The 288,358-nt window shown below is 39.7% G+C and overlaps 7 protein-coding genes across 15 annotated transcripts; 2 read left to right on the top strand and 5 right to left on the bottom strand.

Moving 5' to 3' along the window:
- The first annotated feature begins 46,689 nt into the window (after positions 1-46,689).
- On the top strand, positions 46,690-62,931 carry Akirin2 (akirin 2). The gene is made up of 5 exons (XM_076923998.1): positions 46,690-47,081; positions 58,184-58,327; positions 61,079-61,228; positions 61,904-61,975; positions 62,177-62,931. The coding sequence occupies exons 1-5, from the start codon at positions 46,853-46,855 to the stop codon at positions 62,185-62,187; spliced, it is 606 nt and encodes a 201-aa protein (XP_076780113.1). The 5' UTR covers positions 46,690-46,852; the 3' UTR covers positions 62,188-62,931.
- Positions 62,932-66,155: 3,224 nt separating this feature from the next.
- Positions 66,156-120,755, bottom strand: Orc3 (origin recognition complex subunit 3). Of its 4 annotated transcripts, XR_013107272.1 has the most exons (21): positions 120,677-120,744; positions 116,618-116,672; positions 113,138-113,235; positions 110,110-110,254; positions 104,694-104,798; positions 103,590-103,738; positions 102,296-102,429; positions 100,748-100,907; positions 98,781-98,894; positions 95,538-95,671; positions 95,037-95,100; positions 85,878-85,994; positions 84,986-85,065; positions 77,601-77,734; positions 75,766-75,845; positions 74,067-74,167; positions 71,617-71,758; positions 68,754-68,870; positions 67,973-68,052; positions 67,059-67,222; positions 66,649-66,783 (listed from the first exon to the last, which is right to left on the bottom strand). XR_013107272.1 is itself a non-coding variant. In XM_076923992.1 (20 exons), the coding sequence occupies exons 1-20, from the start codon at positions 120,698-120,700 to the stop codon at positions 67,117-67,119; spliced, it is 2,139 nt and encodes a 712-aa protein (XP_076780107.1). In that variant the 5' UTR covers positions 120,701-120,755; the 3' UTR covers positions 66,156-67,116. The 4 variants fall into 4 exon arrangements, 3 of the variants coding, with proteins under 3 accessions (XP_076780107.1, XP_076780108.1, XP_076780109.1); XM_076923992.1 differs by having other exon boundaries at positions 66,156-67,222; positions 120,677-120,755; XM_076923993.1 differs by having other exon boundaries at positions 66,156-67,222; positions 75,766-75,842; positions 120,677-120,755.
- Rars2 (arginyl-tRNA synthetase 2, mitochondrial) lies at positions 120,708-164,306 on the top strand. Of its 2 annotated transcripts, none has more exons than XM_076923995.1 (20): positions 120,708-120,837; positions 124,519-124,592; positions 129,863-129,965; positions 131,951-132,034; positions 132,575-132,672; positions 135,795-135,850; positions 136,928-137,011; positions 143,394-143,470; positions 148,630-148,788; positions 149,463-149,569; positions 150,684-150,779; positions 153,424-153,484; positions 155,325-155,401; positions 158,860-158,984; positions 160,255-160,322; positions 160,403-160,512; positions 160,873-160,968; positions 161,307-161,381; positions 163,634-163,697; positions 164,123-164,306. In XM_076923995.1, exons 1-20 carry the CDS (start codon positions 120,802-120,804, stop codon positions 164,207-164,209), a joined length of 1,737 nt encoding a protein of 578 aa, XP_076780110.1. In that variant the 5' UTR covers positions 120,708-120,801; the 3' UTR covers positions 164,210-164,306. The 2 variants fall into 2 exon arrangements, with proteins under 2 accessions (XP_076780110.1, XP_076780111.1); XM_076923996.1 differs by having other exon boundaries at positions 120,777-121,367.
- A 3,127-nt stretch (positions 164,307-167,433) lies between these two features.
- Positions 167,434-190,991, bottom strand: Slc35a1 (solute carrier family 35 member A1). Its single transcript, XM_076923997.1, has 8 exons — positions 190,824-190,991; positions 186,743-186,920; positions 178,809-178,968; positions 178,325-178,477; positions 174,861-174,927; positions 172,451-172,627; positions 171,882-172,016; positions 167,434-168,440 (listed from the first exon to the last, which is right to left on the bottom strand). Exons 1-8 carry the CDS (start codon positions 190,837-190,839, stop codon positions 168,316-168,318), a joined length of 1,011 nt encoding a protein of 336 aa, XP_076780112.1. The 5' UTR covers positions 190,840-190,991; the 3' UTR covers positions 167,434-168,315.
- Positions 190,992-195,140: 4,149 nt separating this feature from the next.
- Cfap206 (cilia and flagella associated protein 206) lies at positions 195,141-227,014 on the bottom strand. Of its 3 annotated transcripts, none has more exons than XM_076923988.1 (13): positions 226,731-227,014; positions 225,657-225,769; positions 225,000-225,083; positions 223,840-223,930; positions 221,710-221,898; positions 219,547-219,705; positions 217,844-218,052; positions 217,321-217,440; positions 215,166-215,364; positions 212,743-212,883; positions 209,214-209,407; positions 197,429-197,572; positions 195,141-195,580 (listed from the first exon to the last, which is right to left on the bottom strand). In XM_076923988.1, the coding sequence occupies exons 2-13, from the start codon at positions 225,762-225,764 to the stop codon at positions 195,350-195,352; spliced, it is 1,869 nt and encodes a 622-aa protein (XP_076780103.1). In that variant the 5' UTR covers positions 225,765-225,769; positions 226,731-227,014; the 3' UTR covers positions 195,141-195,349. The 3 variants fall into 3 exon arrangements, with proteins under 3 accessions (XP_076780103.1, XP_076780105.1, XP_076780104.1); XM_076923990.1 differs by having other exon boundaries at positions 226,857-227,013; XM_076923989.1 differs by having other exon boundaries at positions 226,864-227,006.
- An 8,755-nt stretch (positions 227,015-235,769) lies between these two features.
- C25H6orf163 (chromosome 25 C6orf163 homolog) lies at positions 235,770-257,325 on the bottom strand. Of its 2 annotated transcripts, none has more exons than XM_076923984.1 (5): positions 251,363-256,838; positions 247,104-247,198; positions 245,464-245,571; positions 240,786-240,988; positions 235,770-238,674 (listed from the first exon to the last, which is right to left on the bottom strand). In XM_076923984.1, exons 1-5 carry the CDS (start codon positions 251,508-251,510, stop codon positions 238,242-238,244), a joined length of 987 nt encoding a protein of 328 aa, XP_076780099.1. In that variant the 5' UTR covers positions 251,511-256,838; the 3' UTR covers positions 235,770-238,241. The 2 variants fall into 2 exon arrangements, with proteins under 2 accessions (XP_076780099.1, XP_076780100.1); XM_076923985.1 differs by lacking the exon at positions 251,363-256,838 and adding an exon at positions 257,180-257,325 and having other exon boundaries at positions 235,776-238,674.
- Positions 256,995-266,070, bottom strand: Smim8 (small integral membrane protein 8). 2 transcript variants are annotated; one of them, XM_076923987.1, is made up of 3 exons: positions 265,920-266,070; positions 259,403-259,553; positions 256,995-257,354 (listed from the first exon to the last, which is right to left on the bottom strand). In XM_076923987.1, the coding sequence occupies exons 2-3, from the start codon at positions 259,535-259,537 to the stop codon at positions 257,196-257,198; spliced, it is 294 nt and encodes a 97-aa protein (XP_076780102.1). In that variant the 5' UTR covers positions 259,538-259,553; positions 265,920-266,070; the 3' UTR covers positions 256,995-257,195. The 2 variants fall into 2 exon arrangements, with proteins under 2 accessions (XP_076780102.1, XP_076780101.1); XM_076923986.1 differs by having other exon boundaries at positions 265,865-266,023.
- Between the last annotated feature and the right edge of the window lie 22,288 nt (positions 266,071-288,358).

Raw genomic sequence — 288,358 nt, 5'->3', positions numbered from 1 at the left:
TGTGATTATATTATATATAATTACATTATATATTGGGGCAGAAGCAGGAGTGATCAGGTGAGGGGGGAAGACAGAATGAAAGGAGAGAAAGCAGGGAGAAATGGCTGGAATTGGGGGCTTTTGAGGGAGGCCATTTGGAAACCTAGTGCAGTGGAATCTTCCTGGAATCTGTGATCTTTGTGAGGACTCCTAGTAATGAGGGATACAGATTCTCACCTGGCCATCTCTTGCAGCCAGGCAAGGCTTCCAGTGGTGGGACTGAATTAAATTCGGTTGAGTTGCTGGCCAAGAGGGCCCAGTGGAGATCTACAAACAACCCAGGCTGATGCTAGGACAGAGGGTTGCTATCCTCAAACTGAAAATGGGGCCCCATGGCCAAGAAGAACATCTGCATAGCTCATTGACTGTGGATAAGTTGAACAGATGCCTGTTTGGAGTCTTCATTTCTATGTTCTAGGGTGGTTTTTTTTGTTGTTGTTGTTTTTTTTGTTTTTTTTTTTTGTTGTTGTTGTTGTTGTTTTTTGTTTTTGGTGAGGGAAGGTACTTTGCAGGCTACCAACAGGGAAACATGGACACAAACCCAGCCACAAAACCTTTGACCAACAATCTGCTCTGCCTACAAGATGCAGAACTTGTGGGAGTGGCCAACCAATGTCTGATTTAACTTGAGGCCCACTCCACAGTAGGTAGCCCATGCCTAACACTGGATGGCCAGGAACTGAAAAACTGGGTAGCTCAGTGACCTAGAATAGAACCAAAGGTAACTGGTCCTAAAACAAATCAATGAAATTATTCCTAATAGTATTCTGCTATATTCATAGATTGGTTCCTTGTCCAGTCGTCATCAGAGAGGCTTCCCTTGACAGCAGATGGGAGTGGATGCAGAAATCCACAGTTAATTATGTAGACAGAGTCTAAATCAGAGGTCTCCATCAGATCCCTTGGAGCTCAGGCAAGCCTGTGAAAGAGAGGAGGAAAGGTTAAGGGGTCAGAGGAGATGGAGGACACCAGAAGAACATGGCCCACTGAATCAACTAAGCAGTGGACATATGGGCTCACAGAGACTGAAGTATCAAGCATGGGGCCTGCATAGGTCTTCACCAAGGTCTCTGTATATATGTTCTGGCTGTTAGCTTGGGATTGCTCGTGGGACTCCTAACTGTGGGGGACGGTGTGTCTCTGACTCTTTTGCCTGTTCTTGGGACTCTTTTCCTCATGTTGGCTGCCTTGTCAATCTTCCATGTGAGGGCTTTTGCCTTGTTTTGCTGGAATTTGTTCTGTCCTGTTTAGTTGTTGTCTCTTGGAGACCTGCTATTTTCTCATAGGAAATGGAGGGGGAGTGGATCTGGGAGGGGGGAGAAGGAGGAGCTGGGAAGAGTGGAGAGAGGAGAAACTGTGGTTAAGATGTATCATATAAAGGAAGAATCCATCTTCAATAAAAAATGTAAATCAGGGAGAACAACTGCGAGAATTAAAGAAGGAAAGTGAACAGAGAAGTGTGATAATTATAATCTCAAATTTTTTAAATTTAAAAAATTAACATTTTTTAAAAGAAAAAGATAGACTAACTTTTTCAAGCTACTTAATCTGAAAGAATAAGATACTTAGATTATTACTTAGTTTTTGAATTCCAGCCCTTTCTTATGAATAGTTTTTCTCAGCAGATTGGTCCCATCTTGTTTGTACATCTATTTATACTTATGCAATACTAAGTGATATTTCAGGTTCTTGATCTACCTGGTATAATGTGAAATAGAAACTACACTAGGCTGTCCAAAAGATACAGAAAGCTTATAACACCCATTAAAAATATAGGACTGCCATGTTTTTTAAAAAAATCTATAAAACATAATTTGGAGATAACTATGAATATGCACCAATATTATAAATTAGGAAGTTATCATTTGTTGTGTTAGTCATCCAGCTCTCCATGACAATAACAAACATCGAGACAATCAGCTTACAGAAGACAGAAGTTGGGGCTAGAGAGATGGCTCAGAGGTTAAGAGCACTGGCTGCTCTTCCAGAGGTTCTGAGTTCAATTCCCAGTAACCACCTGGTGGTTCCTGACCATTTATAATGAGATTTGGTGTCTTCATCTGATATGTAGGCATACATGCAGGGAGAACATTATATACATAATAAATAAATTTTAAAAAGCAAAAATAAAGGACAGAGATTATTTGGGCTCACTATTTTGGAAGTTCTACTCCAAGGTTGGCCTTGTTTTAAATCTGTAATAAGATAATGTATTATGTTTATGCATAATGGAGCAAAATAGCTTGTATGGACAATGTGATCACTAATCATGACTGTCAACCTGGTAGGACTTAGAATCACCAGTGAGATAATGCTCTGGGTATTTCTGTACGGAATTACTTAAATTAGGTTAATTAAGGTGGAAACCCCCATCCTAAATCTCATCTTCCTCGGCAAGAGTCTCAGAGGGAACTAGAAGGAGACACTGAGCCCAACACAAGGATTCAATTGATTTCTGCTTCCTTACTGAGACTGCAGCAGCCACCTCTTGCTCCTGATGCAGTCAGGATCTTCCCTGAGAAGATGAACTGTACCTCCCTGCCCGGAACAATAAATCAAAATAAACTTTTCCTCCCTTAAGTTGTTTCTACTAGGCATTTTGTCGAAACAAGACAAGCAACTAATACAGCCAAGAAAGAAGAGGAATGGGCTAGGATCAGCCATGCCCATCCAGGGCACACACCCATGACCTAAAGACCCCCTACTACGCTTTAAAGGAGATGCTCTTAAAATCCTAGCACCTCCCAACAGAACCTGGGACCGAGGCTTTGGGAGATATTTTACATGGAAAATGCAGCAGTCTATGAGTGTTACCAACGGGTTAGGTTATCGTTTGTATTTTAGTATCTAGTTTTCCATTATTTACTCATAATCCTGCTTTTTAAAAAGACTTTTCGGATGACGGGCATGGTGGCTCATTACTGACATCCCAGTGCTTCTGAAGCTGAGGCAACAAGATCACCAAGAATTCAAGTTCAGACTGGGACAGTAGATTCCAGAACAATATGAAGTAAGTCTCAAAACAACCTTTGGGAATTGTAGTTTCATACTATATACATCTGGGAGTAAATTTAGGTGCTAAAGTTTTGAAGTCATTTAATTTTTTTACCTACTTTTTAGACTGAACATTTAAGTATCCGACAGAAATATTCTGTTTTCCACCAGTGTATCTCATTCTCTTTCTTGTAGGAAAATGAGAAGTTAGGTGGGGTTCTTCCAGCTCTTAGCTGACACTTTAAAAAATAAGCTTATGCCAGGCAGTAGTGGCACACGCCTTTAATTCCAGCACTTGGGAGGCAGAGGAAGGTGGATTTCTGAGTTCGAGGCCAGCCTGGTCTACAGAGTGAGTTCCAGGACAGCCAGGACTACACAGAAAAACCCTGTCGTGAAAAACCAAAAATAAAAATAAATAAATAAATAAATAAATAAATAAGCTTATTTCCAAGAGCTGTAGACTGAGACTTCTACATCTCTTCCTGTTCATAAGGGCCTGTGCTATTGTCTCCAAAAAGCCAGACAGCACACAACACAGAAAAACCCTACCTGCCATTCAAGACTCACCCCAGTTATCACTCTATAGCTCTTCTAGGCACAATTACTTGCTTGGTTAAGTAGGCTCTAGTGTTTTGTTTACGCCCTTGTAACAACGTCCACCGTGGGAATTTACACGTGTATCCATTTGTCTTCTCCATTGGTTCTGCCATGCCTTACTAATCATGTGCTGTGACAAATAGCAAGTGTACAGTAAATCTTGTGAATGAAAGAATAAATGAATGATTAGATAAATAAATACTTGGTTTGGAATTTACATAAGGCTTAATGACTTGCAAAACGAGGGCATCGTCAACTCCCTTCAGAGCCTCAGGTTCTGATGTCTAATGCCACACAGCACCTACTGCCACATAGACTAAACCCAAGAGGTATTTAAAGCTTAAGGATTTTTTTTTCCCTAACAATTTTCACTTTTTTGCACAGCCAGAAAAATTTAGAATTCTAATAGCTATCCAGAATATCTGCCAAACACTCCGATGTAGCAGTTTTTCTTCCTTCCCTTCCAGGTTCTTACTTCACTACCAAGAAGAACAAAGTACATGGATCACTGAGGGTGAGTGAAGCAAAGAGAATTTTATTTACTTGGAGTGACAACTCAATAATGAAAAGCTGTATGCACAACAGCAGTGAGAATGGATGGCAGGCCAGAGCAGTAACCAGAAGTAAGCAAAATCACCAGAAAAAAAAGGCTATATACATAGGCTCACGGGGGGGGGGGGGGGGGGGGGGGGGGAGGGAGGACTTTGGTTGGCTGGGTATGAAAAGATAAGGTAATGTCCTGGTTAGGGTTTCTATTGCTGTGAAAAACACCATGACCAAAGCAACTTAAGGAGGAAAGGGTTTGTCTGGCTTACATGTCCCGGTCACAGTCCATCTTAGACCGAAGCTAAGGCAGAAAATTGGAAACAGAAACAGAAGCAGAGACCAAAGAGGAATGCTGTCTAGAGGCTTACTCAGCTTGGGTTGGTTTTTTTTTTGTTTTTGTTTTTAATACAATCCCAAACCAACTGCTAGGGGTGGCCCCAACTCACAGATAACTGAACCCTCCCACATCAGCCATTAATTGAGAAAGTGCCCCATAGATTTGCCTATGGGCCAGTTAGGTGGGGTGTGTTTTAGTTAGGGTTTTATTGCTATGAAGAGACACCCTGACCACAGCAACTCTTATTAAAGGTAACATTTAAATGAGGATGGCTTACAGTTTCAGAGGTTAAGTGCATTATCATCGTGATGGGAGCTTGACAGCATGCAGGCAGACATGGTGCTGACCAAGGAGTGCTCCATCTTCATCCATAGGCAGCAGAAAAGAGACTGACTTGAGCTTCACTGGGCATAGCTTGAGCATACAAGACTTCCACAGTGACACTCCTTCCAACAAGACCACGCCTACTTCAATAAGGCCACACCTTCTAATAGCGCCACTCCCTAAGGCCAAGCATTTAAATACATGAGTCTGTGGGGGCAATTCTTATTCAAAAGAAAAAAAAAAACACACAGAGGGATTTTCTCAATTTACAGTCTCTCTTTCCAGATCCCTCTAGTTTGTTATAGAGTTGACAAAAGGAACCTATATAAATAAAAAGTTAAGAGTTAATTAGGAGATAGCCAAATGGGGGTAGTGTTAGGAGGAGGGCCACCAAAAGGGCTCTTGATTCCATCCAAAGACTGTTGCCTTTGCTGTTACAGCATCAGTGGGGACTCAACTCTCTGGACCATACCGCAAAAACAGTAGGCATCTTATAGTTCTGAAGTCCCCTTTTCTACTGACTGCCATCATGGTAAGGGTATAGAGAGAACCCTCTACTTCTGTCACTTCCAAAGGATAATATAACCACGGTACCCATATAAAACATAACAGTTAGGCATGGTAACCATGCTAGAGTCAGAAAATTCCATCCAAAAAGGGAACATTATTTTTCAAGTACCACCAATACTTATACACAGATCTACATGAAGGGCTATACATGCACTAACATTTAACACTAATAGAAAATTTGTAGCTACATATACAAATTAGTGAGTCATCTGTAAATAGAAGTTGAAGTTATGTGAGACCTTAGAGAGCTATTAGGTGAGATGGTCATGGAGCTGAAACTAGGACTAATGAAATCCAAACTTAATGCTAAATGAGTACAAAAAAAGAGATAAAGATATATAAAACTTAAATATGAACATTAAGTGCCGTGAACTCACTGCTGACTGATGAGGGAAGTTGTCTGAGGCATAAATGGAAGCAGGTGCCTAAGCTCATTTAATTTTTTTGTAGGCAGTAAATAGAAGGATTTTGTTTCATGATCCATTCAGTCAGTATGGTGGTTTGAAAGAAACCATCAGCTTATAGGAAGTGGTACTACTAGGAGGTATGGCCTTGCTGGAGTAGGTGTGGCTTTGTTGGAGGAAGTGTGTTACTAGAGGATGGGCTTTGAGGTCTCACATACTCAAGACAGGCCAAGTGTCATCGTCTCTTCCTGTTGCCTACAGATCCAAATGTAGAACTCTCAGCTCCTTGAGTACTATATCTGCCTGCAAACCACCATGCTTCCCACCATAATGATAATGGACTAAACCTCTGGAACTATGTCAGCCTTAATTAAATGTTTTAGTTTATAAGAGTTATGATGATCATGCTGTCTCTTCACTGCAATAGAAATCCTTAGACTGTCAGTATTTAGATTAGAGAATTGAGGTCATTGATATTTAGTTATTATTGCTGTGTGTGTGTGTGTGTGTGTGTGTGTGTGTGTTTGTGTGTGTGTGTGTGTGTGTGTGTGTGTGTGTGCGTGCGTGCATATTAGTGGTGGTCATTACATTGTTGATTGTATTCTCAGAAGTGTTTTGTGTTTGATAATTATGGCTTCATATTTCTTTCTACAGTCTCTCTGTTATGCTCATTCTACTTTTCAGTCTGAAATAATGTTTATGTTGCTAGTTAGGGTTTCATTGACATGAAGAGACATCATGACCACAGTTAACTCTTATAAAGGAAAACATTTAATTGGTGCTGGCTTACAGTCTCAGAGGTTTAGCTCATTATCGTCATGGCAGGAAACATAGCCGCATGCCAGATAGACATGGTGCTGGAGTTGCTGAGAGTTCTGCATTTGATCCACAGGCAGCAGGTAGAGACTGTATGCCATATTAGGTGTAGCTTAAGCATATGAGATGTCACTGCCCCTCTCCACAATGACACACTTGCTCAAACAAGGGCACACATACTCTACCAAGGCCACACCTCTTAATAATGCCACTCCCTATAGGCCAAGCATTCAAACACAGGATTCTATGAGGACCATTCCTATCAAACTACCACAGTCATGGGAACTTTTTTCTTTCTCCTTCAATTATGGCAGATAGTTTTGCTGGATATAATACTGTAGGTTAGCCATCATAGTCTTTTAGGACTTGGAATGCATTGTTCTGGCTTTCAATGTTTCCACTGAGAAATCTGCTGTTATTCTGCTGGGTTTTCCTTTATATGTGATGAGTTTTTTCTCTTGCAACATTTAATATGCTTGGTTTGTTACGTTTATTTAGTGTTTTGGTATACCATGGGGATTTTCTTTTCTAGCCTTCTCTATTTGGTGTTCTGTATGCTTCTTCTACTTGTTTGAATGCACCTTTTCTTAGTTGGGAAACTTCTTTTATGATAACGTTGAAGATCTGGTCTTTGCCATTGACATGAGATTTTTATCCCTCATCTATGCCTATAATTCAAAGGTTTGATTTTTTTTTCATCATGTTTCACATTTCTTTTGTGTTCTTTTACTGTGTTTTGTGTTGTTGTTGTTGTTCATGTTACTTGCTTATTTGGCCTGGATCCTCTATTTACTTATTTTTAAGATCTGATTTTCTCTTCTGCTTGGTTCATTCTACTTGTAAGTGTTTCCTTTGAATTTTCTACTTGTGTTATTGGGTTTTTTCAATTCCATCTTCATTTCAGCTTGAGTTCTCTTCAGTATTTCTATCTCCCAATTGAATTTGAATCTCAAGTCTTGGATTGTCTATGTCATTTCCACCAGCCTTATGTCTGTGTTTTCTTGGGCATCACCCAGACACTTATTCTCCTTAAGTTTTTCTTCTTGATTTCATGAACTTGGTTTGTGTGTGTGTGTCTTTTTAAATTATTTGAAAATTTTGAAGAAGTTTATGATTAATCTTTTAACTTTGTGTCCTAGAATACATCTAAGTAATTCTCATTGGCAAGCATTTCTACAGATCTGGAGGCTGTAGGGATAAAAACTTGACTTGATATTTTTCTATTGCTGGTATGAGAACTGGGTATGTGGACTTTCTTTGTTCTGTTTTTTATGAACAGAGAAAGTCAGGAAAAAACTGAAAACATTAGAGCAAGTTGGGTTATGTTGGGGACCGCACTAGTCCCACGTTGGGGCAGCTAAAAAATGTCTCGGCCTAAGCAAAATGTTGAGGCCGGGGCCGACCCACGTTTGGGTGGCCACTGTATCCCGGCCCAAGCTGCTGCTCCAGTCTCCGAGTCGGAGTTCAGCAAGAGCGAGGGTGAGGGCAGATTCTACCTAATGTCTGATGTGTATGAATCTCTCTCTCTTGTCTGATGTCTGGTTCTGTCTTCTATAGTCTCCCTAATGTCTGAATCCTACTGTCTGCCTCTGCATTTTATATGTCTTACTTCTAAGCCACGCCTCTAAGTTACACCTTTAATCATGCCCTTAGGTCTTGTCTCTAACTCTGATCTCTATACTTCTAAATCATACTCTTAAGTTACACACCTTTAATCTCACACACCTTTAATCTCAAGGTATCTAAACCAAGATTATCGGAGTGTTCTCAGCTGTTGTAGGCTATTGTAATCCAAGTCTCATGTCAGGGTATATGGCTCAAGATGGCTGCAAAGCTGATAGCCGCTTTCTGCTAAAAGTCGGCCCCCAACAGGGTTAGAGGTTAGATATGGCTTGGGTGGAATGAAATCTAGACAGAGAGAACTCGGTTTATATACAGGATGTGTTTCTTGTTCCAAGCCAGGACTGTGGGGCTAGATAGGTCTAAGTGGAAAGGCTGGATATGAGGATGGAGAGTCCTGTGGTTTGGTGGATAAGTAGGGAAGATACGGGCCTAAGGCTAGAGCTCCTCTGCAGTGAAGGCAGTGAAGGTTAGATTAAGATAGTAGATTGGTTGTGATGTCTGTACCAAATGTGGTAGATTAAGAAAAAAGTGTGGATGGTCAGGGTTACTCACCAGGCTAGGTTCTGGATGAGAATGTTAGAAGTCTGGGTATTGAGTAGGATGGACACAAAGGGTACAATGGGTGGGTCCATTAGGGCAGATCTTGGCAGAAGTCTGGATGATGGATATGGCCTAGGAGAGGGATTAAGAGTAGGGTAGGGCAAAAGATTTGGGATCCTGTGGAAGCCTAGAGGTTGGCTGCTGCAAGGCACAGGTAACCAATTTAGGCTGGGACACTGGCTGTGGAACCTAGCTTAGATTTGATAGGTTGCAGAAAAACAAGTATCAGGTATTGGGGTACTCCACAGGTTAAATCCTTCAAGGAGGTTGTGGGAAATATATGTATGCAGGCTATGTAAGCACTTTAAAATATGTATATGGACTGGCAACATACAGACAGATGTAGCAAGCACAGTATCACTGAGCAACATCTTAGTCCAATTAACTTATTAACTTCACATTGCTTTTATAAGTGACTTGATGCCTGCTAATTTGGAAATATGGATGAGTGCCCTTTAAAAATAGCCCTCACATTTATAGGATTTTTTATTTTTGAGACAGGATTTCTCTGTGTGGCCTTGGCTATCCTGGACCCCACTCTTAAGTCAGGCTGGCCTCCAACCCAGAGATCCACCTGCCTCTGCCTCCAAGTGATAGGATTAAAAGTGTTCAGTTGCACCACCACTGCCCTGCATTTGTACGATTTCTAAGATTAACCTTTGCTAAAGTTCTTGGTGACTCTAGCAGCATATTTTCCTACATTGTGTTCCCAGTCTTTTGCATTTTGTTGAGTTTCTGATGGCAGTTGGTTTAAAATTTTGCTAAAAGGGTTTTGGCATTCATTACTTTCTTACTCTTATACCAATGTAGGGTCTAATGTCAGGTTAGGGACATTTCCCATTCTCTGCTTTTGTGCTTTTTTTTTTTTTTTTTTTTTTTTTTGATATGGTGTCTTCTTCTGTTGCTCAAGCTAGCCTTAAATTCCTAAGTCTTAGTAAACCTATACGACCAATACACAAATGGGCTGAAGCCTTGATCAAATGTAGCTGCACCTGACTAAAAGACCTCTGTGCATGGTGTCTCATTTGGATGTGGTCACAAACATGGAGGGAGGCCTGACATCTGTTTCAGAGTTTCCCCCAACTCATCAATTTTCATGTTGAAGTTTTTAAGGTAAATCAAAGACATCATAATATCCTGAGTATAATGCTGTGACATGCACCACTAAGAAGTTAAAAAAAAAAACAAAAAACTTATTTTCTTTGTAGCTAAAATAAGACTACCTCACTGACTATTAATGTGAACACTTCACTCACATATTTACCCCACATTTAAATATTCTCCCAATGTTCTCCTCTTTTATAGATGTTTGTCCCAAAAAGGTTTCTCAGCTGGAGAAAAGGATTTGAAAATAACTATACCAAGATATCTCAAAATAATATATTGCCTTTAAAAAATTATCCTTCTAGTTGAATATCTTTATGCACTAACTTAAAAGAAATATTTTGAGGACCTTCTACACTGATTCCCATAATGACCGAACCAGTTTTCACTCCCACCATCAAGGAATAAGTGTTCACCCTTCCTTCACATCCATGGAGTATTTGTTACCATTTGTTTTGGGTTTTGTTTTAATCTTAGCCAATCTGACTCTGTAAGATAAAACCTCAAAATACTTTTAATTTGAGGCTAAGGGTATTGAACATTTAAAAAAGAACTGAGCCATTTATATTTCCTCTTTTGAGAACACTGTTTAAGTCCATGCTCCAATTTTTAGTTTTCAATTTTCTATTTATTTTCTTGGTGATTAGTGTTTTTTAGTTCTTTGTATATTCTGGGTACTTACCCTCTGTCAGATATATAGCTGCCAAGGAATGTTCCCATTCTGCAGGCTACCTCTTTGTCATAATGTTGGTGCCTTTTCCTGTACACAAGGGTTTTAGTATCATGAGGTCCCATTTATCAGTTAGTTGTTGGTCTTAATGCCTGCAGTAAGCAGGGTCCTATTCAGAAAGGCTTTTCTGTGCCTGTAAGCTGAAGTATATTCCCTGCTTTTTCTTGTATTTAATTCAAGGTATCAGGTCTATGGTAAGGACCTTGATCCATTTGGAGTTGAGTTATGTGCAGGCTGAAAGATGAGGATCTGGTTTCATTCTTATTCATGTAGCTATCTAGTTTAATCAGCTCCATGCAGTTTTTTCTCCAATGTATATTGTTGGCCTCTCAGTCAAAAACTCAAGTGGCTATAGGAGCCTCCGATAATATCTAGGCCCTAAATTCTACTGACAGTATCATGCTCTGAAATATAGCTTGAAACCAAGGATGGTGATTCCTCCAGGAGTATTATTATTGCTCAGGGCTGGTTTGGTTATCCTGGGTCTTTTTATGTCCTGTAGCTTCTACCTCTATGCAAATTCCTCTCTAGGCAGGTGGGAATCGGGATAATTTGAGAGGGTTATCACATGGCACCTGATGTTTTGCTCTAGGGTGCAGGGTGTGTCTAATCTTGAGCTTTTCCTTGAGCATATGAACCCCATGTTTTTCTATGGTAAATTAAGGATGTTGATAGAGTCTCCCTCACATACAAAGCACACAGCTTATTACTTGACACATTTAAGTAACATGAGCTACTTCCACCTTCACTGTTACTTCTTCCTTTGCTGAGACTTGACTAGTGATACGAATACATATTATTATATACATACAGGGAGAATCAGTCTTGGAGATTAAAAACCATAATCTGGCTCTGCAATGCCCATTTTTTAAAGCAATTTCCACTTTTAGCAATCTCTACTGTCATGGGATTTGGATGGAAAGCATCTCAAGAAACATATATTGGCATAGAGTTTGGAGTGAAAATATTAGTGATCAATACCTGTGAAAGGAAGAAGGAAATAATATGAAGCAGTCATCCTGTTTGTATGTGAAGGTTTCCTGAGGAGGGAAACAGTCTCCACTAAAATCAAGAGTTCCAAGGAATCTCTAGCTGAGGCCTGGGTGAAATGCCAGTCAGGCTCATTAAAGATTTTACTAACAGGCAGGGAGGTCTGTGTGACTATCACCCATCAGAACTGTCCTATGTTGGGCTAAGGTGACTGAAGATTTATGCTTGTCTCCATTCCTACCATTTATGGGAAAACTGTGACCTTGGGCTAAGCAGTTGAGACAAAGCCTGAAGGAGATGAAGGGGTGGAGGAGACTAAACACAAAGTCCTTTGAAGGAGGAGTGGCGGTCTATCTCTGTGTCTATAACAAGTATCATTGAGTGTCTGCTTTTCCATCTGAAAATTTGGAATAAGAATGGTATGTCTAATAGTTATGTTTTGAGAGATAAATAAGTTAGTGTTTGTAAAATGATTAGTGAGCACCATGTAGGCTCCTATTAGCTATTGCACCAGGTCAAGTGTCACACCTTCTGCTGGCAACTGACACATCCTGAAATTCTTGATCTTTGGTAGCCTTTGTCAAGCCATTAAACTAGAGTTCATCCTTACTTCACAGTGGTTGTAATATACATCTCTGGCTGTTTAGTCTGATTGAATTTGGTTGAGAGTTTGTTTCTTTTCATTTCTTCTTTAGTTTTGTAGTCTAGGAATGGAGTCCTAAGTCTTTCACATGCCAGGTAAGTGTTGTACCATTGAGTCTCAAATATTGGGTTTCTTGATTATTGGGGTAGACAGATCTTCCATTTTATACTGTATGTTTATTTTTGTTTGTTTCTTTGTTTTTCTTTAGAGTTAGTAGCCTGCTCACTACCTTATACACACCCATTTTGACTAATAGAAAATGGGAAATATTAAATGAGGATAAAAGTGATACAAGCAGAAGGAAGAATGTTTTGGGTAAGAGCAGCTTACAAATGCACACACACATGCATGCACACACTTAAGGGTGACAATTTGGAAGCAAAGAGGAAAGCATAAATGGTAGAGTTATTATAGATAACTTTTAGCCAGAGCAATTTCTGTGATTGTGAAGCTGATGAAATAAATAATCCTTGACCTGCCTTTGCTTTTCTGTAAAATAAACCATGATGTGTGATTCGGCCTCATGACAACATGCTTTGCTTATTGCTATGTTCTGAAGAAGCTAGAGTTACTAAAAGTCACATGAATTTCCTTATAAACAACATCAGGAAACAGTGTTAGGTAAAATTTTGAATTTGACTTTGTCATCATGCAAATATTTCCCTGCCCCAAGAGCTGCACACAAATTACTTTTTATAGTAGTCCTTGGCTTTCATCTACTCAAGAGAGAAGTATGAGGTAGCAAGTTCCAAATGCTACTTACCTGCATGATGGCCTCTGTGTCATCTAAACAGATGCTGTTGAGAACACGAGAGTTGGCTATTTACCTCCTCATCTCCTCAACAGAGCTAAAACAAGCAAGTACGCAACTGAAGCAAAAAGACAAAGATAGACGCCATTTAAAAACACTTAGATCTTGCACTGGAGGGATGGCTCAGCAGTTAAGAACACTTGGCTTTTCTTTCAGAGGATCTAGGTTCAGATTCCAAAGTCCATATAACAGATGACAACTATTTCACAGGATCTGATGCCTTCCTCTGGATTCCACAGGCACCAGGCAGGCACAGGATACACATACATTCACAAAGGCAAAATATTCATACACATAAAGTAAAATAAAATATGCAAACATTTTAATGCTTACATCTGATTCAGCTTGCTTTTCTGCTGAATTCCAGGTATTATCTGCTAGCTTCCCTTGCCTGAACTGTTGGCACACAGGGGCAATTTACTACTCCAAGTACAGCATTCCTTGGACACTGGACCAATGCAGTTGGCTCATTCACTTCATTACAATGCTTCTCCTGACTTTCTGCATGTCTGAAGACAATTGTGCAATGAGGAGGAAAGTGGAAATAAGCTTAGCCCCTTCTCTGGCATTGACTCTCACTTCTCCCAGGAAGCAGCAAAGGTTGCTTTATCTCAGTTCCTTTATAATTTCATAATTATCATGGTAAAGATCTGAAGGAACGAGGACTTCCTTTTTCCACTGTGGAGAACATAACTAGCACTTTTCTGGTCTTTTTTCTGGTCAAGATAGAGTTTTAAGCAGCCCAGGTTGGCCTGAAAGTTTCTCCTGAGTGCACCTCCTGAATACTAGATTACAGGCATTCACTGTCATGTTGGAAGTCAAACCCAGGGCTTCAAGCATGCTAGACAAGCACCAGCTGGTCCACATCCCCAGCCACTGGTTGAGATTTTGACCTCTCCACAGAGGAACTTGGTTTGGCTGGGGGGTGGGGGGAGAGGAACCTCTAGAACATCCCAGAGACCTGGGATGGAGGAGGCTCCCAGGACTCAATGTGGGTGACCTTAGCCAAAATGCCCAACAGTGGAGATACAAAACCTGAAGAGACCACCTCTCTCCAGAGAGACAGACAGGATCCTCATTGGAGGGGGAAAAAAATCAACCCACCTATAAAACTTTTGACCCAAAATTGCTCCTGTCTTTAAAAAAACAAAGCAAAAAAAAACAAAAACAAAACACCAGGTAGGAACAAAAATGGAACAGAGGCTGAAAGAAAGGCCCTAGTGAGAGGCCTATTAGGAATCCATCCCATGGACAAGCACCAATCCCTGACACTATTACTTATGCTGTGTTGTCCTTGCAGACAGGAGCCTAGTATGCCCCACTTGTAACCTTAACTACAAATGGTTTTGCACCACCTGTTCCAGGAATGGCAATCATGTCTTTGTTTCAAAAAGTTGTGTATATCCATCTGGCAACCCTATCTTTGTTTCAAAAGATTATATGACCATTTGTGACTACCTGGTTATGACTCCCTATTTTTATAACCACTTTGCAATCATATCTTTGTTTCAGGAAGTCATCATGACTAACTTGATATGCTTATGCTCTGCTCCTATAACCCCTCCTATTTTGCCCACCACATCCCCCATTTGGAAACTCCTACCTTTGAGTTACAAAAACTTTGTCTTCCTCACATGCAATGCTGACTTCTCAAACCCCATCTTAGAGCAAAGCAGCCTGTGTACACAAATATAAAATGCTTGCTTTAATTAATTTGGCCATAATGATTTAGGTTGGTGGTCTTTCTCCTTCCATCTTTGGGATTAACGCCTGGGCTTTGGAACTTCTTTCTTCTGTCCAGATGGCCCAGTTAAGCCCTGTCCTAAGGATAAGCACCCCGGTGTGTCATTCCAGGAGGTGCGTGTCACAGCATCTCTTTCACTTATCTGTCTATTCCCCACCCACAAGAAACCACAGGACATATTTCCTATTCTAAAATCTTTATGAAATAGGCACCTGACTCAAGTTACAGACACCCACTCTGCATCTTTTCTGTGAACTCATGCAGATGACCTTGATCTCAGATCCCAGCCAACTGTAGGCACCATTCCCTGGAATCTTAACCATCACATAAAGACCCTGAGCTAGAAATGCCTATTCTTAAAGATATCTGTTCCCACTGGGGCTCAAGGCTGTGATCCCAGTAGTCAATGGGGACAGTACTGGAAACCTGACAGCAGAATCCTGATTGAGGACAGTCTGTGCAGAAGAGCTTCAGAGAGCTGGTGGTTCTGCCCTCCCCCTTCCATCATGAGACTTGAAGATCCTCTTACTAACTGGAGGCCTTGGCCCAGGCTTCTCATTTCGGGCTCACAAGAAATAAGATGACTAGGCTGGTATTTGAGCAAAGTATTTACTCAACTTTTAATAGTCAGAGAACTCCAGAAACTATTAGCTTTCTCATACATTTTGCACTCTGTCCTTCCATGCTGCTGACAAATAAGAAAAAAAATAACTATAAAGCATAAGACTTGGGGAAATTCAGCAGTATGCTTAGACTCAAATTGTATTTTATACATTTTACCCAAAATAATACATCATCTTAGATCTACTTAAACTGTGTAAGTAATGCATGTTTAGTACATGCAAGATGAAACTGTTCATATCCCACAAAAAGAATTGGATGGGTTCAGTCTTTTCCCCTCATCCCCCCCCCTTCCCACTGTATTTGAAGTATAACCACTGTTAGACTAATCTTATGGTCTATTTCACATACATAAAAATATGTTGCTTAGTGCATACATAATTAGGTATTTCAAACTGGAATCTGTATATCTCTCTGGATCATTTGTAGACCTAGTTATCAAACATGTAAGAGGGGCAAGCACAGCATCACAGTGCTGTCAAACCATGCCTTGCACTTGCCCCAAGTCACATTTCTCCTCTCTCTCTGCTGCTTCCTTTTTCATGCAGCTAGTCTTCCCAGCACAGCCTCAAAATGGCTCTCCACTCTGCTCTAGGATTCAGCAAACAAAGTAACTAAGATTCAGAGATACTTTCTTCTCAAATATCCCCAGAATACATCTTTGGCCTAAAGTCAAACTTAAAGTGATTATATATTTCTTGGAATGTCTCTTCCTGTAATTCCTTTTATGATAGTTTGGCAGCTCATGAAATGTCTTCCTCAGACCATTTCTGTACGTCTCTGTCACATTCCCCAGTGATTCTTTTCTTTAGCTTTTGGTGCGCTTAAACAAAGCTGCAGGAGTTCAGTGCATAGGAGCAAACTGTGTCTCCCCACGGAATCAAAATGCACATCCAAAGAGCAGTAGAAATCTTGTTCCTGTAGAGTCCAGAGGCATTTTTGAGTCATTTTCTAGAGGAGAGATGTTGAGTGTTGTTTGCAGAACTCAATCTGTGGGCATAATATTGCTTTATGATCTTTGATAAACCATAAACTGGAATTGTTAAACTAATTACAGGTGGATAGATGCCAAATGGCAAAGCAGGGGAAAGCAGGGGTAAGAAGGAGTGCTTCCTGCTGAGAAAACCCACCCCACCATTTCTGCAAAGCAAGACTACAATACTCTGAATCCTCTGTTGATCTCTAAAATCCTGGGCTTCTGAGTATGGGTGACTAAAATGTCCTGATTAAAGTCATTAAAATAAATGCCAGTACTGGTGCCCGGGGAAAACTGGCAGTTCTGCTGAGAAATTCTCTAACTGTTTCATTTTCCTAAGGCCTGGTGCTTCTTGATCACATTCTGGATCTACTTGCCAAAGCTGCCTGGATTCTGTTAATAGGCAAATATCCCGGGGTGGAGGGAAAAAAGTCGCCCACGAGTGGGTATTCTAGCAAAGGCACGTTGTGTTGGCACAAATTTCATAGAACAACTGACTGTTTCAAGCCATACTATGAAGGGAAGCCTATTAATAGGACATCAAGAAATGGAGCCTGTCCTCCATTAGGGAATCTTCTCATGCACTGTCCAGGAATCTCAAAATCTAGCCATATCCTGTAACCTGATACCACAGTTCTGCAGCCTAGTGTGCTGTGACCCTGCCCTTTGACCAGACCTAAACTTGAGCAACCAGGATTGCCCTCATTTGCATGAGTCTGATTTGCGTGGCTCCTATTTGCATGGCAGAGATTACACAACTGGAAGTTACCTGCAGTGTCTCGGAGGATAATCTCTTAGACCAAGCCTGCGTGTCTTTCTTCACATGTCATGAATTAACTTGCCAGGAAACTAAACACAAAGAACCTCACCCTCACTTAAAAAAAAAAAAAAAAAAAAAAAAAAAAAAAAAAAAAAAAAAAAAAAAAAAAAACTTTTCCCAAATGGAGGGAATCCATACCCGTCTCTTATCCACATGACTGCCTTTAGCTACAGGCTGTATCCTGGTTGCTATTCAGCTATCCATCGTGTGGATACTCAGATTCTTTTTCCTTTCTTTCTTTCTTTCTTTTTTCTTTTCTTTTCTTTTTTTTTTTTTAACTCTGTTCTAAGGAAAGATCTTATTAGTCATCCACCAACGACTTTCCTACTACCTGGGTGGTGCTATGCTGATTTTCTAGTTGCTGATAGGAAGCACCAGAACAAGAAATAGCTAGCTAGTTAGCTATTCATAATAAATAGGATGACTTCTAAGGCGGCAGATAGAGCCTGGTATAGGTATGAACCTATTTGCGTGAGGGGAATAACATGGAAAGCATGCTGGAGAAAGAATCAAGAAATGGAAAACATGGGTAGCATCCTCTGTGATCCTTCAGCTCAGCTCCATATCTGAACTCTAAAGAGAGAGGGCTTTGTGCCACCATTTTATAAGGGAAACCTGTAAGACGAGTTAGCCTTGGCTACGGTGCTGGGTCTCCAGGGATGACAGAGAGTGAAAGCACAGAGATGAAAGCACGGGTTTGTCATGCTTGGCATGGACCTAGGTGCTGAGCCAACACCTACAAATGTTGTCTTAGGCAACTGCCAATAAAAGGGAAGCAGCTGGTGATTCTGAGAGACTTGACATTGTGCAGGTAGGAAAAAGAGCCAGTAAAAATTATGTTTATCATTCTATAGATTTCTTCTTTTACTTAAGTGGCTCTGTATACCACCTCTGAGTGTCAAGTGACAACTGTCAGGAGTTGGATCTGGTCTACCATTATGTGCTCTGGGGATCAAAGTCAGGTTTTCAGGCTTTTGTGTCGAGTGTGTTTATCTGCTAAGGCATCTCTCTGGCCTAATATTATCCTAGTTATATCAACAATCTGATGAAAAGCACTGAATAAGAAAAATAAATCCTCTGAATCCTTTAGCCTCACATTAAATAAGCCTATTATTCAAGTTTTTGTTGTTCTTGCAGACAGCATAATCCATTCTTGCTCATGTCAAAATGAGATGATGGTATTATAGTGTTAGCACACACATTATCTATGAGGTACAGAGAATCATGCTTCAAAACCACATGGCAAGAAATCATATCCAAACCACAGTACTGGGACATTGCAACAAAAAGCACCACTAGCACTCACCCTATAACTGCACCAATAACACCCTGCCAGAAAGCCAACCTAACAGCAGCTGCCATTTCTGTGTGACACCTGCTTTTTCTTCTGTATTACAATCTTGCAGGACCACGTGTGATGATTAAAAACCAGGTCACACACTTGTATCTTGGTTGCAAATGAAGCAGAGAAAGGAAGCTCTAGCTATATGTTGGAAAACAGAACTTCCAGTTTCCTTGATGAAAGCACTCCCAAGTGATGGTGTGACAAATGTGTGTACCAGGAAGATATGAACTAATCAGACAACGGATCTCTTCCAAAGCACTGAAAGGCCAGCATGCAAATCTGCTACTAAGGAAACTTGTCATGATTCAGTCCGGCATTATAAACTGTCTTTTCTATTACCAAAGGCTTCCCAGTTGCTGCCTGGTTTTCCCCTTCTAAGTGCCAGAGATATGATGTCTTTCTGTCTCAACTCAGTTTAGAAGGATATTCTCCAGTCATTAGCACACTGGAGAAGAGTCACATCGTCACCTTGTCACAAGCTTTAGAAATGGTAGACAAGGGGAAAAAAATGATAACAAACCAAGTATGTTGAGATTGTGTAGTAGGAAACCAAAGGTCCCCGGAGTAGACCTAAGTAGATGCAGACAGAAAGCCTAGGAGCTGGGACGGCTGTGGATCAGGGCACATCATAATCAGGCAAATCAGGCAAAATCGAGACCTGAACCAAGACAGCAAGCTTTCCTTAAGCCAAAATCATCCAAGACGGAAATAGATTTTGTGTTACATATTCAGACCTATGCTCTGCTCATGACTACCTTGGTTACCTTGTGAAGAACTACCAAGAAAAAAAGATGTCCATATGTAAACGTATTTCCAAGTTGATACTTAAAATGTCCTTTCGTGCTATTTGCTATTCATATTTAGTCTTTTCAATAACAATTTGGTGTTGCATATGTGGACAAAGCTTCATTTATTCAATCACTTTGGCATCATTTTATACTTTAGAAGACCAAGAAGGAAAGAAGTATATTATTCTATTGAGCGTTTCATGAATATGGCCACATTCCATCCTTCCTGTGCAGATTCCATTACATGTAAAAGAAAAGTGGGCCATGAATCTGACATGGGCAGAGAGTTTGCCTACCATAAGTGATGTCCTGGGGTTATCCCCTGAGTCACAAACATTCAAAAAACAAACAGAGTAAAACATAACATATGAAAAACCAGGCTCAAGCTGCTCTTAGAGACTTTATATGGAAAGACTTTGAAAGTTCTGAAATAGATTTCCAGGTGACACTTCACAATACAATCTCTGTCCCTGGAGGAAGACCCAGAGTAAGGCTGCCTCGCCGCTGAAGTTATCTTGAAACCTCAGTGTGCAGAGCCTGGATGAGTAAGGATACAGAAAACTGCTTATCCTCCTGTGAGCTTTTAAAAAGATTTGTTCTTCTAAATTGGGTATGAATATAGTGTGGGCATGTGCACGCTAAGTACATATGGGGTGGCTGAGGAGGCCAAGGGTGTCAGATGAACAAAGCTGGAGTTAGAGGTGGTTCTTCTGCATAGCTTGATGTGAGTACTGGGAATCAAATTCAGGCCCTCTGCAAGAGAAGTATGTGCTCTTAACTTCTGAGCTCTCTCTCCAGCCCTCTTCTGTGGGTTTCCTTTTAAGATTTATTTATATATTATGAATTATTATTTTATTTAATATTATTTATTCATTGTTTTTCATTACATTTATTCATTATTACTATTGTGAAATTATCATTTATTATTAATTATTTATTATGTATATGAGTGCATTGTAGCTGTCTTCACACACCCCAAAAGAGGGCATCAGATGGTTGTGAGCCACCATGTGGTTGCTGGGAATTGAACTCAGGACTTCTAGAAGAGCAGTCAGTGTTCTTAACCACTGAGCCATCTCTCCAGCTGTTTTCTGAGGGTTTTTAAAAGCAGCATTTTCATTATTTCTCTGAGAATTTTATACTATATAACAACTCTCCCAGAACAACTCACATCTCTCTACTTATCCAACGTAATGCTCTCCTTTTTAAAAAATACCTAATCACGGCTGCCGGAACACTCTGATGTAGGCCATCCCCTGAGTGTGGTTAACATATCAGGAGCCACAACCATAAAAAGAGAACTGACGTTCTCTGTCCCAGCAGCCACCAATTTGCCAATAGCTCTTCAGCTTATCACCACTTCCCCCTCCACGCTAGGATTCTGTCAAAACTGAACTTGCCTAGTTCATTACTTTCACAACCACTGTGAGTTCATTTATGCAACTTCCCTGTAATGCCCAGAAAACACCCACCCCCACCCCTTGCTCTCAGTCTTCCCTCCACCTCTTCCACGATGATTCCTGAGCCCCGTAGACAGGGTTGTGATGTAATGTCCCACTCAGAGCTGAACATTCTGCTGCTGATATCTTATTTTCTATCAGTCATTCTGCTTGGAGTAAGTCTCAGAAGATGCTAAATATGTTAAAAACCATTTCCTATCTATTTATATTTCATCTCTTACAACTCTCTGTTGAGTTCCTTGTCCCATTTTTAAATTGGCTTATTCATTTTCATAATATTTTCCTTTTGTTAGTTCTTTGTATAGTTTAGATACTAACTCTCTTTCAGATATTTAGGGAGTAAAGCTTTTCCTCTGTTCTGTAGGTTACTTGTTCACAGCTTTTTTAGTTTTATGAGGTTTTCATATGGAATTTGGGATTACTTGCTCAATTTCTGTAAAGAATTCTGTTGGAATTTTGATAGGGATTCTGTTCAACTTTGATTTCTTTCTTTTTAATTGATCACTTTCTGTTGAGGCCCCGAGCTGCCCCACTCTGGGCATCCAAAAATGTTGAGGCCCTCTCCACTCCATGCTTGGCAGCCACTGTTTCCCGACCCAAGCTGCCACTCTGGTCTGCGGGTCAGGGTTCAGCAAGAGAGACAGTGAGGATAGACTCGAAGAATGGAGACCAGACAGAGTGTGATTCAATCCCGCTTATTCTTCAGTCTCTCTTCCTAGTCCAAGTCCCAAGTCTTGAGTTCCTAGTTCCTAGTTATACTCCTGTTGTTCTCTTCGGAGTGTCTAATGTCTACTCCTACTCCTAGTGTCTGAATCTCTGTTACTCCAAATTGTTCTGAACTCTCCTGTCTGTCTCTTGCCTTTTATATGTCTCACTTCTAAGCCATGCCTTTAGGTCATGCCTTTAAGTCATGCCCTTAGGTCTTGTCTCTAAATCTGATCTCTAAATCACACTCTTAAGTTACACACCTTTAATCTCACACACCCAAGGTATCTAAACCAAGATGTTATCAGAGTGTGCTCAGCTGTTGTAGGCTGATGTAAAACAAGTCTCATGTCAGGGTATATGGCTCAAGATGGCTGCAAAGCTGATAGCCACTTTCTGCTAAAAGTCGGCTCCCAACAACTTTCACTACTCTTGTTCTAGCTGAGACTTCAAGCACTACATTGAACAGGTATGGAGAGAATGGACACCCTTGTCATGTTCCTGGTTTTAGTGAACATGCTCTGACTTTTTCTATGCTTAGCATGGTTTAGGTTTGGGGTTGTTGTATATTACCTTTATTTATTTATTTTTAGATATATCCCCTGTATCCTTGGATTCTACAAGGACTTTTATCATGAAGAAATGTTAGATTTTTGTTAAAGAACTTATCTGCATCTAATGAGATGATTATGTGGTTTCTGCCATTCAGTTTACTTATATTATGATTATGTTAATTGATTTACATATGTTGAACCATGCCTGCACCTCTGGGAAAGAGCCAACTTGATCATGGTGGAAATTTTTTGTAGTGTTTGTGAATTTGGTTTACAAGTATTTTATTGAGAATTTTTAGATGTATGTTCATCAGAGGCACTGACCTATAATTTTATTTTTTGTTTAGTCTTTGTTTGGTTTGGTATTAGGCTTTGTAATACTGAAGAATTTGAAAAGGTTTCTTTCTATTCTATTTTAGAGACTAATTTGAGGAGTAGTGATGACTTTCTTTGAATGTCTGGCAGAATTCTATAATGTTTTTACCTGATCCTGGGCTATTATTAGTTGAAATTTTTTATTTAGTGCTTCTATTTCATTAGCAGTTAAGGATATATTTAAAGTATTTACTTCATCTTGATTTCTCACACACATCATATACATATGCATCCATTTCTTTTAGATTCATTATCTAATAATATCTACTATTATTCTGTATAATATCTAGTATTACACAGAAATATCTAGTTTCCACTATAGTGGAATATAAACTTTTTTATTCTTCTCTCATATAATAAATCCCAACCACAGCCTCTCCTCCCTCCACTCCTTCCAGCCCCCATCCCACACCCAAATCCACTGTTCCCGTTTCTTTTCAGAAAAGAGCAGGCCTCCCTAGGATATCAACCAAACACAGTATAAGAAGTTACAATAAGACCAGGCACAAATACCTGCGTATCGAGGCTGGATGCGGCAACCAAGAAGAGGAAAAAAGAAGTCTCAAGAGCAGGCAAAGTCGTCAAGAGACACCCACAGTCCCAAGTCCCAAAGCCACACAGAAATATAAACTTTTAAAGTATGTCCTTATGAATCTTTGAATTTTTTCAGTGTCTGTTGTAGTGTCACACTTTTCATCTTTGACTTTGTTTGAGTAATATCTCTCTCTCTCTCTGTCTCTCTCTGTCTCTCTCTCTCACACACACACACACACACACACACACACACACACACACTTTCTCTCATGCACTAAGGACTTATCAATCTTATTAGTATTTTCAAAGAACCAACCCTTCATTTCATTGATTGTGTTGTTCATTTCTATGTTATTAATTTCATCTTTGACTTTGATTATATCTTTCCATCTACTGACTGTTTCTAGGTATTGTTTGTTCTTGTTTTTCCAATTATGTACATCACTATTTTATTAATACAAGTTCTTTCAAATTTTCTCTAGGGGCAGTTAGTGCTATAAACTTTATCCTAGGACTATCTTGTTTGCCATAGATTTTTGTATGTTATGTTCTCATTTTCAGTCAATTCTAGAAAAATTTTAAATTTTGGTCTTGATTTCTTCCTTAACCCGATTTTCATTCATTAGTGTGTTGTTTGGTTTCCTTTCTTTACTTTCCATAGTTTCTATTGTTGCCAAATGCAGCTATGTTCTTTTGTGGCCAAATTGAATGCAGGATGTTATTTCAATTTTCCTATATTTGTTAAGACTTGCTTTATGTTTTAATATTGGTCCATTTTGGAGAAAGTTCCATGGGCCTCTGAGAAGAAAGTATATTCTTCATGTTTGGGTGGAATGTTTTATAAATGTCTGTTAGATCTATTTGACTTATAATGGCACTTAACTCCAGAGTTTCTCTATTTAGTGTTTGTCTGGATAATCTATCTATTGATGAGAGTGGGATTTTGATGTCACCCACTATCACTGTGTTGGAATCAATATGTGATTTTTAGATCTAATAATATTTCTTTTATAAAATACTATGTTCAGTTTGTTTACCCCGAGTTTAGTGCATAAATGTTTAGAATTGTATCCTCTTGGTTGATTCTTTCCTTTAATGGTATGAATTATCTCTCTTTAATACTCTGACGAGTTTTGGCTTAAATCAGATACTGGAATATTTATGTCTATTGTTTATTAGTTCCATTTTCTTAGAACATGTTTCTTATCCATTTACACTAAAGTGCTGTCTATTGTTGTTGGTGAGGTGTGTTTCTTGGAGGCAGCAAAAAGATGGATCCCATTTCCTAATCTAGTCTGTTAGTGTGTGTTTCTTTATTAGGGAATTGAAACTGTTGATATTTAAAGTCATTATTTAGCAATTCTTGTTATTTTGTTGTGGTTGTATTTTCTTAGACTCCTTTTGGTTAACCTTTATGGAAATTTTTATTCCCCATGTTACTTTTGATGTGTTCAACCTTCTCTTCAGATGAAGGTGTTTTGTCTAATATCCTTTATAGAGCTATCATAGTAATCACAAATCCTTTAATTCTGCTTTATTTATTTATTATGGAAAAATTTCCCCTTTGATTATAACTGATAGTTTTGGTGTGGTATAGTAGTCTCTGCTGGCATCTGTGTTCTTTCAGACTTGTAGGGTATCAGGCAAAAGACCCTTCTGGTTCCCAAAGTCTCCACTGAGAAGTCAGGTGATTTTCTCTGAATGCCCTTCCTTTATATATGACTTAGCCACTAGAACAACTTTCCAGCCCCTCCACTAAATGTTTTCACTGATTAAATTTTCCACTGAGTTTTACTTCAGTTTGACATTTCTTCTGAAATTCTATCTCTATTTAATTTCATTTTAATACATTGAATTGTTTTCTTTGTTTTATCCAACTGTGTTTTCACAGTCTTCACTCTGGGATTAATGCTTATCTTTGAGTTCCTTGAAAAAAAATGTGTGTATTTTTTTTCAATTTCTTACTGGTTTTGTAGTCTAAGTCATTTTTCTCAAGTAACATTCCAGTAAGGGTACTACTTTTTGGAAGAGACTTATCACCTTGATTCTTCATACCTAGGATTGCAGGATACATCATAGTCCCCAGTGGTATGATGGATAGGGTGTTTGGTGGGTCAGTGGGCTCTCCTCCAGATTTTGAGATAAGACTTTAGCACCCAAAATAACAGTGAGAATAACCTGTCTTCACATCAAAACGTGTGTGTGTGTGTGTGTGTGTACGTACACATTTTCAAGGTCATTTGTTTTGCTTTGATTTTGCAAAAAGGTCTTGTTTTGCATTCTGCCAGTCCTATCACACTCACTCTGTAGACCAGCCTGGCACTGGTCTTGCACCAGTTCTGCCTCTGTCTCCTAAGAGCTGAGATTTCAAACATGCACTGCCATTAGAAGCATCCACAAGAATTGTGAAGTGTCTCTGGAAAAAGTAGATGAATGATACAGAATTCCACATAGCTTCAATAAAAGATTGCTAGTTAGAAGCAGAAGTTATGATGTGGTTACAATAATCCAATGTAGAAAATACAGTTTCTAAATATTATAGAAGCAATATAAATGTAACATGGCTTTTCTCCTCCCTGAAGTAAATTACTTTCCTGTTTGTCTCTGGGATTTGTCTGACACATCTTTGTACCTCTTTCTTTGAAGACCTTGCTGACTCATGGTTCTCAGTTTCCTCTGGCTCTGAGGATCATGAAGATCTGGCATACTGTAGCAAGCCAGCTGGGCATGACCTTGCAGTTTGGCTCCTCACATGCAAAATGACTCAGCCTCTTTGTCTCTATTCCAGATTCCTAGGAGAAAGTCTGACCAACCCAGCTTAGATCACATGTTCACCCTTGAGTTGGAGATGCTGAGACTGGTGGAGCACAATCACATGACATGAAATCCATCCCTCCTGGAGTTATAAGCAGGGTACAGTCTCCAAGGTGGAATGTGAGAAGGAAGGAGGGAGGGATTGTTTGTCATCTCTGAAGATGTGGGGCTGAAGGATAAAAGAGACTTGCCTAGCTGTGGATACAAATAAATAAATGAATAAATAAGTCATAGGTTTAGAAAGAACAAAAGAGACTGCCATTTCTTAGTCATAGAACAATATTCTTAATCTTTCAAATTCCTCATAGCTTCTATAACCATGGGTCTATGATTACCGTTTGTATCTTAATAATGTCATAAGGAATGACCAATTTTAACATCAGGGATTTGGCAGTTTTCATATGAAAAAAATCATTCAACAGTTCTCTTTGCTATAATACAAGTGTCATATTATCCCCAACCTTACCATAAATATTTTTGGAAGGCAGTGACATGAGCTGGCAATGCTGAAGTCCCTAGGGAGTTGCTTGGTGCAGGGGATGTCATTCTAAAAGGAGAAAAAATCTGACATTGCACCCAAAGAGTTTGCCTGTCCAGGTGTTTGAGACTTGAAAAGTAAAATTGTGAATAAATGCTTCCTTTCTAACAGAATATCCACTGGATATTCACACTACTCCAATCTCAGTATTGGTAAACTGTCTGCTGCAAATGACAAAAGCTCTTTGCTGAAATTGCTTTCTCTTTGTTCCAAATGAACATGACTAACCAACAGGGTATGAAAGAGAGAGTTCTATAAAGCTGCCTGCACAGCAAGACAAATTTCTCCTCCTTGAAACCCACTGTGGTGCTGAACACTTAACATTTTTCTATCAAGAAAGGCAGCATTCAAAGATATTTGAAAAAAAAAATTTCCTGGTGAGAGTTTTAGTTTCCCCACACATTCAAGTTCTTCTAAAATCGTCCTTAAGCACCTACACAAACCTATAATTTATAGCAAGCATGTGTGTTTCTGGAAGTAACCTAGACCACCTCCTGCTTTCTAAGGTTAACATCCAAATCTTACTGTTACTCCTCTCTCTCCCTTCCCAAGGCGACTTCCCTGGCAGGGGCTGGGCTGCCCTTCCCCTGGAGGCTCTTCCTATACAATTCAGACATTTTGGTCCCCCTACCTTCTTCTCCTCCTCTTCTTCCTCCTCCTCCTCTTCTTCCTTCTCTTCCTCCTCTTCTTTGTCTATGAATGCTTTTTCTCTCCCCACAACCCCATGGTGACTTTCCTGACCTAGATCCTTGAGGCCAGTGAACTTCCCTGAGAGCAGTTTCCCAATAAACCTGCATTTAATATAATCTAATCTGGCTTGAATTGGCTCATTTCACCAGTGGAGACATAATTTATTGCCTTCACTCAGCCATATCCCTTGACTCCCATCATTTGCTTACCTCCTCTTTTCATATGGCAATATAACTATGTATTCTTTCTAGGCTTTTACAGAGATCAGTTCAAGTTTGAAATTCCTCTGTAAAAGAAGAGAAGGTATTTGGTTATAGGTAAGCCAAATTCTCCAAGTACGGGAGCACTAATGTACTTACAGGGGCTAGAAGGACCTGACCTTTCTTGTGTCCACCCTACAGAACTTCTAACATCTCAGGCTCTGAGCAGAGCATCTATTCTTGACATGTTGTGCCTATATAACACTGGGAAAATACTCATTATTTTTGGTGGAGTTGGGGGGGGGGTTTTGTTAGTTTTTAAAAGTGGAATATAGTATATATACTATGAATCATTTACATCATACACTTCATATGTTTAAAAAATAAAATGGTTCTTATCCATTCTTTTTGTTTGGTTTTGGTTTTGACTCTAGGACTTTTACATAGAAAATACATCTTAGAATAAACATTGGAGAAACCAGAATTGTTAATTACGGGGTCCCATTTTCTTCCATGGAAGAAAAAAAATGCCTGATCACCTGGAATGCTGGAGTGATATGGTCAAACAACCTGGTGATTCTTTGTTTGTTTATTAGGAATCAGCCTCCACCTGAATCCCTCAATATCCTGAGCATCATTTAGGCCCTAATCTTACGGTGAATAGAACACATTACTTTGAAAGAAGCCCCATGTACTTTGCCTTCTCCACCAACAGAATCTAACCTTATGCTTATCACAGATCCTCTCTCTAGGCCCTAGTCTAGAAATAAATTCTATTTATCAGCCAATAGAATTCATTCTTAATTGTAACAGTCATAGGTCACAAGTTCTACTATGTTCAAATGTAAACCACAGAGTCAGTCTCTGGAAGGCTATGACTCAGTGTCTACAAAGATGGCACTGTACTGAGTTTCATTCTTTATCTCCCAAGGATTATCCCCCACAGGCCATGAGGCCTGACAATATTATATACATCTTACATAAGGACATATCTTGTCCTTCATAATGATCCCTGAGTGGTCCTTGATAGCACAATCCCTCCCTCCACTGAAGGGCATTTGTAAAATTTTAACAGGCCTATGCATACTCTGTGCCATAGTCAATAGTGTCTCTATTGCTGTGATAAAACACCATGACCAAAAACTAAGTCGGGAAGGAAAGGGTTTATATTCCATGGCTTACCCTTCCAGATCATAGTCTATCATTGGAAGAAGTCAGGACAGGAACTCAAGCAGGGCTGGAAACTGGAGGCAGGAGCTGATGCAGAAGCCATGGAGGGTATTACTTACTGTCTTTGCTTTCCATGACTTTCTCAGCCTGCATTTTTATAGAACCCAGAACCACTCTTCTGCACTATATTGCTTCCACTATATTGATCCACTGATCACTAATTGAAAAAAATACATTTCCTCAACTGAGGCTCCTTCCTCTCTGATGATGACAGCTTGTGTCAAGTTGACACACAAAACCAGTCAATACACTCTTATGGTAAATGCTTATAAGTAAACTCCCTGGGTTGATGTTATACACATTTTAAATTGCAAAATGTAATGCTCAATAGCACACCAACAAAGTATTTTCTACTCCAACTTTGCAACCACCTTTGTTTATATGAACTTTTGATTGATTTTGTGTGCATGTATGCCTGCATGTGTGTATGTGAGTATGTACATGATGTGGCATTCTGTGAGGTCAAAGGTCAACTTGTAGAGTCAGTTCCCTCCTTTAACCATGTGTTTTCTCAGGATCCAATGTGGGATATCAGGTTTGGTAAATGCCTTTACCTGCAGAGATTTCTTGAAAGACCTACCTATATTTTTTATTATTGCCAACCTGATCATTCAAAAAGTATTAGGTTTACATTGTTATTCTAATTTCCATTTATTTGAATATTAATAAAGATGTATGTCTTTTCAGTATTCATCGAGCATTTCATGCTTTTCTTTTATTATCTGACATTTGTTTCTCCACTTTCCTACTCTGTTTCCTGTCTCGAACTTTGAGTTGTGTATAATTAATACACACAACTTTAGTTGGAAACACCAGAGCCAGGGATAAAGCAGAAGCCTGGGCAGAAAATTACCTCTTCTGAGTCTTTGCATTTAAGAATATAGAACCTCTTTTGGTTGGTTGGTTGGTTATTTAATATATTGTTGTTGTTATTTGTACACAGCCCGGGCTGGCTTGAGATTCACTCAGTCTACTGAGTGCTTGGATTTCAGGTATGTACCACCATGCCCCAGTCATCTGTTGTACTTAGATGAGATTTTTCTTCCTTTTTTGTTTTTTCCTATTACTCAAGATTGAACACAGGGTCCTGTGTATATTAAACAAGCAGTCTATCACTGAACTATGTATCCTTGGGATGGTCTGCTATATTTAAAAACTAGAAACAAAACAGAAGTTAATGTGAAACTGGCTGAGTCAGCTACTTTCAATTCCACAGTCAGAAACAAGGGAAAGTAGGTGTGCAGAAAGAAAAACAGTATTAGATCTTGGATGTAGAAGAGTCCAGGCACTGTGGCTTTGGTCCATTCATATCCTGTAGGCTTTCAAGAATGCGATACATCTTTTGGTTTGGTTACACTTCTGTTAGGATAAGCAGTATCACACATTGTCCTTTATGATATGAGGAACTGGGGGATAGAGACAGTTTAGGAAGATTGTTCTGCTCTTAATTTCTCCCTTTCCCAGGCTCCTAAGCCCAGGAGAGCCCTAAGAAATCTGTGATTCTCAATCTTCAAGATGACTGTGGTGATTTGAATGAGAATGACCTCTGTAGGCTCTCATGATTGAATACTTGTTCTCCACTTGGTGGAACTGTTTGGGAAGGATTGGAAGGTGTGGCCTTGTTAGAGGAGATGTAGCACTGGGTATACTTTGGGGTTTCAAAGGACGGCACCATTCCCAGAGTAGGCCCCCCCCAGACCCCCCACCCCCACTCTGCCTTGGACTTACAGCTCAGATATAAGCTCTCAGTTGTTCTTGTCACCATGTCTTTGCTCTGCCATCATGGATTCTAATTGTCTGAAATCACAAGCCCAATTAAACTCTTTTATACGTTGCTTTGGTCATGATGTTTCATCAAAGCAACAGTAATGAATATAGAACATAAAAGCAAAAATTGCACAATGGACCAACTGTTGTATTAGGGTTTTTATTGCTGCAATGACCAAAGAGCCAGTTGAGGAAGAAAGAGTTTATTTTGCTTACACTTCCATATTGAAGGCCATCATTGAAGGATTCCAGGATAGGGACTCAAACAGAGCAGGAACTTAGAGACAGGGGCTGATGCAGAGGCCATGGGGGTATGCTACTTACTCTCTTGTTCCCATGGCTTGCTGAACCTACTTTCTTATAGAAGCCATGACCACCTACTTAGGGGTGGCACCACCCACAATGGGTTCAGCCCTTCCCTATTGTCTTAGGGTTTCCATTGCTGTGAAGAGACACCATGACCAAGGCAACTCTTATAAAGGAAAACAATTTAATTGAGGCTGGCTTACAGTTTCAGAGGTCCAGTCCATTATCATCATAATGGGAAACATGGCAGCATGTAGGCAGACATGGTGCTGGAGAAGGACCTGAAAGGTCCTTCCTTGATTCAAAGGCAACCAGGAGAGATTGGTATCCGCAGGCAGCTAGGTGGAGACTCTCTTCCATAGTGTAGTGGGTGGAGCCTGAGCATAGGAGGAGACCTCCAAAACCTACTTTCACCTTGACATACTTCCTCTGGCAAGGCCACACCTCCTAACAGTGTCATTCCCTTCAGGTCAAACATATTCAAACCACCATACCTATAAACCACTAATTAAGAAAATGGCCTACAGCTAGACCCCTTGGAGGCATTTCCTGAGTTGATGTTCCCTCCTGTAGGATGACTTAGCTTGTGTCAAACTGACATCAAACTAGCCAAGATGTATGTCTTAATTGCATTAATCCTTTGATTTTTTTTTTCTTTCAGGATTCTTCATCCAATCAGATATGTAGATCTTTGCTCCACTCAGCTCTCTGAAAGTCCCATCTGAGAACTTCTGGCTTTACCCTCTAGAGAAAGTCTTCACTGAGCATTTACTATGTGCTTTGCATCCATCTAATTATTGAACCCAGGTAGGGATGTCATTGTTCAATGGCAGATGAAGCTAAAGAGGAAATGATAACCTAGTAAATTGTTCGAGAGTACTCAGCTAGAACATGACAAAGCAGGGATCTGGTTTCTGCTGCCTGACTGTTACATCCCTGTTTCCTGTCTGGCTCAGGGAGGCTTAGAGAGTCTAAAGCTAAGAGGATATTGGTCCTGGGACAGAATTCAGGTCTTTTACTTTCAGGACCTCTCTAATTACCATCTTCAGATCCTTATCTTTCTCAGAACAAGAGAATACTTGTATACTTATATTCTAGCAGCTGGCAGCTCTTTGACTATCCTTCCCACACAAAGTTTATGTCAGAACTTGGTACTAATTTACTGAGCACTGAAGGATCCCAGGCTGTATCTAAACCATGGGTTTCTATCACCCATTCACCATTCTATATAAGGTAGTTCCTGAAACACGTGTCTCGCTCCTTTGTGGCTACTTCCTTTATAATGTTAGTAAATACCCATTTGCTTCTCATATCAGCTTTTATCTATGAGTTAGGCACTATAAAGTCCCCATTTCACAAGTTAAGTCAATAGAGGCTAGTTTTGTGTCATGCTCAAGGTCACAAAGCTAATAAATGGCAGCCCAAATTCCGGTTCAAATGTCAGTGACTCCTTTGAGATGCTAATGATGCCTAACATACCTCACAAAAATGTGCACCTTCATGATCCCTTCAGCCTCTGGGGTTCATCTTGAGGCCTCTCCCTACAGTCAGTCAAGCACTTTGCAGAGCAAAGCTCAGAAAACTCATTTGTCCTCCAGGTTAAGGTAAGGAAGATTGAAGAGGGAACCAGCAAAATGGAAAAAACATAGTGGCCTAGAGAAAGAGCACTCCCTGTCCCTGTCCCTGTCCCTGTCCCTGTCCCTGTCCCTGTCCCAGTCTGTTTCTCTGTGGCTATGATAAACCCAATGACCAAAAGCAATTTGGGGAGGAAAGGGTCTCTTTGGCTTACATACTCCAGTAAAATTCTATCACTGATGGAAGCCAAGGCCAGCACTCAAGCAGGGAAGGCATCTGGAAGTAGGAACTGAAGAGGGGACAATGGAGCGGTGCTGCTTACTACCTCACTCCTTGGCCTTCTCAGCTTGCTTTCTTATACAAGCCAGGATCCCATGCACAGGAATAGCATTGCTCAAAGTGGTGAGCAGAGGCCCAACCCTCCCACATCAATCATTAATCAACAAAATGACCCATAGACTTGCCTACGAATCAACATAATGGGGGTAATTCCTCAATTGAAGTTCCTTTTTCTTCAAAGTAGAGTAGGTGACTCTACTTTGTGTCAAGTTCACAAAGACATATTATCAGAGTTCCCTCAGTGCATCAAGATGAAAATATTCAAATGCTCTGACACCTTTCTTAAACTAAGGAAACTCACTTGTGGGCTGACCTGGCATCAGGACAATTAGTTGCAGCTTCTGTGGACTATGACATTGTAATTTATTTGCAGTAGAGATATAGATACGTCCTAAGCTCCACATATTCTAGTACAGATTAGTTGAGCTGCTTTCCTGATTAAGGAGGATCTTCAACTGATTCCAAAAAGACTCATATTGAATCCACAGCTGCTCCCTGCTGGGTGTCTATCATCCTTCCAAATATCCAAGATCCCAGTGTCCCTCCTTTGAGCTTCTGGTGAGTTAAGGATGGGGGAATTAAGCTTTTCAGAAATACAAAATCAAACAGCATTTCAGCCTTGCATTTGGCAATGTCCCTTCTCTGAGACAAGTGCAGCTCAGGGGTTATCCACCTGAATAGATAGGGATGGGACAAGAGAGGGGAGAAATACTAGGGGGAAAAAAGTTACTAATAAATATTACCATACTACATATTTGCCAATCTCAGTTCATCTTAAAAGTTTTCTTACTTTTTTTTTGTTTTTTTTTTTTTTTTTTTTTTTTTTTTGGTTTTTCGAGACAGGGTTTCTCTGTGTAGTCCTGGCTGTCCTGGAACTCACTCTGTAGACCAGGCTGGCCTCGAACTCAGAAATCCGCCTGCCTCTGAATCCCGAGTGCTGGGATTAAAGGCATGCGCCACCACCGCCTGGCACCTTTTTCTTAAAGTAGAAAGTGGTATCTAATATTTTTGACAAATTACATGTAACTACAGGATATATAGAAATATGACATATGTAAACAGTGTGGTATGATAGAATTAAGCCAATTAATATAGCAGTCATCTTAAATATGTCTCATTTATTTCTCTTGCTAAATGTAGCCCATACCTAAACCTAAAACCTTTTTTTTTAAGATTTATTTATTTATTTTGTTTGTTTTTTTGTTTTTGTTTTTGTTTGTTTGTTTGTTTTTGTTTTTTTTGTTTTTTTGTTTTTTTGGTTTTTCGAGACAGGGTTTCTCTGTATAGTCCTAGCTGTCCTGGAACTCACTCTGTAGACCAGGCTGGCCTCGAACTCAGAAATCCGCCTGCCTCTGCCTCCCAAGTGCTGGGATTAAAGGCGTCGTGCGGCACCACTGCCTGGCTTATTTATTTATTTATGTAGCAACAGTACATTGTTGTTGTCTTCAGATATAACAGAAGAGGGCATCAGATCCCACTACAGGTGGTTGTAAGCCACCATGTGGTTGCTGGCAATTGAACTCAGGACGTTTAGAAAAGCAATCAGTGCTCTTAACTACTGAGCCATCTGTCCAGCCCACCTAGGACCTCTTTACACTCTCATTAATACCATGGAACTTACTTAAATGAGAGAGAAAGAGAGAGAGAGAGAGAGAGAGAGAGAGAGAGAGAGAGAGAGAGAGAGAGAGAGAGAGAGGATACATAGATAGATAGATAGATAGATAGATAGATAGATGATATTTTACTGTTTTAAAGATTAGAATAGATAAATGTTTTAAATTTTCACAAAATCCTTTGAGGGGGCCAAAGAAACGGCATAAACACCAAGAGCACTGGCTGCTCTCCCAAAGGATTCAGTGTTGATTCCCGGCACCCATATGGTGGCTCACAGTCATCTGTGACTCCAGTTCTGAGAGATCCTATGGTTTCTGGCTTTCTTGAGTACCAGGCACATGATGAACAATTATATACTCAGGCAAAACATCTATATAGAGAGAATAATTTAAAATTTTTTAAATCAGTTAAGAATAACAAACTCACTACCTTAATAAACATTACACACTGGGCGGTGGTGGCGCATGCCTTTAATCCCAGCACTTGGGAGGCAGAGGCACGCAGATTTCTGAGTTCGAGGCCAGCCTAGTCTACAGAGTGAGTTCCAGGATAGCCAGGGTTATACAGAGAAACCCTGTCTCGAAAAGCCAAAATAAATAAATAAATAAATAAAATAAACATTACAAGATTTTTTGTATTAAAAGCTTTAATTTCAAACCCAAAAAGAGTCAGTGAGAAAAACGGCTGTTTCCGTAAGTCTTTTTAATATCTGGCATAAGAGAGGTGAGCTGGCATCTCTGTCTGCTCCTGTACTCAGTGTGTTCCCTTAGAACAAAGAATACCGGAGACAATAGAGTCTTGGTATTTGATAAAGCTCTCTTTATCTGGAAGACTGTCTGAAAAGAACACACTTTGAAGACTGCTATGCTAGATCATGAATTACAATCAAGAATCCAGTGTTCTAGCCCTAGGAGGAAAAATCTGTGGTCATGGTGTAAGAGAGACAACATATTCAGTGATTTTAGCCATAGGATTGAATCCTAGCTTCTCAACTTCTTATACAATAGCCGTGGGAGGACTTCTGAACTACAAAACTCAGATCTATCCTTATATAGGGAATAGTTGCTGCCTTCCTGGGTTGTTGAAAGATAAAGAATTTTTCCACATTTCATTTAGACATAACTTTTGCCAAGGTTATGTAAGATATATCCTGTTATCCTACATTTTTGTTTGTTTATTTTGTTGTTGTCATTGTTGGTTTTTTTTTTTTTTTTCTCAGAGACCACTTGCCTCTGCCTCCCAAGTGCTGGGATTAAAAGCATGTACCACAATGCCTAGCTTCCTCTCTGTGTTTTCTATATCTCATTTTAAAAACTTAAATAGATATTTCAAAACAAAAATTTATGTCGTGCCTGGCGTTGGTGGCGCACGCCTTTAATCCCAGAACTTGGGAGGCAGAGGCAGGCGGATTTCTGAGTTCAAGGCCAGCCTGGTCTACAGAGTGAGTTCCAGGACAGGCAGGGCTACACAGAGAAACCTTGTCTCGAAAAAAAACAAAAAAAAAAACAAAAAAAAAAAAATTATGTCCCTATTATGACAGCAAACCACTTGTCCAAAACTGAAGATGCAATAAAAAAAAATTAAAAGGCCAATTGCAGGGGCTGAAGTGATAAAGTTAAGAGCACCTGCTGCTCTTCCAAAGGATCCACGTTCCACTCTCAGCACTCACACAGCCATTTGCACCTTCCTCTTCTGGCCTCCTCCAGCATGGCATGCACATGGTGCCAAAACACTCACCTGCCTCTACCTCCTTTATGCCTGGTTCACTTTTTTTTCCCCGTTAAGCCTATTGCAAAGGGAAGTGAGTTTATTTTGTTACTGCATGACCTGACAAAACCAACTTAATGAAAGGGTTATTCAATTTGGCCAGTGTTTCAGAGGATGTAGCCCATGGCTACTTGGTTCCATGGGTCTAGATTTATTATGAGATAGAACGTCACAGCAATAGGACAATGTGACAAAGAGGTCTCTTCATAAGAGGTAGAAAGTAGGAAGAAACACTGGAAGATAGCCTACAGGAGCACATCTCAGCTGACCTACTTCCTCTCATCAAGCTCCATGTCCCTTTGAGGTCACCTAATAATGAGCCTATCAAAGCACTAATGTACTCCTTATGTTAGAGTCCTCACGATATAATTATCCCGAGATGCTCATAGACACACACAGAGGCGTGCCTCACTAATCTCCTGGGGTTTTCTAATCCAATAATGCACACCATCAAGCTTTACCATCACAAGAAGCTGGTAGAAAAGCTTTCATAGCTGATTGGTGGTATATGGGTGGTGGCGGCACACGCCTTTAATCCCAGTACTCAGGAGGCAGATGTCTGAGATCTCTGAGCTTGAAGGCCAGCCTAATCTAGAGTTTCCAGGATAGCTAGGGCTACACAGATAAACTTTCTGTCTTGCAAACAAAAACAACAAAAAGTCTTTTGTGATCAACACCAAAGACTGTACCAGATGTAACCAGAAGAGGTCAGGGATTAAAAGAAAAAAAATAACTTTCCCATTGATATTCTAGTTAAGAACGTCTCTGTGTGTAGTATGTGCACACTTGTGCATTTTCGTGCACCAAACCCAGAGCTCACCATTTTGGCTAGGCTGGATGGTCATCATGCCCACAGGACCAGCTGTCTCTCTCCCTTGCTGCTGGAGTTACAGGCATGTGTAACCACGTTCCACTTTCCACATGGATGCTAGTGGTTAGAAATCATGTCTTTCTGCTTTCGAAGCAAGAGCTTTTTATCTTTTAAGCACCTTCCCCTTGTATTATACAAATTGACTTTGTACTGTTATGTAAAATGACTTTGTCCTTTTTTCTTAAAAGAAATTAAGTTATCTAATTTACTACCTGCATCTTTGGAGTTAAAACTTCTTAAAGGGAACACAGAGAAACCCTGTCTCGAAAAACCAAAAAAAAAAAAAAAAAAAAAGGAACATCCTTGCTATGCCAGCCTGGTTTCCATAGTGAGTTCCAGGAAAGCCAGGGCCTCATAGAGAGACCCTATGTGAAACAAAACAAAACATATACAGGTTTTGCCTACATATATATTTGTACACCACATGCATGCCAAGCTAGAGGAGGTCTTCATGTCACAAGGTTTACAAAAGAATAAACACTAGGACAGAATTAATCTTTTCCTCTCTACCTGCAAGCCATAGTTTTTAATTCATGCCCGAAGACTTGGTTGTATTCATTGGTGAGCACCAGGAAGGCTGTGCTCTGATTATGTTTAGCTGTTATGGAAGCATTAAGCATGTAGATGAGTTATGCCAACAAATGTTGAGTGAATTGTAAGAAACTTATTTTTCACATGTGAAAATGTTATGCCTGTGAATGTGAAGATTAGAGGTTCACCTAAGGTGTCTTTGTCTACTGCTCTCTACCTTAAATTTTAGGCACTTCAAACTCATGGATTGGCTAAACTGGTTAGCCCCCAGAGACCCAGGAATCTGCCTCTCTCAACAACCTGAGGTTTCAAGTGTGTACTGCATACCTCAATTTTCCTGTGACTGTTGAGGGGATCAGGTCAGACCTTATGACTACACAGCAAGCACTTTTCTGACTGAGCCACCTCCTAGTTCCTTAAGTTTATCTTGTCTCACAGTGCGGTTGGAGCACTATAGAAGAATACAAGAAAATGACAGTGTTCAGAAGTGCAAGTGATCCTTTCCCGCTTGTTACTATTTCCCTGTAGGATCCATTGAGAAGCAGACAACTTTCTTTGATGTGCAAATTCAAAAAAAAATGTGTGTGTGTGTGTGTGTGTGTGTGTGTGTGTAGCATGCCATTCTTAGCTATCTTAGTATCGCTGAGGTCCTGAGAACACCTGAGAACCATTACAGAATGCCATCAGCACATTGGCTAGGAAGATGGCCAAGTTAATCGCAACAGAATTTCATATGCTATCAATCAAAGCCTAGGCACCAGACACTCTTGTTAAGAATGCAGGTTTTGATGAAATAGGACCAGACATACACACAGAGGAGGCCAATGCTTTAGGTCTATGGACCACATTTTGAGGGTCAAGAAATCAAGGGAAATGAATCTGTAATCAGTCATCTTTTAAAATTTGACACTCTGTCTGGGGGTCCATTTTCAGTTTCAAGTTATGTACTTTGGCTGCCAACCTGCTGAGGTAGTTAGAGACAAGCTTTAACATGATGGGCAGGAATAAAAGTATTCCCAGAAGAAAAGGGGCTAGCCTGACCAAGCTATATATGCCATTCCTGAGGTTTGACCAAAATAGAAATACTGACCTCAAGCCTTTGACTATCTGGGTTTACTGTCTTGCTTGTTCCTTGACTATTTGTATCTATTGTATTGCTCGTTCCTCAACCTAGAAGTGACTTTAATACTTGCATGGAATTTAAACAGTATGAAAGCAAAAAAGGAGAAGGAAGGATGGGATAGGGGATTAATGGGGGTGGGGGTGGGGGATAGGGAAAGGGGATAACATCCAAAAGTAAATAAATAAAATATTGAATCAAAAAAACCTTGACACTCAGCTGGGCGGTGGTGGCGCACGCCTTTAATCCCAGCACTTGGGAGGCAGAGGCAGACGGATTTCTGAGTTCGAAGCCAGCCTGGTCTACAGAGTGAGTTCCAGGACAGCCAGGGCTACAGAGAAACCCTGTCTCGAAAAAACAAAAACAAACAAACAAAAAACAAAAACAAAAACAAAAAAACAAAAAAAAACAAAAAAACAAAAAACAAACAAAAAAAAAACCTTGACACTCAAAAGGCAGGGTCCAAGGAGAAACAGGACTTAGTGCAGCAGTCATAGGTAATATTCTAGAGAATATAGACACACTCTTTAAAAATAGTTACTGCTAACCACTTGCTACATGTATACTATGTTTTCCAACATTTAAATGAATGCATCTCTTCTCTTAAAGTTGTGTCTGAGGCCTAAGACCAGAGTGTTGAGCACACCTTTTTGGCTTTATGAGTTTGGGTAATGGCTTTAACTCTTAACACATGGTTAGACTATTTGACTTAGCATGAGGCACCAGTAAGATATGATTAAAAGCCTTCTGCTTTGTAGAATTTTATTAGGATGTACTGGGAACACTCCTGAGTCATGGTGGGATCTCTGTGAGCACTGTTTACTCCCCTTCAGATGGTGCCAAGAAAGATTCTAAGTCATATATTTAAAGAGGGTAGAGAAGCACACCCTGCTCCCCAGCCTCAGTGATTTAAAGCTGCAAACTTCCTTCAGTGGAGAACAGTGACTTCAGCTTACCAGCCTCGGTGTTTGCAAATAGTGTTCAAGACATTGGCTATTCCTGCATAATTAAAACAAAGATTATTCTGCATTTAAAATAGTTTTTAGGTGCACCCACACTTCACATCCCAAAATAAGTTGCCATGACAGCCATTTAATTAATCTGATCATGAACATCTCTTGAGCCCCAAAAGGCAGAGTGGATCTTAGGAGCTAGAAATCAGGTCATTTTTTTTTTGACACTCATTATCCCTGAAATACTCAGAGAACCTTTAGGTCTGGCTGATTGATATTCTTTTCAATAAATAAATGTGGCCTTTATTTCAAAAAGTGTTTTAATTTCTGGATTGACAATTGTGAATTATCAAAAAAAAGGGGGGGTGGTGGAAGAAGCTCCAGTTTTATCCAGTTTTAATTGGAGTATAATAGCTGGCGAATGTTTGCTATGTGGAGAAAAAAAATGTGGAGACCTAAGTTTCATCTATCATTTCTGAGGTACACCATAAAGCCTTAGCCTTAACAAAGACTCCAAAGGCCAGAGACAATTCTTGTTAGTGAGTGTATGTTAGATAGCTACCCCTCGGAGAAAGGGTAAACCCTCTTATCTCCACACCACTGGACGGCCTTATGACCAGCCTGGAATATAAGAGAAATGAAAGGACCATCCTACTGTCGAAAAGTCTCATCAAGTGTCATCATGGAATCATGGAACCAAAGGGACAAGAGAGAAAGGGAACGGGATACAGTAACTCAGTGACTGGATATCAGTGGAAAGTGGAAGTGACATCTGCAGTGGCTGTGAGGTGGGGGTCTGAACGGGGCTAAGGACAACCCTCACGGGACCAGGGGATGGAGGTGCCCACTAAGGTGAAAGGACAAGCTTTGCACAAATCTTTTACTGTTTGTCATTGACTGGCCCACTACTGTTAATAGAACACTCATGGCCCAAACTACCTTGTGCAAATTAACTTTCAGAACAACTGAAATGTTTAATTTTTTAAATCATAAATAGTATCAATGGGATATTTTCTAATATATTTTTATATACCTCTTGAATTGCATACAGAACCTAGTTTTTGCTTTCTTTGGAGACTCATGGGTTCACCATATTTTGCTTTTTATCTAGGGCTGACAGATAAAATACAAACATTAAGCAAAATTTGACTTTCAGCTAAATACATAATATTTTGTCACACTTTTAATATAAATAAATTATTTCTTGTTTGTCTGAAATTCAAATTTAACTGGCCTTTTTTTTTTTTTTTTAAATTTCTGAAACCTGATCACTCCACTATGACATGGTGCTGTTATAATTCAGCAATGTTTCCAAAGCAGTTGAGCTATTGCAGGACCAATTGTCCTGACGGGTAGGCGTCTCAAGGCTACTGTGCTTCTTAAACTGCAGTTATTTTTACAGGCTCTTTCTTGTAACAAGGGTGTTGTGCTTTCAGTTTCCCTCTCCTTTTTAATTCTGTTAATCCATTTAGACAAAGAGTAAATATAGTTTCTGAGCAATGAGAAAGATGTTTGTGAATACATACTTGACAGAAGTATGCAAATTTTAAGACAAAAGCTTCACAAAATCTTAGTTTGACTTCTCAGAGAGTAGCCAGTGGCTTAAGAATCCCATTGGCTAAGTAAATCACAGCTTATACTGTGTGTGTGTGTGTGTGTGTGTGTGTGTGTGTGTGTGTGTGTGTGTGTGTGTGTGTGTTTGTGTTTGTTACAACATTGTACAAAGAAAAATCAGCTTCTGATGGTGATATTAAAACTGGATGTAGAGAATCTGTGATTGTGGATGACATTCTTAATAGTTTTTAGAAAGAGCCAGGAAAATACAGATCTAGCCTAACAGATAATTTGTCTTAGGGCTGGGGACTGCACAGGGGTCAACTTTTTGAAATTATTGTCAGAAGTGGATGGTTCAGCATAATAAGTTTTTATTTTAGGGTGGTGGAACAAAAATGTTATAAGTTTAGTAGAAATTTTACTTTTTTGTTTTTTTTTTTTTTGTTTTGTTTTGTTTTGTTTTCCAGACAGGGTTTCTCTGTGTAGCCCTGGCTGTCCTGGAACTCACTCTGTAGACCAGGCTGGCCTCGAACTCAGAAATCCGCCTGCCTCTGCCTCCCAAGTTCTGGGATTAAAGGCATGTGCCACCGCCGCCGCCACCACCACAAGGTGAAATTTTACTTTTTAAAAATCTTTCCTCGAAGAGGAGAAACTAGATGATGAGAGAGAGAAAGAGAGAGGGGGCATGGAGGCAGATGTTCACAGGTCTCCACTGTCTTTATATCTAGGTTGGGTATTGGATTACCCTTCTGATTGAGCATTACCAAACTTATAAATCCTTTGATTAACATTTAAAAAAAAATTGTATAAAAGCAAAAAGGAAAGGGGGGCATGGGGCAGGGGTTTTCTAGGGAGGGGAAATGGGGAAAGGGGATGGCATCTGAAATGTAAATAAAATAAAATGAAAAAAAAAAATCTTTCCTCGAATACAACACTCTTAGTTTGCCATATGATTGGGACCAAGAACAAATGATTCACATAATACAGTGTTAGCTAGCTACTAGGTAGGTGGGTTAGGGTCATTAAATACAGTTTTGACTTACATTTTCAACTTACACATGTAGTGGGACAGTCCTAGCAGCTCTTTGTGTTCTAATTATTTTATGATATATTCAATCAACTAAAACTATTTACCACATTCTAACAACACAAATAAAAATTAGTCATCATATTTGTAACACAAAATACTGTGCATTACAGATACAGTGCTCAGAGGAGACTCGAGTAGCCTCTGAAACCTTTGGTGAAAGAGTTACAAAGTCTATTCTTTCATAAATACACTCATTCTCACAATGATTGTTTTTTTCTGTCCTAGGCAATGTTTGCTCTGTATGTAGACTTGAAGCACCTTCTGAATTAGAATTTCTGTTCCTGATGCTAGGCTTATAACTATTCAAACTGTATGAAAAGTTACCAAACATTTCTCATCTCCTATATTTGCATTTATTTCATGTAAGAAAATTGTTTGAAAATGACTTATGATAGGAAGAGGATATGAGGTTCCAAGTGAGGTCTTGTGTTTTCTATGTCTACTTTTACTGACATTAATCAGAGAATGCCTTGTCAGAGTCAGATTCCAAGGACTGTATCAGGAGTTGTTATAAAGTCTAATACTGGGGCTAGACAGACAGCTCAGCAACTAAGAACACAGGCTGCTTTGCCAGAGGACTTAGGTTCAATTCCCAGTACCCACGTGGCAGCTCACAACTGTAACTTTAGTTCCAGGGGATCAGCAGCCTCACACAGACACAACAACAATGCACAGGGAACTAAAATAGAAATACAAAAATCATTAAAAAGTAAGAAAGTCTAATACCAAGCAAGGATCAGAATCTCGGATCTTGGTAAAGGCAATGTGATCTCTGCTCAGACTTGGGAGATTATGATTCTCAGAAGAGAATTGGTACATGGTGACAAAAGTACCCTATATATAATAAGCTTTTAAAACTTGCCTGTACTCACAACCAGAGCCACCCTGGCTGTGAGGTCACAGGAACCTATAATTGCACTATATATTCAGATTCATGTAACCCTTCTTAACTTACTGTGTTAGTTTTCTTTTTCTTTTGATGCAAAAACTCAAAATTTGCTTCAAAATTATGTTAAAACTGAATAGATTTTAAGAGTTGTATTTATTTTCTTTTCTTTTTTCTTTTTTTTGCCTTAGAATTACTTTTGTAGGTTTTTCTCTGAAAGCTTTTTGCTACTCTGAAAGACTCCTTAAAACCATGTTAGAAGATATCTTCAAAGGATAATGTGGGCTATTGAAAGGACAGAGTGGTTAAAAAAAATAACAATTAAAAAATAATCAATGGACATTTTTTAAGTGTAGGAGCAAAAGATCCCTTGACAGACTTTTTTTTTTTTTCAATGTGTTGAGGATAATGTGAAGGTTTATAGACAAGAATCTCAAGCTTGAGGCACTGAGGAAGAGTTATTGTCTTAGTCACTGTGCCTTTGCTGTGAAGAGACACCATGACCATGGTAACTCTTATAAAAGAAAGCATTTAATTAGCGACTTGCTTACAGTTTCAGAGGTTTAGTCCATCATCATCATGGCAGGAGCATAGCAGGCATAATGCTGGAGTCGTAGTTGAGAGCTATATCCTGACTGGCAGGAACAGAAAAAGAAATGCTGGGTTACATGTCTTTTTTTTTTTAACACCTCAGGGCATTCTCCCAGTGACAAGGCCTCACCTCCTAATCCTTCTAATCCTTTCAGCGAGTTCCACTCCCTGCTGAGAGCCATGCTCATCCGCGTTGCCACAAAGTTGCTATTGGGTCAAGGATGAGCTTGAACTCCTGAACCTCCTGTAGGCCATATAAGCTTAGAGCAGCAGACCTAAAGAAGAGAGAATTACTGTTGCTGATAAGAGTTCCCAACTTTCCAACAGAAACTGCCCCAGGCATGTTTAAATTTAAACCAGAGAGAACAAAGAATTAAGGGAAACCCAGATTACTATAAACACAATTTAAAATATAGAAAGAAAACCTAGAAAAACTTACTGTACAAGCTATGTCAAAATTGAATGTCACCCTATAGGGAACCCTGGTACCAGGAAAGGGAAATAATACCTAATGCACACAGGGGGTCATTACAACTACAAAAAAAAAAAAAAAAAAAAAAAAAAAACCCACCCAACAAACAAACAAATCAAACCCGGAATCAAAGTAATTAATGTGGTGGTTTGAATAACAATTGGCACTCAGGCTCATAGGTTGAATATTTGTTTTACAGTTGGTGGACTATTAAGGAAGGTAGGAAGTATGGCCTGGTTGGAGCTCCCTCTCTCTCCCTCTCCTGCTCCCTCTCTCTGTTTCTCTCCCTCCTGCCTCCAGATTAGGATGTAAGCTCTCAGCTCCATCCATGCATGTTTCCCTCCATGATGATTGTGGACTAACTCTCTGAAGCTATAAGCAAGCCTCCAGTTAAATGCTTTATCTTATACGTATCCTTGATCATGGTGTCTCTTCACAGGCACACAACAGTTAGGAAAAACAACTAACAAATTTCAAAAATAACAGACAACAACGAACAAAAGACAGAAGCAATGATGAGCAAACCAGGCTAGCTATATTGACATTCCCAGACAGTTAGAATGTCTAACACTAGTAATCCTTACTATTGCTCTTTTTCTGACTTCTACACAATTGCTTTTATTTATCCTACTGAATTTCTTGTTTATCTTTAACATTAGCCCACAATGCAATTTGTGTTACAGCATGTAATGTACCTAATTTGTTTCTGTTCATTCCTCCAGGCCATGTACTCCAGGAAGCTGCCTTTCTGCTTCATGTCACAAATATTCTATTACCCTTCCCTTTTTCCACACAACCTCAAAGTCCAGTCTCATGGTTCCCTTTTTACTTCTGTGCTACCTATGGTCAAATCTTAATGAACAAAAGAATTCTGTCAAGCAGAAGATGTAGCTTAGTTGCTAGAGGGCTTGTTTGATACCTGGCAATATATAAATGAAGTATGATACATGCCTGTAATCTTAATCTTAGTTCTCAGGAGTTAGAGGTGGGAGGTTCAGAAGTTCAAGGTCATCTTTGACTACACAGTGAATTTTATATCAGACCTTATTTCCAAAAGAAAAAAAATCAAGAATCTTTCTTATTCTGCTCTTTTACATAAAATATGAACAGTCAATCAGTTTCAGCATAATAACAGGTCTCCTGGAGCGTTTAGAAGTTAAACACTTCCTTAGTACATGTCTTAGTTAAGTGATTGTTTCATAGAATGTTGGTCTCAGCCGGGTAGTGGTGGCGCACGCCTTTAATCCCAACACTTGGAAGGCAGAGGCAGTCTGATTTCTGGGTTCAAGGCCAGCCTGGTCTACAGAGTGAGTTTCAGGACAGCCAGGGCTACACAGAAAAACACTGTCTTGAAGGAAAAAAAAAAAAAAAAAAAAAAAAAAGAATGCTGGTCTTTCTCAAAAGATACTTTCTAAGAACTATATTCTAAATTAAGCGCAGCACAAGATCAAGAAGGCTGATCTTTGTGGTGTTGAACAATTCTAAATAAATGGATACATAGCAAGTTATTGTCCAAAGCAACTATAAAGTAGCTACATATGTTGATTTCTGAGTAAACAGAGAGTATTTGTCATATAATATTTACAATCATATGATAGTCATAAAATGTTGGTGGCAAGCTAGCATTCACAGGCAGAAAATATAAAGTATCTATATAAATTACTTCACCAATGCTGCAATCGATCCCTATTCTAGATATTTGGTTAAAAAACAAATTTTAGAACCATTTCTTCTCACTTTGCTTATAAAAATGGGTCCTGCCCCTTACACATTTATTTGCTTGCCTTTTTGTAGACCCCACCCAGCCTTCCAAACTCAACAAATTTCTGGTGTTGATAGTTTTTTACTCATAGTAAAATAATTGACTTTGTGCTCATTTCAGCTTTGCAGAATTTAATAAGCATTAACAAGTAGCTATCTGGGAAGCACAAAGCATAGGCTTCAAAGATCCTGTAATCTGATATTACTGTTGTTCTGTCTGGAGGTCCCAAATTGGTGTTTTCATTATTTCCTATCTGCTCCATGTGACAGATTTGGTTTTTGGCGCTCTTGACAGCTAAATTAATTTCTCTCCGACTATTAGATTGGCTCTTTTGTTATATCCCGTTTAAGTCACTATGCCAAATCTTAAACAGGGTCTTTAAATTGTTTAGCTTGCTTTTTCTATGGGTTTGCTTCCTCTTCCCCACTGTCTCAGAGGCTCTCCTTTCTCTTCCTTACATCTTTTTTTTTTTTTTTTTTTTTTTAACTCTCTTACTTATGAGGGGGTATTTAAATTCCAACCCGGAACTTGGGATCGCGCGCCTTGGATGACGGGAGTCGTAGTTTCTGTGACTTCTGGGTAACCGCCTTTCAGGCCGATTCCTGCCCTTAGCGAAACCCCACAAATCCCAGAATGCACTCTGGCGAGCCCGCCCTCCGTGCGCAGGCGCCCTGGGGCCGCAGGATTTGAATCGGCGGCGTTGTTATTGACGCCATATTGGGGCCGGCGGCGGGTGGCAGAGTTGGTCCGTGGTGAAGAGAGGGTCGAGTGCATTGCCTAGCTCTGTGCGGCCGAGCTACCTCTCAGCTCCCGCGCGTTGCCGCCGCTCACGAGCTTCTATCTGCACCGGCGTGTTGGGGATCGCGTTTCGGTCGCTCCTCTGGCCGGGTCCACTTCCGAAGGGAGCCGGTCACCGCGCAGGAGCCTCGGCGCGCTCAGCCCGAGCGCACGGCGGGGGCGGCCCGGCCTCTCGGGAGCGGCCCCGAGCCGGCGGCGCGACCCTCGCGCCTCGCCCGCCTGCCCTGTCGCGGCTCCGCTGTCCCGGGCCCCACACCCACCGGGCACCTCGGAGGGCCCGTTTGCCCCCGTCCTTCCCGGCCCCGCCCGAGCCGGGCCTCGGCTACCCGCCGCCATGGCGTGCGGAGCCACTCTGAAAAGGACTCTGGATTTCGACCCACTGCTAAGCCCCGCATCTCCGAAGCGGAGGCGGTGCGCGCCTTTGTCGGCACCGGCTTCGGCTGCCGCCTCCCCTGCCGCCGCTACCGCCGCCGCCGCTGCCTCGGCCGCGGCCGCCTCGCCGCAGAAGTATCTCCGGATGGAGCCTTCCCCCTTCGGCGATGTCTCCTCCCGTCTCACCACAGGTGGGCCTGGGCCCCCGGGGTTGCCGGGGTGGGCTGCGGCTGGGCGCTTGGGTGCGGACACAAAGGGAAGGGCCTGAACCAAGGTGGGGGTGGTGTCGGCAGGTTGGGTGGGTATGAGTCGGGTTGGCCGGTATTGTGGGGTACCTCATTGTGAGGCAGATCATTTGGGGCAGGATCACTGGAATCGTTTCCTTATGTAGAGACCCAGCGGAAATGATCAGAGAGGGTGATATTATTCATAAGTCAGGCGAGAGAAGGGTCACATTTCACCCGAATCTCCGGGTCTCTTGGGCTGAATCGATTGGTTGCAGCTATTAACTCAGTGACTGAGTGGTTTGAGGCGAGAAGGCAGCCCCTCCTCCATTTTAGACTTGGCTGGTTTTAGTATAGAAGGGGTGGGGTTTGGAGGGGGATGGATGTCACTGGGGCGAGTTGTAGGCCTGTCATTAATCACCCACAAGAACGCCACTTTGGCTGAGTCAAGACCTGTTTCCCTAGCAGGGTCAACAACAAAGCAAATGTTCTTCCCGAGTACTGTAATGTGATCTCACTATGCGTCTAGTCCTTAAGAAATCTTGAACTTTTAATGAAGAGCAAGGTGTACTTCAGATTGAGACTGACTAGTTTATTTGTAAATGCTTTAGTTATCCCAACGACGTATGTTGGGAGAAAATAACCTAGCCTCGAGAGTAACGAATAAATCAAGATTCCAGTGGACTTCAGACTTGAAGTCTTGAAACATTCTCTGAAAATATCTGCCGGGTTGTACCTTTGATTACTTTTGTACACTAAATGTGTACTTAGGGATTTTCCCCCTCTGCATTTGGAAATCTTTGTGTGCCACCGGCACGATCTTAGGGTAGATTTTAATGGACTTGAAGTGTAAGTCTGTTTCCTTTGTGTGTGGCATGCAAAGATGTGTGTGCCTGCCTGTGTGTGCAAGCTCTTAGTGATAGTATCATCCTTAAAGCCTTTGATTAGCTTAAATTTTTTTTCTTAGTAACTCATTTTAAAAAGATGGGAACGATAGAGTTCTGTATTTGGTAGCATCCATATGAAATTGACTGTACCATGTGTTTTGGTTTTTTTTTTCTTAATGTCACATTTAAATATTCATACCCAAATCCATGGTGAACCTCAGTTACCTATTCTTGCTATTAAATTTTTGATCTAACATAACCCAATGCTGTTTTAAGAGTTGCAGTCACTTTTCATACGAATTCCAAGTTTATTTAACGATCATACCTAAACTGCCCCTCCCCCTTATATATGTATTAAGGCACTCTGACTGGTTTGTTAGAGGAATAGTTCTCAATCTGTGGGTAGCGACCCCTAGATCGGATATTTACATTACGATTTATAACAGCAAAATTACAGTTATGAAGTAGCAACAATAATATTATGGTTGGGGGGTCTCCGCAGTATGAGGTACTGTGTTCAAGGGTAGGCTCATCAGGAGGGTTGAGAACCCACTGCTTTAGACATTACAGAAAAACAAGGGAACAAAGTAAAGAATGAATTCTTTGGGGCAGACATCTTTGTCTTTAATGAAAAGCCATCTTTGAACATTGAAATGGTGTCCAGTCTACTAATGAGGCCATTTCAAAATAGCTGTAATTAGCACTAAATTTCATTGGAGCTAGTGTTAGGTTTGAGAGTTAACAATATATACTTATGCAGTTAAAATAATCTTGAACACTAAAACAGCATGGAGCCATGACACCTTCCTTTACTTAAAGGGAATTTGTTCAGAAACTGTAATGATCCTCTTCCAGTCTTTTGTGTCAGTGCTGTATTGTAGAGTGGTTAACATTCTCCATCCCTCATTCTCTCAAATCTCAATCAGTACATTAGTAAAATTATTAGGATTATTAGTCTTTTAGCCAGCTGACACAGTCTGATCACATCTTGAAACCTAAAATCACATGCTAATTGATATTTTTAGAATTTGCTAAATATTAAGTTGGCATTTCAGTTAATTTGAATATTAATATAGAAGATTAGCTTCTTGAAAAATGAGGAAAGATTGCTAAAGTTTAAATTTGCTAAAATGTACATATTTACTGTAATTTTTAATGACACAGTAAATGTGTGGTTGAACCTTTTTAGGCTAAAACTAAGACCTGGAAGTTTATGCAGAGTATGTACTGTGTATTCTATTTCAGGTACTCCGTGTTTTCTTCTGATAGTGTTGAGGTCTTGATGTGACATATTTGTAGCTTCAAAAACTTGGGCACTGTTCTAAACGCTGTTAGTTTAGACATTCCAGGAAGGTGATTCCAAACTTTGATATGACTACTCTTATTTAAATCAATATTTTTCAAACTTCCAACTTAATACTAGAGAAGAGGGCTAGTTGACGGAAGTGTAGCTTGCTTTCTTACCCTCAGTACTTGAAACTCTTATTATGTTAATTAACAGTGGCATCTCTTCTTGCCCCTTTTTAATTTATCATATCTCAAACATGATTTTTGGTGGATCTGGGTTACTAATTCAGGACTGTACTCTAAGATAGGTTTGACAAACTATGACCATGTGTTTGTACAGTCTGGGAGGTAAGAATTTTTTTTTTAACTACATTTTTAAATGGCTGAAAAAAAATAAAAATGATCATTTCATCACGTTGAAAATTCAAAAAATTGAGATGTCAGTGCCATGAAAAACAAATCATTTGGCCGGGCAGTGGTGGCCCACGCCTTTAATCCCAGCACTTGGGAGGCAGAGGCAGGCGGATTTCTGAGTTCGAGGCCAGCCTGGTCTACAGAGTGAGTTCCAGGACAGCCAAGGCTACACAGAGAAACCAAAAAAAAAAAAAAAAAAAAAAAAAGAAGAAAAACAATCATTTGGATGCAGTTGTGCCTCCTGTCCTCCTTTAAAGTTTAAAGTCCACTGCAGGTTATCTTGGTAAACTTGTGGAGAGAGTATGTTCCCAGAATTCATATTTATTGTCTGGTCTTTTATCAAAAAAAAATATGAATGAATAAAAGGTGTGTGTGCACTGGTTTGGTTTAGGATTTTAATTCAATGATGCTTAAAATATTTTTTAGTGTATCAAAGGATGGTGGATGATGTAGGGTGGGTTGGGAGAGAAGCATTTAAGTGAGGTTAAGCAAGTGAATACTCCAAGGGTATTTGTGTGTGAGAGAGGGTTGGTAGTGGTCTTTTGACAGATGCTTGGCCAGCCAAGCATCTCAAGTGCTGGGATTAAAGGGTATGTGACACCCTGCCCTGCCTTAAGATTTTAAGATTTTAAGAATGTATTTTTTCTAAGTACCTAAATCTTCCCAGATCCATCTCACCCACCTTTTCCTGCTTCTCAATTTCATGTTCTCCCTCCCTTCTTCCTTCCCTCCCTCCTAAAATAACTTTAAGTCCCAATTTTGTTGCCTGCGTATCATGGATTTGGGGTCATCCATTAGAGCATGGCTGACCTACTAAGAGCTTTAAGAAAATTGACTGTTCCTCCCTCAGATGCCGTCAGCTGTCCTCAGCTAAGGATGGGGTCTTGTGTATAAATGTGGACAGGCACCCACTACTCATGAGTGCTTCAGCATGCCATGTCCAGAAGACACTGGTGCGGACACCTGGCTCTTACACTTTTTCTGCCTCAAACTACCCTCTAAATTAGTATCTCTGTACTTATTTATTTAGAGGGTGGTTCAATACCATGTCTGTATAACTAATAGTAGTAGTGAGCTCACCCCTGGAGCCCAGGAGTGTTCCAGCCATGGGTTGTTGGCTAGGCTTACAGTGTCAAGCATGTATTTCTGCCTTGGAACAGTCAGAACTCATAAACCCAACCAGAAAGCAGGACATTTACCCCTGTGACATTTGTGACACTATTGCACTCTTGGCCCTCTCATGGCAAACTGATCATTTTTGTAGCTCAAGAGAAGTCACAATTGAGTAAGGCTTGTTGGGATGAATTTTCTTTCATAGTGTTTCGTAGCAAAACACCTGGGACTGTGGGAGCTAGCTAAAAGGGGAGCTTCTTGTCAGTCCCAGCTTGTTCCATGTCCTGTGACCAGCCTATGTGCTGTCCTCAGCAATAGAATCCTAACCATCAAGTTCTGGAGGGCAACCTAAGACATTAACACCCCTGATCAACAGCTTGAGGGGGCTGTATCTCAATACTGGCACTGGGCTTTTTATTTGGCAACCTAAGTTATTTTTTTATTTGTCTGTCTGTCTAATATGTAACCAAAAGACTGTCCTTGCATTTTCAAGAAAGAAGGTGTTTTGATATTATGTACCATTTTTAAGAGGTTGCCAGGATTGTCAGTCAAATCTAACACATTGTTTTCATAATTATACTATGAATCAATGGTCTTATGAATGGCCTTCTGTGGAGGCTGACTTATTTGTGAGTTGGCTAGTTAACATGAATATGATCATTGTAGTTTGCTTGGTACCACTGCTGTAGTTTGTTTTAGGAACTGAGTTGGATGAAGAGTTAAATTCCATTGTAAGAACTCATTGTATTTGTTGGAAACTTTCCATTAAAAAATGGAAACTACAGCTTGTGAATGGAGAATAGATTGTTCACTAGACATTGATACGTGCCTCCAAATGGAGACAACAGCTGGTTTAAAGGAAACACAAATGGTTCTAGGCAAACAAATGATATGTCTGTTGGAGAAGGCAGTATCTGACTTCAGATGTCATTTTATTGAGCCAGAAGTGTCTTTTAATATTTGTGGTTATTTAGACAGCTGTTAAATTACTTATAGTTTCTCAGTGAATTTGGCAAATAAATGCTTTTAGCAGTGGTCTTTGTGCTATGGATTGTAAACCTGATATTTAGAAATGTGTAGCTTCAGTTAAAATTGTGCATTTAAGAATCGTGTTAGTTGGAATTGGCATGTTGGCTCAGTGGTAGTAGAATGCTTGACTAGCACAAATCTCCCTAAATTTGATCCTAATACTTGTTTAAAAGGGGGGGGGGAGTGGGAGGGCGGACAAGAAAGAAGCATTAGGTTTATGGCTATTAAAGAACAGCCCAGTGCATTATTCATTTTAACTTTTTAAAATGTGTGTGGGGGGCTGGAGAGATGGCTCAGTGGTTAAGAGCACTGACTGCTCTTCCAGAGGTCCTGAGTTCAATTCCCAGCGACCACATGGTGGCTTACAACCATCTGCAATGGGGTCTGGTGTGGCTGAAGACATACTCATATACAATAAATAAATAAATAAATAAATAAATAAATAAATCTTTTTTAAAAAATCCAGCAAGCATATCCTTATATTAAAAAAAATATGTGGGGGGGGGGGGGGGGGGACCCTGAAACCTAACCATACAGAAACACAAGCTTACCTCTTGTAGAGATGCTTCTAGCAATCAGAGTTACCAGAAATGGTCTTCAGCTTTTGAGTGGCTTTGTTGTTACTTGGGTATGTTTACTTGGGTATGTTTTTCCTATTGTTAAGATAGTCCAGAAAAAAGGAGGTAGTAATACTTTTGAAAGGTTGGAAATAACAGATTCAGGGCTGATTAGATGCCTCAGCCAATAAAGTGCGTACTGCCAAGCCTGAGGGCCCTTGAGTTTGGTCACTGGAACCTACATGTTAGAAAGAGAGAAAACAACTCCAAAAGGCTGTTCTGTGACTTTCACCTATGTACTGTGGCAAGTGTATAACTGGATGTGTGAGCAAATGCACAAACACAAGATAAACTATGATGAAGTATAAAAGAAAATTTCAGAGTCTAGTAGTGACAATATCTTACTGTTTGAAAAGAAAAATTAAAAAATACAAACGGATAGTAAGAGTAGAGGTTGGTCGGGCTCCTTGCAGAGTTGTTTGAAGGTGCTAGATAACAGGTTAGGGATGGGTACATTAACTAAATGAATCAGAATTCTGTGGTCCTTGTAGTCCTTGTGTTTAACAGTGTCCAGTACTGTTGGCCTGTGCATATGAGAAATTTAATAAATTTTGATTTGATAAGACTATCAACTTTAAGAAGTGAAATACTCCAGCCTATTTGAACATGTCTGCCATCTGCAGATGACTGCTCTATACTTTGATTGCTGAATATAGCAATTCTAGAACTCAATTTATCCCAACTTTTTTATTCATATCTGAGAGATCCACTTAGAGTCTAAAATAGGTCCCTGAATTTTTAGGGTGGATGTGGGTCAAATGAGACTGATACCAACTTTGAAAATAGCTTCAGGGTTAATAAAGGTAACTGGTTAGTGTCTTACCACAAAGCTTTAAAATGTTGAATTTATTTGTTAGGTATTAGACTTGACATTTCCCAGATTTCTTAGACTTGCTGCAATTAGAGAAACAATGGGATTGCAGTTTCTGTATCCTTTTTTTTTTTTTTTTAAAGACTATTGTGTGACCCTGTAGTTATACTATTTTATGAGCAAAGTACTAATTGAGTTGTAGCAATTACTGCAGTGAAAAATTTAAACAGTGTTTCTGGGTACTAATGTTTTTTAAAAGAAGTACTTATTTTATATGTATGAGTGTTTATGAATGTGCAATACACACATACAGTGTCCATGGAAGTTAAAGAGGGCATCACACCCCCTGGAACTGGAGTTAGGGATGTTTGTGAGTAGGTGCTGGGAATGGAACCCCAGTCTCCTGTAAGAGCAACAGTGTTCTTAACTGCAGAGCCATTTCTCCAGCCCCAGGACATTACTTCTTAATGTTCCCTCATATTCATCCTGGGCGATGAATAAGGGCTTCCAGCATTATAATATTTTAGATAGTCTTATTTGGGGGAATTTTGCCATTGTCAGAGATTTGCTCACTCCACAAATTATTTTGATATGTGTGCACTGGCTTTTAGCATTTATTTTTGTTAATATTTACAAACACCCCCAAGAAAATATGAATGAAAATAGATTAGGGATGAGTTTGGGAGAACTGTTCTCTTTTTTCGTTATTAATTTATTTTATTTGTTTATTTATTGAGACAGGGTCTCTACAGAGCTCTTAATGTTCTGGAACTCAATATGTAGATCCAATTGACTTGGGGTTAAAGACCACAATGCCCAACCTGTTTTTGTTTTTAAAATAAGATGGTGCTGGTGTGGTAGCACACGGGTTGAAGCAGGGTGATCACCTGAGTTTGGGATGCATATTGAGATCCTGCTTCAAGAGTGCTGTGAGCAGCATAAGACAACCTTATCAATGGAATCAAATGTCAAATGTCTCAAGTATCAGCCCTGTCCCTAAGAGACTACCTAGTGCTAAAATGTTGTTACCTGGAAGAACTTTTCTGAGTGGTGTAATTGAAACTATAGATAATAGTTGTATAGCAGGACAGAGTAAATGGGCATTGACTATACTAACCTTCAGTGGCTTAGTGTGAAATAGTACATTACTGGTATTGTGATATGCAGCAATGCTTATGTACTGGTTTAGATTAACTTTAAAACAGCAACAGAACACTCCCTTGAACATAGATGCCTATCCTAAGAGGAGGCAGGGGTTTTTTTTGTTTGTTTTGTTTTGTTTTTTTTTCGAGACAGAGTTTCTCTGTGTAGTCCTGGCTGTCCTGGAACTCACTCTGTAGACCAGGCTGGCCTCAAAATCAGAAATCCACCTGCCTCTGCCTGCCAAGTGCTGGGATTAAAGGCGTGCACCACCACTGCCAGGCAAGAGGAGGCAGTTTTAATATATATTCTTTATACTGCTGGTGTAGTGGGAACTTAAGTCAGTCAAGTATCTGGATAGAAGTAATGTACATAGTAGAATATTGAGTGTGGGAAATCTGGGAAGAGGTATTTATCAGCTTCAATACTGTTTAACTCCTGAACTGAAATATATCAGACCAGTTTAGTGGTTTTTGACTTGTGCTGCTAGGATTTTGTGTAAGTTAGATCACTGGCTGCATAACATTGTTGATCATGTGCTATTGGTATTAGAGCATTTGAGGGCAAGTATAGCTTAGGTGAGTTTAATTGCATCCTAGCAGATGTGTAAAACAGTACAGGCAATGACGTTAGGAATTCTTACAGTATCACTGTCAAACACCACTCCTAGGTATTACCAAAGACGTGAAAGCGTCCTCAGACTAGAACTTGAATTTAGTAGTTTCATTGGAAACAGTCTGAAAGGCCAATAACAGGAACTGGATAAATGTATAATCAACAGTTAACAAAAGGAAGAAACTAATTGATGTAGTGTGCATGAATTCCAAGCATATCTAGTACAATGAAGACAAAAAGTCACTATACTATACTGCTTAGGAGTGATAACAGGAAACATGTATTTGTCATAGCGTGGGTGCAGTTAAAAAAAATGTTTGCGCTGTTTGTGGTTGCGAAGTCCACTTATACAGGAGGCTAAATGTAGTGATACCATGTGAGTATTGGCTTATTGAAGACTGGAGAGGTAGGGGTGTGTGTGTGTGGGGGGGTGTGTGTGATGTAAAGAGACATAATAAATTTTTAGAGTAGTGAAAGTTGTGGCTTTATACTAAATTTAAATTGATAAGTCATAATTTTAAAATTATACCTCAAAAATTTTTGTTTGCCGTTTGAGACTGGCTCACTGTGTAGCCTGGAACTCACTAGGTAGACTGCCCTTTTCACACAAGTGCTGGGATTAAGGGTTTTGCACCACTATGTTTTGTCAATTGGATTGGGGCTTAAAATAAATAGTTTTACTGAATTTAGTCTTGGCTTTGTTTCAACATTCTCTTTATGGTACAGTTTAGCTTGGCCTTCATTAACCTTGGTAGTAGAGTTTAGAACTTGATGCAGTGATTCTCAGCCTGTGGGTGGTGACCCATGGGGGGGGGGTCCCCATGTCAGATATCTTACAGATCAGGTACTTACATTCCAATTATTGACAGTAGCAGAATTACAGTTATGTAGTAATAACACAATCATTTTATGGTAGCAGGCTACCAGACCATGAAGCACTATATTAAAGGGTCACAACATTAGGAAGGGTGAGAACCACTCAGAGGAAGACAAGTTAATTTTAAGAGCAGTGGCTTTGTAGTGATCATGTAAAAGTCACAAATAGGTGGTAGATGTTAAAGTCAAGCCACTCCAAGCTAGTGCAGTACATTTTGAAGCTTCTAGCTGTAAATAAACTTGTTTTGAATGACATTTGTCATTCATATTAGAGATCAAAATATCATTAGCTTAAAGCCTTTTAGAATATTGTTAAGAAGAGATTAGTAATTTGGTTTTGCCTTTTTTTTTTTTTTTTTTTTTTTTTTAATTAATAAACTGTGCTTGTTGGTAACAGGATATTCCATAGTTTTATCAGACCCCTCTGATGAATGCTGGGAAACTATTCATATCAAGACAAACCTATATGACCATAATTTTATTTCGTACTGACAGCTGTTTACTTAAGTGGGAAAAGACTGAAATTGACCATCAACTGTACTAAAGAAAAGTTAGCAGTTTGAAAAAGGTTAAACAGTTAAAACCCACATAGCTATCCTGAAGTTAATCATATGTAATTTTATATCTGAACTATACATTCACATGCATTTTGTGTGTGTCTGTGTGTACATAAAAACACGCACACTCTTAAATGACAGAATTAATGGTATCTTGACTGAATTCATTTATCATTTGAGTTTCTTTTTCTTTTGGTTACAGTAGAATTGGCAGCATCTAAAGTGTTTAAAGTTAAAAAAAGGAGGAGTGGAAAGATGGCTTGGTGGTTGAGAGCACCTGCTACTCTTTCAGGGGTGCCAGGGTTCTAGTCTTTTTGAAGGTTGGCTAGTAATTGTCCTTAACACCAGTTCCAAGAGGTCAGATGCCCTCTTCTGGCCTCCACAAGCACTGCATGTATATGATATAGGCCAGAAAAAAAAGAAAAAAAAAAAGAACAGTGATTCAGAATTTTAAAGAAATTTAAGTGATCCTTTCTTTAAAATTCTGAATATTTAGAGAAAGAAAGGAGACTACTGAAGATTAAAAATGAACAGCACCATGGAGGCAGATGTTCACGTGTCTCCACCAGTCAAAGACAAGTTGATATATCTAGGTTGGGTATTGGGTTACACTTCTGATTGAGCATTACCAAACTTATAAAACCTTTGATTAACTCTTAAAAAATTATATAAAAGCAAAAAGGAAAAGGAGGCATGGGATGGGGTTTTCTAGGGAGGGGAAATGGGGAAAGGGGATGTCATCTGAAATGTAAATAAAATATCAAAAAAGAAAAAAGAAAAAATGAACAGCTCCAGTTATTAAATATTGAGCAGGATTGTTACTGTGAGTCTTGAGTTGGAAATTTACCCTTTCCTTTGTGCAGTTTTTATTGCATGTTTTCACTTTTGCTTTCAGTTGAGATTAATAAACTTCTTGGAACTTAGTTTGACATTGAGCTAAAGGAGTTAATGAGAAAATCTAGAGGTGGGTGACAAGGGTAGTGGAGACCTCAGGTAGGCATTTCCTACAGATCAAATGGTGTCTATTTTTAGTTAGAAATTGTGATAAAGTGAATTCTGTTGGCTCAAAAATGATATGCTGGGTATAATTTATGTTTCAGTGGCTTTGTAAAAGATGGCTGCATTATCCTTTGCTGTATCATATTATTTTTCATACAGGCTTTTCTCTGCAAGATTCATAATGCTTGCTGTTAGTGCTAGAATGGTTTTGGGTTTCATTGTGCTTCATATTATTGACAGTTTGATTTATGATGAAATTTTCTCTTCTACTTTGTCATTTTAGACTTATGCTTGAATGTACATAATCTTCCTTTCTCGTTACTAGAAATACTGGTTAACTTAAGTAGCTCTATATATAACAGATACATGAGCTCGGAGTTTACTCTGAGTAAAATGATTGAAGAGAGATTACCTGACCACTGTTTTTGAGTAAAAAGCTTAAATTTAGTTTTTACAAATAGGATTTAACTTTGTTGAATTACAGATGGCATATATGTGGTTTATTTTTAGGTTTCATTTTACGTGTATACGTGTATCTAGGAGTACATGTCATGTGCTGTGCCTAGAGAGGCCAGAAGAGGGTTGAATATGCTACTTCTGAAAAAGCCCCACTAGTGCTTTTGTGGTCAGCAAAGTGGTTCATGGGGGTTCTTTGTTTTGGATAATTTTTTTTCTTTAGTATGAAAATTTTGATTTTGCCAAATTTTTATTTTTTTCCTTTTAGAACAAATTCTGTACAACATAAAACAGGAGTATAAACGTATGCAGAAGAGAAGACATTTAGAAGCTAGTTTTCAGCAGACAGATCCAGGCTGTAGTTCCGATTCACAGCCACATGCATTTCTCATCAGTGGACCAGCATCACCAGGTAATAAACCTTAATAAGTATAAGAAGTATTATATGAGAAATGATGGGGGAAATGTAATGCAAAATGCCCACAATGACTTAGAGCACCTGTTTTTGCCAAGATTAAAAAAGACACATTAAGTAAAGTATATATAATATTTTTAAAGTATTCACTACCTGTATTCCCACCAACCATCCCTAAAGTGGACATTATAACTTGCATTTAAAAAAATCACTAGTGTTTACTATATACTTTAAAAATACCCATTTATTTTTATGCTTTTGCCTGCTTTATGTACAACATATACCACTTACATGTCTGGTGTTCATGGAGGCCAAAAGAGGGTGTCAGATCCTCTGAACTGGAGTTATAGCTGGTTATGAGCTCTATCATATAGGTGCTGAGAAGCAATTGAGTGCCTTTAACTGTGATACTGTATCTGTCCAGTCCACCACACACTTTTCTGTTAGGGAATAGTGCCCTAACACTGTCATTTTGTGAATTTCCTGTAACTATTGATGTAGTAGTTATACTAAAAAATTCTGATAGAACCATTATACAAAGGTCTGTCCATGTACTCTTGGACATTGGTCACATTAGGCTAGATTCCTTAAAGTGTGACTTTCTTTTTTCTGTTTTTTTTTTTTTTTGTTTTTTTGTTTTTTTAAATTGTGTATCAGTTCAAAACCAATATTTACTCTTTCTTGTTTTTGTTTTGTTTTAGGTTTTTTTTTTTTTTTTTTTTTTTTTTTTTTTTTTTTTTTTCTGAGACATGGTTTCTCTGTATAGCCCTGGCTGTCCTGGAACCCACTCTGTAGACCAGGCTGGCCTCGAACCTTGAACTCAAATCCGACTGCCTCTGCCTCCCAAGTGCTGAGATTAAAGGCGTGGCACACCAGCCATATTACCATTTAGAATGGTCTACCTTTTCTTTTTCTTCTTTTTTTTTTCTTTTTTACAATTTTTTTTTTTTTTTTTTTTTTTTTTTTTTTTTACAATAGGAAAGGGCTGACTTAGTAATGCTGAAGTTACTTGGCCAAAAAAGAACATCTTACCTTTAGTTAATACCCTGTCAAAAGTTTATTTCAGAAGCACTTGTTTTTCCTTAGCGGGGATAAGAAAGCCTGATACAATTAAAAACAGAAACATAAAATCAAATAGTCAATTTAAATTTGATTGGGAAATTGCTCAGTGCTAAATATTAAAATGCTGCCAATTGGTGGGGGGGGGGGGTAGGTATACCAAAGGAGTGATTCTTACTAAAATTATAATAATCTTATGTTTTCTACTATTAGTTTAATTCATGGGGATTTGCCAGTCTCAACAAGACTTGGAATTTCAAACTAAGTTAGGATAGCCTTGGTAGTTGGGGTCTAAAGAGGCGGTGCATTTTATTTTGATGAGAGACAGATCTCAGGAGTTTCGTTAATTTGGGTGAGTCCATGCAGATAGATAAAGGCACCACAGAGCAAGATGAGAAAACAACTGTAACATATGAGTGTGCTTGTATCTGAATGTAACACTTGACAAGAAGGATGCAGTGAATAGATACCATAATCCTGGGTTATCAGAAAGATTATCACAGATGATCTTTAAGCCAAGAATGTTTTTAGATTAAAGTACCTTAAATAGAGGATAAGTGTCTAAGGAAGTCTTTTTCTATGAAGTATGTCACTACTTGATAATATCAGTGGCTGTTATATCAATAATCTTTCAGAACTTGAAACTATAAAATACAGGTGAATTTTTTCCCTCTGCAGACTCTTCTAGCAGTTATCATTAATGAAAAACTGAGGGGAAAAAAGCATACAATTCAAAGAAATAAACATGATCAGAGCTCTATCCTTTAAGAGGTCCCCAAAATAAATGTTCCTGGGATTCAGTCAACTTGCTAGTATCCTGGCATTTTTATACAGATCCGTGCTTACTTACTGTCTTAACAATTGCCATTAAGAAAGTTTTCTCTTAAGAAACTTTTTAGTTACAGAAACACAGAAGGAATATTCTTGCTAATTTGAAATTTTGACACACTGGTATTGTGGCTGTTTTTGAAACTTTGGTTTTCTTGCAGTTTTGAGTGTTTGAACTTAGGTGATGAATTAAATTATATTAACAAAGGTGGGGATTATGGTCATTATTCAAAATTTAGACTCAATTCTGTTCCTTTGGTAAGGGATAAGTATCTGCATTACAGATTTCTCCCTACAGCAACTCTTTTTAAAGGTATAATTCTCTTTTAAAAAGGAAACTAAGGGGTTTGGAAAATGAAGAATATTCAAGTGGTAGAATAATTGGATGTGATTTACTGTATGGCCTTAAAATATAAACAGTGAGCATTAACAATAAAATATGTGTCTTTATAGTAGAATCATGTTACTCTAATAATAAACTAAAGCTTTAGACCAGAGGGTGTGTGTGTGTGTGTATATATATATATATATTTATATATATATATATATATTTAGCACACATTTAAAATCAGCCACTACATGTTCTGAACTAGGTATGTGCTGGAATGGAGACTAAAAGTTTTGTGATGGGCACTGTCGTTGCAAGGATTTTGTTTTGAAGTTTTCTCCATTCATCTTTAGTCTTTTCCTCTAGGTAACATTACATTTTCCAGAGTTGCAGTCTGATTGAATTAAGTTGGACTTGCTTATCAAGGATAATAAATTTTAAATGACATGGTGAAGTTCTCAATGAAACTTTCATTCAGGAGGTATTGTCTTGTGGTTCTAAATCAGGTGATCTTTTATTCATGTTGTACATAGGGACTTCATCTGCAACATCCTCACCATTAAAAAAAGAACAGCCCTTATTTACTCTAAGGCAGGTTGGGATGATCTGTGAACGTTTGTTGAAAGAACGGGAAGAGAAGGTTCGAGAAGAATATGAAGAAATACTTAACACAAAACTTGCAGGTAACAAATGAGTTTATTTTAGAATATCCCAGTGTTCCAGTCACTGTTCTATTGCTGTGAAGAGAAACCATGACCAAGGCAACTCTTTTGAAAGAATGCATTTAATTGGGAGCTTGCTTATAGTGTTAGAGGTTTGGAGCATGGCAGCATACAGATAGGTGCTAGAGCAATACCTGAGAGCTACATCCTAATTTCACATCTTATCCCCACCAATACCATCAGTGACACAAGGCCATACCTTATAATCTAATTTTTTCAGAGTTCCACTCCCTGGTGACTCGAATCCATCCTTACTCAAATCACCACACCTAGAAACTCACTGTAAGAATTATTTCCAACAGGTGTTTTTATTTACATTGATATATTCTTCCTATACATTGGTATAGTCTTGTCTATGGACCAGAGAATTTCAGTAAAAAAGGGAATTAACATTCTTTAAGCTCATATCTCACCTTCATTAACCCAGGGATGAGTTAGCTGTAAAGATCAGCTACAGTATTAAATATTTTTATTTTGTATCCTGTAGAAAACACTTAATTGAGCTGTTCACTATTACTATTTAGGTTATGGAAAGGATTATGGTGTTCAGAGTGTTTTCACATTGCTTTATATTTTCTGATACATTAGATAGAATATTTTGCAAGTCATGTAATTTATACATACCTTTATTTATAGAACAATATGATGCATTTGTGAAGTTTACGCATGATCAGATAATGCGGCGATATGGAGAACAGCCTGCTAGTTGTAAGTATTTGACCTTTGAACTATAAACTGAAAAGACCATGTTTTCATACTTAAGAAGAGAGTTGATAAAAAGTGTGGAGAAAAGTTAGTTTAAAACAGAAATAAGATGTTGCAAGTTAAATATCTAGGAGTTAGGAGTGAATGCTCTTGTTTGTTGTTGTTTGCCCCATTCTCTATACTAATACTCCTTTTCTCCTCCAGATGTTTCATGAATCACGCTTTTTGCATTTGTGGGCTGCCTTGTTCCTTGTTGAGTTGTTGCAGGAGGTCCCAACTATGACATGCAGCAATGCCAGTACCCATCTGTGAATACAGGTTATTTCAAGCTTTCGACAGTGGCAACCACTCTTAGGCAGCAGCAATTGGTTTTGGAAATTTCCGTGATGTCATTACCACCCGGATGTGGACCTTTGCTACTTGTATTAATACCAGTGGCCTCGTTTTGCTGTATCATTACAATTTGGCTTCTTTATATTAATGTTTGAAAGGGATTAAAGCTGGCATTCTAGAACATGCCCTTCACTGGTTATGTAAATAAAACTGTAGAATGACACGTCAGATGAAGTTAGTGTGATTTTAATTGTGCACTACAACCAAGCTGTAACCAGTTATTAATAACTTAGAATGTAATCCCAGGACATTTAAGCAGTTAGTATACAGTACTTCTGTGAGATAGTGGAGGAGGAGGAGGGCATTTCTGTATTTCAGGACTTTTCTTGGGGTTTCAGAATGGGTTTATATGATTTCCTTTATTATTATTTTTTGGTAGTTTTATTTATTCTATCAGTCTTTTTAACAAATGTTTATTGCTGCACCCCTCCCCAGTGTATTATTGTTTTACTGCCCTTGTAGCACTGGAGTTTAGTTGGAAAAATAAAACATTTACTTCTATTCTGCCTGTTTTCGAATTGTACACATGGGTAGTATTGGAATAAAGTAGTGTTTTTAAACGTTAAGTATTTTCTAGAAATCAAGTTAATTTTCTGGTAATATTTACCTTTTAAATGCTGTTTTCAGAAATTAAATTCTGATTCAAAAACTGCTTCTGTAACTTGCTGTATACCAGCATGTTATATAACAAGTTCTAAAAGAGCTGTAGATCTTTTGAATCCAGTTTTGATGGTTTTGAATGATTTGATATATGATAAAATAACCCTGCAAAAAGCAGTTTAGGGTATTGAGTGTTTATGTTAGCTCAGAATTCCAGGTTGCAGTCTATCACTGTGGGGAAATGAAAAGAGCAGGAGCTTACAGCCACAAGAGCAGAGAGCAATAAATGTGTAGTGGATGGCTCCACCACTTTCTGGTTGGCTCTCTTCCTAATTGGTTAAGGCAATTCAGTCACCCACAGACATGCCCACAGGCTAACCTGATCTAAACAAGCCTTGTTGAGACTTAGAAAATCCTAGGTACTGTTGAGATGACAAAATTAACATCTTAAGGGCTGGACAGGAGCTCAGCAGGTAAAAGTTCTGGTTCCTTTTCAGAAGACCCTGGTTTGGTTCCCAGATCCTATACAACAGCTCACCAACTAATGCCTTTTCTGAACTCCATGGTCTCCAGGATGCATATGGTACAGACATACTCAGGCAAGCACACATAAATAAAACATTAAATAATACTTTCAAAAAACTAATACCACAGTGAATGAATGAATTAAATGTAACACTTTCCACACCTGGGTTTCCAAATAAAGCTTTCTCATGAAGTAGTGAGAAAGCTGAAGGTATTAGCCACACACTTGGTATTTGGGCCAGGATTAGGGGTTAAGGGCCACCCCCCTCAATATTGCTCAGCGAATTCTTATTTTTAAGAAAAGATTTTATTTGTATATGTTTATGTGCCTGAGGCCATAAGACAGACAGCCAGTTGTTGAGCTGCTCAACAGCTAGGAACCAAATTCCCGGAAGTCCTCTGCAAGAGCAGCAATTATTAACTGCTAAGCTATCTCTCTGGCCCCCTTTGAATTTTAATAGCATATGTCCAGTCATTAGACTAATCTTAAAATATACTATTTCATTTTTAACTTACTAACCTCATTTAAAAATAAGCCCCCAAAGTGTGTTCTATAGCTTTTACAAGATCCCAGGCAGGCCCAAAGTCCATCAGTGCACAAGAAACAGAAGTCATACAACAGAGCAGCTGGCTGTAAAGTGAACAAATCTCACACTTAGATTCAGTTTCAATACTATTGGTACTTTGGGATGTATCTGTGCATTCTACAGTGTTAATGGTATCTCCCGTTACCCCACTGTGTCAACTAAAATCTCCACATTAGCTTTCAAATCTAGCCCTCAACTTGTTAGGAAAACATTCATAGAAGTCAAACAAATAGTGTCATTACCTACTTGAATTTTTCAAGTATAAACTGCTAAACTGTGTTCGGAAGTTGTACTTGTTAATGCCAAACATGTATGCTTCTCTCTGACCTTTGTGCTGTCTATCTGCATTATCTCTCCGGTTTTCCAAGTGCTTTTAGCACTCCCAGCCCCTCCTCTTTTCCCAAGGATTCAATCAAGATTCCCAACTTTCTGGAAAGACTAAGCTGTATTTTAAGGTGTTTTTTTTTTTTTTTGGTGCTACCATTAACATGACCTGTCCTTTTAGAAGTTATAAACTAGAAGACCAATCTAAAAGTTTTAATACTTGTATATGTCCACACGGCTGTGCAAATGCTCACAGAGGCCAGAGAGAGGGTGGTAGGTCCCCTGGAGCAAGATGTGGTTGTGGTTGGCACAAACCAAATTCTGGTCTTTAGAAGAGTTTTTAACTTGTGAATTGTTTTAGTGTTTAGGGTAAACCTTTTGTGTTAAGAATGTAAGGTGATGCTATGGAGTCCATGTTATGAAGTAAAGCATATGGCTTTTTCCCAGGTTGCTGTTCAGTTTGATACTTGGTTAGCTCACTTGGTAAGTTTATCTTCAATTAACCAAATTACCTACCATTACTGCATTGTTTAATTTAATCTATGACTAATATATAAGAGTCAAAGTCTTCATTTGGCTTCTAAGATAACTTGCCTGATTTCTTTCACTTTCAATGTTCTCTTGAGTTTCTAATTATAAATAAGCATGAACCTCAAAGCCTGGGATTGGATCTCCTTGCCTCTCCTTTCAGTGCTGGCTTTGGTGATCTCTTCTCTAATAACAAGATTTTGTTCACCTGACTCTGTAGCATTTCACTGGAATGTCTCTAACAGGTATCTCCTGATTTTTGTTTTTATATCCAAAGCCAAACTCATTTTTTGCTGCTGTATATTTTAATCAGTTAGCCTTCCATAACTACAATAAAATACTCAGGTAAAGTCATGAAGTTTATTTTAATTCCATTTTGAAAGTTTCAGTATATGATCAATTGTCCTTGTTGCTCTGGTCTTTAATGAGGCAGCAGACATGGCTGGAGTCCAGTTTAGAGCTAAACTGTTACCTCATGGGCCAGGAAACAATAAAGACAACTGTTGGACCTTACCCTTTTCCTCAGGGCCATGCTCCCAATGACTTGAGAAATTCCCATTAGACCTTAGTTTCTAGAGATTCCACCAGTGAGCAGTAGTGCCACCATGGTGGCTATAGCAAGCCCTGATAGCAATGTTATTTCTATGTTTATAAGCAGAAAGGATATTAAGGCTCTAATTGTGCATCTAATTGTAGGTTATCTACAGTGTCACCAACCCTGCTGCTGTTAGGATTTGTCTAAGATTTGCCTTGCCCGAATTACTCTGGTCAGCTAACTGGTCCTCTAACTGTGCTCTCACAACATGTGTTGATCACGGAAAGGCTTACTTTGCTCTTTTGCTTCTTACTTAAGAAAACAAGCTTCATTACCTGCAGCTTCACTACTCTTGTCCTATTTGTTCAGTTCCTATTGTTTGAGCCCCTTGACCCATTCTAGCTTGGGATACTCCAAATGTCCTAGGACATTGGTTACTGCTGTTCCCTGCTTGGTGGGCTCACCCATCAATCCTCCTGGATAGTTTTTTTCACTCCTTTTACCTTTCCTCAAGTGAGGTCTGCTTTGACCACTCTTTAAAACCACAATGACAATCCTACTTCTTACCCTCTTGTATGTGTAATAGTGTTTTGCTAAATAAAGGACAAGGAAAACACTGATCCTGTTCTCTGAAATATCTGAGAAGTGCCATGCACCTCAACTAAGGATTGATTTTTATAGGATACCAAGAAACTAAACAAATCAGTTTAATGGTTCAGTCCTACAGGTCTTTTTGATAGTATGAAAACAATTTCCATTGTGTTAATCTTAGGTGGTAGAGAGAAAAGTCAACATGCATACATGTACAAATGCAGGTGTTGTAAATGCCTAGGAAAAGAAAAATACAAGTAAGAACACATGCCCCAGACAGACAAGATAAAAATATGCCAGTATTAAGACCAGTTCCTCTGTATTTTATATGCATAAAATGTGTTGTTAAAAGACATGTTTTCTCATCTGAGCATAATGTAAATTCCTTATTATCTTAGCCCTTGGGGATGAGGGCATAGAGGACAGATCATACTCTTGGCACATACCCTGCAATACAAGTCAAAGTAAAGGCTTTAAAAAAAGTTTTCTGGACATGGGCTCTCTGAATCATTTGTGAACAATTTTGTTATAATTCTCTTGGGGGTTGAACACTAAATAATGAGCTTTAGGTGTCTGATTCTTAAGTTCTTATCATGAAAGAGATCAGGATATTATTCCACTGAACCTTTACATTTCTGAGTTTTGTAAGTGAGGGCAACAGTGAGGCCTGGTTGTAAGTCTCCATGACTGTTCTTGTGAATAGCTCTGGTCCTGGTGAGTTGCCAAGGCTACAAGAAATGGGGAGGCAGAGGCAATGTTAGAGCCTTTCTAGCAAGGAAAACAGCTGCAAGGTTGACTATATGCAGTGCACTGGTGTGCGGAGTGCTGCAAGTTCTCTAGAGAGAAGTGGGTGCTGTTGACACATAGCTATGCGTAAGAAGTTGTAGCATCTGCACACTAGACAAGAATGAAGTATTTTATACTGATAATGTTTAAAGGCTTTATGTATTTGTTAGATTTTGAAGTACTCCAAAAACATTTTGATACAAATATACAAATATACCAGATTTGCTTTCCGCCTTAAGTCAGCCGTGGACCTCTTGTCTTCACTTGTTTGCTTTTTAGCAGCCTCCCCATGTGAGCCTTGCAACGTGGTCAGTCTTCTGTTTTGTAGGTTTTATAAAGCCTAAAAGTTCTAATTCAGAAACAGCTCTAATAAATCGAGCACTGGAGGCTCTAGCTGAGGAAAATTAGGGGTTTTGTTTGGGTGGTTTTTTTTTTTTTTTTTTTTTTTTTTTTGAGTTTAGCTTCCTTGACAAAAAAGACAAAATGAAATTTCAAAGTTGAAATAGTAACTGGTAAATTAAAACAAGTGGTTGAAATAATACTACTAAGTTATATAACCCGATGGGAAAACATTAAGTGCAATCAGAATGCAAGGCTCAAATGGAGCTGCATGTCTGTCTCAGTGCATGGCTACAGGAATCCCAGCACTTGAGACACAGGCAGTCTGAGGCCAGTCAGGTGAGGTTACATGACACCCTGTCTCACAAAAACATCAAATGGACCAACAACAAATGCAAAAGTGTTGAACACTATTTGTGTAAGAATCGCCCCCTCCCCAAACATCTCAAAAGTATATTTTAAAAGTTGATCATTTAATAATGACAACTTCCTTAGAAACACAAGTATAAATTGAGAAGAGAATTTTAGGTTTGATCTCAGACTGAGTTCAGGATACTTAGACATGAAGGTGGTTTTAGGATGGTATGGCTGAGAAGCAGTACATACTCATGAATTTTTAGATGAAGGTTTCTATTCATTTTTTGTGGTGGGGCTTGAATTCTAGGCCCTTTGTTTAAGTAAATGGTCTATATTCTAAGCAAATGACCCAGCCAGTTCAAGAAACTGGAGATTTAAAATACTGTTACTTTACCACTGTAAAATACCACTGTAGAACTAGTTTTAAAAGGATACTGGATAACTTCACTCATTTCTTCTGAGACTGTAGAATTTGCATCTGTTTTCTCAGCAGCTGTCACAACTGTTGCAAAAGCCTTTTGAGTACACAAGACAGAAGAAAATCCAACTTGTTGCTAGGTATCTTTCTCTGTACCCTTGAGATAGTTCTAGAACTAATCAGGTTTTAGGACTTGCTGATGTGATGTGAAATCACATCAGATTTCAAACTGAAGATGACTAATGACACGAGTAAGTTTTGTCAGTTATTCATTAAAAATAAAATTGATGCTTTATATGTTTGTGTTAGAGGATTAAAGTATAGCTAGCCAAAATCTAAAAAGCAGAGAAATCCCTGTTTCCTCTACTGTCAATCTCTTACTCCAGGAAAATGCATATTTTTCTTAGAAGTGTCTAATTCAGCATGCCCTTTAATGTTGAGAAGATGTCAAATAGGATTTTTGACAGTTAAGCACTTGTCCCCCGCCTTGCCATGTATTCTAGAGTAGAATTTATGTTGTGAAAGGTTTCCACCACATCCTAGATTCTGTGGAGTGCACTGAGCTGAGCTGAATCCTTTGTTTGGCTTTTGCTTTTAAAAAACACGGGATCAGAACAGGAGCCTGTGAGTACAGCCTGCTAAGACTCTGCTTCCTTAGGGACTTCTGAAGCCAAACGACATTTATGCTTTATAAACAAATCTAAGAATAAAAGTTGAATTCAAAACAAGTAAAAAAAATAAAAAGGGCAAAACTCTAGGAAAGCTGGTTAAACACCTAACTTGTTCTTTGTGACCTACCTCTGACCAGTCAACAAGGTTAATGAGCCGGCTACACTCCAGGTGCAGTTTATACGCTATGCAGATGTCAGGGGCAATATTTGGAATGCAGCCTTCCTCACTTTTCAGTGCTTCATTCTAAAGACAGATTAAAAGTTATTAGAAAACAAAAAGGTATTAGTTGAATCCCTACATTTATTAAACCAGGAAGTAGAATCTTGTTCCCTTCCTTAATACTTCAAGTCTTGGCTATATCCTTCTAGCTCTCAGCCACTCTCCATAAGACATTTTTTAAAAATCTTATTTGCAAATTATTATTTGTGGAGACTCTCATAATACATTTCAGTTTGCTGTAAAAGTTTAAAAATTTCTGGAATGATTACTGAATAAAATGCTACTTTCAACATTTGTTATAGGTGCAATCCTAGCAGTTACTATGTGGCATTAGTGAACACTTGTCATTAGTAATAGAGTACATGTCATCTCCCAAGGAAAAGACTGCTCTCAGCACTGCATTTTCTCTCATGTTGTTTTGGAAACTTGTCTCCACATGGCCTGGCATAGTTATCATAACCTAACCAACACTACAGAGCTTTGATTTTTTTTTTTTTTTTTTTTTTTTTTTTTGTTTCTGTGCATGAGTGTCCATGTGAACAGATGCTGCCCCTTAAGTACAGACATCTGCACAGACCAGGAAAGGCATCAGCAAAGTGCTGGAAGCAGTTACTGAGCCTAATACCACAAGCCTATAGAAACTGTCAGTATTGGTTTAACTTACTTGAAATCCAAGAAACAAAATCTCATACACAAAATGCATGCAAGACCACATCAGTTTGTTTCTGTAACTCTACCACTAAATGTTTTAATTTGTAGCTTATACATTAAAACAGTAGTTTTTCTTTACAAAAAAAAATTGATTTGTTGTGCATAAGGGTGGAACATGTGGGTGGAGACTGTTGGAGGAGGCAGGCTTCTTTCCCTCTATGGTTTGAGTCTCGGAGATTAAACTCTGATTAAACTCAGTAAGTCAGGTTTACTGGCAAATGCTTTTTACCTACTGACTGAGCTATCTAAGGAGATACTGCTGTTATTTACCTATGAAATTCTTGAGGATGGAGAGGTAGCACAGAGGTTAAGAGCATCTGCTGCTGTATGCAGCAGAGGACCAGAGTTTGGTTCCAGGCTCCCTCTATGCAGCTCACAACACCTTTAGTTTCAGCTCCAGGGGATCTTACCCCTTCTTCTGGACTCTTATAAGTACTTAAGGAGCACATACCTAAACAAATAACTAGTCTTTAAATATGAGACTGTCAAGCTCCTGGTTTTCACCATCACTGAAACTGACCTGTAACTTCCTATTCAGTATTCTCCCCATACTTCACCCTGGTGTGCTTCCATACTTCAGATTTGTGTGCCATTTTGCAAGGAATAGGCAGTTGTTTGAAGTGTTTTATGAAGCCATTTTTTAATTAAAAATGTAATCACTATGTGTATGTATATGTATGATGTGTGCCTAGGCATGCATGTTCTGTGTGACACATGCCAAGCTCAGAAGACAACTTTGGACTCAGTTCTCTCCTTCCACATTTACTGGGGATCAAGCTCAGGCTGTAAGACTACTTACTAGGTGATAACTGTAGCCCCTTCATCTACCGAGCTGTGCTGACAGCCCAATTTACTGTTTTTCAAAGTCTCAGTAAGTTCATACTGGCCCAGAACACAGTGATCTTCTTGCCTGAACCTCTGTAGAGAACTACAGTTACAAATGTGCTACCACATCTATCCAAAAGTGCCTTCTAAAGCATCTTTTCTGGAAGGAAAACTTCCAGCTTCCTGAGCACACACATTCATCCATGTACAAAAATCCTATCCACCTACTTAGTAATAATCAGTGTCCATTTTACCTATCATAACAAAGGTAGTTTTGAACACTTGAAACTGAAATTAGTAACTTTTTGGATTTTAGGCAACTGTTTCTTCCCTTGCATGCTGCCTTAGGAGTTTCTGCAGCAGTACCCTGCATATCCTCCCAGAATAGATTACGGTTAAAAATCCATGATGAAATCCCAGGGTGGTTTTTTTGCCATTAAAAATATGCACTTGGGATTTTATATACTTTCATTAGGCCTTATTGCCTGACCACTGACCTACATAAGAATCCTTTTCTGCTGGACAGTGGTGGTGTAAGCCTTTAAACCCAGAACTCAGGGAGCAGAGGCAGTTGGATCTCTGTGAGTTTGAGGCAAGTTTCAGGACAACCAAAAATACATAGAGAAATCATGTCTGGGGGAAAAAAATCATTTTTTACAAGAGTAAGACATTATATTCTAAAGCTTTCTACCTAGGATTTGTTCAGAATTTTGTGTTTGGTCATGGACATGTAGATCAGAAGATAATTTTTGGAGTCAGTTGGCACCTTATACCAAACTCAGGTCATGAGGCACAGTGGCAAATGCAGTCTCACTGATTTTATCACATGAAAGGTGGTTTAAACAAGGGCACATGCACACAGCCTCAGTTGATTACTGACTGCTATTATTGAGTCAGAAAGTTTATCTAAAAACTAGTTTATCTAGAAACTTTTTTTTTTTTTTTTTTTTGGAGACAGAGTTTCTCTGTGTAGCTCTGGCTGTCCTGGAACTCACTCTGTAGACCACGCTGGCCTTGAACTCAGAAATCCGACTGCCTCTGCCTCCCAAGTGCTGGGATTAAAGGCGTGTGCCACCACTGCCCTCAAAAACTTTCTTTTTAACAAAAAATTGAGTGGCAGCACCCAGAGCTGCTCAATGTTATGCTCATTAAAACAACTGCAAGCTTAGAATGTTAGTGTGGTGCTGATGTCTAGGGCTTGAGCATAACTGGGAGAGTCGGGCTTCCTTCTTACCTTTAGGTAATAATAAGGGTTGTTGAGTGCAGTGTGGAGAGCGATTCTTGGAGCAGCATTTAAGTGCTCACGAAGTGTGTTGGCAGCACTGAAGTACACTACCTCATACAGAGGCTGGCTCTCAGGAGGCAGAAGGTAGTCTCTGAAATGGTGAAATCGAGTACCAGCTTTTGGATTCATATAGGTTGGTTTTCAATTTCAGTTTTGTCAATCTTTTTGCTACTTAATAATCAGTTAAATCAGCAACCAAACAAAAGCCAAGTAATGGATCCCATATTGTTTCACCCAGTTTTATATGTCAACACTGCTTTAAAAGCTTCCTCTGTATTTGTGGTGTCTGGAATTAATGATTTACCCAGGGAGCTAAGCAAATGGTGAGGCATTTTTTCTTAATTGGATCATTTGAGGTGGGAAGACCCACCCTAAATCTGGGCCACACCTTCTCATGGCAACCTGTGCAAAAGACAGGGAAGAAAGCATTTGATTTTGGTTTTGCCTTATTGTCACCAACAAGATCATACATCCTTTTGCTGAGGGATTCCGTCACTGGTTAGTTTACCTCTTCAGGACTCTGACTCTTCTGTTTCTGTCAGGAGACAGCCATTGTTGGACTAGGTAAACTACAGCCTGTAAGCCACTCTAATACCCTTTCAAAGCAGTGCCTCAGTGTAGCCACCAAAACCATTACTGCTGCTCCTGAGTTTGCTTTTCACCTAGAGAGGATGCCACTTCTTAAGAAAGCCCCATACACTTCTGTCCTGCTGCTGGCTCAGTGACTTTGAAGAAGAGAGGAAGAGGGCACTCAGCATGAACATCATTCCTCACTACCTCCTCCTCCAGGAGTTCTTGAGCCTACTCATTCTGCCTCCAGATGCTGGTCTTTCTCCATTTGTAAATCAGCATAGATTTTTGAATTGGCATTTTGCTAGTATTTATTTTTACTCTGTTCAGAATTAGAAGCTCTGCCAAACATCTGTATTCTAGGCCCTGTGGAGAACAGGCAAAGGGGTTGTGACAGATAGGGGCCTGTGACAGGAGTCCCATTCTCTCTTTGGGCTTTTCCCTCGTTTCTCTTCTGTTTCCTTCCTCTTTCCTCCTGGGAGAGATAATCTTGGTAACAACACCAACTCTCCCTGTGGAAAGTTTTGTGATTTCACAGCAAATGTCAATCATTCTCAGAATTATTTCAGCAGCTCATGAAAAGTTAAAGAGCCAGATATAATAGACAAGAAGTCAGAAGGGTGCCCACTAGCATTTGTTGGAACTCATGGGCCTGGTATTGGGCTTGGAAACATGTTAAACTGATGCCAAGGTTTACTGCTTGAGGAAAGGGAAAGCTAAGGAGCAGGAAAGGCTCCCAGGGCTGTACAGTGCTGAGCAGCAAGTGCTGTGACTGTAAGCACGGACATGTCTCCTTACCAGGCCCTCCAGCCAATTTTGAATGAATTGCTTTTTTTAATGACACATTTTCTTTTTAACTTCCCTTCTGTTATACTTTGTTGCTCATTTTACCTCTTTTCTAGCACTACATTTTTTTCTTCAGTAACTAATAAGAATAACTCTGCCCTCAACGTTGTCCTGGGAAATGTAAATTTTTCACTTTCTGGATGGTCACAATCATGACATTCACCAAAAACCTACTCTGTCTTCCCGAACCATTTCTATTCGAGGCCTCATCTGCTGACCAGTTTGAACTGCCTTCATTTAAAAACACTTTTCCTGCTTTCCTTTTTAGGCAGGGTCTCAGTAGTCTCACTGATGTAAAACTTAAGGTTATGTCAGCCTGGAGTGTCCAGTGATTTTTCTTGCTCCAGCCCCTCAAGTGCTGGAGTTACAGGCATGAACATCTACATTCTGCACTGGTTTAGCTAATTAAGTCATTTTCTTTGGTATTATTAATGTTTTTAAAATCTGTTCAAGTTTCCATCAGGACACCTGGGTGATTGGTTTCATCTACACACATAAAGCTAGCTTATGGGAAATACCCAGAATGATCTAGGCTCCCCAAGAAAGACTAATAAACAGAGTGGTTAGGAGACTTTGATGGTTGCTGAGTAGATACTGCAATATAGATTTGGTGCTGATATTTAGTTATGATAAAATATTCAGAACAAAACAGTAGCATAGCTACAATATCTGATTCTGGGCTGGCCCAGATCCTACTACAGGCAGGAAAATGGTAAGAACGATGCAGAACTGAGAAAACACTCTGAAACCGCCCTGCATTTCCTCATGTGGCCTGATTGGCTAGATGAAGCTTAAACCTGCCTTCCTGAACTGACAGTAAAAACAAACTAAGTCATTTGATTAGACAACAAGGACAGACGATCAAGAAAAATACTAAGTCTAATTAGATGGAACAAACACCCAGACTGACTGTGGGCAGTGAGTTTACTGGTGTCATCTGGAAGAATAGGATTACTGTTAGCTCATTGGAGCATTTTACTCACCTCACCAGGTTGTCGATGAAGTTAATAACATTTTCTCTGAGCATTTCAAACTTGGTTGGCTTCTTAGTTGTTCTCCTTAACTCTTTCATTTCCAGTAAGGACTACAGGGCATAGTGGGGAGTGGGTAAAAAAAATATACCATCTTTGACTTTGGAACAGAAACACTTTGAGAGCTGTCACTCTTGTGTAGAGGCAGCTGATGCCCTTTACTTATACAGAGTGCAGACAAAGAACTGGATCAAAATGTGCTTTATTTTCTGTTAAGAATCTGGGACGACTCTGCCCTTCTATGTGTTTTGCTCTAAACATAAGCCAAGTAAATGTTCAAAGGAAGAAGAGAGCAGTTTACTTCACTGCTCAGTTACAAAACAATGCTCACTGTTTAGAAACCACTGATTTTCATTTAGGAACATGAGGAAGAAAGTACCCATCCATTCCCAGCACAGCTTTGGCCCACAGGAACAATAGGTGTTATGATTCTAGTTTCGCCCAGACTGAAATTCTGTGGTACATTTTAACTTGGTAAAATGGGATAAAAGGGGTCATCTGGCAATCAAGTGCTTTTTTACCATATGAGTGTTGAGTGAAAAAGAAAAACGCTGAGATTTGTAGTTTAGTGGTATGGCTCTAGCTAGTGGCGAGACACCTTGGGTTGGCTTCTCAGCACTATGTGGTTGGGGGTGGGGTCAAGAAAATTTGACTTAGACTCTCTTGAATCTCTAATCAAAAAGATAAATTAGCACATTATATTCATATTCTTTTGTAAACCATATTCCAATTTTCCTTTTACAATGAATTCTGTTTTCTGCCTTAAGGCTTCAGAATTGTTTCTGTATTGTCTAGTAGACTGTGTGCGTGTACAATCTAGGATGACAGTAAGACAAATAACAGAATTATAGTACAGAATGGAACCTACCTCTACGTGGAGACATGCCACTGTCTTCTCCCTTGAGAATTAATTCAATGGAGGCTGGGAGGCTTGCCTAGTAAGGCTGGTTCATTTACCTTAAGATAATGTGCTTTTTCCTCCAGAAGTGCAACATCTTGTATAGATAGTGAAGAACCTCCAAGAAGTTTGCCTGGGTTTGCCAGTCTTTCTGAGTACTAACTCAGGTGTAATCACTTCTGTTTCTTTTGCATGCTGGCCAGAGCCTAAGTATGCTTTTTAATGTCCTAGTCCTCCGGGCTTCCATAGTCTCTAAAGCTATCCTCCCTGCCACAAGGCTGCTTGCTGCCATGCCAGCCTATCTTCCCTCCTCTTGGCAGCTTCAACAAAGCTTGCCTGCTTTGTTTTTGGGAGCTTTAAAATAAAACAACACAACAACAACACCTAGTAACTGCTGTCCAGCTTGTTTGGGCACTTGGCTAATTTTTTTTCATTAAGGAGACTAAGGTCCCCCAAAAGGGACTTCGATTTCCCTGGTAATGCCTCCACTGTCTCCACAGGAGTTACCTGAGATTTCCTGTAACATTTCTTTCCTGCCTTCTAATTCTTTAATTAGCACCGAAAACCAACCCCTTTCTCCTACAGTTTAGATGGCATCAGTATGTCTGAGTTATCAGCTTCAGTCTGTCTGTATTGTTCCTGGTTGTCATGTAAGATATGAAAGTGATGACATTCTGGCAGAACGAGTCAAGAGCACCAATTAAAACAAGGGAACCACTCCCAATGCAGCTGGAAGAAGAGAAAGATATCTACCTTCTGAAGGTGATACAGATCTGTCTTCTGCAGCCCCTTTGGCTGTGATCCACAAGCATCCTCTTCCTCTTTGCTATCTGCTTTGAATACAAAACCAATATACAACAGAGAACAGACACTGGAAGTAGAATTTATACTTTTTAAAACATGAGCAAGACTGCCAAATGATACTCCTTCCAGGAACTGAAGGCAATACATACTACATCATTTAGATGGTAGTGAGGTCTTCAACCACTAGCCACCAAACTCTGAGAGCATTTCTAGCCAACAGAACAAAAGTCTATATTAAAAAAAATCATACAAACTTGAAACTATTTCCCTTTGACCTAAGATTATAAGCATGTGCTCAACCCTCCAATGTACTTCTTTTGATTCATTAGTGTTTAGCATAAGGAAGGTGGTGCGAAAAAGCTGTAAAAGTAATTCAAGAAAGAGAAATTCCTTATGGCTATGCTTCAGGAGGATGTGATACTGTCTCTGACTTGGGAACCTGACAATGGTTTGGTTCAAATATGATATAAAAATTAGCTAAAAAAAATGTACTATTAAAGAACTAATTCCTAATTTTAGGACGTTATAACGTAAGGTTAGGATAACTACTAGCTAAATTCTTTATTCCACTCCATTGCCGTAGCAGAACCTTAAAACTGATTACAACACTCAGCCTGATTTTACTCTCTCCAATTTAATTCTAAATTAAAATATGTCAACAGTATAAAGAGACCATAGGTGGCAAATAGCCAAATATTTCTTCTTGTGAGAAATTTTATGTATGCTTTGTTATTAATAACAGTTGCTTTTTTAAACCAAAAAATAAAGACAAATTAGCAAGATGGTAGTTTTAATTTATAAAACATTCTAATCTTTATATTGTTGTCAAACATTTAATCTTCAGCCTTTCCATTTGAAAAGTGATAATCATTTAGTGCTAATTTATCACAGGCCATGTTACATAAACACTAATTAAAGTTACGGTACCTGCAGTTTCTTTTTTTTTATAGAATTCCTGAGACTATTTTATAGTCTATATCTTTGGCCTTATTTATGTCCTTAAGCGTTGCTTCTCATTGGTGAGACTACAACTGTGAACTGATTTTATACACACTTATACACTTTCTCTCTGCCTCTCTGCCCCTCTGCCCCTCTGCCTCTGCCAGAAGCCAAGAGATTGGCTATAGTCTGGGTGCTGTATTGATAGCTGTGATGTATAAAGCAGTTTACTTTTTTTTTTTTTTCTTCAGATTTCAGTTTCATGTAGCTGGAATGACCTCAACTTCTAGTCTTTTAATATTTTACTTTTGTGGAATGGTTCAGGGTCATTGCTGCGATGTTAAACAAAACTGGGAGGAAGCAAATTAGCACTGCTCACCTGCCTTAATCTATAATTGAGCACTTCTCAGATATCCCCCTGAATAGGAGCTACAGAGGTATAAGAAGAGATGTCCACAAAGACAGTTTTCTATTACTAATGGAGTTTAAAGACAAAGGAATATCTGCCATGGGAGGGATTCAAATGAACATTCCAAAGAAGGTACTTGTATGATGCTATGTCTAACTGTTGCTTATAAGTCAAGCCTCTTTCCTCAACCCCATCCCAGTACCCCTAGTTAAGGACAGAGTACAGAATGAGAACTGTCTATCGCCTATTTTCACTTGAAGAATTAAAATGTTCTATAGTTCTACACTGTTTAAAACAAATCCAGAGACAAAATACATTGCCTATTTGCACTTGTTAAGATGTTACATTTGGAGACTGGTCTGCTGACAGATACTGAAGAGTTTTGATGCTATTCTGGTTAAAAGACTGTCAGTGGGCAGCATATTATTACACTTACCATCAAGGTTCTGAAACTGTGTCAGGAAATCCTCTATTATCTGTGTTGCATTGCCAAGCTGCTTTTCAGTAGAGGAGTTCAAAACCTCAAGACACTGCTGAAGTACACTTATCAGTTCATCCTTTGCAAGCATTCTAGAGAAACAGTGACAGGAGACCTAGCACAACTAGAAAATTAGCACACCTAACACTTCTTCAACATATTTAATGTTTCTGTTCAGAAGATGAAATAAAATCTTCATTAGTAATTTCATCCTTTTAAAAGATTTTGTTCAACATTTGTGACATTAAAAAGTATAGATTTCTGTGCTAAGCTGAGCAAGTTTCCAAAGGTTTGTGTTTACAACCTGGCTCTGACACTGTAAGACAGCAAGTTCATTACCGTTTCTGGTCCTTAGCATCCTTACCGCTAAGTGGAAACAAAACTTCATGTTAATGGTTTTAAGAAAAAATAAAATTACTAGTCATATTTTCAAAAGACTATTCTGTAAAAGAACACACATGAAATCAGAAAAATCAAGCAGAAGACTATTGCAATAACCGAGGGAAGAAATGGCAATGACTTAATCTATACCAGACAAGAAAGCGGTTATCTGGTTCTTGATAAATCCCAAAGGCAGTCCAAGTTCCTTTTGGTTGGACAATAAGGATACAGAAACTCCAGGAAGGGGCAAGATCAAAATTTCAGTTTCACATATATCAATTGTAAGATCTGTACTGTATATCCCACAAGACCTCAAAAGCATCAGAGGGAGTATGCACTGATGAAAGGGAAAACCACACAAGTCTTAGAAGCCATTAAAGAAGTAATAAACTGTCAAAAGCTAGGACCATAGAAAGAAATACAGAGTCAACAGTGAAGTTTAGGAACATGCAGGTCACGAGTAACTTTGATAACACCAGTTAGATGATCAAACACAAAAGCCTCATTGTAAATGTGCTTAAGACAAAATTCCTTTCTTATATGTTCCTTTCACTAGCAAAAAAAAAAAAAAAAAAAAAAAAAAAAAAAAAAAAAAAAAAAAAGTGATAAAACCACAACCTCCTATAGTGATATAAGTCATGGTTTACCATAAAATGGATGATTTCAGTCCAGTTTTGGAATTAATTTGAGATCAATGTCTAAAGCCATCCATCTTTTTCACAAATAAAATTCTCTCAAAAACCTATTCCTTTTATTTTCTAAACTAGTATTTATTATCATATGATTCCTTGTTGTCTGATTATGCTATTCTTGTGAATACCAATATTCTTTTACTACAACAAATTACCAAAGCAAGGTACTTTTTAAAGCAAATGGGTTTACTTAGCGTGTAGTTTTGAAGGATAAAAGTCCAAAATTGAATGGATAGTTCCCTGATGAGGTAACTGATGAGGGCTCCATTAGATGTGGCATCAGAAAGGAATGCACTGGGAGGAAGAGATCACGTGGCCAACAGGAAGCAAGAGAATGGGAGGGGACAGTTGTACTGGGTAACAACTTATTTTTACAATTAACTTGTCCCATGAGACCAACAGTAATGCTAAGAACAGTACCTCACCAGTTTGATTACTTGGTATATCTTAATGAACTTATATCTTAACAGTTTCATAGCCTAATAAGCCCATAGTGAAGACCAAGTTTCTTTGAACTGAATCCAAGATAAAGTTCTGCATTTGGCTGATCAATTGTCTTATTCACAGTCTTTGAGGAGATGGCAGAAGTCTATGGTTGATATACCGAAGAAATAGTGAGCCTCAAAACCTTTTAAATACAGCTTTCTGTCTGGTTTTATGGTAAGCCTATAAATGCCTATAGAGAATCTAACACAATATACATTTAGGACCATCAATCTTTATACTAAAATAAAGTAATGCCATTTTGGTAATAATAGTCTCAGCTCCTACATCAATAAATCTAACATACAGTAGGTTAGTTCATTCTTTAGGAAGTGTTTCACTATCATCTGAAATTTAAATGTAGAGATAAGAAACTTCATTTAAATTTAAAAATTCTACTATCTAGGAACTAACTTGAGGTCATTAAAAATACTAATCAGGCTACTTTTTAGAACTCAATGAAAGCTGAGCTTATGTGCTGGCTAGCTTTTATGTCAACTTGAAATAAGTTATCTACAGTGAGGAAACCTCAATTAAGAGAATGCCTCTATAAGATCTGGAGGTAGGCAGGCCTGTAGACCATTTTCTTAATCAGTGATTGATATGGGAGGACCCAGTCCACTGTAGGTGGTACCACCCTAGCCTGATGGTCCTTGGTTTTACAAGAAAGCAGGTTGAGCATATCATGAGGAATAAAACTATAAGCATTCTTGGCCAAGGCATCAGCTTCTGTTTCTTTCTTCCCCAAGTTACTTCTGGTAATAATGTTTCATCCCAGCAATAGTAACCTTAACTAAGACGTAGTCAACAGCCTCCATCAGAGCCAGTGAAATGGCTCTGCAGTTAAAGCACTTTATAACTTGAATGTGATCCCTAGAAACTCACATGGTAGAAGGCAAAAACTACCCAGAAAGTCATCCTTTGACATGCCCCCACCCCTACGTGCTCACTTTCAAAGTAAATAAATGCAAACAAGAAATTAACCACCAAATTCAGAATTAAAATTCCACATTGAGAGTAGAATCCATGACAGCTTCAATGTGTAAGTTTGTTTTTGCAGTAAGTTCATAATAATGCACTTGGGACATGTAGATTGAACAATGTTTCATTTTTCTGTCTATACTATGAGCTGAGATAGTCAGGCAGGGTGAGTGAGGTGTTGGAGTCCACAAAAGCTATTATTACTCCTGGCTCATTTTGAAACCTTTTAGAACCTCTGAACATTGAAGACATACCTAAATGAGATACATTTCTTTTCTGTTTGGAATGCAAAAGAAAATATGCTAGATATTTGAAGATCTACATTTAAGCTCCTGTTCTGCCAACTAGGAAAAACTGTTTTTCAGACTTTATGCAAACAACTAAAACTGTCTCTGATGTTTTGTACATACCTAAACTGTCTACAGGAGAGACATTTACTGCGAAGCTGCAAGCTTCTCCATCACTTCTTAGGTGTTGGCTGCACTTTTACCTGTCCTTGTAAGAACTGCTGTGTCTGATGCTCAGTGCTTAAGCTCAACTTAATAAAAAGATGGAAACTATACTTGGTATTTATTGGTTTTGCTTTATTTATAGCCCCTGATTTCCACTTTAGATCTTGGCAAATAAAAGCTAAAAGTACAAACAGCTTTTAAGTCAAATCTGAATTATGATCCTATTAGCCGCGAAGCAACCTTGTGCAAGTCACTTAGTCCCTATCTATGCTTCAGATTCCCCAGGGAAAACATGGCTAACTGACCTACCAGAAAGGTATACTGCACTGGACTGTAAAATGTGCTCAGGGTGCCTAAGGCAGGTATTACTATTATCAACATTACTTCTGTAATCTAGGTACTACACCCTACTGGATTGACATTTATGAGCCCTAACCAGACTCTGAGTTTAGCAGGCCCAGGAATTTTATGAGTTCTTCATAGATAAATTAATTTGGAAATACCTAAGAAGAGAGGGATAACAGGTTCTAATAATAAAATTATAACACAAGGAATCAATGGGCTAGGGTGCTGGAGAGATGACTCATGGGGTAAAGGTGCTTACTCCCTGAGAATACAAGCTTACCTGAGTGTCATCCTGGACTAGCAAAGTTTCAGAAATCTTCTATTTTGAAGTTTATAAACATACAAAAACAATTTAGTGACATTTAAAAAAAAAAAAAAAGAAAGAAAAGTTTTGCTAAGCATGGTGTCATACGCCTTTAATCCCAGTACTTGGGAGAGGAATCACAGCGTTTCATGGCTACCCTAGTCTACCTAGCTAGACCAGCCAGGAATACAAAGTGAGACCCTGTCTCCAAAACAAAACGTTGCAATGAAAATCAAATTTCTTTGGGGATTTATTTTTCCATATAGTAAGAAATCTCAGTTTCATAGTTACACTGCACCTAAAGTGTTCAAATATAAGAGCCATTGGGGGCCATTGTCATTCAAGCCACCACAGGCATCCACCTCACACATACAGACATCGGCCACTTCAGTAGTGAGAAAGGGAACTACAGTGGGAGGTAAGTTTCTATACAAGGATTGAACTTTCCTCAGTAGAAAATATATAATAATAATTGCATTACAGTTTTTAGACTTGGGGTCAGCTTGAATAAGAATGTCTCCTGTATGTTCATGTATTTGCACACTTGGGTATCAGGTGGTGATACTGTCTGGGGAGGCAGAGGAAGTGCAGCCTTGCTGGAGAGAACACAGCACTGGAAGCGGGATGCCATCTCTGGAATCCTTGTGGTTCCAGAAGCCTGCCATCTGCTACCATGCTGCCTGCTACCACCATAAAGTAAACCCTTGCAACCCTAAGCAAAAGGAACTCTCCTCTATACATTGCTTTGGTCATGGTGATTTATCACAGCAACAAAAAGTAATTAACTTCCTACAGTGCCCATCTGTTCTTCTGGGCATGGAGGGAATGAGGACAGAAACTAAATCCAGTTAACAGACTTCTTTCTAACATGTTCGGGTTGCTAGGTGTGGCATGTGCACTGCCAGAGGCATGAGGATTCTGAATTTGAGGCTGGCCTCAGCTACACAGGGAGGCATTATCTCAAAAGAAAGGAAAAGAAAACAACAAAAATACCATGTTCACATCCGCATTTGTACCTACTGAGGAAAGTTCAAGCCTTGTATAGAAACCTACCTCCCACTGTAGTTCCATTTCTCACTAAATCTGTGTGTGTGAGGGGGATGGCTGTGGTGGCTTGAATGACAATGGTCCCCAATGGCTCTTATATTTGAATGCTTAGTCACCAAGGAGTAGAACTCTGAAAGAATTATAAGGATTAGGAGGTATGGCCTCTTTGGAGAAAGTGTGTCACTGGGGGTGGGTTTTGAGGTTTCAAAAGTACATGCCAGACCTAGACACTTGCTTGTGTGTGCCAAGTGCACTGGTGCTCTCTTGTACACTCTCTGTCACATTCTGTCTCTCCCCTGCCTAGGGACCAGCATGTAGCTCTCAGCTACTGCTGCAGCACCCACTGCTATGCATCTCCCTCTGCACAACCATGAGGATAATGTATTCAACCTCTGGAACTGTAAACAAGCCTCCAGATAAATGCTTTATTTCATGAGAGTTGCCATGGACTTGGTATTTCTTCACAGTAACAGAACAGTGACTAAGACAATGCACATGAGTGTGTAGGTAGAAGTACTTTGTGTATGCATGCAGGAGCCAAGGGATGACAGCAGGTGTCCTCTCCTATTGCTCCACGCCCTTTTACTAAGTCTACATTACTTAGGTGTGTGTGTGTGTTTGTGCACATATGTGTGCACATGAATATTACAACACATGTGAAGGCCACAGGATAACTTGTGAATGTCAGGTTTCTCCTTTCTCTTTGTGGTTATCAATGACTTGCTCAAGCTGAAATGTTTGTGGAGTCAACTCAAAAGCCAGCCTTCCACCTTAGTTTTGGAGACAGGGTCTCTCACCAAAACCTGAAGTTTTAGACTAGGCTAGCTCACCAGTGAGCTTCCAGCCACAATGAGGTCTGAATCCAAGTCCTCCACAAGTACAGCAAGCACTGAGGCACCCTCTCTAGTACCTAACTTCGTTAGCTTTTAATCACTCAGGGAAACTGAGTCAGTTTAGAAAGTAAAAATTACATGACTGGCAAGACCTTCCTTCTGAGTTTAGCACCCAAACCTTGGAGGCCTATACCAACAAGGGTAAGGGGGCCCCAAACCACAGCAAATATGGTAGTCCTTGCTCTTAAAAGGGAACTCCTTTGGTAAGCTGTTTGTCCTCTTGAAGAGAGGCCATGAAATCCCCAAACATCAGGCTCCAGCTAGTATGCATCCCCTAGGGAGGAGAGTCAGTGGAAATGGACATGCCCCAGATGCTACGAGTAGCTACATGGTCAGCAGGTAGTTACATGGTGATGACCCATACCTACAGGAAGAACTAAAGGAGACTGATGACTTTAAAAATAAAGGATACATATGTGGATACCTACAGGGCCTTAAAATGCAATAGGAAGTACAACCAAAACCATTCAACAATTTTGTCAGGTTTATCACGTATGTGAAATTTTAGAATGTTACTGAGTTCACTTGTCAAAGATTCATCTCTGTTTTCCAGGAAATACTGAAAATGAGAACCAGGAGAAGCCTATTGAAAGAGTAAACCAGTTGAGTACTTTTTCTTCACAAGATACCCAAAAATTAAATGCAGATAGGAATCTATGCCAAAAAAGCTAAGCCTATTTTGAACACTCCCTAACTCTCTTTAATTGGCTATTTAGAAGTGCCTCTTTCAAAATTCAACAAATTGTTCCTGAGATATCATACCCTATGCTGGATGTGACTGCCTGTTTTATGTCTTTCCTCCTGTTCATTCATGATTAATGTCTTCCAGATTCCAATCCCTAAAACTTTATAAAGCTAATAACTACCAAGCAGTGGTGGCACACAGCTTTAATCCCAGCACTTGGGAGGCAGAAGCAGGCGGATTTCTGAGTTTGAGGCCAGCCTGGTCTACAGAGTGAGTTCCAGGACAGCCAGGACTACAGAGAGAAACCCTGTCTCGAAAAACCAAAAAAAAAAAAAAAAAAAAGCTTAATAACTAAGGGGTGCCAACCCTTGAACCCATGACCACCATGCCTCCTTCTACCACAGACAGTTGAATTACTTCCAATAACACTATGCATCCCCACTTTCCCTTACTGTGAACTCTAAAGTCCTTTCATTGTCTCTATTTGGCTCGAAAGCAGCTAAGATCAGTTGTTAGCCTATATCACAAAAAAAATTAGGTCCTAGATCCCTGAGAAGAAAATGTTAAAAAACAAGATACATTCAGATACATTCAGATACATTCAGGTGTTAAAGGTAAACAAAAGTTCTCAGAGCTGGGTATGCACTAAATTGTCAAATTAAAAAGAGAGTAGAGACACACAGACAAACAGACAGACAGACAGACAGACAGACAGACAAAAGCAAGGCTCTTTACAATGAACTAATTTTGGTTACATCTGGCCCAAAATCAATAGATTAAAATGTTTTCTAATAACATTGTATGAGCAACCTCGGGGCCAAATGTAAGGCACACTGTGCTGGTAGCTGTCAAGTGCTATGTGAGCTGAGAAGGTGCACCAGAAGCACAGGCTACAGTAAGAAATAGATGGTTGCTACATTACTACCACTAGAAACTGCACACATCAATTCAAAAGGTGCTTAAATATTCTTACATACAGGCTACATAGGAAGCTTTCAGGCAGACAGGAGTTCTGGAGGAAGGTGCTACTGGCAGGCTTAAAGTAGACCCCCCCCCCCCCAAAAAAAAGCAAAAAGTTACCTCAGCAGCTGCAAGGCTGATGCATACTCCTCCGAATCCCAAATCTTCGTTTCTAAACATGTGCAATACAGCTCCCTAATCTATAAATGTAGGATATGATTTATAAGGAATAAAAATTATATACCAAGTTTATAGCCTACTAGTTATGCAAAATCATCATATGTTGATAGTATTAATAAAAAAAATCATTACATTATAAGGGGCTTCTTGACATATAATGGATCAGACCCTACAAAAATATAATTTACATAAAAGTCAAATTATATTGGGAATGACCGATACCATTAAGTCACCTTAAAGTATCATTAAAGATGGGATAAATGGCTGATTGAAGGTTTAATAGCTAAGTTAGCAGAAACCCACACAGGCCATTGTTCTAATCAGTCTCTAAAACTCTGATCTAAACATCTGGAAATTAAATATTCTTCCATTCACATGTATCCTACACAGGGCTCATAGGTTTGAGGTATAATAAAAAGGTCATCTCAGCATAATTTTGCAAGAGCAGAAGTACTGTGTCTGTTTTAATTCTTGATACAATGCAAAGTTAACCACCAAATACTTTCAAACAGTTTCCATCTCCCAGTTCCCCAGGAATAGAGAACTAGCTCTCTCTAAGCACAGAACAAACAGAGTGCCAAATTAGCAAGGCTATACACTACAGCACAAGTACAGAGGAGACAATCCACTGGGATTCAGGTGGCTATTCTAGCTCTAACTTTTAGAACAAACCATTTTCTATTATTAAGAATGTGTACAGCTGTAATAGATTGTTTTCTTATTATAAGAGCTGGCTTCATTTCAAAGTCTGATACCTGAGTAATAGAGAAATCAAAACAAGAAGTACTATTAGTCTTACTTTGTTGACTCCCAATGAGAGAATTTTACTTACCTGTCGACCCAGTGGGTACTTGGGAAGAGAACAGGTAAAATTATGAAGACATCTCAAAACAAGGAAGTAATTGATATGGTAAACATGCAGATCTTCCAACAATGATTGGGCTTTCTCCTAAAAAAGAAAAATCACAGAATAATAATATGCATGGTAGTAAAATAAAATTTAAAAATTACTTTATGGAAACATATTTTCTAGAAAACTGATGAGTATTTAGAACTACAAGTTACTTTTCTTAATTCATGAAAACTTGACACATCAAGTTTAGGACACAGTCCAGACAATTGTTTAGTATCAAATCTGGCTGTATTTTACATACATCAGAACTGACATTGTAATTTAGTCTGTCCTGCCATTCACCCCTCCAATTACACACTTGTAATAGAGCATTTTTTATCCTGTCTGCCAGTATTACCTAACTGCTGTGTACTACAGAGAGTGACATGATTCTTCTCAACTTCACCAAAATAGCACACTGTTGTTCTGGCCGTCAATTCAATGGAGAGCCTCCTGTGCTTTCCTCTCTAACAGTCTCCTGGTCCATAAACCAAGTAAATACAGTGCAGACCACTCACTGCTTATACTTTAACACCAACTGCATGACTCTTTCCTAGATGCTGTCATCCAGGGATTACAATTTGATATACTTAGTACTTTTCTGTTAGATCATGACCATGAGATTAAAATGGATGGACTTCTTTCAGTTGTTAAGAAGCATCAAGGCCTTGCATTTGGTGAATGGGGATGCAAGCTGTCAAATACTGCTTCACCAAACCTCTGATCCCTCTGGAGCTCTTGTCCTCAGTCTCCCCTTTGCTGTCTTTGCTTTCCAACTTCCTGCTCAACTGAGTTTAAGCTACAACACAAGACTGAATGAATATGGAAGTTAAAGATGCTGCTCAACCAAGTACACAAGACTGTGTAAGAAAATGGAATTGTAGACTAAGGAACCTGCTTAAGGTCACACTTAGAGGGTGAAAGAAGTGAGAACTGTCCTATCCAGTTATTAATATTTCCTTTTTCATGCAAACTCTGGTATTTGAGGACCTTACTTATCCTAGAAGAGCAAGGGAAAGAGAAGAGTAATAAACAACCCTGATTTGTTATAATCTTGCAACAAGGCCAAAGAAAAGTGCCAGGAGAAAAAAGGCCAAGCACACAGCTGTGCACCCAGGCATACTCCTCAACATCTCCCACAGTCTGTTCTCTGAGTTGTAGCATGACTGCTTCTGTAGGTGACACCAGATTAAGAAGTTGAAGGGAAGACCCTATCATTGAAGACAACATATAATTCAATCATAGAACCAGAAATCAAGCAAGTACTGACCTGAAACCCTTCTCCCTGAGGGCTAGCTCTTATAGTATTTGAAACTGCCAAGGAAGAACAGTTATTAAAAGTCCTAACTAGCCTGCAACTGTACTACTGGCCCAGCAAGATATCCCCAATAAGATATTGGCACTTACATCTTGTGAATAGCCCACTAATTGGACATGGAGAGCTCATGCCTGGTACTATTGACCTAGCCAAGAACCTGTATTCATACCTAAGTGCAGCATTCAGTCTCATACTTTCTGCCATAGCTGGAGATTATTACCAAGACCTACCCAGACTCAAGTACAGAAAATAAATGACAATGGATGGTCTACCCTCAAACAAGTCATCTGTAACACAACTTACATAATCTTGACCAGAAATTTAGTATATTGTTTATAAAATAAACCCTGCAACCTGGTTTATTTTTATCTATTATCAATCTATATTAAAAAATCCTCCATCAAATGCTGAAGAAGGCTGCTGAACCTTGAGAAGAACATTTTTGGTTTACATCAGAAAAGTTACACAGAAAAGTTTTGCACTGTAAGTGTACTAAATTGGTGTAAAACAATATAATGTTACAATACCAGTTTTAAAAGTTCAGTAACTAATAAGAGAACCTATGTGGATATAGGTAGAATTGTAAAAGCTATTTTCATACTGCCAGTGTTGCATGTAGACTATAAATCCATACAAACCAATATTAAACTTTCTCAAACCTGAACCAATACTATTAGCTCATTTCTTTTGTTGGGGTCTCAGGGAAATTCTAGATTACACCTGGACTGTGTAGTTGTGAACAAAAACTCCTGAGAAGCTGTATTTGGAGAGAGTGATTGCCTGGTTAGAATTTCAGTACTGTGAAGAGATTGGAGCATTGCAGGTCCAGAAGTTAGTTACCTTATCTCAGGGTACGTTCTGCTCTGAAATGGCCATTTCTTACCCCAGTTTATGTAAGAATTAAACATCCTGTGACAATAAATTTCAAAAAGCCTTTGAGATCTATTAATGCAGCAGACCACGGGCTTTGCCAACCCAAAAGGTACAAATCTCATTAGATGGCATCTTAGTCCCATAGAAAAGCTCCATCTAACTGCACCATGGTGCCAATGTATCCACTAATGCATTTAAACTTGTGTTGATTTCTTATTTTCTTTGTTCTGTAAGACTGTAAGAACTCATGAAACTGCTTCCACACTGGAATATGGAATTTGGTATAAACTAAATCCATGTTTCCCTGGCCATGGCCACTCAAAATGGCTCCAGAATATGTCTTATTCCCTTTAAGAGCTGTGGCTTTTTGTTGACATAATGAAGAAAATTAATTTCTTCCTCAGTTCCTCAGTCAACAAATAATAGTATACTAACTATACTAACAGGCAAGATGTTCCTTCTGTTGTCAACATTTACAGAGTACATTTCTTGGGGTCAACTTAGGTTTTAATTTTTAGTAGCATTTATAGGCAAAGTAGGCCCTTTTAGGTCCAAAGCATACCGTCCTTTTGAAGCCCATTTGAGTTAATGTGACCATCCTTTTGAGAAATTTACCTCCTCTGGAAACAGCCCTAGTCCATAAGTACTTAGCTTCTCTTACTCTCCTGGGACACGTTCTCCAGGAATATGCTGATCATGTCCATCCTCAGCTGTCTACTGACATGATCCTATCAGCCAAACTATTTTAAGATAAAGATTCCCCTGGCCTCTCTCATCAGATTTCACCCCCTCTGCCGTGCAACTAGTCTAAGACCAGCTCAGCTTCCTTGCCCCAGTAGTCCTGCAAAACCAGAGGGGCTTCAATGGGCTGATCCACTGAGGAGCTTAGGGGAATCTTTATCTTAAAATGGTTTGGCTGATAAGATCATGTCAGTAGACAGCTGAGGGTGGCATTTGCCTCTTCCTTAAGAAGAGTGCTGCTACTACATGAAGAGATTGGCTTACGAACTCTAAAGAGATGACTCCAATGTGAGATTCTCACTATGGTCCTGTCTGAGGCCCTGGCTTCTATCCCTCCTAGGCCTACTGGTCTTTAGCCTCTTTGTAATAAATGTCTCCCTGTCTCTTCAGGTTCCTTTGGAAAGAAGTAGTGAAATAACTCAACAGTCAGTAAACCACATCGTACCATTACCTGTATGCCTAATTCCCCTGCCTTTGACCCATGTTCTAGCCTTCCTAAGAGGCTCCCAAAGTCCCCATTCAGCTGGAAGTAACTACAGGACTAACTACCATTGCGCCTTATCAACAAAAGGCTAGAATGTCAAGTCAGGAGTTGGAGAGTAAAAGTGGCAGTGCTGGTGACAATGTCTAAAACAGAAGGCTACTGTGCTAGTAACCTGAAGACCTATTACTGGGTAAACAGGGGCCTAAATTCAGCATTCCTAAGGAATCTCACAAGCCAAAGGCACTATCTCCCCTACCTGCCTCAAGGATCAACTACCTCAGGTAAGGGCATCCAGTTAGTCCCAACAGCCAGCAGCAACTCAAAGGCCCTACCCTGATGACTATCAGATAAAACTGCTTGCTTCCCCACCACGGTCCTATTCTATATTCTTAGAGGCAGTTTGTTCCCCCAACAAACTTTTCTTTCTACCCTTGTGTAGTCCATTTGGTTTAGGAATGGAAATGAAAAATCTTCTAATCCTTCTAAAATAGCTTGTGTTTAGGAATACAATGGGTTTTTTTGTTTTGAAGGTAGGCATAGAGGAATATCTATGCCTTGTACATACCTCTGGATCCAAAGGCCACACATTTGTGATTGCTAGTGTCAGTTATAGGTGTCATACATGTGATATACTTAGGAACGTACAAAAGATAACCTCACAGATGAGGTTTATCTAGGAACAGTACAGATTGTGCCAAATAGGCAATACTTATTAAGTTAATTTTTAAAATACTTGTAGCTATCATAATAATGAAATATGGCATGCAGTGAACACCGGTAAGTGGGGAAATGTAGTTCTTCCAAATACCCCCCTATCCTATGCCCCCCTCTTCCTGCCTCTATAAGAGTACTCTCCCACCCACCCACCCACTCCTGCCTTCCTGCCCTGGCAGTCCCCTACACTGTGGCAAACCCCCCACAGGGCCAAGGGCCTCTCCTCCCACTGATGTCCAACAAAGCCATCCTCTGCCACATATGTGGCCAGAGCCATGAGTCCCTCCATGTGTATTCTTTGATCCTTCTCGGTGTAGCATACAAGGGCGTCTGCTACATTCCCAGAACCCCATAGCCTTGGACCAAAACTTCCTTCTTTGCCATTACCCATGCATCATCACTTCAAAGATTAGCCATCTAAGAGAGACTGAGGTCAGGTCCCAACCACTGTGAAAGGCACAGCCTTAGAATAAAAACAAAGCAATCCTCCTATGCCCATTTGCTTGCCCTTCCACCTTGACCAGCTTGAAAGCTACTCTTGTTCAAGAGCATCCAAAGGTGCTGTTTCAGCTGTCAAGGAAGAGATGTAATCAATACTCCCACCCCATGGTAAAGTCTCCTAACCACAATAAACAACTCAGTGAGATAGCCACATTTAAAAAAAAAAAAAAAGCACTGTAATCCTGGGGGGTAACCAACACTCTCTGCTTGAATTTAAGGCCCAACCAATAGGAAGGAATTCATGCCTGGTATTGTAAACTAAGCCAACTAAATGGCTCAAAGATTTTCTCAAGGCCTCGTTCTTATCTAATATGGTGTTATTTGATATCCCTGAATTTCTATTGCTAGTAACTGCAGTACTATTACACCATAATCTGATAGACACAAGAAATTATGTGCTGAAAGAAGGATCACAAGGGTAAGGTGTTCACTCTGTAAACCTGAACCTCTAAGTTCTGTTTCTGGATTCCATGAGAGAAGGAAGAGAATCTCTGCTGAAAAGTGGTCCTCTGACCCTCATGTGTACACATGGCATGTATACATGTGAATTCACACACACATCCTATATTCACAAAAATTCTTAAATACTGTAATTATTTTTCTATGTTAAGACTTGCTTAATCTCGTAATATATGATCTACTTTAGAATGGTCCATGGGCTGCTAGGAAAATTTGTATTCTGGAGCATCAGGATACAATGCTAATTACATTATCATTCAATTCCAATGCTTCTTTGTTGTTAAATGTGTATGATCTTCTGTCATTTGTTGATTTTGTAGTGTTTGTTGTTTCTCTGTTCACTGTTATTCCCAATGGCTCCATGGGGTGTTTGTCTTCCTCTTCATTCTGAAGGATTCTTTAAACCTGATTTTAAAGAATGAAGTTTTTCTTTCTTTTCCAATTATAACAAATGGTTTTGCTGGATGGAGCCGTGTGGGTTAGTAGTTATGATCTTTCAGAACTTGGAATATACCAGTCTAGACCACTGTGGCTTTAAAGTTTGTGTTGAGAACTGTTATTTTAAGAGGCCTGCTTTTCTACATAAATATATTGCTTCCTTCCTGGCACTAGTACTCTAATTTCTTTCTTTCTTTGTTCTGTGTATTAGTGGTTTAATTATATGTGATGCGATGAATTCTTTTCAGCTCTTGTTTGATATTGTAAATTATCTTCTCTGCCTGGTACCTATTTCTCTAATTTTGGGAAATGATTTCTTGAATTGTCTTTAATGCCATTAGAATGAAATTCTTCTACGCTTAAATTTGGTATTTTCAAAGTGTCTCAAATGTCCTGAAAACCCTGTTCCTACCCTACTCACTATGTTTGTCTTTTTGTTGGAAAATTTTAAATCCTCTTATATTTTGTCTTCAAGTTCAAATATGCTGTCTACTTTTTGATCTAATTTACTGGTGAGATTTCCCATGGTGCTTCTCCTTTTTATTAGACTTACACTGTTTTCCCTCCCCAATATTTGTTTTTCCATCAGCATATTTATCTCTTTATTGAATTCCACCTTCATTCTTGAATTTAAATTCATTGCACTAATCTGTTTATCCGGAACTTGTATCTGCTGATTTCTTTGAATATACTTATAATCAACCTTTTTGTCCTTGGGCATCTTTTCTGTATACTAGTCACAGTTGTCAGTGGATTTCACAAGTGTGTTTAGGATGATTCTTTTCAACAAACTATTAGCATGGTTAAGGATTTACTGTTTTCCCCAAAGAGGTCTTTCTCTGTTGTTGAAACATGAAGTCCACTTAGGATTCATGCTGAATTTTACGGTAAAGTTATATCCCATATCTGTAAGTTATATAATATATCTGAGAAAACATAAAATAGCTATTTGCCAATGCCCAAATATGACACAAATGCATCTACCTTTGTCCTTCTGCATTTGTTGTCTTCAAGTTTCTCCTTCTACTGCCCTAAGTGGCAGCTCTGTATCTTTCTTTAAGTCTTCACTTAGTTTATCTTACGCTGAAGGTCTTGTCTAAAATCCTGACTCCCCAGGCTCAGAGCATTTGGTTCTGATTGTCATACTCAGTACTTCCTTCCTAGCATTTCCACCAGCAGAGAGCACACACTTACTTGTTTGTCTCTCTGCTGAGCGAATGGTAACTTCATGAAGTACGAATTTTGTCTTTTTTGTTCACTTCTACATTCTTAGGATCTATACTAATTAATCACTGGCACATAACAGATTATTTGGAAAAAAAATGTAATGAATGAAGGCCCCATTCAGTCTCTTAAATATGAGCTATCACTTTATTATTCTGTTAGATACGGCCTAAATTTCCTAATTTCCTACAAGGACAAAAACCTAGAATGTAAAATTTTTATATTGCAAACATTGGCTCTGATTTTTAAAAAGGTACAGACTTAAAAATACATTTATACTAGGATATAAACTGGTACTTAATGTGTGACATACCTTTATAAGTCTATGCTTTCCAACCTCATAATTTTTGTCTGTCATTCATTCAGTTGCATTCCTATGTTAGGTTGTTAGTTTATACAAGAGTGCCTATCACCAATGTCTTTGGAGAAACTAACATGCTCTGTGACCTCAGATACTTCATTCCTTTTGCTTAGCTGTGGTTTGTGTGTCAGTTTTCTATTGCTGTGAAGAGACACCATGACCATGGCAACTCTTACTTATAAAAGTAAGCATTTAATTGGGAGGGTTAGTCCATTATCATCATGACGGGGAGCACGGCAGCACAAAGGCAGACATGGTGCTGGAGAAGGGGCTGATACTTCTGCATCCACAAGCAGCATTCAGAGAGAGCCACTGGGCCTGATATGGGTTTGTGAAAACTTCCAAGGCCACCCTTAGTGATACACTTCCTCCAACAGGGCCACACCTCCTAATCCTTTTAAATAATGTCACTCTCTGGTGACCAAGCATTCAAATACACAAGCCTATTGGAACCATTCTTATTCAAGATACCACACATTGTAAAATGAAGCTGCTGGCTTGGGTCTTCTTTCTAATTGTAATTTACTACAACTTTAACATGTTTAAGATTTATTTCTTATTCTGAATGTGTTTGGTTAAACAAATAGGTATAGAAATACTGAAGCATTACCATGTTAGAGTAAATGTCTTCTGCACAGCTCAAATATCATCTATAAGGGCTAAAATTATGCCAAAAACTTTAAATATGATTTTAGTACAAACACATTAATTTTCTTTAAAGTATATAGGGTTAGTAATTTAAAAACTATGTTGAGACTAAGGAAAACTGGTTTTGACATGAAGGAATCAACATGAATACTAAATCATTACTAGTAATACAAACTATGTAGCTGGTAGAAAGACCACAGCATTAAAATGAACCTTATCTTCACTATGAAGATGGGACATCATTTTTTAAAATGTATGCATGCAAATGTCTACATAAGTATATAATGACAAAACTATGCAAATTCTTCAGTTACAGTGGCAGCACATAGCTGGGCAGGATACCCGGGCAGGTTGACAGGGATACCTGAATATAAAGGCTGTAAGCTACCTCATATGAAGCAGTTTCCTAAGCTACCCATAAACTACCTTCAGAATTAACTTGCCAGAGTTTTTAAAAGCCCATTTCTGATTCTCAAATGCTAAGAAAGAACCTTAGGCATCTTAGCTTCCTTGCATTTTCAATAAAGTATTCTACAAAGGATATGGGGCTTTGATGTGAGGTCTAGATATTAATGGCAGATCCATCATTTACTAGTTGTGACTACTGCCTGCTTGAGTTCCTGTCCTGCCTTTTTTCCATTATAAACTGTGATGCAGAAGTATAACTAAATAAGCCCATTCTTCCTCAACTTGGTTTTAGTCAGGACGTCTCATCAAAGCAACAGAAGCCAGCTAAGGCATTTGTAAGCACTAGGAGACACAGTGGCTGCTTCACAACACTGAACACTGGTCTTTAGTTCATGTTCTCTAGTCACACTTCTCTCCCTACTCATCCCTTCCTGCTCCCAAAGGGTCCCCTCCTCTACTTTCAAGGGTTTTGTCCATTAGCAATCTAGAAAATAGACAAGAGAAAACATGTAGTATTTGTCATTTCATAACTCATAACTTTGCAAGATTATTTCTTTCTGGTGTTAGATTAGTAATAAATAATAAATCTTCAAATGAAATTAATTCCATCTACTCAGCAATAAATGTTTATGCTACCTGGCTTCTACATGCTTTTATTTATAACAATCTTATATATATAAAAAATCAATACAGCTCTTGGTTGATATAAAAGTGCTTCCAAAATAGAACATCAGAGAATTTCTTTTCTTGATTAAAAAACAAGCCTTACCTTTTAAAACAAGGTTCTCTTATGTTAGTCATCATGGAGACGTACCCCATCCTCCAAATATTACAACATACAGATTTTTTATAAAATTAATGAATGCTTTATCAATGCATATTCTTTTGCGTGGAGTTAAGAACAAGGCAGTAAGAAACACACATTCCTACCTTTAAAAGGGTCTCATTTGTCAAAAGTGCAACTTGCTTTTCTAAAGGTTGATTTTCCACGTACCTAAAATTTTTAGTATCCCATAAGGAAAAGAGGAATGTTTAGCATTTATATAGTTGAATAGCATGTTAGAGAAAATAACTAGCTAGATTGGTTCCCATATTTTTTCATTTCTTTTCAAAACAAATTCAAGACATAAGTTCTTGATTACCTTAATGATAAATAGTGAGGTCATTAAGGCCATAAACTCCAGAAATAGGAAGAGTTATTTCTCAAAGATAACTCTGGAGAACTTGCAAATTATAGAAAACATTAGTAAAAATAGTTATATCAAAATTTTAAATCCAGCAAAGAAATTCCATCATTAACAGCAGCATGGCTCTTTACTACAAAATGAAAGGCTTATTATTTCATTCCTGACTTCAAAAACAACTGAAGCCAAAGTCTGCATTTCATTCTAGTCTCTAGTACAAGACAAATTAAATATACTGATCTTTTACCTCCTAAATGAAGGAAGGCGCCGGATGTCTTCACATTCAATAACTGAGAAACCATTTATTCTTTTTTTGGCTTCTGAGAGATCGCAGCACAGAACACTTAAGGGTTGGGAATAAAAATGTTCTAGTAGAGAAAGCTGAAAGAAATATGAAGGTATTTATTATAGTGTGACAGTAAATGTTTTATCCCTTACCTGTTGAATTTTAGGCCTTTTTTGTTGGTGGTTGGCTGGTTTGGTTGGTTGGTTGGTTAGTTGGTTTTTCAAGATAGGGTTTCAGCTCTGGCTATCCTGGAACTCACAGTATAGACCAGGTTGGCCCTCAAATTCACAGAGATCTGAATGCCACTACCTCCTGAGTGCTGGGAGTAAAGGTGTGTGGCACCCCCGCCTGTCCTTAAGACTATTTTTTGAGGGCTTAAGTGTGTATGTATGGTTGGGGTTGAAGAGATGGTTCAGCAATGAGGAGCACTTGTTGCTTTTGAAGATGACCAGGTTCCGTTCTCAGCAACCAGAAGGCAGCTACCAATCATTGGTAATTTCAGTTCCAGAGAACCCAATAATCTCTCCTGGCCTTTAAGGCACTGCACATGTGAGGAACAAACATACTCATAGGAAATACATCCATACACATAAAACAAAAATATTTAAATGATTATGTTACAATAACATTGCAGCAGTACTTATGCAATTTTAATATTTTCAAGGCCACAGTTCTGTGGACCAGAAAAAGTAATCCCAGGAATATATACTAAAAGAAAACAACATAAATGGATACATTACTGCAGAAGCCACTTAAAATAATTGCAAATGTAGTATAGATGGGACTAGTATATGACTTAAAGATCTAATAAATGTCTTCACCCCAAATTGCTATATTGCCAGATCTATCTGTTCAAATAAATACAATGCTACAGCAGTAGGTATTGTACCTACTGACAAGAGTAACAAAAATCTGTACCTTCAAATTCAGTTTCATCACATTCCAGAAAAAAAAAAAAAAAAAATGGTACACTGACTACTCAAGTACTCACTCAATAGATCACTCTAGTCTCCTAATGTAATTTATTTAAAAATTCTAGTATAATTTATGAGATCAAATATAATATTATCATTAGGCAGTGGTGGCACATGCCTTTAATCCCAGCACTTGGGAGGCAGAAGCAGGCGGATTTCTGAGTTCGAGGCCAGCCTGGTCTACAGAGTGAGTTCCAGGACAGCCAGAGCTATAGAGAAACCCTGTCTCGAAATACCCCCCCCCAAAAAAAAAAGAAAGAAAAGAAAAGAAGAGAAAAGAAAAAACAAAAGAAAATAACATTCTCCACAGGAAATTAATAATTCAACATATTCTTCTATAAACAAATTTTAAAATATTTGGTAGGCTACAGACTTACTGTGATATATTTTGTCTATTCCTAGATTCCTTGGATCTTTTACACAAAAATGATTTCAATGTGTCAAAGGTCCCTTTTATGTCTATTAAGACAGTCACATGGTTTCTGCCTAAGTCCACTGATGTCTACATTTCATGCATTAAATTGTATATTATCAACCAGCATTGTATCCTTGAAATCTAGCCAGTGTGGTCACAGTGTGTGATCTTTGTGTTGATCGATCTGGTTTCCAAGTATTGTACTGATAATCTTTGAATCTATACTAACCACAGAAATTAATATGTAGGTTTTTTGATGTTGTGATTGAGTATTTACCTGGTGCCAGTGTCAAGGTAATACTACACTTGCTGAATAATTCTTGTATTTTATGGAGTAGTCTGAGGAACAGCAGTGTTAGTTATTCTTAAAAACCACAGAATATCTGGCAGGAGATCTACCTGGTCCAGGCCTTTCCTTCATTGATAAATTATTATTCATCACTTACTTTTGTCAATTCATATGGTTCTAGAAATTTATCCATTTTTTTTTCTATTTTCTAGTTCATTGGAATTAAGTTTTCAGGATTTTTTTCTTAATTAAGTCAGTGGTATGAGTTATGTTCTTTCCATCTCACATTCACTTGGGTCTCTTTTGGGGGGTTAGTTTGGCTATGAGCTTATCAAGCTTATGTTTTCAAAGATACGATGCTCCTTCCTAGAGTTCCTAACCTCCATTCCATTCCATTCGTTTCTGTTCTGATCTGTATTACCTCTTTAAGTATAATGACTTGAAACTTGCCTTATTCTTGACTTTTCTTCCATAAACCTCTAAGGATTTTTTTTTCCCCTGGCATTGCTTACTCAGAATTTTAATAGTAGGTTTATTTTTTTGCCTCCATTGCTAAATGCTTTGAAGACAGATTTCTTTTTCCTCTGTACAAACAGGGCTCAGCACTGTGTCTTCCTTAATGTAAGTGCCTAGTATTTCATAAATAAACAAATGAATGGCAGAACGAATTGTAGAGGTTATTCTCTCATTTAATTTCATACATTGCTATGGTAAATTCTGTCTTGATTTAAAATCCTTTTAAAAAATAAGTCAGTGAATCAAACCATTGTGGTTATGTGTAGGAAGAATACATCTGGAAGAATAACTTGGGTCAGGAGGTGATAGCACACAACTTTAATCTCAGTACTCAAGAAAAAAAGGCAGATGGGTCTCTAAGTTCAAGGCCAGGCTAGTTTACAAAGAGAATTCCAGGACAGCCAGGGCTATACAGAGAAGCCCTATGTCAAAAATCAAAACAAAATAAAACAAAACAAAAAAAAAATCTTATGAGTTTCAAAACACAATAAAAAGATAGATTATTATATTAGACTTATGCATAAAAGGTTATAACATATAGATCTTAATGAAACTGACAACTGGCATGTACTCACAATGGCTATACTTTGACAACTTAGGGAGTTGCCAAGAAAATCAATGGTAATCAATATTACCATTTAACCAACTCAAAAAAACACCCAAGCACAAAGCTAAAGAGTTCACTCTCTGGCCCATCAAAGAAGGTTAATGGCATTTCTTAGGTAAACAGCCACCAAGATTTCATCAAGTCCTAAACAAAAGTAAGTCCTTCCCCTCCAGGCCAACTCTCAGTGGTTAAGACTAGCTATAACAGATCCATTATTGATATCATAACTCTATCTTCTATAGGTGACTTCAGCTTCAGAAAGGAAAGGTAAAACCTAGAAAAGAAAAATGAAATTTCCCTTTTCTGGATCTTGCTACTAAAATGCCATAGTAATCACACTGTGAAATAATGTAAACTCATTAGAATTAGACAGTGAACTTTCAAACTCATCAGATTTTCTTACCTTAAGTCCTTTGATGAAGTTTTGAATTGAGAAATCATGATACAAAAAGATGTTGGTCAGAACCTGTAATGCCTTTTTACTTAATTTAAAGGGAAACCGAGGTGTAAGAAGCAGCTGAAAGAGACAGGGATGGAAGTCAGGCTTCTTAGTCACTCTTCCTCATGAACATGAAGTAAATAACTAGACAAAGAATTATACTGTGACACAACAGATATGAATGCAATCAGAGCTATACTTTTTTTTTTTTTTACAGTCAAATGCCAACCAAATCATAAACCTTACTTATTTAAGACTGAAAACACCAGTGCCGGGCAGTGGTGGCGCACGCCTTTAATCCCAACACTTGGGAGGCAGAGGCAGGCGGATTTCTGAGTTCGAGGCCAGCTTGGTCTACCGAGTGAGTTCCAGGACAGCCAAGGCTATACAGAGAAACCCTGTCTCAAAAAACCAAGAAAAAAAAAAAAAAAAAAAAAAAAAAAAAAAACTGAAAACACCAAAAAAGCAATTTGTATTACAATCCCTGTTTGTTTGAGACAGGGTCTCATCAGATAGCCTTGACTGGTTATCCCTGACTGGGTATCTAACCAAAAAATAAAAATAAAAAAATCACAAAGATCTGCCTGACTTTCTCTCTCAAGTATCAGCAGTCCCATCATCAAACTACACTCTGAACCAAAGTTGTCTACTAACTTCCATTAAATTTTTAATCTTCAAATAATACATATTAAATACATAACCCTTTGTCTTATACTAGAAGATACCAAAAACGAACCATTTTCTTACGAGATAAAACTTTTTTTTCCCTACTAATCCAAATTAGTAAAGAGTAGCAAGCTATGTACTATTAAATGATAACAAAAAATGAAGATTTTTCTTCTTAAAAATATAGAGAAATTTTATATTATTTAGTTAGTGTTTAATGGTCTACAGTAATGCTTTATATCTGAAAATCAAACCTTATACTAGGACTTTTTTTTAACCAAATATATAGTTGCATTTGACTATAATTAATTTCAAAATGAAAAACATTTTCCTAACATGTCAATAAATCAGATTGCTATCTGCTGTGTAGCAATGTGTAGAAGCAGTTCATAAGTGAACACACAGGTTGTCATTGTTAAGCTATACAACCAGTCACAAACATATCTTAATGGAACTGAGAATGACTTTGCATGGCAGTCAATAGTCATGCTATTACACAGAAACATTATAGCAGGTATAGCCTTGGTTTAGTAGCTGCTGTCAAGAGCAAAATGACAGTTGTCAAAGTCCACAAAAACCCTTGGGGCTGGAGAGATGGCTCAGAAGTTAGTAGCACCGGCTGCTTTTCCAGAGGCCTGGGGTTCCATTGTCGGCACCCATACAATGGCCCACAACCATCGTAACTCCAGTTCTAGAGATCCAACACCCTCTTCGGACCTCCACAGGCACTGCATCCATGTGGTACACATACATATATGTAGACAAACATACATATATCCAATCAAAATAAACTTTAAAGCTTTAAATCATTTTATATAAAATATAAGATCAAAACATACTGGTAATACTCTGAAGTATGTAACTTCTGTGAAATTTTATTTATTACTGTCAGTGCCCTATTACTTATTAGTATTGTTACTTTCCAGAGCCTCCCTTCACAATGAAGACAAGTGCTCTATTAGAGAGCTGTACTTAGACTCTGAAATTCATTTTAAAAGCCTAATTTCTTCAATTAAGTAATACAAACAAAAATGAATATATACAAATGATTGTTGCTTTCATAAAGCTTATTTTTTATCTGAGAAGGCAACTATATGCAAAGAGAAAATATAGTTCTAACCATAACTGTGTAAGAGCATTAAAATATGCAAATAAGTTGAACAAAGTCTGATATACATAGAAATTTACTGGTATTATTTACTATACATATGTCTGGTAGCTTTGGTTTCACTCTCTTGTCATTGGTAAACATTTTTTCTTTTTACCTTATCAAGAAGTACTGTCAGGTGTTCCTTGCAAGACAGAGACTGGAACAGTTCTATACACAACAGAGATGACACTGAATGAGGAAGCAGTCGGTGGATAATAACAGGAGATGTGGCGATCCCAAAAATGAGAATTAGAGGAAACTCATGCAGATGCTGACTAGTTTTTTAAAGAAAAATACAAAAGAAGCTTCTTCAGCAAATGTATTTCAATATATTACATTCAAAATGCTTATTTTAAGATATTGTTTTCTAGGTCATTCATTTTCTTTTTAAAATAAAAAATTATAAAATAAACACTTTCCAGATTCTAATCCTGAAATCAAGCCATTAATGGATCCTTTTCTTTTATAAATAAGAAGAGATCCAGAAAGACCAAATGCTCCCCCTGAGATTAGACTACCAAAGTTAAACAAAAGCGTGTCAAATAGCATTTACTATAACCTCACTGACTTTCAGCCTCATGTAGTCTTCCTTATGTTTTTCCACCAAATCTCATTTTCTTTTCTTTTCTTTTCTTTTCTTTCTTTCTTTCTTTCTTTCTTTCTTTCTTTCTTTCTTTCTTTCTTTCTTTCTTTTTTTTTTTTCTGGTTTTTCAAGACAGGGTTTCTCTGTATAGCCCTGGCTGTCCTGGAACTCACTCTGTAGACCAGGCTGGCCTTGAACTCAGAAATCTCCCTGCCTCTGCCTCCCAAGTGCTGGGATTAAAGGCGTGTGCCACCACTGCCCAGCCAAAAGAAAGTTACCCTAACAAATATACATTGGGAACAAATGTCACAGGGATGTAACATAGGTCTAGTTACTTCAACTTTAAGTCTCATAAGATTGCTTTAAAAAACTCCTACACTAAAATAATACACACTGGAAATATTATATAAAAATAAGATGCCTTCATACAGAGAACATTTTTAGCCAGTAAAGCTATAAGGAACACAGAGTCTCTAAAGATAAAAATCAGAAAGAAAAAAGGCATGATAGAATACTACAACTTAGAGGAATATCAATTTAACAGGCAGGTAAGGAGACAATCCATGTAAGATAAATGACATTTTATACCTATTTACCTGAGTTACGTATGTTAACTAAATCAGGATGAACTTGTCTTGGATTTTCAACATTATCTCAAAAACCAAGAAAATAATTTGCTAGATCTTTGAAGATTCAGTAACAAAAATAATTTTGAATTTCATTAGATTGGTCTTAAAATGAGCACTATTTTTTTCTAAAATAAAAGTAATGTCTTAAGAAAAAGGAAATTTTGCCTGAAAGCAAAGTCACATGTTATGAAGAGTTTAAGCAGAGATGAAGATAGGGAGATGAGAGAAAGGGAAAGGTCAAGCAATACCAAATGTATGAAATGCCTCACGGGTATCTGCTCCTAAATTTGATTGGAGAGAACCCATTTTACAAAGCTGACCTTTAACCTCTATACATATACCATGGCACAGATACCAGCACATACACATAGCATTTACATACAAATAATAATAATAATAAATGAAAATGAAAAAGAAGACAATTTCATCAAAACTGTAGCAGTCTAACTACCTGCTGATGGTTATGAAGTCTTGGAGTACGTTTGTGCTGAAGCTCTCCATGCTCTTTAAAAGAAGCACCACAGGAGGAGACTGCCAGTAGCTAGACGCTGGCCTCTTTTTGCTTGTCAGTTTGGGGCCTGTGTTCTTTTAAACCAACGTGAAACAGAGGAATTAAAAGTAAGCCTTACCAGTCAAACAGGACTACTATGCCACTTGTTATGTATTTCTTTATATTTTACAGTAACTGTAATTTTTCCCAACCAAAAAGTAGTACCTCAGTCTAATAGTTACTTAGCAAAATCTGTTTCTAGATATGGTTAACAGTTAAAAAAAAAAAAAAAAGGTTCAGAAGGACCTATAACAAATAACAAATGGATTTTCTACTGAAAAACATGGAAAAAAGACACTTTTCTATACAAATGACTTTTCTGTTGATACAAATTTATGCACTATCATAAGTTGTATTGTTGATATAAAAGAACACTGAATGTACTATTACAAACTTTTTATCTTGAAATGGACCTTAAATATTTGGTCAAACAAAACTTAAAGATAATGGACTTAAACTGCAAAAACTTTGATTCTTAAAACAATCTAAAAATTTACATCAAATTAAGGTATCTTTATACACATCCTTACATAAAGAAAGGTAAAATCATATGTATGATTTCAATGAAAACACTAAATAGAAAATGTCACCCAGTATTTGTGCTATCTAGTAACCCAACAATAAAGTGGGACTAGGGGTGTACCCCAGGAGTCCAAGGATATCTGTGTCATTCATTTGTAATAGAGATGGTCATAGAAGGAAATTTATATATTCTTAAATATACTTTACTTATAGAGTGTTGTTTTGTTCAATAGACCATATTTGTACAGTAATGTTTCCTCAAGATTTCCAAGCATGGATCAAACTAAATTTTAAAAATTATAGAATTACTCAAGGAATAAGCTGACAGCAGGAATAGGTGTTATGAGTCTACTGAACAAAAGTAAATACTGAAGAGGTAATATAAGGAAGTTACAGCCATTATTACCAAAATACAATCTGTAACAGAACCAACTGCATATGTTTTCTTTTTGTCACTACATGGAATTCTCCCACAAATACAATGTCCTTGTAAGAATCCAAGCACTTACCAGGAATTAGTCTACATATTAGAATACTTTCAAATTCTAGTAGCTTCAGAAAAAATAGCTACTGCCAAACTGCTATTATTGCTTCACAAACACATGCTTATTAGAAGAGTGATATAAGTAAAGTAATTCTGAGCCAACTAACCAAGTATTCAGTTTCCTTTTACCTGTGTGACTGTTGAATACCAACTAGAAAGGGAATCCATTGAATAATTTGTCTTTCTGGTGATCTTATCACTTTTCTCCTCCTTGGAATTTCTATCTACACAGCAGTCCATCAACTGTAAGGTCAACTTTTGTAAAAAATGTTTCACATCTGCAGAATATAAAAAGCAAGGAAACTTACCTCATCTTTAAAACAAATTAAAGCCACTGAAACCTTTGATCAGCAGATTGCAATATTTACATTGAGTATATTTTTCTGTGTTTCATCAATATAGTTAAAAATATGCTAAGTATACTACCATTACTCATTAGTACCCCGTCCTTAATATTGAATTTTGTTAGGGTTGGACACATTCAATTGACAGTGTACTTGCCTAGCATGCACAAAGTCCTAAAGTTGACACCCAGTACTAAATAAACACAAATGTGGTCAACCATGTCTAAAATCCCTGACGACAGGAGAATCTGAAGTTCAAGGTCATCTTCTGCTGCATGGTACACTCAATGCCTGCATAGGTTATGTAAGATCCTTCCTAAATACGATGTAATAAATGAGTATATTTCACTAGTTCATACTAAGATCAGATCAAAATGTATGTATATTATCTACAAGTATTATCTATGAAAATATATAGGCAGAAAATTATAAATTATTTTTAGGATATCATACATTCATATTATTTTGAACAACAAAAAATGTCATAGTTCTTAACAACAAAAGGTATATGAATTATATTACTGATTATAAATCTTCATTTACAACCATTTTTAAAAGACATCCTTGAGATATTAATTGTAATTCATCACAACAAAAGTACTACATTAACTCTATTATCAGTCCAGCTGGCAGCAGATATGAGTATGACAGTGTGCACAGCTTATAATAGGATGGCTTTATATGCAAACACATCTGAGTCTGAGGCTGTGTGTGCTTCATGACTTAACCATTTTATACACTCAAGTCTGACTCTGCATATGGACTACTTATTTTTTAATCATCAACTGCCTTTTCAAGTGGGAAAAAAGTTGATTTAGAATGAGCAAAAATGAGTGAGACATGCATAGAGTGTGGGGGAAGGAGTTAGAGGTGAGCATTTCTATTTTACCTGGACAATCCTTAGCCTGCAGTGAGACTACATATGGTGTGACATTATTCTGAAGGGTCTCTGTTAGACTTCTGAATATCACATCATGATCCGTGACATTCACACCTATGGGATAATAACATCATTTCATCATTATTAACAATTTAACAATGAGTATTTTAAAGAACAAGTAAAGCACCAGGTAAGAATGATTTAAAAACAGGATTTACACTAGAAATCAAGAACACTGCAGCACAACTGGCTTTCCTCTCAGTTTGTGATCTAAAGGAAGGTATTACGATTTACTCCTGATTAGCCCAAAGCCCATGCTCAAGCTGAGAACAACAGGTTAAAAGTGACAATCGTGGGCTGGTGAGATGGCTCAGTGGTTAAGAACACTGACTGTTCTTCTGGAGGTCATGAGTTCAAATCCCAGCAACCACATGGTGGCTCACAACCATCTGCAATGAGATCTGATGCCCTCTTATGGGGTATCTGAAGACAGCAACAATGTACTTACTTATAATAAATAAATTAAAAAAAAAAACTTTAAAAGTGACAATCGTGATATCAGCAGTAAAGGGAAAAGCCAAAATATTGTTATTGATGATAAGATTCTATACACATAAGACCCTACCAGGAAATTCCAACAGCTGATGAACACATTCAGCAAAGAAGCAGGATACAAATTTAACATACAAATCAGTACCCTTCCTACAGATAAATAATCATACTGAGAAAAGACAGGAGAAACAACCCCATTCACAGTTGCCTCAAAATAACAATAAAGAACACTTAGTATTAATTTAATCAAGTAAGTAAAAAACTTGTACAATGAAAACTTTAGGAAACTGAAGAAGATACCAAAAGACAGAAGGATCACCTATATTGATGGACCTACAATAATACTATGAAAATGACCACCCTACCAAAACCAATCTTTTGGTAATAAAACTAGATTCTTATTTTTCATCCTGCACAAAACTCAACTCCAAATGGTTCAAAGACCTAAACCTGTCAGACCTGTCAGGAGAGAAAGTAAGAAATGTACTTATAACATGGAAAGGGCTTTCTGAAAAAGACCCTATTACCACCAATACTAAGACCAACATTTGAGAAACTGGATCTCATGACACTAAAAAGCTTGTACACGGTAAGGACACCATCATTGAAGTGAAGAGGCAGCCTACAGAATGGAAAAAAGTCTTCATCAGCTACAAATCTAACAGAGGGTTAGGATCTAGAATATAAAAGAACTAAGATTAAAACAATCAAAATATAGAGTTCTCAAAGTAAATATCAGTAGCCAAGAAGTATTCTTTAAAATGTTCAATACCTTTAGCTATTGGAGAAATGCAAATTAAAATGATTTTGAAATTTAATTTTGCCCCAGTCATGGGATCACTTAGATCAGAAATGCAAATGGATGTGGGGAACAGAAGCAGTTATGCCTTGCTGATGGAAGAGCAGACTGGAACCACAGTGTAAATCAACATTGCAGGTTCCTCGACAAGCTAGAAATGGAGCTAGCACATGATCCAGTAATACTCCTCCCAAAGGACTCTCTGGATCACACTACAAAGAAACCTGTTCATCCATGTTCATTGTTGCTCCACTCACAAAAGCAACAAAAAGAACCTAGATGTCCATTAATGATGAATAATGGCAGTGTGGTTCATATACCCAGTGTAATATTATTAAGCTACTTAAAAATGAAGATATGAAATCCACAGGTACATGGATGAAGCTGGAAGTAATAATTCTGAGTGAGGTCAGACCCTGATAGACAAGTGTTTCATGTTCTCTCCCATATGTGATATTAGCCTTGAATCTTTAAATATGTGCATTTAAACTGGAGTAACCTCAGATGGCACAAAACTAGTAAGAGGACATGAAAAGGTGTGGTTCGCCAGGCAGTGGTGGTGCATGCCTTTAATCCCAGCACCTGGGAGGCAGAGGCAGGTGGATTTCTGAGTTCGAGGCCAGCCTGGTCTACAGAGTGAGTTCCAGGACAGCCAGGGCTACACAGAGAAACCGTCTCGAAAAAAAACCAAAAAAAAAAAAAAAAAAAAAAAAAAGAAAAGAAAAGAAAAGAAAAGGTGTGGTTCAGAAAAGGGGACAGACACAGATGTTATGAATGAGAACAGGAATAATGAGGAAGGGTCAAATGTGTGGGATGGGAAGGAAGGGATGAGGATAGATAACATAAGGACCATGGGGAAAGGCCATGGCTTCTACTACTGCAGAAACTTCCTAAAACTTATTTATATTCAGATATAAAGAGTTTCATGGAGTTCTCTTATGATGGGATGGGGGAGATGACAATGCCACCCTAAGTCACTAGATGCTACAAGTGTCAAGCATGAATTAACCACTTTTTGAGTTGTTGGACAGTGGGGTCCTATACATTCCTACCCCAAAACATTACATACTGTCAAGTACAATTTGAAATACGTCCTAAATATCAGCAACAGGATTAGGGTATTAAAAATAGAATTAAAATGGCATTAAAATGCTAAATACCAGAGCCCATTGCTAACAAACCCTAAAGAAGTAACAAGTTGGGAGCTAAGTGTGATAGCATACTTTAATCTCAGCACTCAGGAGGCAGAAGTAGGCAGATCTCTATGACTCTGAGGCCAGTATGGTCAACATAGAGGATTTATGGCCAACCAAGGATACACAGTGAGACTTTGTCAAAACAAACAAACAAACAAAAGAAAAAAATAAAACATTGGAAGCAAACTCATTGGAACAGGTTTGGAACCCTGATAAATTCTATTTTATTTTCAAAATGAAAAAAACCTTAAAACAGAGGTAGTTCGATGGAAGGGTAGATGCTGAGTATGCATAAAGCTCCTGGTTTCATATCCAACACCAAACATTATTTAAAAACCATTTCAATCTGACTTTAATTCCACCCTCTCCTGCCTCGCCTCCAGCCCTGTAGCAGCCTCCTTGCAGATGCCTCTCTCCACACACTACCTCCATTCCCTAGGGACTCCACCAAACCCTGATGCATGGGCCGGCTTAGCTCTTCCTTCTAGTGCATCCCCACCCATTCTTTTGAGTCAGTTTCCAAGGAAGGAAAGACAGAATGAAGACTTATGGGGAGACATGGGAGTGGCTGCAGGAAGAGGATTAGATGTGGAGTGAAGGGGAGAAGGATGAAGAAGGGAATATTGAGAGGGATAGACAGCTAACACGAAGTGCCATTTGAATGGTCATCTGGAAACCAACTACTGTAGAAGCTTCTTAAAATATAGACATATTTGAAACAATTCAAACGGAATCACCAAACAATGAGAAAGACCAGAGTCCCAACTACATGTTTCTTGCCACCAAGTGAAACCTCCAGGAATAGGTTAAATCTACTTGAGTTATTGGCCAAAGAGGCCCCATGTAAACTGTAATGGTTCAAATAAAAATGGCCCCCAAAGACACATATGTTTGTTTCAATGTTTGATTCCCAGTTGGTGGACTGTGTAGGAAGAATTTGGGAGTAAGGCCTGGTAGAGTAGATGTGTCACTGACACATACCAGGGGTATGCTTTGACACTTCAAAATCCAACATCAGACCCAGGCTCTCTCACTCTGTCATCTCCTTGGATCAGAATTTAAGCTCTCAGCTAGCTACTGTTGCAGCAAGATGCCTGCCTGCCAGCCACTATGCTCCCTGCCATGATATTATGAACTAATCCTCTGAAACTGTAAGGAAGCTCTCAATTAAGTAGCTTTCTTTAATAAGTTACTTTGGTCATGATGCTTTTTCACCAAAACAGAACAAACAGTAGCTAAGATAGAGACTCCCAAACAACTCAGGCTACTGCCAAGGCTATTTATTAGTTGTTCTCTACAGACTGACAGTAAGGCTCTACTGCTGAACAAAACACATACCTTATTGAACATGGAGAAGTCAAGCTGATGTCTAACTAGAGACTTCACCCCTCCTGATTAGTTCATGGTACTGGAAGGTACTCTGTATGCTCCCAGAGAAAAGTCCAACTACAAAGCCTGCTATCTATGTTGGTTGCCTTACCTGCAAGATATGCTGTTGCAATGGTGGCACAAACATGAGAGTAACCAACTACTATCTAACTGGATTTTAAGGCCCACTCTATGAGATGGAACCTGTGCTGGATATTGCTTCAGTGGCCAAGATCCTGAAAACAGACAGGCTATTAGGCCAAAAGGAAAACCAAATACTACTGTTCTGCTAAATGCAATAATGAATTGATTCCTAATGACATTCTACTCTATGTATAGATCAGTGCCTTGCCCATTCATAATCAAAGAAGCTTCCTCTTGCTATAGAGGGGACCTATTATAGAGACCCAGACCACCCAAGTAGACAATGTGCACTGTGAGAGATTTTGGAACACTCAATACTAAATGTCTCAGGGAGTATGCAGAAGAAGAGGCAGAGAGGCTGTGAGAGCCAGAAGGAATAAATGACACCAAAAAAACAATGTCTTTCTAACATAAGATTGACACATGCATTTCACAGAGACAATGGTAGTAGACACAGGGCCTGCACGGGTTCAAACCAGGCAGGGCCCCCGTGCTGAGAGGTGGAGGTGGACATGAGCCATAAGCTTCCAACCCTAACTAAGAAGCACCCATTGTCTTCTCCAATGGTGTCTCATTGGGCATATTAACCACCCTTGGGCAGACCCCACACCCAGCAGTAGATGGCCTCCACAAAACAAACTCAGTGGGATTTCTGAGACTTGTCTCATACTGCTGTGTTTGGGCATTTTTTGGTCTTATTGATCTTCTGAGTGTGTATTTTGGTTTTTGATTTTGTGTTTATGAGTTTTGCTTTGTACATTTGTGTCTGTGTGTTGTACTTTTTCTTTGTCTTATTTATTCTGGTTTGCTTGGTAAACTGAAAAAAATATTGTTAATAAATCAGATATTTTTGTATGATCCTGAAGTACAAATGTTTGCTTTGAATTAGATATTATTGATGAATATTTTAAAAATTATAATTAATAACCTGGAAACAATTTATATACAATTTATACAAATTTTTCTCTATGCAATTAATATTAAAAGAATCTGAATTAAGATTTCAAGTGTAAAAAATATAAGTATTATAGATAAATTTCATTGAAGATATTTTTTTAAAAACGTAGAAATAATTAAATCCACTGACACACTGCTGTTTTATTACTGAATTCAAATGTCATTACCCTAAAAAACACACAGAAAGAAGAATAAAACAAATATAGTTCTCCTCAGTTCTCCTACTAGTGCAGTGGCTAGATCAATTTCTCTTCATCTACAAATATCTGAATATATAATAAACCTTTACAAAGTATGTAAGTCAAATCATGGTTGTTTTAATTTGTATGAGTTTTATCAGACCAAAATATTTTCCACTAGTATCATTAAAAAAACAGTTTAAAAAGTATGTACAGATCTGCATACATACCAAGAATAAGAGCAGCTGTTGGAATTTCTCTGAGTTTCATTTGAGAGCCCCAGTTTCTGGAATTTTTCTGGAATTCAGAATGGGACTTCTGCAGAAAGTCAACTAGGTTATCAAACAGATTTTCATTTAATTCCTCCTGTAATTGCTGCAAAGAAAACAAAATTTCATGAGTTATTATTAGTAGTATTTCTTTTCTTTCCTGGTGTAGGAGAGTTTCAATTTTCTTTTCCCTTTGAATGTTCAGTAATTTTAGTTGATGAGATAAAGCAGCAATAAACCAACAAGGTAAAAGAACCCCACAGATATAAACACAAAAGGGACAGCACAAACTGTACTGAGAGGGAAAAGAAGAGGAAACCTAGAGAATATATTAACACACAGTGAGCAAGCACACAGTGTACTGGGAGGGAACAGAAGGGGAAACACACACACACATACACATGCGTATATTAACACACAGTAAGCAAGCACACTGTGTATTGGAGGGGACAGAAAGGGAAACACACACACACGCACGCACACACATACTCGTATATTAACACATAGTGAGCAAGCACACAATGTTTTGAGAGGAAACAGAAGGGAGGAAACACACACACATTGATATACAAAGAGGAAACACATTATATTGAGAGGAAACAGAAGGGAGAAACACACACATGCGCACACACACACACAAATACATCAACACACAATGAGCAAGAACACAGTGTATTGGGAGGAATCAGAAGGGGAAAACATACACACACTAACACACAGTGAGCAAGCACACAATGTATTGAGAGGGAATAGAAGGGCAAGATGGCTGAGACTGAATTTGAATGAATTTCAATTGCATTTTGATATGCAGAAAAAAATTGTCGTAGAGTTAAGGGGACAGGTTGAAGTTTGGGGGGTAAAGTAGGGAGGGATAAGGATGTCAAGTTACAGAAATGTGAGAGTGTTCCTACCTAGCAAAGATGATCTGGTTATTCGGACAGTTTCCCAGATAACCATCATTAGAATGCCACCATTATCTCTGACAGGGCTAGGAAGCACACCCTCGAGCTTCTCTTCCTAAGAAATGATCTTTCCTCAGATAAAGGGATATTAAAGAAGGCTCTTCTTGAACATACTGTTTTTAATGTCAATAAATCTAAATTTCATTTTACAGATGATACTTCTCAGAGCCATTTCTGCATCTGCAACTTCTCATTATATTTGGAAATATACTTAAATATATGGTCTGGAGACATGACTTGGCCATTAAGATCATGTACTGCTCTTGCAGAGGACCTGAGTTCAGTCCTCAGCATCCACATGGTAGTTTATAACATCTTTCGCCCAGTTCCAGGGCTCTGACAAATTTGGCCTCTTCGATACACATATCCCCACAAAGGCACACATATACATATAATTTAAAACTGAAAAATAATTCTAAAAAGAAATATATTTTGTGATGTTCTATTTTGACCCTTGCTGGAAAGAAAAGTATTATAGATTCAGTTGAAAATTATATATGAAATGAGTAACAGCTTCACGAAATTAAAAAAGGTTTTCCTGAGATTTCTGGAGATTAATGCTTTGCATTACTTGATTTAAAAATCTCTCAGTTACTCATTCCATAACCATTCACTAATCATTTTGTGGACATCAAAGACAGTCTTTCCCCTAAAAAGGTGAAGAGATAAAAGTGGAACCATCCACTCTAAGCGGAAGAGGAAATTCATTTGAACCAAGGCACTGTCTGCTGATGGAGAGGGAAACAGGAGACAAGGGTAAGTGAGAAGAACAAGCTGTAGAAACAAAGAAAGCATTGGGAGGGAGGACCACTGACATGAAAGATCCAGTGTGAGGAAAAGGCACTACGTGGAGGTAAAGGTAACAGGACAGGAACTGTAAAGGACACCCCCAGACTATAACGAGTGACCTGACAGGCTACTTTAGCACCACAGCGAAGGCGGAGGATAAAGGAGGTGGAGCTGGTAAGGGGCTATAGGAAACCCACTAAGTCTGACAGAGAGCTGCATTTGCCAGAAAGCGAGGTGTGTTCCTATTATGACTCAGAAACCAACAAAGCTAGTGGCAGGTTTGAAGGCAGGATGTCAAGAATGCAGCTCAGGGAGTGTTGTGGTAATCTAGGTTAAGAAACCTAGACAAGGGCTGGAGAGATGGCTTAGCAGTTAAAAGCACTGACTGCTCTTCCAAGGGTCCTGAGTTCAATTCCCAGCAACCACATGGTAGCTCACAACCATCTGTAATGGGGTCTGATGCCCTCTTCTGGTGTGTCTGGCAACAGCTACAGTGTACTCATATAAATAAAATAAAATCTTTAAAGTCCTCTGGCAGAGGACTGAAGCTCAGTTCCCAAGGGGTGGCTTCCTACCTTGTTAACCCCAACCCCAGTAAATTCAATGCCCTCTCCTGTGAAGTGTAAAGTAGTAAAGATAGATGGGAAATGGTAAGAGACTCGAAAGTAGGTGACTGGAAAAATGGCTCAGTAGGTAAACGTGTAAGCCGAAGGACCTAAGTTGGAATTCCCAGCACCCACATAAATGTGGGTGTATAAATCTCATTCAAAACCAAAACACTATAGCAACGTGTTGATTAAGCAGAATGAGCTGTTGGCACTGGAGCTTCTGCCTTTGCTATACTGAGGATATTCACAGCCGGAACATGCAGTAAGCTCTGGGCCAGCCTATGCTAGTGTTAAGACTGTGTCTCAAGAAGAAACCAAAACAAAACACAGCAAAAACTGGATGCTAGCACAGATTTCAAAATAGCTTCCCTTCAGACTTGTGTCACCTCTTAACTGAATTTAAGAGTTCACCATAGTGATTTTGTTTTTCTTAGAAACAATCATGCTGCAATAATGGAAGCATGTGTAACATTTACAACATGACACCTGTTTTACTTGTGGTACACAGGCTGTGTTTTATTGTACTTTCCCATTTTCTGTGGCATACTCTTATACATCATTAGATATGGAAAGTGATAAATACAAGACTTCACTGTTTTTTTACAGAAATGTAAAAAGGAAATTATTCACCTCTGTTTCAGATTTCATCCGTTGCCATAGCAAGTGATACGTTTCAAATCGAAGTTTACTGTCCTCAGAGTCAAGTTCTTCATTATGAAAATAGTCCTCTAAAAAAAAAAAAAAAAACCCAGAAAGTCAATTTTTTTTAACACAATAAAATTAAGAGACTGTATGTAGAGATACACAACATGGGGGAGGGGATCAAAACACATTTTCTATGTATCCAAAAACCATGTATCTACATAAATATCTGTCTCTATTACATTTGGAGAAAAACAATATACTTTATCATTTGTATTTAATTTTACATCTCAATTTTTAACATATTAAAAAGGACATTTAAATTTTTAAAGTTCTATTCCTCACTAAAGAATCTCTAAGCTTTTACATACTGATTTTCAGTTCAAGGTATAAGCACACATTAATGTTTCATCCACATCTTCTTTAACTTTCTATATTAATTTTTCATACTGTTTTTTGTTCTATTCACATAGTTTAGACCAGCCCTTGATTTAATGAGTAATACTTGATTTAACGAATAATACTTTCTTTTCTTTTGTCTTTTCTTTTCTCCTCTCCTCTCCTCCCCTCCCTTTCTCTTTCTTCCCTCACCCCCACTACCCCTAGCTTTTCAAGACAGGGTTTCTCTGTATAGGTAATCCTGGCTATCCTGGAATTGACTATATAGAGGAGGCTAGCCTCAAACTCAGAGAACTGTTTATCTCTATCTCCCAAATATTGGGATTAAAGGTATGAGCCACCACCATTTGCCTTTTTTTGCTACTTTTTTTTTTTTTTTTAAATGTATGAACTGCATGAACACCTGCACGCCAGAAGAGGACATCAGATCTTTTTATGGTCAGGAGCAACCATGTGGATGCTGGGAATTGAACTCAGGACTTCCTCCAGAAGAGAAGCCAGTGCTCTTAACTGCTAAGCCATCTCACCAGCCCCTTCTTTTCTTTTTTATAATTCAATTCTATTAAAAGGTGCATGCATTGCCAAGAAAGACAGAAGAGAGTCTTGAATCCTCTTGACTGGAGCTAACAATAGATGGTTGTTAGCTGCCATGTGGGGGCTGCGAATCAAGCCCAGTTCCTCTGGAAGAGCAACCAGTGCTCCTAACAGTTGAGTATTACCTCTGTCCTAATGTGTATACTTTATATATTTTTTTAAACTGTTCTCTCTTGAAAGCCTTTCTGTCAAGATATGTTTATTGTGATAGTTTTGAAAAATGTGTATTAAGGAATATATTATTTTAAAAATTTAACAAATATATTTCCAGTAGACACAAAAACAAAAGTCCCATAAAACAACTTTTACTCTTATCCTCTAGCAGCAAATGTGATTCACAGTTCATTAAAGTGATTTCGCAACTTGCAATGGGTTGTGACCTCCGATTTGGACACTGCAGAAATTTACTTTTATGTTGACTACCCCACCTCCTGTTCCTCTCAGATGCTTTTTCAGTTGAATGTCAGTTTGTGAACTTTGTTCTATTGTTCAGTTCTATTTCCATACCCATTCTCATCCTACAGCCACAAAAGAATTTTACACAGTGAGTCAAACAGAGACTGGGGCTACAGCAGCGGCACAGCAGTTAAAACAGTGCTTCTGCTGCAGAGGATCTGGGTGTGAGCCCCAGCACCCACAGTGGCTCAACCACCTACAGCCACACTTCCGGGATATCTAGCTCACTCTTTCGGCCTCTGCAGCAGCCACCAGGCATGCACAAGATAGATGTACATACACAGGGGCAAAAATACAGACATAAAAATAAAAAACCCTGAAACAACCAAAAAAACCATGTTATGAAATTAATTGTGATTTTGGCACGTCTCAAGAAGAATTAACACTGGTATACTAACTGGATAAAGTCAAATTTATAAATTGAGCTGGTAAAAAGGAAAAAAAAATATTTAATGGTTATAAAAATTCATATCCAGGCCAAAGACAAATGTAAAACCCAGCACTCAGCAAAAGTATTCCAAGTCTGAGGATAGATTAGATATATAATAACTAGATATATTTATTTTAAACTCATAGTGGCTTGTTCCTTACTTAAACATGTTCCTTATGATATCCTACTTATTTTATGTCCTTAGCTTTCTGGTTTATTCCAACGCTTCTTTGGATGAGACAAAGCTTTCAGTCTAGCATCCTATTGGTAGCGTTATGTCTTTAGTTGGGAATTTAGAATATATGTTCCTTCTTATAATAGGTGACTTAGTTTTCAGAAGTATCTTAATCTTGCCAAGAATTTTATATCACAATAAACTCATTAATATAAAGATGGCAAAGTTATTGCATTGAGATGCAAAAAGCAAAGAGAAATTGTACAGAAATTATTAAGAGATGAAGCAAAAGGTAGCCTTAAACAAAAAAGAGGTCATTGTATTCTATTAGTAGGTAAGATGGTGATAACATGTTGCATAGCAAACTAAGGCATGAATTCACATGCTAAGTTACTACCAAAGTACATAGTGAAGGTGGTCTTAGAAGCTGGGAAAGCAACAGTAGGACACCAGTCTATGAGAATCATTTCTCTCAGTCCGTGAAGTCAGTGAGCAACAGCAGACGGACGCTATCCAGGATTCCCCCTCACCTCAGCTTCTATGTCAGTGTGTATACGCAACCATGCCATGTGGCTGCCCAGTTCTACCAACTGTTTTGTTACATGTGCAGCCTTCTATAATACACTATCAGGTGGGAGAATTTACCAGTGTTTGCTTAGGGATACATCTAAATGTCTTCAATCAGGGGATATACAGTGGGCAAAATATAAACCGTACCCCTTCTCCAGTCTGCTTCAAATACTGAAGACAGTGAAGGTAAACTGCTAAACAATCAGTCAATTCCTTAAACACTTTTGTACTGTAACAATACCTATTAGTCTTAAGCCAGCACAATGAAAGAAAAATGAATAATTTTAAAATAATGCTCAAATTATACTGCTGTACACATGACATGTTGATATTACAAACTGTAAATAAATCTAACTGCAACCCAACATAGAGTTCTATGCAAACATTTGTGTCACATTAAAAGAGGGTATCATAAAGGGTTAGTGCATGGGAGTCTAAAGTTACATAGGATGGGTTCAAATCCCAGCTCTATGATGCTTACATTATAATACAGAGAGAGTTCTTTCTGTTGTCAGGAATCCTCATATATGTTAATGGAGATAATAGGACACTCCCCAAAGTTAGCTGAGATTAAACAAACTAAAATGCTTAGAACAGTCCAGCACATAATAAATGCTTTAATATACTACCAAATTTATTTGTTATAATTATATTGCTAGGGTTTCAGATGTCACTGTATGGTATATATCTTTCATATATCAGGAAGGAATAAACCTTTTTTTCTTTAAACTACTCCTGGTATATTGAATCATCTCCAACATTAAGAAAATCTGCTTATAATCACTTAAGTTTAATAAGATCTAGGGGAAGAAAAATTAACAAATTGGGTGTTACAAGACTTTACCTATTGGTACAGAGATCTTTCTTTTTTTGAAGTCTGGTTTAAACACAAAACAGCCCTGTTAAAAAAGAAAGAAGGGAAGGATGAATAAAGCATAAAGTCAAATTATGCACAGAGCAGGCAAATGTAATTACACAAATACTCTTCCCAACAATTAAGTTCTTTAAAGGGGGATTAAGGTGGGAAATATAGCTTTCAGTTCCTAAGAAATCATATCACTTTTCTTTAAAATACAGAAGGGGAAAAGTCTTGAAAATTTTATCCATTTCTTCTCAATCCAATAAGTTCTCATACTTTTTAGGATCTGTTCTAAGAGACAGCCCAATTTTTTTTAAGTTCAAGCTTAATAAAACTTAGGAGGGACGTAACATTAATGATGTACATTAAAATAGATTAAGTTAAAAACACTCATTCCAAGAGGATTTTTTTTTTTTTAATTAACTCAAAGTATCTACAACCAGGATGTAAGTAGATAATTTTGGCTCCTATTTCATCTGACATCTTTTCTCAATTAATAAACTCCTTTCCATGCATCCATTAGAGTTTGGCTCAAAACTCAGCGCTCACACCCGTATTCCACTCAAGACAAGAGAACCATTAGGATTGAGGCTAGCCTGGTTTATAGAGTTTTTTTTTTTTAAAAAAAAAAAAAAAGAAAGAAAGAAAGAAAGAGAGAGAGAGAGAGAGAGAGAGAGAGAGAAAAGAAAGAGGGGCTGGAGAGATGGCTCAGCAGTTAAGAGCACTGACTGCTCTTCCAGAGGTCCTGAGTTCAATTCCCAGCAACCACATGGTGGCTCACGACCATCTGTAATGGGATCCGATGCCCTCTTCTGGTGTATCTAAAGACAGCTAAAGTGTACTCATATAAATAAAATAAATAAATAAAATCTGTTTAAAAAAAAAAGAGGAAGGCATGGTTTGGACTCTTGCAATCTTAGTACCCATGGAGACAGAAAAATTATGAGTTCAAAGCTTGTGGCTGGCCTAGCTATGCAACCAAACCAAATCAAATAAACAAAACCACTATCTCCTGCAGGAGACCCTCCTGGACTTTGCTGCCAGAAATGCTTCTCCTGAGATCTCAGTACTCAAATATCTTTGCTTTGACTCCCTGGTAATTTGTGAGCACATTTACATCACAGATGTATTTTATTTATAACCACCTCCTCAATGTTTATAACAGTACTAACAAATACATTAGGTGATCAGTACACAGAATGGATAAATACTTGCTAAGTACTTTTCCTGGTAATTTTCTAACTACATGAAGTTTCCTATTATTACCTGTGACCACTGAAACTTAGCTCCTAAGTTTCTAGTTGTGGTGTATTCTGCCAAAATGAAAGTTACATTTCATGGACAGTCTCTTTGGTTGGTTGGTTGGGGTTTTTTTTGTTTTTTTTTTAAGATTTTTTTTTTTATTTATTTCATGTATGTGAGTACATTGTGAGGGCATCAAATCCCCATTACAGATGGTTGTGAGCCACCATGTGGGTGCTGGGAATTGAACTCAGGACCTCTGGAAGAGCAGTCAGTGCTCTTAACTGCTGAGCCATCTCTCCAGCCCATGGATAGTCTCTTAAGATTTCAATTTATATAGGAAATTAAAGGTTAAGAGAAGTAAAATATGACAAAAAAGGTCATCTTAGACTGTTGTTAAACAGCTTTGCAAAATATAAAGTAGTCACGTGGATTACATGTTCCAAATTAAGCTGCACCTTATGATCTTATATTTGCAACTAGTAAAACTATATCAATTACTTGCACATATTTTTAAGAAGTGCATGGTATAATGAAAAGCTTATTACTGCATCCTTTCCATATAGACCTGTTATAGCTAAACAGAGTTATAGAATAGATAGTAATATAAATATTAGCACAAGGATATGAATACAAGCAATGAAAAGTAATATAAACATATGAAAAGTAATATGGTTAACCACCTTAGACCAGAAAGCCATCTGCCAAAAAAATATGACAAAAACAAAAAAACAAACACACAAACAAACAAAAACCACCACCAACAACAACAACAAACCCAACCAATACTTGATAGGTTTAAGGAGGAAAATTAAAACGTTGGTGTTCCAAGGATTCTGGAAATTGTCCTTAAAGGTTATTTATATAACATTTCTTTCACGATCATTTATCAACACAGATATTTCTGTTAGGGAAAAAAAAAAAAGTGCTTTTTTAAAAAAACATATCTTCTCCAAGTTTTACAAAAATAATGGCTTTCTGAAAAACATTCTCATTTTCTGGGAAGGCTGGAGATGCAGCTCTATGGTAAAGCATTTGCTTAGTGTGCACAAAGTCTACAGTGTTATATTCACCACCAGAAAAGAAAAAGGAATGAAGTTTTAAGCAACAAACAGGATTTAGGAGTTAGGGCACTTAAAACATCTGGGACTTTGTAACCAAGGTGGGGTGGGGGGGGATAGAGCTATAAAAAAACAAAAAACAAAACAAAACACAAAAATCTTTAACTAGGAACTGGGTGTGGTGGTCCACACCCTTAATCCTAGCACTTGGCAGGCTCAGACAGGCAGGTGAGTTCAAGGTCAGGCTGGTCAGTTGCAAACCAATAAAGGCACATAGAACATGTCTCCAAATAAATTAATTAAACCATAGTGCTTGTTCTCTTTGAAATGTAGTCTTTGAGGGTATTGCTTGTCACAGACCATTTTAATCAAAATTAAATATTTGGTGCACCGTTACCTTTCATCATTAGCACACTTCTTAAATGTCTTAACCCTCAGCCAGAGCCATACCATTTGTAAAGTATCTCCATTTCAGTTGAACTATGACAATTTCTTTAAGCGGCAGTCGGGTTTCTTCAACTAAAGTGACTTGCTTCTATATTCTTCCCTTCTCCATCTACCCTCAGGAATGCCCAGCTAGAAAACGTGTTTATCCATCACCTAAAATTCATGAACTGAGCATTCACTGGATACCTCTAGCAACCTAACGGACTGTGGGTCAAAAACAGAGAACATTTCAGGGGCTCACTCTGCCCTGTGGTCCAGAACTCTCCTCACTGGCTCTGCTGAACTGCTGCCTGCCTGCTTATGATGTTAACATCACCTCTAACAGACGTCTTATAAAAACAAACAAACAAACAAACCACACCTCAGTGTTCCCTGGAACCCCAAACACGAAACCTTTCAGAATTCTTTATTTTCAGCTTCATTCAGCAGTGTCCCTCTGTTCTTAGAACAGAAGTATTACTTTACATGGCATAGTAGCACAGTCCAGTAGAACTTTCTTTTCAAACGGCTGCAGCGTTTGATATCTTTGAAATATGGTTGATGCTAATGGTAAACTTAGTTTTAAGTTATCTTAATTCAAATGTAGCCACAGGCTGCGAGGGGGCAATACAAGCCTTGGATTTCTCCTCTTACAAACTATATTTTGACTAACACTCCCTTGCCATCGAGTAGTCCACAATTCCTCAAAACACTCATCTGAATTACATTTTTGTTCTGGTTTTCCCTAATGCTCCTTTCTCCACTCACGGGTTAAACTGCTCTTTCTACATAATTATCTATTTTATTTCTACGTCCTAAGGCAAAGAGCATCTTATTCTGCTCTCCCAAATTAATGCTTTCTATTCCCTCCAAGATCCTTATTTTTTCACATCTAAGCCAAACTGTAACTTTCTCCAAGAGCTTCCCCTGGTCTCCTAGCAATCTTGGTTCGTTCCTCCTCTCTTAGAACTTTTCTCCTTGCTAATACGCCAATCCAACATCAGCTGCTTATTAATATTTCTGAGTACAGAAAGTTATTTTGTTTAAGTCTATATTTCGGTCATTTAACGCGGTGTGTATAATTATGGGACAAGGAGTGGGGAAAGCGGCAGAAGGCAACACAATTCTGGGGGCAGCCGGTCTCCTAGCCTTGGCGCCACGGCCTAGTAGGCCAAAGCAAAGCTGGCCTCGAACCCGGACCCGGGCAAAGCCGCCTGAGTCCTGCTCTTCCCGGAGCCAGAGCTGATGCCCATCAAACCTCGCCGGACCTGCCAAACAGGCACCGCGAATCCGAGGCCAGCGCCTCCCCACGTACCTTGGACACGGAGGAGGTGGCCATAGTCCGTGGCCCGTGTGCCTGCGCACTATACACTTCCGCGCGCCCTTACGGAAGCAGAGGCGACTTCCGGCGCGGAGGCGGGGCGTGCAGGAAAGGGAGGCATGGCGTGCGGCTTCCGTAGGTCGATCGCCTGTCAGGTACTGTCTGGAGCGAGCCGGCGGGAGCCAGGGCCGGAGGATGCTGCCTAGGCCGGCTCTGCCTCCTCCCTGAGCTGCGGAGTGGGAAGACCCTCGAGAGCACTGGGTGCTCCCTGTCTTCTCATTTCCCGTTCTTCATGCTTTAACCTGGGCGGACTGACCATGGGCCATAATAAGACCCTGTAGAAATTAATGTTCCTCGTTCGTTTATACTATTTATTTGCTCTCATGAATAACCTGACAGTATATACCTCGAATAAGAAACTTTGTAGCTTAGTAAACCTGTAGACCATGTTCTCCTGAGAAAAGCTCTAAATCCAGTCTTGGAGACCATTGAATAAAATAGGTGATTTAAAATTCATGCTAAGGGCTGCGGAGATGGCTCCGTGGGTGAAGTACCTGATATACAAGCATGAGTCCCTGAGTTCGAATTTCCAGAACCTATGTAGAAAAACCTGCATGGCTAAGGAAGTCTGAAACCACACTTCTGGGAGGTGGAAACAAACAGATGGAGCCAGCTCCTGGTTCAGGTGACTGTCTCAGATAAGGTGGAGAAAGACACTTGACCTGTACCCTTCACGTGTTCACCGCAACGCATCCTGCCAGGAGTTTGCTAGTGCTAGCACAGACTTAGGCCCAGTGTGGCAGAGTTGTTTAGACAATTCTGAAAGATGGTGCATATACTTCTTAGTCACTACTGTAGGAATTAAGCTCCAGCCTACAATGGTGACTTTAACGTATAATCTGTGTGTCTGTGTTTGTTCCTTCATGAAGAGAGGCCACAGGTTGCTTGTGTTTCCTCTAGTCACTGTCCACCATTTTTTCTAAGACAGATTTTTCTCCCTGAACCTGGAGTTTACCGGTTTAGCTAGGTTAGCTAGCCAGGGAGCTCCAGGTATAATGGTGATTCTGGTATTTTAGCTGAGTTCTTGGCATGGAACAAGCAAAAAAACAATTGACTGTCAGGGAAAGACAACAGACCAGAATACAAGAAGTGTAGAAGACTGAGAGGCAAAGAAAATGAAACAATGTTTTTATTAAGGCAGGCTGGTCCTCTGCAGTGAGGGAAGAACATCCAGAGTTGGGGAGTCAGGCTGGTTGTGGGTAGGGAGGCTGCAGGTGTCTCCATTGGCTGTGCATGCCCCATTGGCTCACCAAGGAGATGATCATAGGATTCTATGCACTGCTTGCTCAATTAAGGAAGTGGTTATGCTTTGAAGACACTTTTCTATGTTTACTTGCCTTTCTAGCTGTTGACCATGACTCTCTGCTGACGTTTATCCCAAGAAGGCAAAGTCTGTCCTTAGACCTTGCAAGGTGTTGCTGTTCTTAAGTTCTTGGCAGGATCTGTAGGCCATTGATTAGCCCATGCTTTCTTTGTTCTTGTGTTTAAGTTTCCTGCTTTTACCATGGCAGGAAATTTACACCTATCATAATTACTGTCCATGCTGATCTACAGCTCTCAACTCAAATAGAATAAAGGATAACATATGCTGGAGCCAAATTTGACAGACTGTGCCAGCAACATGGGTTTATGTTTCTCCAATTTCCATAGTTCCAGTATGGAAGTAGTTTCATGCAATAACAGAAAAAAGAGTAATAATAAATCAAAGCATTTTTAAAAAATCTATTTTTTAAGTTATGGAACCATCAGAGACGTTGCTTACAGTAGGATGGGGCAACTCCTTATAGACCTGGGCTGCTATCCGACAACACTCTGAGCCCTCTGCTTGGTGAAAAACTAGGTTTTTTTGTTAATACACCCCCAAAAGGTTCTTACCTGTCAGGCTGTTAGGTCTAGCTAGTAGTAGCAGGATATTAGGTCCAAAGGTGGGAGATGCCCAAGATGAAATTAATTAGGCTCTAGATCTGCAACATCCATAACTCCACAGTCACTGAAGTTTTAGTCAGTCAGCTACAACACACAGCTTCTTTTCAGGAATTCTCACATTTCCAAGACATAGCTGCAATTTTGCAACATTGTCTTATGTATGTTCCTCAAAGAAGCCAACTGGCCTGCTCAAACTGGCTCAGCCATGTCCTCCTTTTTTATGTAGAAAGAATCATGCAATGTATTTTTATCATAATCTCTCCCACCCACCATTCTCCTTATCTGGTCATTTCATACCCAAATTTAGACCTTTTTTGAGGCTTCTTGAGGAACATAAGACAACGTTGCCCATTTACAGGAACTAAATTGTAAATAAAGAAGGGTTGTTCCTATTTTAGGAAGGAGACCACTCCGGACTGTCCCACAGACAAGGAATTCAGGTACAAGTAACCAAGAAAAATTGCAGCTATGTCTTCTCATCCCTAATACCCTATCGCTCTCAGCACCAGCACTGGAAAGACACCAACACTTGTCACCATGCTCAGCTCTTATAGTTCTAGGGTTCTGAACCTAGGCCCTCCTGTTTTTATGGCAAGCACTTTACCCATCGAGCCATGTTCAGCTCTGGTGGTACAATCTCCTATAAAGTCCTTCCCCCTCCCCCTTTCAATGGCATTAACACACTTAAACTCCTTAGTCTCCAGGAGTCATCTCTCAAATAAATTGCTTACACCAAAGTTCTGAGGCTGGGCTTCACAACTCCACATATCCACAACTAGTTGTGGTTTTCTGAACTGATCTCTGGCTGCTTAACAAGAGTTCGTTCTTCATGTGTCACATGTCCAAGGACTAACTAAAGCCTATAATGTGTGCCTGTCACTAAAAATTGTTCAAAACATGTAAATATCTGTACCACCAAATTTAACACAGCCATGAAAAAAGCTTTCTGAAAATATAAATGTACCCACTTCTGCTTACTTATTTGTGCACTAAGAACCAAACCTTGTGCCTCATACATACCAAACCCAGGGTGGGTGGTTACTGCTTTACCACTGAGTTATCCCTTGGCCTTTGCTTTGTTTTTTCCTTAATTTTGTTTTGTTTCTTTGCTGTTTTTCTGATGAGTAAACCTTTAATAGGGTTTGGGCCTGGGGATTAGATTTTCTTTCCTTAATATTTACTTGTTTCTATTAAATGCCATAATTTTTAAAATCTGTTTTGTTTGTTGTTATAGCCACAGTGCCTAGAATACTACCTGGTACAGACCAGCTTCCCAATAAATATTCTTTTAATGAAAATCATCTTTGGACTCTCAATTTTTTCTTTTTCTTTCTTTTTTTTTTTTTTGGGGGGGGGAGGGTTTCGAGACAGGGTTTCTCTGTGTAGTCCTGGCTATCCTGGAACTCACTCTGTAGACCAGGCTGGCCTCGAACTCAGAAATCCGCCTGCCTCTGCCTCCCAAGTGCTGGGATTAAAGGCGTGCGCCACCACCGCCCGGCTTCTCAATGATTTATATCTTCTTTTTTTAATATATGTGTTTAAGTTGACAAATGTAAAATCCACTGAAGGACAAGTAGTTCTGCTTGCTACTTCATTATCAAAACATTATATCATATTCAAGCCCTGGCAGCCACAAATTCTTACTTTAGTCTGAAAGTTTTGTGTTTTCTAGAATATCAGATAAGTTGAATACCTTTAATATGGGTTTTACTTATGATATATTTACTTATGATGTATTTGTATTCTTATTAAGTGTGTTAATGCCATTTCTTATTGCTAGTAGTATTCCATTCACTCTGGAATGGATATTTCAACAATTTTATCCCATTTTATTCTCTTTTTACTTTTAGCTTTCCAGAGTATTGGCTCTTCCACCAGAAAGCTTGATCAAGTCAATATCTGCTGTTCCAGTTTCAAAAAAAGAGTTAAGTATGCTTGAAGTAATCTCAAATTGTTGAATATGTTGGCAGTACAATTTTACTTAACTCTTCAATTTACAGAGTAGTTCTTAAAGTTATGATTCATTATATTTCAACTTAATACAATTAGTGTCAAAATTCCAGTTCTATTTTAAGTATTCTGTTGTGAATGTACTATCCTTTTGTTAATGATTCTCATATTTGTTAATGTTAGCAATAATTATGTCAGTCTAATCTGAGTAGAATAGTAGAGACCGTATAATATCTGATGCTTGAATACGGTTGTACCATACTTACTGTACCACTTTATAAGTTTGGTAATGCTCAATAACAAGATGCCCATATAATCAGAAGTGTAACCCAATACCCAACCTAGATATATCAACTATCTTTGACTTGTGGAGACATGTGAACATCCACCTCCATGTTTCGCGCTCGCTCGTGCTCTCTCTCTCTCTCTCTCTCTCTCTCTCTCTCTCTCTCTTTCTCTCTCGTCACCTAGCTCCTCCTCTCTTTCTCTTCTTCCTCTCCTTACTCCTCCTCTTCCTCTCCTTACTCCTCCCACCTTAGCTCCTCCTACATTATCACCCTTCCTGTTAAAATAAAAGTTTTCTACTTCCATTTTTATGTCCTGGATGGTTTTGTTCAATTCCTTCACCTGTTTGGTTGTGTTCTCTTGTAATTCTTTAAGGGAGTTTTGTGTTTTCTCTTTAAGGGCTTCTAGCTGTTTACCTGTGTTCTTCTCAAATTCTTTGAGAGTGTTATTTATGTCCTTCTTAAAGTCCTCTATCATCATCATTAGAAGTGATTTTAAATCTGAATCTTGATCTCCTGGTGATATGGGGAATCCAGGACTTTCTAGTGTGGGAGAAGTAGGTTCTAATGATGCCAAGTACCCTGGGTTGCTGATGCTTATGTTCTTGTGCTTGCCTTTCGCCTCTTAGTGCTACCTGCCCTGTCTCTGACTAGAGCCTGTCTTTCCTATTATCTTGGTTGTGTCAAAACTGTGTGGGGTGGGTGTTACTACTGGGGTAAGAGCTGGGGCCCAAGATCTGCTCAGTGCTCAGGTGCAGACAGGAAGGAATCAGTGCTCCAGGCCAGGAGTGACTTCCTGGGTCCTAGTGGGTCCCAATTACTCTCTGTTTGGGGTGAGTGTTGCTGTTTCCTTACCTAAGATATTGCCAGGGTTAGAAAGCTCCTAGGAGGCCAGCTTCCTCTAGGTTCTGTGAGATTGGAGGCAGAGCTGCCTCCCAGGATTTGCTCAGTGCTTGGGTTCAGACCGGAAACTACTGTACCACTTTGGTTGTGTTTTGTTTGACTTTTCATTTGAAGACTCCCAAGTTATAGAGAATTATTTCTTAGGGCTATATAAAATCCATATTATTTTTTTAGGTACAGGGAAAAATATCTTTTTCTACATTAGTCTCATCATCTTAAACTGTTAATTTGTCATTTTGGCAAAATATTTTAGTGCTTGGACAAAATGTAGTCTACCCATGGATGTATTACCTTGGGCCACAGGGTCAAAATATTCAACGAAAAGAAATTGCATCTGCACTAAACATAAACAAAGTTATTTTTTCATTATCTCTGAAACAATATACTAATAACAACTTATACAGCATTTGCATTGTAACAGGAATTACAGCAATTTAGAGATGATTTACAATAAGGGGTACATGGAGGATGAATAGACATAGCATGCAAGAGTCCTTGAGCTTCTGCAGATTGTAGATCTCCAAGATGTCCTGCAGAAGTCCTCTATCAGTTATTAATAAGAAGCTTGCCACATAGGAGACTCTTAGCTCTAAGGTTTGTAATGTTGGAATATAAAATTCTCAGTATCAGTGTATCCTTTGTTCCTGAATTTTATTAGAAGTTTCAGGTAAGAGAGGAGGAGTGAGTATTTCTCTTTTCATGATAAAGAAAAGAAAAAAAAATGGAAAGAAAAGGCACAGACCACTGGTAATCTTACTATTTTTAGTTTTGAAAATAGTGAAAATGGGTCTGGGTTTGTAGTGGATGCTTTTAATCTCAGCTCTTTGAAGTCAGTGGCAGACTGATTGCCCTGAGTTCAAGACCAGCCTGGCCTAGATAGTGAATTCCAAGACAGCCAGGGCTCTGTAAAGGCCTGTCAAAAAAAAAAAAAAAAAAAAAAAAAAAAAAAAAAAAAAAAAAAAAAAAAAAAGAAAGAAAGAAAGAAAGAAAGAAGAAAAGAAAAAGAGAGAAAGTAGAAGACCTACTTTAAAGAAATCTGTATGTCAATCACTGACCACTACCACTGTGTGCGTAGGGCCAGCATTCAGCAATGGATTATGTCCCTAGCTACTAGATTTCAAAGCATGGTTATTACAGCTTTTAAAAGGCTTGTTTTTCCCACTAACTTACTGTTTTAAAACAAAAGTGTAACAGGCAATCTAGTTAGAAAATTCAGGGCACTTTTCCCTTGATGTTAAAATGATCCACACAAAGTAGTTAGTTATTGACAACCATGCTGATTAATCCAATTGAAAGTTTTAAGTTTTTTTTATCGATGGCTAGACTAAGAATGGCTTGTGACTTTAAAAAGGCTCTTGGTGCTTAAGCTCAAGGGTGCCTTCAGTGCTCAAGAGTTGTGTGTGTGTGTGTGTGTGTGTGTGTGTGTGTGTGTGTGTGTGTGTGTGTGTATTTTACTAGCCATGCCTGATTTCTTTGCAAGACCCAGCAGCATCTTCTAGGCACTGTATAATATGATGAGACCTTAGTCAATGTCATGGACGGTCCCAGAATCCATAGCAAGATGAATGTGGCTATTGGGAGGTAGAAGGCTGAGAGGTGACCAGGGAGACACAAAATACCACTGGGACAGGATGGCTTTACCTTAGTCATTCCAATTGAAAATAAAACAGCACATGTCTATTTCTATTTGTTCTTGTGTTGTTTGAAGCAGGGTGTCTCTATAGCCTTCACTGTCCTGGAACTCGGTCTGTAGATCAGGATGGTCTCACACACAGAGATCCACCTGCCTCTGCTTCATAGCACGGGGATTAAAGGCACACACCTTCTCTACCAGCTCTTAATAATTTTTAAAGAAACTTTTTTTAGCAGCTTATGATTCTTATTTGAGTCTTCCTGGATGTTTGAGAGCCATGCTTGTAAGACTGAAGCCCTGTTAAATCTTTTATAAAGAACCCTAGGTCTATGTCAAGAAAGTGTGGTTCAGTCCCTGAGCCACTCAAATCCCTGTTGTCACAATAACAAGGGTTTATTACTTTTACTCTCTATTTTTTGACTTTTAAAAGTCTCCATTTGTTGCTCTGTTCCACTTTATGATTTATTCCTGTTTTGCTAAGCGAATTTCTTTAGTTGCCCATTGATTGGTTCAAATACTTGACTGAATTATCAAATCCCTAGATCAATTTCTACAATTAAATTTTGTTTTCAGAAAATGGAGTGAGTCATCACATACCCAGCAAAAAATAATCTTAGAAAAAAAAACAAAAGTGCAGATGTCCATCATTTTAGTATAGAAAGAACAAAGAGAAAACGTCCTCCAAGTTACTAGCATCAGATCTGTGACTGACATAATTTATAACCAAGATGTCGGTTCTCAATTACTCTATAAAGTACATGCCACTGCTACCATCACTGTTACTGAGGTACCAAGAGATTGAGCAATGTCCAGAGTTGCAGACATTAATTGGTAGGTAAACTTGAATTTGTGGTTACAGCTCAAACATCAGTTTGGATTGGTAAACAGATGTTGAACTAATTTGATAGGTGATGAATTAAGACCCAGAAAATTTCCAGGCATGACAGTGCATATTTTTAATCCCAGCACTCCAGAGACAGAGGGAGGTAGATCTCTGAGTTGAAGGCCAGCCTGGTCTACAGAGTGAGTTCCAGGACAGCCAGGGCTATACAGAGAAACCCTGTCTCGAAAAAAAAAAAAAAAAAAAAAATCTAAAAGGAAGCAAAAAGCCCAGAAAAAAAGAACTCAGAGTCTGTTTTGTGTTGGCAGCTGCTTCTGGGCATGGGCCCACCCTGTTTTGGGGTTGATGTACCCAGTGACACTCCATGGGGGTTTCCCTTTTTCAGAAGGCATCAGTTGCATATAGCTTCTTATTAGCACTGGTATTTTGTGCCCACCTCCCAAGAAACTTCTTAATGGTCATTTGAGTTTAAGTTTTGTAATGTGATTTTGACCAGAAGCCATACAGGAATTTTTAGGTATTCCTCGAAGTCAGCCACGTGTGCCCCTCTCATATATATTCTTTTATGAGAACGACACATGGGCTAGACAAGCAATGACATAACATGCTTAGCTCTCTTCACTAGCTCTCTGTTTAATTCCAGAAGATGTCAGTATATGTAGTTGTGCAGTTATTAATTAAATAACCTGCATTGTCACACCCACAGAAAACTCTGTAGAGATATGATGAGCCATTCTCGGGTAACTGTCTAAACTGTGAAGTCTTTTTTCCAAATTTGTCTTCTTTTTCTTGTATGGTGAGGTTAACTTGACTTTTTTGTTTTGTCTTTCTCAATGAGACTACAAGTACTGTTTTAATGACTGGATACATTTCTTTGATTCTGTTTCCCTCCCTCCTTGAAGACAGCTTCTCTCATGCAAATGATTGTTCCTTTAGTTGGTTCCACTGTAGTTTTTAATAGTTTTAACCATGATTTAATGAAAGGTACAAATAGCTGTGCCCATATCTCTAGGGCACAACTGAGTGTTATATAATACATTCTTTTTTCCTCGTGTTGAAACGTAAAACCATTTCAAAGCATTTTTGTAGCTGGGCTGCAGTGGCACATGCCTGTAATCCCAGCCCTCTGAAGCCAGAAGCAGGTGGATCTCTAGAGTGTATGAGTTCCAGGACAGCCAAACCTGTTCAGAGAAACCCTGACTTGAAAAACCAAACCAACCAAGCAAGCAATGAAACAAACAAACAAAAAGACACAAACATAAAACCATCTTGCTCTTGTTATTTGGACAGTTATATATAAGCATTTAGAGTGGGGGAAGCAGCTTCATAGTAGATGTCAACAGGCTTGGGCTTTTATGAATCTGCTTACTAGTTGCATTTAACTTGCTAGACATCTTTGTTTCAAAGATAAACATCCACACTTAGGTAATACACAAGAATTTTATAAAATAACCAAAAACTTAAAAGTTATAAGTAAATAAAAAGTTTTGTATTTCATGGCTTTTAATTTCAAAGTTATTCATGAAGAATGCACAGGTAATGTTTCTATAACAACTCTTTCTCCTTTCAATGTTTATCTTTAGAGAAGTGGCAGACTTTCAGCTTTCTGTGGATTCCTTACTAGAAGACAACAATCACAAGTCACAGCTAGACACTCAAGATCAAGCCAGGAGACTGGTAGAGAAGGTATTTTATCTCTAAATTATAATAAGCTTAGCTTTACAGATGACCTCAGCTATAATGAACTAAATACAGTCTCTCTATTCAAGACATCTTGAAAAATGTTTCAGTTCATTTTAGCTGTATGCGTGAGGTTTAGTGGTTTTCAGAGTAGTTGTAAAGAATTCCTTTTGTTGTAATGTATTTCCTGTTGCTTCAGTAAATATGACCAAAAATGACTTAGAGAGGAAAGGGTTTATTTGCATAGGTAACAGTCCATCACGAGGGAAGTCAAGACAGGAGCGTAAGCAGTAACTGAAGCAGATACTCTGAAGGAACGCTTGCTGTTCGGCTCTCAGGCTCCTGCATAGCTTGTCTGTCTCTACAGCTCAGACTCATTTACCCAGGGATGGTGCCACTTACATCGGGCTGGACCCTCCTTCCCACATAGTCATCAGTCAAAGTTCCTCACACACAGGGTCATGGGACAGTCTGGACAGTGAGGTTCCTTTCCTAAGTGATGAGGTTTATGTCAGATAGACAATAAAAACTCATTAGCACACATCTTGTACTAACATTGTTTAGTTGGTGGTTTGTTTTTTATTAGCCACAGGACTGAAATGTTAATTACATTTTATAGATTGAAACTGTATAAATTTTTGGTTTTTTGTTTGTTTGCTTGGTTGGTTTGGTTTGGTTTGGTTTTGGTTTTGGTTTTCCAAGACAAGGTTTCTCTGTGTAGTCCTGAGTGTTGCTCTGTAGACCAGGCCTCAAAGATACACCTGCCTCTGCCTCCCAAGGGCTGGAATTAAAGGCATGCATGACCATCACCCAGCAAAACTGTATAAGCTTTTAAAGACATATTTACTTACTCCCCTGCAGCTGGAGTTACATACAGTTGTGAGTACTAGCAATAGAACCCAGGTCCTCTGGAAAACCAGTCAGTGAATGCTCTTAAGATCTGAGCCATCTCCTCAGCCCCCTGGATAAAGGTTTGAATCTAGGAAAACAAACTTGATATATTAGAACAGTGGGTTGCAATTTTTTAAAATAAGTTTCTGAAAAGAGCATTAAAAATATGAGGAGAAATAATGTATATGGAAGGATTGCAGAGAAGTTGTAGTTAGATGATTTAGTAAACTTTCTGTATTTCTAAGATCTTTCTCATAGGTCGAATAGATTGAGTGAATGACCAAATCTAAATTGTTTGCTTCAGACCCTGACATAAAGCTTGTTGGAAAGGATTTTTCTTTGTTTTTTATTTTTTTATTAATAAGGTTATATGTTGCTCAAAGAACTCTTTAAAAATTGAAACGGTGAAAATCACTATTGAGAAAATATATGTATTTAAAAATGACTGCTATAGGAGCTTTGGGAACAGAATACTAGTGGTTTCGTTATAAGATCACCTGGTTTTTAGTGGGTCTTTTTTTGTTTTTTGGGGGGTGTTTTTGTTTTTGTTTTTTTTTTTAAGTCAGGATGTATACCTGGAGTAAAATTTATCTAATTACAATACTTAACCACTCCGTGTCTTTTAAGTTCTCAGAACTAGAGCTTGTTTACTCTTCAGTGACAGCAGGCATCTAGTTGCATAGACTATCAAAAGGTTTGAATGAACACATGCACAGCAAACACACTCTTTAAGGCTTTATTCTATGTGTTGGTGCAATTCCTTTAGCAGTAGGTCCTGACACAATGTCCTATTTGTGACTTTCATGAAAGGTAAAAAAGATAAGGTGTTCACTGTATGATAGATGTGAAATTTTGAGGTAAAAGAACAGGAAAAGGGAGGGAGTGACTGAACAGCATTTTAGTGAGGAAAAGAGAAAAGAAAATGTGTTTGTGTAAGTAGGATGTGGAAGAGAAAACACTGGCTAAGCCCCTGGTCCATCTGTAATGCCTGAGAACTGATTCACCTGCTGTCTTGTGAGCCAGTTTTGCTGTTAGAACTATGTATCTCATTAGGTCAGTTCTAGAATGTAACCTGCTTTACCTGATTCATTATTTTTCAGCTTAAGTGTGATACAGTAGTGACAGCCATCAGTGCTGGTCCAAGGACTCTAAATTTCAAAATAAACAGAGAATTATTAACCAAGGTAAGAATGGTATATAATCTAGTTTTTGTGCTTTCTTGCTGTGTTTGCCACATCTTAGCTCTGGAACTTGTTACTCCTCCTCAAAACTCATGCATATACGATTGATTCCTTGGTCTGCAATACAGCCTTAAGTTAATATGCTTCAAGTTTTATATTCTTTATATTCACTCAGTAACTGATTTGATCCTGCTTTTGCCTCTGGTATTTCTCTTTCCCTGTAACTTTTGACAGCCTAACCTCACAAAGCTTCAAGTTCCTGATCTTTAAGTGCTATCAGTGGTTACTATACTGTTGAGTAGACTAAATTTATAGTCCCAGAGTAGCCGTCACACTCACTGTCTCACATTGTAAATGCTCTGAGAGGACTTAGCAACAAGTGATATTGTGATGTTGGTACTAGAGCTGCCGCTGCTGCTGACAATTCTGTACAATTCTAAGCTCCATAATTAGAATGAACAAGTTAACAACCTTTGGTTTTTAGTAATACACTAATTAGGGTTATTTATTTATTGTCACTAAATCCCACTCCTATTTTTTCAGGCAGTGTTACAACAAGTAACTGAAGATGGCTCTAAATATGGGTTAAAAAGTGAGCTTTTCTCAGATCTCCCTCAGAAGAGGATTGTGGTTGAATTCAGGTAAGTGACTGATGATCTTACGTGCTGATTCACCCCGCTGATAGGACAGAGAAGCTTATACCTTGGTGATTGAGTTTTCACTGAATTACCCATGGGAAGTTGAAAGTGAGTGACATTATGTATCTTGTTAGGGTCACAGTGGATCAGTCACTAAACCATGAATGAAAATCACAAAAATCAATATGTTATGAATTTTATGGTTTTGCCTTTTCCTTTTTTTGGACAGAATCTTTAGTATTCCAGGCTGTCCTTGAACTGGAGGTGTAGCCAGTGATGACCTTGAACTTCTGAGCTTGCACCTCCTGAGTGCTGGGTTTATAGGCATGCACCACCACACCACATTTATGCAGAGCTAGAGTTGGAACACAAAGACTTGTTCATGCAAGAGAGGTGCATGCTGCAGCACATGTGTCAGGGAAATACTTTGTGGAGTCCATTCTCTCCCTTGGCTTTTATGTGTGCTGAGAATTGAACACAGATTGCTAGGCTTGCTTGGCAAGCCACTTTACTATCTTGCAAGGCCAATTCCTATGGTTGGTTGGTTGGTTGGTTGGTTGGTTTTTAGGAACTAGTTTTTCCCTTTAGTTCATTTGCTAAGGGAAACAGTATAGTTTACTACTATATTAAGAATTTTAACATAATTGGATAACTAAAGAACAAAGCCTTGCAATTGTAATTAGATAATTTTTTATTAACAGAAAAATAACTAAAAGGACTTTTTGTTTTAATTTTTAGTTTTATTGTATATGTGAGGTAGGAATATATGTGTGTGTATAATGCAGGTTCATAAATGTGGTGTTGTGTATATGGAGGTCAGAGAACTATACCCATGGGTGTGCACCTACCCTACCATGTCTGAGAACAGAGGTTCTTGTTTGCCTTTGTGTGTGCCATACTAGTTGGCCTATGTGCTTTCAAGGATTTTCCCTTGCTTACCTCCTATCTGCCATAAGAGCACTGGGATTACATCTGATACCACACCCAGCTTTTGCATGGGCTCTGGGAGTACAAGTACAGATTTCTATCTTTGTGTGGCAAGGAGACTTTGTCTGAGCTGTAATCAGTAGCCCTTGAGGGGTTTGGTTTGGGGTTTGGTTTTTCATTTTGGGGTCTTTTTTGTTTTGTTTTGTTTTTCAAAAAACAAACTAAAGTTTAGAGTTTCTTTGCGTAGCTCTGGCTGTCCTGGAACTCACTCTGTAGACCAGGCTGGCCTCGAATTCAGAAACCTGCCTGTCTCTGAATCCTGAGTACTGGGATTAAAGCTGTTTACCACCACGCGCCCCCCCCCCCCCAAGTTTTTAATTTGTTTCTATATAGTCTTCAGATAAATCTCTAATACATTATAAATAAAACCATCTAATACTTAAACTGTTGTGAAATAATAAAAAATGTAAAGGAAACATTGATAACTAATATCTTCACAGTGTAGCTGACTAGTTGACACTTCAAGAAAATTACCAGAGGTATTTATCTTCCAAAAGATAAGGAATCGTAGTGAACTACTTCCCCGATTAGAAAGATAGGAATCCCTAGAGTCCTTTTTCTTCTTTATTTATTTCTGGGGACAGTATGGATGCACATGCATGTAAACATGTACTATTAAGACCAGATGTCAACCTTTGCTGTTTCCTCAGGTGGTGGTCCTCAAGTGCATTCACCTTGATTTTGAGATAGGTTCCATCACTTGGCCTAGAACTCATCAATTAGGCCAGCATGGCTGTCAGTTAGCTACCTAGTATATACTTTTTTTTTCCTCTTCACTGATATTACAGCAGCAGTAGCCAAGCCTAGCCTTTGTACACGGGTTTTGGAGATCAAACTCACTTGCCCACATGCTTCTTGGGCAAGCAGCTTTACTGCTGAGTTGTCTCCCCAGGCCTTTCTGACATTTTTTAAAAGCTGTGGAAGTGTCTTGTGTTTACTCCCTCATTTTTGTTCCTTAGGTAATTTTTTAAAATTTAGTTATGGTTACAAACTGAACAGTCAGAGAAAGGGTTTTCCAAATTGCACATATACTCTGTGCTTAGATTCTATTAAGGGCAGATGCTGGAAGACTTAAAACAGTTTGTAACTGAGGCTGACTGCTGAGATGATCGCCCTGCCCACAGGGCAGGTACATGTCTTTGTTCAGTCTGTGCAATGTAATCATAGCATTTTAAACTGAGTTTAGAGATTTGTTTATATAACAAAGAGAAAGTGGACTTCAAACAACCCCTTACATTGGAGGACAAGAACACAAGGAGCAGTCACTGTCATGATGGGCATGCCGTGTGGTGCAGAGCTCACCTCTGTGTTCAGAACCAAGGCTACAGTGAGGTTCTGCAGTGCAGCACAGGCAAGCAGTGTTGGAAACACTGCAGCTCCAGTATATGTTTGATCCTGAACAGGCCTTCTGAAACTTCTACTCTAACCTCTTTTTGCCCAAGAAATTGAAATTCTTTAACTTAAATTTATTTGTGTGTGTGAGTGAGAGAGAGAGAGAGCATCTGTATGCTGTGGCACATGCATGGAGGTCAGAGGACACATGTAGGAGCCACTTCTCTCCTTTGAACATGTGGGGACTCAGGTGGTCAGGCTTGTCAGCAGGCAAACCTGACCTTTACTGAGCTATCTTACTGGCCCTGCCTAAGAATTTTTATAAAACCTTGGGTATATAGGTAAATAAAATATAAAACAGGAATAGAAATTAAACATTTAATGATAACATAATTTATTTTAAAATCATAATTTACATAAAATTTATACTATTTTGCTACTTTGCATGCTAATATGAGAAATATGTTTATTTTTATACGAAGAATTAAACCTTAGCTTAATGTTTGATACTATATAACATAGAGTTTCTCTCTAACATTTTTATCTTCTTAATCTTAAAATAATTTGTTTTGTAAGTGTGCCATTTCTGAATATCTGACTATATTATGGATCACAGGATCAATAATTGTTGGTCAGTAATAAGGTGATTCTTTTCAAGTTCTAATTCATCCTCACTGTTATTGAATTGTCAAAATTCAATACTCCCTAATTATGCTAACCTACTGATGGGTATTACCTTACATTATCTAGCTCATTCTCAAAATTTTAGTTATTGAAATAAGAAAATATTCTTGCAATTTTTGCAGTTCACCTAATATTGCTAAAAAATTCCATGTTGGACATTTGCGTTCCACCATTATAGGTAAGTGTTCCCTTCAACAGAAAATACTAAGCAAGCCTTTGGTGACATGGATAGAATGCAGTGTAATGGTCAGGAGTTTAAATGAAAAGGAAGAAAAGGGCCCTCCCACCTGAAAATTTATATGTGCATAATGCTTAGTAAAGGGTGCACTAAATTGGAAAATGGGTTTACAGGTTAAAAACCAAAATTTATTTCCATAGAAAAAGACTCAGAAATCAGAAACAGTGGTATGTGTGTTGTAATTTTTAACTGTTATACTTATGGAAAACTGAAAGAGGCAAAAAATAAAAATTAGTCACAAATTACTTCTGTGGGATTGGCAGAAATAATTCAGATTTTTTTTTGTTCATATTTTTTTGTTTTAAATAAATTCACTCTCAGTACTTAATGGTAATTTTCAAGACTAAAAATTTCTATAAGAAATTTTAGGAACACTAAAATGAGGAATACTAAAACTACTTCATAGTTGTAAAGCTTTATCAAGTGTGTGTGTGTGTGTGTGTGTGTGTGTGTGTGTGTGCGTGTGTGCATGCCTGTGTGTGTGAGAGTGTGTGTGTATACAAGTGTACATGAGTGCAAAGCATCAGATGCCTTGGAGTTAGAGTTGCAGATATTTGTGAGCTTCCTGATGCAGAAGCTTGGAACCAAACTTGGGTCTTCTAGAAGAGCAGTAAATAATCTTAATTGCTAGGCCATTTCTCGAGCCCCTCAAATGCCATATTCCTTAATTACTAAGATTCGGTTCTCTTTTATCTTTAGAGTTAGCTACGAATAGTAATTAACATGTTTCTGAGTACCAGTATTGATGCTTTTGAAATTCTCTTCTCATGAAAATTATGGGAACCTTTGGAATAATATCTCTCTTAAGTAATTCTTTACTTCATATCCATATACAAGTAAACACATTATGAATGCTTTAATAGAAAAGACTGAGTTTTATTAAATATAAAAATTTTATTCAAAATAGAAGTTTTATTTAAAGGGTTTTTCTATCTTATAACTTGATAATAGAGAAGTACAAAGTTTTAAAACCAAAAATGGATAACTAATATAAGATTATATTTTATTTATGACTAGGAAATTTTATAGCAAATCTAAAAGAAGCTTTAGGGCATCAAGTAACAAGAATAAATTACATTGGAGATTGGGGCATGCAATTTGGTAAGTATGTTTGACATGCTTTTCATTTTATTATATGGCTTAATTGTTTCAAGTACTATGTCACTTGGTCATCTGTATGGAATGTAGACAATCCCTATTGGATTAAACAATGTAATATATCTGTGATGCTAGGAGGTGAACCTGGGGTCTCGTGTATGTATACCTAGTACATGAACTACCCAAATCTGTATCTGCTTATCGACTTACATGTTCTATATAAATCTCACCATATAGTTAATTGGCATATTTAGAGCAGTACCTAATAAATTAGTATACTTAACATATACATTAAGCCTTTAATAAAGAAGCTTACCTTTATTGGTTAAACATAGAAATGAATACACAGAGAAAAAACGTCTCTAGCTATGTATTCCAGTCTTGGCCACACCATGCCATTTTTAAATTTCATGAGCTCCAACACCTCCCTACCTCCTCACCCCCTACCACCCTACCCCACCACACCCACACCCAGACCATCCTATGAGACTTGTTGCTGTATGAGTGAGTAGCTCAGAGGTGACACAGTGTTATGCTCTAGCTTTCTCCTGAACTCCCCATCAGAGTAGGTGGAGGTCAAAAGGAAACAAAAGGAAAGGCTGAGACCCAAAGAGCTGCATGCCATAAATCATGTCCGAGGTCACTCACAGCTTATTCAGAAACACTGGTTCATATAACCCAGTCACATAGGTGTGAGGAGGGCAAGGCAGGTGACGTTGTTATGATGGTGAGGGACTGCTTGCACACTGCATACAATCTTGTGTTGTTTTGAAGATCGAGCTACACTGCTATGTTCTATGACAGACAGATGTGGTCTTCGTATAGTACCACATTCCTAGAAGGCAGCTCTTCTCTGTAAAAGTGGGGTTTGTCCTCCTGTCCCCAAGCTCCCAGAATAACGACTCTGAGACTCCAATTATATTTACAAATAGCTTGGCTGTACGTTTTGGCTGTTCTCCAGCTAGCTCATTTATTAGTCATTCTGTCATGTGGCTGGTTACCTCAGTTCCCATGCTCTTGTTTTCCTCCATGTTCCTGGGCAAATCCCTGTGCTTGTCTCTATCCACTGCCAGATGTCCCAGCTCCGATTTTCTACCTCAGCTCAGTGGCCATGAGCTTTTTAGTGACAGGTGATGCTTAGATTCCTCTACACTCCCCAGCTAGGATTTTTGTTGGAGCACTCTATGTGCTCTTTTCCCCACAAGACACTAAGTTCTGGAGGGTATAGGCTATGCCTTAATTATTTTAGTGTCCACTCAGTGGTGAGTGACTCTGCTTATGGGACCAATAGCAAAGCTAAGAGATATTGTGAGCCTTCTCCAAAAGCATATAGTTTGCAAAGAAGCTTTTTTATACGAGATTTATCATGACCTCTTTTTTTTTTTTTTTTTTTTTTTTTTTTTTTTTTGTTTTTTTTAGACAGAGTTTCTCTGTGTAGTCCTGGCTGTCCTGGAACTCACTCTGTAGACCAGGATGGCCTCGAACTCAGAAATCCACCTGCCTCTGCTTCCCAAGTGCTGGGATTAAAGGTGTGTGCCACCACTGCCCGGCTATCATGACCTCTTATGAGCAGTATTATTTCAATTATTAAAAATGTTTCCAGACCTTATAAATAGAGCTTAAACCTGTTCTTAGTCTGCTCACTATGGAAGACACAGAGAACATGCCCTCCATTTCAAAAATCTGCTGTCAGTCCACAGCAGCTGGTAAGTCAAAGATTTAAACTCCGGATGCATCAAGACTTCCTAGATAGTGTCCACTGTTTATTCCTTTGACTGGTCTAAACATGTCACAGCAACAGCAGTGTGTGACAAGTAGTCATCAGATTCTGACTACAGGGGTTTCAGTAGTATTTTTCTAGAAAGGAATTCTGTAAGTAATGATCTGCCAGCATCCCATTATAGCCATTATTGTAGAATTAACATTCTTTCAGCTCTCCCATTTGAGAGTTGGCACATGATTGCTGTGCACAGAACTAGCTTTTCAACATGTATCAGATTGAATGTTAAATGGAGCAGTCTTTACTTTTCCCATCTTTTTAGTACACACTTTGCATCTTTGCACATTCTGCTGCCATTACCCTGAATCATAATCACATTTGTTTTTCTTTTAAGATACACAGAACCTTAGTCATTTTTCTCACTGCTCTCTAGGATCTAGAATATTGCATGTTCCCAATGTGCAATAGCATTCTACTCTGTGCTGACTCTCATTTATAAGAATCAGCATTGGGGCTGAAGAAATGACTCAGCAGTTAAAAACACTGGCTCTCATAGAGGACCCAAGTTAGGTTCCCAGCATCTACATGGCAGCTTACAGCCCCACTCCAGTTCCAGAAGATCCAACTCCTTCTGGCTTTTGCAGGCGTTGAGAAAACATGTGCTACACATGCACGCGCTGGCACACACTCATATAAATAAAGTAAAAAAAACTTTAAATCTTTAATAAGAAAAATGACTGGGTGTGGTGGTGCACACCTATAATCCCAGCACTTGGGAGGCAGAGGCAGACAGATTTGGGGCCAGCTTGTCTACCCAGGCCAGCTAGTTCCAGGACAGCCAAGGCCGCGCGCGCGCACGCACACACACACACACACACACACACACACACACACACACACAGTCCTGTATCAAAAACCAAAAGAAGAAGAGGAGGAAGAAGAGGAGGAGGAGCAGCAGCCATCAGTAAGACCTTTTAGATTAGTTTTCAATATGAAGTTTAATAATTGACATAGCGCATAACCACTACCTTTCAAAATAACAAAGCTACACCCTGCTCTTGTCAGATTGTATTTATCCTTTTATTTTATTTTATTTTATTTTATTTTTGTTTTGTTTTTGTTTTTTCGAGACAGGGTTTTTCTGTGTAGCCCTGGCTGTTCTGGATCTCACTCTGTAGACCAGGCTGGCCTCAAACTCAGAAATCCACCTGCCTCTGCTTCCCAAGTGCTGGGATTAAAGGGTATTTATCCTTTTAAACTAAAATTATGGTCATCTTTTAGCCATGTTTATTAAGAATATAAATATTCATAATCCTCCAAAGTTTAAATCCTCATTTAGTAATTTTTGAAAGTTCAAACTAATATTGTGCCTGAACATCACTGACTGATAAACTATACCTGTCTAGTTGTATTAGTTTTCTTTTATTAGAACCAAACACCTTGTTAGAAACAAAGAATAATCTTGGTTTCACCCAACAAAGCACACATCTAAAGCAAAAGCTACCTAGCAAGACAATATTTTGTAAAAATGGTGCACCAGAACCCAAACTAGACTAGTGAACACATTGCCAAAATGGCCTCTTTTATCTCTTACTGTGTCTTATCCCATTGGTGGGGGTTCAATTTTTGATTGTTTGTTTGTTTTTTGTTTTTTTGTTTTTGTTTTTCGAGACAGGGTTTCTCTGTGTATCTCTGGCTGTCCTGGAACTCACTCTGTAGACCAGGTTGGCCTCAAACTCAGAAATCTGCCTGCCTCTTCCTCCCAAGTGCTGGGATTAAAGGTGTGTGTCAACGTTGCCCAGCGGGGGTTCAATTTCACAATCCAATATAATTAGCTAATTGACATAAAGGAGAAGCTGGACCCTTGGGCCAACTACCTTTGGTAGGAACAATCCTTTTCATATATATCTGACAAAAGAAACCTACGTAAAGAGATATTTATTTTGACTTCTGATTTAAGAAGACATATAGTCCATGGTGTTGGGGAAGGTGCTTAATTGGGAATGGGGAGTAGCTGGCCATGCGGTTTTTGCAATCAGGATGCAGAGAACAGATAGGAAGGAGAGCCAGGCTAGAAAACTGCAAGGCCTGTGTCTCCTCCCAAGAGCTACTTCCTCTTGCAAGGCTACCTCTGTAAGGTAAAGATTCCACAGCTCCAGCAGCTGTGGGGACATTTCACATTTTAACTACAGTTGTTCCCTTGGGTGGGAGTAGTGATTGCACATTTCAGATTTTTGCCTTTTGTTTATTATTTTTCAGTTATTTCAAAACAAATGTAACACAAAGCCATTCTTACCTTTATTTTAATAAATACAAGGTTAAAAAAAAGTTTAGTATATCAATATAATTTTGAGTTTCTAGTACCTCACAACATAGCTGTTCAATAAATGTTTGTTTTCATATTGTCTGCCGGGGGCCAGCCCCAGCGCACAGTTTACAACAGACCACTCCAGACCAAACGGCTGGGGGGCAGGGTAGTTTATTCAGGAGATAGGGCAAAGGTAGGGGGGAAAAGATGGAAGAAGACAGAAGAAGAGAGAGAAGAGAAGTAGAGGCCAGCCATGACCATGTGGAGAGAGGGGGAAGAGAAGGGAGAGGGGTGAGGGTACAGAGAAGCTAGAGGCAAGAGAGCAAGAGATTAAGAGATTAAGAGAGAGAGGAGGGGGCAAGCAGCCCCTTTTATCGTGGGCTAGACTTACCTGGCGGTTGCCAGATAACTGTGGGGAGAAGCATACCTGGCTGTTGCCAGGTAACTGGGGAGGTGGAGTTTAGACAGAATACTAACAAGAGGAGAAGCAGCTTCTTTCTTCTCCTCCTGTCGGTTCTTCTTGAGGTGGGGGTGGGGAGGTGGGGGGGAGGGATGGAAGTTCATTGGCGGCGAAGGGGGGGGGTAAGACTTGGTCTTATGAGATTCTTGGGGGTAAGGCTTTGGGCCTTACGAGATTTTTAGGGTTGCTGTAATAAAAGTTTTACTTATCTATGCCAGAAAGGTTCACTTACTATACTACTGTAGCTGACCTACCATCCACGATCCTGTGGCCAGAAACTGCTGTTTCTGGCACTTGCATCTCAGCTCTTAAACCAGAAAAGGGTTAAGTAAATAGCCTTGTACTATCCTAAAAAGTTCTTCTGAGGGTAAAAGACTGCAGGCTAGAGTGATTAACACCTGTAGCCTAACAGCAGAGGATTAGGTAAATAGCCTTTGTACTATCTCAGCAGGAATAGCTGGGCTCTGACTTATGTCTGCTCATCAGAGGTGGCAGGAAGAAAAGACACTTTAAAAAGTTATTATATAGAGTTTATTACTAAGTGTAAAAAGTCTCCTATGAAAGCTATCTAAGGGGAAAAGCTGAAAGGTCCTAAGTGGGGGAAAAGGAAAACTTCTATTCTGTTTGGGAAAAGGGAAAATCTCTATTCTGTCTTCTATTCTAACTCTATTCTATATCTAACTATTCTAACTCCCTCCCATCTCTTTGTCCTCACAACTTACACATCTTTCAGAGTACATGGTCACATGTTACAAAGTTTATCACAAGTTCACACCAAAATTCAAATCATAAATTGAAATAGAAGTTTACAACACAGAATGTTTACATGAATATCCATTAGGAGTAATTATCTAGCTAGACATTCATCACCTGTCTAGCTCCACAGGTTCGATGAAGGTTTAAAACTATAACTTAAGAAATTAGTAAAGTTTTGTATAGATAAACCCAGGCAATATTTTCTCTTCTGTCCTGGTACCTATAATAAATCATGAATTCCCTTTTAGTGACCTTTGGTTAATTGTTAGTGACCTCTTGGAATGTGCTCTGAGCAGGAGAAAGTCTGGTTACTATCTAGGGGCAATTAACTGATGACACTTGGGAGACTGGCAGAGTTCTCGTTGCAGTTTTGACTATGAGAGAGGAACCTAATAGCAGTCCCGTTATAAAAGAGCTTAATAATCATTGATATAGTTTTAGGAATTCTTATAGGATCATCATAAAGACTTAAGAAGTCATCTATTTGTCTATATAGCATCACCACAAGACAGTACATCTTCGTGGATCTGCAGAGATCTGCTCCAAAGGGGTGTGCTATTGCTTAGTGATTGTTACATATGTTTAATAATAGGAAAAGCATATTAATAGCAGGAATATTTCCTAAAATATGTCCCCCACAGACTTGCTGGATAGGCGTACTTGTCGCAGATTATATAATAATCCGAGGCAAGCATTTCAGAATGATCATCTACTAATTATTAGCTTGTCCCATTATGGCTCCTGACAATTGTCTGCCAAGGAGTCACTGGGAACCATTAGTGCAAAGATAAGTACTTCTAGACTTTTTGTTGGATGAACTTACAGTCCTTTAAACTTAGGATCCATGATTGATTGCCAATAGTTTGGAATATGTGATTCAATTTTGTTTTTAATATGTCATTTTATAAAATATGCCTTCTGCAAAGCTTATACCTATATAAAAGATAAAATGTTTATAATATATATTAAATAAAATGTTTATATATAACATATATAATATTTTTTTATATATAGTATATATTTGCAATAGTTCTCAAAATATATGAGTGGTTCATCTTTTTATAGAATTATACCTGTTTCTCACCATGACTGTTCTCTACTATATTATTTTGTAATTGTTATTCATTCATTATCTTGACAGGGTTGCTGGGAACTGGTTTCCAGCTGTTTGGCTATGAAGAGAAACTCCAGGCCAATCCTTTACAGCATCTCTTTGATGTAAGTTGGTTAGATAACCATAATAGGAATGTTCCCCCTAAAGGATGACTTGAGGACACACTTTTCCCTCACTGTACATGTACCCTAAACCACCTTAGGATAGATAAGCTTTTCTGTTCTTCATTTTGGGATATACTTGATTAGAAAGTATCTAAGTTTGAGTGTTGCCAGGGGCAGGGAAACTTATACTATTGTTTCAGGAGAGGTAGATGTGCAAACCAATTCAGGTTTGGGGAAGGGGAGATTCTAAGGTTAATAGGTGCATTGTTTTGAGAGATAAGTGGTTTCATAAAACTACTATGCTGGATTTTTGTCAGCTTGACACAAGCTAGAGTCATCTGAAAACAGGGAATCTCGACTAAACAAAAAATTCCTCTATCAAATTGCCTGTAGGCAAGTATGTGGGGTATTCTCTTGATTAATGGTACTTGTGAGTGGTACCACCCTGGGCAAGTGGTTCTGGGATTAATAAGAAAGCAAAGTGAGCAGGCCAGAAGAAGCTAACCAGTAAGGAGCCCTCCTCCATTGCTTCTGCTCTAGTTAGTTCCTACCTCTAGATTCCTGCCTTAAAGTCCTTCCCTGATTCCCCCTCAGTGCTGGGCTGTGACTGGAATGAGTAAAACAAATAAACCCTTTGCTTCCCAAGTTGCTTTTGGTCAGGGTGTTTTATTACAGCCATAGAACCCTAACTAGGACAGAAATTGGTACCAGTAGTATCACCTATAGTGATCTGCCAGAGGCTCAAATAGCATTCCTAACTGCCACTAATATTTCAAGTACTAACAGCTCTTCCTAATCATATGGTCCTTGTGGTAGAGAAGCCTGCAAAAAGTCCGGGGCTGTTGAAGAGCCTCCTGTTCTGTCCCAAGTTCCGCTCAAAGCTAGCAGCTTTCCAAGTCACTTGGTACATGGGCCAGAGTACCATACCCAAGTGAGGAGTATGTTGCCTCCAGACTCTGAGTAGGTTTACTAAAATATTGTACTTCCCTCAGCAGTGGGAGGGACCACATGGAACAACTTTTCCTTTGCTTTAGAAGGAATCTCTCGGCATCTCCATACCACCTAGTGATGTAGAAGACATAATTTAAAAGACATTTGATAAATTAATAGCTGCACACCATGTGGCACATTTGTGGGGTGTTGCTGTGACAGACCTGACTATGTGTTCTGAAGGATTATGGAAGTGTTTAAAATTTGACCTAGAAAAGCCACTGACTACTTGGAGCCCAATAGCCATTGTGAAAACTTGGAAGATAAAGCTGAGAAAAGTATTGTTGCCAGGCAGTGGTGGCGCATGCCTTTAATCCCAGCACATGGGAGGCAGAGGCAAGCAGATTTCTGAGTTCGAGGCCAGCCTGATCTACAGAGTGAGTTCCAGGACAGCCAGGACTACACAGAGAAACCCTGCCTCAAAAAACCAAAAAAAAAAAAAAAAAAATGTTGATGGAAGCCTTCATGTGAAGCTTCAGAAGGAAGTTTGAGAATTCCTCAGAGACTATCAGGAGGACTTATTGTAATATTTTGAATTAACAATCTGTATTTCTGGTCAGCTGGCTTTGAAGAATCAGCTGTGATTAAGAGAGAAGGTTTCTCTGTGTAGCCTTGGCTGTCCTGGAACTCCCTTTGTAGACCAGGCTGGCCTCAAACTCAGAAATCTGCCTGCCTCTGCCTCCCAAATGCAGGGATTAAAGGCGTGCACCACCACTGCCCAGCAGGAGAACTCTTTCTAAGCACAAATTGTAAGCTTTCTGCTTCATGACTGTGGAAGCAATATGACCAGCTCCTGTTGCCAGGAACCACAATACACTCCTCCTTCCTTAAGCTGCTTGTGCCCTGACACAAGTCAACAGCAGTAACTAAGAGACGAATGACATGGCAAGTACTTTCCCAAACTGAGATGTCTCCCTAGCCCCTCAGAGCCCATCTGCTTATTCATTATCTCACTGGGACACATCCTCTGCAAAGTTACTTCACTTGCAATTACTACATGCCAAGGATGCTTCCCAGTGTGCTCAGATTTAGTTCACAAGGTTTCTGATGGCCCATCTCAGAAGCATCAGATGTGTATGTTTTCTTGTCGTTTATTTAAAAGAACAACAATTACATCCTGAGGCATGACATAGTATTGAACAAGTGAGTTTGTTTGCTTATATTATAACTGAGTTTCTAATGGGGTAAAAATTAAGTGCAGTCAAAGACAGAAGACACAAGGATATGGATTAAGGGTCTGTGGTGCCAGCCTTATGCTGATCATGTGTGGCATTTGCCTACTTGACAGCTCAGCACTCCTAAGAATGATCAGAGAGTGACATTAAAAATCCTACACTGGGGGCTGGAGAGATGGCTCAGTGGTTAAGAGCACTGACTGCTCTTTCGGAGGACCTGAGTTCAGTTCCTAGCAACCACATGGTGGCTCACAGCCATCAGACTGACAGTGTACTCATATACTGTAAATAAATCTTTAAAAAACAAACAAACAAACAAAAAACCCTACATCAAGAAGTTAACTGTGCCCGAGTGACTAATGGTTGCAGCGACATATTTTAAAGGATTGGGATAAGAAAGGGTTTCCACTTCCCTTAATTGTATGGTACTTTATAATGAAGCAGGTCACCCCAAGAGTGGCAATAATGATCTTAGTGGAATTTCAAACAAAAGTCATATGGTGTTTGGCAATTCCAACACCAGAACTCTTAAAAGGGGAAGGTCAATACCCTCTTAGGGAAGTTGGATATGCTTAGTTTGTTCTTTACTAGATAAACAACTGATTTTATATTCTGATGATAGAAATAAAGTTGTACTTTCATTCTCAAAAACACTATACTGCGCTATGCTGTCTTATTAGCAACCACAATTTAAAATTTCCCTTTTATTCTCTGGAATGTAAATGTACCTAAAAAAAAAAAAAGCTGTCTCCAAAATTCACACTTTCTAAAATAAAGGATTTATATTAATTATAAATTTAAATTATAAAAATAATTTCAGAATTATGTGTACATATGAAAAGAAACTAATTATAAACTGTTGACAATTATAGTTTTACAGTTATTTATGGGCAAATTGTAAAATACTTAGTAATATTTCTATATTGTATGTGTTTATAAAATATTTGTATATATACAAATAGTGATTTGGTTATCAAAATGCAGTAAGGGGTTTTGTTTCATTTTGATTTATATTTTTTTGGAAAATATTTCTAGTAATTTTTTTCTAGAAACATTCACATCAATAGATTGACTGTTTTATTTTTATTAAAATGTTAATATAAAATAAAGGATTTGATTGACATTTGGGGGCATGTACCTCACTCATATTCACCCTGTCATTGTACTCTGTGGTTGCTTCTCTCACATATCCTTTCGTCTCCAAAATGACCCCTCCATTCTGCATGCGAGAAAGTGTATAGTATTTGTCCTTTTTTCCTGGTGCTTCTTTTTCCCTCCTCTCAGTAGATCCCTTTCTGCTTGTAGAGAATCTCACTTCTTTTATAGTATTATATTTAACCATATATGCAATTAACCCAGTAGAACAATCATTAGATGAATGGGGAGATAGATAGATAGATAGATAGATAGATAGATAGATAGATAGATAGATAGATAGATAGAGATAGATCCTAAGTGGAACATTATTCAGTCCTAAATAATGAATAACATCATTTTCAGAAAATGGAATGGAACTGGAGATGGCTATATTAAGCTAGACCTGAAATGAATACAGTCTGAAAATGAGCATCATTCCATATATATTTGTTTGTACATTATGTGTATACATGAGATGCATGTGACTCGAAGTGACAATCTTAGACCATTCATGGATATATTTGTCTATTCTGTATTAGTGTATTAATAGTATTTGTTCATTCATGTCTGCCTGCTTTTGCCTTTGGGTGCTGGGATTAAAGGCTCCTTGTCACGTACCCCTTTTGTCTTTGGCAACAATAAAATCTGTTTCTGTGTAGATGTTGTTGCTGTAATGTTCTAATACTGTATAAAGGTTTAGAGGCCTCATTGTTTTGTAACGTTTTAGCAATTTCTGTCTTTGTCCTACTTTAGTAGCCTTCTGTAGTCATTCATGTTTCAAGCTGGAAGTAAGTTATTTACAGCTTCTAGGAAAAATCTTTGTAGTCTATGTGTGTAACTTCAATCCTAATTGAACTATACTATTAATATTTATTGTTATGTGTTAATAGTATATTGTGGGCATTGGAAACAAATGATTTAAGCTGCTTTAGAAGTGAGCCCTCAGTAAACCATCAACCCTTTTCCAGTTGGATATAGAACTAAACCAAGGTTGGATGGTGCTAAAATCCCCTGAAATGGTGTTCCACAAAATGCTTAAGAGTTCAAGTTGCAGTGTAGTTAACTTTCTAAGAAGTATTTCTGTTCGCCATCTTTACCTGTTTTGCTGGTCTTTTAAAGATTAAAAGAATAGCTCTCATTAATTATTTTCATAAATTATTTCATTAAAAGTAGCTCCTGAACTACATGTGCACAAGAATGGGTTGGGGTGAACAGGGGTGGTGGAGGGCGGGCTCCGGGATCCCCACCTCCCACTGCTCAGCTATTTGCTACTGATAATTCAGGGACCAGGGAGTCATTGCCCTCAGGTGTGTACCTACTGATACGCTCTGTACCATTGCCCTTGGGTGTGTACCTACTGGTACGCTGTGTACCATTGCCCTGTGTACCTACTGATACGCTCTGTACCAGAGCTTAGTAGATGATTCCAATCCAGCAGTTACACAGATGGCCTTGGTTAAACGAAATGGGTCACAAAACCAGAGCAGAAGTCACGAATCTGGGACATGTAGAGAGGATCGGAGGTTGGTAGTGGTGGGAGAGACAGATGAGGGAGGGGTAGGGAAAGTGCATTTAAAATATATATAAGATCAAACAATGAAGAATAATTTTTAAGTAGCTGTGAAATCTTCCATTTATCTTTTATTTATTGAGTTAAGCCATGCTACTTTGATTAGCCTGTCACATGAACTTTCAAGAATAGTAAGTTGCTTTTAACAAACAAGAAAAGTCCCAAGACTATCAGCTTAATGAAAGAGGCCATATGGCCTCTTGGCTAACTTTCCATGGGGACTCAGGATCATGTTTGGTCTCTTTTCTGTGGAGATAACAGCATATAATAATTCAATGTATTTTTAGGTTTATGTACAAGTTAATAAAGAAGCGATGGATGATAAAAATGTAACAAAATCAGCACACGAGTTCTTCCACCGACTAGAACTGGGTGATACGCAGGCACTGTCACTGTGGCAGAGATTCCGGGACTTGAGCATTGAAGAATACACCCAGATTTACAAGGTACCCTGCAGTCTCTGTGTTCCCTGTCCTGAGTGGCTTGGCCAGTGCTGCTGCTTACAGCCTGCTGCGCAAGCTCTTACTCAAGAGTAGATTCTAGATTAGTTGGAAATTCAGTGGAATGGCGTTCTTGGGATAGAGAGATAAAATACAAAACAACGCAGAGCAGTGCCGGATCAGCGCTACTCTAGCCTTGCTCTCTCAAGGACCCTAACTTAGGAGATAGCACTGGATGGTGGTAAAGGAGGCTGTGGAGGATGTGGGCACAGTGAGCAGCTGTATGGAAAGGGAGCTAGAAGGCTAGACTGGAGCTTGACAGACACCCTTTTCAGGGCTGTACTGTATCATGCAGACTTCTGGTCTTGTAACCATCCTCGGTTGCACGGGCCCAGCAGGTGCCCCCTGGATGCATGAGTACCTTTAGTGTGACTGAGGAACTGCCAGGGTAAATGCCCAATGCTGTCTACTTCTCTTTCTGAAGCCTTAAGTACCTGTAACCGCTGTACTGTAGTGAACAGCAGATACACTGCGAGGACTTGGCCGGTATGGTGTGTGTGAATCATTAGAAAGTTTACATTTTATTTTTCCCATCTTTGTGACAGTTGGTAAGACATCTTTAATTTTGTCTTAGTGTAAAACAGTTTAACTAACCTTTTTCTTGTATTTCTAAATCTTAGCGTCTTGGAATATACTTTGATGAATATTCAGGAGAATCATTTTATCGTGAAAAATCTCAAGATGTCTTAAAGTTGCTTGACAGCAAAGGACTTCTACAGAAAACAGAGTATGATTGAGTTACTCTTCTTTCTTTTCCTTAAGATTATGACTCAGTAGCTGCCCTGGAACTTACTGTAGACCATCTAGCCTCAGACTCAGAGATCTTCCTGCTTCTGCCTCTCAAGTGCTGGGACTAAAGATGTGCACCACCACTCCCAGCCCTATGTGCTGTATGCACTGGCTTTAGTCAAGTTATATGTATTCCTTGAAAGTGTAGTCTCTGAGCTTTCATGCCACTTGTCCTTTCACTTGCCAGGTGTTGGGGTACAAACCTTTAATCTCAGCACTTGGGAAGCAGAATCAGGAGGTCTCTCTGAGTTCCATGACAGTCAGGGCCATATGGTGAGATTCTGTGGTCAACAAAGGACTTTTGCAAGCTGTGCATGGGGAAACATGCCTGCAATCTGTATGCAGGAGGCTGAGAGAGGAGATTCATTAGTTCAAGGCTGGTCTGAACCATACATCAAATAATGAGATGCCTTCTTGTGTGCTGTATAGCATTTTCATAGCTAAATCTCAGATCACAGCAGTAAAGAAGACACCTGTTAAAGTATGAAGTATAAAAATGATGTGGCCTGCCTCAGGTTACATAAATGAATCAATGTAAAAACAAGATATAGAACACTTTTGTGGTTTAATGTTGCCTTTTACAAAACTACCATTTTCAAAAGTATTTAAGGCAACTTATGAAAATAGGTATGTTATAACAGGCTTTCAATGAGTGAGGCAGAGAAATCAGGGAATAGTGGGAAAAATGGTGTAAAGTCAGATAATGGTAGTACATCCTTGTCGGCAGTGTTGCCTTGCATATAGTAGAATTCTTTCCTTGAGAAACTTGACAAATGGCAATTTTGTGTTTTCATGTTGTTGTGTGCTGGTATTTTATGCATATGTGCATTGAGGAATGTCCAGGTCAAGTGCATCAGTATACATAGCTGTGGTGACCACCTCCAACCAACCCGGTGGTTTTCTCTATTGTTGCTTGTAGCTTGAGCTGACAGTACTTACCATGGTATACTTACCAATAAAAACAGCCTCTGCTTTGCCAAAAATGCTTTAGATACTCTACTGCCAACATAGAATGAATGTGTTGATTTAGAGTTTCCTCTTACGTTTTCTAGAAAGGGAAACGTCGTAGTAGATCTCTCCGGGACTGGCGACCTCTCTTCTGTCTGCACCGTAATGCGAAGTGACGGGACTTCTCTCTATGCAACCAGGTTCGTAGCGTCTGGGAAGGGAGCGCTGCCATGTGTAAGATCAGTGCAGGACATCAGCTTATCCTCACAACTGTTAAAAAATCCTAGTTGCAAAATATAAACCTATTACTTGAATATTTTAAGAATATTTACTGATTTTCTAGTTATTGACAGTTACAATCCAGAAAGATTTACTATCAGAAGAGTGGGACTCTATATTTAAATTTAATTCAATATCTGTTTACAGCAGAACACATCATTCCATGTTCCTTCATAATCATATGTTTAGTGGTTTTAATAAGTGCACATTGTCAGGAAATATATTCTAAAAAACAACCACGCTAGGGTTCAATGGTGATATCACACATTAAAGACCCCATTTTACATGTATGTAAATGTCAAACCTCATTGTATTGTGAAAGAATAGGCTGAGGAAGAAGTAGGCTTCTCCATGCATCACCCTGTGGAAGTGAGCAATCCTTGTTCATATATAAGAACCACACTTTCTACCATCCAGCCAGTGGGGGACCAGAGCTTCCAGTGTCTCCAGACACGAGTTTCAAGTAGCTCACAAACCACTATATACATTTCTTTTGTTTATTATCACTGTGGTACTAGGATTAAACCCAGGATTATGTGTATGTTGGGCAAGCAAGTACTTTTATAACATAATGGTATTTTTGCTATTGAATACCATCATTATTATAAATAACTTGAGGCAACCAATGAATTTTCCTGTGACCCTTAAAGAATTCATCTTTTTTTAAAAAAAATTATTCATTAATCTTTTTTACAGTTTAGTTGTTATCCCCCTCCTGGTCCACCCTCTAACAGTTCCTTATCTGATTCCTCCTCCCACTATCCAACCCCCCCCCATCTCCAAGAGGATGTTCTCACCCTCACCTCCACCCCACCAGACCTTCTAACTCCCTGGAGCCTCAAGTATCTTGAGGGTTAGGTGTTTCCTCTCTCACTGAGGGCAGATCAGGCAGTCCTCTGCTGTATATGTGTCAGGGACCTCATATTAGCTGGTATATGCTGCCTGGTTGGTGGCTCAGTGTCTGAGAGATCTTGGGGGGAAGGGGGAGCAGGTTAGTTGAGACTGCTGGTCCTCCTATGGGATTACCCCGCTCCTCAGCTTCTTCCAACCTTTCCCTAATTCAACCATGGGATCCCCAGCTAAAGAATTCATCTCTTTTTAGCCTTTCTCTTCATCAATTTCCTGCAGTTGGGTTAATGAGAAAAACTGGAATGTCTAAGAGATATGTGTGTATATACATACACACATGTGTCTTTATATGTACAGACACACACACACACACACACACGAAACTTCATTATGGAAACTACTTATTGCTAGGCAAATTAAGAATCCAAGCCCTGTACCAGTGTTAAACATTTCCATTCAGAACAGAAGTCCCTGTCAGGAAGGCATGGTGGCAAATGCCTTTAATTTTAGCACTTTAGAGTCAGAAGTTTGAAGTCACTTCTTGAGTTCAAGGACTGTCTGGCCTACACAGAACTCCAGTTCAGCAAGTGCTACTTAGTGAGAGCCTGCCAAATAAATACATTTCATAGATAGGTAGAAAGATAGATAGATAGATAGATAGATAGATAGATAGATAGATAGATAGATACATAGATAGATACATAGATACATAGATACATAGATACATACATAGATACATACATAGATACATACATAGATACATACATAGATACATACATAGATACATACATAGATAGATACCTAGATACATATAGATAGATGGACAGATTTTTTTGCTTAGATGTGAATACATACTTCATGCAGTACTTGGATCATGAGATAGATACAAATGATATTTTGATCATGTATAATACTTCAAAGGATATAAAAAAGTTTCCATCTTGTCAGTAGTTTCATATTCAGTACATGAATAATCTTTGATGTTAATAATTTTTGAGTTTTCATTATTTTAAATATGTACAAACTATTTTATGTAATTCAAGGTAAGACTATTAAATAGATTTTTTTCTCTAAACATTTGTTTTTACTTTTTAGTTATGTATATATCCGTACATGGGTATGCGGATATATGAGTCCTGGTTCTGGAAGAGTTTGTGGGATCCTCAGGAGCTGTAATTACATCAGTTGTGAGCTGCCTTTCTTGTGCTGAGAACTGAACTTGGATCCCGTACAAGAATAGTATGTGCAGTCTTAACCACTGAGCGATCCAAGGACTTAAGAGCTTTTAAATGCAGAAGCTACCACTTTTGAGTGATCCAAGATTTTGAAAGTTTTTAATAATACAAACTAGAAAGCAGGAACTTCTTTGGCTTTTTTGTCATCTACGTTATTACTGTGTTATTTGAGAAAGTATATTGTAAAAAAGTAACAAATGTTTCAAGAGAGGCTTCATTAATTATAAAACACCTGTAAGATATGATTAATGATTACTTGTTCTACAGTCTTTGTTTATTTTTAGTTGATTTTTAAATTATGTCTCCCAATGTATTAGATTTATTTTTCAAGCCTAATTTTGTTATTATTTCTTACCAAAGTATACTGGGACTCTACAAGGATAATTTATGTGCTCCAGGCTACAGAATTATATAAATTTTAACTCACTGTTATCAAGTAAGTAAAAGTAATTATAACTCCCCCCTCCCCCCTTTTCCCCAGGGACCTTGCAGCTGCTATACATCGCATGGACAAGTACAATTTTGACACAATGATTTATGTCGTAAGTAATCTCAATACAAAACATACCTCATGAAACTAGAGAGAGATAGAAATAGGAAACCAGGGTTGGGGGGATGGCGCAGTGGCTAAGGTGCTTGCTTGCCTTGTACACCTGATGATGTCAGTTCAATTCCTAACCCAGGTAATGACAGAGAGAGTGGACTACACACTTCTCTGACTTCCATATGTGAGTCCTGGCATAATGCCTGCTCACATGTGTGTTCACATACAAATCAGAAAAAAGAAAAATATGTTGAAAAAAATTACAAAAAACAATTTTGTCAAACTACATAAAATAATTAAAAACTAAGTTGATTAAGACAGTGAATTCTTTTTAAACTGATTCTTAAAAAGGCAAAAAAAAAAAATCAAATTCACATTGCTTCATGGTAAAAAAAAATTCACCAAATTAAGAATATGATTATATGAAATAATTATATATGAGTTATTGTAAGACAGTTTTGCTTATCCTATTGATACACTTAGAAAAGTTATTATGTTAATTTGTTTTGTGGGGAAGAGTTAGTAACCTGGACATTTTCCTCTTCTGTTTAAAATTACATCAAGGGAATAGAGAAACAGCTCAGTATAATGTTATGTCAGGCACTGCACACATGTGGTATTCAGACATATAAGCAGGCAAAACACTCACACATAAATAAATAAATCTTTTTAAAATTTTAAATAAAATTTAAAAACTATATCAACTCATTGTATTATAGTGTTATTTAATATGTAAACTTTACTAGTATTCATAAAATAAAGCAGTGTTAGAATTATGTTTTAAAAAGAACATTAAAAATCTTGTAATACCTTAAAGACAAGAAATTTCAGACTAGCAGTGTTTCTGTGTACCCTTCACCAGCACCCTTCTACACTTACATGAAGTGCCATGTTAACATCAGATGGGCATTTGTAGAAATATGCAAATCTCCTGAGGTTTGTGTGCATTGCTCTATAGGCTGGTCTTATGGAACTGTATCACATGTACAGATCGGTTGTCACCACCACTACCACATCAGACTCGCTGACAATCCACCACTTAATCACCGTCCCCGCCAACCATCACTTTGATCTTCATTATAAAAATTGTCACTTTGAGGGTGATGTGTAAATGGAATCATGCAGTATGTAACTGCCTGAGATTTTTTTTTCACCCAGCATCTTGACTACCCTTGAGCTCTAACCAAGCCACTGTATCATATCAAGAGTTGGTTCCTCTTTTGCTAACTGGGATTCTAGTATCATCTTCCTTTGCATGTGCTGCCTCCCTCTGAGAAGTTACCACCATCTTGTTCCAGCTTAGCTTTGGTCTTCTGGAAATAGAAATTATATAACACCTGAGGGAGAAGGAAATGAAATAGAACACTCTGAAAGTCAGAGTCCATGTTTCCTCCTGTCTTAAGGTGTTGCAGCCCTTATTTTCCCATTCAACCTTGATATTTTTATAGTGTGCTTATTTTAAAGACTTAGTGTTTCTGCCTATGAGAGAGAGAATGAACGAGAGTTTGTGTTTGTGTGTGAGTGCACACGTGTGCATGTGTGTATGGATGTGCATGGTGCATGTGTATACCCCCAGGGTAGAAAAGGGCAGAGATCCTCATTAGCTGGAGTTGTGAGCTGCTTAGTGTGGATGCTGGGAACCAAACTTGGGTCCTCTGGGAGAGCAGCTAAAAAGCACCCTTAAGCACGAAGCCATGTCTCCAGCACCAGCTGTTTATTTAAGACATATTGACAGTGACTTTAGTCTAATAATGATGTTAACTTTATTTAGGACCAGCCTATTTTTATTTATTAATTTGTCTTTGTTTTGTTTAAATTTAAAAAATTTTTTTTCTAAGGCAGACAAAGGGCAAAAAAGGCATTTTCAGCAAGTGTTCCAAATGCTGGAGATCATGGGCTATGACTGGGCAGAAAGGTAGGATCCTTGTTCTTTCTTGCCTGATCAAAGTCACTAACACCTTATGTCAGCCAAACCTCAGAGCATAACCACAATAATTTATGTTCAGTTCTCTTTTCAAGATGTTGGTATAGAAAGACAGACTGATTTTGTATTAATTTACATCCTGCTAAATGTATTTAATCATATTATATATTGATGCTGCTGCTTTGGTTTTCAGTTATTAATATCTATTTCTTCTTCCTTATAAAGGCAACTCATAATTTAATCACAAACTGTTATCTCAGTAAAGTGAAACTTTGGTAGACTGCAAAAACCTACATCTTATTTTTTTTTTTTAAAGATTTATTTATTTTTATGTATGTGAGTCCACTGTCGCTGTCTCCAGACACACCAGAAGAGGGCATCAGATCCCATTACAGGTGGTTGTGAGCCACCATGTGGTTGCTCAGGACCTTTGGAAGAGCAGATGGTCCTCTTAACCACTGAGCCATCTCTCCAGCCCATTTTTTTGTTTGTTTGTTTTTTTTTTTTTAATTTACAGTTTGTTAGTTATGCATAATGATATCTTAATACATGTATATATATTGCATTTTATCATATTCACACTAGTCTCTTCTTCCACCTCTGTTGACCCCCTTCCCAATGAGTTTTCCTATCTATCTAGTTAGTTAGTTAGTTAGTTAATTGCCAAAGATTTGTTAGGGTTGCTGAAAGTCTGTAGGTAAGGTGTTATTGATAGATGCATGGATGACTTTTGGGGGCAGCACTGCCTGGCAGCACAGGGCCTTATAAGCCCCTCTCCACTCCAAGATGGAGTGTTTTAATGGCAGGGGAGTGCAGGGGGGTGGTTGGGAGGCAGACTTGGGCAGGTTCACAGTTATTATGAGTTCATTAATGTATTGTCTCTACCATACCTAAAAGATATCATTCTACAATACTCTCCTCCTTCCTTTGATTCATATTTTTTCTGCCCACCTACACTCCCCACCCTCATTCCAAAATGTTCACTGAACCTTGGAGGATTCACTGAATCCTAAATGTGTTTAGATAAATGTGTTACCTAAACACATTTAGGACTCAGCATTCATCACTCTGTAGTTACTCTGTATTCACTGTTGCCACTGGATAAAGATGTTTCTCTTTCCAGAGCTGACAACACTTAGAAGGTACTTTCATGAGTACTCCCATTTATCAAAACAACACTAGTAGTTTCTTCATTAAGGCTTAAACCACCCATGCTGTTAGCTCTAGCTATGTATACATTAGCAGGTATGAATTCCCTTCTGTAGAGTAGGACTCAACTTGAATCAGGAAGCAGTCAGTTACCTCAGTTACAGTCATGCCAGTGGACACCAGTGGACACATCTTGCCTGGCAGGCCAGCAGTCTAGCATGCAAGATCCACAGGTAAGTAAGGTTATTGATTACTCCTCTCCTCTAGCCTATAGCATCTTCTGGCATTATGAAAGCTAGCCAACAGGGAGGAAACTCCAGCCCAGTTCCAGCTTGATTTCTCAATGTCCTGTAACTGATGCATATTATATCTTACCTAATACTGGTGGGCAACCAAGGAGCTTGTATTGGTTTAGGGGCCCAGGAGCTTTCCTGAATAACAAGTCATAAAGCGGCATCCCTCCTGGCACTGAGATTTTTTTTTTTAATAAACTTATGTCTCTGAGAACAGTTTTATGCATCCATACAGAGTACTGCCATTCAAACTTTAAAAATGACTTTACTTTTTAATCAGCTACACAGTAATTGGCTTACATATAGTTTTCTCACACATCCTTAGGTTTGGTTGTTTCTCTCCCCTCAATTTTCCACTTAGACTCTCCACCCCTTCTATTCCTCTTCTCATGTTCATAGCGGATGTGTTCTGTCCCTACCCCTACCCATGTCCAGGACTCTCATGGGTCCCTTCCCAGCCTCTGCACATAACTAACTTCTAATAAATGCCTACACGTCAAAATTAGAAGTTAGGAGAGAACATAGCAGTGTTTGTTTTTCTGAGCCTGGGTTATCTCACTTATTATAAATATTATGGATATCTACAGGTAGGATAATGAAAAAGTTATGTCTCACACTGTGTAAAAATCAATTCTAAATGGATCATAGACCTTTAAGTAAGATTTAAAATTGTTAGAAGAAAAAGTAGGGAAAACTATTTAAGATTTAAATTTTAAATTAAATTTAAGGAAAATATAAGAACTTTCTAAATAGCACTTCAGTCGCTCAGGAAATAACAAACGGAACCTCATAAAATTAAGCATGTGTATAGTAAAGCAAACAGTCAAGTGAAGAAAGTGTACAGAGCGGAAGAAAATTTTGCCAGCCATACATGATAGAGGAGTAATATCTAGAATGTATAAGACCTTTAAAAAACTAGTCAAGAAAACAACCAAGGCAAAAAATGAACTATGAAACTGAATGAAGAGGTCTCTAAAAGTTAATAAATGGTGGCACAGCACTCAGGAGGCAGAATCAGGAGGAACGGAGTTTAAGAGCAGCCTGGCCTATATACTGAGTTCCAGAACTTTTACAGTCTCAAAAAGAGACCCTGTCTCGAAAAAAGTGTGTGTGTGTGTGTGTGTGTGTGTGTGTGTGTGTGCAAGCCAATAAATAATTTTAAAGTATTCAACATCATTAGCCATCACAAAATGCAAATTTAAACTACTTTGAGATTCCATCTCACAGCAATCAGAGTGTTGGTTATCAAGAAAACAAATGACCACAGATCCTAGGAAGAATGTAGGGAAAGAGAAGATTGTCTGCTACTGTGCTGGTGGAGGTATACACTGGTATAACCACTGTGGAACTAAGTATGGAAGTATCATATGGCTCAGCTAGACCATGTCTGGATATATACCACGGGCTCCATAATATACTGTGAAGACCTGCATTTCTATGTTTGCTGATTCTCTTTCACAATAGCAAGGAAATTAATTCAGTCTACCTGTCCATGAAAATGTACCTGTACATTTTATATATTTTTCTTGTTTAAAAAAAATACCTATTAAAATTTTTGTTTGAGCTGGAAAGATGGCTCAGTGATTAAGAGCACCAGCTGCTCTTCCAGAGGCTCTGAGTTCAATTCCCAGCAACCACATGGTGGCTCACAACCATCTGTAATGGGATCAGATACCCTCTTCTGGTGTGTCTGAAGGCAGCTACGGTGTACTCATATACATAAATAAATAAATAAATAAATCTTTAAAAAAATTTTTTTTTTGTTGTTTGAAACAAGGTCCCCTGCAGAGGATAGCCTTGAACTTTTAATCTTCCTGCTTCAGTCTTCCAAATGCTTGAATTGCCACTGTGTATGCCATTCCTGGCTACATCCTATTTATTTAGTAATTTTTTAAAACCTCTACTACAAGAGTTAAAAGTTTAATTATTTCCTGAAAAAGTACTAAGGTCTACTCACATCATTAGCAGTTTTTTAGCTTTTGGTTAATGACTACCTGTCCTTCTCAGGTGCCAGTATGTACCCTTTGGAGTAGTAAAGGGAATGAAGACTCGAAGAGGAGATGTCACTTTTCTGGAAGATGTCTTAAATGAGGTTCAATCAAGGATGCTACAGAACATGGCTTCTATTAAGAGTAAATCCTCCTTACCAATTGCATGCTTTCATAGACTTCCACTGAACCTGATCAGAAGTACCTTTGACTACTTTGATATGAAGTCCAGTTGTTTGATACAGTCTTTCTTTCATGGACAGCTTTAACTTTCTCATCTGTTGTCATTCTGTGAACTGTTTGCATTATTTTTTATATGTCTGCATGTGTGCAAGTGTACATGTACATACATTCATGTTGAGCCAAGAGGAGTTCTCAGGCTGGGCAGTGATGGCACACGCCTTTAATCCCAGCACTTGGGAGGCAGAGGCAGGTAGATTTCTGAGTTCAAGGCCAGCCTGGTCTACAGAGTGAGCTCTAGGACAGCCAGGGCTACACACAGAAACCCTGTCTCGAAAACCAAAAAAAAAAAAAAAAAAAAAAAAAGGAGTTCTCAGATGCTGGCCACTTTTTCTAAACCACAAATAACCAGGACCTTACTGGCTCAGCTGCAGGCCACCAAGCCTCCCTAGTACATGGTTACCAGCATGCACCATGCTCAGCTTGTTTATACATAGGTTCTGGTTCATACTCAGGTCTGAGTGCTTTCAAGCTGTCGTAGTTTCTTATTGCTGTAAAAAGTCACCAAAACCAAAGCAACATATAAAAGAAAGCATTTAATTTGGGTCTCATGGTTCTACATGGCTAGAGTCAATGACCATCATGTGGGGAAATGGCGGCAGACAGGCAGACAAGACATTGGAACAGTAACTTGAGATCCACAAGCAAAAGGCAGAGAGAAAGCTAACTGGGAATGACTTGGGTTCTTGAAACCTCAAAGTCCACCCCTCAGTGACTCAATTCCTTCAAAAAGGCCACACCCCCTAATCCTCTCTAAGCAGTGCCAGCAACTAGGGAACAAACATTCAAATATGAGCCTATGGGGGCCATGCTCATTCAAACCACTATATTGGGCAAGCACTTTAACAACTAAGCTGTCTTCTAGCCCAAATCCTTGTGTTGCAAATTGGATCCATGTAACTAAAGTTCATATAACTGTTTGATCTTCACCGTTGGAAAAATAGCTGTGTGCTGTATTACAAGGGATATTTCTAAAAACAAAGAAGTTGGGGTTTCTTCACTTTGATGTAGGCAGGGGAACTGACTTAGGTAAATTAGCCCAAATTAGGAAGGCAAAGAAACCATTATCATCTTATTTTTTGATTGTATGTTTCAGATTTTTTTTTCTCAAGTTAGTTCATTATTCTTGAACAATATGATGAAGGTTGAAAATATCTGACTTCATCTGTTTCAGCAACAAAAAAAATGGAAAACCCTCAGGAGACTGCAGAGAGGGTGGGGCTTGCAGCTCTCATCATCCAGGTATGTTAGGACTCCTTCCTCTGAGACCTCTGTGTGTCCTGTGTAGCAAAATCCAGGGTAACAATGTACTCTCATTCTAGGACTTCAGAGGCTTGCTCTTATCCGACTATCAGTTCAGTTGGGATCGTGTTTTCCAGAGTCGTGGAGACACTGGAGTCTTCCTGCAGTATACCCATGCCCGCCTCTGTAGGTGAGACAGGGCTGCTGGGGAGCCTGGTGTGGTTCTAAGACCAGTGGTTGGCCCTCTTTCCTGGACTTGTCCAACAGCTCTAACTCAAAACTGAGCACAACCCAGCAGCTCTCTGATTGCTAAGCATTCGTTTATAGTGTAAAACACCCATTATAAGAAACACATTTTCACATCGCCTTACTTCATCCTTAGTAACTCTGCCAAAGAACATCCTGTCACCTACATTCTAAGAGACACTGAAAATATTTGAGAAAATGAGGGTTTTCCCAAAATTTCCTAAAGCTAGGAGTCGTTACATGCAGCCATGAGCCCGTGAATAACTAACTGATCCTTTTACATCTGTTTAAACTTCGGTAACAGTCTGGAAGAGACTTTTGGATGTGGGTATCTCAACGACTTCAATGTTGCTTGTTTGCAAGAGCCACAGTCTGTTTCCATTCTCCAGCATCTTCTCAGGTATGAAAGTCCTGTTATTAGCAAGTCTGATACTCTACTCTAGCTAAATCAAGAGCATTGTTGATCTCTAGAGCCCTCAGTTCACAGGCTTCCTCCTGCCTCCAGGTGAGCCTGAAAGAAATCTGCCTCTTGGGGACAGATTGAGGGCACAGATCAAGCTCATGTTCAAGGTTAATCCTAGTCTTAAAAATATTATTACAATGTATATTGCTACAATATGAAAGAAAAATGCACATTTTCCCCAGGTCTTTTTCACATGCTTACCACCCAAGGTATTTAACATCCTAACATGTTAACGTCACATAACAAATGACTAGCCTGTGCCCTTCATCTTTTAGGTTCGATGAGGTACTTTATACATCATCTCAGGACCTACAGCCAAAGCACATCGTTAGTTACCTCTTAACTCTAAGGTAAAATTTTAATCTCCCTATTTTCTTTTTAAAATCTTTTTAAGATTTATTTTTATGCAAGTGTGTATGTACATGCTTATGCACAGGCATGCATGCTAATTTACCTTAATGATAAACGCAGTCACCAGTATGGATAGGTGCTACACTGAGGAAAGAAATCAAAGCACTTACCCTTGGAGTGTTTACCCAGGAGTGAGCTGGAGCTTTTCTCACCATGTTTCCTCCATAGCTTCTATCTGTAGCTTCTGAGTTACTATAAACTCAGCCTACCTACAAACTTTTCCCCTGCATGCATCTGCACCTGTGCCTGTCTGAATGCTGTCTTGTCTGTCCCTAACAAAGGGCTTTGCTCTATTGAACAGAAGAGAAAGCATCACATGGGAAACAAATATAAGACACTTTTCAGAAGTCTTTAACCGAGTTTTACACAGGAGGAAACACTACTGACTCCAGCTGGCCACAGGCACTCAGAATGGCAAGCAGCACTGCAACTATAGCATTATCAAGCAATATCCATATGTTCTTTTCAGCATTTATTGTGGATATTGATTATGTAAGGTCTCTTTTGTCGATCTCCTTTTTCCAACCTGCATTGCTCTCTGGGTCAGGGACATGGAAGAATGCATAATTTAAGATGAATGCATAACTTAACAGCTTAGATTGGTAAAAAGTGATTACCTGGGAAGTCATAGACAAGTAAGGTTGTTTGTGAAATTGTTCTCTTAAAGGCAGGTTAAATAAACAGGTTAAATACACAACTGGATATCTGTCTGGGCCTTAAGTGACCTCCGGCTGTTTTAACTTGACTAAGTTAAGGTCCAGCCAAAGTTCCAGTGTCTTTGATGTAAGAGATACTGTCATACAAATGGTATCACTACATGTGTGGGGGCTCCTTTGGAAGCCACCAGATCCTCTGAAGCTGGACTTATGGGCAGTTGTGTTCTGCCTGACATGGGTGCTGGAAGACAGCATGTGCTCTTACCTTCTCCAGCCCCTCTATTTTCTTTCTTTCATCAAAAGCTTTCCTATAAGCAAGTCTGCCATAAAACTTGCTTTAAGTTATAGAAATTGTTACTTCTCTGATTTCATTTTATGTATTTAGTGATATAAGGTAGTATCATAGGAAAGGACAGTGGCATAGGTAATTATAACAAAGGGACATGTGTGTTGTCAGAAAATGGATATACCAAATGCTATTCACCCAGCCCACTTTGAGGGAATCTGGGCTTCTCTGGAGGAAGCAGTAGGTGTTAGTCAGGAGAAGCAATGCCTGGGGAAGTAGAGGAAGGTCCAGAGTTGAGCAAAAACTACAGCTCTAATGGCTAAAAGGATGAGAATGATGAGTGCAGGCCTTGGGCTTAGACAGTTTTCAGGGTGCTCTGTCCACGTTACTGTTCTACACAGAGCCAACAAAGTCAGGTAGAGCCTAGGGATCGAATGAATTAGGAAGCCAATCAATCAGAATGTCCCTTCTTTAGATTTATTCAAGTAAAAGCATCTAAAGAAGGGACATTTTGCTTTTACTCACTGTTTACTGAAATGAGAGAATACTGCAACTTTGTTCTTAATTATACTTTTTACCTTCCCTCCCAGGTTTTTGTTGTTTGAGAAAGGGTCTCACTTTGTGCTCCAGGCTAGCCTGGGACTTATTTCATCTTGCTGCTTCTGTTCCCTAAGTACTACAGCCCTATCCCTGATTCCCTTAGATTTAAATAGGTTTGATTGCTTTTGTTTGTTTTGGGTTGATTTTTTAAAATTTTCTACTTACATATAAAGGCAAAGCTGAAAAATGAAATGTCACTTAATAATTAAGGGATATCATGTGCATTTCATGGCTCATTGCTGCCATGCCTTCACAGAAAACTGCTTCAAGGAGTGAGTGTCCAAGTGTGTACACACTGCACTGATAACTAGTTTCTATCCCACGTCAGTTGACACAGAGGAAAGGGTACACCATGTTATGCTTTTAAAAGTTGTCTACATAAGGAAGTACTACTTGTGAGAAAAGCATGCCCTATTTCTATAAAACAGTGGAATCACAATATTAAAAGACTTGCCATTTGGTAGATGCAAAACTCAAATCTAAAGCTCAAGTGTTTTGCTTTTGTTTTGTTTTACAGACAAGCAAATACATTTGATTCAAACTTCAGATAGCTTTAGTGACTCTGGGCTTTAAAGTGTTGGATTAGGAATGACTCATGGGACAAGAAGTTACTGTTAACTCATTGTGATTTCTCTCTTGCTTATTTCAGTCACCTTGCAGCTGTGGCACATAAAACACTCCAAGTGAAAGACAGTCCTCCTGATGTGGCTGCGGTATGTTAAATTGAATGTCCTCTATGTAGCCACTTGGCAGCAGAAACTAATAGTATAAAATGTTAGTACTAAGCCTTAGGAAATTTTCTGACCTATCTTCTGTTTTTTAACTGCAACAGTATTCTTTCTGACTTAGGTAATGAATAGAATGAGGCTGTAATATCACTGTTATTATCAATATTTCCCCAAACAGTAGATAGCAAATTCCACCGGCTACTCAAGTGACACATTCAGCCTCTCCCACTGCACATCCTCTCTATGCTGTTCTTCCTGTAAGAGTTGCTAGAATGTATTTCTGCTTGCCTGGAGTATGCACAGGACTATCAAGCAATATTCTACTTTAACTTAGAATTACTTCTAAAACCATTCTTTTTTTACTTATTGCTAACATACTATTGAGCATTTAATCATTCTTTATTTTGTAGGCCAGACTTCATCTTTTCAAAGCTGTTCGTTCTGTCTTAGCCAATGGAATGAAACTTCTTGGAATTACACCTGTATGTAGAATGTAATTTCTAGATAAAGTATGTTTTTATGCAAATAAGTTCTAGTTGTTATCAGATGCCTTGCTGTTCAGAATAGAATTTAAAGTATTATTCTGTCCAAGAATGTGTGTAGTAGAGTGTGTTTGTTTTGAGCTTTTTTTGGGGGGGAGGGGGTTGTTTTTGAGACAAAGTTTCTCTGTGCAGCCCTGGCTGTCCTGAAACTCACTCTGTAGACTAAGCTGACCCTCACGGAGATCCACCAGCCTCTGCCTCCTGAGTCCTAAGATTAAAAGTGTGCTCCGTCATCGCCTGACCAGAATATACTTTTTTAACTTTTTTTTGATTCTTCGTGAGTTTCACATCATTCACCCCAATCCCACTCATCTCCTCATCCCCTTGCAACCTCCCCTCCAAAATAAAAAACACAAAAACAACAACCACAACAAAAAGCATAGAAAACATCTTATCATGGAAGCTGTAGTATGTCACAGTGTGTCCCACAGTATATCCTTCTGTCCACACAGCTTCACCAGCAAATGTTCATTGCAATGGGTCATTGGTCTGGTTTGAGACTTCTGGCTTCTATGAGTTCATCAATATTGGATCCTCATTGGGTTTTCTCCTGTGGGACAGTGGACCATGCCAGGAAAGTTGGTAGGGGTGAGTAGGTAAAAGACCTGGCACCAATGGCACCCACCTGAGACAGTAGCCGTCTCCCTGCTCCCTACTAGATTCCTGGCCTGAAACACATGACCACACTCCCACATCCCCCACGTTGGTCACGGTAGCATAGAACATAGTTCTCTATGCTAATGAAGTATCTAGAGACCCTGAGGGTTTAGCCAATAAGCTTCCCTTACCGGGCATTCCTTCCTGTAAAAGATATTTAATCTCTGGTCCACCCTGAGAAGATGGTATGTACCCATTTTCTACGATGAACAGTCAGTAAACAGTTTGGAAGCAAGGACTGTCTCTTCCATCAAGAACCGCTGCTGTAGGGGATCATGGGAAGGCCTTCGTCTAAAGAGCTACAGCCTAAGTCTCCCACAGAAGGCCCCTCTGAGCTCCCAGACAACCACTGTTAAGCTAAGGACATTCGAAAATGAGTTCCCCATTCCCCGGCCTTGGGCTCATCATTGTCCTCAGCCTGTGGGCCCCAACGCCATTCCCAACTCCCCTCCACCTGCAGCACCTGGATGTCCAGGAGTTTGGTAGCCTCAGGCCCTGGGCTCCTCATCACAGGCTGGGTGACCCCCGACCCTCCATTCCAACTCCACTGTGCGGTTTTCCAGCAACAACTGGATGCCCAGGAGTCAGGGAACCCCAGCTTCAGCCTCCCACATTCTAGGCTACGTTTTTCCCACCCCTAGCAGTGTATTGGCACTAAGCTCTATTTCAACACCGGACAGCAGTAACCACTGTCTAATGCTCTCTGTTCAGCCTGCCCAGTGGAGGGGCAAAATGCAGACCTACAATCTCCCAGTTATTCTGTTGTCGCCCTGTGTCATGGAGATCCTGCAGCTTTGGATCAGCAAGATCTGCCCTTTCATGTGTCTCAACTGTTTGAAGATTATATAGATTTTGGAGTGGGCCATCTCAGAGCCCTGGATCCGAGCCTGATTGGTCACACAGCTGGTTAGTGTGCTGGCTCTTCCTTATCCACTCCAAGAGGGCACGCTCTCCAGTACTGCTCTGGCTAGACCATCCAGTGACACCATCAGCAAGAGGCAGGGTTCAGCCCTCCTACTTTCACGCCAGCTCACCCATACCCACACCTCCAGAAGCCAGCTCCACTACCCAGTTGAGGAATGGGGCCCACTCTCCCAAGTGCTGCAGCTGACTCACCCTTACCTTTGCCATCAGGGCCAGCCCCACTGTGTTGCCCAGGGGAGGTGCAGGGACTGCCATAGCCAGTGAGGAGGCAGGACCAGCCCTACCAACCACCACAGGTGGCAAAGGAAGACGAGGGAAGGGCATCACACCCAGTGGAACCAGTGCTGTCATCACTCTTGCCCTCAGGGCAGGCTACCTGTGCCCCTTCCACCAGGGCCAGCACTACCGTGCTTCCCGTGAGGTGTACAGGGCCTGCTCTCCCAGGTGCTGCAGCCAGTGAGCTAGAGCTCTCCCACTCTCAAGACCCCAGGGGCCAGCTCTCCCAGCTGCTGCAAGTGGCAAGGGACAAGGCATCACCCCTGAACCCCACCAGCTCTTAGCAAACAAGTGGTGGAGGCAGCTCCTCCCATACTCTTGCCCTTGTGGCTGGCTCACCTGCCAGTGTCAGCTCTGCAGTACTGTACAGACAAGGATCAGGGCCCGCCCTCTCAAGCGCTACATGGAACCCTGTGGGTTGACTATGCTTGGCCCACGGGAAGTAGCACTATTAGGAGAGATGGTCTTGTTGGAGGATCACTGTGTAGGCTAGGCAGGCTTAGAAGGCTCCGAGTGCTCAAGCTCCACCAGTGTGGAAGAGAGAACAATTAATTGTAGACATTGTATTCAGATTTTTTGAGAAGTGTTAAGCCATAATTTGAGATGGAGTTTTGGCTCCCATGTATCTGCATATAGACAAGGTAGTTTGTCTGACTTGATTTAATAATGTAAGCTTCACTAAGCATAATGTGTTATGTTTGATCACCATAACCGTCTTCTGCCAGCATTCCTACTTGGCCAGCTACATTTAATCTACATGCACAATTCTAATGAAGTAGCACATTTAAAGTAGTACAATTCTAATGAAGAGAAGTTAACATGAGCAGAGCTTCTGCAGTTGGAATAGACACTGTTTTAAACTGACAGGTATGGTCTACCTTCTTACTGTAGAAAGTATTCATCGACGTAGTCACGACTGTAAGTAATTTGCTAATTTTCTGCCTACAGTACCATTAAACTTCAGATATAAACCAGCCACGGAATGGACATGTGCATTTGAGACATGTTCTATGTCTATTCTTCTTCCTCTGTGCTTCTTTGGAGGAACTTTCTCCTCGACCAATGAGTATTTCAGTTCTGAGTAAAATTATACTGGGACTAAGCCTTGAAAATATAGCTCTTTGAAAAGACTTGTTATGCTGAAACTCTTCCCCCCAAAACTATTTTTTCTTTTTTGCTCAAGGCTTGTAAGAATGAGATTTTAGTTTACTTGCGAATAAAACCCTTATCTGATATAATTTCATACACAGGAAAAAAGCCATGTTAATGCTTCTACATTACCATAATGATCATGACCATAAAACAAAGTAACTACACAAACGTGGTATAAATAAGTTTATTGCTGGATTTCCCCATTAACATTATAGAAATACTTTAAAATCACTGAAAGTCACAAATTGAGAGCCCAACAGGTAACCATACTTTATAAAAAAGAAAGTATAAAAGCAGCTTATAAAATTTTCTGAAAAGTGTATCAGCTGACAGCAAAGAAATAGGAACCAGACAGTGAATGGCACAAATACATCACTAAGGTTCTCAGTCATCACCCACAAGTCAGTGTCTGAGCTAGGAAGTAGATCCTGATTTATAAGTTACACAGTGAGGTGTGTTCTGAACTGTCTTACTCCCTCCTCACTTTGATAAGAGAAGCTAGATCTTTTACTGCAATGGGGACAAAGTACTATCCATGAACTGGAGAAGAGGGCTCACCTTCCTTTCCCAGTACCTGGAACAGTGTGTACAGAAATGGCTTTGGCACTTAAACCCTCAGACACTGTCTTAAACCTTGTTGCTTGAATATTGTAGTTTCACCTGCATCATTGTCTCTGTGCTCTGTGTATATCACACACACACACACACACACACACACACACACACACACACACACGGATACCATGGCACTTCCATGCTCTGTGTTCAAGATATCTCTCTCTCTCTCTCTCTCTCTCTCTCTCTCTCTCTCTCTCTCTCTCTCTCTCTCTGTCTCTCTCACATATATGAAGTCCTTCATTTTGAAATAATATAACTTGACACCAAAAACACCCAAATTAATTTTAGCATTTCATTTCATTCAGCATTTCTTCTTGATTCTTATGTCATACAGTTAATTTGTTGACATTGTTTACGCTACCATCTGGGGTTGACTTAAGGCTCTAATTTATTATCAACAGTTTAGTCCTTATAGGAATCTCTTGAGATTCAAATCACACACCAATGACTCTCTCTTTTGAAGTTGTTTCTTGCTGAATGGATGTAGTATCTTGTCTGGGTAAGCCATAGAGATATATGGAAACACATACAAGAAGAGCTCCCAGTGCAAATGAAAGTGCTGAAAAGACAAGAAGAAAACAACTATAAAAAGTAGTGAATTTGTGTAGGGCTCATGTGTGCGCATATATAGTTATATACACACACACCCAAAAGACAGCCCTGGGTATCATCCTTAAGAAGACTACCCATCTCTTTTTAAGCAGGGTCTCTTGGTAGCCTGGAGCCCACCAATTAGGTTAGACTGGGTAGCAACAAACCCCAGGGATTGAGTTTCCATCTCCCCAGTACCAGCACTGCAAGTATGTACCACCACAATGGCATCTGTATGTAAGTTCTAGAGATTCTTAGGGCCTCGTGCCTGCCTCACAAGCACTTTACTGAGGAGCTGTCTCCCCAGTCCTAAAATCTCTGTCACTGTGGGTTTGCACTACCAGGTTGTATGAGTGCTGTTTTATGAAAGGTTGTCTACTTTAAGGAAAAAGATAAATATCAAGGGAATGTAACATACTTTCCAAAAGCATAATTAAGCCTGTCTTGGACTGATACAACAAAGAGATATGTTAGTTCCCCTATACGATTTATAATTAAAGGAAATAGGTAAATGTAATATAAATATATATGAATAGAAAAATAAAATGCAATGTATTGTGGTTTAGTTATGATCCCAGAAAACTTAGCATAAAAGACAGTCACACAATTCAGCTTTCAAAAGCCAGTGATTCAAACCACTGAAAATTTCTGGATAGGTGATAAGGTGATCAGTACATTTCCTGCTACACTTGACTCTTTTCCATGTTACTCCTGAAAACTAGAACACACAGAACGTGTGTGAAGGCTAAAGTGCCAGCTGCACAAGCCTGAGGACTCCCCAGCACTCATATAAAGTGGGTACAGTGATGTACATCTGCAGGGCAGGACAGCTAGTCTAGCCAAATCAGTGGGCCTGCTCAGAAAAGGGGGTGACTGGTACCCACATGTGCCCACACACCAAAAAGAAACAACATAAAAAAATAATAGTAAAACCGTCCTATGAACTAAACATGTAAGCAGTATGTAAATGACTCCTAATGCCACAGCTCTGTATTTGACTTGAACCAGACTATATTCTATGTATATGAACTATCTTACAATGGCCCAGTATTAATAGCTTTAAAAACTGGCATGTAGATAGCAAGGCATAGTACTGCATGCCTGTAATGCCAAGGCAGGTGGTTCAGGACTTCAAGGTAACCAGCTACAAAGTGAGTCTGAGACCAGTCTGAGCCACACGAGCTAGCTCCCACCCACTAAAAGGCATGTAAAGAAACAGCATCAAGCTACTGTTGTCTACCTGTTTTCCACAAAAAAAAAAAGCTTTGAATTCAAAGTGTGAAGTAGTTTACATCTTAACACCTCAATAGTTACCTGAAAGACTGCTAAGACAGAAATAGTTTACGTTGTTCCCAAGTTTTTCTCAGGAGCAGACACAAGGCTATGTTAAATATAAGCATGTGTTAGAACTACAGTTAAAAGTTTACCCATATCAGGTGCAAAGAACATCTAAAAGGCTAAGTGCTTGGACTTGTACAACTTCCTTGTCATTTGCTAGAGACTGTTCTAAGCAAACCTGACAAACCCAGGAGACCTGTGACATTATTCACATTTGACAGAGCAAGTGTGAAATACTATTATATGATTGCCCCAAGACTGCTGCTAATAACTACAACAGGCAAGATTTAAATCATGCTATAAAATGGTTTTCTGCAGTACTAATAATGCTTGTAGTTATGAGTCAATTCCAAAATGAAATGTAATACAGGACTTTTTTTTCCTTTTACATAATATAAACATTTAACAGATTTTCCATTAGTTGTTTATAGTATAATAACGGATGAATAAAGAAAATGATTACTACATACATTACAACTTAAAACACTATAACATTATTGCTCCTAAGTAACTGAAAAGCTAGATATATATGACAGCTAGGGAAAAAAACACTAGAGAAATTAGCATAACAATGTGCCACAATATCACTGTAAACTAGTGCACACTAAGTCCAGAACAGAAAGACATAAGCTAAAATGCATTGCTGGATGAATCAGAAAGATTTCATAGACTAGGATAAGCCCAACTCTCCGGAGAAGAAAGAGGAAAGGGAAGCTACTTAAGTGGTAGCACGAGGGAGCCCGGTTGGGGTCGTGGGGGACAGGGCAGGCAGTTTTACAGAGACAGGTTGAAAAGAAACGGATAAATACAGGTGAAGAGAGAATGAGAAAGAGCCAAAAGATTAGAATAGATTGCCAGAGTTAGTTTGAGGCCAAGCAGAGCAAAAAGTCAAAGGCTGAGAGAGAATCCAAACTGAATCAGTCAGTTTGGGGAGGGAGGAGTTTTGAGCCAGAACAACCTAATTGACCAGCTAGCTGGAGTTAAGAAAGAGCTAGAAAGGGTGAGTTATTCAGCAGTAAGTCTCAGAGCTGAGAACATTCTAGGCCTAGAAAATATTGTACAGAAGCTAGAAACTTCCAAGACTAGGTCTAGGTTAGCAGATGGAGGCAGTAAGCCTCAGAGACGACAGTTATATCAGGTGAATAAAAGATACGTTTACAAAAGCAGAAATGAAAGGAAGCTTCAAAATAGGCCTACATAAGTTAACACTAGTACTGAAAAGAATGATTTCCCTGAGTACCTAATCATACCACAGTGCTCCCCGAGGATCCATAGGGTTGGTTCTAGCACTCCCCTCTGACACTAAAATTTCCATGTCTCATATATAAAAACAGTACAGCATTACATATAACCTACACATGCACACCTTCCCCTACAAGACATTATCTACTATAATGTATACACTATATATATTTATATACCTAAGGAATATATATTCATATTCAGACATAGAATTTCTACCTTTTTTTGGTTGGTTGGTTGGGTGGTTTTTTTGTTTATTTGGTTTTGGTTTTTTGGGTTTTTGGTTTTTTGTTTTGGTTTGGTTTTTTTTTTTTTTTTTTTTTTTTTTTTTTTTTTTTTTTTTTTTTTTTGAGACAGGGTTTCTCTGTATAGCCCTGGCTGTCCTGGAACTCACTCTATAGACCAGGCTGGCCTCGAACTCAGAAATCCACCTGCCTCTGCCTCCCAAGTGTTGGGATTAAAGGCATGTACCACCACCACCCAGCTACCTAATATTTTCTAATTGTGATTGTATCCACAGATGCAGAAGCCATAGTTACAGGAGACCAAATGTACAGCCTGACCCACCCAGGGCATCCCTGTATCTTAGTACTTAAGGGAAATTGTCCTTAACTGTTAAATAACAATAGTGGCCCTCTCAACATCGCCTAGAACTGGCACCTGCAGACTTAAGCTCTAGGACACCAGAGTGCTGTTTAATCACCTTCACACAGCTGCAAACTATGGAAGAAATTGTAAAAAAATTAGGATTACTTTTAATAAGACTTGAAAGAGACCATGAAGTGAGAGGTTTTTCCATGCTAACAACTTAATACACATGGCGACATACTTATCTGTAATCCAAACAGTATGACTGAAGCAATGGTAGAAAGAACAATGGCTGCGGCCGCAGAGAAGCCTTTCATAATGTTGTCTGTGTACTTCACTACAACAGAGGTGTAGAGGCCTCCCACACTAGCAAGGACTTGGGACACAGAAAAAAATAAGGTCTTAGCATTAAAATAATTAAAGCATTCTATACTGTTGAGATGGTTTTCATTCCCAGAGATGATTCACTCACTTATTTACCTAGGGTAAAGAAAAGTTCCCTTCAGAAGCAGACATCTGAGAAGTTGTACTAAACCTGAGTATACAGCACTGTTTCTCAGATGCTTAAAAGACTGTAGGCACCACCACTAGATTACATACACTTATTACTAATACATTAATTAGATTCTTTTCATTGTGAAGGTAAAATTTCTTTTGGAAAGTATGTCAATAAAAACAAAGTTACATATTCCAAGCTGGTATTCAGGTATCAGAGGAATAATTCCAAAATGCTTAGGTCAGATATCTAACTTAAAAATTAAAATAGAAACCAAAATAATCCACTAAGACCTTTTAATTCTGGATACTTACAGATAACAAACCAGACATAATATGTGTAGCCATAGAAGAATCCTTTTTCTTTAATTTCCGCTCCATCTGACAAGTAGGCACCAGCTAACGTCACAGCGATCCCTGACAGATACATCTGAATGTTTCTCACCCAAAGGGAAGTGTCTGAACTCTTTAAAACTTTTTCAAAATAAACTCCTGCAAGAAAAGAAATAGACATGGAAATATTAAATGAACTAATAGTTTTCTGTTTAGAACATGCCCCAGTGCATTATTTGGGGAATATTCTTAATATTAGTTAAATACACATTTATTATATAGTTTATGACATGATATATTGAACATTGCCAATTTGGTTTTAGAAAGCATATAGATTAATAATTAAGAGGAAATTTCATAAGCTACATTTGACAAAAGGTTCTTAAACAATCAAAAACAGTTTTTTCCCTTTACCAAATCTCTCTATTCCTTAATGCTAATAAAAAGTTGGCTGTGAGCATCTGTAAGCTACACTATTATGAGGAACTAACCTACTCACACCCCTTTAATGTATGTAGGAAGGAATGTGCCTTACTGTGCGCAAAACTCAGACGGTGTCTATTCAATGATCTAACCAAAATAAAATTAAATGCAACTTTCTGAGTAAAGCTGTTGTCCGCTGAAGCATATCTATAGACAACATCACATTTATGTGTATATGTATTTTTTCCTGAGGCTGGGGAATAGGGCACAGATTGTTTTTTTCTCAGAGAAAAAGGAGTAAAAACCTTTTTTGCCCCTAAAAATCACATACCACTATTTCAAGTTTTAAATCTGAATGAAGGCATGTTAAACAGAGACACTGGAGATTTTGTTTAAAGATATTTTATCAGCTAGAGACGTGGGACCTGTTATTTAACCAACAAAAAGTATAATTAAAAGCAAGATTTCTATATTAATCTTTATTTTGAGACATGATCTCACTATGTGGCCCTGGCTGGCCCAGAATTCACTATGTAGACCAGGCTGACCTTGAATCTGCCTGCCTATACCTCTCAGGCCCTGCTGTCATACCTGACAAAAGTAAGATTGGTATTACTGAGACTATATTGGAAAGAGCCAGTAGGAACAAATATAAAATAGATTGTAATTCCAACTTAGACTTTATGTCTGGAAACAGCATGTAACTAATCTGTGATCTGTTACTTAAGTACAGGAGAACTATTAAGCCACCTTCTGTTTCCTCAGTTGTAAACGGAGACTGAACTAAACTGAATACTGATATAAGCAATTAACTGCTCAAAAAGTATTTCTGAAAATCAAAAGAATATTTTTTTAGTAATTAAAATTTTTTGTTTCTAATCTGTTGATTTTTAAGAATAAAAGTTTATCCCTGTACTATGGTTAATTAAGTGTATTTCTAAAGTTAGCGTTTTCTCTTCTTATTTCAAACAGTATTTTATTCCTATAACCTTCCTGCTTTCCTAGTGGAAAAGAAAAAGTCACTCTTGAAACAGGGAGAAATAAGGAGATACACAATATCACTAATATATTCTTTACCAAAGCAGAGTTCCTGAGTTTCAGACCTGTTGGAGCTATTTCTGCAAGACATTTCATTCCTACATTAAGATTCAGATATTTCTTATCTGTTCTTAATTCGTTAGAGGAATACTGTCCTTAATGACTCCATCCTTTCCTGATTTCTTGATGGATTTGTCTGCTCTTCTTTGATATTGTGCTTGCTAAGGTACACTTCACCCACCTCCTCTCTCTATTCCATAGCTCCTAGTCTGTTGAAGCAAAGGAAGAACTTGAAGTTATAGGTAAGAGACACTCTGGGTAATGACCTGCAGCAGCAGAGAAAAGCTTGGGAACACCTCACTTCTGGGAACTGGGAAGGACTAGTGGTGATTGTGGTGAACTTCCTGAAGGTCAGTTTCCTTCAAGGTCACAGTCCATTAACTTTTAGTTCCTGTCTAAACCAAGATGGTCAAGAATGACATAAGTATATTTTTAAATAACTGCAATTCTGAAGTCTGCACTAAGTTAAATCAAGTCATCAAGTCACATAGTTACTGGGGGGTGGGGGGGAGGGCAAAATAAGAAAGAAGTTAAAACCTTAATGGGAATAAAACTGTTAGGATAAGCAGCTGGTTGCTGTGGTACACGCCTTTAATCTCAGCATTCAGGAGGCAGAGACAGGAGGCTCTCTGGGAGTTCAAGCCAGCCTGGTCTACAGAGTGAGTTCTAAGACAGCCAGGGCTACACAGAGAAACCCTGTCTTGAAAAAGAAAAAAAAAAAAAAAAAAAAAAAAAAAAAAAAAAAAAAACCTAAAAAACAAACAAAAAATAAAAATTGTTAGGATAAACCAAGGAAATGAGATCCAATTTTTATAGTTCAATCTTTTTTAAAAGAAAGTAACATGATAAAACAGTGCTTTTTATAACTTACCTGCAAAGCCAGAGCAAAATACAGCAATAGCTATAGCGCCAAAGCCTAATAATGGATTCTGTGCTACCTGCAATTGTAAGTTTTTAAAAGTTACTTTTAGTAACTGCAAACTGAATTAATCCCATAAGCCAAACAGATGGTTATAAATATATACATGTTGCCTGGCCTAGTGATACACACTTCTAATCCCAGTACTCAGGCAGGGGTAAGTATATTAAGACGTTGTCTTAACAACAGTAACAAAAAGCCCACATTATTCTACTAAAAGTATATTCCATATCAGATATAACTATTATGTAAAAATAATACAAGAGCAAACAAAATGAAAAGACCAATTTTCAAATTAACCAAAGCATTTAAGTTGAAAGCATTTCTTGAACACAGAGTTTTACATAGTTGACCTACTTGTTAATTTTAATCTCTGCTTCTCCCCTGAACCAAAGCATCAGTCTGGACTGGAGAGGCCAAGAATCCAGTAGTTGCTCAGTCCATGACACTGGATGACTCATCAGTTTTAATCTGGTGCTGAAATCCTGGCAGCAACAGGATAGGTGAACTTGCCAGTAGGAGTGAAGGCAAGCAGGCAAAATCAAAGTTTCCTTTTTCCCTTTTATCTGGTTTGCAACCAGAAGGTAGCAATCCATATTTAGGAAGGGTCATCTCAATTCAAATAATCTGATTCTAAAAATCCCATCCTAGCTAAATAAACAACTGAGCCTAACCATCAAAAACCATAGAAACAGATCCTCCAGCCTAGTTAAGCCTTCAGCTGACTACAGCATTAGGTAGCTCAAACTAGAACCCTCTAGTTAAGATACCCTCAAATACTTGACCCATGCAAACTTAAAACCAAATGTCTTAGTGAGCAATAAATACATAAAGCTAAACTAAAAGCGAGGTCTACAGATGTACAGCCCACAGACTCTCCACTCCAGAAAATTGAACAGCTGGCAAAGCATAAGAACTGGGAGGGGAATCAAGGACCTAACAATTACCATTCCGAAGTTTAAGCGCCTAGACCAGTTTGTTTTACTCTCCTACGTTCAAAAAAATATAGTCAGAAAAAAAAAAAAAAGAATAACAAAACAAAACTGGATTCCAAAGGCCTTTTACTTCCTGCAACCCTATAAATTTAAAAAAACAAAAAAAACCTCCACTTTTAACACAGGGTGAATGGTGAGCCAGCTTTACAAATACACAAAATGTTAGAGGCAGAGACAGAAGGAAAGACCCAAAAGAAGGAGTCTTCTTTCACCATGACTAGCAGAATGCCTTGGCAAAGCCAACAGGAGACAAATCAGTTACTTAATTCAGATCATTGTTGAAACTGAGAACATCACTCTTCAGATCCTTAGGGTTTGATGATGCACTGTGATTCCTGATCCTTGACTATTGCTCAGTAAAAGCCCTTAATCTCAATATAACAACAAAAACAGAAAAGAAACTGAAATTTGAAAAGCCATGCCTAAGAGTCTTTAAGAACTCTGTAAGTTCTTAAAGCAGTTTTAATGTAATTCTTACCTGCTGTTACTAGGTGGCAAGGAATAAGTGGATGCAAAAGCTCCTATCCACCTGGGAGGGATTCCACAAAAGACACCTTCTCATCCAACACGATGAGTTTAAATGCAAATACTCGTTTAGTATAAAGCTAAGCTAGAAGTTCAAACAAGTTGTCATATAATATCAATTGAGTATAACAAAAAAATGGATCTTATGCTACGTTAACAGGTCTCCAGTATTAGAAACCAAGGAGTGATACCAAGCTATGTCCAATATGATCCAGGAGGAATCTGGAAACAGGAGTCAAGTTTTAGGGCATTTTATGGAACAACAATGGAATAATACATCTGGAAGCAAAATACTGGGCAGTGCTAAGCCAGGGCTTGGGAAGTCTCTCCCTAGAAACCAGACCACAGAAATAAATGGGTTTAACTGGCAAGAGAGGACACCTGAAGAATAGGGATGTGACCTTTCCCTCGAACACTCACAAGTCCATCCCATGAAATCAGCACTTTCATTGTCATGACACGAAGAACAATGAGAATTGTAACACTCAAAAAAAAATTCAGTTAAGTACCTTATGATTCAGCATTGAAACCTTTACGTACAGGGCTACCTTCATACTGTTTTCCTATCTGCGTCAGAACACTCCTCTGCTTTCCTCCCCATCACTGACAGTGGGCATACTGCCAGGGACTGTAGGTTGAAGGAGTAGTGGACACTGGATGGAGAAAGCCTTACCCAACATTTTCAAAATTTAAAACATCTAGAAATTCTCATGACATCATGAGAAGCCTGCAGTTTTAGTCACAGGTTTCCTATTAACTATCTCTGGACAAGTTACTTCAGCTGATTGGACTTAATTTCTGTGGTGCTTTAAATGAAAATCCTCCACAGGCTCAGATGTTTGAATGCTTAGTCCTCTTGGGGTGGCAATACTTGGGTAGACTTGGGAAATGTGGCTTTGCCGAGGGAAGTATGTCAGTTCAAGTTGTGAGCTTCTCCAGCCACACTGCCTACAATTATTGCCCATGCTCCACCATCATGGACTCGAAGCCTCTGCACCCATGAGTCTGAATAAATGCCTCCATAAGTTGTCCTGGTCATGGTGTTTTATCACAGCAATATTTTTCTATTGCTAGAGAGAAGTGTCCAGCAATAGAAAAGCTACTAATATAATTTTTTTAAATTTATTTTATATATATGATGAGTACACTGTAGCTGTCTTCAGACACACCAGAAGAGGGCACCAGATCTCATTACAGATGGTTGTGAGCCACCATGTGGTTGCTGGGAATTGAACTCAGGACCTCTGGAAGAACAAGCAGTGCTCTTAGCCACTGAGCCATCTCTCCAGCCCCTAATATAATTTTGTTATCCATAAAAAAACAAGCAAAAAACATGAGGCATATACTGAAGGGTATCTTCTGTCAGTAATGTATTTTAGCACTTTTCTCTTAGAAACAGAAAGCCAATCATATTAGCTACTTTTCAGTTGCTGTGATAAACCATCATGAGCAAGGCAACTAATAGAAGAATGGCTTTCCTTTAGGCTTCAGCAGTTTCAAAAGGATAAGAGTCCATAACTATCACAGTGGGGAAGGCAACAGAGCAGCTGAGAGCTCACATCTTGAGCAGATGTGCACTAAACACTGCAGAGAACTGAACTGGGGATGGTGCCTGGCTCTTAACACCTCAAAGCCTGCTCCCAATAGCACAATGCCTCCAGCAAGGCCACATCTCCTAAGCCTTCCTCAACAGCTGATCAAGTGCATGGTCTGTGGAAGGCGTCTCATCTCAACCACCACATTATGATCCTCAGTAACTATGTAATGCTAAGAGGGAGAGCCCAACTATAAAGCAAAGCACATTTTAAATCATAAGTAGTATTACACACTACGTTCATCGGCATGACTGGAGAGAAGTGTCCTATTTCACCTGTGGTATATGATTTTGTCTCTTACCACGACTTTTGTAGCTTGGGCTGGTTTCCATTGTACAAGTGTGACCCCACCACATAGCATGAAAACTGAAATCCACTGTAATTTGCTGAGTGTTCGATGTAACATTAAAACAGTACATAAAGCAGTACAGGGAATCTTCAGTTGATAGGTCACCTACAAACAAAGCAACAGGTAAAAAATTCATCTAATGTTAGTCCTTTACAGAAGTATGTCTCATATCAGTAACAGAATTAAGAAAATACTTGTGAATGTAGTAAAAGGTTAATTTAAAAAAAAATCTTTCTCCATTTAAGAAAATTCAATGACCTCAAATCCCAGGTTTTTAGTTCTTGTATTTTTTCTTTTAAGACAAGATTTCACTATGTAGCCAGCCGTGTGTAGCCGTGGCTGTCACTGAACTCACAGAGATAGATATAGAAGGCTGGGACTACAGGCATGCACTACCATGTCCCACAAAGCAGGTTTTGCATCTAACTCAGCTTACCTGGTACACAGCTGCATCCAGGTTACTGAGAGCTAGGAAAGCCATGTTGTTCTGTACAGCGTACACCAGCGAGGGCACACTTAACTTCACCAGCTCTTTGGGACTCCCCAAGACGTTCTCACTTAAAGAGGCTTTAAATCTACTCAGACTTCCAGTTTCTCTTCCAAAACAAAAGGGGAGATGAAGGAATGATGAGGGAAAACCAAGCAGCCTTTCCCAACCTGTGCTAGGTACTAAAGCCAGTCGTGTGCATGCTAAGCAAGGACCCGATGAGCTCTGTCAGACACCTTTTGTTTTTGAGGCAGGGTCTTACTCTAAGATCCTCCCATCTTCACCTCCCATGTGCTGAGGTCACAGGCATGCACCACCATGTCTGCAGTACTCTGATAATGAGATTCCTTCACACACAGTTAACTTTCTGATGTAATTTAGAGTGCACGTTTAAGAATTATGTCCAACTAGTTTTAGATTTATTAATAGAAATAGACCTATAATTTATTCCCATTTAAAAAAACAAACTTCTACTTAGAAAAAAAGGTAACAATTAAGTAGATTATCACCAAAAGCCTCTCTCTGGTCAGAGTTCCAAGAATTTTTGAGTTCATTAAGTGAAGACTCTCAGGAGCCAGAACTGCTGACAAACTATTACCTACAAAGACTAATCCTCTGCCACTGCAACTCTGCTGTGTCCAGTGTACCTTAGTATCTTTGTGACGGATCAGGGAGCAAACCATATCTTTAAATTGTCCTTCAAATTATAGAGAAGAAGGCTATAATGGTTGTACAACTCAGATTTGAAAGCAAATGATTCTTACTTACAGATTTACTCAGTGCTGATTAAATGGGTAAAAAATCTTTATTATATAAACATACTCTCCTTCAGCAAGTCCTACTGGCATGCACCGCCACAACCAGCTAAACATACTCTCAAGATATGTAAAATCTGTATAATTCTCCAATAAAAAGTAAACTAGATCTGTAATGTACAAAAAAAAAAAAAAAAAAAGCCTACTGGTTATACATGGTCTTTAAGTCCATCCACCCCACCCCAGCCCAGCCCTGACCAGAGAAGACTCATTAATCTGGCTTATACTTCTACCAAAAATCACCCATTTGCTTTCTAATATAAAAATAAAAATGTATTTTAAAATAAGCATCAATATTCCTCAAAACATGCTTTATCAAAATGGTCTTAAATGTAATTGAGAGTGCCCTGAAAGGGCCATACTCATGTTTACAGTAAGCCTGTGATGTTTATTAATATTAGAACCAACACCTGCAAATATTTTTATATTTAAATGCTGCAAGACAGATTGCATAAGTACTGGGGATGGCAACAAAAGTTTGGCCCATTATATCAAGTATATAGTACAACTTATACCATCTTAACCAGAGTATAAAGAACAATATTTCAATTATTTTTCCATCTGTAAAATTAAAAACAAATAAACAAAAACCCCAAAACCTACTGAGGGATCAAATTCAAGCCTGGTGGTTAGCTTTAACTGTTAGTTTGACACAATGTAGTATCTCCTGGGAAGGGAGTCTTAATGGGCGATTTTCTGGGTTAAGCTGACCTGTGGGTTCATCTGTGGAGAATCTTGATTGTGTTGATTAAGGTGAGAAGACCTACCTACTGTAGGCATTACTGTCCCTTCACAAGGGGATTCTCATATGCACTAAGAGTAAAGAAAATGAGCCAAGCACCAGCAAGCCTGTATTCACCGTTCTCTGCTGAGTGCAGACACAATGTGACCAGCTGCCTCTAGCTACTGCCACGGTGGCTTCCCTGCCGGGACTGTAACCTAAAATGAAGCTTGAGAGGTCAATTGTCTCAGACATTAATTTGTGTACCCTATAAAGTTTGCAAACATCATTGTATCGTGGCAACTACAACTGTATTGATCCTGGATATTGCCACTATATTCTGTTTCTGATAAAGGTATAAAAGTCTGATTGCTCTCATTAAATTGCCACAGCTTAAGTTTTGCTGTGGCCTCTCCAGCCAGCCTGGCTTCATTCCTCACAGCCATATCAGGTGACCTTGGCCTAGTAAGTAAGCATGGGCGCTTACTCTGTGTCTTCTGTTATACAGTAGGAAAAAACTGGGAAGAAACCAAATGTCTATGAGTAATGGCTGGCATATGTCATGCATTGGAGAGAGATTTCTGTGTTCTGGTATGAAGAATTTATGTGTGAAAATAGAAACTTAAGTGGAACACAATAGTGTATTCCATACTCAGTGCCTAGCACTTTCCTGCATATAACTAAAATCTCTTTGTCAGAGAACCTATCCACACACTTCCTCACATCTCTTTTTCTTCTTGAAGTTCTAATTTCTGCTTGAAATAATATAATTTCATATTCCAAGCAAAGTGAAAATCTATGATTAAAATCAGTAAGAATGGAGGAATCCTAAAATAAGTGAAACAGAAATCATTACTTCAAATGTATAAGAAAATTCTATTTCCAAGGGAAAAAAAACCCCATAGCATACATTATTCATTAATTACATCATTAAAGCAGAAGAACTACAAACAGATTACTGGACACCAGTGAGTTTGCAATTAGAAACGTCCTTAAGTTTTATCACAGTTATTTCCTTGGGTGTGTGCAAGTTTCTGCATGCCTCAGTGCTCATATTAATTCATCCCTCCACCACAAGGGCCCAGGGATCAAATTTGGGTCATCAGACTTGGCAGCAAGCATCTTTGCCACCTGTGGAAGCATCAAGACAACCCAGAAAAACTTCTTCATTAATTAGTGTATTTATTTACTTTACATCCCAATCACAGCTTCCCCTCCCTCTTCTCATCCCAGTCCCTCCCTCTCATCTCACCTCCTCCCACCCCCCACCCCCCCAATCCCTTTTTCCTCAGAGAAGGGGAAGCTTCCCATGGATACCAACCCTCCCTGGCCTATCAAGTTGCAGTAGAACTAGGCTCATCTTCCTCTGAGGCTAAGCAAGGCAGCCCAGTTAGGCGAAAGGGCTCTAAGGCAGGCAACAGAGTCAGAGACAGTCCCTGCTTTAGAAGTCCCACATGAAGACCCAGCTACACAATTGTTTGTTACATATGTGCAGAAGGCCTAGGTCCATTCCATGCTTTAGAAGTCCCACATGAAGACCCAGCTACACAATTGTTACGTATTTGCAGAAGGCCTAGATCCATTCCATGTGTGCTCTCCGGTTGGCAGTTCAGTCTCGGTGAGCTCCTATAGGCCCTGGTTAGTTGATTCTGCATGCTTTCTTGTGATATCCTTGACCTCTTTGGCTCCTTCAATCCTTCCTACCCCCTCTTCCACGAGATTCTTCAAACTCTACCTAATTTTTCAGTCCAGAAATCTTTATCTATTACCTATTTCAAAACTAACCAAATTAGTAAACATCCTAAGGATAACAGAAGCTACGCTCATCAACACTGAGTAACAGAGCGATGTGAAAGCTGGCGGTGCTGAACATAACCATTCTGACAGACCGTGAGAAACGGGCATATGCAAGTGCATATGTCTGCACCAGGATATACTTCCTAGCTCTGTCTGCTCAAAGAGCCTAGCTCAACGACTGATTCTCAACCTCCCTAATACTGGGACCCTTTGATACAGTTCCCTTATGTTGTGGTGACCCCGAACCATAAAAGTTTTTCATTGCTACTTCATAACTGTAATTTTGCTACTGTTATGAATCATAATGTAAATATCTGATATGCAGGATATCTGATATTCAATCCCTGTTAAAGGGTCTTTGACCCCCAAAGGGGTCTCAATCCACAGATTGAGAGCCACTGGCCTAGAAAGGCTAGTGTAGCAGTAACATTATAATAATATCTATACTTCTGTGTCTAAATACGGGGAGAGGGGGAGGTTTACAAAGGAACAAGGGATCCTTTAAAAAAAAACTATATATTCATGTCAAGACAAGAACAGTATGAAGCAAACCACTTGCAGGCTATAATCTGTTTAGTCAGTCTGTCTGCTTAGTGCTACATTTTTCACATTCTAATGCTCATTGTTGGTGATGCTCCTGTTCAAAATGGCCCCCAAATACAGTGCTAAAGTAAAAAGAACCTACTGTTCTAAGTGTCTGAAGGCGATATGCGATATGAAGAAAACACAACTAGTAAATAAGCCTCATTCACACAAGGGTCCTAGTAAGCCGTGAGTTCAATGTCAATCAGTAACATTTGATAAATGTGTTAGCTTCTCCTCACTGTAACAGAATCAGCTTTAGAAAGTGAGGGTTTATTCTGGATCAAAGTTTGGAGGTTTCGTTTAGCCCCACTGCTCTGGGCTAGACAGCTCATTACATTAGGAACACAGTACCCCACAACTGTTCACCCTGTGGCCAAGAAGAGAGAAAAGAAGACCAGAGTCCCACAGTTACTAGAAGCAAGCTGGAGATGAGGCCTTTAATAGACCAAAGCATTAGCCTTTAGTGAACAATGAGGATCTAAACTACAGCATTAAATAGTTTTAAAACTGAAACACACATAAAATAAGGTTATGTACTGATCCATTCTGTAGTACCTCATCAGAAAGAGCAGACAAAAAGGATTAAGCTATTCCTTCATTCTTTTTCTCGTTTAAATAGTGGTTCCAAACATTTCAGTAATCATCTCCAAAGATAAAATACTGTTACTACTTTGAACACCAAGAAAAATAATTTCTTTTTTACATCTGAAAAATTATTTTAATATTATGGCAACAAATTTTCAAACATAAATTAATTCAAAATGTGAATCAGCTTGGTTTGTTTGTTTGTTTGAGAAACCATCTCAGAACGCTTCCAAGGAACAAATGTTTTCTGATTTTTAGCCACCACAGAGAAGCACTGCTGTCCAACTTGTGTGTGTGTTGCCTGTATGATGTCTGTGTGCTCAGTGCCCGCAGAGACCATCAACTAGAGTTGTACTGACAGTGGTGGGTTGCCATGTGGGTGCTAAGAACTGAATCAGGGTCCTCTGCAGGAGCAGCTATCACTCTAGTCCCCACAATATGATTCATACTTACATCTGTATGTGTGTGAATGCCACCTGTGTGTGTGCCCACGGATGCCAGAAGAAGGGATAAAGTACAGATCAGCAGCTGGAATAACAGAAGGTTGGGTCAGTTCCCAACATGGGTGCTGGGAACTGAACTTGGGTCCTCGGGAAAAGCACTTAAGTACTTTTAACAACTGGTATATCTCTCCAGGCCCATTCTCCTACATCCCATGGTTTGGCTTGGGAGTTTGTGCTTTTTGTTGTTGTTGTTTTGGTTTTGGATTTTGTGCTTTTCTTTTTTGTTGTTTTGTTTGTTTGTTTGTTTGTTTGTTTTGAGGAAGGGTCTCATTATGTAGCCCTACCTATCCTAGAACTCTAGATATAGACCAGGCTAGCCCGGAACTCTAAATAAAGACCAGGCTAGCCTGGAACCCACAGTGACCCACTCGCTTCTGTCTCCCAAGTGCTGGGAATAAAAGACTGTGAGCCACCATGCCTAGCCCAAACCATGTTTTATAAGTACTGAAGTAACATCCTGGTTACCTCTGTCCAATTTTTTAAAATCTTATTTTACATTTATTTATTTATTTATCGTGTGTGTGTGTGTGTGTGTGTGTGTGTGTGTGTGTGTGTGCGCGCGCACGCGCGCGCGCGTGCACACCAAGAGGAGCATCAGTTCTCTTCCCCTTCTATGGGTACCAGAGATCAAACTCAGATTGTCAGGCTTGGCAGCAAGCATCTTTACACAGTGGACCATCTAACCAACCACTTTTAAAAAATTACTGGTTTTTATATGTATACAAAGAAATGGCAGCACTGAGAGTATCTGGAAATTTTTAATATTTTTTTTTTAATTTGTACTACTAAACCTAAATATTTTTTTTTTTTTTAAAATGGTTACCAAACAAAATGCATTTTATATATAGGGTGTATGTAGGTAAGTTGCAGAAAACAAGACAGACTTGCTAAGTTATAACAAATGCTTGTTAATCTTTAAATACTGGCTTCTAAAATGTATAACACTTACAAAACTATAATTTGAGTTCTGATACATGGCAGCAGATGCCTGCTGTTTCAGCACTCAGGAGCCTTAGGCAAGAGAACTGTGAGCTATAGAATGTTCAAAGTCAGCCTGGGTAAGACAAAAGTGGTAATAAATATAAAGTAGTCTATATTCCAATTCCTGAGTTAAAATGTTTCTGTCCCTTTAAGTTGGTAAAGCCTATATTTTTCCAGGAGGAAGCTCAGTTGTCAGATTATATAGACTGATATATGGAGATAGTGCTGGAACTTTAAACACTGACTTTTGTCAATGAAATGCTGCCTTGTAAAGGTATAGTAAGAACTCCCAGCTGGTATCATCCAGATGAAGAATGACATAATAAAAGATAAATTTCTGGAAAAATAAACTTTATTCCATGGGCGGCTTAGGATTTTATTACATTTGTACATGAGTATCTCTGCCCGTAAGATAAATCTGAAATTCAAATATTTTAACCCTTCTAACAACCCATCTCAAGTTCTTTTTTCGGTTCTTTTCTCCCTCCCCAGACCATTGATAGTGTATCCTTCTTCAAATGAACTTTGGAAATCATTTGTCTTATGATTTTATTTATTATGTCTCTCCCACTAAATCTTGTTTCAAGAATGCAGGGTTCACATTGATTTCATCCCTGTACATCAACCACCTGGAAACTGCTGAACAAACAATCATCAGATGAGTTTAGAAATGTTTAAATGGCCGGGCGGTGGTGGCGCACGCCTTTAATCCCAGCACTTGGGAGGCAGAGGCAGGCGGATTTCTGAGTTCAAGGCCAGCCTGGTCTACAGAGTGAGTTCCAGGACAGCCAAGACAACAAAGAGAAACCCTGTCTCGAAAAAAATCAAAAAAAAAAAAAAATGTTTAAATGTAATTTGCCTGCTTCTGCCTAAAAGCCATTACTTTCTGTTTCCCACTCTCACCTATATGCATGACACTTACATGAACTCTCACCTGTATACATGACCCTTGCATGAACTCTCACCTGTATACATGACCCTTGCATGAACTCTCACCTGTATACATGGCAGTTATATGAACTCTCTCACCTGCCCCAGTGGTTTAAATAGTTAGATCCTCACCTCATAAATCCAAGTCATTTACAAGCAGGGTTTTATTTCATTCTTATTTAATTCTCAGCACCCTGTATTATCCCCTACAGGGAAAAAAACGGAAAAACTACATTTCAAGGAAGACACAAGCACATAAAGCTGGGAGTAAAACTGGCTCTGTCCTGTTGGGAATCTTTGTTGTTATCCTCCCGTTTACTGTACCTTCAGTCATACTGATTCTTCTACGGTGTCGCTAACTCAAAGCACATTGCTGTCACATGTCAGCAGAATAATCTTGAGACACTTCATATGCTGCACTGATAAAACATACTGTATCAAAGTGTTTAAAAATTAAATGAAATTACTGCAAAGTACCTGGCACAGTACCTGGCACTTAACACAGGAAACACCCATAAAATATTCATGGCTATCATTATATCCCTTTAAATCTTTTTCCCTGTAAGGGTCAAATAGCACGTATTTTAGGTTTCATGAACAATATAGTTAGTTCCTTTTACAGGAGAAAAAAAAAAAAACATAGAGAACAAACTGCATTTGGGCTATAAATCATTTGCCAACCTCTACATTAAAAGAGAACTCTTCAGTTTCAACATTATCAACACTGGGGCTAGACACTCCTGTGTTTTCAAGGGCTGTTGTAGGCACTGTATGATGGCTAGAATTCCTGGCCTCCATCCACCAGACGCCAGTCCATGCCTATTATGACAACCAAAACTGTACCTCCTGAGGGGCAAAAACTGTCCCTAGTAGGAAACAATCTAATACATAAAGATGTGACTTGAATTTTCAATACCTTAGCTGGAAGAAAAAAGAATTTAACTTTCTAGACATAGTTTTACTTACTTAGCTAACAGTCCAACACTTATCAGTAACTTTATAACTTCTGTGACACACACGGCAGTGGTTGAGAAGTAGAGGTCTTCAGCTGCTGTCCTTGTGTATCTTAAAGCTACGGTGTAAGCTGCGGCCACCAGAGTCATCACTGTCAAGCAGTAGAGCTTGAAGAATAAGCTGACATTTTCTGGAAAATATGTGCAACAAAATATTATTTACTGTGTCTGTGTATAGATAGATAGATAGATATAGATACACATATATGTGTGTGTGTGTATAATGCTAATCAACTAGTTAGTTCTTAATGCTTTCTAAATTCTAGCACCATTTTTTAAATATGACACATAAAACTCAATTTCCAAATAATACTTTCCAATTACATGAACATAAAATACTGCTGACTTTAAAACTCCATACAAATTAGGCAAAGATACTGTTTAGTGCCCCCAACTATACAGTTACATGGCTACATGGCATACCCAATCTTGGTTTGATACACACACACACATATACATATATATATGTGTGTGTATATATATGTATGTACATATATATATGTATGTGTGTGTGTGTATATATATATATATGCATATATAACTATGATTCAAACATGTGAAAACAAAGTATCAAAGCAACTGTAATACATTCTAAATCTTAAGACATTAGAAAAGGGACATGAGGCCTGTCTGGCTACATCTGTCATTCCAATGACCAACTAGGTTGATTTGGTATCTGTTTGGCTAGGCTGTTCCTGCCTTCCTTCCTCACCTCACCTACATTCCTAACACACTAGCCCTACCCTCAATCAGAAAGGACACACTTTGCAGGTACAAGAGGGCCACTCCTTATACCTGTGTAGAAGGCACAGACAGCTGTGCTCCTTGACTAGCCTCTAAATATGCTCTTGAAGATAACAGGATGAAAACAAAAGGATACCTGAGTGACAAAAATGCAATCGAAGATAACTGCAGAGGTAGATGAATGCCCAGCACTCATGGGCCTCCAACTCTCTGACAGTAAAAAATGTCCCTAGAAAAGTACTGCTCCACAACAATCTAATCCATAAAGATGTGACTTTATAACCAGATTTGGGCCATATCCTAAGACCCTGTCCCAACCAAACACACACACACACACGTGTACATATGTGACATTTAACACAGAATTAAATTAAAGAACAAATCACACCTAACCTCTTGTTTTACTGAACTGTTTGAAAGCGAACTGGTTAACACAGAGTACTTAGAAAAAAACTCTATCAAACTTGAAATGCAGGATATAGCAGTTACCACTCAGGGCCAAAGACAGTCCAACACCTTTGGTAAATTTACAATCACTGGGTCCGGTTTCCCCCTTCTTGCTTCCTGATCAGAGACTGCCAACACCCAAGGCTCGGACTATTTCTGCTTTCTTTCCATGACAAAATTTAGAGTATCATGTAAGATTTATATGAGAAAACCAGTTCCCACAATTGTTTTCTTAATAATTATAAATAAATCTAATCCTTGTTATTGAGATCTGAGAATGGAGTTACAATTGATCTACTTGGTGTTCAGAGTTAGTGTTTTGTCACCAAATTAGTAACAAGTATCCTCCCTGTGAACACGTTCTTAGCTCATGGGTTATACATAAATAAGCAGGGTTATTAAGTTGGGTCCTACTGTGCCAATCGCAGTTCAAGAATCCTAAGGATGCCAAGTGACTCCAGGATACTAGTTTTTAACTGACGTCTTACGTGCTAAACATGCTTTTGTTCACTCCTTTGGAAGCCTAATCATAGGTAATTATACCTAATCACAGGTAAATAAAATAGGTGTTTCAAATAGATACTTTAAAATATGATTATACAAGAAACTAAGGAAGCAGTGTCTTCATAGAAATATGTCCTCCTTGGTGAATTAAAGCATAATTTGTAAACTGTAGGCAAATTCTTAAAGCAAAGAAGTAGTACAGTAGAGAAGAAGAAGTATGTCATATAACTATTTATCTTTCCTTCCTGGAAGGTCCAATAAGCCAGATCAATAAAGGGCAGTGAAAGAGTGCTATAATACCTTCATTGTTCTAAAACTTTCTTATAAAAGAGTCTATGGCTCCAAAAACACAGAGCAATAACATTTAATCAGTCAGTACAAGAGAAAGCAAACTACACTATCCATATTTTTTATGATGGTTCGGAATGGCTTTACACTTTCAAGTGAAAAGTTGGAAAAATGTTTAAGTTCCATCTCAAGAAATGGAGACATTTCTTATACATGGAAACATTATACATGGAAATAATAATAAGTTAAAATTTCAGTGTCCGTAAATAAAGTACTATTAGGACATAGCTATGCTCATCTGCCTAAATTATACCGTTGGATGGTTCAGCAGCTACGGTGGAAAGTAACAACTCTCTGCAGAAAGACTGCCCATCCATGACCTGACATTATCAGTATTCTCATCACAAAGGAGTGAAAACTCAAATTACTTTTTTTTTTTTTTTGCTATGTTATAGGTTCCTGGTTCAAAAAAAGCAAGATAGTTTAAATACTGAAGATGTTTAACTCCATAAAACATATTTTTTTTTTCTTTCCTTAAAACATCTCTCTATGTAGCTCTGGCTGGCCTGGAACTTGCTATGTAGAACAAGCTGGCTTCGAACTCATACAGTTTGATAGGCATAAGCCATTATCTTTTTTTTTTTTTAACACCCATTATAATGAAAAATCTGCAAAATGTAATTCTCGAAAATAATTACTAATCAAAGTAGAAAAGTGTAAGTTTAGATGCTATAAAACATACAGAGCTGCGGTATGCAGTGCCACTTTAGAAGCACATTTCAACTTTTAAAACCAATCCTTGTAATCATGACTTTCACTCACATTTCAGCTTACTATTAGATCAAAACATTTCTTCTACAATTCCTCATTTTCTGGTATGAAATTTATTTTTTAGGAATTTCAACGTTTTCAGGGTAATATAAAAATTCATGGTACGAAACTACTTTAAACTTTCCTAACAATTCAAATCATACCAAGCCATTAAGTAGAAACCTGGCCCACAAATCATCCAGCATCCCCCTGACCTAGAACCTGTTACCTTCCACGGCATTTGTTTCTGGGTGGGAAATAGCCCCTAAAAGAATCAGTCAGGAGTTATACTTTTGTTTTCCAGTCCATTTTATGAGGACTATTATTGTCATACCTGAAAGCTTGGACATTTCAGGAAGTAGCAGGTAAATAATTTTTAATATGTCTCTAAGGAGGTATAGAAACTATTCCATTAGGATAAAAAGTGCAACTCACCTAAATGTAACAAAGTATGTACTGTCAAGATGTCTAAATCTGTAAACTGTAACAACCCTTTCGGGTACTGATTTGCCTACTGCATCTTTAAGTGTTCATTTGTCAATCGCCCTACTTTTCCTATTACTCCCTTCCTGGAATGGGATAATCCACCACCACACAAAATTTATATGGTGCCTGATGTTAAATGTCAAGCCCCCCCCCCAGATAAATAATTTCACATCCACGCAAAAGGATATTCTTTAAATGCTTGTCCAACATTTATTTAGACTTAAAGCCAGTGTTCATTGGGGGAATGGTGAAAAGACAAAAAAACAGCGATGTCGTCGCTGAGCATGAGGACACAGACCACTAATCCCAGCGCTTGGAAAACTGAGGCAGGAAGATCTCCCGAGTTTTAAGCCAACGTAGGCTATAGAATGAGACCATGTAGTGTGGATCCCTGCTTTAAAAATAAATAAATGCAGAACTGCCACAGCCTTTTGGCCTGTCCTAGCCACAGTGCTACAGAATAAAACCTCAGCCTTGGGTCCTGCTTACGTAAAACTTGAAAGGGGCAGCCACCACAGCACGGGCGAGTCGGCTCGCTATCGGAAGGAGCAGCGCGCGCCCCCTCAGAGCTCCCCAGAGCTCCAAACCACAGCCTCGCTCAAGGAAGAGACCTAGCCGGCGCCCGGGCGGCTCACTGCACCGATGTGCGGATGCAGCCCGCAGCAGCTCCCCGCAGGGAGGGCGCAGCCCCCAGCCGTCCCGGCCTGCAAACCCGGACCGCTGTTCCCTAGCGACCGCCCGCAGCCCGGCCTCACCTCTCGCCGGAGCCATGGTGCCGAGAGAGTCTGCGGAACTGACGCCCCTGCGGCCATAGAGACGCGCCGGCCTAGAGAGCCCGCCGCACCAGACACGCGAGGAGGAAGCGGGGGCTACGGCGGAAGCCGCGCGGCGTGCGGAGCCACAAGTCTAGGAAACTCCGTCCTACGGGGGCTCAGAAAACCGCAGCTTCCGGTCGGCTGAGGGGGCGGAGTCAAGGTGGCCGAGCCTCTCCTTTTGGGGATTGCTGACCATCCCAAGAGAAAGAGGACACAGGAAGGATTTTGAGATGCTCTTGGTTATTCGTTTGGGTGAAAACCGTTGGGGGAGGCTCGGAGAACTCGAACTTTTGTAACTTTCAATTCTATCAGGGCCTTCTGTGATAGAATACCAAAAGGTATCATGGTTACCTCTTGGATAAATTTAGTATATATTACATACTGCTCGGAAGTTTTGTGTCTGTCTTCATCCTTACTGTCACTGTCTAGCCTGACTTGGTAACTACACGATCTTCGGGCAACAAAAAGACCTCAGAAATATTAGATTGTATTAACAGGCACTTCAACCACTATAACGGTTACTGTGACTAGCGGATGTTATTAGAAAATAATCAATCCTGGGTTGAAATGGCTCATGTTCAAAATATCTATATTGTTGGAGGCACACGCACATAATCCTAATATTTGAGAGGCTTAGACAAGGAAAATCTGCAATCAGGGGCAGTCTGGGCCACTTAGTGAGATACCATCAAGCACACAGCAAAAGATAGGTATTGATTTTAAATTTAAAAACTACAGAAATAGCATCAGCCCTGACAATAATAGGGATACAGGATTCTGAAATAGCCTAGTAGCTTCCACCTTTAGTTGCATTATGTTTTTGGAAAATCCTCTTTGGAGAGTTTTGGGGTACATGTTATAAACTATTCTATAGGTGTTGGATTTACATACAAATATATCTTACCTCGTAACATGACTGGAAAACTTTAATTTCTTATCATATATTAATATGGTAGAAGATGCCCCAGATAGACTTTTTTTTTTTTTTTTTTTTTTTTTTTTTTTTTTTGGACTGAGGACTCACAAATACTAGGCAAACAGGCTGGAACTAAGCCACATTCCCAGCCCCAGAGCTGACTCTGTAGAGTCTGACATTCTTTATCTCATTTGGGAATAATATTAGGCCTTTATTTGTAAGTGTGCTCACTAATACTAATCACTTTTTTCCTGTTTGGTATAGTCCATTCATGTCGAATTATTCGGTTTCTTATTCTACATGTATCTGAGCACACAAATAGGAAACTCAAGACTTAAACTTTGCAGATTAAAATATCATACTACTGCTTTGCATAGATTTTATCTTCCCACTTTTGAATGTCATTGTGCTCTTAGAATTTTTAAGAGGAAAAAGGCTTTATTAAGATCACCACTATATATTGTAGATCACAAACTCAAAGAAAGGCAGACTGATTTATGTTAAATTCTAAACAAGCTTGTATTGGTTTACCACAAACTGTTGATGTATTTGCACCAAGTATTAACATTCCTTTAAAAATCTGTTTAAGAAGCCTGAAGGTGGGTTGTGTGTGTTCTTTTCTCCACTTAGCTTCACAATCTTGGTTTTCAGTGTTCTGCACATTCTGAATTGCCTGAATAGCCACAACAGATTTGCTGGTTTCAAAGGTATAATTGTGATTCTCACTTTGAGTTTTTCCTCTATCTACTGACATTATTAGGGAAAGTCTATCTTATGGCCAGAGAGGTATAAAAAGAAGGAACCTCAAACCAGAGGCAAAGGAAACTAACTACTGCTGCCCTCTCAGCTGAAGTAACTATCAAAACAGAAGCACCCATAACAATGGTCTTCAAGATATTAGGCTAAAAGATACAAGTGAGGTTAGGCTGTTCATCCCCTGGAGAAGTTTCTGGGCTGGTATCACGGGAACCAGCCCAATCTAAGCCTAAACTCTCTGCAGGCTAAGGATATAGAGCTGCCAGCCCCAAGTAGGGATGCCAATGGAGCTGGAGCTTGAGAGCAACAACAGCCGTGAGCATAGGGTAGCTACACGGGACAACTGGAATGAGTGTGTGCTTACCTGAGTGTGGATGACTCCAAAGCAGCAGCTCTGGTTCTTTACCAGCAGATGATGACATCCCCATGTTCACATATTCAGAGTCACTGCTGCTTTTAACCTCCCCCAGACTATATCCTCTAGCATCTCTCCAGATAAATAAGTGCAATCAGGGCAGAAAATAACTTACTTTAGCTAGAGTTCTTCTGTTGATGATATTCAAACTGTCCAGTTATCGTCATTGTAAGCTTTCACTCTTTCCTATATCAGCTTTGGGAAGAATTTTTGTTTCCAACAAAATTTTCAAATGAATTTTTAGTATATGTGAGTTTTTGTTCCCTGTCCTAATCATCAATAAAGGAACCATGTTGGGGTGTGCTTTTCAGTGAAGTGATGCAGCTGTTTTTGAGTTGTCTTTGTTCCTTGTAAGTAATGTGCCTCACTCATATTCTTATTAGCAACCCCTCCCTACCACCCAAAATTCATTGGTTTACCAACTAGGACACTGGTACAACTGTTTGTGCAGTTTTCTGTGGATTCTCTTCCTGGGATTAGTAGACAAACTGTGTGTGTCTCCAGAACATGTCTGTCACACAAGTTCTGCCCAATTACTACAGATGTGGAATGCTGTGTTCAGGGGCCCCTTAAATGAAGCCTGTATGCCTCTGTTGGAAATTGATATTGTTCCTCTGTGCCAACGTGCCTTAGATCCTCCATGTAAAGAACAGAGTATCCCATGTTTACTGTGTAACTTAAGCATCGAGTTCTCAACTGTAAGAAACAATTTTTCAATATGTCAGATGATACTCAAACATGGTTGTTACTACACTTTCCAGCTTTATCCTATCCTTGACAACTATTCATAAGTTGATTCTAACCCCAGTTCTAAAATAACTCCATTTTTTAGATAATGGTGACTTGTGTTTATGAATTTGGATGAAGGTTATTTGAAAATAAAAAAAAAAAATCACAACCCTAAATTCCTAAAGTTTAGTAAGTTCTATGACTCAATCCCATCTTACCCTAGGACTTGTCTTAACAGCCAGCCTTTCATTTATATTATTTTTAAACTTCAGGCATGAAAATCATGATCTTTGTATAATACCTGTGGCAAAGAGATTTCAAAACAGGTTACACCAACACGTTTTTGTTGTTGTTTTTCCTTTGGAAGACTAACTGTGAGCAAATTCTAGGCTCCCTGCCATTGCTCTGATTATCACCTCATCCCGAGGGTCTTCATCCTTATCTGAGAAGCAAAAGCAACCTGTTGTTGTCTTTTCACAAGCTCCCTTTAGAAACACACAGTGTTCTCAAACAACTGGGTGTTGGGGAAATGTCTAGCTTTGTCCTAAAGAAAGTAGATGTGTTGGCTTTTGACCTTCAGAGGCAACATGGCAGGAACTTCACCTCTGTGGGCCATATAGATGTGGTGCAAGGGAACATTGAAATGGGTCCAAACAAGCAGGTATGTCTGGTGAATGTCAACACTGCCCTCCAGCTAGGAGCATGACCTTTCGGTGCACGGTCTGAGACCATCACCAACAACTAAGGCCTTTGGGTTTTTTTTGTTTGAGATAAGAGTTCCATATTTCTAGGTTGGCTGAATGTTTGCTATATTTCCAATGACAACCTTGAATTTGTGAAGTTATTGCCTCCACTGTCCAATGCTAAGATTATATCCCTGTGCCACCATGCATGATTTATGTGGTGCTGGAAATTGAACACAAGGCCTCAAGAATGCTAGACAAGTATTCTACCAACTGACCCATATCCCTACCCCACCATACACACAGCAGAAACCCAACTGCTTATGATCCAAATAAGGCCGAGGAGTGTGAAGTGGAAGGGTGCTCTGTGCCACAGCAGGCTCTGAGGTAGACAACAGAGAGCTTGAAAGGATCAAGCTGGAATGCCAGGCAGTGTTAGCAGGCATTCTGATCTTTTCTTCTCAAGGAGCCTAAAATTAAGACAATATCAGTTCTCTGGCTTTTAAAAGGTATCAATCACATCAATGTTGGCTTCAATTGTTCCTGATAGTAAGGCTCACGATATAGAAATCTGTCATCGCTGAATAGCAACGAAGCAGAAAGTGCTGTGTTTCAGAATAAGTGTCAGTGTTTAACACTGTGTAGGATCTTAGAAGAAGCCTCTAGTCCAGTGATGATCATACTGCTACCTAGCTGGCCTTACAATTTCAATCTCAATGCTGTAAACTTTGTCTAAAATATAAAACAAATAAACAGAGTTTTACTTGTCAATTTTAATAGAATGAAAAATGTGCTACAGAAACTTCTTTTAGATTTGTATAACAGGCAGGCAGGATACGGGGCCCTAGTACACATTCACACAACCAGTGACTGTGCCAACCTCGCAAATTAACTTTGTACACATACAGAGCTTTAAACTCTTGTTCATGCATCCTATTCAAGAGCAGCTTCTTGCAAAAGTCCATCTCTAGGTTTCGTCCACTGCTCTGGTTAAGTTTACCTTGACCCCATAGGTTGTTTTGCTTTGTCCTCCACGAAGACCAGCTATGAAAATCTGAGGCCTGGGCACTCGGGAGCTGCCTTCTCTCTTGGACTGGGTGCTAGCCTCTTTCAAAGGATACACCTGTGAGGTGTTATCTCTTCTCATGTGACTAAGGTCAGTTTGGACAGAATGAGTAATTTTCTGGCGCAAATTAGCCTAGAAAGAAAAAATAGGGAAAATAATAATAAAAAAAAATATTTAAAATCAGACATTTAGTTAATATTTGCCTATTATTTTTCCATTTCACAAATAAACAATACAATTTTCTATGATGAGGAGAATGATGATGGGGAGGAGGATGGGGAGGATGATGATGGTATGATTGCAGGCATGTGCATGCTGTGGTGTGCATATGGAAGAGAGAAGAAAACTGGTGTTAACTCTCTCCTCCTACAGTAGGTTCTGGGGAAGCTTGCATGGAAACTTTCTCAATTATCCTGATAGACCAAATATCTCACTATTCTATAAAACATTAGAACACTAAAATAAATCAAGAACAGAGTAAGAACTTAAGAATCCTTTAAGAAGTGGGAAAACCTGAGACTGAGCTGAAGAGAAACACACACGATTGGGTTGCAACGGCCAAATGTGAGAAATTTAAGATTTATAGTGAGTTTGGATGTGTATGTGTGTTTTGTACATGTGTGTTGTGTATGTGTGTGTATTTGTGTGTGTTGTATGTGTATGATGTGTGTGGTGTGTGTGAGGTGTGTATGTGTGTATTTGTACGTGTTGTGTGTGTATGTATGTGTTGTGTGATATGTATGTGAGTATATTTTGTGTGTGTGGTGTGTATGTCTGAGTGCTGTGTGTATGTGTGTGTTGTGTATTAAAGGCTACAAACATAGCTTAGTGGCAGAATACTTGCCTAGCAGCCCTGGGTTAAACCACTGTACCAGAAAACAAAACAAAAACAACAGCAACAGCAGTCTGGAATCTCCCTCTACTTCTTTTAACCTACTTGGTTAAATCACAGAAATTGTAGTCTCCCTGCCCCCATTAGGATAGGCTTTTACTATGTAGCACAGGCACATACAACACATATTTTCACATTACCACACATCATATACACATATACAACACACACTACACCTTCTCACACATACATATACACATAACACACAAATACACACAACGCATATCACATACATACAACACATACAACCCACACGTACAACACACACAAATACACACACCACACACACACAAATACACACAACACACACATACACACACCACATACCACACATACAACACACACATAAACACAACACATAAATGTACACACACCACACATACAGACATACAACACATGTACACACACAACACATACACAATAACACACACAACACATACACATAGGCACATACACACACACACACACAACATCTTCGATATAAGTTCTTGTTATGCAGGCTGCCCATAAACTTGCCCTTTAACCTAGGCAGGTCTCAGACTTCCGTGTAACTGAAAGAACATGCTTGGACCACCAGAGCTGGAGAATAGGTATTCTTTTATATTTAAGATTTATTATGGTTTTGACTCATGTGTATGCACCTGTGTCCTTGTGTTTGAGGGCTTGCAGAGGCCAGCTGAGAGTGTTAGATTCCCTGGAGCTGGCAACTTGAGCTGCCCAAGTGTGTGCCTGGAACTGAACCTAGGACATCTGCAGAAGCAGCAGTGCTCTTAGCCACTTAGCCATCTCTCCAGCTGGGAAAATCCCTTTAAAACTATGAAGGAAAGAGCAAGTGTTGTTGTTTAGTACCTGGAGGGTGTTAGTCAAGAGTGGGTTCATTCTTCCATATGTCTATTCGGGTTTAAAAGGGATACTTACTTACTATATAGGATGCTGGCAACTTATAAATCATGCAAATTACTTCTATGTCAGCAGGGAACTATGTAGATCTTATTTCTTTTATATAAACAATTTAACTATGGGTAACAACATCCAACCCCCAACCCCGCCCCCAGCTTTTGAACAATTTAGGAAACACTGTTACAAACCAGTTTTATGGCTTTTCTTCTTAGTTCCCATTCATTCCACTCATATGATCTCAAGGTCGTGGGTGGCAATATGTGTGTATCTGTCTGTGTGCTGTTGTCACACTTTGTAATTGGCTTTATATAATGCTTGTCAACATCTCTCATCTAAAGAAACACAAGTTTGTAATTATCAGTTATAAAAGGCAAACATCATGTACAGATAACGAAAATCATTCAGCTGAAACTGCCAAGAGACTAACAGAACACTTTTGGAACATGAACTATACTTGTAAATGCCAGCAAGGAAGAGTATATAGACAGCAAGCCCAGTGTGACTGTGTTCCTGCAGAGTCTGGCTTTGTGCATGACTCTGTGCACTTACTGTGGGATGATATTTTAAGGTAAAAAGCATCATTCATTATCAAACTTTCAAATGTCTTTTCCTGCTCTTCAATGGGTAGTGTAAGTAGAAATAGAAAGTAAAACTAGTTATTAAATATTAGGCATAAACCACATGTATTTAACCCTCTCTAGGATGTGTTTTGAACTTGAACATCCATAAGAGATCACCCAAAGTTTTGTTTTGTTTTTTGTTTGTTTTTCGAGACAGGGTTTCTCTGTATAGCCCTGGCTGTCCTGGAACTTACTCAGTAGACCAGGCTGGCCTCGAACTCAGAAATCCGCCTGCCTCTGCCTCCCAAGTGCTGGGATTAAAGATGTGCACCACCACTGCCTGGCATTTTTTAAATTTTTGTCTTCATCTGAATCTACTGGTTTTCTCCAAGGACACCTCATATTAAGTATTAGTAATTCTGGGCTAAAAAACATTTGCTTATGTTGTGCTCGGTGGCATTGGAGAGAGTTAGGGAGGAACTGGTCATGGCAAGGAGGAGGAAAGGACAGTAACTTCCCATAACAGCTAAGATGATCAATACCATCAAATCTAGATTGAAATCTCTAATGATATAGTAGAGTATATAAAAGCATAATAAAAAGATAATTAACACTATTGTTAGAATACAAGTAAATGATAATTAAATAAGACAGTAAGGATTCTATGGGAGACAGGGAGAAATCCCACTTCCGTGGGTATCTGAAGGTCACTGAAGAACAGCTGTGGATTTTAAAAGCACAAAGGAGAAAGACACAGGTGAACAGAGGAAAACTGTGTTTTAATAGAAAGCTAGCTATGCATTGTCTCAAGAGCATACACATCTGGTTACCTAAGTCTAACCTTCCATTGTCCTTAGCTGTCTTCCATCTGGGAGTTGCGACTGATAGTAAGGCCAAACAGTTTTGTCTATATACATGTAAAATCTGATAATCTGTTCTTTCCCTGTGTGGGAAAACCAATACATTTGTATTTATTTGCATACTTACTTGGATATTTTTCAGATGCATAAATGTGTCTATTAAGACTCCTTCTCTTTTTGTTGCAGAGGGGTTTAACACAAGGTCACATCCTCTAACCCAGGCTGGCTACAAATTTTCTATCCTCCAGCTTCCCCCACCCCAACTCCCCAGGTTCTGGGATTCTAGGAATACTCAACTACTCCAAGCTTAGGCTGTTTTTTGAGACTGGTGGTAAATGTTCATGACTGACTGAAGACTATACTCTTTAACACAGACTCATCTTCTCTCTGAGTCAGAGTCATGATTTTACCCACTAAAATATCTTTTAAGAAAATATATCTTTAAAGAAAAGATCTGGGCAGGTAAAACAAGTGTGGGACCAGGATATTAATTCATTGTTGTCTGACACTGAGAAATCATGGCTGGGAATTTGCAGCAAAAGGATAACACAACAGCAAAACAACTGTGTATCTCGTGAACACCAGGCAAAGATTAAATACACCAAAGCTTTTAAAGTTCAGAGTAAAATGACAAATGCCATTTTTCTAATTTTATGAAAACATTTATTCAAATTTTCCTCTCATTTGTTTTTGAATAATTGATTCCTGTTTTTTTTTCTAAATTAGAATTTTGTATAATACATCTCATTGAGCACACACATACACACACACATATATCTTAAGATAATATTTTTATAATATTTATAACAAAGACCTGATATATACAGGGAATCTACAACTTGAAAATTTAAGATCCATTGACTTGAGAAAACTAATTTGATGGTAAAAGTCAGGAATGAACATATCAATTTGGGGCTACAAATAGTTTTGAGGCTTTTTATGATAGTAATCACATTATAATTCCAAAATTAAATACTCAAGCCCTCTGAAAGAGCAAGGACTAAGTGCTCTTAACTGCTGAGCTATCTCACTAGCTCCTTTACGCTTTTTTTAAATCTGAAAGACTCATAAACATATTTAAAGAAAAGTAAGAAAGAAAAGTAAAGTAAGTAAGAAAGAAAAGTGCATTTTAAAATTTCACATGAAAGCTCAAGGAAAAAATACAAGTAATAAATTGTTTGGAATTCAAAGTAAAAAACTGTCCTGCGTGAGCAAGCTAACAACTTTATGCTAAGGGGGTTAGTAGATATGGAGAACTGAACTGTGAAGAGAATGTGTTTAAAAGCATGTGGCCTATAGCCAAATCCGTGCAACTGATACATTTCTAAAGCATGAAAATTAATGAGACAAGCTGTTATTGAAGGGAGGAGGGAACAAGTGAATAAAATAAAGTTAGGCTGGAGGGGGTGTGGGGGGGATGTGGTAAGGTTTGCTGCACGGCGTGGAAGTCCGCAGACTGAAGTGGTAAAGGAACACAGCTCGGCATGAAAATGATTGCAGATGTGAGGCAGGACCGAAAGATCAATCATTGGTGCTCTAGGGAAAGATGGAGAGAACTGTCTAACAGAAGTAAAAGAAATAAGTATGACAAAACAAGACAGGACCCTGGCAAGAAGAGTCAAAACAGAGAGGAAAAGGCTAAAGTGAGCAACATGGTAGAAGGGAAAATCAAGAGGATTGTGGGTTCAAGGCAAACACAGGCTCCACGAGAGCACAGCTCATAAAACACACACACACACACACACACACACACACACACACACACACACACGCAAGCACATGCACACGCACACAAAGAGCAGCAGAAAGGGCAGACTTGGTGGCACACACCTTTAATTCCAGCACTTGGGAGACAGAGGCAGGCTAGGATGTTCTGGTGAGTTCAAGGTCAGCCTGCTTTACATAGCAAGTTCCAGGCAGGCCCGGGCTCCCGAGTGAGGCCCTGGCTCAAAAACCAAAACCAACCAAAAGGGATTGGGGGCAATAGTTTATGTAGAAATTAAACCAGTTATAAAAGACTATCATAAAATCTTCATGAGAATAACTTGCATAAATTCCTAGGAAAATAAGTCATTAAATCTGATATAAGAATAAGCAGAATACTGTACCTAAAAAACATAATATTAAATTAGTTGTGGGAATATATATTAAATATAATAGAACTGGGCAAAAGTCAGCTCAGTCTTTTTTTAAAAGATTCATTTATTTATTTTATGTATGAGTACACTGTTGCTGGTGTTTTCAGACACATCAAAAGAGGGCATCAGATCCCATTACAGATGGTGTAATCCACCATATGATTGCTGGGAATTGAACTCAGGACCTCTAGAAGAACAGTCAGTGCTTTTAACCACTGAGCCATCCATCTCTCCAGTCCCCATCGGCTCAATATTAAAGTTGTTTTAATCCTGTAAGTAAATTAATATGTAGTAATTTTCAACATGGGCAGGCTACAGAGCCAACACTGAACTGTCTTTCAGTAGATGCAAAAAAATTAATATCTCAGCAAATGATATAATGGGAGACATTCAGCTAAAATCCATGGGGCAGGGTCGTACCACAGACCACAGCTTGAAAGGAGAAAGTACTCTAAGAAGATAATGACACCCATTCTAACCACTTCTTCTCAGGACTGTACTAAGATTGCTTGTCAATGTAGTAAGAAGAAAAAATTATGTGTGAGGTAAATACAGGCCCATTCAACAAAGCCCATAACACGACCCAGCGCCTGCTCTACTCCTTAGCTGGGTAATGGCTGAAGCACATTGTTTGCCCTTTCTCTTTGTTTCCAGTCCAGTTTTTACCTCCACTAAAAAGCTTGGACATTTTATTAAGTCTTAATTTTAAAACTGAGTGAAGAAGATCTGCTGAACTAACATCACGCCAGGACAACGCCCTTGCCAGATGATGTTTGCAGAGTTTTGCCTTCACAGTCCAACAGGAATCTCCTTGGCCAGACGTCATGCTCTTCACATTTATCTTCTGGGAAGAGGTCTAGTTAGTAACATAAAAATATCCTTTCTGTCCAGTAGGAAAACAGCATTAACAGATTGGTATCTTATGCTCTATGTGTTTTGGAATCAGAGCTGTAACACTATAATATGTGTAAGAATCGAGACTCTGAACTCTGCTTCTCGAATAAGCTGAGTCCTTTGCTGCTCTTCATTTTGGTTATGCCCTCGACCTCCTCAACCCCAGTCTTTCACAGAGGAAAGAACAAATCGAAATAATTAACAAAAATGAAGAAAATGCAAAAAGAGAATATGCATAGGTAATTGTGATGGTTAGTTTTAATTGTGAACATAGAACAATTTAGAGTCACCTGGAAAGGGAGTCTTGATGAAGACTTTTCTAGATCAGGTTGACCTGTAAGTCTATGGAAGATTATCTTGACTAGGTTAATTGAAGCAAAAAGACTCCAAACCCCTAGCCCCCTTTGGGTGACACCATTCCCTATGAAAGTGATCCTGAATTGTGTAAGAGTAAAGAAAGTGAGCTGAGTAGTAGCATACATGAATGGAAGTTCCCGGAAAGAAGGTGCATTTTCCACTAAGCCTTCCTGTCTGATTAATTGAGTAGTATTTGAATAATTCTAGAGAATTTAGAATACTACAGATCAGAGCTAAATTATCTTGGGCCATCTTTATTGTCCTTGTCTAAATGTGAGATAACATCTTTGTGACAACTAATTAGGTAAAGCTGTTGGGATATAAAAACAAATACCTCTCACCTGCCAAAAGGCTGGATGTCATCAGACAGCATGTAAGGCCTAGAGGAGAGAGGCTTCCACTTTGCTTTGATTCACCATTCAGCTTCTATGAATGGTTTTAAAAAGCACTCGTCTTAAGACTTTCTATGTGCTGTAAAACTATGAAACATTCTTGAAACTGCTTACACATTGAAACATGGAATTTGGAGTAACCCAAATCTGTCTGTACGCCTAGACCATGCCCACTCATATTTTGCTTCAGGATAAGCTATCTCTTATCCCTGTTGAGCTCTATTTTGTAAGAGCTCTATTTTACTTCACCATCTATGGTGCCAGAATTTAGTGTCCCAAGAACAATCTACTTTCTACAGGAGTCACTTGGCTAGTTGCAAGGTCTGGCAGTCTGGACCTCTGTGGCGAAACCCTCTGACATTGTCTCCTCAGATGGATCTGGGGAGCTCTTTCCAGGCTCTCTCTCAGAACTTTCTTGGTTTATTTTGAGCTGGATGTTTAAGGATCCTATTTGGTAGATAAATACTACGTTCATTTCTGATTTTTTTCACTGTGTTTGGTGTAAGGGATCTATTTTGTCTGTCTGCTGGGAAGGCATCTTGGTTTCTGGTGTTTTTTTTTTTTTCTTTCAGGCCTCTAAAGGCATTTTGGTTGGTTAAGCTTGCTAGCAATTACTCTCTTTAATATCTAATCTAAGGAAGGGAGAAAAGGGTTTTTTTTTGGGGGGGGGGCTGGGAGCCCAAAAAAGATACTTGGTACTCCATTGGTTTCATGTTCGATAAGTACATAATTAACCTTTCAAGTGTAAAAAATCTTAGAGCATTTAACTGTAGATAAGTTGACTTTATATTTCCCTTTATAGGGAATATCTATTCTCTAAAGTGCTTTGTTTTCTTACCTAAAAGCCCAAGGCAATATAATTTTAAAAATCACAAATAGGCAGCTTACTTGAACTGAAACACAGAATTATCTAAAGAAAAAAATGATAAAATTGTTAATTTACAAAAATTAATATGAGCTTCAAAAACTATATGTGAATTAAGAAGAGGCACTAATTTTTCTTTTAATTTAAAAGTTTTAGAGGTAAAAGCAGAACTAGAGACAGATTCTGAGGACAGCTCTCTTTCTCATCCCCGACTCTGATCTGATCTTCTCCTTCTTTATTTCCTAACAGAACAAATCTATGTCAAAGGAAGACTGCTGTGGCCTATTTTAAGATGACATGCAGAGAGAAAAGACATTCCCTGCTATATTAAGAAGCCTCATTATAAGAGCTGCTCTCCCATGAGAAGTCTATACTCACACTTCACACCTAATTTTCTCCTTAAGTAGCATTAACCTCCGTGCTTAAGCCTGTATTAAAGTATCTTTATTATGCCAATTAGGCCAGAAATTCCTGGCTTTTTGTCAACTTGGCACAAGCTAGAGTCATCTAGGAAGAGGGAACCTCAACTGAGGAAATGCCACCATCAGACTGGCCTCCAGGAAAGTCAACAGGACACTTTACTGTAATGATTGATGTGGGTGGTGCCACTCCTGGCAGGTGGTCATAAATTGTATAAACAGCAAGCTAAAGAACCCATGGCTACCAGTAAGCATCATTCCTCCATTGACTCTGCTTCTGCTCTCCCTCATCATCTCTGATGATGGGACCACATCAAATAAACCCTCTCCTCCTCAGGATGGGTTTGGTCAGTGTTTTATTACAGCAATAAAACACAAACTAATATAGTATCAAGGCCATGGATCCTAATTTGGCCTGAGTTAAGGGACTCTACAGGTAACTAAAGGCAACTATTTGGAGCTGTTTCTTCTCCTCCATCCTTACAGCTCTGGAGGCTCATGCTAAGGCCCATCATGAAACAATGAGTTTCCCCTTCTGTCACTTGGCTTGTGTAAATGCTGAGCACAGGTCACATGATGTTACCTTGAGTCCTTTCATTTCTGTTTCTATGGTCAGGGACTTGGTACTTAATCAGGTCTCTAGAGTCATCTATATCCCATGCCTGAATCAGACAAACCAGGGCACAGCTTTTCTTGAGGGGGCATCATTATAAAGGGCTGACAACCCCAGGCATTCTAAACACTTGCCTCAGAGAGAGCACCCCCAAAATACAATGATGAGACTATCCAAAGCAACACATCCTGGACCTGAGGCAGCATATGAAGAATAATCACTTCTATACTCCCTCTTAACCTGAAGTGTTAAACATGCTGTGTGCGTCTCTGCTTTCTTTCTGTAAAGCTAATACTCAGTGAAGGAGCTTGGTCAGCTTCCACCTCTGTGATGTTCTGAGGAAGGGGCTGGCTTCCATAACTTTTAAAGTCATAAAAGATAAACTTAAACTCTCTATGTCCTTACTGTGTGACAGACTTGAAAAACAGCTGCTGCACATCTCGCTGTTAAACTCTATACCAGACAGAAGCATTTCTGATCTGGGTCTCTAGGGATACCCAGAGGGAAAACAGCCACCCAAGGGCACATGTTGACAAAATCCTGGGTGCGGGGCTGTATGGGCAGGCATGTGCTGCCTACTTCAAGGTAAGAGACAGACCAGCACTGCAAACTCTAGGAAGGGGGCTAGATTCCAGAGTCATACTGGGCCAGTTAGTTGATGCTTGATCCAAGGACTATAATTCTTCCCTTTTTTTTTCCTTTAGTGCATAATCAAACATTAGAAATACAATTTAGCTTCACTATAAATTAAAAGAAAACCTATGACCTAAAGTATTTAAAAAGACATTCTCTTCAGCTGGATATGGTGGTGCACGCTTTTAATCGCAGCATTTAGTAGACAAAGACAGGTGGATCTTTGAGAATTTGAGGCCATCCTGGTCTACATAATGAGACCCTATCTCAGACCGGGGGAGGGAAGAGAGGGAAGGAGGGTGGGACAGAGAGACACACAGAGAGAGGTACAGAAAGAGACAGAGATACAGAGAGAGGCTTTCTTCTTCATCTTTTGTTTGTTTACATGTTTGTTTGTGATGAGGTCCTGCCCACCCCCCAAACTTTTTCATCAGAAATACATATTCACTATGCTATTTAACAAACATAAGTCTACAGAAAACACTTTGCCTTTTAATCCCCAACGCTGCTAAAGCTTTCTTACATCCTAAAGGGGTATAGAAGGGGCCATAAAAAGAATATAAATGTCCTTTTTTGCTACATGCTCCTGATTTCCTGTAATTGTGTCGTATGTGCTAGATAATGTTTTCATGCATTGTGTCCAAAACAATTTATAACAAACTGTGCTCACTTGCTATTTTATTATGTGCTAAAACTACTTTTACTTTTGGCATGTCCTATTAAAATGCACATATAGGGATTTATAAGCATATTTTGATAATATAGTAAAAAGCCTGTTATACATACTGCCTTATAAACTTAGAAATGTCCCCTGGAGGTCATGCATTTGAACACTAATCTCCCATTGTCCATGCTGTTTGGGGTTGTGGAACCTCCAAGATGTGCAGCCTTGCTGGAAGAAGCTCATCACTAGGGGCAGACTTTGGGGCAGGGGTTACAGCCCCACCATGTCCTGTTCACGTTCTCACTTCCTCTGTGCCTTTCTGCCATCAGCCAGATTCCTTCTCCTACTGCTTGCCACCATGTCTCTCCCACTCTATCCTCCTGGAAGCAGAAGCCAAAGTAGCTCCTTCTTTATAAGTTGCTTTTGGTTATGGGGTTTTATTACTGATACATGTGGGTATGCTGAAACGATACAAAACATATTACACCTGTGTCTTTGGGTCTATTTCCTTCATGAAACCTTAAAACATTATTTGTTTATATAAACAGCATTCATTGGATAAGATAAAGGTTTTATTAGGCTATAAAATGTTAGTACCATAAAAAATTTTGATATTTTCATAAGGATTTCCTTCCCAAACAGGTTCTAATTAAAAATATATATATATTATAAATTTTATTTCATTTTTGTAGTAGTCATAAAAATCATTATTTCATTCCAGAAATACCATTTTTATATGTCTGTGTGACGTCACACATATGGAAGTGCCTATGTGGGCCAGAAGAAGGCATCTGAGCCCCTGAAACTAGAGTTGCAGACAGTTGTAAGCCACTACGCAAGCTCTGTGGACCCACCCAGGGCCCTCCAGCAGAGCAGCTGTGCTCTAACTGCTGAGCCTCTTCATGGACACACTTGTCGTGGTTTTGTTATAACTGCTTACTTGAAAACCTATCTTATTTAAATCCAGTTTTCATGTTTAAAAGATTCAAATGTCTTCACAGTCTTTGTAAAAATATTAGATAAAAGAAATCTAGTTCTTAAATCAATAAAATTTTATTTTAAATCTTTCAAAAGAAGCACCATTTGTGGGGTACCTATATTTTAAATTCAAATGCTTATATCCAAGATGAATAAACTTTTTCCTATGAAAAAAAAAGAATAATAGATTAACTGGGTCTAACTGATTAGGTTGTAAGTTTCTGTTTGTGTTACAAACGTTGAGACGTTAACAAGAAGCCAGTGCAGGCCCTGTGGTGTTCTCAGATGGCTGACAAACACATCAGCTCCTACTCTGTTTACTCCAGATAAAATACCCAAAAGTTTGGGTTAACTCTTCTAATCCAAATTACATAAAAATGTCAATTTCTAATGACAACATTCATGGTTTTATATTTTACATGCTGATGGTTCTTTATTAAATGAGTATTTAAGTATAGTATAATCAGCCAGAATTTTAAATTTTAAATATCTGTATTTTACTAATTAGGAAATGAATAACACTGACATGATTCCTATTTATATTTCTTTTCTTAAGAACATCTACTATTTTATTCATATTTTTATGGTTCTTAAAAGGTTTATTCTATCTTTAGTTATGTGTGTATCCATGCACATGTGTATGCTCTTAACTGAGTAGCCACTGCTCCAGTCCTCATTTTCACATCTAACCATTAAGCTATGCAGTCGGATTTGGTTATGCTTGTAAGACCTATACTACTCTGACTGCTATCAAATCTGACCTCCATTACTGTTTGTGACTTGTCCATTACATTTGTTGCACAAAAAAACCCTCAATCTTGTTAAGAGAAATTTTACAGGAATACTATACTGCTATAGAGTTTCTTCTAATAACGTGGCTCTACAGTTCCCTTTCCCGGTGAAATGCAGTGTAATAAAATACTAAGGCCCATTGACTTGGTAGCCACAGATAAGAGGTAAGATAATTTAGACCGAAAGACCAATTTTTCCTAAGAATTAGAGCTAGCCATTCCACACGAGGTCACAAGTCAAGCTAGTAAAATAAAAACTAAGATTAAGACTTGTTTAAATACTGAAAATATAAGTAAAATCATTCTGGACTACAAGTAACTTCAAGTGCAGATATAAACATATAGTCAATCTAGTTTTAAATTGCTTATTTAAAATGTCTGTTTTCTTCATCGGTTACCCTCATTCCATTAGGCCAGGCAGTGTTGCTGATTATTTTAATGTTGGGCACATTATTCTTAGTATTTTGTCAAATATAGATTGGGGAAGTGGGACTGGAATCATAATGACTAGTAGATTGTAGTGTTTATGCATGATCCAGTAGTTTCTTCCCTTAATGGCTTTGCCAGCTCTTCTACCTATTATCCAGACTCTCCACCAGATCCTAGTATATATGTGCACATACACATACATACACAGACACACACACAGACAGACACACACACACACAGAGTGACGCTATATCAACAGGAAGAACTTACAGAGAGTGTCTGGAAAGCTGCACCTTTGGCTGAACCTTCTGCTGATAAACTGATTACGCTTGAATGACTGGGAAGAGGGAAGAGTTTGGGATGTTACAAGTCTAGCAAACAGGAGAAGTCTCTCGATAGGCCTCAGAGCTGTCTGATAACACTCAGCCTTTTGGGTTACGGACAGCTAGGTATCTTTGCATTCCATAGGCTTCACCTAGTTAATGGTCTCAAAGATGTTAGCTCCAAATAAGGGAGGGCAGTGTACTGGTACTAAGAGGGCTAAAGATGGCCCAAGATCACCTGGGGCTGGACTTTTGATTTTTTTTGCTCTGTTACTATAACAGCTTGGTGAAACTGCTTCCATGTTGGAACATGGAATTTGTGATAACATGGCCACTCACATAAACATATGGATGCAAGGAGCTGAGAAAATGGCTTGTATCCATATGTATATTTATATGTTTATGTATATTGTGTTTGGTCTTTTTTTTCTTTTATTTCTTTTTCCTTTTTTTTTTCTTTTAATTGTTGGCTTCGAACTCACAGAGATCCTGCCTCCTGAGTACCAGGATTAAAGGGGTATGCCACCATGTTCAGCTTTAATTTTTTTATTAATGAAACCAAAAGCCCCACAAAGGAACCTTGATTTCCTGGGCATCACATGATGTCTCTGCTGGGCTCCCCAAGATTTTTGTAAACACTTTTTTCTACCTTTGAATTCTTTACTTGGCAGAGAAAATGATCTTGTTCTTGCACCCTTCAATGGTACCAAGTGGGTGAAAGCAAGTAGACCTGAGTTCAAATTCCCAGCACCTACACAAAAGTTAGGCATGGCAGTACATGCCACAATCCCAGCATTTTCTGGGGAACAGAGATTGGTAGATGCTCAGAGCTTAGTGACCAGTAAGCCTCAAGGAAACAGGGACCTTTTGGTTCAAAGAGCCATGTCTCAAAAGTAAGGTTAAAAGTGAGAGAGAAAGACCCAATACCCTATTCCTGCTTCTGCATGTGCTAAACTTCACTGCCAGGAAAAAATACACAGTAAGCAATACTGAGATGCCACTTTAATCGAGTCAGGAATTACAAACCCAGGTATTTTCAAAAGTTTACTGTGTTTACCTGAGAATATGGTATGAGAGTTTCAAACTGTTGATGAAGTTCTAGTAGCTGAATTAACTCTGCATTCTTCTTGGCTTTCTCTTTAATCACATTAATGTAATGGTCTGGATTTTCTGCAAATGAGTATGCAGCATCTTTGGTACTGAAAGTGTAATATTTTTCTTTGTATTTCAAAATTCCAATTGATGGATTTCCTGAGAAAATGAAGAACAATAATTTAGCTAGGCATAAATCAAGCAATTTTGTTTTTGTGGTAAGCTATAGGGCCAATATTGCTATGGAGATATAGATGTGGATACACACTCACATACACACACACACACACATACATACATACACATGCACATACACACACACACATACATACATATGGTTAAAAATACAACTCAGAGCCTTTCACATGCTAACCAAGTCCTGTGCCATGGAGCTACATGCCTATCCCACATTTTAACATATCAGTTCTACTCTTGTTTTGCTAAAACATTATTAAATGATAAAAATATGAAATTCATATTAAGTTATATAAGTTTAAGTTTAACTTTAAAATATATTTTATGTGGCTGAAGAAATGGCTTAGCAATAAAAATTAAGTAGGGCGCTTATACAGGACCCCCAAGTCAGTTCCCAGCACTTCTCTCTAGACGCTCACTAAATCTTGAGTTTTGCTGGCAGCCTACAAGCCCTACCTCCCCTGTTTCTGTGCCCCAGTCCTATGCAAAGGCTATAGACAGCCAAACCTAGCTTTTTAATGTAGGAATCTGAACTTAGGTCCCTTCACACTTGCCCAGCTTACCACTAAGCCAGGACCACAGCCCCTAATGCTTTTTATCCACTAAGCCAGGTCCACAGTTCCTAATGGATTATTAAAATAACTCTGTTAAGAACTAGAAAAATATGACATTGTTTCCTCAATACAGACTTGCATGTCTTCCACTATAAAAAGATTCTCCAAAGACTGTGGATTATAAAATATCCATATGTCTTATGGAAATTATGTAGGAAATGTTAATACTGTTTTATTTATTTCTCTAACAAATAATTGTTGGCCCTATTCTTGATATAGAGGAATACAGGAGGAAAACAAGGGCCCACTCCCAACAAATCACAAATATATTAAAGGTCAAAGAATGACCAGTGTTATGGAAATAACAAACTAACTAAAAAACCATGTAAGCAAGCAGGTTAAATGCATAGTAAAACTAAGGAGTATGAGACTGGTATTTTAACATTTTATTAAATACTGAATAGGGAAGGTGTAGTAAAGTGAAAAGCTAGAGCATGAGTTGGGGTCAAGTGATCAAGACTTCCAGAAGATATGAAGTCATCTGGAACGGACAGACGTGACAGTGTGGCAAGCCAGTGTCCTAGGGGTCAGGTGGTGTAAGCCATATAGTCTGCACTCCCAAACAATGGTAAATAAAGGCAAAATGATCTGTGCTAATATTCAGGGGGATCCTGGCAACCCTGCTGCATTCCTGTGTTCTTACTAATATAGCTGGTGGAAGCTAGCCCATGCCTCTAGTGTGTTTGCTCCTCACAGCAACATACAGGATTAAGCCAATTTGTCTTCTCTTCCATGCAAGCATAGAATTCTAGCAATTCTGTGACAAAACAACCACAACCACCACGACAACAACCACCAAACAAACAAACAAACAAACAAAAATCAACCAACTATAAAACATAGAAAAACAACAAAGAGATCAAGAAAAAGCTGAAGAATAGGTTAATATTACAAAGTAAATGTTGGGCTCCTTTCAGCCCTGGTTTGGGCCTTGTGGCTCAGGTTTCTGCAGCTTTGTGAGAGAGGCTAAGCCTGGCTTGAGTTTTGAGACCTATCTCAGTCACTTTTGTACAGGGGTAACTCAGTAAGACCCATTTGGCCCTGCCTCTGCCCCACTGTTACTGATGTAGAGCTTTGCCACTGGCCCTGTCAGTCACCCCATACCCTCTGTCACCCTTCCCTATCTGCTACGTCATCTCACCCCACCAAAACTCCTCCTCCCTATGCTCCAAGTTTATATAAGGGAGAGGCTGATAAATTGAAGTTGAGTTCCTGCTTTGAGAAGACTCCCAGCCCAATGTGTTTCTTTTGGGCCATAGACACTCACTATCCTGCTCAGCCCCAGAGAGACCTGGAGGGACCCGGACCACTCTCTTCTTGCCTGGACCTGCCAGCAAGGAACTGACAAGAAAATATTACGCAGGTTTTTTTTCAATTTGCTTTTACTGTAGTCTGTCCTAGTTTGCTTTCTGTTGCTATGATAAAACACAGCCATGAACCAACTTTTGGGGAGGAAAGGGTTTATTCCAATTTACAAGCTCACAGTCCATCACTGAAGGAGGCCAAGGCAGGGACTCAAGGCAGGTATCTGGAGGCAGTAACGGGAGGAGGGAACCATGAAGGAGCACTGCTTACTGGTGTGCTCTCCGTGGCTTCCCCTGCTATCTTTCTTACACAGCCCACGCCTAGAGATGGCACTGTCCAAAGTTGCCTTGGCTTCCTTACATTAGTTATCACTCAATAAAAGGCCTCTAAGATATGTTCAGAGGCCAACCTGATGGAGGCAATTCTTTAATTGAGGTTTCTTCTTCCCATGTATGTCCTGTTGACAGCTACAGCTAGTTATGACATAGCCCCCATCGGCTGCTTGCCATTTCCACTGCACACAGAACATTTTGAATTATAATATATTGCCTCTCAATATCTAATTTACTCTATTTTGTAAAATTATAATGCTATATACAATATAGATACCACAGAGAAATATTACTTAATAAAATATTTTCTTAGAAGAACTTGACAGAGAAATCCTAACCTATGTTAGTGAAGGGTAGCTGCAGAGTGATCACAAATATTTTTGAATGAACACAACAGTTAAGTAAGTCTTTTCCAGTAACTCTTTTAAAGACACTATCTCTGGCACTGTTAAACCATGCTTCTGGACTCCCTCAGTACAGGAGAACCATCCCCTTCTAAAGGCACTATAGAGTCCATGTTATATAATGATGGCCAAGTATCCCTAATACGAAATGTGAAATGCTCCAAAATCAGAAACAATTTGAGAAACAATTTGTGAGTTCCTTCATGGCCCCACAAGCAGAAATTTCATGTGATAAGTCACAGTAGAAATGTGGTACACTAAAAGTAGTGTACTCTTAGTACACTGTACATAAAATGTTTATGAAACATCAACAGATTTGTGTTTAAACTTAGGCCCTATCCCTTAATAATCTCAGACTCTCCCAACTCCACAATTAGAAACATTACTGGCTTGAAGCATTTTAGATCAGGGACAGTCAACCTGTTACATCTCCCAGCCCTCATGCCTTAGAGTCTCTTGTTGAATCTATCACACTGTCCTGGAAGCACCTGCAGGTGAGGACAGTGTCAGGCCATCTCGGCATCTCCTCCCTAGTTCACCATCCAAGTCCATACAATGTTAAAGGATGACACAGTACAGATAGGGAGTGAGCACTCATACAGAACAGGTACCACAAGGGCAGACTCTTATCTCTAACAGTATACCTGGGAGGAGAAGGCCATCGGTTGCAGCAAACGTGTAGCCACAAAATCCACGGTACTGAATTAACAGTTTGTTAAAGTTTGCTGTTGTTTCTGGAAAAAGCCATTCCTGTACTCTGAAATCTGTCAACTGCACTCTTTCTTCTAAAATGAAAGAGAACAGGAAATGGTTTTCATCCCTTGAGAAGATGCAATTTCCTAAATCAATTAGCAGTATGTCATTCTAAACATTATCTTCTTATCATGTAAACCTTTTCAAATTGACAACGTGTCCCCTGATGTACACAAAATCAGACTTATTAGGGATGATATTCGTGTAAAGAAGGGTGAAGGCCTTGGTGACTGTCCAGGTGAGTAACTTGCTCGGTGAAGGTGGAAGTAGAACTTTGCTCCAGACTGAACACTGAGAGACCTTTCAGAAAAGCCTGTTCTACAGGTTAAGAGAAAAGCAGATCAGAGCACTTCTGTCAGGTATGTAATGGCCCTGCTGCTACACAGTAAATTACCCAAGTTGATGAACAGAAAGAACTGTTATGTGACCAAGAGGATCTCCTTCATTTAAGATGGCACAAGTCTGGATATACCACTACATGGAAAACCTTTGAATACGGCACTTAGATAACTAGACTATGTTTCAAAGCTGTAAAGACTGTTCCAGATGGAAAGAAGATGCCTTTTACTAGCTTGATTTTGATTTAAAGGTATACAATTTTTGTCCTTTAGACTTCTTTCTTAAATAGTTGTTTTTATGTTGTGAGTAGCTACATATGTATGTGTGTGCAGTGCACACATGTCTGGTGCTCCAGAGCCAGAAGAAGTTACTGGATTTCCCTGGTGCTGCAGTTTCAGGCTGTTGCACTTGGGTCCTCTGCAAGAGCAGGAAATGCTCTTAACTATGGGGCATCTTTCCAGCCTGTTCTTCTGACCTTTAAGGATACTTACTCATGCCAGTTGCTTTACTGACATTGATAACTAAGATTAATAAATTAGATACATTCATGAAAAATTGTTTTCCAAGATTCTTAACTTTTACAATCACACATATATTTCTAATAACCTGATTATAGACCCAAACTGCCAACATCCTGTTTATCTTGGACTTGTATCTATAACTAAATATAAAGCCTAACTTGGAAAAAATATCCTGATATGCCCAAGATCTCTTGGTATAATAAGCAGGTGCAAATTTTTTTCCAGAAGAATATGGCTCTCCCAGTTTTAGAGAGAATAACTTGATAAAATATTCTAATGAAGAAAAAGTTCTGACTCTGGTAGGAAAGACATTTCTAAATCTAAGAGGGTGCAGCTCAACCAAACACTCACAACTGAACTTCAGTTTTTCAATTTCCTTTCATATCTGCTTAGATATTCTGTTTTAACGAAGTTAAGAAAGTAGTAAAAACCTCCACTAAGAGGAGTTGGGGTATCCTATTTAGCTTTCAGTTTTTATATATTCTAATAATTTAAGAAACCAACTCACTGCTACATTTTTATTTTCTGGTTTTTACCAAAATAGAATCTGAAAAAGAACTTAGCAAATAATCTCACTTCATTTTTCTAGAAGAAGCTTGAGTGTTAAGTTCTAAGCTCTACTTTGATATTTCTCATGAATTTCAGGTCGTCTTTAATTAATATACAAAAAGTAAAAAACTGATAAAATGATTAAAAGTTGACTGATCATGTGAACCTTTCTCTAAGAATCAGTGCATCAGCTGTGCGGTGGCGGCACACTTCCGGCACTCTCGGGAGCTCACAGCATGCAGAGCTCTGTGAGCTTCAGGCCAGACTGGTCTACAGAGTGAGTTTCAAGACAGCCAACTCTACCCAGAAAAACCCTGTCTGAGAGATTGGGGGTGGTATTAATATATCTATTAGGGCCTAAGATTAGCTAAATTTGCTCACAAATTTCAACTTGACACTAAGAAGATGTGTAGCAAGTTTCATTCTTTAAAATGGAGCTTTATCTGCAACAAAAATAGCAGGGATTTTTTTTTCTCAGTATACCAATTACAAAACCAGCACTCCTGCAATATAAATGGGTAAACACACAAAACCAAGACATGAAGGACTTCAATAAAAATTAATTTCTGGAAAGTAAGATACTCATTTTCCATATCTGTATTTTTCACACTCCTCCCACCTTTTTTACAGGGTCTCCTGTAGCTCAGGCTGGCCTTGAATTTACTGTGTAGCCTAGGCTGTCCTCGAACTCCTGCTTTACCACCTACACACTGAAAACTAGAGGTGTGTGTTATACAATGTCTGGGTTTTTTTTTCATATTTTCTATAATGAATATCAGTCTTTCATAATTGAGATGTTTAGTATTTTATCAGAAAGCTCGAACATGAAAATTTGAAACCAACAAGAATGATTGTACGGTAACAGTAACTTTAAAGAGAAGGAGACAATGGCTAGTGTGCCTTACCCATGTGCTCCTCTATTCTCGTCAAGTCGCTTTTCACGATGACGCCATCGAGCAGACCTTGCATCACTTTCTCAGGAAAGAGAAGCTCATGAGTGCCCAGGAACAGCTCCAGATTGGTGGTCAAGTTACTGAGGACGCTGATCAGAACCGTCTCATCCTGAAAGCTCATCCACAGACTTGCCAGTGCAATGAAGATGGGCTAATGGGAGAGGACACAGATAAAGTGACTATGTGGCAGAGCCATCTGTGCTCTTAAAAGTAAGCAGGAATCGCAAAGAAACTCATTCCTCTACTCATCCAATTCTTGTCAAACTAGAACAGACTTGCAAGTTGGAAGAAGGAAAACCAGTGTTTTCTTTTGAAGTGTTTCTTTTGGCATAACTATTATTAAGTTAATTTACCCAAGAAGTAGCCAAACACATTTGATCTCCTAAGAAATAATACTACTTTACCTCAAAAGGCCAAGAAGAAAAATATGCTTGGAAATTTTCGTTCAAACAGTAAATAACTCACTATAATAGATTTATCTGGCCCTGTCATGAATCAAAAGAACCTGAAAAGCAGATAAGTGCATCTTCTGGCATGTCAAGGGAGCTACAAGCTAAATATTTAGGTCAGTGAAATAAAATATCTTATTCACAATAAAAATTAACATTTATAGAACAAACAGAAAATCAACTAAGCCTCATATAAAAGTTTCTTGCTTTTTAAATCCAATGTTGAGAATGACTGCAGAAAGGTATCATGGTTTCAAATGGTCTACATACATGTAAAGTGTATGTACATTTTACAACTACCTTGTTCAGATCAGGTTTGCAGCGTTTTCCTATAAAACAGTACTGTTGATCAGAAAGTCATTGCATGGAAAATAAAGAGGTTATCTTCCTTTCAAATAAGACGAGAGTTGTATCACATCCCTGCTAGACTCCATTTCTGACAGAGTACTAAGAACACATTCTCATTCTCTTCCTCTCTCTCTCCCTTCCCATCTGTCTCCCTGCCCACTGTCTCTATCCTCTCTCCCCTGACTCCGCACTTTAACACTACAATGGACTGCTTCCATGGCCACAGATATTATGGTCATCGTTCCTGGAGGTCATGATTTCCTTCAATAGCGACCACCATTATCAAACCAACAGTGTCTGTTTGTTTGACTTGACTAAGACTTGACTGTGAAGAGCAGGACCAGCTTGTATACAACTAATGCTACGTGTTATGTAATATCATTCTAATGGAATACAACTGTAAGAATTCTGATCCGATTTACAGGACTCAAAAGGAGGTTCAGCTTTAAGAAAGTGCCTCTGACATGGTGACACATGCCTACATTCCAGCACCCAGGATGTAGGCACAAAAGGACCCACATTCCAGGACAGCCTGGGATACCTACAGAGCTATATAGTGAGGTACTAGCCCAAAACAAAAACAAAAACAAGAACAAGAACAAAACCAAACAAACAAGCCATATGCCAAGGAATTAGCTCAGCAGTAGAGCACTGGCCTAGATTGTGCACCGCTGGGTTTGGACTACCAAGGTGGCTTAGTGGGTAAAATGCTCACAAGCCTGACAACCCAGGTTTGATTCCAGGATCCCACTAAGAAAGTAAAGAACCAACTCATGAATGTTGCTCTCTGGCCTCCACATGCCCCTTCACCATAAGATGATGATGATGGTGATGGTGATGATGGTGATGATGATGATGATGATGAACATCAACCAAAGAGTATACATGGAGGGACCCATGGTTCCAGCTGCATATGTAGCAGAGGATGACCTTGTTGGGCATCAATGGGAGGAGAGGCCCTTGGTCCTGTGAAGGCTCGATGCCCTAGCACAGGGGAATGCCAGGGAGGCGAGGTGGGAGTTGGGGGGGGGGGGGGAGCACCTTCATAGAAGCAGGGGGAGGGGAAACCAGGAAAGGGGATAACATTTGAAATGCAAATAAAATATCCAATTTTTTAAAAGTCAAAGTCAGGGAGTGTGGTGGTGCGCCCCTCCCTCCGTCCCTCCCTTCCAGCATTCAGGAACAGAGGCAGGTGGATCTTTGTGATTTGAAGCCAACCTGGCCTCCAGAGCAAGCTCCAGGCCAGTTAGGGTGACATACTGAGAGCCTGGTCCACAAAAGCAAGGTGGAAGAGGATGTCAAGTACTCACGAAGACTTGTGACGTTGGGACCGCTGTCTTTGATTTTACTGTTATTTTCAGTTGTTCCAGCTGAGCTGCCAATTGTTTTATCATCATCTCCACCTCCTCAGCACACGTGATTATATCTGACTGTGAAGACAGCATGAGTTGGATTCATATTTTATAATTGTACGATTAATACCATGTGTTAAGCCCTGCCCGATCCCAACTTCCAAGTGATAATGACACTGTCTGTGCCAGCTCCCTGCCAACAATATAAAGCACATGCTCTCAATTACAAGTGTCACAAATACACACATCACTACTTGTAGCATGTCACCAATCATACTAACAAGCACTAAAGAGAATCAACAACTGTAAATTGGCTTCTACCAACACAGTTCCACGAAGACCAAACCTAACCTTGCTGTTTCTGTTTTAAGCCCTGGTCATGCCAAGGCAATGCGAAGGTCACCTTCTCCTTTGTGAGTCACCCCATTCTCAGGGGAGACTGTGTCATACAGAAAATGCAGTGCTTGTGACATTAGCTCACCAAAACAGTCTGCAGGAAGATCTCATACTGTCGAACATTGTACAATGCTTCCTTTAACATATATGGCTGAAGTTCTTTGGCCATGAGTGGATTGCGTGTTACTTTCTCAAGGATGGCTGTGTAGCGAAATGCCTGGTCTTGGGCAATCTGAAGCTGGGAGTCAATATGCTGAGTTGTGGCTGGTATTGCTTCATGGAGAATGGCTGGCACTGTGTGTCAGAGTATGAGAGCACAGGCATGAGACAGAGGGAAAAGAACCCAGAATATACTTGTATTTTAAACATTAAATTAGGTCAGATTTTTCCTATCAGATTAATAACAACAAAGGTATGTCTTTCGTGGTCCTACCCCATAGAGAAAAGAACCTGTCCAGAGGGGAAAAAAACTCTGTCATAATAACAAGAAAAGATAGAATCAGATCCAGTCTTCTCACTAATTATAGAATATTTGGGTAGACTGTGGTACCATGTCCTGTATTGCCATGCTCCTTTAGAAGAACCACTGAGCCTGCCTTTTGTGAAAGCAGGTTTAAAACATATGTGTGAACTTTATCTGGACTCAAAAAATAAACTGAGTGGTCTAGCAAGGGAAGGCACTCTTATCTGGTGGAAATTTGATTTTTGTAATTTTTACATTTATTTAATGTGTATGAGTACTTTACATATAAATCTGTGCAGTATGTGTTTGCAATACCCATAGAGGCCAGAAGAGGGTGCTGGATCCTGTGTTTCAATGCATTGGAACGGTTATAAGCCACCATTTGGGTGCTGAGAATGTAAGAGTAGCAAATACTCTTACATATAGCTCCAACCCTGGAATTTAAATTTTTATGACAACTTTCAAAAATAAAAACAAACAAAACCCTCATAGGGTGTAACTCTGTGGATTCCCAGCCCCCAAAAGCTCAAAGGGCAGGAGAGAAGACAGTCAGGGTGCCTGGCTGGCCCTGCTGCTTGTGCTGATGTGGTGATCGAGGTAAAAGGCAGGAATGCCTTCTCGACAGGCCTGCAGAAGTGTAAGGTTCACATGAGATGACTTCTACCGTTAGGTCCTTTATTAGATACTTTCTAAGTATTTTCAAACTTACCTACAGGCTACACTGTGGACTTGGGTGTGGTGGGGCACGCCTTTCATCCAGCATTTGGGAGGCTGAGGCAGGTGGATCGATGTGAATCTGAGGCAAGCCTGGTCTACAGAGCAAGTTCCAGGCTATTCAAGGTTACATAGTGAGATCTTGCCTAAAAACAAAAAATAAATAATAACAAAGCATTGTGTATGTACCAACAGGAGTTGTTTCTGACTTTGCAGATCTTGGCATGTCTCCTCTTTGGCCTTTTCATCCCATTAAATATACAGCACCACTTTCTTTCCAAAGTGATTTTTAATTTTTAACTAGTTTTCCTCCTCTTGGGTGGCACAGAGTAAACACCACACTCTGCTGAGTTCAGAGGGTAGATTCTGGGCTACTCCCTCATGCCAGTGACTGATTGGGTCCCTGAAACTATTTCCATGGTACAGAAAATGTAAAGTTTTGTCTCAGCAAGGTGAGGACCACCCCACGGGATGAAGAGCAGTTGTTTCTAACGAACAGAACTGCCTATCTTAAACTGTCTGTGTCGGGGGCATGTTGTGGTGCCTGCTGCATTGTGAAGTTATGCCTTAAACACGCCTAACCTTGAGAAGCAGCTGACAGACACACTTACAGTCATCGATGCCTTCTCCTCCTTTCCCACAGTCTCTGTTAAATAACCGAATTCCAGTAACAATCATGGTGAGCTCTTTCAACTGGCGTTCCTTGTCCTTCTTACTGAGAGCCAGAAATGTGGCGAGCTCAGCCTGAGGGAAAACACTCTGCAGAGCAGCTGAAACAGACCACAGGAGAAACACCACAATGGACAGAAAGGCACTGGTGGGACAGAGCTGCCAGAACTTACATTGAAAGCTTCTTTCTTGTCTGTAGAACGTTGAGGGATGTGTCTTTCTAGTGTTACTTATACAGTTTATATTTATGGTACCTGCTGTAGCACGCACAGCAAATGTTATCAAATACCAGGTCTGGGCTACTGAAAATAATGTTATTACCCCATATCTCTGTCCTTATTAATTCATCAATTGGTAAAAATAATCTTTCTAATTAAGGCTCTGAGTAGAAAAATCTATACCTTAAAATAAGGGAAAATGTATAGGGAGGCTGGATACCTTATTTAGTCTCCACTATATATTGGTTTTGCTTCATGAGGGAGGGAGGGAGTCTCGTGTGATCAGGCTAGCCTCAAACTTAGTACATAGCTCAGGGTGACCTTGAACCCCTGGTTTACCTGTGTCCTACGTCTCAAGTGCTGGGGAATACAGACAGGCACCACTACGCCCAGCTCTATCCCCGTTTAAAAGTTAATGGGACATGTATTTCCTGAGAATACAAAGAGTTCCTCTGTCAAGATCCTAACCAGATGACAGAATCAATGCTTTCCACTCGAATGGAGCATTCCTTTCCATAGGCCCCAATCACTTCCTTGGCCTCCTCCCCTTCACAATGCTGCTGCCATTCCACTAGGTAGGTAGAACAGACCACTGGGTATCCACAGCCTCAAGAAAACTGACACCATCTCACCATTGAGAAGTGCTGCTTCAAATTCTCAATTGAAACACAGTGTAAAAGCTGTCTGGGGGGTTATTTTAGAATTTATTTTTATTTCTGGTGTGTGCATTTGTGAGTATATACCATGTGTGTTCCAGTATCTTTTGGAGGCCAGAACTGGTGTTAGAGCCTCTGAAGCTGGGGTGGTTTATGAGCTGCCTGACAGGGGTGCTAGGAATTGAACTCAGGTCCTCCAGAAGAGCAGCAAACATTCTTAAATATTGAACCATCTCTCCAGTCTGTGAGGGTTTATTTTTAAGTTGGTTTTTAGAAATTATCATCATCATCATCATCACCACTACCACCATCATCATCATTTAGCACAGAAAATACTGGGTTTCATCATGACATTTTCAGATTATATTGTTGTACTTTGGTCATATTTCCACCCTCCCATTACCTTCCCCTGCCTCTCCTCTCCATTCCTGCCCCAGTCCAGTCTCCATTCTGATTTCATGTCATACATTATATGCTGATTACATATATGAGAGAAAACATGGACTCTTCTGTGCTCCTGTTACCCTCGATGTCCTTCTCTCTCTTTACAGTCCCCCTCTGCTTCCCAGTCCTTCAGACATACTTAAATAATTCTAGGAACCTAGTGACTTTGAACTACTTATGTATGCTGATTTTCTTTTCCAATCTTTAACAATTTTATAAAGTGTGATGGCAGAACTAAGGAAATGGCTCTGTGAGTAAAGGGCTTGCTTACCACACAAGCGTGATGACCAGAGTTTGTATCCCCAGGACCCATATAATACTGAGCAGGTGTGCTGCCTTCCTATGAAATTTCAGTGTTACAGAGGGAAGACCGGAGATCCTGGGGCAAGCTGTGGAGCTAGACTGGCCAGAACTGGAATGGAGAGTTCTGGGTTCAGTGGGGAAGCCTGGCTTGGTGAATACAGTGGACACGGAGGAAGATGCTCAGTGCCAACCTCTGGCCCCCACCTGTACGTGCACACATGTGCACACAAGCCCCCACCTGTACATGCACACATGTGCACACAAGCCCCTCCTATACATGCACACATGTGCACACAAACCCCCATCTGTACATGCACACATATGCACACAAGCCCCCACCTGTACATGCACATATATGCACACAAGCACCCACCTGTACATGCACACATGTGCACACAAGCCCCCACCCATGCACAAACTATACATATGAATACAGTGGGCATATAGGTTGGCTTATGGACTGGAAATCATTTCTATTTTTTACCTGTTGCCTCTCTGACGATCTTGATGTCTGTGGGGGATCCAAGCCCAGACCGAAGTAACACATAGCTGACAACCTTTCTGTAGAGATTTTCCAGCTCTTCCCTGGCGCATGCTCTGTTGTCTGTGATTTCTCGGCTAATGATGCCTAATCTGGACTCTAAGACCCGGTGATGTTCTTCAAGAAAGTCCTCTAAAATGAGCAAATAACAGTATTTCACATCTTCAATACTTAGAATTCTCCTCATATAAGAGCTCAAGAAAAACTGGTTTGTGTGTGGCAATTTTATGAAAAAAAAAAAAAAACTCCTTGCCACCCTCCCTTGAGTGCTGGGATTGAGCCCCACTGAGCTAAATCCCTAAACCCTGACTTCTTAAAGCATAGTGCTGAATGAAAACAGAGGCCTGTAAGAAGCCTAAATACAGAAATCTAGTAGGAAGTGTTATTACAGAAATTCAATAGAAATTCGGTTAAAACATACATGTAAACACACATAAACATGTAAACACATTTAATACAATATTAAATACGTAGTCTATATATTCTTCTTCAATTATACTTGTTTTAGTCCTAGTAAATGTCCTCTGAGTAATACTACTGATAATATACAATATTGCATTGTCTTAGTAAGAGTGTCTATTGTTCTATAAACACCAATTACCAAAAGCAACTTGGGAGGAAAAGGTTTATTCAGCTTCTTATACTTCCACATCACAGTTTACCACAGAGGGAAGTCAGGGCAGGAACCTAAATGCAGGAATCGCAGGACTTGAGCAGAGGACACAGTGGAATGCTGCTTGCTGGCGTGCTCCCCAGGGTTTGCTCAGCCCAATGGTGGTACTACCTGTTACAATGGACTGTGCCTCCCACATCAATCATCAATCAAGAAAATGCCCCATAGACTTGCCTATGAGCCGACATGATGGAGTCATTTCCTCAAATGACATTTCCCCCTTTCTCTAGGGACCAACTTTACCACCAGAACAATCCTTATAACTTAGTAAAATTTCTCAATCACAATTCAACAATGCAACATTCATATCTATAATTTCACCACAAAAGCAACTGAGAATGTTTACAAACTAAAAAAAGAAATCAAGTTTCTTTAATTTTATAAATGTTTTCCCTTTGGAGTTTCATTGTTATTAAGCAAAAAGGTAAGAGATGTTATTTTACATATTTTACATTCTGAATGTCTACTGCATAGAAAGAAAAAATAAAGTCACCAAATATTTAATAATGATCACATTATAAAAAATAACTAATTTTACTTCTCCCTCATTTCTAACATGCCTTTTATGTATGAATTAAATATAAAATATAAATAGTAAATATAATTAAATATGTTCTGAATCTAGATTCCCACATTACGTTGGAGTAGTTGCATAATTTAAATATTATGAGATAATATTCAAAACCAGGAATAAGAAGATCCAAAAATATAAGAATTTAACTGCAGTAGTTTAGTTTCTAGTTGCTCCATATTAGTGCCATAAACGTTAAGAATAGAACTTGGAAGCAAGCATATAATTTCCAACTGACTCTTAGCATTCATATAGGCAATTGGCATTTTTTTTCTCATTTGGATTTTCAATACTATTTTTAAATATAAAAAAAACTGTTTTTAAATATAAAAAAGCTGTTTCTCAGAGGTCATTCTCACTTAGAGGCTTGGCATCTAGCCCATACTATTCTACACTGTATACTGTACAGTGGAGCCTTGAAGAGCTGGAATCCACCAGAAGGAAGGTCACTGGAGGTAATCCTTCGGGGAACCCCCTACCTCATCTTATTGTTTGCATTCCAGTCATGAGGTACAAGACTCTTCTCAGACACGTGTCCTGCCAAGATGTGCCTCCATGGGCCTAAAAACAACAGACCCAACAGCACATGGCCTAAATGTCTAAAACTGGACCCAAACAGACTCGTTCTTTGTATAAACTGATTATCTCAGGCATTCTATGAATAACAACAGAAAGCTGCCAAACAGATCAAAGACAGAAAAGATCAAAAGACAGACAAAAATTAGTGTCATTAAACAATTAAGCCTGTTATCAACCAAATTAAACCTTTATTAACTAAACTGCAATATTTAAAACTTTTAAAATGTATGAAAATAGGTATCTATGTTACCTCGGCTTGTGTAATTCATATCGAAGTAGACCTGCATCTTAATGGTGTCCAGGGATGGATTTTTATTGTCCAATAGCCGTGCTACACAAAGCTGGAAGAGAGTGTTGCATGAATGCTTCTACTATATTTTTCTGAAACATTCAAATGATTGGATTGTTTGTTTGGGTTTTGAATTTTGAGACAAGGGCTTATGTAGTCCAGGCTGGCCTCAAATAGCCCAGGCTTTATTTTCACTATGTAACCAAGGATGATCTTGAACTTATGATCCTTCTGTCCCCATCTCCCCATTGCTCAGATTAGCACACCTGACTTTATACAGTGAATGTCTGGGTATTTAATACAAGGCGTATTTTTATGCATGCCAGGCAAGCAGTCTACCAAATGAGGTATCTTCGTCTAAGTTATTTTCAAAAAGAAAGGAAAACGGGCAGAGCATGATGGTATACTCCTGCAAATTCAGTATCTCAACACTCACAAAACAGAGGCAGAAGGACCCACACAAGTTTTAGGCACCAGAAGTCAGAAAGGGAGAGAAAGTCTGTCAGAAAGGGAGAGACAGAGGTGGGGACACAGTGGCAGACAATGTTAGCCTGACTCCATGATTGAAAGTGATGAGAGAGAGGGGGGAGGGGGGGGGAAAGAGGCAGATGTTCATGTGCCTCCACCAGTCAAAGATAGTTTACATATCTAGGTTGGGTATTGGGTTATACTTCTGATTGAGCATTACCAAACTTATAAAGCCTTTGATTAACATTTTAAAAAAATGTATAAAAGCAAAAAGGAAAAGGATAGGGGTTTTCTAGGAAGGGGAAATGGGGAAAAGGGATGGCATCTGAAATGTAAATAAAATATTTTTTAAAAAGTGCCAGTTGTTACTTTCTGAGAGGATCTGACTGGAACAACTCTTCAGCCTTTCCCCTTGTTCCATCACGGGATGTGACCCTTACTCTGACACGGAGGAAAGCCAAGGGCGGGAGGCCAGGAGGCCAGAAACAACCTAAGTACCTCCAGACACTGTTCTCTTAGAAAATAACCCCTCAGTTATTTACACCGTCATTCTGTGTTTCTTTATAACATTGCTGAAGACAGGATGGAAAACACAGTGTTCTATTTAAAATTGAAAACAGACACCCCAAACATGAGGACTGTTGCACAGTCACCTTAACAAGTTTCTGCACGTCAGTCTTGATGAGGGTCCTATCCATGTTAAAGCCATTGCTGGGATCTAGGACGACAGCTTTCACCTACAAACAGAACATACGAAGTAATTTTACTATATTATGAAATTAATTCATCTCTGTTTTTTAACCAATTCCCTTGATGTTCAGCTTATCACTCACTCTTTTGTGCTTTTGTTATAGGCTGGAGACAGAAAACAATAAAAATCAAACTTGAATATGGTTTAGAAAAATACATAGCAGAGAGGCTTAAAGCAACGGTTACCATTTTAGAGCAGGAAACTGGTGTATCCCATGTTCTCAGTATGTGTTGTTAACCAAAGGAAAGCAGAGAAACCAAAGCAGGGACTAACTTTTACAATATACTTTGAACAAAAATACATGTTAAAACTCCACAGCAGAATATTATTGAGGTTTCTAAGCTTCACAGGGTCTCCTAAATCAGTCACTGTAAAGCTACAAGACATTCTGCAGACTTTGAAAAGATGCTTTTCATTAAGTCATCTGATGATCTCACTGTTTTCAACTAAAAAACATCAGGAAAAAAGCTCCCAAGAATTTTAAAGAAAAAAAAACCTCACTATTACAGTTTAAAACTTGTTTATAACACGAGTTGCAAAATTAATCATAAAAGCTTACCATAAAAGCCACCACTGTTTCCGAAGTGATCTCTCCATGGGTTGCACATTCTTGTCCTATTTCTCGTATGATATTCTTTATAACACTTTCTGCCTGAGTGGGAGGCATTGTGGCTAAATGAAGCAACAAGATTCTTTTAGTAATTTTATTTATGCACATTTTCTGGTTAGATTCCATTACTAGATTGGAATATCCACAAATGCCTACTGAGTTATCACTATTTAATTATAATCTAGTTTCTTCCTGTTTTTTTTCTTTATTTAAATGACTTTAATGATAAGACAGTAACTGGGATTTTCCCCGAATTTAAATCATGCCACCATTAAAACAAAATTAGGGATGCTGGCACATGTGTTAAATCCCAGAACTCGGGAGGCAGATGCTGACAGATCTCTATGAGTCTATCCTGGTCTACATAGTAGTGATTGAGTCAGGGCTATGTAGTGAGACCCAGTCTCAAAAACAAAATATAAATAAATAAATAAATAAATAAATCTTAGCAGAATTTGGGCAATAAAATAAAATAAAACAAACAAACAAACAAAAAAATCAAGCCCCTGTGGAGGCAGCAAGAATACAGCTTGCAAAAGAAAGTGCTTATCAATGCATTCACTAACAGACCTTTCCCAACTGTAACACAATTTCATAATTTTAAGAAAATTTTTTCTCCGATTATTTCATCCTTGGGATATGGACTCTAACAAAAACATTAAAAGTAAGTAATGAAAAAATATGTGAGTTATGAACCTCTAAAAAAGAACTCCTAGCTGTTAATTTCATCTATTATAAACTAGGGGAGAGTGGTAATTTTAAGTCAGGGATTTCCTGATTTTCCGGAGTTATCCGTAACAACACAGGGGAATGTGCAGGTAAAGGGAAACAAAGCCACGAGTGCTCTGAGGGATGGAAATGCAGAATTGGGCCATCAAAGGTCCAACAGCATCTTGAAGAAACAAGAACCTTGCCTCCTTGAAAGCCAGTTTGCTCATCTGAAAAGGATGAGTGCTGTTATTACCTTCTCCTGAACTTATGAGCCTACTGTGGTTAGAAAAGTTCGCGGCTTGGCACAAGTACCTAAGCAATGCCAGCCACCAGCCCAACAGCGACCTCAGACCTGCCAGCCACACAGCCAGGTTGAGCCCGCTCCTTCCTGAGCGCTTGCGCAGAGCGGGATGCCTGCCCAACCACCCTGTTGGTTACCAACTACCAGCACTAGCTCTGCAACAGTCCGACGTCCGTCTTCCCGCAGGTACACCCGCGGTTTAACGGCCCGGAGCTCCCAGGACGCTGGGCTTGGCCCGAACGCCAGGCGGCCGCAGCTCTCCTCGCCAGCCCCAGAGCCCAAGCAGCGGACGCGTAACCGTGGAGACGGAACGCGACGCAGAGGCTGGGGGCGGGGCCTGACCGTGGGGGTGGGGCCAGAGGGCAGGGTGGACTGAGGAGGGCGGGACGGGGGGAGGAGGGAGGGCCCAGGACGACCCGCTGGGATGGGGCTTCTGGGATGGCACCTTGAGAAGAGGGGTGTAGGATTCTCCCTCAGCCTCCCAAGAGACAAAGCAAAAGAACCCAAGTCCCAGGCGACAAAGGCACTTTTGCTACTCCTCAGTTTTAAGACAATGGAAGCATAAGTTCTAAAACAAAGGTTGAATGTTGCAGATGCTGTTCATGTTAACTCGATAGCGTGGAAACATGGAAAATATATCAGTTGAAGAGACCAAGAAAGCCTAGGGTTCTTGGAATTATCAGTGTTTATAGTTGTGTCAAAAGAATACTTTTATGCTCTCTTTCTCAAAGGAATTCTATATCCTGGTGTTCCAAAATGCCATAGTAAAACTTTTCATTCAGGAGTGTTTTCACACCAGCTATGGTAAAGTAGGCTTACAGTCCCAGCCCTTGGAATGCAGAGATAGGAAAATGCAGAGTTTTAAGACACCCTATGTAGTTTTGGATGGTCTGGAACTGGACATAGACCAGGCTAGTCTTGAATTCACAGAGTTCTGCTTGCCACGGCCTTCCAAACACTGTGTGCCACCATGCTGGGTCAATGATGGGGTTTTTGATACCTAAAATAGTAAAGATGCAATGTCACAGAATGTCTCTATATTTAATAATGCCTTTTGGCTAACAACCATTAAAATAGTTATATTTTAACATAAGTTGTTAAAAGTTTAAGAATAAATTGTGCTTTTTTTTTTTTTCACACTGTTTTTGCATTGGGACCTTGAGCTTCAGAAGGTGGAAACTGAGCTCACTGGCCTCCCAAGCTAGAGACATCTTGAGAAAGCAAGTGTTACAGGTAGGGATGGTGTTTCGGCCCTACTGCTGCCCCACGTTTGGGGGCCAAAATGTCACGAACCGTTCTGTCAATGTTGGAACCCCAACTGCCAAAAGCCTTGGGGGCTAAATTGTTCTGGCTCGTACTACCCCAAGCTGCTCAGGTCTGCGGGTTGGGATTCAGCAAGAGATAGAGTGAGGACAGACTAGAGGAATGGAGACCAGACAGAGTGTGATTTAATCCCATTTATTCTTCAGTCTCTCTTCTCTCCAAGTCCCTAGTCTTGAGCTCCTAGTCCCTAGTTCCTAGTCCCTAGTGCCTCCAAGTTCCGTCTTCCAAGTGCTAAGCGCCTAATGTCTAATTCTCTTTGCCTAATACCTTATAATTCTTCCAGCTCCAAGTCTCAAGTGCTCTTCTTCCAAGTGCCTAATACCTAATAATCATCTGTTCTGAGTTCTCTAGTCCCAGTGTTTTCTTCCTCAATGCCTAATTCCTACTCCAAGTTGTACTCCAAGTTGTACTGTCTAACCTAATTCCTAGTTCCAAGTTGTACTGAACTCTTCTGTCTGCCTCTTGCCTTTTATATGTCTCACTTCTAAGCCACACCTTTAGGTCACGCCTTTAAGCCATGCCCTTAGGTCTTGTCTCTAAATCTGATCTGTAAGTCACGCCCTTAAGTCTCAGCTCTAAATCACAGCTTTAAGTCTCACACACCCAAGGGAAGATCCTGGGTATCTAAAACAAGATGTTATCAGAGTGTGCTCAGCTGTTGTAGGCTAATGTAATCAAGTCTCTTGTCAGGGTATATGGCTCAAGATGGCTGCAAGGATGATAGCTGCCTTCTGTTGGCTCCCCACAGGATGGGACGTAACAGTGGGGCCCCAGTTTGTAATTCCTTCCCACCCCAGGGAGTTCTGAAGCCACAGTTCCCAAGGATGACAAACTGTAACTCTTGTTACAGAAAGAATATTGTGTTGAGTGTGGTGGCACACACATGGAATTCCAGCACTTGAGTGACTGAGGCAGGAGGATAATGAGTTTGCTAGTCTTGGCAGCGAGAGCCTGCATAGAAGAAGGAAGGTAGGTAGGAAAGATGCCAAAGACCAGCCTCTGCATGGAGAGGGATTCTAAGAGAAGGAGTGTCTGGGAGTGGCAAAAACAGATGACTCCAAAGTCAAATCATGGGTCCAATCTGGCAGCCTAAGCTGCTGAAGTCAGCTTTCCATTCTGCTTTTTCTATGTTCTGCTTTCTTTCTCTCTGCTCTGCTTTCTCTGGAGATCTCCAGACAGCTCTCTCTATCATATTCTGCTCCTGCTAGTTCTCCAAGCAGCTCTCTCTTGCTATTCTAAAAACTCTCTCTGCATAGCTCATCTTCTGCAGATCATATGCCCAGTCTTTTCTTTTACATAGTAATCCAGTCATTAACCTCAGGTCTCCTTTTGATGTGAGTCAGCATCCTGTGACCCCAGCTGCTTGCTTCTTAACAGACAGCAAGCACACATTTTATTATAACATTGTAAAAAAATTCAGAGGTCTGCCTGCTCCTGCCTTTGTTAAGTATGGAGGATAAATTATCTGTGTGGGACCCTGACCTGAAATTACCTTTTCTACCACACCTGGGCCTAACCTTGCTGTGTTCAAGGATGACCTTGAACTCAGGAATCTGCCTGCTTTTGTACCTGTCTGCCTTTGTATCTTTCTTACAAGCTGGCCCATTAATGCAGCTGCCTTTGTTCCTTTGGATTCCTGAAGCCCCTCATAATTCATATTGCATTCTTATTTTTTGCATAGTTGAGAAATTACACGTTTTCAAACTCATGTTTTTATTGTTGTTTCCCACAACCTTAAAAGCTGTCCCGAAGATTACAGCATTTACTATTTTGCCAAGACATTAGCTACACCTTTGCCTCCTAGACTCATGCTGTCTCAGATTATCATGGAGTCATTAACGTTAACTGGGAGGACATTCCTTGGAGTAGGAACAAAAAATATGTACATTTTTATACAAACAAGCCTTATGCCCATGGCAGCCACTGATGCTTATGAAGGTCCACTTCCATTGGTCCTGTCCCAGGAGCAGGAAGCATGTCATTCATTCCACCAAGGCTATGACAGACTTGGCAGAAAGAAGAGCATATTACTCAGGTATTAAGTACTGCATAAATCCAGAGATTACATCCAATTATTTCAACGCAATTATCTCTTTCCTGGTAAGTTTGGTTTGAATGTGAAAGAGCACAATAGGCTCATATATTTGAATTTTTTTATGTAGTTGGTGGAACTGTTTGGGAAGGATTAGGAGGTGTGCCCTTGTTGGAGGAGGTGTGTCAATGGGAGTGGGCTTTGAGGTATCAAAAGCTTGTGACATTCCCAGTTAGCTCTCCCTCTGCCTCCAACTTGTGGATTAGCTATAAACTCTTGGCTACTACTTAAGTTCCATATCTACCTTCCCACTACCATGATTCTCCAACATAATGGACATGGACTCACTGTCTGAAAACTGTAAACAAGCCCCTAATTAAATGATCTCTTTTCTAAGTTGTCTTGGGCATGGTGTCCGTCACAGCAATAGAAAGGTAACACATGAAAGACTGCAAGTAGGAAAACAAAGGTAAGTCACCTGAACACCCGGCTTGGACTTCAGCTCAGCACCCTTGATGTGGAGCTTTCCTTCCAATATCAACACCTCCATGCTTTTATTGGGACGAACCATCATTGGTTTAACAGTAGGCCTGCCCTGCTTAGTGGATGCCTACATTCCCTGTCCCTCTCCTTCACCCTTCTCACTCTCATCTGTCACTCAGACCATTAAACTTTCTTATCCTGTGTTGTGAGTCAGACTTTTTCTAGGGAGATGCAACACTCACACTTTTGTTCACTCCAGAAAAGGAGCCACAAGGATAAAGCCACAGTGGGCAGATGAATAGGGAAGTGAGGCTTTGGTAAATTAATGCACTTTCACTTAAACATTTAACATGATCAACACAAAGGCCCTGTGGGCTCTTTCCACTAGAGGGAACTGTTAGATGGAACTCTGAAGCCTTTCACCAAGAGGGGTCAGAACCAACCAGTTTCCCTCTTTGTCTGGATTATTCAATTCCCTTCGGTATCCCCAAACCACCAGTTCTTCGGGAGGAAGATACTCACCCCATTCCCCAAATGTTATGAAGCTCATCAAGTGGGCTAGCCAGCCGGCCAGCCAACCTCAGGAATCCACCTGTCTCACTCTGGAATTACAAGTGTGCCCTGCCCCCTCAGCTTTTCTAAAATGTGAGTTCTAGGATCAAATTCAGGTCTCTGTGCTTGTGAGACAAGCAATTTACTGACTGAGCCATCTCTGCATCTCCTTTTAAAAAGTCATTCATAAGCATTCATAATGCCTGCGATTTTATTGACAGAAGCTTAATATTGTACTGGGTCAGTGGTGTTCATGTTGACTCATGATTGCTTTGCCTTCTTGAAGTTCCAAGCTTATTTTATACCCAGCCTTAAGATACAGGCATCTTCATGTCTTATCATAGACCCTCCTTGTTATGTGTCATGTAGCTGAATATATGTATCATAATTTGCTGAAGTGGTCCTCTGCTACTGGTTATTTGACATGTTTCAAACTTTGGTATTATAAACAGCCCTGGGAATACATAGATTTCAGGATAAAAAATTGTTTTGCATTTAACTTATTCAGGGATGATTTCCAGATCTGAAATTTCTGAAGCTTTAAAATTTTTTGCTCTTGACACAATCTTTCACAATCAAAAAGACAGAAATATTCTTTTAAATTTTCTCCATGTTTGTTTGTGGCCTGATAGTTTATTTCTCATTGCTGAGTAATGTTCAGTTGTGTGCCTGTTCTATAGTGTGCTTGTCCACTTATGTATAGTGTATACGTAGTTTATTGGTGTCTTATAGAAGAGGCTCTCATTCCATAGCCCAGGCTAGACTGTACATCACCATGTAGTCCAGCTGGCCTCAAACTCATGGCAATAGTCCTGCTTCAGATTCTTGAATGTTGACATTATAGGTATGAGCTACCACCTCCCCCACTCCCTCTTTCCCTCCCTCCCTCCCTTCCTCTCTCCCTCCCTCCCTCCCTCTGCCCCTCCCTGCGTCTCTCTCACACAGACACTGGGTTCTGTGTAGAAAGAGATTTTGTCTTGTTTGAGTAGGTACTCACACAGCAGAAATGTGCTCTGTTTTACAAAATGAAAACTGTCCAGTTGCTTTCTAAAGTGGCTGTAATGTTTGTATTCTGATCAGCAGTAAAGATGATTCAGATGCTCTACCATCCTTATTTGGTATGGGCCATTATAATGGTGTCTCTGGCTTACTCTGCGGCTGTGTAATGGCTGAAAATGTTTTCATCTGTCTCTGAGCCATCTATGGAACATCTTCCATGAAGTATCCCTTTTTTTCTTCCCATTCTTCCTAAGTTTTAAGTAGCTATTTGCTTCTGTGTGTTGAGTTTTAAGAGATCTTATGTATCAGTTAGTATGTTTGATCATGTGTGTGATGCAGAATTTTTCTCCATGTCTGCGCCTCACCTTTTATGTCTTGTCTCTTCTTTCTTTCAACTGGCCATCTCTGAGCAGCATATTTAACAAAGCATTTAACAGGACAGCATATTTAACAAAGTTTAGCTCATTAGCTTTTTCTACCATGCCTCTGGGTCAAGCTTCCCTGGCATGTCTAGAGGGCAATATTTAGCAGTAGGACCCTGGGCCTCTGGCTCTTACAATCATTCTTCCCTCTTCTGCATGTTCCCTGAGCTTTGGTGTAGGGATTGTGATACCGGTGTATCCGATGAAGCTACACATTTCACAGCAACAGTGTTTACCTTTAAGGGTCTCAGTAGTATCTTTATTTCCTCAGGGAGCCTTTATGAAAGACTGTAACGAGCTCAGTGATTACCCTTCAAACCCATCAGGCGACAAGCCTATCTGTAAAAAACACTTTTGCTGATGTAAGTAAGGAAAACAAACAAACAAACAAACAAACAAACAAAAAACCAAAACCCTGAGATGGGAAGGTTAGCCCAGATACCCTAAATCCTACTACCAAAAATCCTTGTAAGAGAAAGCTATCATAGATACAGAGAAGAGAGGGTGGTAAAGACTGTGGAGAGAGAGAGAGAGAGAGAGAGAGAGAGAGAGAGCGCTAGGATCCAAGAGTACAGCCTCTCTAAGAAGCTAGGGATGGCAAGGAGTAGACATGCTTCTGGAACCCTCCAGAGGCCTGGGTTTGTTGAGGCTGGTTGAAATTTCACAGCTGTGGGAAGTAAACAGATTTCTACTGTTGCTTTAAGTATCTAGCTTGTGTTAATTTGTTGGGACAACTCTGACATTAAAGTAAACCTTTTCTAAATAACATCTTCTAACTCTGAAAACTAAATATCCTGGAAAAGGTGCATAAGCAAAGTGAAAAAATTAAGTGCTGACTTTGACTTAACAGCTTTACTGGCTGTGTGATTTTGAGAAAATTACTGACATTCCATCAGACTCAGTCTTACTCATCTACATAAGAGGATCCATAAGCCGTGTGTGTGTGTGTGTGTGTGTGTGTGTGTGTGTGTGTGTAGGCCAGAGGAAAACCATCTGGTAACATACCCTCCCCCAAGATGTTTATAACTATATACCCCTAAATACAATTCTGTAAATCAAACATTTTGCAGAATTCAAGAAGCTGGCATTAAATAATTTTAGAGGGAAGTAACTCACAGTGTCCCATCTCTTCTGCAACTCAGGAGATATCGGCACAGACCCATCTGTTGCTGCTATAATCAAAGAGGGTCCTGATATTGCTAGGATTGACTGTGTGGTCTGTTGTAATGAATCCCTGCCTTCTCAGTAGAGTTGCAGAATAGTTGATCACACTGTGAAATCCAAGCTTGTATTATTTACAGGGGAAAAAACCCAACCTGTTTCTAGTTGTGGTGTGGCTCAGCCCTGGCAAACACCTTTAACCCAAGAGGTTTCTGCTTATTGTAAACAGGATTAAATAAAACAAACATAGGCCAAGAGGCAGAGCAATCAACCAGTTGACAGGGTGTGAACATAGAGAAAAAACCATAGAGTACGAGGAAGTCAGTAGAGCAGATAGAGAGATGCACAGGAAGTAGAATGCAGGGACATTCAGTTTGAAGGGTTTGTGAGACTATGGAGAAAGAGAACTTCCTTTTCGTCAGGGACATCAGCTGAGGAGGAAGGTCAGCCGGGTGCTTTCTCTGCCTCTCTGAGCTAACAGGCTTTCACTCCAGCATCTGGCTCCCAAGTTTTTATTGGTAAAATCAAGCAATTGATTTTTTTTTTAAACAACCCAGTAGTCTTGGTAAGATCATCTTTTCTTGAACGTGCCTTTGTCTATCTCAGTCCTCCCAGGAGTCTGTACCTATCTCCAGACTGCAATCTCTCCTGCTGGACCTCTAGCTTGCTCTGCCCTTGAGCCATCCATCACCTTCTTCGGCATTTTCTCAGACATTACTGCCTCATGAATATGTGTAAGATACTGTGATAGTTTGTATATGCTTGGCCCAGGGAGTGGCACTATTAGGAGGTATAGCCTTGTTGGGAGTAGGTGTGTCACTGTGGGCGTGGGCTTTGAGACCATCATCCTAGCTGCCTGGAAGCCAGCCTTCTTCTAGCTGCCTTCCGAACAAGAAACGGAACTCTCAGCTCCTCCAGCCCCACGTCTGTCTGGACGATGCCGTGCTCCTGTTTGATGATAATAAACTGAACTTCTGAACCTGTAAGCCAGCCCCAATGAAATGTTGTCCTTATAAGAGTTGCCTTGCTCATGGTGTCGGTTCCCAGCAGTAAAACCCTAAGACAGAAAACAAGCTCTGCCCCACACATCAGCCCCCTAACAAGTGTCCAACCTGGGCTACCTCCTTTCATTCTTTATCAACCTTTTGAGGTAGCACTCTTTTCAGAAGAGAAAACCGAAGCTTAGGGGGAAAACATTAAATGCCCTGGGTCATTCAGGCCCCTAAGCTTTACACTCACACCCTTTGCCGCAGACCTTATAGCTTGCTGTTCAGCAGCCAGCAGACAAAATCTAAGCTGTAAAGCCCTCTTGTTCCCACAGTAGCTAGCCTAGAGTGAGGGACCTGGGGACTGATGCTTATGCTCTACTATCTAATATTTCAGGAAGTCAGAAGACCCGAGAAAGAAGTTACTTCCCCTATTAATCAAGCTGATTAAGACAGATAAACATGTTTGGTTAGATACTATAATGGCCATAGGAAACTTATACTGAATTTATAAATTAATAGTTAGAAGACATTTCAGACAGGCACTGTTATGTTCCATAGATTAAAAAAAAAATGAAGCAGAGAGATAAGGTGATTTTTGCCTAAGGTCACACAGCCTATGCCTGCACTATATATTATCATTCATATGCACTGGGTAAGAATATTTATTTACAAGGGTATTTAGAAATTGTGAAGAATATAGTGTGTGGAAAATGACTTCTCCCTGAAAGCCAAGACTGTCTTGTAGGATGTGTGCAGGAGGGAGACACTCTACAGTGTATCCCATCTGTGGATGCTCCCCTACAGACTGGCCTACAGCACAGTCTGATCTAGGCAACTTCTCAGTTAAGGTGTCTCATCTCGGATGACTCTAGGCTGTGCGAAGCTGGCAATCAAGGCTAACCAGGACAGCCACTGTCTTGGGGGCGATGCCTCTCCTTTCTGGTAGTTGCCTTGGAAATGAGGACTGCTCTCAAGTCTTGTTCATAGTTGTTTCTTCTCCAAATCCATATGAATTCATGTTAAAAACCTACTCACTGGCAGCATGGTGTCAGGCAATGAGGCCTCGGGAAGTGGTTATGTCCTATAGGATGAGACCTCTTGAATGGAATTATCATCTTTACTGAGAAGGCCCTAGAGAGCTGTCTTCCCTTCTGCAGACACTCGGATCAATGTGCTAATGCTTGGATCTTGGATTCCTCTAAACTTGGAAAGTTAGATTTCTGCTGTTTATATACTTCCCAGTTTATGTTTTATTATATTAGACCAGGCAGATTATGATAGACCTGAACAGGCTAGGTAATAAGTCCAAGGTCTATATATGAATATATCTGTAGGTATTGGCCACAATCAAACTACATTGGTTAGAGTATTAAAATGAGAAGCATTGACAGTACTCAATGCCTGTGTATATTTGTCTGTAAACACAGACTAGGCACATGGGATGGGCATTTTGTTTCCAGATAATGTAATTTGGGGTTCTAAATGACAGGAAGTTTATTGATGACCCGGCATAAAGAAACAAAGTGCATAGCCACATGTCTATGATCACTGTCATAGACCCCAAACTTTGTTGTCACTGTAGCCAGAGCCCTAGTTAGTGTAATTATTTTTATTTTTAAAGATGAACTATTTCTTTTTTTTTTTTTACGATTTATTTATTTTATGTATATGAGTATACTGTTGATGTCTTCTGATATACCAGAAGAGGGCATCAGATACTATTACAGATGGTTGAGAGCCACCATGTGGTTGCTGGGAATTGAACTCTGAAAGAACAGCCAGTGCTCTTAACTGCTGAGTCATCTCTCCAGCTCCTGACGAACTATTTCTTACGCTGTTGGCACACTTTACTTAAAAAGTGCTTCCTGGACTTGCTTCTAGGAGACATGTTTAGTCTCTGCCCTCTACTGAGCCCTGAGCTAATCTTAGCTAAGTAGAAATTCTAGTGTTTTCTGCCAATTTTTGTTACTAGTTAATCAGAAGCACAAGGCCCCAGTGAGTCAGTGATTATTAGTGAGAACAAATGAAGCAGTTTATTCCAGCTGAGGACACTTTTTCTATAAGTTAACTTGAACATTCTACTCTTCTCTATCTCATGGGAGAACTAGTTTGTCAGAAAATCTTCCATAAACATAGATATGTGTGATATTATCATATAGAACAAGGCCCTATAATCTGTGTAGTTTGCAAGCTAAATCCCATCTTCGCCAATGTTTGACTAGCCATAGTGTTAGGTAGCTTTCTGCTCCTCAGGCACAAAATACCCGAGAAAACCAATAAAAGGAGGAAAGATGTATTTTGGCTCATAGTTTCTGTAAGTTGTCAGTCAATCATAACTTTATTGATTCTGGCTGATGAGGACCAGGACAACTTCTGTGGGATGGTTTCTTCTGGACAGGGCAGGGGTGTTACTCCCTTGAACCCTCAACAAGATGGGTTAAAACCTACATAAAACCTGCAAAGACCATACCCACTGACATGCCAACATGGATAGAGGACAACGTCATAAGGCCCTACCTCTAGGTGAAGAGATACAGGCAGTAAACTGGGGCCAGTAGAGGAATGAGGCCTTATAGGTTTTCTGATCCAAAATGGTCATCCCTAAACATATGTGCATATAAGCAATACTAGAAGATGACATGAACTTGAAAGAGAGTGGGAGGACACAGAAGATGTCGGAGGGGAGAGAGGAAGGGGTAGAAATGACATAATACAGTACTTATATATAAAATTCAGAATATATCCAAAAACATAAATTTAAAAATGTTAGTTTTTAGTGGATAGGGTTTTAGAAAAGTGCTATAGGCTTGAGTGTTCTTTCACTTTATTTTAGTGTTTATTGGAATTCTTAGTCCAGGGACAGAAGGGTCAGGTATAGAAAACTCTCAATCCCTAACTATTATAGACAATTTTCTTTCACAACAAGAAAATATAGGTGAATCCTCTCTGAATTATTTATATGCAAGGCCAAGAACTAAAAATTTACCTTAATATATTTGATGAAACTTGATGTTTTTGTTAACCGAACACTAATCTCCCTTCTGTAGGTTACAGCACACAACATGTTCTTTCCTTATTTCCAACTGTAATAAACATGAGCACACTTACAGATCTGATGCAAAAACAATTCAAGCTGGGCACAGAAGTGTGCTTCCATTTTTTTCTAAATACCATTTTCCCTTCCTAATTAGTTTGTCTCCACTCTGCAGGTAGAGGTGGTGCTCACAAGTGCCTTGGGATATGCTTTTCAATATTTTAGTTTTCCATGAAAACATTCACATCACAGAAAACAGAGAGAGAGAAGAGAACATGAGAAACATCAGGACACAACTGAGTTTGAAAATGCCGTAAGAGATTTCATTACTTTGAGAGAGAGAGAAAGAAAGAAACAAACAAATAAACAAAACAGAAATAACTATAACTGTTAGGATAATTTTAAAAGGCAGTTGAAAATTCTTACAGCCCAACAGCACTCTGACCACATACCAACAGCCAGTTCTGAATACATTTATTTAGTTTGGAACATTGTCTTGTGTCATGTGACCTTTCAGCCAATGACCTCTAGTCAGTACTCGGTTCCTTTTCCTTAGCAAGATTGGAAGGTGTTTTCTTTCTTTCGGGCAGAATGAAGTCGGCATGTCCTGGGGAGAGCTTCGGGAAGGTGTAATTGATGTACTTCTGAAATGCAGCCCTGGTTTCCTGTAATTCCTCCTCCAGAAAATCCTTCCAGTTTGTCATGATCCCCAGTTGCTTTGCCATAGACAGCAGCTCCCCCTGGGTATTGACCAGTTTGCCCATCACATTGTCAAGGGTGGCCTGATGTGTTTTTTCTGCCTCCTGAAGCACTTCTTGTACTTCTTCTTGCTTCTGCCTCTGAGCCATGCCATAGTAGACATTCATCTCATGCTCCTTTGCTTTTATCAACTGGCCCAAGCTTACCTTCGGGTCTTTGATAGCTGTCACACCAGTATTTACAAGCTCCTCCAGAGCCTTGCTACAAAAGACCATACAATTCACCAATTAGATCAAGTAGCGACTAAAAACACAATGAATTTACCATGAATCACAGAAGAGTCACTAACCTGAAAGACCTGGTATGCATGAGCTTTCAGACTATATTAGCTATCAATAATTTAAAAATAGTTCTCAGTGGCTGCTTCTCTGCTGTGGGTAAGGGCAAAACCGCTAGTGTCATGTCTAATGGCATCATGGAGAATCTGAGTTCACTCTGGCCATTGTACTTTTTTAAAAAAATTGAAGAGACATTGTTAGAGTCCTAAACCCGAAAAGAGGCATTTCCTCGTATCAATTCAGCTGATTTTTATTTCTGTGAGACAGTATCATTAGTGTTTGGTTTCTGTTACTTTGAGTAGACTTGAACCAACTATGTCAGGCTGACCTCCAAGTCTTTTTGATTTTCGAGATTATAATATAATTATATCATCTCTCCCTTCTCTTTCTGCCACTCCTTGTTCTCTTTCAAATTATGTCCTTTTCATTAGTTGTTATAACATGCATATGTGTATTTATATATACACATGTATGTGTATATTCCTAAATAGAACCTGCTCGATATGTAAAATGTCCCTTGTATGTGTGTTTCGGCTGACCACTTGGTATTGGATAACTACTTGCCGTAGTCCTCCCTGGGGAGGACTCTTTCTCCTGCTCTCAGCCTTCCTCAGTTGCCTGTAGTTTTAAGAGTAGGAGTAGGGCTCCTGTCCACTTTAAACTCCTATTGTTGCCCTTGCTTGACTCATGTTAGGCAGCCATGTTGGTAAGGTTTTATGGGTGTAGCTTCTGACATTATTAGAAACAAAATCTCACAGCAAACTCTCCGATCCTAACCTCCAACTCTGGATCCACCTAAGTGCTGGGTGCTGAGACTATAGGCCAAAGCCACCAAACTCTAGTTCCTCATCTTTAGGATAAAAGAAGCAAACTTTTTACTCACAGACTATATTCATACTCATACACTTTATCTTGACTTAACCTGAGCTATATTTAATTATAGATTATCTCTAACTTTCTGATTACAGAACCAAAATACTTTTAAACTCAAAATTACTGAGAAATCAAGAGTCATAATTTATATAAGTTTTATCAATTGACATTAACAGAATTAGGGGGTTAAATACAGACAATTAAAAAATACATTTATCAATCAATACAAAATAACAATAAATTAATTATACTGTAACACACTTTTATGAAAAAATATTTTCTCAAATAAAATATATTTGGTGAAAAGACTGGCATAGGTTTACATTCATTTGCAAAATTCTTTTATGTATGGCTTCAAAAAAAGCTGCTTTTCATGTTATTTCAGCATATTGTGACACCCTACATATTAAAACTCATAAAAAATAACACTCATTAGAGAAGAGAAAAAAATAACATTATCCTCTTCTCAAAGAATGAGCTTATTGGGGTGGGGGGGTAGAATTTTTTTTTAAAAAGAATGAGCTTATTTCTGAGTATATGTATCAAGGATATAGTCCTTGTTATATGAAGTGTGTTTGGGGGAGACAAAGAATGTGCAAGAAGCAGTAAATAGGGATTTGTGTGTTTTCCTCCACACATTCCCATAAAGTCAATATTTTAACGTATTCATCTATTAGTTTACAAAGAAAAGATCAAGAAAGATCAAGAACTAACACATCCACAACAGTGTGTGAACTAGGTTGGAAATAAGGATCCTTAAGTGTTTATGGAAAGGTGTTTATTGATTCTTCTCAGCCGTTTAGTCCTGGGGATACAAAATGAGAACCATAATATTGGGAAGAATCACTGTTTACTGAGAGGGGATGGAGTATGACTGAGAATAAGGTACGGGATTTCCCAGAATCTCTTAGGCTAAGTGTTAGATATTTGAGCACTTATGCTACCATTTTTCTTAAATCAACCTTTCTCTCCTTCCTTCTCCTCTCCCCTCCTTCCCACTTCCTCTCTCCTATGTTTGTGAATACCAGTATTTGATATACACCACAGTAGAACCAGGGAATGCTGGAGCAGTGTTCCATTATACGCCTTAGCCTTGTTTCCTTCTCTAGGTGGATTTTAGCAGTGTCAGATGCTGATTTGCAGATGTGTTCTCTGGAGTACCTTTTCTGGTCCTCGATAGCTTTCTGGGCAATCTTTCTCTCTTCTTCCCTGGCTTTCTTCACAGCCTCCATCTTCTCCCGGTGACATTCCATCATAATTCTCTGGATCCGATGGACCATACGCTGTTCTGCAGCTGTGTGCTCTCTCTTCAGCTCTTCTTCCATCTGTTGAATCATCTCCACCTTGGTTTTAGCTGCTAGAGCCTTAAAGAAAGGGAATGGAAAACTGGTCTTAGATATGACAGATTTGATGTCTTAAAATGAAGACTAACAGGTGAGATCCATCATTTACTTGATATAATGGATACCCGTTAAACAGGTGATTTAAAAGTAGTTGTGAATCAATCATATGGCTTTTTTCATTCAAGTAAAATATTCAAACTGTGTGTGTGCATGCCCATGCACATACACACAAACACACGAAAGATCACATTAAAAGGCAGTGTGCAAAAAGGAAAATAGGTTAAGGGGGTATGGTTACAGTTTTCTGGCTGCTTTTAATTTTCTCTTCTTTATTCATGCTGGTGGCCAAACCTGGAGTCTCACAGGTACTAGGCTATCACTGGGCTATAGTTCCAACTAACTGCTTTTATTGTCACAGTGTTAATGTACATGGAAATATAGATATGATACTGGAAAATGGCAGAAATAAAAACCATGAAGGGAACCTGAGGCGTAGACAGGAAACACACCTATCAACACAACTACAGGACCCTGTCTTCCAGTCCCCACTGCTCTTCCATGTTCCATGTCATTGGGGTAGCTACCTTTCCTCATTCATGGAGGAGACAAGAACTCCACTGTTGTAAGGTAGGAGGACCTGTGGAATATTTTCAACCAAGAGAATGAAAGCAGTAGCCAAACCATTACTTGTGAAGCCTCACAAAAGTACCTAAAGGAAAAACCTGTCACCATTTTGGATGTGCCTACTGACACTGGATGACTGGTATACAGGCCAGTGATAGGATGTCAGCACTCTGCTGGGCAAAGACATTACAAACACAATGTCTTGATCTTGATTCACAGAGGACTCATTGTATACGGGACAAGATCAAGGATTGCATTAGTATCCAAGATTTGATATTTGTTCTATGTAATTGCATAACAGATGCTGTAACAGAAGCATATTTAAGAACAGAAGAGCAGTTGTTGTGTTCTGAACTTTCCTTCCTTTTTCTTTAAGACTTACTTGTTTTATGTATGTGAGTTCAGTGTGGTTCTCCTTGGATTGCTGGGAATAGACCTTAGGGCCTCTGGAAGAACAAGCCAGAGCCCTTCACCACTGAGCCATCTCGCCAACTCTGAACTTTCAAAACCTTCAGTAAGAGGTAAATCTTTGTCTCCTCCAGTGTTGTCAGAGAACATGAAGGAATTGAGTTACTTTGCATGTCCCCTCATCATTGGCTAAGATGATGGAGTCTTTCAAGAAAATGTCACAATTTTACAAGAAAGCCTATCAGTCTAACCTTCTTCCCTCTCTTCTATCTTCCCTCTTCCCCATCTTTCCTTCCTTTTCAGAGCTGCAGAGTGTCATTTTCAAGTGAAATCTTACCCAGATATAAAGCACTAAAGCTACCAAGGGTTCAGCCACCAGGTTGAATTTTCCCAGGCTCTTTTTGTGCCCTTTCTGGGACTTAAGGGAACGGCTTCTTGAATGTGCATCCAGAGTGCCCTCAGCTGAGGTTGCATAGCAAGAGAACTGCAAGTAGCAAGGAAACATGCAGCCACTTGCAGATCCTTAGAAAAACTATCTCAGTGATAAAAAATTCTTGATTAGAAGAAGCTTGTGTACAGGTCAGTGAGAGAACATGTTTTGCCCTAGCATAAGTGAAGCCCTGAGTCCAATCTCCAGCACTGAAAAATTGTTAGAATCCAGTGTCCTTAAGGGAAAAGATTTTCTTTTTTCAAAGATTTATGCATATATTTTATGTATCTGGGTCTTTGTCTGCATGAATGTCTGTGTACCAGAAGAGGGCATCAGATCCCATGGAACTACAGTAATAGATAGTTGTGGCTGCTAGGAATTGAACTGAGGACCACTGGAAGAGCAACCAGTACTCTTAACTTCTGAGCCATCTCTCCAGCCCAGGGGGAAAGGTTTTCAACTGCTCATTTTGGCTACTTCAGGAGTAGGGAAAACCTGGGTGTGGTAGCACATCCTAGCACCCAGAAGGCAAGAAGAGCATCATGAGTTTGAGGCCAGTTTATGTCATGAGACTCTTTTCCAAAAACCTTAATTGGGAGCTGGGGAGGTGACTGAGGAGGGTAATGGTGCTTGCTGAATAAGCATGGGAGCCTGGATTTGAACCTCTAGCATCCAAGTAAAGAACTGGAGAGTGACGTTTCAGTCTTGTAACCCCAGTATTGGAAGACAGAGATGGTCTATCCTGGACTGTCACCGGGCCAGTCGACCTGTCCAAATCAGCTCGTTTCCAGTTCAGTAAGAGACCTTGTCTAAAGGTAATATGACAATAAAGAAAGACAACCTGGGTTCATGAAGATAGCTTAGTTGACAAAGGAGTGTGTCACCAAGCTTGACAACATGAGTTCAATCCCTGGGCCCACACAGTAGAAAGGAAAGAAATGACTATAGCAAGTTGTCCTCTTATCCCTACATGTACATACTAAACATGTGTAATATGTGTATCTTCACACACACAATGCACAACACACACACCAAAACCAAAAGAGAGGAGAAACAGAATCTAATTTTAAGAATATTTACAGAATGGCTTCAAGCAGTAAATTTTGAAAACAGTTATATTAAAAAAATATTGGTTGTTTATAAATGTTACCTGAGTTTTCACTGCAAAAGGCTTTGTCTCTTAAGTCTCTAATTTTCAATAATAAAACATGTTGAAAGCTAATATTTCTAAATGTCTTTAACACTTAGCCTACTTCAGAAAAAGATGTAAATAAATAAATAAATAAATAAATAAAATGTTCTAATAAAATAAAAAATGTTCTAATATTTGCTTCATGCTCTTGAGTTCTTGGCTTGTTTTCTCTATGGACATGTTGATTTATATTTTCCTGTTTGTTCTGAAGCCAGGCAGTAAGCTCACAACATTGAATCACTCTGATCAGCAACCATGCCAAACATGGCTGGAGTGGGCTGCTGGGGCCGAGCAGGGATTATCCTGCTCTGACAGGAACTGTAGGGCAGAGCTCTCTTTCCCTGTTGGTCCTAAGACAAGGACAGTTCATTTAACCTTATTTGGCACAAAACTAGTATATGCTAGGTGCTCCTTGTTGAAACTTGAATGTTTCATTCATAGGCCTGTAGTTTCCTAAGCTTCTGATCCATCATATTATTGGTACTTCTACTTTCCTGCTCTGCTTATGTACCTAGTTCTCCTGTCTATCCCTTGGAGATAGTTCTGTGCAAATGTGAAGATAGTTCTGTACTCTGGTCCTTTGAACAGGTTTTGTGACAGAGATATTGAATTAAGCAGTGAATCTCTCTGCTTGCAATGTTGACCAGTTTACAAGTTAGAAAGTTCCTTTTAGCCAGCCTCAGTATCTAACCACAGAGGAATGGATAAGGGAAATGTGTGTCTACCCAATGGATTTTGTTGTTGATTTCAGGGAAATTGATACAGCTAGAGGTAATTATGAATTAACACAGTCTCAGAAAGAAATATCATGCTTCCTGTCATGTGTGGTTCCTAGATGTTATGTTGTTACATAAAATCATGTATGTATATATGATCTGAAAGTAAAAGAAAACTGTCCACAGAAACAAAGAAAACTATTGGGAGAGGTGAGAATGAGAAGACAGGGTATGAAGGTAACATTATCAACATAGGATATATACTTACAGATACAATATATACATGTGTATGTTTAATGCCACTATGTAGCACATCGTTGTGCACAATGAATACATATAACAGTGAAAATTAAAAAACAAAACATAACAAAAAAAAAAGTTTCTCTTATCTCATGGCCACTTGTCCTACTGGAATACTTCAGACAACTAAGATGTTCCTCTTTATGTAGGCAGGAAATACATCAGGATGCATGCTTGCTCCTGATTGGACCTGGTGGTAAATAAGTATCTTTGTGGGCTGCCTTTTGAAGCCTCTGCAAAAAATGTGACTCGTCAACATTTCCTAAGAATCCAGGAATGGACCCGGCCAGAGTCCATCATCCTGGCCAGTATTTATTTAAAGCTTGCTTCAAATTTGGCTCAAAAACAAAACAAAACAAAACAAAAAAGAAAACAAAAACAAATGTTCCTCTTGGCAGTGAAAAAAAAAAAGCAAATTTAGAAAAAATTATGGAACCAAAAGCCCAGAAGGAAGAGGATGGGTTGATCTACTGATTCAATGTTTTGAGTCCCTACCTTGTCAAGGAACAGTACTAGACAGGGCTAGCATAGTGACAGGACAGACTGCCCCTGTCCTGTGAAGGAGACTGTGGTCATGTCAATGAACCAGGCACTAAACAACCAATCATATACTCAGTTATTTAGTTCCAACGGTGATGCGTGTTATGAAAGTGCTATTACCGAGGTTATATCCGAGTTTCCCTCTCAACTTTTATGAAACACTCATCTGGACATTACTAATGACTGCCCTGCCCATTCTTTCTGTGTCAACCAACAGAAGCACTTTCTCTTTACTAACTTAAATGCTTTTTAAAAAAGACAATGGACAAGTCCTTATAGAGAGAACCTTTAAGTCTCTTTGATGTTGTTCTTCCAGAACCCGAATTTCAAATTTGTGTTTGGCATCTGCATCTTCAAGAGCTTGATCCACTGCTTGTTTTCGGAGCACTTCAGCCTTAAAAAGAAAAGGTTCATGTGTCTATTAATATTTCAGGGTAAGCATAGAGGAAGAAGCTGGTCACTACTGAAGGAGTTGGTAAGTTAAGTGTTCATGCTTAATGGAAGTTAGCACCCACCACGGAGTCCCTAATTGCCCTGTTTCTATCTCCGCTTCCCACAGTAGCTGCCTTAGCCAGATGCATATAACACCCTGAGCCCTGGGCTACCTTTGCTGCTTCAGGAATTACTAAAGGGTGGGAAACTGTGATATATATGTACATGCATATGCATATATATGCAGCTGTGTATATTAATCTAGAAAACATAGAGAAGGGGAAAGACACGTAAGGCTGAAAGGAGCTAAGCAGGGAGCATGAGTACTCCTGAGGTCCCCTCATCAGGCATTCAGAAAAGAATTTATATTAGAGTATTTAAAGAAAATATATTCAAACGGTATATGGTTAATAGAATATATTGGGATATTTAAGTAATTGATGGCTCTGTCAGATTTTTATTACTACTAGAGTCTAAGGAATCATGCCTTATCTCATCCAAAAGAGCTTCCATTCTCTTTGGACGGTCATTTATGTCAATCCATCTGTGATTGGGAAAACTAAGGGCTATGGGTTCGAGGCTTCACTCAGCTGCTAGTATGAGTAAAGCAGTAGTTACATCCTCCAATCTTCACACAGCCCCTGGCTCTCAGCAGTCATGTATCCAGGATTTGGGCTTTTATTTGCTAGTTTCTTTCACATGGGTCCTTTCTTAGATTGCCCAGGTTAGTCTTGGTCTTGCTAGCTTTGTCCAGCTCCAGCCTCTCCCTGCCCCAGCCTCCTCTTCCCCAGCTTCCTCCTGCCCCAGCCTCCTCCTGTCCCAGCCTCCCCCTGCTCCAGCCTCTCTTCCTGCCCCAGCCTCTCCCCCTGCCCCAGCCTCCTCCTGCCCCAGCCTCCCCCTGCTCCAGCCTCTCTTCCTGCCCCAGCCTCCTCCTGCCCCAGCCTCATGTATAGCTGGGACTGTAGGAATGCACCATGGTAACTAGAAGCCCCCAAAACTTTAAAGACAGTTAATAAGGAAAGTCAGTGAAGATAAGGCATTTGGGGAAATGGGCATTTAGTTCAGAATTTATTATGTAGTGCACATATTGATAGTCCCTAATGAATATAAAAGCCTATAATAAACAATTTACAACATAGACCCCCCCCTTTTAAGTTTCAATCAAATGAGAATAAAGTGACCAGAGTCACCCATGCAGAGAGAAACTCAGAAGGAAGAAGGTTCTTGACAGGATCTGCTTCTTACTAAGCCTCACCTCATGTCAAGTGCATTCCTTGAACTGAACCTCTCAGCAATGCTTTGGGAAGGGAATTATTAACTTTCCCTTCTACAGATGAAGAAGCCACGAATCCAGAGGGCAAAGAACATGCCTATGACTCCAGTTTGTCAGGATGCTGTGGTCTGTCTCTTGCCTGCTATTCTGAATTTACAGGTTTAGATAAAGGCAGCATGAGGAAACATGCATGGTTTGTGTTCATCTCTGAGCCCCTTTACCTTTTCCCACACTTTAGCTTCTGCTTTTTTTATGTTTTCCTTGAGCACAGCCTCTTGAAACTGCTCTTCTTTGTTCAGAATACTTGCCCCAATATCTGCAATTTGGAGAGAAATGATTACAGGCCCCTGTAGACGGTTCTGTGGCTTGCCTTTCTACCACTAGCAAAATTATTTATGCAAGCTGTCTATGAGACACATATTTTTAGGTGGTGTCAATCATTTACAACATTTACACCATTAAGAATTGGACCCATCATGCTAAGCACGCACCTTTCCTGTACCACCAGTATCACCCTGCCTGCCATCTCTTCTTTAAAGATACTCATCGGAAGAGGAAGCCCTCTACTAGCCGATTAAGACGGACCTCACCACATAGGCCTGAATAGCGACCACTGGCTTTCTTTACACCCAGTCCAAATAGCAGGCGATGAAAGGCAAATGCCCTGCAAGTTGTGGCGCACTCAAAGCAGAACAGAGATTCACAAGGTTTTGGGGCCTTACTCACCTCCTCTCTCCCTGATCTCTCGGGGTGCTTTCTTTAATACGTCATGTATATGCCTTTCACTAGTGTGCTGGTCTTTTTAACTCTGTCAGCTGTGGAGTGCACTAAGTTTCTAGTTTATTATTTCTCTGTCAGTGATCTAATTTGACTTCCATATTATAACATTCCAAATTACCATCTTCACTCAAAATGTGACTCTAGGGGAGGTAGAGAGACACCCAAAATCAGACAGGTGGGGACAGTCCTGGACCTGGAGCTAAGAACTGAAGCCCTGCCGGGTGGTGGTGGCGCACGCCTTTAATCCTAGCACTTGGGAGGCAGAGGCAGGCGGATTTCTGAGTTCGAGGCTAGCCTGGTCTACAGAGTGAGTTCCAGGACAGCCAGAGCTACACAGAGAAACCCTGTCTCGAAAAACCAAAAAAAAAAAAAAAAGAACTGAAGCCCTTAGGTCTGGTCTCAGGGTTGGCACATGTTCTCACCTGAGATGGTCTTTAAATTGTTATAGGACCTAGTATGAAAATCCTTACAATAAGATGCTATGGATATGGATATGTGTGTTTGCTCAACATGTCCTGCTGTGGTAACAGGCCTTACTTCTTCTCCTAACAACTGCCTCACTTGACTGTCATGGTAAGATTGCTAATAGCATCATCTTCCTTCCTTCCTTTCCTTCCTTCCTTCCTTCCTTCCTTCCTTCCTCCCTTCCCTTCCCTTTCCCTTTCCCTTTCCCTTTCCCTTTCCCTTTCCCTTTCCCTTTTTCCCTTTCCCTTTCCCTTTCCCTTTTTCCCTTTTTCCCTTTTTCCCTTTTTTTTCCCTTCTTCCCTTTTTCCCTTTTTTCCATTTTGTCCCTTTGTTCCCTTTTTCCCTTTTTCCCTTTTTCCCTTTTTCCCTTTTTTTCCCCTTTTTCCCTTTTTCCCTTTTTCCCTTTTTTTTCCCTTTTTCCCTTTTTTCCCTTTTTCCCTTTTTCCCTTTTTCCCTTTTTCCCTTTTTCCCTTTTTCCCTTTTTCCCTTTCCCTTTCCCTTTCCCTTCCCTTCCCCTTCCTTCCTTCCTTCCTTCCTTCCTTCCTTCCTTCCTTCCTTCCTCCCTCCCTCCCTCCCTCTCTTCCTTCCTTCCTTCCTTCCTTCCTTCCTTCCTTCCTTCCTCCCTCCCTCCCTCCCTCCCTCCCTCTCTCCCTTCCTTCCTTCTCCTATAAACTAGTCTGGAATAGACACATATTCAAGCTACACTCTTCCCCAATTTTTTTCACCGAGGACATAAAGAAAAAATAGCTTCTTTCCCTCTGAGATTTCTAAACTGAGGTTAAGAGATGTTAGAACCATTTGTATTCATATCATTTTCTAAATGCTGAAGTAGGCCTGACTGCAGTATCAGCCCAGACAATTGACTGAGTGTGCGCATGTTAGACTGAAATCTTGATGACACACTCCACCTTGAGTTCTTGGTTAAAAGGATCAAGAAATTCCATCACAAAATTCTATTCTATGTGTTTTGATCTAAGTTGCTTCCATCACCTACAGCTGAAAGATACATTCTGTGGAATCAAACACTACCACTAGATCACTGAGTATTTTAAAAGTTATTATTATTTTTACAGGATTTAGTTTTATTATTTTAAATCGTGTGTAGGTGTGTCTGTATGATCAAGCTCCCTCGGGGGCCATAGATTCCCTGGAGCTGTGGTTAACAAACAGTTGATGTGGGCGCTGGAAACCGAAGGTGGATCTTCTACAAGAGCAGCAAGCGCTCTTAACTGCTACCATCTCCCCAGTGTCCCCACCACATGAGTGAATCTTAAAACATAAAGCAGTAAATATTGTTGTAGAGATGGACCCCGATTATACTGTAAAATCTCAACCCTGTGTACATCCAGTACATTCATAAAAATACAATGCAAACGTAGGGTGCTGCTGTGCTTTTTAATGTTTAACTATCATCCTGTTGTTCTCAGCCTTAACTGCAGAAGTTATCTATAGAACATTTTTTAAAAAGCATATGGCCGAAAAAGGAGACATTATTAATAAAACAGCTACAGTGAGTCTACAAACCACTTTGCAGATGAAAAAAGCCAGTGTCAAAGGTCATGTATGATATGCTTTTGTTCTATGGCATTCTCATGGTGATAACATTATGAAGACAGTGAAATTGGTGAATGGCTGCCAGAATTTTGAAAAGTATGACTGATTATTAATGGATAGCATGAAGAAGTTTCTTTGTGTTAATTGTTACATAAATATACATGCAATACATTCCATTACATTCATTAAAAAATGTAATACAAATGTAGGGTGCTGTTATCCTTTTTAATGTTTAAATATCATATTTGTTGTTCTCAGCCTTAACTGCAGAGAAGCCTTACCTTCACTTCTAAGGGGGAAAGAGATTTGTAAGTTATGTGCCAGACTTAAGAGCATCATTCTTGTGCAAGCTCCCTGTTTTTGACAATGTACCAAGATTCTAAGAAATTGGTTTGAAAAGTTGGGGTCCATGGGAACTCTGTGATTCCTTTTTAAAACCTATGAATCAAACTATTCCAAAACAAAGAGTGTTTTAAGGGTGTAAGAAAAAAAATGTACATGGTAGAGCCTGATACTGGAGGTTGTAACAGTGGCTAGAGAATCATTGTCCTGTGAAATTCTCTTGTATAGATACTTCAATGTGCTTTTATTTATAAAGAAGGCAGACTTTTCACTTTCGTCTTATAATTTAATGACAAATACAGGCAAACAAATAAAATACTGACTTCTACATATATTTATATGTTCATATATCCTATAAAGTATAAGGAATCATTAAAGTATATCAAAGAATGTGGATAGCATTGTCTTGGGTCTAAAAATTATTTTAAAGATTACAGTTAATAATCCATACCAAAAATTTACTGAAAGTTTAAATCAGTTGGAACTGATGTCTTAGAGGATGATTATAATTCTATCACCCTTGTCATTTAGTTCAGATTTGTAACTTCTCTTTTAGTAAATTAGGCATGAAACTAAGTAACCATGAGTTTACCACATACATGGGAAAGAAAACAGGAAAAATATTTAAGGAGTCCTTTAAAAATATACATAAAATCTAGGATTAGATTGAAATATTTTTTAGTGTAAATGAGAAATGGAAATGAATTTTAATTCATTTGCTTATATACTATATATGTGTGTTGTAAATATTCCTATTTTATTTGTATGTATCTGCTTTTGTCACTAGCTACAAAGTAACAGCTAAGTTTCTTCCACTCATTAATTGGGGTATTTAGATATTTTCAGTCTTATATGTATGGAAAGTCCCCAAGTATAGTTGAAAACAAAATACATTTACTATGATGTTCCAGATGTTAAATAGATACAATATTACATTAAAGCTTCAAAACTATTTAAAAGATTCATATTAATGTTCTTATTTACAAGAAACAATGAGAGGCTAAAAACTCTATCCCATTCACAAAACTGTTAAGTAAAGCATCTGAATTCCAACTTGTTATCATTTCATGATGGAATTTCTACAGAGACTAGTAGCCTCAACAGAGAAAACCTAAGAATAATACCCAATGCTATTCTACATTAGAACAAAGAAAAAGAGTAAAATTACTGCTGAGCATGGAGGCACACACACCTTTAACACCAGCACTCCAGAGACAGAGGCAGGGGCTGGCCTGGTGCACAGAGTGTGTTCCAGGAGAGCCAAACCTATGTAGAGAGACCCAGTCTTAAAGGATTCCACCACTACTACCACCACCCTGCCAAAGAGTAAATCACTTACCCAAGATATCTTTGTGAGTGTAGAATCGTGTCTTAAATGGCTTGTATTCATGAATTCGTTTGAAAGTTTCCCCAAAAGGGGCTGGTGGAATTATTTTATTGCAAACGGCACAGCAAACAAAATTAGTATAATCTGGATTTCTGATCATAGTTAAATTTCTGATAGCTTTTACTACTTACAGTTAAAATAATATCAGGATCAGAAAAAAAAATGGTGGTTTCAAGAGAAGCTAGAAGTCTAAAGATAGCTGGAGTGGGGGCAGGGTTTCAAGATTCTACTAGAGCCTGGCAAAGACTAAATAATTCATCATGATTTGGCAGTTGCTGTATGTCTAAAGAATGGTGCTGCCAGCCTCTGCCTTTCAAGGTTGAGCACTGGGTTGGGAAGATATAAGTAGTTTCACCCTCCTAGTGTCTAGCATTAAGTTGTCAACTTACTTAATAACTGTTGCTAGGTAAGACAAGCTTTGCTCATAAAAGCAACCTGAAATAATGCCAAGTGAGCAGAAATAACTGCTATTCATTTCCCTGGGTCTCCTCTTGCTGCTGTTAGTGAACACAGTCTGCATGACTCATCTATAACCCAGTTTATCCTATTGAATTTTGGGAAGCCAAAATCCAAAATGATTTTAGGGCTAAAATCAAGACACCAGGAGGACTGGTTTCTTGTAGACAAGCAGTTCTCAACCCAGCAGTGGGTTGTGTGTGACCCCTTTGGCAAATCTCTATCTTTAACTATTTATGTTACAATTCATAACAGGAACAAAATTAGAGTTTTGAAGAAGCAATGAAAATAATTTTATGGTTGGGGGGGTCACCACATGTCACAGCATGAGGAAAGTTGAGAACCAGCATTGTAAAGGCTTAGGGGGAGAATTTGTTTCTTGTTATTTTCAGCTTCAAACAGCCACATGTCTCAAACAGCCACATGTCTTCCTAAGATTCATGTGCTCTGCTTCTGTGGAGGAATCTCTCCCTTCCTCTGATCCTAGGCCTTCCTCTGTGAACCTCTGTGTCCACACCAGGAACCTCCACATGAGCCAGGCTGATCCTGTCATCTCAGATCTTACATGTGATCATAGATCCAAGGTCCCTTTTACCATACATTTGCAGGGGCCAATTGTCAGGATCTGGCTGTCTATGGGAGGGAACATTCAGTTGGCCACATCTTAAGTGTGCTTTTGTTAAATAATTAATTTTTAATTAATGGGCAGAGGAGGCAGTCTCTGAATCATTTTTAGGTGATTTTGAATGTGCTTTGGTGGCATGGCAGTAAAACTGGAAAATGTAGAAGTATTCTAATGGAAAAATTACTATCATTAAGCTAGTATCACTGAGCCTGATTTTCAGATTGGGATGGGCAACTTGGTCATGTTTCTATTGCTGGAATAAAATGCCATGAAGAATGAGAGGAAGCATTCAATTGGCTTGTGGTTTCAGAGGGTGAGAAGTCCATGATGGTGGAGTAGAGGCATGGTGGTAGAAAAGCTGGAGAACTCACATCTTAAGCTGCAAGCAGAGGCAGAGATGGGACACTTTTGAGAGTTTTGTTTACTTGTGACAGAGTTTGCCTATATCACCATGGCTTGCCCAGAAACTGATTTGTAGGCCACACTGATCTTGAACTTGCAACAGTCCTCTTACCTTGTAATTACAGGCACATGCTACCACACCAGCTTATCATGGTATGATGGTTTGTATATCCTTGGCTAAATGTTTCCTAGCTAATTTCTTTTCTTTTTTTCAATTTCTTTTTTTCCCCATTTTTAATTGACATTTCAAATGTTACCCCCTTCTCAGTTTCCCCTCCACAAATTCCCTATCCCCTCCCCATCTCCTGTTGTTTCTGCTAGGTATGCCAGGCTAGGGGGTCTAGGGTTTTGGGGGATTCTGCTGCCTCTACCTCTCAGCTCACTATGGGAACACCGGAATTATAGACTGTGCCTAGCTTTAAAGGGATTCTGGGATTCAAACTCAGGTCCTCTTGTTTGGGTGACAAGTGCTTTACCGACTGAGTCATTTCCTCAGCACCATTATAACAACCTTACTGACTGAAAATAGATTCTGTTCTCATACAATATATCCTGATTACAGTTCCCTTCCCTCTACTCCTTTCAGTTCCACCCTACCTTCCCTCCCTTTGGATCCACTCCCTTTCTGTGTCTGACTAGAAGACAACAGGGTTTTAAGCGATAACAAGAAAACATGACAAAATAAAATATAAGGTAAAACAAAACCACCACACTGAAGTCGGACAAGGCCACCCAATAAAAAGAAAAGAGCCTCAAGAGCAGGCACAAAAATCAGAAATCCCTTAAAAACACTGAACTGAAAGCTATAGTGTCTATGCAGAGGACCTGATGCAGACCTGTGTCAGCCCTGTGCTGCTGCTTCACATAGAAACTGTGATTTCATGTGAGCTTTGCTCAGCTGATTTAGAGGGCCTTGTTTTCCTGGTGCCCTTCATCCCCTCTGCCTCTGCCTCCTCTCTCTAGGGGTTCCCTGAGCTCTGAGGGGAGGGATTTGATGGAGATAGTCCATACAGACCTGTGTGTTCCAGACACCTCTGTGTGTGTGTGTGTGTGTGTGTGTGTGTGTGTGTGTGTGTGTGTGTTTCTGTCTGTCTGTCTCTCTGCCTAGTGTCTGGCAATGAATGGGTCACTATATTTGTTCCTATCTGCAGTAGGAAGTTTCTTTGATGACAGCTGAGCAAGGCACTGATCTATGAATACAGCAGAATGTTATTAGGAGTCATTTTATTGTTACTTGACTTTACCCTAGGTTTCTGCAATATCTACTCTCTGGTTCTTCATCACCTAAGCAGTGTCAGGTATGGGTTCCCTCCCCTGAAGTGGGCTTTAAGTCACATCAGACTGGTTGGTGTCTTAGTTAGGGTTTCATTGCTGTCAAGAGACACCATGACTGTGGCAACTCTTATAAGGAAAACATTTCATTGGGGCTGGAGAGGTTTAGTCCATTATCATCATGGTGGGAAGCATGGTAGCATGCAGACAGGCATGATGCTAAAGAAAGAGCTAAGAATTCTACATCTTGATCTGCAGGCAGCAGGAGACTATGTACCACACTGTGCATAACTTGAGCACAGGATACCCCAAAGCCAGCCCCTCATAGTGACACACTTCTTCCAACAAGGCCACATCTATTCCAACAAGGCCACACTTCCTAACAGGCCAAGCATTCAAACACAGAAGCCTACGGGAGCCATTCCTATTTAAACCACCACAATCGGTTACTTTCGCAAACTGAGTCACCACTGCCCTAACGTATCCTGCAGTCAGGACAGCATTGTACAACAAAGGGTTTGTGGCTGGGTTGTTGTTTACATTTCTTTTTTGGTGGCCTGCAGAATACCTTCCCATTCCAAAGACACTAGAACATAGGGTGAAGGTTCTCTGTAGGCACCAGCTCAACCTCTCCATGTTCACTGAGTTGTGTGGGTGTTGTCCTCAGTAATGGGGCCTTGCTGTCTGTTTGTGGACAGCAAGCTATAGTCTTGGCAACAGCCTGGGTTGTTTGGAGATTCCAACAACTCGATTGGATATAACCCAGTCCTAGCACTGAAAGCTTCATTTGATGACAAGAGCTGGCCAGTTGGGACTCCTCCATCTTCCCCATTATCTGGAGACTTTATTAGGATCACCTTCATATATTTTAGTAAGTATCCACTATGCCAGGTTTCCATACCACCTCTCAAATGCCTCTCTATTCTAGCTGTCTCTCCCCATATGCCCTCCCCTGCCCACCTGATCCTCCCATTCATGTCCCTGTCACCCCTAGTCCACCCATAAAAATCTATTTTATCCCCAACAACAACAACAACCCAGTCCCTTCATCTATACATAACCTCTCTGGGTCTACAGATTATATCTTGGTTATCATTTGCTTAATGGAGACTATTCACATATAGGCCAATACATACCATGTTTGTAATACACACCATGTTTGTCTCTCTGGGTCTGGGTTACCTCACTCAGGATGATTTTTTTTTTCTAGTTCTATCCATTTGCCTACAAATTTCATGATGTCATTTTTTTCTATGAATGTAAGCTTTATTATTAATGTACCATTGATAGACATAAACCCAACAGCTCCCCACCCCAACAAGGAAGTTGAAAAAAACATTAACAAAAAGAGCCTATGCTAGGGAATCAGAAATCCTGTGACATGCCCTGTCTGCTTTGGTACCCAGAGGAATGTGAGACTCTTCAAGGGTTCCAAAGCTTTGAGGAGTCTAGGGTCATTTTGAGAGGACTCCTCAGGGTACTGCCTGGTAGTCCCTCTTGGTGTTGAGTGGTGACTGTACATTTCCCAATTCTTGTACAAGAGGTTTGTTAGCTAATTCTTTTGTAATAATTCGACACATACTTCCACCCCAACCTTTGGTTCCTTGACTTGTACATAGACTTCAGCTTCTATCTGTGGGCCTTTGACAACTGCTTAAGCTTCATCTCATGCTTTTTCTCAAAGAACCAAATCCTAATGTCTCCTTTTGTCAGCTTGAATGCATCAGCCCAGGCCTCCAGAGTCTCCTCTTTCAGGTGGGGGTCTGTCTAGAAGTGGTTTTTTAGCTCCTGGAACTGCTCATAGGTGAACCCAGAGTTTCCATCCCAGCAGGACAGACTCAGAGTTGTCTCCATATCTAGTTACTTCTATCTTGGTTGCAGCTCACTTGACTTCAGTTCTTTAGTTTTATGATGTCATTGTTTAAGCTGAGAAATAAATACTCTATTGTGTAAATGTACCACACTTTCCTTATCCATTCTTCTGTTGAGGGACATACAGGTTGTTTCTACTTTCTGGCTATTATGAATAAAGCAGCAATGAACATGGTTGAGCAAGTGTCTCTGTAGTATGATGTAGTTCTTTGGGTATACACCCAACAGTGGTATACCTGGATCTTGAGGTAGGTGGATTCCTATCTTTATTTCTATAGTGGCCATACAAGTTTGCATTTCCCGCAGCAATGGATGAGTCTTCTCTTTATTCCATATCCTTGGCAGCATGAGCTATCAACGTATGCTACTGATCTTAGCCATTTGAGAGGTGAAATATGGAATCTCAAAGTAGATTTGATTTGCATTTCCCTGGTGGCCAAGGATGTTGAACATTTCTTTAAATGTTTCTCAGCCTCCATTGAGAATTCTGTTTAGATTTGTACCATTTTTAATTGGATATTTGAGTTCTGATACTTAGTTTCTTGAGTTCTTTCTTTTTATATTTTGGATATTCATCGTCTATTGGATATAGAGTTGGTTAGAAATCTTTCCCCATTCTGTAGGCTACTGCTTGGTCCAAAGGACAGTGCCCTTTACCTTCTGGAAGCTTTTGAGTTTCATGAGATCTCATTTATTAATTGTTGATCTTAGTGCTTGTACTAATGCTGTTGTGTTCAGAAAGTCTTCTTCTGTGCCAATGCATTCAAGGATAGTCCCCATTTGCTCTTCTACTGCGTTCAGAATAACATTGTTTTAAAAGAAAAACTCCAGCTACTTTGTTTTATTCTTTCATTTAATCACGATTTTAGTAGCTGAAGGGGCTCTCTTCTCTACTCAACAGTAATGCATTGCTACAAAGGCACAATTCCCTTTAAAACATTAGAAACTCCATGCAAATTTAACAGTACTGGGTACTTTTATTATACAGGATTTAATACCTTCAGCTGTAACAAGATTACACCACAGTGGGTTGCTTTCAACTGTATATTCTCCCTTGTTAACATATTATGGAACAAGAAACATAATTCCGTGCACTAACAGTCTTTCATTTAAAGGTGTCAGAGCCTGTAATAACAGTCTACCTGAAGGAAGCAGCATTTAGTCCCACTTGGATGTCTTTCTCCTCATGTACCGATGCCCTTCACTATCAATGGCTTCATAGAGGTCTTTTTTGTTCTCTTGTGTTGCATGCAGATAACCAATGTAAGCCACACAGAGTGAAAGGGTTACCAATCCAAAAGCCATCACAGGTTTGTTCTGCCAAAAAAAGAAACATGTAAAGTGTCAGTAAGACCAATGATCTAAGGAGAGCACTTCCCTCTTGGGGAATGTCATGATTACCACCCCAGCATTCTAAGGATAGCATTTTCAGTCATTTGATTAGTTACAATCACTTATCCAATCAGCTTAACTGCTGAGTATTTACAGGTGATGTAAGACTCCTGCTTCTCATCTCCACCTCTCTCTGTGGCCTGGACAGCTTGGGCTTCCAGTCTAGGAAGGCGAGAGCCCACTGAGGAAGGAGACATGGAGCTCTTCTGGAGCTGTCACCTCTCTGAGCTGCAACTGCAACTTAGTTTACTTTATTAGAACTTGAGGAATGTAGTACACAAGCTATTTCTCTTGCCCAGCACAGGAGAGCTGTCATAAAACCTTTCATAACATATCAAATGTACAGCAATGAAAACATATACCCTCTGCTTTGGGAACCTACATTATTCAAGAAATTTAGTCGTTGAAACAGATACTATTCTGTTTTAATTACCTTGAAGTATTGCTGGAAGACCCAAGACTCTTACAATGAAAGTGATAAAGTGTGGAGAGCTCTCGGTGCCGCTTCAAAGATCCTGGCAAGAATATTTACACTGGGCTAGCACAAGGAAGTAGGTTCAAGCAAGAATTTGACAATGGGCCTCAACACCGGCTAGAGTCATGTTATAGTGTTGTCTAATTGTTTTTTTTTTCTTTAATCCTCACTCCTTCTCTCAAGACTCTGTTGACTGACAGAGCTGGCTTAGTCCATGTAGCTTTGAATTAAAGGGATGGAAAGTTTAAAGAGAAGTACTTGTCTATCTTTGCAATCCCTGTAAATATATAAACCAGACATGCCTACCTTTGTACATGTTTATACTCACTAAATTGGCTTTTCCTTGGATGGCACACATGCATGGTAGCAATACAAATAGTAGTTTCTACTTTTGCCTCCATGCCTCCTATATTAATCCCCCTTGCCCATGGACAGTCCAAGAACCTCAGTAAATATCTAAAACCATAGATGGTACCAGACCCTTATACAGTATGGACTATGGTTTTCTTGTAACACCTGTTTATGATAAAGTTTGATTTAGAAACTAAACACAATGCACAACTGACAACAATAATAAAATAAAACAATTATAACAATGTAAGTAATTATATGTTCTTTTCCTCTTTGGTCAAAACAAATATTATTATTTGGGGTCATGGTTGATAGAGAGCTTGAAAAGAAAAAGACATGGGGAAACTACTGTATGATTATTGTTTTCAAAGCTTAGATCAAAATAAGTGTCTATTTTTTTCATCTGGATAAATATCTAAGAAAGGCTACAAGCTCAGAGCAGTTTAAATTTGCCATTATGAAATGTCTTCAACAACTGAAATTACATGATAGCCAAGGATTTTTAAATACTTTAATGACTTATTAAGTTGTTTAGCCTTAAAACAATTTATAGTCAGAACTATTATTAAAATTCATATCAAGCATGAAATAATTCAATATTTATCATATTTAAATTTTTATTTTATTTATAAGTAGAATTTGTATTTAAAAATAAGTCATGCCAGGCAGTGGTGGCGCACGCCTTTAATCCCAGAGGTAGCTGGATTTCTGAGTTCGAGGCCAGCCTGGTCTACAGAGTGAGTTTCAGGACAGCCCAGGCTATACAGAGAAACCCTGTCTCAAAACAAAACAAAACAAAATAATAAAATAAAATAAAATAAAATTCATTAAATGAAATATGTTCACTAGTTTGCAACACCAATAGAAATAATTTACCTACTACATAACAGTATATAAATACATGTTTTGGAGTTTTCTATGTAAAAGAGCATTTAAAATGTCCCTTTACCTTCTAAGACAGGGTCTCAGGTTGTAGCCCAGGCTGGCCTCAATCCCTGTTTATGCTCCTGCCTTTTCTCCCAAGGGCTGGGATTACAGGTATGAGCTACCATGACCAGCTCAGGGGTCTTCTAAGTCAGCAGAAAACTTCCTCCCTATAAACAAATGCTACAGGAAAGTGAACATGTCTCCTGGTTGTATTTCTTACAGGTTTAATGAAGAGCTCAGGATTCACAGCTCGAAATAAGGTTGTTGTGTGCGTCCCTCGGAGGCCTGGGTTTTCAAAGTTTCTCTCTTTTGATGGTTCTTTTTTAATTGTTGGAGGATCAGGTGCTGAAGACATCTTGACTACTTATTACCTAAAAAAAAAAAAAGTATACTTTTTCTTTGTACTTATTTTTTAATAAACTTCTCTTTTGTTTATTTGAAACACAGTCCTGCTATGCAGCCTTGGCTGGCCTGAAACTCTATACTAGACTAGCCTTGAATTCACAGAGACCTGTAGGGGGCCGATCCCAGCTGTTGTTCTTGGTTCTTCTTGAGGCAGCAGAGAGGGAAGAGCATCAGTGGGGGTTATGAGATTTTTGGGGTTGCTGCATAATAAAACATTTACCTGCCTTAAGTCTAAGTCACTTTGCTGAGGTAGCTGACCTGCCTGTCTGAATTCCTCTAAGGCCAGAAACTATTTAGCACCTCATCATAAAAAAGCAGGGGATTAAGTGAAAAGATTTATTGCTGGTGTTCTTTTCTCTGGTAAATCAGCCAGAAGCCAGAGGAAGAAAAAGAATTAAGATGTTGTATACAGGCAAATATGCACCGACACATACATATTCAAACAATCATACTTCCACACTCTGGCCAGACCCGACCATCTGTCACAATCAACTCCATAGTATTCATGCATATAAACACATATAAACATATACCCTACATACAAACATGTCTGTCTGTCTGTCTGTCTGGATGGATGGATAGATAGATGGATGGATAGGGCAAAGCTCCCCAAGTCAAAACATTCAACCTACCACCAACTTTATTTCTTTTCTCTGGGCTTTTTTTTTTTTTTTTTTTAAATACCTTCTTGACAAAAAGTTCTTTAGAAAATAACCTCAGAGGTAAAATGTTACATAAAATGGGAGTTGCAGAAAGATGCTGATATTAAATTCAAAGTGGTGTTTCATCATAATATATTCACTAAAAATTTAAAGCACCAGTTTTACCTATGACTTTATCCTTGGACCTAAATTTTTTTCCTTGAACACAAAACTGTCCCAACTCTATTTCTCTTATTAGTGTGATTATGAAAGCTCACTGTATTTCTTATTATGTAGCCTTTACTTACTATTTTGAGGAGTGGGCACATTCTATTCTTGATTCTAACTTTATTACATCTTTCTAGCAACTAAGACCATCTCTAAAAACTTTCTTCCTAAAATTACTTGAATCAAATCATGAATTCTATAGAATTATTATCTATTTGTCTATATAGTGTCACTACAAGATAGTACATCTTCATTGTCCTGCAGAGATCTGCTCAAAAGTGTGGGCTAATACTTAGTGATAGTTATGTATTGAATAATAACAGGAAAAGCATATTAATAGCAGGAATCTTTCCTAAAATGAATTTCTTGGGGGACCTTGCCTATCAGAGAAAATCCGTCATGGATTTTAATCCAAGGCAAATTCCTCTCAGGAAGATCGACTGCTTGTTCTTGGCTTCTCCTATGATGGCTCCTGACAGAGACCTGCCTCCCTCTGTGTCCCAAGTAGTGGGATTAAACGTGTGTTCCATCATGTGGACCCAAACTCTTAAAACAAACAACAAACAAACAAAGAAACAAACACTCTTTTGAGTCCTAGATGTGCTTCAAGAATGATGGCCACTTGTTTCCTTTTAAATGGTGCTTTAGGTCTTGCTAGGTAAAATGCCTCTTCCCATCTCTGTTCCCATTCCTTCTCTCCCTCCTTCCCCCTCTCCTGTCCTCTCCTTCCTTTCTCGGGTATGCCAATGCGGGTACAGGTTGGAAGTTACTTGTTCGTCCTGGTTACACTGTATGCAGCCAGGGCTAAGGCAGAGATCAGAGTATAGCCAACCATTCCTTCCTCATTTCTGTCATTTTTACTTCTCCTCACCACCACCCTTCCATAGCAGCCTGAGGAAGACTTCAGCCTGAGGAATTCCTCTCTTAGTATGTCCTCCAAACACTTCAGTCCCCCCCACCCCCATACTCCTTTCAGCATCTCTGCCGTCCTTCATGACTCCAGAGCCCTCCCCTGTCCAAACAGTAAGAAAAAGCAGCCATTGCTATCTGCTCTCAGCCCAGCCAACACCCGATGAGGACAGGACCTACTACCTCCTTAACCTAAACACCTCTTCTCTACCTAGTTAAACCCAAATGTATCTTTTGTCTTCTGGTTCTTCTTTTTTCTTCCATGTATCATTCCTGCCACATACTTCAGGGAAGTAGAGAAAGTAATGTCCTACAGACTCAAGTTAACGGCCACACAGGGGAAAGGCAGCAGGTTCATGTGCAGTAAATGTTATGAAGATTTAAACGTTTGTACTCGGGTACTGGTGCTTAGTATGAGCATTCTTGATCATTAACTCTTCTGTTTCACAGAAGTGAAAAGCAATACTTCTACAACTTTGCAGTTATGGAGAAAACTAGGTGTTCAGTTTTTTAAAATACTTTAGCTGCAGCAATCACTAAATATTCCCCACCAGCACTTCACTGGGTTAATAACGTGCCAGGGCATCAGCTTACAAGGAAAAACTTTCCCATTTTCTATATCTGTCAAGTTAAAGTTGTTCCCTCACTGGTTTTCCACATGTGCTATGGTTATTAGTCAAGACCTCTTCACCCATAACTCCAGACTTTCCGATTCCACCTCAGAACAGAATAGGATTCACTAACTTTTTAAGAGTCCCTGTAGCCAGTCGTCTCTACCTGTGTGAGTCATAGCCCCTTGGGGTTAAATAACCCATTCACAGAGGTTGCTGAGGCCACTGGAAAGCACAGATATTTACATTATGATTCACAACAGTAGCAACGTTACAGTTATGAAGTAGCAACAAAAATAATGTTATGGCTGAGGGTCATCATAACACGACTTGTACTAAAGGGTCAAGGCATCAGGAAGGGTGAGAACCACCACTTTAGACCATTAACTTGGGACACCAGTGATGGTAAGCAACTGAGGGCAAAACCTATTCAAATACCTCACTGACTGTAGTCTTCCCATAGGTGAAGCTTGAGATTCTCATGGGAACTATCCCTGCTTTCTGCCATTTCCTATATAGAGACTTTATAGACCACTGGATCTCAGCAACCAGTGAATGGTTGTGTAAGGGCTCATTTTTTTTCCTGCTCTAAAATTTGAGTTTTCCCATACCTAGTTTGAAAAGTGAATTTTCATCCTGTGAATCAAACTTTGAATTGAAGCCTACTATTTTAAGGGGGGGGGGGGGGGGGGGGGGGCGGGGTGTCGAGAGATGGTTCAATGGATAAGAGCACTGACTACTCTTCCAGAGGTCCTGAGTTCAATTCCCAGCAACCACATGGTGGCACACAATCATCTGTAATGGGATCTGATGCCCTCTTCTGGTGTGTCTGAAGACAACTACAGTATATAAGATAGCACATAAAATAAACACACACATATATAAATAAATATATAATACATAATAAATAATATATATACAAAATAAATCTTAAAAAGAACGAACGAACAAACAAAAGTTTTTCATATAAGAGAAAGTCCTTGTCTATTACTTTGCTCCAAAGAACTTTGTATGTGTAGCTGGGATGGAGATTTAAGATGTACTAGTTTAAAATGTAGGAAGAATGTAAAGTCTTGGTTGTTTCTTCACATCTAAATTACCAGTACTGTGCGGGAAAACAAACCTCAACTTCAACAAGTGAACCTGTAATCTAGAAGGAGAAGCTCACTGGCTATTTTGAACCTAAGTTCCATTCTAAAAGACCTGCAGTTCGGGGCACAGCGATACCTACCCCAACACTACCTCTCGAATGAAATGTTACCTCAGGTAAGCTTCCATCTGAACATCCCGAATCTTCCTATCACTCCCTCCAGCTTCTGCCCTTTTGTTGTTGCTATCTGTCACTGAAGTAACTAGCTCTTATTTATTTGCATATATCGTTAACCAACCTCTAGTTATACCTTTCTTATGTTAAAAAATAGACACAAACAGCGGAGATGATGGGGAAATTGTCTTTGTACTACTCTTAAATAATGTGGTGACTAACCCATGTGTGCACCTGTTTGCAAAATATTAAATTGGGCCCTGTTAGCTTTACAAGCTTTCCAGGTGCCTGTATTTTTGTCTTCCTTTCCCATCACCCACTTTTCTCATCTACTAATGATGAAGAACATGGGTGTGCATACCATGAATTTCTCATGCTTGTTTATTATGATTTATACTAAGGTACACTTATTTCATATGTTGCTCTCTAATAGAATGTATTTTATTTTCTTCTACCTTTCTTCCTTGTGAAGGAAAAGGATATACCTCAAGACAAAAGAATGTGCCTGTGAAATTATGACACAGAAGTCCAGACAAAGTCAGGACTAGTCATCACAGGACTAGTGTGTGTGTGTGTGTGTGTGTGTGTTTCTCCTCTACTGTACCAAAATTATTGTTCAGGGATGATCCACAATATATTTGGCAACTAACATTTAAAAATTCATTAGTCAGGCTGGAGAGACAGCCCAGCAGTTAAGAGTACTTGTTTCCCTTGTAGAAGACTAGGCCCAAAGCCCACATGGTGCCTACAACTGCCTGTAACTCTAGTTTCAGGGGTCCAATGCTCAATTCTGGCCTCCATGGGTACCAGTCATGTACAGTGTGCATATACATACACACAGACAAACACTTATTCACATAAAATAAGCACCAAACCCCACTCTCCCCTGAGGGACTATTAGCAAGTAACTAATGAGGAAGAGTCTCATTGTGCTCAGTGATATACACATTGAGAAGTTGATCTTGCTCTGATAAATAATTTTATACACACACACACACAGAGAGAGAGAGAGAGAGAGAGAGAGTTAAGAGGTGTGTCAGGAAGGAGGGGTTCTATGGGTAGATGAGTGGTGAGGGAAAAAACACTAAAACTCACTATATAAATACTTGATAACTGTCATTAGAGGTTCTGAGGACCTCCATCAATCCCCAGCACGCACATAAAGCCCAGGCTGTGGGGTGTGCTTATATTCCCAGTGCTGGAAAGGAGGAGGCAGGCTCATCTCTGGAGCTCACTGACCAGCCAGCCCCTTGGGGTCAGCAAGTCCCAGGTCCCAGTGAGAAAGTGTCTCAGAAAACAAGGTAGGTGGCCCTTGAGGAACAACATCAGGTTGATCTCTGGCTTCTACACACACATTGTATATGTGTACATGTGAATGAACTACCTGTGTCTGTATACACAAAATTCACTAGAACAAGATTGGCATGGCTACCTATATTACATTGTATAGGAAAGTATGAAGATATAAACAATATGAGAACTGCTTTAGGAAAAATACTCAATTTTCAAATATACAGAGAATTGCCTCAAATGGACGAAACATTTTAACAATAATATAAATACTCTTGTTATTACGTTTCACATACTACACTCTTTTAGTGCTTAAGAAAGTAACTTCAAGAGTTTGAGGCCAGCCTGGTCTACAGAGTTGAGTTCCAGGACAGCCAGAGCTACACAGAGAAACCCTGTCTCAAAAAAACAAAAACAAAAAAACAAAACAAAAAAAAGTAACTTCAAGTCTGGAGTAGGATACTTTCAATAGTTTAAATTAATATGAGCAACTTTGAGAAAGAATCAGTGGACTTTATGGCTTGAGGGAAACTAAGCATAGGCTTCATCTCAACTCCAGTACTTCTAAAGTGCATTTCTTTTTAGTAAGTGACAACTCTGATTTCACCTTAATAAAAGAAGTAATATTATAGACTGCAGTATTATAGGTATATTTAACATTCTTAAAAGGAAAGATGTTAATGAAATAGTGGTCATCCTACAGATAGTTCAACCTTCCTGCCCTCGATGTCTTTTCACTACGAGGGTAGAACAATCCAGTTCTTCCAATTGTAGCGGACTCCTATTCCATCTCCTCAGCATCTTTTTCGAAAACTGATTTTTGAGGAAAGTATTTTACATTAATAAAGTATTACAAGACGCAGCTCTAGTAAGATAAGCCCAGCACTAGAGAGGCAGAGGCAGACGGATCTCTGTGAGTTCCAGGACAGCCAGCTGTATGTACAGAGAAACCCTTTCTCGCAGGGGGAAAATGGGATCGCTTAGATTTAAAATGAATTCTATCCGTTTTAGAAAAACACCATCACAACAACAACAACAAAAAACTTTCCATCTCGTAATGTACCCTACTCGTGGATTGGGGAAAGCGTGTCCTTGTGGCAGGGACCTGAAGGCTGTAAAGCTTTGCAGACCATGGTCAGATACCACGGCCCCTATGGAGCTCTGTATAAATCTTTATGAACAAGTATGAAAACTTCTGTGGTCGGCGGGCAGGATTCCCTGCAAGGCTGTGGTCCAGTGCACGGCAGAACGCTCACTAAAACCCAAGTGCTTTCGAAACTTCCGTAAGTAACTAAGGTCAATTATGTCTGAATATTCGAGTGTCAGCAACCTACCTGAGCATCTTCTGCAAACTACAACCCACCCCGGCAAGGGCCGGCAGAGCCTGACCTTGAGCAATTGTGACGCCAGGGAAGCTCCAGCATGGACGCAGCCAGGGTCAGAGACTTCCGGCATCCCGGGCGAACGACCGCTGCGGCGCTGTCCTTCCGGCCCGCGCGGTGCGCGCTCCCGCCCATGCGCTCCCAGAAGTGCGCGTTCTCGCCAGTGCGCTCCTGCCTTTTGCGCTCTTTCCCACAGGCTTCTGGAAAGGCCGCACCACAGCGCCACCTTTGCTCGGGAGGCCGCAGAGCAGGGGTCCGGACCGACCCAGGCCTCTGCAGGAGCCCTGGCTTTGGAACCCAGGTGAGCAGTCTGGTTTCCTATCTTGGGGCCTTTGACTTTCAGCTTCTCACATTCAAATAAGCTTTTGTTTCGTGGGTTTCATGTATATTTATATAAAGAGATGTCTAGAAATGGAAATGGGACTTAATGGCACTTAATGGAAATGGGAAGATTCTGGCTAGAATCGCCAGGTGTCTCCAAGAGAAGAAAATGCAGCACCACCAAAAAGTAGTCTAGGGCTATAAGGTGCTTTTAGTTGAGCGGGGGTGTGGCAGGAGAGCTTTAAGAGAAAGGCGACTGGAATTAGCAGTTTTACGGATGGTGGTGAAGGGTTCTAGTCCTTAGAACTGGGACTGTGGTCAGCTACCATCACCTGTGTAAAAAACACATTCAAATTGATCAGAGATAACTAATCAGAGGTTCCCACATTAGATCTCCAGGGGTCAAAGAGAGACTTTTCATGGGATCTCTGATAGCACTGATGGTTTTGGTTTTCACATAAATATTAGTAGTTCACTTATATTTAATTTTAAAAGTCATACATCATCAGCATTTTCTCAAAGACAGGTTTTTTTTTTTTTTTAAAGTAATATAAGTGCCAGCCTTATTTTACAAGGAGGACACCAAACCAAAGTAAATTGTCGGGAGCTGACTTTTAGCAGAAAGCGGCTAGAAAGCAGCTATCAGCTTTGCAGCCATCTCAAGCCATATACCCTGACATGAAACTTGTTTTTCAACAGCCTACAACAGCTGAGCACACTCTGATAAATATCTTATTTATCCCACATATCTTGTTTTGCTGTTTAGTGCCCCCAGCTGCAAGGCGCACAGTGCACATGCTATCCACGCCGTACACGCCTGTAAGGCATACATCATATCCACACCTGCAAGGCACATGACAAAGTGTATAAATACCCCTGACTTCCCTTCAGACAGGCAGCCAATAAAGAAGAGAGACAATAAGAGAAGAGACACAATAATATAGAGAGAGATAGAGAGAGAGAGAGAGAGAGAGAGAGAGAGAGAGAGAGAAAAGGAGAGACAAGGGGAGAGACAATAAGAGAGACAATAAGAGAGAGAGACAATAAGAGAGAGAGACAAGAGACAATGAGAGAAAAGGAGAGACAATAAGAGAGACAATAAATGAGAGAGACTTGACTACACACCCTGTCTTGTCTCCATTCTTCACATCTCTTGCTAGGCCCTGACCCTTGGACCGGAGCAACAGCGCAGGCCGCGACATTTTGGCCTCAAAGCATGGGGCAGAACGGTCTGCAACACAGTAGCTCCAAGTGTGGGTCAGAGAGCGGGCAGCAACACAGTGGCCCCCAAGCCGGGCAGTCAGTAAAGGCCACGACAGTAGATGATATAATTAATGTGAAAGATGGCTGACTCTTTTGAATGGATTATCATTTGACAAATGTGAGCGTTCTTTGTGGTGGTAATTTTCAAAACCAATCCCACTCTCTCTTTTCTAAGGCCTCCCATCCTGACTCCTGAGTTGTCCCGTGAAGGTTAAAATTATAGTTTATGTTTAAATTATTGTGCTTTAGATATATATAAAACAGAAATGCTTCTAACCTGTAAGCCCCTCTTGCTCAAGAATAGCTAACTTCTTGGAATGCTGGAGGCTATTGTTCATGTAAGATAACAAGCCACTTGTTTTCACTTCTGTAAACAAGGCTGATTGTCCCAAGTGCACAGGATGTGCACACATAGGTGGGAGGTGTGTAGCCAGGAAGTATGTCGGGATGTATGCTTGCCTCTGATTAGATGAAGGTGGAACGTATATAGCCTTGTGGGTTTTGATTTTATAAGCCTCTGACTAATGTAATTTGTTACCATACTCTGGGAATCCTGGATTTGAACCTGGTCAGTGTCCCTTGTCCTGGCCAGTATTTAATAAAGGTTGCTTAGCTCAAAATTTGTGGTAGTGGTCTTATTCTTGCCTGGTGGGATTAACAGTCCTTGTGATTTATTTTGGGTAATATGATTTTATTACTATTTTTATGTATATGAGTATTTTGTCTACATATACGTCTATGCATGAGTTTTGTATCTGATGCCTTTGGAGGCAGAAGAGGTCATGGAGTTCCTGAACTGGAGTTAAAGACATTGTGAGCCTGCCAGTGGCTGGCCCTAACTGCTCTTCTTTCCTGTTTTCCTTCTCTTTGTGGCATCAGAGGGGGGGGAAGAGTGGCAGCGGGGGATAAGACTTAGTCTTATGAGAAATTTAGGGTGGCTGTATAATAATAATAATACGTTTTCCTATCTCAATTCTAAGTCACTTTGCTTCAGTAGCTGACTTGCCTTCTGAGTTCCTCTGAGTCGAGAAACTGTTTAGCACCTCATCCTAAAACAGCAGGGGATTAAGTAAAGTAGCCTTTGTTCTATCTCTGCAGAATTGCACAGCTCTAACTTTCAGCCTGCTAGCTGAAGTCACAGGAAGAAAAAGGGACACACTGAAAGGTCGTTTTAGCGTTTCTAAGTTGTTTTCCTATGAAAGCTCTCTGATAAAAGGATTAAGAAATCATCTGTTTGTCTATATAGCATCACTACAAGACAGAACAGCATCGTTATTCTGCAGAGATCTGCTCAAAAGGGTGGGCTGATACCTAGTGACTGTTATACATGTTTAATAATTACAGGAAAAGTATATTAATAGCAGGAATCTTTCCTAAAATGAATTTCTCCTGCTCCTTGCCTATCACAGCAAATCTGTCATGGATTTTTAATTCATCTCAGGAAGATCACCTGTTAGTTATTAGCTTGTCCTATGTTGTTGGCTCCTGACATGAACCATGTGAGAGCTGGAAATTTAAGGCAGGTCCTGAGGAACAGTAACTAGTGCTTTTAATTGCTAGATCATCTTTCCAGCTCTAGGGATAATGTGATTTTTAAAAAATATGATGCCAGAAGCTAGGAAAGAACTTTAACCAGTAAAGAAGCTGCAAATGATTCTGTGCAGATAGAAAACAACAAGCAAAAGCCAAGATCCTAGCTCCCTTGAGCCTCTTGATTATAGGTGTAGCTAGAGACAGACTTTTCATTCAAGTGTTTGCATGTTGCTGCTTTTACTCCTGCTATTAGACATAAGTTCAGGGTCACCAAGAAACTACCACCTAAGGGTCAGGACAAGGCAGAGCTTACTTCTGATTAGATGGGCGTGCCATTCACAAAAGCAGAAGAGCAGGCACATGGAACAGGAAGCACACTTAGTTTTAGGTGGTAACAGACTCTTTTTCTCACTGTCTGGAATCAGACCTCACAGCCTGTTGAGACTGCCTAGTGTGTTTGTCTGTTTGTTTTGTTTTGTTTTTGTTTTGTTTTTGTTTTAAGAATTAGTGTAAGAGACATTAAGGAAAGAGAAGAGGAGTCATTGCTCCAGGACACGAAGTTCTGGAAATGTGACAGTGAAGCCTTTTTAAAAATAAGTTTTACCAGGTTGGGGTGGCTAAGACATTTGGCTAAAGGTTTTACCAGGTAGAAAGAAAAAAAGATTTGCTGGGCAGTGGTGGCGCACGCCTTTAATCCCAGTACTTGGGAGGCAGAGGCAGGCAGATTTCTGAGTTCGAGGCGAGCCTGGTCTACAGAGTGAGTTCCAAGACAGCCAGGGCTACATAGAGAAACCCTGTCTCGAAAAACCAATATATATATATATATATATATATATATATATATATATATATATATATATATATCTTCTTTGTCAGAAACAGAAGATTTACAGAAAAGACAGATACTTAATGTTTCTTACACTGGCACTGCTCATGGAGAACATTAGTTTAGATGATGGGGAGGTTTCCTTTCTATTTATCAAATAAGATTTGGTTGCTAGACATCCTAGCACTCAGGAGGTCAAGGCAGAAGGATCAGGAGTTCAAGACTATTTTGGTGTCATGATGAACTTCAAGGACAGCCAGGTTTGTATGAGACCCTGACTCAAAACCAAGAAAACAAATCAGAAAAACCACCAAATATTATTGCCTTTAAATCATAGTTTCTACTTGGAGAACAGGGATGTATGTTTAGGTCATTGAATGAAAATCCTCTGAGGACTGATAGCCCAGAGAGGTAAGGTAAAACCAAACACAGACAGACAGACAGACACACACATACAGACAGACACACACATACACACATACACACAAACACACACACACAAACACACTCACACCAATAAAATGATCCTTAGTGATATTCTTCTATACTCATAGGTCAATGCCTTGTTATCATCAGAGAGGCTCCCTGCAGCAGCAGAGACCCACAGCCAGACATTATGCAGAGTGTCTAAATTAGAGGTCTCCATCAAATCTGTCACCTCAGAGCTCAGAGAACCCTATGGAAGAGGAGGCAGAAATAAGAATCAGAGGGGATGAAGGACACCAGGATTACAGGGCCCTCTGAATCATCTCAGCAAGGTACATATGAGCTTACAGAGATGAATGCAGAAAGCGCGGGGCCTCCATGGGTCGGCACCAGGGCCTCTGCATATATGTCACAGCTATTAGCTTAGCATTTTTATGGGACTCCTGACCTTAAGAACGACAGGATCTCTGACTCTGCTTGTAAGATCAAAACAGGAAAATGTACCTTGCAAGTTAGCTCAAGACCAAAACAGGGAGAATATACTACACAGGTTAAAGGTTCTGTTTACAGTTAAGACAGTTAAGAATAGGTTCCTGTTTGTCCTGTGCAAGTTTATGGTTGCTGTTTGTAGTTAAGAATAAATTCCTGTGTTTTAGATCTGATGTAAAGCACAAAACATGTTTTTCGGCCTACACTAAACTTGGGACACAATTCATATGATGTATATCCTTACCCTTGTTCCTTCCCTTTTCTTCCATCTTTTTAACAATGGATAACTGCCGACTCTCATGCCTGTCTCACCTTCTCTCTCCTGTAAAAGGAACTTCAAGAGGTCAGCAGGGGCTGCTCTCTCAGACTCCAGCTTATGGTGAAACAATCAGCTGGCCAGTCACAGCTGCACCCTAAATGCAGCTTGTTTTAACTGGAAAATTGTGGATTTGGTCTTTTCTCCTTGAAGTTCTCAGATTTAACATATCGCTTGCTCTTTGGACCCTTTTTCTCCTTTGGGTTGCTGTGTCCAACTTCTATATGAAAGGCTTTGTTTCATCTTATTATATTTTGTAATGTTTGTTTGTTACCTCTTAGAAGTCTATTCTTTGTGTGTGTGTGTGTGTGTGTGTGTGTTCTGCTTATTATAATTGCTTTCTTTTTTTTATTGGATATTTTATTTACATTTCAGATGTTATCCCCTTACCCCATTTCCCGCCTGGCTAAAAACCCCCTAACCTATCTCCCCTGCTATGCCCTACAAGGCCATCCTCCCCTACATATACAGCTGGGGCCATGAGCCTCTCCCTATGTACTCCCAGGATGGTGGTTTAGACCCTGGGAGCTCTGGTTGGTTGCTATTGTTGCTCTCCCCATGGGGCCACAAACCCTTTCAGTTCCTTCAGGTCCTTTTCTCTAACTTCTCCATTGGGAACCCCTTGATCAGATCAATGGTTAGCTGTGAGCATCTGCCTCTGAATATGTCAGACTCTGGCAGACCTCTAAGGAGACAGCTATATCAGGCTCCTGTCAGCATGCACTTCCTGATATCCACATCAGTGTCTACCTTTGGTGACTGCACATGGGATGGATACCCAGGTGGAATGGTCTCCTGACAGCTCCTCCTTCAGTTTCTGTCCCACACTTTGTCTCTATATTTGCTCTCGTGAGTATTTTGTTACTTCTTCTGAGAAGGACCAAGGCATTCACACCTGGTCTTCCTTCTTCATGAGCTTCATGTGGTCTGTGAGTTGAATCTTGGCTATTTCAAGCTTTTGGGCTAATATCCACATATCAGTGAGTAAATACCATGTGTGTTCTTTTGTGATTGGGTTACCTCACTCAGGATGATATTTTCTAGTTCCATCCATTTACCTAAGAATTTCTCAAATTCATTGTTTTTAATAGCTGAGTAATACTCCATTGTGTAAATGTACCTCATTTTCTGTATCCATTCCTCTGTTGAAGGACATCTGGATTCTTTCCAGCTTCTGGCTATTGTAAATAAGGCTGTTATGAACATAGTGGAGCATATATTCTTGTTATAGTTGGAGCATCTTCTGGAGCATATGCCCAGGAATGGTATAGCTAGTTCCTCAGGTAATGCTATGTCCAATTTTCTGAGTAACCACCAGACTGATTTCCAAAGTGGTTACACCAGCTTGCAATCCCACCAACAATGGAGGAGTGTTCTTCTTTCTCCATGTCCTCACCAGCATCTGCTATCACCTGAGTTTTTGATCTTAGCCATGCTGACTGTTGTGAGGTAAAATCTCCGGGTTGTTTTGATTTGCATTTCCCTGATGACTAAGAGAAACAGAAAGGGATGAATCCAGAGGGGAAGGGAGCTGAGGAGGGGAAAAACTGGGAGGAGTTGGGAAAGTAGAAACTATACTCAAGACAGTGTATGAGAAAAAAAAAGTCTATTTTAAATCAGGCTCCTGTCAGCATGCACTTCCTGACATCAGCGTCTACCTTGGGTGACTGCACATGGGATGGATACCCAGGCGGAACTGTCTCTAGATGGCCCATACCTTTCTGTCCCACACTTTGTCTCCATATTTGCTCCCTTGAGTATTTTGTTACTTCTTCTGAGAAGGACTGAAGTACTCACACTTTGGTCTTCCTTCTTCATGAGCTTCATGTGGTCTGTGAGTCCCTGACCTCAAGCTGTACTACAGAGCAATGGTGATTAAAAAACTGCATGATATTAGTCCAGAGACAGGCAGGAAGATCAATGGAATAGAACTGAAGACCCAGAAATGAACCCACACACCTATGGTCACTTGATCTTTGACAAAGGAGCTAAAACTGTCCAGTGGAAAAAGGACAGCATTTTCAACAAATGGTGCTGGTTCAACTGGAGGTCAGCATGCATATCGATCCATTCTTATCTCTTTGTACAAAGCTCAAGTCCAAATGGATAAAGGACCTCCACATAATAGAAGAGAAGGTGGGGAAGAACCTCGATTACCTGGGGCACAGGGGAAAAGTTCCTGAACAGAACACCAATGGCTTAGGCTATAAGATCAAGAATTGACAAATGGAACCCCATAAAATTGCAAAGCTTCTGTAAGGCAAAGGACACTGTCAATAGGACAAAACGGCAACCAACAGATTGGGGAAAGGTGTTTACCAATCCTACATCCAATAGGTTAATATCCAGTATAGACAAAGAACTCAAGAAATTATACTCCAGACAACCAAATAACCCTATTAAAAATGGTTTACAAAGCAAAAAAAAAAAAAAAAAAAAGAATTCTCAACTGAGGAAATTTGAATGGTCTAAAAGCACCTAAAGAAATGTTCAACATTTCCCTCTTTCTTAAACAACAAACAAAACAATACAAAAATAAAATGGAGTTTGTGTTGGCTGACTGCTTCTGCATGTAGTGTGAGTCCTGCCCTGGAGTGTGCTTGTTATGCCCAATGTCACGCCACTGAACAAAAGTTACTTTCCTTCCCTCAGGAACTGTCAATCTGTGAAGAAGTTTGGGATGAGACTGTGGCTACCCCATCTCTCCCATGCTGGAATTTTGTCTGGCTTAAGCTTGTGAAGGTTTGCTCATGCTGTCCATCTCTGTGAATTTGTATATCTATCTGCCTTGTTGTGTCAGAAACAGTCTCCTTAGAGTCATCCACGACATCTGACTCTGTCTTTCCATCCTCTGCTCCTTCCAGAGCCTTGAGTGGGAGGGGTGTGATTACACCGAAGTCTCTTGCTCTCTGTATGTTGACGAGTTGTGAGTTTCTGTTTTCATTTCGATTGATTGCTTCTCTGATGAGGGTACAGTGATCTATGTATAGCAGTAGGGCAATGGGAATTGTTTGTTAATATGTTTGTTGAACAGAGTAATAGTACTTCATTTTTCTCTAGGGCTTAAGGCAGGTATAGCTTCAGGTTCTTAGCTTCACTGGCACTGTCAGGTATGGGTTCTGTCTCTTGCAGTGAGCTTCAAGTCTAATCAAAAATGGTTGGTTACTTTCACACATGCCTTTTACTCTCAGCTTTGCCATCTGATACCACTTCTTATCAATGCTGGTTATTCTGATAGGGGTAAGATAAAATCTCAGAGTAGTTGTAATTTGCATTTCCCTGATGGCTAAGAGTGTTGGACATTTTAAAAATTGTTTTCCTGTTATTTGTGGGGTTTTTTAAATATATAAAATTATTTAATGGCTTAAGAGTAATGAAGAGTACTATTTAGGGTGTTCCACCAGACAGAAACCTTCATGTCAATGTTTTCAAGTACAGACCTATAAAAGACCTTAGCCAACAGAAAACCAAGTCCAGACCTGAATTAAAAAAAAAAAAAAAAAAAAAAAAAAAAACCTAAATTTGCCTCTACTTCTTTTATTATATATTTTTATTCTTCTATCATATATTAAATGCAGACCAAAATTTTCCCTCTCTTCCCCTTTCCAGAGACTTTCCCCACCTCCCCTCTCCCCCAGATCCATTCTGCCTCCATTATTCTTCAGAAAAGGTCAAGCCTCCCAGGGATAACAACCAACCATGGTATAACAAGTTACAATAAGACTAGGCACAGCCCCTCATATGAAGGCTGGACAAGACAACCCAGGAGGAGGAAAATGTTCCCCAAACAGGCAAAAGAGTCAGAGACAGTTCCCGCTCTCACAGTCAGGAATCCCACAGGAACACCAAACTACACAACCATAACATGTATGCAAAGGACCTATGTTGTGGATAGCCCCCAGCCTTTTATTTTCATGGTATTTCCACTCCTGGGAGGGGCTGCAGAGAAGGAGTGAATCTTGTGAACCTTCTGTCCAATTGAATTTGTAAAATAAAGGCTAGAGCCAGTGATTGGGCAGTAGAAGGGGAGGTGGAGAAAAAGGGGAGGAGTCTGAAGAGGAGGAGGGAGAAGAGGAGTTGGGGGGGGAGGCGAGAGGAGAATGGAGAGGAGAGGAGCGGTTGGAGCTGTTGGTGGAAGGACAAGGAGGAGGAGAAGAACTTGGCTTAGAAAACCGCAGGTTTTAAGGGATCTCATAGCTGGGGAATAGAGTAGTACAATGGTAAGTCTGCCCAATCCAAGGTTTGCAGTTTATAATCATAAATATTGAGTTGTATTTTCCTTGACCAGATGTGTTTGGGTCAGAGATTTACCACAACAGACCCAGGTCAACTCCATACAGGCTCCTTGGCTGTAGTTTAGTCTCTGGGAGCCTCTATGACCCCTGGTTAGTTGATTCTGTGGGCCATGTTCTTGTGGTGTCCTTGACACTTCTGATACCCATAATCCTTCTTCCTCCATCTTCTACAAGATTCCCTGAGGTCTACCTAATATTTGGCTGTGGGTCTCTGCATCTCCTATCAGTTGCTGTATGAAGCCTCTCTGATGATGGTAATGCTAGGCTCCAGTCTATGAGTATTTTTTTTTGTCAGTCTTGTTTGGTTTTATCCTAGTTCTCTGGGTTATTGAACCTCTGGTTGCTGGCCCTCCAGGCAGTGTCAGGCATGGGCTCCCTCTTGTAGCATGGATCTCAAGTCATTGGTTAGCTACTCTAATTTCAGTCATCTCTCCAAGTATTCCACCCAACCTAGTCTATTCTGCTACTATCCCCACCTGCCTCCAGTCTACCTACAAAATCTAGTCAGTTTCCTCTCTCCTTCTCAAAGAGATAGATTCACATAGACACACCCTTTTAAAATAACTTTGTTTTTTCTACTGTCTTAGTTACTTTTCTATTGCTGTGAAGGGACACCATGTCAAAGACAACATATAAAAGAAAGCATTTAATTTGGGGCTTTCTTACAGTTTCAGATGGTGAGTCCATGGCCATCATGGCAGGGAATAAAGCAGAGCAGGCATGATACTGGAGTAGTAGCTGAAAGCTTACATGTTAAGACAGCAGCAGTAGCAGCAGCAGCACAGCAGGAGAGAGAGAGGGGGGAGGGGAAGGGGAGGGGGAAGGGGGGAGGGGGAGAGGGGAGGGGGAGGGGGAGGGGGAGAGGGGAGGGGGAGAGGGGGGAGAGGAGAGAGAGGGGAGAGAGGGGAGAGAAGGGAGAGAGGGGAGAGGTGAGAGAGAGGGAAGAGGGGAGAGGGGGGAGGGGGAGGGGAAGGGGGAGGGGGAGGGGAAGAGGGGAGAGAGGGGAGAGAGGAAAGAGAGGGGAATGGGGAGAGAGGGGAAAGAGGGGAGAGGGGAAAGAGGGGAGAGGGGAAAGAGGGGAGGAGAGGGGAGGAGAGGGGGGAGAGGGGAGGGGGAGGAGAGGGGAAAGAGGGGAGAGAGGGGAGAGAGGGGAGAGGGGAGAGAGGGGAGAGAGGGGAGAGGGGAAAGAGGGGAGAGGGGAGAGAGGGGAAAGAGGGGAAAGAGGGGAGAGGAGAAAGAGGGGAGAGGGGAGAGAGGGAGGAGAGGGGGAAAGGGGGGAAAGGGGAGAGGGGAGAGAGGGGGGAAAGGGGAGAGGGGAAAGAGGGGAGAGAGGAGAGAGGGAGGAGAGGGGGGAGAGGGGGGAGAGGGGAGAGGGGGGAGAGGGGAGGGGGAGGAGAGGGGAGAGGGGGGAGAGGGGAGAGAGGGGAGAGGGGAGGAGATGGGGAGAGGGGGGAGAGAGGAGAGGGGAAAGAGGGGAGAGGGGAGAGGGGAGAGGGGAGAGGGGAGAGGGGAAAGAGGGGAAAGGGGGGAGAGGGGAGAGGGGAGAGGGGAAAGAGGGGAGAGGGGAGAGGGGAAAGGGGAGAGGGGAAAGAGGGGAAAGAGGGGAAAGGGAGAGGGGAGAGGGGAGAGAGGGGAGAGGTGAGAGAGAGGGAAGAGGGGAGAGGGGGGAGGGGGGAGGGGAAGAGGGGAGAGAGGGGAGAGAGGGGAGAGAGGGGAACAGGGAGAGGGGAAAGAGGGGAGAGAGGGGGAGAGGGGAGGAGAGGAGGGGGGAGAGGGGAGGAGAGGGGAGAAGGGAGGAGAGGGGAGAGGGGAGAGAGGGGAGAGAGGGGATATGGGAGAGGGGAGAGAGGGGAAAGAGGAGAGAGGGGAAAGAGGGGAGGAGAGGGGGGAGAGGGGAGGAGAGGGGGGAGAGGGGAGAAGGGAGGAGAGGGGAGAGGGGAGAGAGGGGAGAGAGGGGAGAAGGGAGGAGAGAGGGGAAAGAGGAGAGAGGGGAAAGAGGGGAGAGGAGAAAGAGGGGAGAGGACAGAGAGGGGAAAGAGGGGAGAGGGGAAAGAGGGGAGAGGGAGAGGGGAGAGAGGGGAAAGAGGGGGGAGGGAGGAGAGGGGAGAGAGGGGAAAGAGGGGGGAGAGAGGGGAGAGAGGGGAGAGAGGAAAAAGAGAGGGGAGAGGGGTAGGGGGGAGGGGGAGGGGGAGAGGGGAGAGGGGGGAGGGGGGAGGAGGGAGAGGGGAGATGGGGGAGGGGGAGGAGGGAGAGGGGAGAGGGGAAAGAGGGGAGAGGGAGAGGGGAGAGAGAGGAGAGAGGGGAGAGGGGGGAGGGGGAGGGGGGAGAGGGAGAGGGGAGAGAGGGGAAAGAGGGGGGAGAGAGGGGAGAGAGAGGAGAGAGGGGAGAGGGGGGAGGGGGAGGGGGAGGGGGGAGGGGTAGGGGGAGAGGGGGAGGGGGAGGAGGGAGAGGGGAGAGAGGGGAGAGAGGGGGGAGAGAGGGGAGAGAGAGGAGAGAGGGGAGAGGGGGGAGGGGGGGAGGGGTAGGGGGGAGAGGGGGAGGGGGAGGAGGGAGAGGGGAGAGGGGAGAGAGGGTGGAGAGGGGAGGAGAGGGGGAGAGGGGAGAGAGAGGGGAGAGAGAGTAAGCCATAGAAACAGATACAGATACACTGTGACAACAAAGCCACACTTTCTCCAACAAGGCCACACCTCCTAAGCCTTCCCAAACAGTTCCACCAACTGCAGACAAAGCATTCAAACTTATTGGGAGCCAGAGTCATTCAAACTACCACACTGAAGTTCTGTGTGTGTGTTGTCTAGTAATTCTAGATACTGACCTTCTGTCAGATATTTAATGGGTAAAGTTTTTGACCATTCCATAGTCTGCCTCTTCACTCAAATGATAGCGCCCTTGCTTTACTCAAGCTTTTTAAAGGTTTCATGAGGTTTTGTTTATCAGTTGCTGGTTTTAATTCCTGTGTTATTTGCACCTGTTCAGAAAGACTTCTTTTTCCTGTGCCAATGAATTCAAATATATTCTCTACTTTTTCTTCTGTTGGAGTTAGGGTATCAGGTCTCATGTTGAGGTCCTTGATTCATCTGGAGTGAGTGTTAGTATTCTGTCTAAACTCCACCTCCATAGTTACCTAGCAACAACCAGGTATGCTCTGCCCCATAGTTACCTGGCAACAGCCAGGTTGGCCTGGCCCACTATAAAAGGGGCTGCTTGCCGCCTCCTCTCTATTTTGATCTCTTGCTCTCTTGCCTCTAGCTTCTCTCTGTCTTCTTGCTCCTCCCCCCTTCCCTTCCCCCTCTCTCCACCTGGTCATCGCCAGCCAGCCTCTACCCCTCTCTCTCTCTCTCTCTCTCTCTCTCTCTCTCTCTCTCTCTCTCTCTCTCTGCCTCTACTACCTTCCTGGCTCCCCTCCATGCCCTGAATAAACTCTATTTTATGCTATACCCGTGTGTGACTGGTTCCTCAGGGGGAAGAGATGCCTCTGCATGGGCCTGCTAAGACATCCCCTTCCCCCATGCCTCTCCACACACCCACAGAACATACTCTCTTTATCTTTTTATAAACACATCAGTGAGTTCTCTGCGGGGTGAAAGGTATGCATCTAGTTTCATTCTTCTATGGTCACTTGTCCAGTTTGACCAGCACCGTGTGTTGAAGAATCTGGTTTGTTTCCAGTGTAACTTTTGCCTCTTGGTCCAAAAATGTTAGGTGTCCACAAGTGTATGGACATATCTTTGGGTTTTCAACTCTATTACATGTCTATTTTTATGATAATACTATGCTGTTTTTATTGGTCTAGCTCTGTAATACAACTTAAAATCCTCCAGGAGTTGTTTTATTGTTTGTGTGTGTGTGTTTGTGTACATATTTTAATAAAAGCTTTTCAATTTCTGTGAAGAGTTGTATTGGATTTTGACAGTGTTTCCCTTGACTCTGGAGACTAATTTTGGTAGGATGGCCATTTTCACAATATTGATCCTACCAATACATGAGCATAAGAAAGTTTCCAACCTTCTGATGCCTTCCTAAATAAATAAATAAGTTATGATACATGTGTCTCACTTCATTAGAGTTATTCCAAGACATTTTTGAGACTATTATGAAAGGCATTGTTTCCCTGATGTCTTGGTGTGTTGTTGCTAGTAGTTTCCTCTGATATGAAAACATTCATCTTGGAGGGAACTTCTTGAGAAGGGATGTTTACAGGAGCAGAAACAACAGGATGTTCTAGGGGAAGTGACATCCTGCAGGGCTGCTCATTAAGATGGAAATGTCCTGTCCCTAGAGACATCCAGGTATGTAGGTGGCAGAGAGGAGAGACTGCCTAACACTCTATGAAAAAATCAGGCCTAAGGTGACCACCAGTATGGTGCCACAGGGCCCGTACAGGGAACCAGTCTATGACGACCACAAGTCCAGCATTGCACAGGCCTGGACAGGCTTCCAAAGCAGGGAGTGAGCTGGGGACTAAAGAACCCCACCTGGGACCATGGACCCTCAGCTGGAGTTAGCCCCAAGACAATTTATCCCCGAATGGGGCCATAGGCAGGCCCAGGCGAGGAGCAAGCCCAACACAGCCACCCAGACAGGGAGCTAACCTGAGATGACCATCAGTCTAGCGCTTCAAAGGCCTGCGGGGCACAGACTACGCCCAAGATGCTGCTCCTGAGACCACTCTTGAGGTGACTAAACCCTGACATTCAGAGACCCCAGGCATCACTGAGAGGAGCAAGTAAGTGGTGGAGAAATGGAAGAGAAAGAGACAGATGTGGGCACAATGAAGAGAGGCTGAACTGGAGACGAGGGTAGTGAGGAACAACCTTATGTGAGAAGAAATGATGACAACAAGGACCATGGTGGGGTCTTGGCCTGTGCTGCCTCTGAGGGCCACATCTGGGTACATGACCCTGCAGCAGCAGGAGTCTGTTACCACCAAAGTCCACACAGATGTTCCTGGACTGGGCTACCACCAGGGGACGTGTTGATGTCTGAGGGTTGTGCAGAACTGGTCGCACCCATCTCCTCAACATCTTGTGAGAGCTGGTTCTAGGGGCATGAGATCAGGAGCGCTGGCTTCACCACTAGCCAGCTGCAGTACTTAAGAGACAGGCCCCACGCATCGCCCAGGAAGCACAGTAGAGCTGGGCCTGCCACTCAATCTCCCTACAGTGGCGTAGGGAGAGATTGCTCCGCACTGGTCCCTTGCCACCTGTGCATTTGAGACACTTGGCTCTGGGGTCATGTGAGCAGGAGAGCTGCCCCTGTCCTTCACGAGCTCTAACACTCAGGACAGCGGACCCTGCACTTTGCCTGAGCATCTAGGAAGAGGTGACCCTGATGGTGGGGGCCAGAGGGCATGAGTGTAGGAGAGCCGGCCCTGAAACTTGTCTGCTGTGCTGTGACATTGGTGAGGAAGAGATGCCTTCCTCTAACCTCGACCCTTGCCACCTATGGGAGCCAGGAGAGCTGGACCTGAAGTCATCAGAGTAGGAGAGTCAGCCCAGATTGTTGGAGTTTTTGTGTACCGTGTAAAGATTATCTCTGTATTATACAAATACTGATTTCTAAATTTCTAAATTTCTCGTGGAGTATTGATTATAGGCAGGGTTTTTTGGTTTGGTTTGGTTTGGTTTTGGTTTTTAAGGGTTTTGTTTTTGTTAAGCATCTTCTGCCATAGTATTTTGTAAACAAAGCAGAATAATAAAGTGGGACTTCCAGAGATAGGGAGGGGGAGAGGAGGGGGAGGGGAAGAGGGAGGAGAAGGAGAGGAGGGAGGAGAGGGAGAGAGGGAGAGAGGGAGAGGGGGAGAGGGGGAGAGGGGAGAGAGGGGGAGAGAGGGGGAGAGAGGGGGAGAGAGGGGGAGAGAGGGGGAGAGGGGGGGAGAGGAGGGGAGAGGGGGAGAGAGGGAGAGGAGGAGAGGGGGAGAGGGGGAGAGGGAGAGGGAAGAGAGGGAGAGAGAGAGAGGAGAGGGAGGACTCAGTGAAGGAATCAGGCAGCAGAGATTCAGCCTCGGAGCATGGAGGAAGAAGCAGGCTGGTGGGAAGGAAGGAAGGAGAGGTAACTGAGCAGCCCTGTGGCAGAACTTAGATAAGTGAAAACAGGATATCTGAGTTATGAGTTGGTGGGAAACAATGCCTTACGATAAGGCCCAAAGGTTATAAATAAATATAGTCTCCGTGTCATTTTTTGAAAACTGGGAAGGGCATATGTTTTGGGTTTTACTGCTGTGAACAGAGACCATGACCAAGGCAACTTTTATAAGGATAACATTTAATTGGGACTGGCTTACAGGTTCAGAGGTTCAGTCCATTATCATCAAGGCAGGAAGGAACATGGCAGCATCCAGGCTGACATGGTGCAGGCAGAGCTGAGAGTTCTACATCTTCATCTGAAGGCTGCTAGTGGAAAACTTGCTTCCAGGCAGCTAGAAGTAGGGTCTTAAAGCCCATGCCCACAGTGACACACCTACTCCAACAAGGCCACACCTCCAAATAGTGCTACTCCTTGGGCCAAGCATATACAAACCACCACAGCATAGAAAGGCCTATAGTTACACCTATGTAGGCTCAGATGAGCCAGTTCAAGCATGATAGTAGGAGAGCTGGCTCTGCTACTTGCTGGTGATGTCATTGGATGGGCCAGCCAGGATAGGGCAGGAAAACTCACCCCAATGGTATGGATATGGGAGAGTTGGCAGGCTCATGAGCTCAGGTACCTCTCAGGCCCAGAATTTTATAATGACTATATCTGACTTCAGTTGGGAGTGTTTGGATTATTGCTTCTATGTCAGTAGATGCTATGGGTCTATGTAAATTATTTACCTTATCTTGATATACCTTTGTAGGTTAATATATCTAGAAATGCATTTTTTTTTTAGGTTTTCCAGTTTTGTAGGATTCAGCAATTTAAAATATGACCTTATGATTTTCTCCATCTCCACAACTTCTTTTGTAATGTCTCACTTTTCATCTCTTAATTTATTAATTTGGATTCTCTCTCTCTCTCTCTCTCTCTCTCTCTCTCTCTCTCTCTCTCTCTCTCTCTCGGTTAATTTAACTAAATGGTTTGAATAAGTTTGGCCCCCATAGATTCATGTGATTGAATGCTTGGCCTATGAAGAGTGGCACTATTAGGAGGTGTGGCCTTGTTGGAATAGATGTGCCCTTGTTTAAGGAAGTACATCACTGTAGGGGCAGGATTTCAGGTCTGATACATGCTTACATCTGGTCAATATAAGACAGTCTCTCACCAGGCAGTGGTGGCTCATGCCTTTAATCCCAGCACTTGAGAGGCAGAGGCAGGCAGATTTCTGAATTCGAGGCCAGCCTGATCTACAGAGTGAGTTCCAGGATAGCCAGGGCTACACAGAGAAACCCTGTCTCAAAAAATTGAAGAAGAAGAAGAAGAAGAAGAAGAAGAAGAAGAAGAAGAAGAAGAAGAAGAAGAAGAAGAAGAAGAAGAAGAAGAAGAAGAAGAAGAAAGGACAATCTTTCCTCCTGCTGCCTTCACATCAAGATGTGGAACTTTCAGCTCCTTCTCTAGTACCATGTCTTCCAGAATGCTGCCATGCTTCCCACCATAATGATAGTAGACTGAGCCTCTGAAACTACAAGCCAGCCCCAATTAAATGTTTTCCTTTATAAGAGTTGTCTTGGTCATGGTGTCTCTTCACAGCAATGGAAACCTGAACTAAGACACCCTGATACCCACTTTCCCAGCAGGTATCAATTGCAAATAGTTTCTTGGTCAGGGGTGAGGTTTTATGTCTACTTCCCTTTCTTAATGCTCAGAATTTTTTTTTCTGGTTTAAACCTGTTCAGACTTTGTGCATACTGCCATAGTCTCTGTATATTTCTGTGTTTATGCACTCTGCTCTGTCTGGAAAACACTATTTTCTTGAGGTCATCCACTATCTCTAACCTTTATAGTCCTTCTGCCCCTTCTTTTGTACAAAACTCTGAAACTTAGGGGTAGGTGTTTACATAAGCCATCCCATTGGAGCTAAGTGCTCCAAAGACTCTCATTCTCAGCACATTGTCCAGCTATGTGCAATTTCTGTGCTAATTACTATCTACTGCAAGATGAAGCCTTTCTGACAAGGGTTGAGGGAATGTGTCATTGTGTAACAGGCTCTGAGGGCTCCTCATGCTTAAGCTCTTTCAAGTGTAGAAGAAAGTCTCTTTCTAGTTGCTTTCAGATCAAGATTTAGAACTTTCTTGTCTTCCAGCACCATGTCTGCCTAGATGCTGCTGTGCTTCCCACCATGATGATAATGAACTGAACCTCTAAAACTGTAAACCTGTCTGAATTAAATGCTTGTATTTATAAGAGTTGCCTTTGTCATGTTATCTTCATAGCAATGGAAACCCTAAGAAGTTGATACCAGGAGTAGGGTATTGCTATGACAGGCCTGACCATGTTTTTGTTTGGAGGAATGTGAATTTTTGGAACTTTAGATTTGGAAAGCAATGGAATGCTTTAATTAGGGCTTGATGGGCCATCCTAGTCAGAATATGGAAGACATTGGTGCTGAGTGTGATTTGAACTCTAGAGGCTTGGCTCAAAAGATTTCAGAGGAGAAGAATTTTAATATGTTTCCTACAGATCATTCTTGTGATACTTTGGTGAAGAATGTGCCTGCTTTTTGCCTTTGTTGGACGAGTCTGCCTGAGGCAAAGGTGAAGATATTTAGATGAATTACCCTGGCAAAGAAACTCTCAAAACCTAGTTTAGATGTTGTCCTATGGTTCAACTTATGAGGAGTGTTTTGATCAAAAATAGCAATCTTAGAAAGAAAAAACACAAAATGCATGGTTCAAGTAATAAAGGGGCACCAGGAAGTAGAATGGAGCTAAAGCATGGATATTAAATGGGATGAAGGGGGTGCTGACCTCAGAGCAAGATCTCACCCATCCAATCTTATTGTTTATGTGTTTGCAGTAGAATAAGGGATAGGTACAGCATGTTAGTCATTATTACCTGGCTATTGTTTTCATTTGGATTTTTAATCTGCAATGAACTACAATCCACAAATGAAGGGCACACCTGTGATTCAGATCTTGAGGCTTGAAGACACAGGCTTCTGACCCAGATCTCGACGTGGAGATCTTGAGGAATTGTGGCCATGAAAAGTTTAGGCCAGGCAAGGTTGTGCACACCTTTAATCCCAGGAGACCTAGGAAAGCAAATCTGAGTTCAAGGTCAGCCTAGAACAAAGCAAAATCCAATTGTGGTGGTACATACTTTTATTTAGGCCACACCTTCTGCTGGAGGCCTACATAAGGATATTGGACGAAGGAAGAGTCTCTCTTCTTTGACTGCCTGCCCTTACTTGTCAGCACATCTGTTGGAACCTACTTCTTCAGGATTTCAGCTTAATCAGAAGACCAGGTAAAACACCCAGCTCACATCTACTGCACTCTTGGATTTCCCATTTACAGCTGCCCACTGCTGGGTTAGTTGGACTACAGACTGTAAGTTATCACAATAAATTCACTTAATATAGAGACATTCCATAAGTACTGTTACTCCAGAAACCCTGACCAATACAGAGCCTGAGATGATATGCAGCAACTGCCTCTGTGTTTTGATGGTTCCCTTTTTTCCTCTACTGTAAATTTCCCTGCTGTAGTAAGAAAAAATGAAGGAAAACAAAAAACAAAAAAACCAAGGAGGCTCCCCCCCACCCTCCCAAGTAGTTTATCAGGAGGCTCAGGCTCCTCTGGCTTCTGAAAAAAAAAAAAAAAAAAAAAAAGCAGAAGATTTTAACAGGGCATGCAAATAATCCTGTGCATGCTAAAAGAGGGGGAGCACTTGGCTCAGCTAAATGAGTCAGAGCCATTTCAGGTGATTTTAGAACTGTACAACAAAAAGAATAAAAAGGAAGAGGAGGAGGAGGAGAGAAGAGGAAGAAAAGAAAGAAGGTTGGTTCTCCTAGTCTTCTGAGGCTTCTGAAGTAAACCTAATATAAAAGTTGAAGCTGCTTTCCTATTCTGGTCATGAGTTTAGCTCACAGGATTTTGCATCTGAGTAAGAGTATTAATAACTTTTCTCCTGTATAGTGTGCCTAAAAACATGGAAACTAGTCAGTAGGTTTCCAGGTCAGGGCCGGCTTGAGCTTTCTACATTCCATGACTGAAATATATGGTGTCTTCAGTAACAGGATCTTATCTTCAAGTTTTTGTGGTTTTCTAAATGTGGGTACCTAAGCATGCTTACAGCTCTCCTTATAAATGATGGATACAGTCAACTATGACAGAGCCTGTTTAGTAAGGTTAGCACCCAGTTAGCATTTCTTTGCCACACCCTGAATAATCATGGAGACCAGTTAGCACTTTTGGCCTATTGGAAAACTATGTGTGTATATATATGTGTGTGTGTGTGTATATATATATATATATATATATATATATATATATATATATATATGGCTTTGTCTGGTTTTTGACAAAAATAAGGAGAATTACAGTCTATTTCAGTGGATTCATAAGGGAGGTGGGAATCAGAAACAGGCGTGGCTTTATTTATTCAACCCCAACTAGAAAAGCCAAAGGAAAGCCTTACAAAGAGAATGAGTCAAATAGAAGATGGAATATCAGGATTCTTTTGTTTGGTTGGTTTTTGTTTTGTTTTTAACCATTTTTCATTATTAGTTTTTATTTATTCACATTTCAATGTTATCACCCTTCCTGGTTTCCCCTCCAGAAACCCCCTATCCCATCCCTTCTTCCTCATGCTTCTATGAGGGTGCTCCCCCACCTACCCACTCCCACCTCACCACCATAGCATTTCCCTATGCTAGGGCATTGAGTCTCCACAGGACCAAGGGCCTCCGCTCCCATAGATGCCAGATAAGGCAATGCTCTGCTACATAAACAGTTGGAGCCATGGGTCCCCATCATGTGTACTCTTTGGTTGATGGTTTAGTTTCTGGGAGCTCTGGGGTGTCTGGTTGGTTGATATTGTTGTTCTTCCTATGGGGTTGCAAACCTCTTCAGCTCCTTCAGTCCTTCTCCTAACTCCTCCATTGGGGTCCCTGTGCTCAGTCTGATGATTGGCTGCAACTATCCACATCTGTATTGGTCAGGCTCTGGCAGAGCCTCTCAGGGGACAGCTATATCAGGCTCCTGTTAGCAAGTGCTTCTTGGCATCAGCAATAGTGTCTGGAAATGACCCAGATATCCCTCGACACAGAAATGGATACAGAAAATTTGGTACATTTACACAATGGAGTACTACTCAGCTATTAAAAACAATGACTTCATGAAATTCTTAGGCAAATGGATGGAACTTGAAAATATCATCCTGAGTGAGGTAACCCAGACACAAAAGAACATACATGATGTGCTCTCACTGATTAGTGGATATTAGGGAGAAAGCTTGGAATACCCAAGATACAACTCACAGACCACATGAAGCTATGTCAGGGGCAGCCCTGCTTATACACTGAAGGCCTAGAATCAGCCATAGGCCCGACATAAATGCCTGCTAATACAAAGTCTTGGGTCTCTGTGGAAAAACACTGAAACAGATATTGTAAACAAGCAGCTTTGGTGGAAAGTTGCCTGCCTGGGTCATCATAGACCTTGAAGATAGGTAACCTTGGTGGATAGTACCAACTTAGATAAAATCACAGGCGGAGTCATAGTGATCTTCACCCTGAACCTTCACCCAGCTGACATGCTGTTCTGGAAAACATCTGTACTCCCCCTGGACACCTACACTCCTGCATTATCCCCTTCCCCACATCCTGCCTTTTTGTGTATATAACCCCTGTGTGAACAAGTAAAAATTACAGTTTGATCAGCCTATAGACAAGCCGTGGTTCTTTGCGTTCGCCCGTTTTTCCCCCATTCTCTCTTAGGTGATCTCCCCAGACCCTGTTTAATGTCCTGCTGGTGAGGACAAAACTCAAGAAGGAAGACCAAAATGTGGGTGCTTCAGTCCTACTTAGAAAAGGAAACAAAATAATCACAGGAGGTAGAGGGAGGGAGAAACCAAACAGCGATGGCATTAGGTGAAATACCCAACAAAGGGGAGAGAAAACCTGTAAAGACCATATCCAGAGGTTAGGCATGGCCCCCAGTTGAGGGATGGGGCCACACACCCATCTCAAAAATATTAACACAGAATTGCTCCTGTCTAAAGGAAATGCAGGAACAGAGAGTGAAGTAGAGACTGAAGGAAAGGTCATCCAGAGACTGCCCCACCTGGGGATCCATCCCACATGCAGACACCAAACCCAGACGCTATTACTGATGCCAAAAATATCAGGTTTCTAAGAAAAAACATTAGACCAAATAAGTAAGAAACATGAAACAAACAAAATAACAAAAACCACTAAAAATTCGGGTTACCATGAAAAAGAAAAAAAATCTCTGAATTGCATTCATAGATAAGAGGAAAAAAAATCCCAAGTCAATGGCATTGCCCAGATCTTCAAAAGAGGCACACCCATACAAATATAAGAAGCCCACAGAATACCAAATATACAAAATCATAAAAGAAAGGCCCCATAGCATATCATAGTAAAAACACAAAGTACTCATAGCAAAGAAAGCATATTGAAAGCTGGAAGAGAAAAAATACAAGTCGCATATAAAGGAAAACTTATTAGAATAATAGCTGTATCTGCAATGGAGACTTTGAAAGCCAGAAGAGCCTGAAACAAATGTATTTCATGCCCTAAAAGATTATAATGTCCAACCTAGAGAAATATACCATCAAAACTGTCTGCCAGGATTGAAGAAGCAAGAAAAGCTTTCATGGCATTAAAAGCCTGAGTGGGGGGGGTGTATATTCAACAGACCAAATGTAAGGAAAATATGGGAAGCATTATTTCATACTGAAAACAGGGTGAGCATAGCAGGGGCTGTGGCAAGAAATACAAAGCTCTAATTATTAAAACAGAAAACACTACTTGACAACACACATAACAACATGAAACCAACAACACAATGACCACAATTAACATATATGTTTCA

The sequence above is a fragment of the Arvicanthis niloticus genome, chromosome 25 (assembly GCF_011762505.2).
Source record: "Arvicanthis niloticus isolate mArvNil1 chromosome 25, mArvNil1.pat.X, whole genome shotgun sequence".
Taxonomy (NCBI): domain Eukaryota; kingdom Metazoa; phylum Chordata; class Mammalia; order Rodentia; family Muridae; genus Arvicanthis; species Arvicanthis niloticus.
Note: the sequence above shows the minus strand (reverse complement) of the source record. Positions and strands in the feature narration are given on the sequence as shown.

Bases quoted from the DNA above. Each gene is read 5' to 3' on its own strand.
- Akirin2 (XM_076923998.1), top strand. From the start codon at position 46,853: ATGGCGTGCGGAGCCACTCTGAAAAGGACTCTGGATTTCGACCCACTG. The intron at 58,328-61,078 runs GTAATAAACCTT...TGTTGTACATAG, and splicing joins CAGTGGACCAGCATCACCAG to GGACTTCATCTGCAACATCC. The intron at 61,229-61,903 runs GTAACAAATGAG...CTTTATTTATAG, and splicing joins ACTTAACACAAAACTTGCAG to AACAATATGATGCATTTGTG.
- C25H6orf163 (XM_076923984.1), bottom strand. From the start codon at position 251,510: ATGATCAGAAATCCAGATTATACTAATTTTGTTTGCTGTGCCGTTTGC. The intron at 245,572-247,103 runs GTAAAGGGGCTC...TTTCTTTTTAAG, and splicing joins AAGCTAAAGTGTGGGAAAAG to GCTGAAGTGCTCCGAAAACA. The intron at 238,675-240,785 runs GTACTCCAGAGA...GGTCTTTTGTAG, and splicing joins GCTATCGAGGACCAGAAAAG to CAAGGCTCTGGAGGAGCTTG.
- Orc3 (XM_076923992.1), bottom strand. From the start codon at position 120,700: ATGGCCACCTCCTCCGTGTCCAAG. The intron at 103,739-104,693 runs GTAAAATAGAAA...TATATTCTGCAG, and splicing joins GCAGGCTAAGGATTGTCCAG to ATGTGAAACATTTTTTACAA. The intron at 85,066-85,877 runs GTAAGTAAAATT...CTACATTTATAG, and splicing joins AGTACCCACTGGGTCGACAG to ATTAGGGAGCTGTATTGCAC.
- Slc35a1 (XM_076923997.1), bottom strand. The intron at 178,969-186,742 runs GTAAGTAAAACT...TTGTTTTGGAAG, and splicing joins AGTGTTGGACTGTTAGCTAA to AGAAACTGGAAGTCTGAGTA. The intron at 178,478-178,808 runs GTAAGCTGAGTT...CTTTGTTTGTAG, and splicing joins TGGATGCAGCTGTGTACCAG to GTGACCTATCAACTGAAGAT.
- Rars2 (XM_076923995.1), top strand. From the start codon at position 120,802: ATGGCGTGCGGCTTCCGTAGGTCGATCGCCTGTCAG. The intron at 129,966-131,950 runs GTATTTTATCTC...ATTATTTTTCAG, and splicing joins CCAGGAGACTGGTAGAGAAG to CTTAAGTGTGATACAGTAGT. The intron at 158,985-160,254 runs GTAAATCCTCCT...CATCTGTTTCAG, and splicing joins GAACATGGCTTCTATTAAGA to CAACAAAAAAAATGGAAAAC.
- Smim8 (XM_076923987.1), bottom strand. From the start codon at position 259,537: ATGTCTTCAGCACCTGATCCTCCAACAATTAAAAAAGAACCATCAAAA. The intron at 257,355-259,402 runs GTAAGAAATACA...TTTTTTTGGCAG, and splicing joins CTGAGCTCTTCATTAAACCT to AACAAACCTGTGATGGCTTT.
- Cfap206 (XM_076923988.1), bottom strand. From the start codon at position 225,764: ATGCCTCCCACTCAGGCAGAAAGTGTTATAAAGAATATCATACGAGAA. The intron at 225,084-225,656 runs GTAAGCTTTTAT...TTCTGTTTGTAG, and splicing joins AAACAGTGGTGGCTTTTATG to GTGAAAGCTGTCGTCCTAGA. The intron at 218,053-219,546 runs GTAAGTGTGTCT...TCTGACACACAG, and splicing joins AGGAGAAGGCATCGATGACT to TGCCAGCCATTCTCCATGAA.